Source organism: Leucopleurus acutus, assembly GCF_964270905.1.
Source record: "Leucopleurus acutus genome assembly, chromosome: 1".
In the NCBI taxonomy this organism is placed as follows: domain Eukaryota; kingdom Metazoa; phylum Chordata; class Mammalia; order Artiodactyla; family Delphinidae; genus Leucopleurus; species Leucopleurus acutus.
Window position 1 is genome coordinate 196717686 of NC_139142.1, and position 223872 is coordinate 196941557.

At 41.5% G+C, this 223872-nt stretch overlaps 6 protein-coding genes across 8 annotated transcripts; 4 read left to right on the plus strand and 2 right to left on the minus strand.

Moving 5' to 3' along the window:
- Window positions 1–24093: 24093 nt before the first annotated feature.
- CDNF (cerebral dopamine neurotrophic factor) lies at window positions 24094–39642 on the minus strand (the record flags this gene model as incomplete). The annotated part of the gene is made up of 4 exons (XM_082843439.1): window positions 24094–24272; window positions 28287–28428; window positions 29491–29618; window positions 39528–39642. The coding sequence occupies 4 exons, from the start codon at window positions 39640–39642 to the stop codon at window positions 24094–24096; spliced, it is 564 nt and encodes a 187-aa protein (XP_082699565.1).
- A 443-nt stretch (window positions 39643–40085) lies between these two features.
- On the plus strand, window positions 40086–75865 carry HSPA14 (heat shock protein family A (Hsp70) member 14). 2 transcript variants are annotated; one of them, XM_082853046.1, is made up of 14 exons: window positions 40086–40190; window positions 41201–41281; window positions 41357–41439; window positions 49600–49648; window positions 49769–49874; window positions 51016–51106; window positions 52039–52143; window positions 53245–53406; window positions 54622–54777; window positions 56706–56808; window positions 70611–70823; window positions 71234–71407; window positions 73430–73500; window positions 74369–75865. In XM_082853046.1, the coding sequence occupies exons 1-14, from the start codon at window positions 40134–40136 to the stop codon at window positions 74445–74447; spliced, it is 1530 nt and encodes a 509-aa protein (XP_082709172.1). In that variant the 5' UTR covers window positions 40086–40133; the 3' UTR covers window positions 74448–75865. The 2 variants fall into 2 exon arrangements, with proteins under 2 accessions (XP_082709172.1, XP_082709173.1); XM_082853047.1 differs by lacking the exon at window positions 40086–40190 and having other exon boundaries at window positions 41254–41281; window positions 49600–49637.
- On the plus strand, window positions 41358–47714 carry MSANTD7 (Myb/SANT DNA binding domain containing 7). The gene is made up of 3 exons (XM_082853054.1): window positions 41358–41439; window positions 43513–44240; window positions 44750–47714. The coding sequence occupies exons 2-3, from the start codon at window positions 43679–43681 to the stop codon at window positions 45271–45273; spliced, it is 1086 nt and encodes a 361-aa protein (XP_082709180.1). The 5' UTR covers window positions 41358–41439; window positions 43513–43678; the 3' UTR covers window positions 45274–47714.
- Window positions 75866–84783: 8918 nt separating the features above from the next.
- Window positions 84784–105320, plus strand: SUV39H2 (SUV39H2 histone lysine methyltransferase). Its single transcript, XM_082848514.1, has 5 exons — window positions 84784–85186; window positions 98501–99172; window positions 101161–101307; window positions 103045–103174; window positions 103946–105320. Exons 2-5 carry the CDS (start codon window positions 98504–98506, stop codon window positions 104050–104052), a joined length of 1053 nt encoding a protein of 350 aa, XP_082704640.1. The 5' UTR covers window positions 84784–85186; window positions 98501–98503; the 3' UTR covers window positions 104053–105320.
- Window positions 105321–108557: 3237 nt separating this feature from the next.
- Window positions 108558–158475, minus strand: DCLRE1C (DNA cross-link repair 1C; the record flags this gene model as incomplete). Of its 2 annotated transcripts, XM_082848489.1 has the most annotated exons (14): window positions 108558–110315; window positions 112834–112928; window positions 114039–114127; window positions 118858–118912; window positions 119443–119579; window positions 130690–130791; window positions 134612–134752; window positions 134898–134970; window positions 135396–135497; window positions 136033–136088; window positions 138134–138193; window positions 141943–142027; window positions 144652–144703; window positions 158367–158475. In XM_082848489.1, the coding sequence occupies 14 exons, from the start codon at window positions 158473–158475 to the stop codon at window positions 109339–109341; spliced, it is 2133 nt and encodes a 710-aa protein (XP_082704615.1). In that variant the 3' UTR covers window positions 108558–109338. The 2 variants fall into 2 exon arrangements, with proteins under 2 accessions (XP_082704615.1, XP_082704616.1); XM_082848490.1 differs by lacking the exons at window positions 108558–110315; window positions 112834–112928; window positions 119443–119579 and having other exon boundaries at window positions 114055–114127.
- A 16342-nt stretch (window positions 158476–174817) lies between these two features.
- Window positions 174818–179615, plus strand: MEIG1 (meiosis/spermiogenesis associated 1; the record flags this gene model as incomplete). Its single annotated transcript, XM_082848573.1, has 2 exons — window positions 174818–174979; window positions 179487–179615. The coding sequence occupies exons 1-2, from the start codon at window positions 174842–174844 to the stop codon at window positions 179613–179615; spliced, it is 267 nt and encodes an 88-aa protein (XP_082704699.1). The 5' UTR covers window positions 174818–174841.
- Between the last annotated feature and the right edge of the window lie 44257 nt (window positions 179616–223872).

Below are 223872 nucleotides of genomic sequence, written 5' to 3' on the forward strand. Positions count from 1 at the left end.
ACTTTTAAATGAAGCTTTACATTAAGGCCGCATTTCCCCCTAGACTTTACTGTTACGTGAGCAAACTTCCTTTCCTGTTTCGTTTGCTTTGGGTTGAGCTTTCCGTCACTCGCTGCTGAAAGAGTTCAAATCAGTATATGACCTGCCAGTACCAGCAAATCACGGAAGAAGACGTCATTATGGTTACAGAATAGAATGAGAATGTAATCCACCTTGACAATGGCAAAATAAAGGGGGAGCTGAGAGACTTTGAAAAAGGGGAATGTTGTTGCGGAGGAGATAAGTAGAGAGAAGGGTAGATTTGCTTATGTTCTTATATTTCAAAGTCAGAAGATGCTTCCTATGTTTGATGCAAAGAGAAATAAAGTTAAGTGTGGTGTTTGAGGCTGCAGAGGTGACCAGAGGGGGGATTGTAAATCGAGACAGTACAAAATTGGGAAGAGATGGGGTGGAGGAAGTGCAAAATGCTCATCTATCCTATGAGAAAATTAATAGATAACATAGATAGCGTCTAGAATTGTTGGAGACATAAGCATCTTAGTTAATGGTATTCATCATCCATCATAGCAGAGTGCCAATAGATAATATTTTAAGTCGATAAATTAAGGAGTATAAATGTGCTGTTTACCAGAAAAACTAGACACAGGAGCTACTGTAAGAGGTTGCCTTGAAGGGGTCAGGGCTAAAGTGAGAAGATGAGACAGATGATTCCCTTCCATTATAAACCCTTATGTATGGTTCATACTTATATCACGTGCAAGTATTATCTTAATACATTTTTTTTAAAAAAAGGAATACAGTCAATTTACATGTTGCAATAGGGAAAATCTTCAAGATATATTTTGAATGACAAAAGCAAATTGGAAACAAGTTATACATAATCTCTTCCCAGTTGTATTAAACACATGTGCATACCTGTAAATATGCCCATATAAATATGTACGTGTGTGTTTACATTTACATAGAAAATTCACAGAAGTGTGTCCAAGAAGTTCGTATCTGCCTCTGGAGAGAGGGCACTAAACATCTGGCCCGGGAAGATGACCGTTTTCATGGTTTACCCTGTTGTTGGACTTTTTTAACCATACGCAAATGTTAATTTTTCAATTAAAAAAAGTCTAGGGCAGAAACATTCCAAAGTACCACGTCACCAACATAATGGTCTCTAGGCAGAGTCTCAGATAAAAGTCAAGGATTTGGCTGAAGTGACCTCTCCAAAGAGAAGACTAACAGAGTTGTCTCGGTCACCTAAGAGTGAATGAGTCATTGCGTGCCACCATCAGAATGCCTTGAGGACATGGGTCATTCTCCGTACAGAAGTCCTAGGTGAAACACTAACACTGCGGCACATTTATTTAAATGCTATTTATTGAGAAGCCACTGTAGGTCAGATTCTGAGTTCCGTGTTGCCGTGGGCATATTAGCCAAACAAGATAGGATTCTTGCTTTCCTGGAGTTCCAAGGCCAGCGGGGCAGGAGAGAGAGTGTGCTAAGTGGTAAGAGAAACCCACTGGCTCCCAGAAATGACATGTGACTTGTGTGGGGAAGGATGGCTGACCTCACAGCTCAGGTCCGAGGACGTTCACTTTCTCCTTGGGATCCCACTCGTCACTGCCCTGCCGCACAACCTGGTAGGAGCGGGGGCACTGCCCTCCCCTTTGCAAATCCAGCCCAAGAAAACCACACCTGTCGCTTCTCCTCCGCGGCTCAGCCGATACTAGTTTGCGGTTATGATGGTTGCTTTTAGGTGTCAGCTTGACCAGGCTAAGGGATGCCCACATCGCTGATAAAACATGCTCTCTGTGTGTGTCCATGATGGTGTCTCCAGGAGGGATGAGCATTTGAATGCGTAGACCCCCTCCCCAGTGTGGGTGGGCACCCACCAGGCCACTGAGGGCCCCAAGAGCACAAAAAGTGGAGGAAGAATGAATTCATTCTCTCTCTGCTTGAGGTGAGACATCTACCTTTACCTGCCCTCAGGCATCGGTGCCCCTGGTTCTCTGACTGTGGGGCTCAGATAGGGATTTACACCATCAGCTCCCCAGTTCTCAGGCCTTTGGACTAGGACCGAATCACAGCAGCTTGCGTGACTCTCTAGCTCACAGACAGCAGGTAGTGAGACCTCTCGGCCTCTATAGTCATGTCAGCCAGTTCCTATAATAAATCTCTTATATCTACTTACCTATCTATCTAAATATCTATCTGTCCATTGGCTCTGTTTCTCTGAAGAGTCCTGACTAATCTACATAGTGGTGTGGAAGCAGACTTTACTGATTACAAAAGGGAATTAGATCTCTCAAAACCCTGTTTTCTTTGTTTTCACTAGCTGCTAGGTAACATCGCTGTCAGTGCCCCAAAGCCCCAGGAGAGCCCTGCAGCGTCCCCCAGGGCTTCCCCTCTGCCTCCTTCCTGTCCAGGCTCCAAGCGGCAATGACCATCTTACCCCTCTAGACTCCTTAGAGACTAAGCTTAAGAGACAAGGCCCCGAGAAAGGAAGGGGCTCCCTCTCCCTCCCGATAGCCACCTTGCTAGGTATTTCCTGCCCAAGTGTGACTGACCCTGGGAACATCCCCTGTCCCAACAGAAGACTTTCCTTGCCCCCAGGCCTTACCCACTTCCCACCAAGACAGTCACACCAGAATTCAGGGGTCCAACACCAGGTCCCTGAAAGTAGCAGGAGGGGTCAGCTTCCTCCTCAGTGTGGAGAAAGGAAGGTCACCTAACCAAGAGAGGAATGGCAGGGGAGGGGCAGGAAACAGGCCCCTCAGGTGTCAGACCCAGAAACACAGCTGTGCTTCCAGACAAGGCCAGTAACAGTGCACCGTGTGATTTCACATCCTCTCCCCCTCCTTGTATTTATTTTAAAATCAAAGTGAATTAAAAATAAGTTAAAAAAAGGAAACAAAAATTAAAACAAAGCAGAACATAAATTAAAATATGCTTCCCTTTTTTCTGGTAAAAATTTCTCAAACATTTCTGAGACCATTGAAAATGCCCTAATTTGTTGCAAAATAGATTTGACTATGTGCCTCAGATGAAGACTGTCCTACCCTCGCATTTCCAGAATTCTCTTTACCCCTTTTCTTAATCCTCACACAGAAATACCAGCTGATTACAACATGATCTTCCTTGGGGAGCAAAAGCAAAAGCTTCTCTGCTTTCCACCTGAAAGCACAGCTGATATTAAAAGGGCTGATACGTCAGGTAGGCTGAAAAAAGCCAACCTTCTCTGATGCTCAGCAAATCTCCAAGCTTCAGGATTATATTTCCATCATTACAGCTTCCACGAATACTTCTGGGGAAATACTGATATATCAGGTTCCTAATTAGCCTCCTTCCATGGGGCCCTTGATCTTTGGGTGAAGTCAAATATTCCCCAGATGTGCCCATTTCCCAGCTCCTTCCACCATTCTTCTTGGTCCACAGCCGGCCACTGAGGGGTGTATTCAGCCCCCAGGGTGGCCATAGGAATACGCAGTGGGTGTTGGGGGCAGTACTGGTGAGTTCGTAAAGGCAGATAGAATTATATCCTTATGACGGTGGCTAGTCCATTTCAGTACACAGTCATTACGATGTCTTACCCATAGACAGAGTCTGGATATGCATAAAGTTTTGCTCCAGCAATTTCAGAGTACAAAGGCATCTGCCCTAGACCACACACCTCATATCCTTTCCCAATAGTGGCACCTAGGCAGTGGTTCATTCTGTTTTCACATCTCACCTTACTTAGGACTTACAGCCCCTTGCAGTCTCCATCTTCCTGGGGCAGGTGTGGTAACCATGCTTGTTTTCCTGCTCTACCAGCAGGTGCTGATGAAGGGATGAAGAGGGTAGGTCCCCTGGCCAGTTGGCCACAAATTAAAAATCTTTTAACTGTAGTAAAAAAATCTTTTTACTGTAGTTTAAAAAAGGGGGATTATAAAGCATCATATATGGTCTCATTTGTTAAAAAAAAGAGAAACCGAATTTTAAATAAAAAGCGAATATGTGTTCTGATGTGGTTCAAAGCTTTTGTGCAAGTTCTAAATGACTAAAGAGTAGTAAAATAACAGTATAGGAATCTAACTAAAATAACATTAAAATAATGTCTTAGTTCTGGATGCTATAACAAAATACCATAGACTGAGGGGCTTAAACATCATACATTTATTTCTCACAGTTCTAGGCTGGGAAGTCTAAGATCAAGGTGCCAGCTAATTCCATTCCAGGTGAGGGCTGTCTTCCTGGCTTGCAGATGGCCTCCTTCTCTCTGCATCCTCACAGGGCAGAGAGAGAGCTCTGGTGACTCTTCCTATTCTTAGAAGGCCACTAATCCCATCATGGGGGCCCTCCCTCATGACCTCATCTTGAACCTAAGTATCTGCCAAAGGCCCCACCTCCAAATACCATCACATTGAGGGTTAGAGCTTCAACATGTGAATTTTGGGAGGATACAAACATTACAGAAGAAGAAATAGAAGACAACAGATATAAAAGGAAACTGGAGGAGAGTGAAACTGTCTTAGCTGACTGAAACCCACATGTCTGAAAAGGATACAAAATGATAAACAAGCTAATCTTCTCCACTGTACTGCCTCTCCACACCTCCACTCTTCCCCAGTCCATCCAAAAGCTTAGAAATTGGAGGCACCTGGTAATTTGGAGGTTGGGAGGATGGGAGATCATTTGAAAATTTGTTAAAGAGGGCTCAGATAACGATGTCCTTTCTCTAGTCCATACAGCCAAGGAGCTGCTCCCTCCTCATCCCCCACAGAAGACTAGACAGTTATTCCCTGTAGAATTAAATCAGAAAGTTTCTGGGCTTGAGTCTAGGGAAAGAGGAATGCATGGAAATGAACAATAAGAGAGAAGACAGAAGAAAATAAGATCAACCCAGGAGGTTTAATGTCTGGTGAATAGATATTCCAAAAGGAGAGAACATTGAAAATGATGGATAAGAAATTATTAAGAAAGGAAGGAAGAATGAAGGGAGGGAGGGAGAGAAGAAAAAATGAACTCTCAGCCTTTCATTGTCTTTCTCCAAATCATTGATTTTCTCCAGCAATAACTACCTGTTTCCATATTCCTTATAATTATTAATCCCCCTTTTTAAAAATGCCTAAAACATTGCACACACCCCATTATCACAGAAAGTTTTTATCAGACAGCACCATTCTAACTATTGCTTTAGATGTGTCCCTCAAAATTTTTGACATATGCTGTTGCCATTGTTTTTCAGTTCTAGTATCTCAGAATTTCCCTATTTTTCTTCTTACCAGGTTATTGGTAATATGTTATTTAGTTTCTAGACATAGGTTTGTTTGTTTTAGATATCCTGTTGTTACTGATTTCTGTTTTTTCTTTTTAATTTTTATTTTATTTATTTATTTTTGGCTGCATTGGGTCTTCCTTGCTGTGCACGGGCTTTCTCTACCTGCAGTGAGCAGGGGCTACTCTTCGATGCGGTGCACGGGCTTCTCATGACCGTGGCTTCTCTTGTTGTGGAGCACGGGCTCTAGGCGGGTGAGCTTCAGTAGTTGTGGCTCACTGGCTCTAGAGCTCAGGCTCAGTAGTTGTGGCGCATGGGCTTAGTTGCTCCATGGCACGTGGGATCTTCTCAGCAGGGCTCGAACCCACGTCCCCTGCATTGGCAGGTGGATTCTTAACCACTGCACCACCAGGGAAGCCCTCTAACCATTTTTCATAGTAGTCAGAGCACAAGATTTATATGATATTTGTTCTTTGGAATCTACTGAGGTTTCTCTCATGACCTAGTATGTGTTCAGTGTGTATATATTATATGTGTACTTGGGAAAAGTGTGTATTCTCTGCTAGGTAACAAATTCTAATTATGTATCTAAGTTAGGCTGAATAGTGGCCCCTAAAGATATCCGTGTCCTAATCCCCAGAACCTGTGAATATTATCTTACATGAAAAAAGGGACTTTGCAGATGTGATTAAGTTAAGGACCTTGAAATGGGGAGTTTATCCTGGATTATCCAGGTGGGCCCTGGATGCAATCACAAGTGTCCTTATAAGAGTGAGATTTGAGTACAGAAAAGGAGAGGGCAATGATGATGAAAGCAGAGATCCTAGTGATGCTGCCACAAGCCAGGGAATGCCAGCAACTCTAGAAAGAAGCTGGAGGAGACAGGGAACTGAATCTTCCCTGGAGTCTCCAGGAGGAACAGGTTAAAGACATCAAGACTTCAACCTCATCAGCCTCATTTTGGATCTCTGGACTCCAGAACTGTAACAGAATTCAGTTGTGTTGTTTTATACCACTAGGTTTGTAGTAATTTTACAGCATCTAATAGTTTGGTTCTTACTTGCATTATTCTGATCTATATCTTTCTTACTTTTAGTCTGCTTGTTTTTTTTTATCAATTTCTGAGATAATAATTTTAAAACCTCTAACTCTATGTGTTGATTTATATATTTCTACCCCCACGCTATCAATTGCTTTTTATACTTTGAGGGTATTTTGTTAGCAACATATATATTCATGATGATTATATCTTCTTGCTCTATTTATTCCTTTTGTAGGAACATCCCTCTTTTTTCCTTAATATGTTTTCATGCTTTTAATACTATTTTATTGGATATTAAAATTGTCTCCCATGTTAAAAGTTTGGCTACCCTCACTAGAACAAATTTGAGGGAGTATCTACTTCTTTACTCCACTGCCTTCCAATTCAAACTCATACATACATACAAATATACACATACATACACACAAATAGATACAGAAATAAACACATATATGTGTGTGTATGTGTGTATACATGTATATGTTTATAATAATTCATATGTATACATGAGTTAGTATAAATACAGATGTTTCTTGGCTCGGCCCCTGAGAGGACCTAGAAGTAGTGACACCCTAGTGGCAATGAGCACACCTGGTTCCAACATCCTGGTTTCTAAGTACCATTCTCCAATAAAAGGAAACAGGGCTCTTTACAGGAGTGATTGGGGCCGAGAAAATACCAGATGAGCCTAGAGCACCTCAAGGTGCTAGAAAGTAAGGAAGTACTGAAAAGGATGGTGGCGTATTAAAAAGAACACAAAAGTCAACTTGGAAGAGCTCTCATGGCTAAAGCTGGAATAAATTAAGCAATAAAATAAATAATGATAATGTTGGATTATAATCCAAAAATTAAGATTATACTAATATAAATAACTGAATAAATAAATAGAAGAGAAGGAGCAACTCTTTCTTATAGAAGAATACAAATTAATAAAGATAGAAATGAGGGAAATAGAAAATTGCCGTTAGAATACCACATGGATTAAGGAGAATTACTATGGAATAAAGGATTCTAATTTCCCAAAGGACAGGATTGTCCACCATAACATTTACATTTTCCCAAGGCAATATATTTTGGTTACTGTATCAGTCAGGGTCTAAGCAGGCAACAGATGGTATACTCACAATGTGATATTAATGGGACTGAATGAGGGACCATGTACTGAGATGGGGGCGGGTTTAACAAGGAGAAGGCAAAGCATCCTGACCTATGGATCTGAAAGGTCAAGGGGAGGGTGCCACAGGCCAGAGATAGCTAGAGCCCTGGAAGTAGGGTTGCCTGACAGCAGCTGTGAGAAATGTACCCACTGCCATCACTGCGGTGACACAGGCAGGGAACAGGGAAGATAAATACCCGACCTCTCACTCTCCTGCCCTCTGATCTCCTGCTGGTGCCTCCCATTGGCCAAACCCAAGGCCAACAGGAAGCCCAAAGGCAGACAGACCACAGAGGCCTGCCTCCTGGGATACACGACAGGGCAAGACACATAGAGAATGGTTCTAGGAGGACAAATGGAGAATGTTTACATAGATACGGAAAAAAATCATGAAATTTAATTTCATCAAGATGTGTATGAGTTGAATTGTGTCCCCCCCAAAAGATACGTTGAAGTCCCACCCCACCCCAGTACCTCAGAATGTAACTTTATTGGGAAATAGGGTCATTGCAGATATAATTAGTTAAGATGTGATCATGATGAAGTAGGGTGGTCCCTTAATCCAACATGACTGGTGTCTTTAAAAGAAAAAGGAGAAGAGACACAGAAACAGACCCACAGGGAGAATGTCACGTGACCACAGAGGCAGCGATGGGAGTGATGTATCGACAAGCTGAGGAGCAACAAAGATTGATGGTGAATACCAGAAGCTAGAAGAGCCAAGGAAGGGTTCTCCCCAAAAGCTTTCAGAGGGGGCATGTCCCTGCCTACACCCTGATTTTGGACTTCTAGCCTCCAGAACTGTGAGACAATACATTCTGTTATATTTAAGCCACCCAGCTGGCAGTACTTTGTGACGGCAGCCCCAGTTAAAATACAGTGTGTTTACATGAATCAGGAAAGAAATCATGATTTTTAATTTTGGTCACATAGAAAACTTTTCATCTAGTGAAACCCACAATTTTCCTGATAGTCTTTATATTTCAGTCTTGGGACAGCAGCCTTTGAAAAAAATAATTTCAAAGACTTCAAGGATGTATTTTGAAAGCATATTATCATCTAGGTTTTGCATGTACATCATCCATATTGTGCAGTGAGAATTAATATTCATATTAATCTCTGTTAGAGAATCCTTTGCTTCATATAGCAAATTATACTTCACATACTTCATTTACTTGTGCAGGAAATGGACCGAAAAACACATCTAAAACATCAACAGCTAAGTTTAGGATAGAACGGCTTTTTATGTTCACTCACATTTAACCAGAAGAATGTAAATTTTAAAACGATTGCCCACGAAGTTAATAACTATTATTATGTCACGGCTATCCTCACCCTTTATTTGATGAGGTGTTGCTTTTGCCGTCCCAAGCATCTTATGATGTCTGATAGCATAGCTGGAGAGAGGATGGGGCCAACCACAGGCTGCATCTGCTATATATGGGAAATAATCAGAGTAACAAACTATCAACCTAGAGCAGGACCAAATACGTTTTTGAGATTTCTCAGTAGATTGCCACCTGCTGGTTGGAAGATCACATCTCTGTATGAAGTTTTTCCTCTTACTACACAGATGAAAAATAAAACAAGTGTGGCTGGGGCCATAGTAATGCATTTGAAACAGCAGTGGGCTATGAGTCAGAGGTCTCACAAGGGCGTCCCAACTCTGTCTCTGCAGAACTACTCGACCATGAACAAATCATGAAGTCTCTGTTGGCTTTCATTTCTTCAGGTAGAAAATAAAGGTCTAGAGCTACTTCTGCTCTGGGACCATTCTGGGAGGGTTTCTCTGTCAGAGATCAATGAATTAACGTCCATTATTAACTAATTTTAATGAATAAGATTATATCTAAATCCCTGATCTGTAAATACACTAGCCTCCGATTGTTGTGATACATGAGAAAATCAGGGAATTACGATGTGTGTGGATTTTCAGATGCTTAAGAGATGGTTCAGACTGACCAACAGACCGTGCTCTGAGCGTAGGGTCACTGAGGTCGCCTTGTTGAGGACATCTGTGAGTTTGTCCAGGAGATTCCCCTCCTTTACCTTGGGGGTTCCCAGTTCCCCCTGCCTTTAGGAACAGTCTGTCAACTGGTTAGCCTGCTTTTCTAAGATCACTTTCATATCACCTTTAAGAGTTGAGCTCAGAAAACAATAACAGAAGCACTCTTGCTTTTTTTTTTTTTTTTTTTTTTTTGGGTCTCAATATCCTTGGCTTTCTCTTCTTCCACCTGAATTAATTGTACCAGAATTAATTCTGTAACCAGAAGCATATTAGGGGGGCCTTCAGGCTTCTCAAGCAGCCTGAAGCTTGCTAACAGAGACTGTAAGTGGATGCAATGAGCATCTATTAGATTTCCTCTCACATTACTGTACTTCAAAGCCCCTTCCTCCACTGCCTTTGTAAAAGTGTCTCCCCTGCACATTGAAAGGTCATTGCATCAGTTTTCATAACCGTCAGTTATAATGGTTTGGGCAGCAAGAGAAAAACAACTCAAGCCAAAATGTGTGCAGCAAAATAAGGAATTTGTTGGCTCACATAGGAGAATGTAGAACTGGCTTTGGACAAGGTTATCCACAGGGAATACACAGACGCACTCCTCTCTCCCCCGGCCATTTCCAGCCACCACTTGAAAGCTCTCAAGTCATTCCCATAAAGGAAGGAGCTCAAAACCTTACGCTTTTAGGTACTCAATAGTTATGCGCCCTTTTCTAAACTTGTCTTGGGTATCCAGGATCTAAATACACCTTGTGTCTGAAAGTTACTCATAGAGCACTTCCCTGGTTTAGCTTTTTGGATCTTGGCCAGCTTCTCACTTCTGTCAGAGTAATCTATCTTTGCTCACACATTAGCAGACCTAGCTTCAGATGTTACCAATTGTGACCAAGGTTATACTGAACTCTGTGTACTGAAAACTAATATTATTAGGAGGGGAAAGAAAAGTATAACCAAAGGAAGGCTAGCAGCTCCTAGCCTTATTCTCATCCATGCTAAGAATTGTATTCCAGGGGGCGGGGTGTGGGATGAATTGGGATTGACATATATACACTACTATGTATCAAATGGATAACTAAGAAGAACCTGCTGTATAGCACACGGAACTCCACTTCGCTGTATAGTAGAAACTAACACAACATTGTATGTGTTGTGTATCAGCTGTTTTTTTTAATTAAAAAAAATTGTATTCAAGATACCAAAAAATAAAAAACCCAAAAAACCAAAGACTCAATAAACACCAGAGCAGAGAATGGGAATAGGAAGCAATATCTATTCATTTTGTTCTCTGATCCCAAAATATCCTGAAAATAATTTTAAATATGTATTTTTGAGTTTTAAATATACATGTACCTACATATATATATATATATACACATATCTCTACATTTTTACATACAGAGATAGAGAAAATTCTGGAATACATGGAACCAGAACGTGTCAGACATAGAATATGTCACCAAAGTTCCCTTGAACTATTCCCATTCCTTTGTGATGTTAATGGGATAACTCAAAATAATGCTATAGGTACCTCCCACCCTAATACAGTAGCAACTTAATTACTTCCATGATGTTGCTATATAATTTATAAAAGCACTTTTGCTTCTTAGAGCTGCCTACTTTCTTAAATATTTGTTATTTCTAGTAAATTTTTAAATTATTTATTACATATTTAATGTTACACAATCTAGGAAAACTGGTACTCAAAACATCTATAATTTCACCACCCTACAATGAATATAAATTCTAGTCATTTTATTTGAATAATTTCTCTCATATCATAGATAATATACAATTTTATAATCCTATTTTTTCACTTATTATAGCATATATTTCACACTGCTACAAAGTCTTGACATCATTGTTTTCAGTGGCTGCCTGTTACATGTCATATAGCTACTTTCTGCTTTTCACTATAATAAATATACTGGGAGGAGAATTTTCATGAATATCGCCTTTTCTCTATATTTTAGATTACCCCAAGATAATAGCACAAAGTCTATTAGTCAAGATATTAGCACAAAGAATATAAATATTTTCATGGTTCTTGAAGATGTCAAATCTTCTCCAGAAAGAGTGAATTTTATTTCTTTTTAACAGTAGTCAGCAGACTCATTGGATAAGACAAAAGCACTAAGGGGAGGGTTGCAGAACAAGATTCTGTCAGCCAATAAGGCTCTTTTCTTAATGTGACTCAAATTCTAGGTTTTGAAAATATTTTCATTTTATTAAAAATAATAAAACATGTATTAGGTGTTTAAAAAATCTTTTTTATTGAAGTATAGTTGATTTACAATGTTGTGTTAATTACTGCTGTACAGCAAAGTGATTCAGTTATACACAGGTATACATTCTTTTTTTAAATTCTTTTCCATTATGACTTATCATAGGATGTTGAATATAGTTCTCTGTGCTATACAGTAGAACCTTGTTGTTTATCCATTCTATATATAACACTTTACATCTACTAACCCCAAACTCCCACTCCATCTCTCCCCCAACCCCTTCCCCCCGGCAACCACCAGTCTGTTCTCTATGTCCATGATTCTGTTTCTGTTTCATAGGTAGGTTCATTTGTGTCATATTTGAGATTACACATATAAGTGATATCATATGGCATTTGTCTTTCTCTTTCTGACTTACTTCACTTAGTGTGATAATCTCTAGGTCCATCCGTATTGTTGCAAATAGAATGAGTTTGTTCTTTTTAGGGCTGAGTAGTATTCCATGGTATATATATGTACCACATCTTCTTTATCCATTCATCTGTTGATGGACATTTAGGTTGTTTCCATGTCTTGGCTATTGTGAATAGTGCTGCTATGAACACAGGGGTGCATTTATCTTTTTGAACTATAGTTTTGTCTGGATATATGCCCAGGAATGGGATTGCTGAATCATATGGTAATTTTATTTTTAGTTTTTGAGGAACCTCCATACTGTCTTCCACAGTGGCTGCACCAAGTTACATTCCCACCAACATTGTAGGAGGGTTCCCTTTTCTCCACCCCCTCTCCAGCACGTTATTTGTTGACTTTTTAATGACGGCCATTCTGAGTGGTGAGAGCTGGTACCTCATAATTTTGATTTGCATTTCTCTAATAATTAGCGATATTGAGCATATTTTCATGTCCCTATTGCCCATCTGTATGTGTTCTTTGGAGAAATGTCTGTTTAGATCTATCTGCCCATTTTTCAATTAGATTGTTTGCTTTTATTGTTGTTGAGTTGTATGAGCTGTTTGTATATTTTGGAAATTAAGCCCTTGTGGGTTGCATCATTTGCAGGTATTTTCTCCCAGTCCATAGGTTGTCTTTTTGTTTTGTTTATGGTTTCCTTTGTTGTTCAAAAGCTTGTAAGTTTGATTAGGTTCCATTTGTTTGTTTTTATTTCTGTTGCCTCGGGAGGCTGATATTAGGTGTTGGTGTTTTTTTTTTTTTTAATTCAGAGAAATATTAAGGGAAAACAAGCAAGCAAAATTAGACCACAATTGACCTGCTCAGATTCCTCTTGTTGACATATTTTAATAAAAGTAATATAGGTGTTCAGTTAGAAAATGCAAAACTGCATTTTAAAAACACACACAGGGATGAGCATGGACTGATTTTCGTTTTGTTTTGTAACAAAAGAGGAAGCAAAGTGTCTGCTACAAAGGCAAGCAGGTGGGTAGATTTGGTGGGGAAAATCCAGGCTGTTCTCTTGGGATCATGTCTATTTTATCAACTGGAGTCAAGGTCATCAGCTGAGAGGGTGGACCAGTGAGGAGGTGCTAGAATTTCAGGAAAGGACAGAAGATGTGAAGTGGTCTTCTCCTTCTCGTTGACATTGCTAAGGTTGGGGAGAAGGGAAGTAAAGACACGGGGCAGAGGTGATGGATTTGAATAAAGTAATGAGCTACATCCAAATGCTTGCTAAATGATGAAACCACACGATGCTTGGCTTTAGTTCCTCCTGGGTCCCCCTCACCGCCTCCCTTGGTGTGTTCCTCCCCTCCTTCCCTCCATGTAGGCCCTACACAGAGCTCGTATCAACTAACACACAGCAATGTATTCGATGAAAAAGCTCAAGGGCTATTTATGGTTTAATCAGACACTTGCTTTTTGGCCAATAAAATCTAGACACAAAGGTCTCAGATCTCTAAGGGTGAACATTGAAAACACTAATAGATAGTGAGGAACAAATCTGGGTCAGAATACCTAGCACAGATTAATATGTTTATTAAATGAATCAAAATATGAAGATGTCAGTGCCAGAACAGGGCCCAGACTGGTGAGTTGTGATGGACGTAAGTGCTGGGAAGATCAGTGGATCCTTAGAGGAGCTGCTTGAAGGTTCTTCAAATCCATCTTGAACTTGGACTAGTATCTATTCATTAGTTATATGGTAAAAATTCTGAGGGAATAAAGCTCACTTTTATAGATTCTCCCCCTTTTTCTCCCCAGGCACCAATATAGTGCTAGGCAATCTTTGAGAAAATATTGACAAAATGACCAAGCGTATGGTCAGTGGACCAGCCAGACAAGCTGACACCAACAGCAAAGGAAGGGCAGAAGGGATGGGAAGCCCGTGAGCCAATGTGTGCACATCTCTCAGAACGACGACCCTCCACATCCTCTGAATCTATCCGCTTTCCCAAACACCTCAACCCAGAGAAGCTGTCACGGGGTAGCCCTCGAATAGAAAAGGCTTGCGCTGCTATTTCCCCTGGAATCTGGGCTGCAGGCAGCTTCCGCATTAGATAACTCATTATGATCAAAGAGTGAGAAAACCTGTTTCCTGGCCTCCTGCACCTGGGAAGGAAGAAGCGCGCCACCACCCACCTCCTGCCCCGCCCCGCCCCGCCCCAGACCCGCCCCAGGAGGCGTGCGCGGTGCCAGGTGCCCTGGCTGCACACATAGACCTGGCCTGCCTGCTGCCTGCTTTGTGAGGGTGTTGTACTGCTGGGTCCAGCCAGCGAGAGGCTCAGGGGTATCCGGGAATGGTCCCCAGAAGGAATCTGGTCCTCACCTGTTCAGGGAGAAGAGAAGGGAGCGGGAACTCCATAATCTTAGTACCTTACGACGATGTGCCCAGAAATAAGACTGGAGGGACATATTCCCAAGTATAAATGGTTATCTTTGCCTGATGGGGTTACCAGTGATATTACCAGTGACAGCTAATACCTTATTTTTGCTTACATTGGTTTTCTAAATTTTCTACAGTGAAAATGTATTGGATTTAAAAGGGGGTAAAGGGTGAGAAATGTTCTTTAAACACCTCCCACTTCATGCACTGGGGAACACTAGCTCAGTTGATCCTCACACAATTTCCTAAGATCGGGAAGCCCACAGCACCACCCTCAGTTTGCAGGTGAAGAAACTAAGGCCACGACTGGACATGATTCTGCACTGGGTTATAGTTATCCCAAGTGGATTGATGCCGTAGGCAAGCCCTCTTGATGACACTGGGTCCACCTGGCTGGTACAGCCACCCACTCCCCTGAAGCCCTCTCACATGCTCCAGCCCCGGGGCCTGCTGAAGGCTGCTGCTCAGCGTTCAGTCAATGGCTACTGGACCAGCGAAGGCAGAAGCCTTTATTCTGAGACTCCGGATCTGTACCCAAGTCAGCAAGAAGCAGCAGGGTGGCCCGCGCTCTCCTGCTATGGCCTGTCTTTGAAGAGAGGGATCTTAGAGCCGAGAAGAGGTTAACTACTTTGCCCAGGATCACACAGCTCTCAAGTGGCCCAGTTGTTATGTAAACCTGACATTCTGACTGTAGAGATCTCACACGTAACCACTAGATTACAGCCCCTCAGTAAAAGAGTCAAGATTCATTCAAAACCATAAGGGTGAGGGACTCTCAGCTGGCATACCACCAGGGCTGGGGGGACCTCTTGGCTCTCGCCCTGCACTGGCCAATGTGAGTCAGAAGCACTGGAGACGAGGGAATTCCCTGGCGGTCCAGTGGTTAGGACTTGGCACTTTCACTGCCGAAGGCCAGGGTTCAATCCCTGGTTGGGGAACTAAGATCCCACAAGCCATTCAAAAGCGTGGCCAAAAAAAAAAAAAAAAGAATCACTGGAGATGAGTGGGAGTTACAGCTGAAAGAATTAATCAGATATGTTGAGGAAAATGGGGGCCAGCTACTCACTGTTGGAGAGGGAGGTACAAATCTGGGAAAGGAAAGACTAGAATAACTGACTCGTGTAATGTTGGATTGTAATTGGAGGCATTGGCATGAACACAGGGTTTCCAGAATACATAGGTATAGATAATGTATGTATGTGTATATATAGCTCTACCCATAGAGAGGACATGGAGATGATGACACCCTGGTAGCATCGAGCACTTTCAATGCCTAAATCTTGATTTCTAAGTACCATTCTCAGCTAATAACTAGGGCTTCTTGCAGAAATGGATGACTCCAAGGCTGGGGCAGCAAAAGTATCAGACGTGCTTGGATTTCTTGTGTGAGGAATAAGGAAGTTCTCCAAGAATGATGGAGACTGTCAAAAGTCACAGGGGCTTGAAAAGGATCTCACTGGCCAAATCTGAGCCAGCTGAGGCATCATAGTAAGTGTAATAGTAATAGCAGTAGTACCAGTAATGGATGATAAATCATTCAATAAAACAGGAATCCATGAACCCATACTGACACAGATAAATAAGAAGAGAAAGCTCTACCTTGTAGTAGGATGCCAGCGAATATGTATAGAAGGAATGGTAGCATATATAATTAATTACCAACCATCTTAATAATGATCGGGTCAGGTGAAAAGCATCCCTAGATGCCACAATTAATGCATAAAGGTTTAATGAGGGATTAGATATTTACACAGTCTTAAACTATCTCGCCACAAAATACTTATTAACATTGTAATGAATACTTATCAATACTTATTAATATCCCACCACAGATTTCTTATTAACTTTACTGTGGAGAAACCCGACAGGCACCATCTTAACCAAGTGAGAAAAATTAACATCACCAATAATAGGTTAAATCAACATCACGTACCTGCTGATAACACGTACTGAGAACACAGAGTCGTTTCTGAGACATTCCTGTGATACACCTGAATGTAATCATGAGAAAACATTTTGAGGGACATTCTTCAAAGTAATTAGCTTGAACACTTCAAAAATGTCAAGATCATGGAAGATAAGAGAAGACTAAATAACTGGTTCCGGACTGAAGACGACTAAACAGACATGCCAACTTCATACAATGCATGATTCTGGACATATAAAGGACATCATGGGGACAATCAGTGAAATTTGAACGGGGACCTGGGATCCCCATTGAAGATTGTACAATATCAATGTTAATTTCCTGATTTGGATGGGTGTCCTGCGGCTATGTAGGGAATGTTCTTGTTACACATTGAAGTATTTACAGGTGTAACAGAGCATCACACCTTTTGCAACTTAATTTCAAAGGGTTGAGAAGAAATAATATGTGTATATGTAGAGAGAGAGAGACGGAAAATATGGTGGAATATTAACAAATGGTGAATGTGGGGAAGGGTATATAGGACTTATGTGTACTATTCTTGAAACTGAAATTTTTCTGTGTTTAAAATTATTTCAAAGTAAAACCTACACCCAAAAGTATATGATACTAAGTCACTCTAAAAATATTAAATCATCAATTCATCATCATTCTTACAGCTGGGGAAAAATTCCATCTGAGTAAATTGCAATGATTAGTGGAAGCATTATGTGGCCATTTTTATATATATAAAATTATGTATTTTAATTTATATATATAAAATTTTATATATATAATTATTTAAATTAAATATATATAATTTTATATATATAATTATTTAAATTGTAATAATTTACTCATAGAAGGCCGAAGTTTAAAATTAAGGTGTAAGTAGGCTTATAACCAAAGCATATTCATAAATAATCATTTTTTTCTTGAGCACTATATTACACATTTTCCCCTCTCTCCAGCAGAGAGATATATAATTTAGAGTGTGTTCCAATAGGTGTAGGTCAGATGAAAATAGTTGATATTACTGTGAAAATAGGAAAAGGATATCAACCCTTACATTTCTAACAATTTAAACAAGTGAAAAGCAACTCTTCAAAACAGAACAATAGGCTATCACATTCTGGTATATTATCTTTTTTGTCTAATAGGAAAAGGAAGGCAGATGGGAAATTTACTAAGAGTCAAACTCGTTCAAATCAAGCACAACTCACAAAGTGCTTCATTTGAGATTGCTGAGTTTCAAAAGTTTGTATAGGCTTTCTAGAGACATGCTGATAAATAAATTTTCCAGGTGTTTCCAGAGAACGGGTAGATGTGGCTGCAATAAAAATACCCATGAACATACTCAGATTTTTTTTTTTTTTTTTGGACAAGACAGTTGACCTATATTTTCCTGCGTCCTACAAAATGCAACAGCATCATGGAGGGGTGTAGAATTAAAGGATGCTCCAGAAATATCGAGTTACCCCAAATAAAAGAGATAGCCCACTACTGATCACAGGTGACATCCTAGACTACATTATATTCATCATTTATCGAATTCCAACCACTTTATTTGCCATCCCTTTAAGAACTCTAAGGCATGAGGTGTGAATATTCCTTATTCCGAACGATTGAAGTCCAAGTTTCCAAATCATCAAACTCTCTCACCCCTGAGTTTCTCAGCCTAAAAGTTACGTCCAGTCCAGAAGCCGGGTGACCTGAATTCACTTCCTGGCCTCAGTAAACAAGTTGCTAAATGTCTTCTCACTTCCTCATCTCTAAAATGTCTTTACGTACAATGCTGTGACAATAAATGAAACCTTTAAAAGTGCAATTCAGATTCAACTAATATCTACTGAGGTGTCCACCCTGAGCTAGGCACTCTGTTACATCTTTTACCTATATTTTTTTCCATTTAATCCTCACAATAATGCAATTAAGTAGATAGCTGAATCCTAAGATGAAAAACAGAGGGCCAGAAAAGTTAAATGACTCTTCTCAGGTAGCACAACCAGCCATAGGCAAACCTAGAATTCAAATTCCGATTCAATACTCTTTCCATCTTATTATTTCTATCTTTGTATAGTCAAGATGCTATTAATTACAGTAATAAGATTTTCCAATAGAATGAAATTTGGGGGAACCACCAATAAACTATATTAGAGAAAGTAAAAGAAACTGCAAAGATCATTTGCAAAGTCTGGGTCTGAACTAAGCTTTTGAGCACTTACAGCCCAAGGTCAAGGTGCTATGACACTGAACTTTCCAGGGAGGCCCAAACATAATTTCTTTCTGGATTTCTCTTTTGAAAGAAACAAAGAACTTATTCATTTAGGACTCAGGAAGAACAGAGGTATATGAGAAGTGAATATCTGGCTGTCAGTGGAAGACTCAGAAATAGGGAGAAATGAATTCCTGGGCCAGACACACACATTCTTAGATAATATCAAGCAGGTGAGCGAGTTTACCACCTGCTAGAAATTGCACGTCCAAGATCCCTCAGAATGTATTTATAGCTGCTCTGTCACGAAGGCGCCAACATCTGATCTGTTCTTTCCAAAATAGGTTTTAAAAAATTCAAAAGGAAAAAGGCAAGAGCCTGTAAACAATGTCTTCTGCAGCTGATTGTAAGACAGGACAGTGGGTTGCAAAGTCTGAGCAGACTTTCAGTCTGAGGAAAGAGAAGGGCTCTTAAGGCAGTGGGGGGCTGCAGAAAGGAGCCCAGCTGCTCCTTTCGGCTTCTTGGCTACCATGACCTGAAGAGGAGAAACCACTGCTGACCCACCTCGTTTGGAAGGAAGACAGCCCTGTGAGCACTGGTTCCTAGGTGGGTGTTTCATGCTTACCACACACCATGCTCCTGGAAGGCGTGTGACCAAAGAAGAAAGAAAGAAGGCACTAGGAGCCCTAATTTTCTGAGGCCCCCAGGTGCTTTTCAACTCCTTTCTAGAAGAAAGAAGTTCTGCCTATGGGAGACTAGTCTATGGGCGGTAGAGGTTTTATCAAAGAAGAGCTGAAGTCTTAATTCATGATTGATAAACCCTAGATTGGAGTCACCACGGAACTACAGTGCCACGCTCTCTCATCTAAGACTCAGAAATCCGAAAAGCTCTGAAAATACCAAGTTCTTTTTTGCAACTCCTTTGACAAGCAAAACCTGGCCTGATTTCTCCTAATGACAAAACCTGACCTGGGTTTATGGAAGGGCACAGCCACAAGCCCAGAGGAGATTATGAAATATTTAGTATATGCATCATATTATCTTTCCAGCATCTGAAAAATTATGAATTCCAAGAATACCTAGCTCCAAGTATTTTTGGTGATGGGTCATGGGCCTGTATTATATACTTCTATGAGTCCTTTTTGCTTTCTTCTCTTGTTCTAAATGTGGGTTGATCCATCTCTTACACAGTATAATCGACTAGGTGTCTTCAGAAGTAGGGATACATTCACAGAAAATGCACGTGCTGTACTATGTATGTTGGCTCGCAGAGTCTGCCAGCAAACTCTGGAAGAGCTGAATGCACAGGCTGAGCTTCCCACAGCAAGGAACTATCACCGTGGGGAGGCAGATGTCAGAATTATGCGCAGAGAACCTAGGACAGCCTCACGGGGAAATCACCCAAGAAGCTTAAAAAATACTGCCTTAAAGTTGATCCACTTCATGGACAACCAACGACCTTTCCTCTCTCAACAACCACATTTAAATTTTTAATTTGTTGGTCCCACGCATTAAAAATTTAATTTAAATCCTGGTGAGCTTTAGAAATTCAGCACCGGATATGCCCACACAATCCCAAATTCTCAAAACTTTTTGCCAGTGAAAAGCATACCAAACACAAACAAACAAACTTAATCATACATACTACTCGTTCCCTTTCCTACTTCTCTTTTGGTGGAATTGTTTTTCTTTCAAACACACTGTGAACGAATGGGCACCTGACAATAATTTCTTCTGGATGACACTCAGGATAAAAACTCAGATATCTGCTTAGAAAAGACTCTTAAGAAGAGCTGCTCAAACCCACAGATGGGGCCTCTGGATCACAAAATGCTCTGCTTTTTTTAAGGATCTGATAATCAAATATTTTCTTGTCCTATATGGCAAGGTAACTCGTTCTAAAGCTAACACTCTTCAGTGGAATGTAGATTACAAGTATCTATACCCAAGTGAATAACTACAACTTTTAAGTCATGCTCTATCTAGCCTCTCGTGTGTATTTAGGAACCAAATTAAAGGGTCATCTGCTTGGAGTTTTTGAAATCTAGAGTAGATTAGGAATAATGTCTGCCCCAGACCACCACTGTTTAGATGAGAATTTTTAGCCCAGAGTTTTGTCACTCTTTGAAGTCAGAATGTCTGATTTCTAACTTGTGTGCTTGTAGATTTGGGGTTAAAAAACACACCCCAAAAATGCGGAGTCTCAGGTCCCACCCAGCCCTACTGAGTCAGAAGCCACATTGTAACAAGATCAAAACCAGACTAAACGTCATGGATTTGAATGACTTGCTGGGCAGTGTTCTCATTACCTAGATTTATATCCTGAAAACATGACACAGAAATATGACCTGATTTTGAGAGCAGACATCACACATATTATTTTCAAATGACAAGTGTCTCGATAGGTTCAAAATGCACTGAAGAAAAACAAACATAAAGGTTGTAAATAGCCTAAATTTGGACTTTTAAAAAATATAATTCATAATAAAGTAGGTGCTTTACACAAGATGACCAAGCTGCCAACATCCAGAAACAATAACCCTTTGGGCTATTTATTATACCAAAGCTTTCTTATTCTCATTTTTAAGTTACTAACCACTAATTCTCTGACAAGTTCAGTTGTATCCCAACTGCCCAGCTGGAAATGCTTTTACCTATGCGGCATTTCAAAGTGAAAATTATACTTTCATTGTATACTTTCAGTCTGGAAATTTTCTCCTCCACTCCCCAAAAGAACTCCTAGTAAGTAAATGAACTTTTTTTTATTTTATTGAAATATCGTTGATTTACAATGTTGTGTTAATTACTCCTGTACAGCAAAGTGATTCAATTATACATATATATACATTCTTTTTTTAAAAATATTCTTTTCCCTTATGGTGTATCACAGGATATTGAATATAGTTCCCTGTGCTATACGGTAGGACCTTGTTGTTGATCCATCCTATATATACTCGTTGGCATCTGCTCATCCCAAACTGCCACTCCATCCCTTCCCCACTCCACTTCCCCTTAGCGACCACAAGTCTGTTCTCTATGTCTGTGAGTCTGTTTCTGTTTCATAGATATGTTCATTTGTGCCATATTTTAGATTCCACATATAAGTGATATCATCTGGTATTTGTCTTTCTCTTTTTGACTTATTTTGCTTAGTATGATCATTTCTAGGTCCATCCATGTTGCTGCAAATGGCATTATTTCATTCTTTTTATGGCTGATAATGATAACCACTAGTTTGTTCTCTGTATCTGTGAGTCTGTTTCTTTTTTGTTATATTCACTAGTTTGCTTTATTTCTTAGATTCCACATATAAGTGACAGCATACAGTATTTGTCTTTCTCTGTCTGACTTATTTCACTGAGCATAACACCCTCTAGGTCCATCCATGTGGTTGCTAATGGCAAAAATGTCTTTTTTAATGGCTGAATAGTATTCCAGTGTGTGTGTGTGTATATGTATGTGTATATATATATATATATATATATATATATATATATGCCACATCTTCTTTGTTCATTCATCTGTCAATGGACATTTAGGTTGTTTACACGTCTTGGCTATTGTAAATAGTGCTGCTATGAACATAGGGATGCATGTATCTTTTCAAATTATAGTTTTGTCTGGGTATATGCCCAGGAGGGAGATACACCCAGGAGTGGGATTGCTGCATCATATGGCGACTCTAAGAAAATGCAATTCTTAAAGAAACAAGATGTTTTGAATCAATTGATTTTACTTAATTTTCAAATAATTTTTCTACAGCAGTATTTTAGGTATAATTTACATACAATAAAATGCCCATATCTTAATTGTACTGCTGGATGAACTGGACAGTCATATTCACCCATGTAACCATCACCCCAATCAAGATTCAGGACATTCCCATCACCCCAGAACGTCCCCTCCAGCCGCCCTGCAGTCATTCCCCACCTCCACCTGCCACAGAGAGGCAGTCATGTCTACAGTGGGGTTCTTATTCTTGTGTGGCCAGAAAATGGAACCAAAAATGATTTTACAATTTAAAGCTGATAAAATAGCATTAAGAACCGTAAAACTCCATGTTGTCCACAGGTGCTCTTAATATTCTTTAATCCTCTATCAAAAGCTTGTCTAATGTGTGATAGGAAGACGGGCAAATGACTTTGAGCTTGGTTCAGTTAACAGTGTGAGTGTGGATACAATTCCCTAAAATGTTGGCTGTACTCATGGGGATTCTTGATCTATTCTAAGTAGGTTTAAATAGGTTTTAAAAAGGTTTTCTTCACCTGGGAAACACTAATTTCAAGTAGTGCTTCCTGCCCTCCTATTTCTGATACCAAAGAGAGCTAGAAGGTAGAGTGATTTACAGTTAAAAACACAAAGTTTACTTTTTAAAAGACTTTTGATTATGCCAGGTTATCATTTGGGTTGAAGTTGGGAGTTAGATAAGCTAAACATCATTTCTTTTGTCATGATCCAACGTTTTCTTTTATTGGAGTAGAGTTGATTTACAATGTTGTGTTACTTTCAGGTATACAGCAAAGTGAATCTGTTATACATATACATATATCCACTCTTTTTTTAGATTCTTTTCCCATATAGGTCATTACAGAGTACTGTGATGTAATTTCGTTCCTTTTTATGGCTGAGTAGAGTGCCCTGTGCTATACAGTAGGTCCTTATTAGTTATCTATTTTATATATAGTAGTGTGTTTATGTCAATCCCAATCTCCCAATTTATCCCTCCCCCCACTTACCCCCTGGTAACCATAAGTTTGTTTTCTATGTCTTTGACTCTATTTCTGTTTTGTGGATAAGTTCATTTGTACCCTTTTTTTAGGTTCCACATATAAGTGATAGCATATGATATTTGTCTTTCTCTAATCCAACATATTTAATTAAAAATTAGTGCACAGGGGCTTCCCTGGTGGCGCAGTGGTTGAGAGTCCGCCTGCCGATGCAGGGGACACGGGTTCGTGCCCCGGTCCAGGAAGATCCCGCATGCCACGGAGCGGCTGGGCCCGTGAGCCATGGCCGCTGAGCCTGCACTTCTGGAGCCTGTGCTCCGCAACGGGAAAGACCACAACAGTGAGAGGCCCGCGTACCGCAAAAAAAAAAAAAAAAAAAAAATTAGTGCATAGATAGGAACCTCTGAGCACTCTCTTCCTGCCTAGAATCAATTTACTACACCGATTTTTCAGTGGTTCACTTTTCCCCGTTTTAGGAGATAGGCAATGGTAACTCACATACAAGAAAATCATGAGAAAGGCACTCGTAGGTTTTGGTACACTGCAGATTTAAGAAACCACTAATACTAGCAGTTCTACTTATAAACCCAGGTAACCAATTCTGAGGTGTAATATCAAAACAAGAAGTCTGAGACCACACACACTGCAATTCCTGGTTCCTCTCAACAAACGTGTCCGTATCCTAGAGAGGCATTTTGTCTCTAATCACAATCAGTGGTGCACCAGCTTCCGGGGGTCAGAGTTCTGTTTTGGGGTACATCGCTGTGTACTTGGGTGCCAGTTCTTTGATGAGATTCACATAGTCGGTTTTTTCCGCACAGGCCCTGCACTCTTCTCCCCAGCTGTACAGTATCTGTTTCAGCTCTGCTACTCTCATCTTGGACAGGTCCACTGATGCCAAATCCAATTTTTTTTCTTCATGACAAAAAGGAAAAGCACAATCTTTAAAAAACAAAACCAACTATGAAACACTTAGAAAAGCAAATAGTGTTACTTATCTTGGTGCTGACTACCCTGTGATTCAAAGTGGGGAACAGTTCCCGTGTCTATGGAAAACAAGACATACCTAAGAAAAATGTATCATATGCAAAGCTAATGGGATAACTCATGATCTGTTGGACTTTCTTTCCATGGAATTATACTCGCTTCAAAACAGGGCCTGTGTAGCTTTGCAGTCTTTGCTACCACTCCATGGCTTCTCAAGATCAACGGTCATAAAACAAATAGCACCGCATCCTAATTGCTGCTCCTAAGGTGAGAAGAACGGAATCAATAAAAGGCGGTACCTTGGGATGGCCCTGTGTGTGCGGCCAACTGAAAGCCATAGATTGTAACTAGCTAGAAAGTTACGATTCACTTTTATATGAGATGTGTCTGTGGTAAAACAGATGAGCACACATATTACAAAGCACTAATACAAATTAGTTTTTAAATTAAATTTAAAGAATTTAAATACAATCTAAAGAATTTAAACTAGTTTTTAAATACAAATTTAAAGAAACCCAAACCCATGAAGAAAATTAGGAGCATTAACACTGATCCTTAATTGTTTTGGATCTCTGCTTAAACTCACCTGACCCCTCCACCCCTCCACTGGGATTCCCAAAATCATCACAGGGTTTATTGACAGACCTTTGCGGGTACAGCCACCTCTCTAATGCTGGTGCCTCGGTACCAGCCAATCTGGCTCCTAACATTCTTGCCAATAATACCTGTCACCAACATCTAACTCCTCTAGCGAGACTATTGTTTCCCTGTTTACAGATTATCTGCCAAGGCTGTCAAGAACTCAGCTACTTCTCTATTGCCAAGCCCAAAAATAGAAAAATAATTAAGCTCATCTATAATATACTTGTGATTCTGATTTCCCCGTGAGAAAGGGGCAATTTTTCTCTTTCGAAGGAAAGTCTCCTTCCCCCTTCCTCCTGCGCTTGAACATAGATACAGCGTTTAAGTTGACTTATTTTACAATTAGTGGCAGCCTAGGACTTTTTCAGCTTGACCTCTTGAAGCACTCCTTTTTTTTCCCTACATAGTAGAACATGGCATTTAAAAGCCTTTTAATAACCTAACATAGTTGTCAAGTGATTTATCAGAACTTCCAGTCAGTGCACCCTAAGTTAAAAGTTGGATTTTAGACTTAGGAATAAATTTAATCAGGAGGTAAAAGATCTATACACAGAACACTACAAGACTTTGATGAAAGAAATTGAAGAAGACACAAACAAATGGAAAGAGATCCTGTGTTTGTGGTTTGGAAGAATTCGTATTGTTAACATGTCCGTACCATCCAAAGCAATGTACAGAACCAGTGCAATCCCTACCGGAATGCCAGTGGTACTTCTTACAGAGATAGAAAAACCAAATCCTAAAATCTGTATGGAATGACAAAGGACCCTGAATTGCCCAAGCAATCCTGAAAAAGAACAGCAAAATGGTGATTATAGTTAAGAATACTGTATTACATATTTGAAAGTTGCTAAGGAGTAGATCTTAAATGTTCTCATCACAAAAAAAGAAACGGTAATTATGTGATATGTTGGAGCTGTTAGCTAACATGGTAATCATATTGCAAGATAGAGGTATATCAAATCAATGCATTGTACACCTTAAACTTACACACTGTTATATGTCAATTACATCTCAGTAAAGCTGGAAATAAATAAATAAAAGTTGGATTTTAAAGGCTTTTTTATTTGGAGGGTCAGCTACACTCTGCTCCAGAGAATCCTTACATTTTTTAATAGTGATTCCCATTCTTTTAAAAATCAGAGCAAAGGGCTTCCCTGGTGGCGCAGTGGTTAAGAATCCATCTGCCAATGCAGGGGACACAGGTTTGAGCCCTGGTCCAGGAAGATCCCGCAGAGCAACTAAGCCCATGCACCACAACTACTTAGCCTGTGCTCTGGAACCCGCGAGCCACAGCTACTGAGCCTTGTGCCACAACTACTGAAGCCCACGCACGTAGAGCCCGTGCTCCACAACAAGAGAAGCCACCGCAATGAGAAGCCCGTGCACTGCAACGAAGAGTAGCCCCTGCTCGCCGCAACTAGAGAAAGCTCACGTGCAACAACAAAGACCCAACACGGCCAAAAATAAATAAATAAAATAAATTTATAAAAATAAAAAACAGAGCAAGCGAAAACATTCTTTCAGGTCAAAAACCAAATAACACCTTCCTAATTGAAAACATAATCCAAGTCTACACTTACCTTGTCTGTTAATTTCCTGCCTGACATGACAAAATACCTTTAGGAGTAGAAACTTTTATAGCCCAAATTATTAATACTACACAGCTCAAAGGCCCCTGTTCAGTCTCAACTTTCCTGCCAAATATAAGCTGGGAAGAATTTAGAACTAGTGGTCTATTCAAGATAAATGGTTGACGGAAGAAAATACTTTCTTGCAAGTGTTGGTAGTTTCTTCAGGTTATTCTAGAGGATTTGGCATTTGGCATTAACTTTAAAAGGGGGAAATCCTCTATGACTCCCTAAAACTACAGGGAAAAGGTCAATACCAACAGTAAATCTAGTCCATGGCTCCCCAAGGGCCTCTAGTGGCCAGCATTGCCAAAACATTAATAAATACTCTCTTCTCAATAATGTCTGATTAATTTTTCTATTATTCAAGGATCCCAGTAAGATCCCTTGCTCATAGTAAAAGCTATTCAAAAGAAATTTGTTGAATGGAAGAATCAGGACAGTTTTGTCCCTTTGGGGGCTATCGTTTATATGGACTCAGTGCTTCCTGCCTCTACTTCATTACTTGAAAGCCAAAAAAAAAAAAATCTGCCTCATCAACCACCCTGGAAGTTAGGGCCTGCCCTTGGCCATTTGAGAAACAGTTTGTCTTTGGTATCTTCTGACCTTAAACCTATTTAAAGACATCTGTGTAGCTATGGTGCATAGGCTTATATTACACAGCTATGCTGGAAAATAAGACTAAAGTAATTCAGAGTTGGGTGCTAATTACTTAGGTAGTTTACAAGACTATGCCAGGTATGTAACATCAAACAATGACATAAGCAAAGGAAATGGATTTCTACCGGTGGAATTACAGGTGTTAGGATAGGCTAAGTGGGGAATCCCCCAGCCTTTTATTTTATTTATTTCTTTGGCTGCACCGGGTCTTAGTTGCGCACTCAGGATCTTCCTTGTAGCATGCAGGATCTTTAGTTGTGGCATGCGGGATCCAGTTCCCTGACCAGGGATTGAACCCTGGCCCCCTGCATTGGGAGCACAGAGTCTTAACCACTGGGCCACCAGGGAAGTCCCCCTCCAGCCTTTTATGATACCTAATCAATCTACCCGAAAGACTGGCCCAGATACAAATCCTGTGTATAAGAATAGATCTATGTATGTAAAATTTATAAGGCCAAGGATAATGTTTTAAATAGGACATCTTCCTTTTCTGGCTGTTTATTTTAGGCACCCTTGATAAGGCTATTTCATCAGGTAAAACCTGCTTTGATGTGAATAACCTATTTCCTAAAAGTTGAAGCTGGCAGAATGATAGCTCTAGGAAGAACGTTAGAGTCCCATTTAAAACTTCAGAGTCCTTACATCACCTTTGAATAGATGCAGCTTTTGTCTTAATAGGTTACCAAGAGCTAATTCACCACGCGTAGCTGCTCCCTTGAAATTCTGAACTCTTCCTTGACATATGTAGTTGACAACGCCTTGGTGATTTAAGAGGTTAAACTTTGCCATTTGGGTGGGCAGTTTTACCTAATGCTGACTGTGCCAAATTTCATTTCTCTTCCCCCAAGAAGTTCAGATGGCACTAGGCACCACGCAGCAGTCCAGCACCCTACTAGCAAGTGTAGAGCTTCTTTCTTTCTACCACTGACTTTTTAGAAACTGGCCGTATGTTTACAGAATTGGCAATATGCTGGACATTTGGGGAAAAAAACATTTGACTCTGTTATACCATATTTCAGCTCACAGATCTGACTGTCCATCTTCTTCAGCTTCTCGCAAATCTTCACTGCAGGCATGTGCACACTCATTGGGCGAGTGACCTCACTTAGGATCTTTGTGGCCGCATCTTTTGTTGCTCCTAGATAGTAGCACTGAAGGGGAATGAAGAGACTTTAGGGGCCCAGACACTGAAAAAAAGCAAGTAGTATAGTTTCAAGAAGTGAGAAAGAGGTTAACCTAGTTTTTGTGGCCCAGCTTTTAAATTTAACCCCTGCTAAGACACCAGAAAACCAATGGCTCCGTTCCCAGGATCAGCCTGATTAGAAGCGCCCTGCAATTCACATGATGCTTAAAGACTAGTGATAAGAACTAACACTTGCTAAATGTTTTATCTGCGCCGACACACTGCTCTCAGAGCTTTAAAGGTATTGATGTATTTAATTCTCATAACAATCCTGTGACGTAGTATTTTACACCCAAGCCAACTGGAGGTCACCCAACTAGCGAGAAGAAAAGACCGAATTAATTTAAAAATCTAGCCTTTTGGCTCTGGAGTCCATGCCCTGTTCCATCATGTTCTACTGCCTTTCAAGCTCCCTGACAAGCGTTTGACATTTAAAAATATAAAGCTTAATGGTACAGACAAATGCTGAGACTTTTATAGTGTGTCAGTGGTGAGAAGTCAACGAGGAAAATTTAACTGACAGATTCAACATGACGATTTTAGGCAAAATGAATTGGCCCAAGCTTGTCTTTAGTGCTGTAAAAACAGTATATTGAAACAGGTCATTTGTGTATACCCAGGAAACACCATTACAAGATAATAAAAGTACTTCATTAATTATGCATAAATAATGATGTAAAAATATTTTGATAGGTTTCACTAATTGTCTTGATAAGAAGTGGAAAGTCTACCCACTCTTAACTCAGGACAGTAAATTCTCATTAGGAATTCAGTTGTATAATTTCCTTTAAGAAATCGTGGGATTGGTTGCCTATGGTTTTTTCAAAAAGCCAAATGAAATGAGACATATTCTAGATGAAAATACATTGACTCCATTTCCTTGAAAGATCAATTTCTGCTTGCTTTCTGCAGTGAGCAGGCTTGAGGCAAGCATCGAAGAAGGAGAACATTAAATTCAAGATGAGAAATGAAACGATTAGCAGTTTTCTCCGAGCACAGGGAGAAAATGAAAGGTGAAGATTTACCATACCAGGCGGTTTTCTTTTCCTTTGACATCCAAGCAAAAGCTGATCAATTCTTTTTCTATGGTGTCCAGAGAAAAGTTGACTCCTCTGGCTATCAAGGAGTTGTAGAATCGGTTCAAGAATTCTTGACACACTAGAAGGAACAAATAAATTATGTATTTGTGTACAATATCACCACTACCACACCTATGTATATGTTTCTCCCACCAAATAAAAAAGTATGTATGATTCAACGCATTGTGACAAATTAAATTCATATGTTAAGAATGGTTTCAGGCCTGTAGCTTTTAGCTTAGTGTTGGGCCTTGAATAACATGAGCTTATTGAGTCAATCCGTCAATCTGTGGAACCAAGTTCCACTTAATAGGAGAACTTTCCCACAAAATGTCACTCACCCTAAAAGAAAATATTGCCTCCTCTGGGATATGATGCTTGGGACAGCTTTGTTTAAAGCATAGAGAAAAAACAGAACATGTGTCTGGAATGAAGCCCCTTGGTAGTCTGCATCTGCCTGTATATTCCAGTTTGAACCCCAGTCAGAACAATCATATTCAATCCCACGGTCCAGAGTCAGTGAAGAGATGACCCTCAGAAGAGGCACAGGCAATAAGAACAACCACAGTTACCATTTGTTAGCACTGTTCTGAGTACTTTACGTGGATCAACTTATTCAAGTCTCAGAACAAAACTCGGATGTAGATACGTTACTATCCTCGTTTTACACATGAAGAACCTGAGTCAGAGAGAGGCCAGTGAGCTTGTCCAGTAAGTGGTAGAGGGAGTTTGACCCCAGATGGTCTCCCTCTGGGCCCACATGCTTATCCACTAGGGTACTATGAATTAGAAGGAGGCTGCTTTCCCACGTTGTTGTCCCAAAGGGGAAGTGTCCAAGCAATCAGAGAAGGACATGGAGGCCAGGGCATATGCCGGAAAACAGCAGCCCTCACATTAGAAAGAATTTTAGGGAAATAGCATGAGGAAGAGTGGCGAATTCCAGGGTAACCTGGAATAAATTTAATAGTATAGCAAGACTCTGAAGGAAAGAAATTACAAAACTTTATCAAAAGACCTAAAAGTAGACCTAAGAAATGGGAAGAACAGCCATGTTCATGGATGGGAAGATTCAATATTATGGATGATAATTATTTTTAAGTAGATCAATAAACTCAATGCTCTTCTAATGAAGATCTCAGTAGGCTTTTTTATAGATTTGATAAACTGATCCAAAAATACAGATGAAAAAACAAGAGCAAATGAAAGTCAAGAAGTACTTGAAGAAGAAGGAGGTTGGGGAGTTGACCTTATCAGATATCAAGACCTAATTCTAAAGCTATAGCATTTGAAACACTGTGGGACTGGCACAGAAATAGACCAGTGGAACAAACTAGTGAGTCTAGAAACAAATCCACAAAGCTTTAGAGGAGCTTGGTAGAGTACAAAAGTGATGCTGAAAATCAGTGGGGGGAAAATGGGCTAGTCAATACATGGTACTAGGACCACCTGCCATGGAAAAAGTTAAACTTAGACACCTATCCAAAACTACACACAGACGTGAATCCCAGGTGAATAAAGACATATGGGAAGAGCAACACTACAAAAGTTTTAGAAGAAACCTTAGGAAAACATGTTTATGGCATCAGGATAGAGAAGGATTTCTTAAAGAAGAGACCAAAACACAGATCATACATTTGATTACATCAAAATTAACCAGTTTTTTAATGCAAAAGAAATCATAAGCAAATGATAAGACAAGCCACAAACTGGAGGGAGATATTTACAACTTATAAACTGACGAAGGATTACTATCCAAAATACATGAAAAATCACCATGGTCATACCCTTAGGTCCAGTCATTACCAATGACTATAACCTCTGTAATCTCAGTGGAAACAACCCATTGTCTGATCATCATCTCCCATCTTTCCAGCTCACATCCTCTAACACCCCAAGGTAAACAATTCCCTGACCCCGCCAGGTCATACTATTCATTGATTCTGCCACCACTTCACCCTGCTTCCCCACCCAGCTTAGATTCCGTGGTTCCACATTATAATAACTCCTTTGCACACAAACTGAACTCCCTTGCATCTCTCTCCCTTGTTGGACTCACCCAGCAAAATCCTAACCCTGGTTAAAACTTTGCACCTATACTCACTGAACATGGCTGGAGGAAATAGCACAGCCGTACTCACTGGTCTCACTGTAAATTCATGACCGCTCATTTCAGTGAGCTATCAGTGCTCCCAAAAATCTTACTACATTGACCTCATTCTCACTCTCTCCCACTCCCAAGAGGACAATTGCGCAGCTGCTCTCTCAAACCTTGTGTCACACCTCCACCCCATCCTCAGCGATGGTGGTGCTTCCTATCTCTCTGAGGGAAAAAAAAAGCAACAGGAAAGAACTCTCGCTTGCTCTGCCACCACATCTACAACACGTGTATCAGCACAGTCTACCTTAATTCTATGAATGAACTGTGACAACCCTTCCACCCGCTAAAGTAGATCCTATCAACTCCCTGCTCCTGCACCTCTGCCCTCTCTCTCCTGTCTTGTTTCCATTAACATGCTGTTAATTCTTATATCTTAAAAGCAACAAAACCTCTCTCAACGTCACATCCCATTTCTCCACTCCTGTTTAAGAAAAACACTCTAAAATAATTTTTATACTTGTAGTTTCCAGGTCTCTTCTCTCTCCCTCTCTGTCCCTCCCCCCCAACACACACCAAGTTTAAAGCCAGCGAGTTATAAAATGTTCAGTTTGAAAAATAGTGTCCCTTGTCTCCCCTTCCCCATTTCCCCCAAACTCAAAGCTTTCGTTTTCAACTCTTATAGCTGATTCCTTTGGAATTTACAAATTTTAAATAACGTTTGTGTGGCTAATTCCTAATTTTATTTTTAGTCTTAGATATTTATTATAGTTTTTTCCCGTGGAAGAGAAAGATTTAACTCTTTTGCCCAGACCCATCTCTTGTAAAAAGCATTTGGTTGGATGTTTTTATGTAGGCTTACAATCTTTGTCTTTTAACTTGAGTATTTACTCCTTAACTTAGTACTTGAAAAATATAATAATGTCACCTGCAGGAAAAGAGCTACAACGTTTTAGAAAAGATAATAATAAAGTTTAAAATCAAGTTAGTGGAATTATTAAATTATCAGCGGGCTAGGAACATTATTTTCAGCAGTTCCATCCACACCTTCTAGAACTGAAGGCAGTCCTACATTATCTGCTCCCGCTTGATTTTGGAGGGAAAAAAAGACACCAGATTAGTCTTGCTGGTACCGGTACTAGGGGAGAATTGCTACCTAGGAATAAAATACATGTTGTAATGAGTTAAGACTTAAGAATAACCAGAAGCTCTTGAATAATTTGTATATTACTTCATTGTTCTAATTTTATTTTTAATATTGCCTTAAATAAATTAGTTCCCTACTCCACACTCAGAAAGCAGTATAGGTAGGGATTCAGTGCTTTGGCTCTGAAGCCAGACTCTCTGGGTCCAAATCCTGGCTTTACGAGTTAATATTTACTAGCTGTGGCTTTGGGCCTTTCAACATTGAATCACCCGACAGTCTAATTGCCATTCCCTTTAAGTTCATCAGTCTTCTTTCTCTGTGTTTAAGATTTTCTCTTTTCTCCTTTTGTGTTTTGCAATTTCCTTCTGATATGGTTAGATGTGGAATTATTTTTATTTATACTGTTTGGAATATACTGGACTTCCAAACCTGTGGATTGATGACTTTCATCCATTTGGAAAAATGAGCTATCATCTCTTTTGCTCCACCCGTACACTCTCTCTTCTCCTTCTGGAAGTCCAGTTAACATATGTGGGAATTTTTCTCTTGATCTGCATTGTACCTTTATCTCTGTTTCATATTGTTATTCTCTTAATTGCTCAGTGATTCCTTCTTGACAATTTCTTCAGTCTTCTAACTCACTAATTCTTTTCTCAGCTGTGTCTAGTCTGTGGTTAATCTCACTACTTTCTATTTGTACATTTATTTGGTTCTTTTCCAAATATGTTTGGACATTTTTAATAGCCTCCTGCCCTTTATTCATATTTTCAATCCCTTCCTTTATTTCTTTAAATATAATAAAAATATTTTATATTCAGTGCCTGATAATTGTAAAACATGAAGCCTGTCCAGGTATGCTTCTTCTGTCTCTTGTCTCAACTGGCTGTCACTTACGGTGCTCTTCTTCCCATGGGTTTGTGATTTTTCTGAATGTGAGCTTGCTTTCTTAGAACTTTGGGAATTATTAGAATTTTGTGGGACTGGATTGAAGGTGGATTCCTATGTGAGATTAATATTTGCTGATGCCTACTTGAAATCCCTGTAAACTAAATTCTCAGTTTGAGACGTTTTGGATCACCCAGGTTGGCTGTGTCCATTTGGGCTTCAATGCATGTGTGTGGTAGCTTGTGAGTATGAGTGATCAAGAGACATTTTTGTTTTACCTTTTATTCAGTAAAAAGTTCAAGTACTGCAATTTCTTTTAGTCTCTAAAGAATGGTGGTAGAACTGTGGTTATTTCCAGGTCACCTTTTATAATGAAAGTCTAGCTCTCTGGGGTTCCAAACTAATTGGGGGAGGATCCAGTATGACACACCTAACTTGGGAATGTTCTGGGCTATGTCATTATTCTTTTTATTTTATTCATTCTCTTTATTTTACATCCATGAAAATCTAAGTTTAAATTGCCTGGGTGGCAAATACCCTCAAGAAAAATCCCAGCTTCAGGGGTCCCTTTACCTCTTTTGGTTTCCACTTTCACATTGTTTTTGGCCTCTGGGTATGCCTTACTAACTTACACTTAACATTTTCACATTTTTATTTTATCCAGTGTTTTCAGTTGTTTTCAGCTAGACGACCAGAAATGTCAATTTTTAGAACATGAAGTCGTATTCATTCCTAATGCCATTTAATAGGAACAGAACACTAAATATAATATAGCCGTGTCGTGGTTTTAACAAATATTTATTGAGCCATCAGTAAGCGCCAGACAGTATTCTACAGGTTGTTGGAAAAACAAAGCTCTTACTCTCAGGGATTACATTCTGGTGAATAAATAAAAGTATCTTGTGGCTGTGAAGAAACATAAACTTGGTAAGGAGGATAGAGTAATAGTATAAGGTTATAGTATTATTCTAAATGGGGTGGTCAGGGAAGGTCTCTCAGATAAAGTTGTGTTTGAGCATAAAGCTTAAGGAAGTGGGAGAACACCTTAAGTGGAGTGCTTGGGAAGACCCCTCCAGGCAGAGGGAAGAACAACGTAGGCATGTCCTTGGCAGGTCCAAGAACCATAAGGGAGCCTCCCTCCCACCAAGAGGGAGGATGGTAGAAAATGAGGTCAAATGAACAGCAGCATGCCAGGTCATCTAGGGCTTTGAGGTCATGGTAAGGGCTCTGGGTCCTACTCTGAGAAGGCACGCCATTAAAGGTTTTGAGCAAAAGGGTGCAGTGATCTGACATTACTTTTAAATTATGCCTCTGGAGGTTCTTTGGAGAATAGACTGCAGGGTAGGCAGAATGAAAGCAGGCATAACCATTTGGAGTTTCTTAAAATAGCTGCATATCTTGGACCAGGGTGGGAGCATTGGAGGTGATGAGAATGGTTGGATTCTGGATGTATTTTGAAGGCAGAGCCAAAAGAATTTACTAATGGATTGGATGTGGCATGGGGTGGGGGCGGGGGCGGTGGCGGCGGGCGGAGACAGAAGACAAGAATGACCCCAAGGATTTGGGCCTGAGAAACTGCAAGAGGGGAGTTGCCATTTGCTGAACTGGTAAGACTGCAGGAGAAGCAAGTTTGTGGAGACCAGCAGGAATTCAGTCTTGACATGTGAACTTTGCGATACTTCTAGACAAATGTGACGATTAATTTTATGTGTCCACTTGGAGGGTGTTTTTGAATGAGATTAACATTTAAATCAGTGAACTCTGGCTAAAACAGATTGCCCTCCATAATGTGGATAAGCCTCATCCAATCAGTTGAAGGCCTGAATAGAACACAAAGGACTGGCATGAATAGAACAAAAAAGCATGAGGGAATGCTCCAGCAGACTGCTTTCTGCACCATTGGCTCTCCTGGGCCCCCAGCCTGTTGGCCCACACTGCAAATTTTAGACATCTCAGCCTCCATAATCAGGAGAGCCAATTCCTTATAATAAATCTATCTGGATGTATGTATGTATCCTATTGGTCTGTTCCTCTGGAGACCCCTAATATAATGTCTGACACTGCAAACAGTAAAGAGCTGCTGGGGATATAAATCTGGAGTTCAGGGGTGAATTCTAGGACAAATACTAAATTTGTAAGTCATCAACATTAAAATGATCTTTGTGGGATGAGACCACACAAAAGGGAGAGGTCCTGGGTCTCAGTCTTGTGAAACTCCATTGTTTAGAAATTGGAAAGATGGAAAGAACCAGAAAAAGACTGAAAGGAGCAGCCAGTAAGGGAGGATGAGAACAAAGAGTGAGTGTGTCCCAGAAGACAAGCAAAGAAAGTGTTAAAAAGGAGGGACTGACTGATCAGCTGTGTGAAATGCTACTGATAGAATGAGGAAAACGAGACATTTGCCAACACGTATTTTGCTAAGTTTAATTAGCAAAAGACCAAGTATGCAAGGGAGACACCTACTGTAATGGTCCATGCATAAACCATCGTGAAAGCCTCCTGGTGACCTGTAATTCTCCTCTTCCTGAAAAAGAAACCCTGTGTCCTGATGCCTCACAGCTCTTTCTCTACTCCCACAATATACCTTCAGATGATTTCTACACCTTAACTGTTGCTCTGTGGTCAATGTATTACCTAGAGGGTGGGTGTTGGGAATTCTAACTTGTACTTTGAAAGATACACTTTTGACTCACTAAAAGCTATATAATATTTTATTGCAGCATATGTGCGTACATGTTTTCAACAGAATTGAGTGCCTACCTTATGCCCCGCACCATGGTAGCCACTGGAGATGATGTGGTGAGAGAAACGGTCTTGACTGTCAAGGAATGCACACGTGGAGGAGACCAAAACGATTTCTCCACTATGAGACATGTACTAGATAGTGTGGGAGAACAAAGGAGAAGCACCTCCCTGGAGGAAATTGGGAGATCACTGAAAGATATTTAGTGAGGAAATAACATGATCACCCTGTCATGGGAAGGATGCTGTTGTGGGCTTACATGAAGAGACTAATCTCACTATAATCTCTTCAAATATTTTCTCAGGTCCTTTCTCTCTCTCTTCTCCTTCTGGGACTCCTATAACGTGAATGTTGTTTAATGTTGTCCCAGAGGTCTCTTAGGCTGTCTTCATTTCTTTTCATTCTTTTTTCTTTATTCTGTTCCAGGTCACTTATCCGTTCTTCTGCCTCAGTTATTCTGCTATTGATTGCTTCTCGTGTACTTTTCATTTCAGTTATTGTATTGTTCATCTCTGTTTGTTTGTTCTTTAATTCTTCTAGGTCTTTGTTAAACATTTCTTGCATCTTCTCGATCTTTGCCTCCATTCGTTTTCTGAGGTGCTGGATCATCTTCACTATCATTATTCTGAATTCTTTTTCTGGAAGGTTGCCTATCTCCACTTCATTTAGTTGTTTTTCTGGGGTTTTATCTTGTTCCTTCATCTGGTACATAGCCCTCTGCCTTTTCATCTTGTCTATCTTTCTGTGAATGTGGTTTTCATTCCACAGGCTGTAGGATTGTAGTTCTTGCTTCTGCTGTCTGCCCTCTGGTGGATGAGGCTATCTAAGAAACTTGTGAGATTAATCTCACTATAAATCACCTAACAAATTAGTAAGTTAAGGATCCTGGCATGCATTTATTGCTATAACCAGATAACCATAGTCTTTTTATTTATGTCATAGGGTTTTGTTTATTAAAATTAGTCCCATAAGTGAATGTATAATTATTTCAAAGTAAAAAAAAAATTAATAGCCCCATAATACAATCCTTTTAAATAAATTCAGAAACGTTTACATTTTTTTTTCAGTAAGATTCACATGACCTAAAGCAGTCATAAACTTGAATATTCACAGGGCCCAGGCAAGTAAAATGAATGGGTAAAGCAATCCAAGTTTAGGAAAAACAAAAACAAAAACCTAAAGAACACATGTCCTTTCTAAAAAGAGCAGCCACCATCAGTTCCCACTATATGGACATATGGGCTAGTCTTGACTGGTCACCTGGTTCTCAAGATAAGCCAGAAATCTGAACTTTTTAAAATGACATCTCCCAAGTTTAAAATATAGCCAATTAATTTAGATGTTTTTTTTCAAAATACTTTGTGAACTTAATAAAATACATTAATAGGTCCCAGGTGCTTCATGGACTATCAGGGGGTTTTTTGTTGTTGTTTTTTTGCGGTACACGGGCCTCTCACTGTTGTGGCCTCACCCGTTGCGGGGCACAGGCTCCGGATGTGCAGGCTCAGCGGCCATGGCTCACGGGCCCAGCCGCTCTGCAGCGTGTGGGATCTTCCCGGACCGGGGCACGAACCCGTGTCCCCTGCATCAGCAGGCGGACTCTCAACCACTGTGCCACCAGGGAAGCCCAACTATCAGTTTTTTACTGATAAAAGAAGTCATTGGTGTCCCATGCCACAGAGTAGTCAAGATAAGAATGGAAATTTGCCCTACAGTATGTATAGAATTTTAATCTTATACACTGAGGGAAAATTAATTGGCTAATGATAAAGACTCATAAGCTGAAACAGAGCCAGATCTAGACTCTATTTCTTTTTGTTCTAAAACCAGTATTTCCTTCGTTGTGATTCTACAGTGGTAACAAAAGGAAATATACACCCAGGTTACTGAGACATGCAAGTTAATAATCACAATATGCTGTAATAAATTCAAGAAAGATGTTAGAAGCTTCACAATTAATCCAGATGCTCTGGCTCTTTGAAATGTTTTTAAGTAGAAGCTCCGGCAATTAAATTACTGATGATTAAGCCAGTCAACTGTTTATGCCTCACAAATTCTGCTTTAAACGTATAGTACCCAGTTATAAGGGATCTTTAACTGAAAATTATAACTTGGCTGAACAAATATCTATATCTAAAGTTTGACAATAGCATCATGTAGGTATTTTAAATTTCTGGAGAAAAGTTTAATTATTGCAGGGCTGATAGAAAACTGGACTCCAATTGTTAAGACTTTATTCAGTTATATTACAGTCTATACTCACCCATTCATTAAACATATATTGTGAACCTACCATTTCCTGTTATGTAAGAATAGATTCGAAAGCTCAGAGAAGGGTGAAGCGGATATACATCTAAGCTAATTATTTCAATGAATGAAACACGGAGGTAGGTGCTACAGTAGTCCAGGAGGAAGGAGGTAGCACAGCTAATTATCTCCTTTGACCTCGTTACCAGCCCTCTGCTGTAGGTATTATCACGTTGATTTTGCCAGAACCGGGTACAGTGGCCTCAGAGCCAGAAGGCTGGGTGGGACGTAGACCCACCTGTTCTGAGTGCAAGTCCACAGCTAAGATTCTGTGAACAGAAAAGGAATCTTTTTTTGTATTCCTCCTCTTTCTAAGGAGTTAAGGTACTCCTTTGTTAAGAAACTTTTCCCTGTAAAGTCCTAACAAATGTTAGTTATGTGCTCTGATTTAAGCCATTTCAACTCAATTACAATTTGTCATGTTTTCTCCTTTGGGGAGTTATAAACTAATTTGAACTTGAAAGGCTTCTGTGCAAGGAAAGGCAAGTCTCGCCGGTTAGGGCAGCAAAATCATTTTGGAGCCAGGGTCGTCTGCCTCTACGTGCGTTTGCACAAAATCGAATCCAAATCCAAACCCACCAGCTCTGAGGCAGTTTAATCGAGCAAGACCAAGAACGCGGCCTGAAGGTGTCACTGGGCCCGGCTCGAACTTTTGCCTAGGCTTGGGCGAAGGCGATCGGAAGCCACGGCCAGGGCCCGTATTTCCTAAGTGAAATGCTATTTATAGACAGGCCCGAGAGAAGCCAAAGCCGACAACAGCTGCACTGCGACGCGGTGTCACCGCCATGCAAGCAGGTCTCACACCGCTCACCTTCACAGTCGGCGCCCAGCCGCCCCCCGGCCTCCTGGCCCTGCGCCCGCCCCGGGTTAGAGACCCAAAGCCCGGCGCAAAAGGCCACCACTGCGGCTGGGCTCCCGCACCACATGCTGAGCCAGCTCCAAACGCCTCGCCGCCACCTGTGAAATCAACCGCCGCGCTGCTATCGCCCGGGGCTGCTCCAGGACTCAGGAGCGCAGACCCGGGGTTGGAAAATAATCTGCCTGGAGTTGCTGGGACACATGATGCAACTCAACTGTGAGTTTCCATTGGCTCTCAAAAAAAGGGCATGGAAGCGGGCGGAGCGGAGCAGCCGCTTCCTTTCCCTACCCGACCTGCGCGTGCGCACTCTCGCTCACGCGGTGCCTCCCCAGCGGGGCGGGGAGAGACGCAGTAACGCCATTCGCTGACTGCTCGAGGGGAAAGGCGGGACCTTCACGCTGATTGGCGGGGACGCGGGAGGCCGCGACGGAGGGACCGGACGCAGTGGGCGGGCGGGAACGTGAAGTCTCCGCGGTGCCTGATGGGGCTGTTCCGCGGCCTGGCGCTCTTGCGGCCGGGGGCACCGGTCGTTACTGCTACCGCCGTCTCTGCCGCCTCATGGCGGCCATCGGGGTTCACCTAGGCTGCACATCAGCCTGTGTGGCCGTCTATAAGGTGAGGGACTCGGGGACTTGGGCTGCGCGTACCCAGTTCTCTGGGTGCGAGGCCAAGTCCTTTGGTCTCCTGCGGGGCTGTGAACGGCGTGTCGCCGTTCTGGGGACGTCGCGCGGAGAGGTGATTCTGTGGGGAAGTTTCGGGCTGAGAGCTGGGCGGACCTGGCCTCGTCCCCCGCGGCTCCTCAAGGAAGGCCGCTGCGGACCCGGGACCTCACGGGCGCAGGAGCCCCCCGAGCGGGGGCGGACCCGGGACCTCGCGGGCGCAGGAGGCCCCGAGGGGGGGCGGACCCGGGACATCGCGGGCGCAGGAGGCCCCGAGGGGAGGGCGGACCCGGGACATCGCGGGCGCTGGAGGCCCCGAGGGGGACCTGAAAGTGTGGTACCCGGAGGTTTCTGGACGTTGGCCAGAACGCGGGGTGGCCGCATTCTGGAACTGGAGGTGTTGATCCCGCGAAGCGTGTGCAGCCAGGTGATGGTGTGTGCTCTATTCAGTTGTCCTTTCTGGAAATGAGAGAGCCTGACTAGGAGTTCGGGGCTTCCTGTCATCAGTGGGCAGGTGGAAGGAGCAATAATGAGGGACAGCCCTGATCCTAGTCTCACGTTTAAATGTCAAATGATTTGTAAGGAAAAGCCAAAGGGTTTAATGCTACTTCATCACATGTAGAGAGTGAAGAAAGATGCATTTATAGGGAAAGGAAGAGAAGTAGGAAGTTTAACGCGATAAGGCTTGTTATTGTACATAGATAGGTTGTTATTATGTCTGTTCTGTTATCCACTATGCAGAGCAGACTGAAAAAAATGAGGTAGTTCTTCATGGAATTCTGATCTTAATTAAAATCTAGGAAATTGATAAGGACAATTAAATCTACTTGTTTAAAATAATGATAAAGCAGTTTTTCTCTCCACATATATGTCAGAGTAACACTGGCCCACCCATGTCTGAATATATCTAAAGAGACTGTATATTTCATCACAAAAGAACTAATACAGTTGCGTATTTTTCTCCAGGATGGCCGGGCTGATGTGGTCGCCAATGATGCAGGTGACAGAGTTACTCCAGCTGTTGTTGCTTACTCAGAAAATGAAGAGGTACTGTTCCCCTCATTTTTGAACTTTGAAATAAGGAAAAAATTATGTGCGTTGTAATATATTGCTCTTTTTCAGGTTGTTGGATTGGCAGCAAAACAAAGTAGAATGAGGAATATTTCAAATACAGTAATGAAAGTAAAGCAGATCCTTGGCAGAAGGTATGGAATAAAATAATACTTTTACCCATGGTAATAAAAACGTGTTTATACATTCTAAGTGTAATGTGAAATGAAACTAGAAACGCCAGTGTGTTTTTTCATTGTTTTTTATGACTGGGTCATTTCACAGGCTGTTATCTTCTGATATTATCTTCTGCTGAGTCTTCTCAAGGATGGGATTCACTCAGACAATTGTTTCTTGCTTTCAGATCTGTTAGTATTGATAGATGCCAACATACATTTAGTTTTGATAATTTGTGTCATCCAGAGGTGGGAATTTGGACTTATCACATTTGTACAGTACTTTTTTAACTGAGGGAACTTGAAAGATTGTGTGCGAATTTGAAGATTTCTTTGCACTGTAGTTGAATTTCGTGGAATCTGTTATAATTGGTGAAATATTTATGTAGAAGCTATTGATTTTCTTCCTCAGATCTTTTTGTGACACTTTCTGGGAACTAAGTTTAACAGTTGGCTTTCAAATTTAAGCATTAGGGAAACAGCTTAATTAATGTCTTAAGAATCAGGTTAATCAGCTGTTGTAACTTTAATTAAAAGATTAAAGAGGCTCGCTTCCCCAGACTTCTGTCTCCTCAAATTATAGATTACCATGATAATTAGGGGTTTTCATTTTCACTGGAGTTGTAATACTTGCTATAGTGTTTTTAAATTTTCAAAGTGCTTTCACATCTATTATTTTATTTAATCCTCTCAAATCCCTGTAAGATTGTCAGGCAGGTTTTATCCCTTCCCATTTCTAGATGAGAAAATCAAGGCACACAGAAGTTAGATATCCCTAAATTAGTTGGGGGGTAAACTAGAAAGGACTGCAGTCCAGGGTGCCTAACCGTTAGCCCCAGGTTCTTTCCTTTCTACTTCGTCAGTTAAGAATTTAGGTAGAAATTTCCTTGTGTTGACTTTAGGATTGGGGGATCATGGATTAAATTTAAAATTTATTTCTTTTATACATACAGATATTTTTTACTATCCCTTACCTGTGTTTAGTTAAACTGAATTTGATACTCATTTTTTTCCCCTTAGGATCTTTATGCATTACATCAAAACTTGTAGTATTTCAGAGAGAATTCAAATATTCTCTGATGATACATATATTCCCATATCCATTTATCTGTTGACAAAATTTAGTACTGAGCATATTGGAAATAATTTGAGTTGGTGTCAAAAATTTTCAAATTATAGACTGAAAAAAAAATCAGGGAGTTGTAGAAGCTAGATTCACTCATTGTAAGCAGCCAACAATGTATTTTTTAAGTAAACTTTTTTTTTTGAGATAATGGTAGATTTACATACTGTTACCAGAAATGATACAGAGAGATGGAATGTATTATTGGATTTACCATTTTCTCCCAGTGGTAACGTCTTGCAAAACTATACTACAGTATCACAACCAAGGTACTGGCATTGATATAATCAAGATACAGAACAGTTCCACAGATCCATCGCCTTGGTAGCCCTCTTTGTTTTTTTGCTGCTATTTTGGGGCAGGTGGTGGAAGTAAAGACATGGAGGTCTTCTGCCATATTATGCAAAAAGCTTTGTATTAGCAAGAACAACTTCAGCTCACTTTTCTGGCCCTGGAAGTTACCTTTTAACAAAAGAGTGCAATGGTGACAGTCAGCTGGGTAATACGTAGCCACAGCATGCTACTTAGACCAAGGTTAGTAAGGAATGAGCCCCTTTAGACATGTATTGCTGTGCCATGGTCCTGCTAGGACTTCTCCAGAATGAGCTGCCTCATGGTCCAGGCATTTCTCCGCCTCGGTCTGTCTGCTTAGAAGTTAATGGTGATTTTTATAGATACACAGTTGTACCAGGTCTCAGCCTTGGAAGCATTCTGCCCTTTGTGGAGGAGCCAGTCCCCTTGTTACCAAGCCAGTAAGGCCCTTTTTAGCCCTCGATCCAGTACCCATCCTGAGCGAACTCCCAAAGTTGGGCTTTCTCAGTGTTGGCATCCTGCCTCTTTGCAGCCTACTTACAGGTAGCACCGCTTAACTTGCTGCCACAATTATCCTTACCCATCCCTGTAACTTTCATTCCCCTGTGGCCTTCCAGCCAGAAATGCGGTCCTTGGACCTGGCTTCTCAGCAATTAGCCCTGAGAGGGAAGAATCGGCTGGCTCCTGGAGATAGACCTGAGCACACAGAGCCTCCCCACACCTTCAGATCGGCACCTTGCTGCCCAGGAGCCTCCTCCAGCTAGCCTTCCTTCCCAGTCCGCTATGGCCACTTCCAATAGCAGCGCAGGCATCCGGTGGTCCAGACAGGAGACACGCACGCTTCTCTCCATACTAGGTGAGGCAGAGTATATTCAGCGCCTCCAGACCGTGCATCACAATGCAGACGTCTACCAGGCTGTGTCTAAGCGGATGCAGCAGGAAGGCTTCCGCCGCACCGAGCGTCAGTGCCGCTCCAAGTTCAAAGTCCTGAAGGCATTATATTTAAAGGCCTATGTGGCCCACGCCACAAGTATGGGTGATCCACCACACTGTCCCTTTTATGATACGTTGGATCAGCTTCTCCGAAATCAGATAGTGACTGACGCAGACAACGTAATGGAGGATGCTGCTTGGGCCAAGCACTGTGATCGGAACTTAGCGGCCCCTGACACCCCAGGAGAAGAAGGAGCCAGCATTCTGGGAGCAAAGAGGACTCAGGCAGCAGATCATCAGCCTGTCTTGAAAACAGTTAAGGAACCAGATGAGGATTGTCAACTGAGGATCAGTGACCAGATGCGAGAAACCAGTGACCTTGAGGACTCCTGGGATGAATCTTCGGGTGCAGGTAACTCCCCAGCGTGTGAAGGATCAAGGTCCCAGAGTCACTTGTTTCTAATCGTTACATGTTTGGATGGTGACCTTGTCAGCATAGTCCCTATTTCTGCCCCCTGCCCTCTTTTTTAAATCTAATGGTAAGATAAAGGGCTTCAGGTTTTTAAGAGGCGTGACCCTAGGTATGTAAGATATTAGAGCTCCTTTAAACCTGGAAGCACTCCTTAGAACCAGACTAGTTTGGGCATTGTTAATAATGGAGACTTAGGAATTTGTGGCTGTAGAGTAGGTTGGATAGCTATGTGGAAGGGGGCTCAGGAAGGCGAGGGGAGAGGTTTTGGATGTGTGATTGCAACAGAACAAAATGTCCAGATAAGGAAGTGAATTCTTCCCCATCCCTTGTGGAAAGAGGCCTTGCTGGGAATACCATAGCTTTGTCACTGTCCCTCAGCTCTGCTGCTGGCTCCAAGCATTCCCGTAGCAGGAATGTAATCTCTGCAACATTGTTGCTTTGTTTTTCAGGGTGCTCTCAAGGGACCCCCAGCTACAGCAGCTCCCACCACCTTTTCAGAGGTGCAGCTGCTCCCTGTCAGAGCAGCCCCGTGACCAGACTGGGGGTGTCCGGTGAGCCCAGCCCCTGCACCAGCTCCAGCCGAAACACTCCCGGGGTGGCCTCGGCACAGCGGCCTCCGGGCTCCTCCTCCAGAGTTCCTTTTGTTTCTGGTGGGGATGGGCCTTTGACCAGTGAGCCCCCTCCCAGGTGGGCAAGGCGAAGAAGGCGGTCCGTGGCCAGGACTATCGCAGCCGAGTTGGCAGAAAACAGGAGATTGGCGCGAGAACTTTCAAAGCGGGAGGAGGAAAAATTGGACCGGCTGATTGCCATTGGCGAGGAGGCCAGTGCTCAGCAGGACACAGCCAACGAGCTGCGCAGGGATGCGGTGGTCGCCGTCAGACGCTTGGCCACAGCGGTGGAAGAGGCAACCGGTGCTTTCCAGCTAGGGCTTGAAAAGTTGCTTCAGAGGTTAATTTCAAACACCAAAAGTTAGGAGCTGATCACACAAGGGTGTATTTCCTACTCTGGCAGAGGCCCGGGTCCAACGTCTGCCTTCTGGTAGCCTGCCTCCTTTTCCGTGTCCTCAGGAAAAAAAAAGAGTGGATGGACCATTAACGTGCAGAAGGGTAGTAATACTAGAATATTCAAGGGTAGAATACTTGCTTCTCCCAAGCGTCTCCACTAGTTGAAAGACGTTTCAGAAACGTGAGAGGTGACCTAGTAGACAACGGAAGCAGGCAAGTCCAGAGAACTAGTTAGCCCTGGCTTCACCACTGATGCGGGACAACTTAGTTTACCTCTCAACACCAGTTTCCTCGGCTGTTAAAAGGGGGCAGCCTGCCTACCTCACAGGGTTGTTGTGAGGATCAGATGGCTTAAATAGATGTGAAAGGGTTTAAAAGTTTAAAAGCACTATACACATGTAAGTTATTAAAGCATATGACCTTGGCTGAGGTCAGGCTAGGATGAAGCACAGTAGCTGACAAGATGTAGAATTAGGGCTGTATACCAAGACCTCATTGCTTGAATCTACTAGTTTAACTTGACTGCTTCCTGGAGTTTACAAGCTTCACTTCTTTAAATCTCTCTATAGCTCGTGAGGCTAACATAGACACAACACGTATTGGTACCTTTATCTCATATTTTCACTGCTGTGTCTGTGACATACCGAGTAGCACACACTCAATAGTCAAACCATCTTTCCCTCCATTTTACTAGTCCTCAGTCTCTTAACACTATGGGTATAATTCACAACTGACAGGGAGCCACAATCGTGCGTTTTGGTTCATATTGATCATCTTTGATATAATGAGAAATTGGCTGTCTTATAAAATATTACATGTAAGTAAATTCTTTGCATTCCATATTTTTTAGGTTCCATGATTATGCCTAATTATATATCTTGAGCATTGGTTTGCCATTTGGACCTCGTGGAAACAATTCAGATGATATCAGTTTCCCAAATGCTTTTAGCTAATTTTGTTCTTCTCTGTTAGCCTTTTTTCTGTCTAGTATGTTACAGAAGGCAAGCCCTAGAAAACTTTTCTTTTAGGGAACTTTCCAAAGTCACTTTTTCTCACACGTTATAGACAAAAGTTCACCTCATTAATGGCATATGATGGAATAGAACAGCTTTGGGAACAGTTGGGTGGTGTGTATAAGGACGGCCTGCAATAGCTAGCTCTCTTTAAGCACCAACCCTCCACAAATCCATCCCCTTTTCCCTCCAAAACATACACATCCTAGAGGAGATATGATGGTGTTGAGCCATGCTTCCAATTTACTCTAGAAAGGAAGCCATTACTGACCATCGTTAACCTAACTTAAAGCTCTTAGCTGTTATTTAGTACTTTCAGAAAGTACAAAAGGGAGACTTAGAACGTAAAGAGCTTTCCTGTAATCAAGAGGCTGGAAAAAAAGTGCAGGCATGTTGGGAGAGGTTTAATTTTCTATTTTGCCAGATTGGTTGCTTACCTAAATGCTGGAAATAGCAATAGGTGGAGAAATGGTCCAGACCACAGTGGGAACATATGGGGAGCAGGAATAGATGGCAGGTTCCTCTGGGGAATGGGCCATTTTGTAGGAGGCAGCGTGAGGTAGAACACACTGGAATCTAGCCAGAACCCCCAAATTCTAATGCTGCCACACTTCGTTACACTGAGCAGATCACTTGCCCTTTTTGTGCCTCGGTTTGTCTCTAAAATGAGAGGTTTGTACTAGGTGACATTTCTTGTACCTTCCAGTTCTAAAAAATTAGATGAATAGCATAACAAAAGGCAAAGTGAAATTCTGATTGCGATATTTTCAGACACAGCAGCGTATTAACGTATGTGAAATCCTGGTAACAATTGTGTTGTAAGGAAGCATTCTATGGCATTAATATTTATGAATGTACTTTTGAACTTCTGTAAGCACCACACCCAGACACAGATTCCGTGCTTTAAAAGAGCGTATGTTTAAGGCACGGAAATGGAGATATATAATTTTTTTTTCTCAGTTTTAGGCCCTTACGTGGAGGGGTCCATGTCAGTTACAACTGGATAACACTACTGTAGATAGGTAGACTTTCTGGAAAAACAGGGAAGTACTTGAAAGAGTTAGGCCTGTACTATATTAATCTATTAATGGTAGCAAAGTACATAGGCAGGGATTTATTTGAGATAAGAGAAGTGCTGAAGAGCAGAAGTCAAGGTGAACTTGGGAGGTAGTAGTGTGCAGGTCTAATGGGCAGAGTAAGGTTAGGAATAAAACAAGGGAAAAATCTTTAAAAACAGGCCAAACCTTGTGAAGAGGAGAGAAGTCGTAATAAGGGGAGGCTGTAGAGAAACAGGCCCAGAAATGCTGTCTGAGCTGTAGGCCCAGCCGTGACTCCCTGTCAGTCTGCAGGCAGGTCACTTTACCATTCTGTACCTCAGGCCCCTCCGCTATCCAGTGGGAGGCTATCCCTGCTACCTCGCAGGAGCTGTGTGAGGGCCCAGTGGGCAGATGAATGTAAAGACAGACGTTTCCAGACCGGGTGGGCTCTGTACTGGGAGAGTTGGGGGGAAGAAGCCCGGCAGTACGTGAGCGCTGGTGAGTGCTGGTGAGTGCGGGGCAGGGCCCTTCAGGAGGGAGGGGGAGGGGCAGGATGAAGGCCCTGGTACCCTGCTAGGAGTGATGCTCTGCCTGCCTCCTGAAGCCCTCCACGTAAATGGCGCTGTGTATGCCAGCCTGCCACCACCCTCTGTCTCTGTTCAGTAACTCAATCCTGGTGTGGACAAATAAAGTTGTCATCTGTACCTGGCTGTGGTCAGTCCACTACTTTCTGGCGCTACCGTGATCGTTTGTCGTCACCTCCATTCTCTGCTTTCTGCTCCTCCGCTGGCTAACCTCCAGGGTCTGGCCTCTCTGTGGCCCTCAGAGCTACGTGTGCTTCTGGCCTCACCTGAGCGAGGCCCTCTCTGCATGGCAATTGAGAAAGAATTTTCCGTTTCTCAGAGTTCTATAAATTCCATTAAAATATCCTTTTCTGGCAAGTTATCTTGTCTGAGTGATAGATAGCTATTTGGTGAAATTATCCTGGTTGACTTAAATTCTGTCCTAAAGGAAACAGAACCACTAAGTGTCATGCCAAAATTACAGTATTGGTAGGAAAAAAAAATTACTGTGGGCACACTTAATCTTTTTTTTCTTACCCTTAAAATATTTGTCCAGGAGCTAGTATAAATATTGGGTTTAGAAAAGGGGCAGGGGTGGGGGAAGTCTAGTGGAAAGAATATTAAACCTTGCCTTAAAGATCTGGATTCCAGCCAGTTGTTCTATTAATTAGTCATGTGACTTTGGGCATTTTCCCCTTTACAAGATTAGGGTCCTCAGATGTTCAGTTACCCTTCAGCAATTAGCCAGTGTTAAATTTCACCTGCTGTTACTAAACAGTTAAGACTGGTCTCTGGACAGAATAGCCACTGCCCCTTGCAAGAAGGATTTAGTGAAAGGGTCTACCTCATCTTCGTTTCTAGTTGAAATTAAGCCAAAGATCAGACTCCTGTCCCTGCTCACGGCAAAAGTACCTTAGTCATTTAGCATCTCACCGCGAGGCAGTCTAAACCCTAGCCTGGTAGAGAAGGCCTGGGATCAAGTACTGACTCTGCCCCTTATAGTGTTGGGAAGATCAGATAAGGTAATACATGTGAAAACATTTTGCAGTCTGCATTAATTCGTATTACTATTTTGAGCAACATAACACCCATTGTTTTAATTTTTCCATTGCCATACACAATTGTTTAGTGCCTACTTTGTATAGGATATTATATATCTATCTACCTGCAGTAGTCTGCACTTTTACATATATAATATTCATACTTTTGCTTAGTCCTTTCAGGTTTCAGGCACTGATTCGTATTCAGAAACCAAGCAGCAAAGATGGTGCTAGGTATTCTGGTTTGCCATTAGTTTGTGGTCCTTTTGTCCTTTTTATCTCAGTGGTTGGGTCTTCAGGATCAAAGATACGAGTATATATGACATAAAATCATTGATATTATGAAAATCATCCCCAAATGTTTAACACCTGTTGATAGTAAGATCAGAACAAGGAAGAGCTATTCACTTTCAAATGTGAAGTTAGCACTTTAATAGAATTACTCAACCTTGTAAATTCCGCAGCCATTCATTCCTACCGTCTAAACCTACCCTATTGCAAGATTTCTTTTAATATTAAGCAACTTAATTTTGTTTATATTTTTATATTTGTCAAGTGGTATTGAAGAATATAGTCTTCTTTAAAACTTATATGTCAATAATAGTGATATAAATATTTAACTATGTTTATCTCTATGGACAGCTCTGATGATCCACAGGCTCAGAAATACATCAGGGATAGTAAGTGTTTAGTGAGTATGCTTCTATTATTATTTCCCTGTTACACAAAGTAATTGCCAGTTATATTGATTTGAAACTGTATTTTTATTAAAATCATTCCTTATTTAACACACTCATAATTTCCTTCATAGGTCATTGAAAAAAATGGGAAATTACGCTATGAAATAGATACTGGAGAAGAAAAGAAATTTGTCAGCCCAGAAGATGTTGCCAGACTGATATTTAGTAAAATGAAAGGTATTGAGCAAAAGAAAAGATCTTTTTAAAAACTCACCTTTAAAAAAATCTAGAGATGGTTTTTGATCTGGGGCTAATAAGCAGGGTGATTGAGCGAATGAGCAGTGAGGAGACCTAAATTATGCTAGACCTGCCCGGGCCACTAACTGGCTATGTGACCGTGGTTAAATGACTTATTTCCCTGACCTTGGTTTCCCTAGAAGTAATGTAAATGGATGGGGCCAAATTAGCATTTTCAAAACTTCTTAAGATGAAGTGACCAGGTGGTCCAGTGGCTAAGACTCTGCGCTCCCAACGCAGGGGACCGAGTACAATCCCTGCTCAGGGAACTAGATCCCACACGCATGCTGCAACTAAGAGTTCGCATGCCGCAACTAAAGATCCCACATGCGGCAACTAAGACCCAGTGCAGCCAAATAAATAAGTATTTTTTTTAAAAAGATGAAGTGGCCAATAAGCTTGGTGAATAGTGAATGTCGTATCTCTTTCAAGATTGACAATGCACTCTCCACAGTAATTTAGGCAGATTAAGTAGGTCTGGTTTTATCTCCACTTCAGGTGAAGGCTTGGAGCTAGCTGAGCAGCCATCTGTGGAGCAACTTGAGGGGTTCTGGAGTAGATTACTGACAAGGCTTACTTCAGCTCTGGAATGTGTAATGGATTTGTGGGATGGAAGGCAGCCTTTCACCATGGTCGTTGGTCTGCACATTAGTGCATTGGAAGCTCGTTGTCTAAGAACCCGTCTAATTTGGGAGGTGGTTGAAACTTGGAAGCCTAAGAGCAAGGCACTTTGGAAAGTACTTAGTTCCATGTCCACAAACTATACCAAAACCACAAAAAAGTAGTGCACAATTTAAGAGAGCAAGAGAAGATCATTGGGGTGGAGCAGTCAAGTGAACTGGCAAATCCTTATAGTGAGAATGTCTTTGGCTCAAATTAACAAACCTCAGAGTATCGCTTGACATTTTTGTGTATCATCAGAATTTATTTTTATATATATTTTTTCTTCCCATTTTATTGAGATATCATTGACATACAGCACTGTATAAGGTGTACAGCGTAATGATTTGACTTATGTATATCATGACATGATTACCACAGTACGTTTCATGAACTTTTAAAATATTTTTTTCACGTACAGAAACAGCACATTCTGTCTTGGGCTCAGATGCAAATGATGTAGTTATTACTGTTCCATTTGATTTTGGAGAAAAACAAAAAAATGCTCTTGGGTAAGTATAATATGGGGTTTCTTTTACTTGCTTAGTTAAAGGAAATAACAGATTTCACAGTATCACTATATAGTGAAAGGTAAAATTGCATTCGAAAATAACTTACACAATAAAGTTGTATTTGTAAATACATGTATATTTACATATGTAAATCGTGTGGTAAAAAGTTATGGTAGTAATCATTAATAGTTCCTTTATTTTATGAAATGTCAAAAGAACATAAAATTAAATGTACTTTCTTAGCTATTTTGATTGGAAATGTTTTTGATTACCAGGTTAAGTTGATGTTTATGAATCACTTTGCCTTAGTGTCATGTAATTAAGGCTTACGTGGGAATTATATAAAAATAAGCAATTTTAGAAAATATTTACGATTATTTTTTCACCTTAGGTTAACATCTAAACAAAAAGTTATATTTAGTTTTTATAGGTTGTTATGCAAATGTAATTGGCAAGCACCCAGTCTTTTGCTCTGTGGATAGAGTTCCCTATGGGGCTTTGCTGAACACCTGAGTTGCTTCTGGGGCAGAGAATTGCTTTATTTACTTGCACTTGTGGGGTGTTAAAACTGTGACCCTAAATTAAAGAAGTTGGAAAATGCTAAAATGTATTATAAATATGTTCTAATCTCTTTCTAAAGTTTGTAAGCTTGAGCACTTGGAGAGCTTTCTCTTCCTTACTCAATATAAGCACGTTATTTTCTTTGTCAGGGAAATAGACTCTGAACATTATTATTTTAAACAGGAAGTGATCTACGCTTAAAGACTTAGGTCTGTTTCTTATGTTCTGTTATCTTCTAAAGATCATTACCCTTCATGTTCTACTTACAAAGTCTTATATGCTATTGCATAAAATCTTCAGCAGAGCATTTCTAAAAATGTAGACTTCAACATGTTGTGATACTAAATGTATTAAAAGTAAATTGTCCACAGGGAAGCAGCCAGAGCTGCTGGGTTCAATGTTTTGCGGTTAATCCACGAACCTTCTGCAGCTCTTTTGGCTTATGGGATTGGACAAGACTCCCCCACTGGAAAAAGGTAAAAACCATATTTGCAGCTTTAAGTTTTTCACTGCAGAAAACATTTTAGATTATAGCAATTATTTCAGTAGAGATTGTTACATAGGTTCCAATCTAAAGGTTCCAAGCCTTTATGGATGGAAAGACATCGAAACTCTCACCTGGAGTTTTTCAAATAGATGAGAAAGATGTCCTAGGAAAGCAGAGAAAGAGTATAACAGGCAGGAGGGAAGGTTGAGCTTTTCCGCCCTTCTCTTATCACCTACACTTTGTCCCCTTAGTGGAGGAAGATTTGAAATTTATAAGCCCAGCCAAGTTCCAGCTGAAGCTCTAGGGCACCGTTAATTTTACTACCAATTCTAATTATTAAACATGCTTAGAAACAGTGAGGTCTTTTATGTACATTTGTCTTGGCAGGAGATGGGGGAAAAGCCAGTATGGGGATTTAAGACTTCATTGAAATAAGACTTAATGAAATAGTAAGACATACTCCTAATTTAATTATAAAACTTGTCTTAATAGATCTGACACATCGTGTAATTTTAGGGAAATCAATTCAGATGTGTTAATTTCCCCTAATTGTGTCATTTCATTCATATCTCACAATTAACCTAATATGTATAAATTACTAGCAGATTTTTTTTTAGGTAAACTAAAATATAGAATATAAATTACAGTATCAGAAATTTTGGATTTTGATACATAGGAAATTGGCTCCTAGTTTTGCATATGTTTTACTTTTGTAGAACATGTTATTGCAGTAGTAACAAGGACAATATTAACATAAAATTTCTATGTTTAATTCTCTTAAAATTCACTTTAATTACAAATCTCTTCTTTATTTACTTTGAAAAGTTAGTGTTTTGAACTCTAGTTAGTCAGAAGAATACAGTTTTACCAGTACAACTAAATGAAAAAGAGCTTTGACTTAAAATCAGAAGATCTGGTTTCTAGGCTTAAGTCATCACTGAGTGATGACCATGGACAACTTAGTTACTCATGTGAGATTTTCAGTTTCCTCATATGTGATTTATAGTGACTTGTTAGTTTAAGAAGTCGAACCTGGCTTTACAATGCTGTGATTCTCTCATAACTTACTCATGTTATCTTTTTTCTTAAGCAACATTTTGGTATTCAAACTTGGAGGAACATCCTTATCTATCAGTGTCATGGAAGTTAACAGTGGAATATATCGTGTTCTTTCAACAAACACTGATAATAACATTGGAGGTACACATTTCACAGAAACCTTAGCACAGTACCTAGCTTCTGAGTTTCAGAGGTGAGTATAAAGGGACTTGATGATATATTTCGATTGAAGTTTCACTTCAGGTTTAATTTTTTCCTAATTTATTTGAAATTGCCCTTCAAAGGAGGACATGTTTTTTCCAGTGCGCTGGATATTTTTGTGTCTAAAGTTCTAAGGTCTGTTCTGGTAAACGGGGAAGCAGAGGCCAAGCTGCCCAGTGCAGTGTACTTGGATTTTTCCCTCAATTCTTCAGTGGTTGCTTTTATGTCTGGATGAAGGAGGGTAAAAGCACTGAGGCCTGACTACCTTCTGAACAGTTTTTACAGGTGTAGAAGATAATGTTATAGTTACATTCCAGTAAGTGAATGTCTTGCAGAGTGTTGATTTTATTACTAATCTACTACCACAAGGAATATTTTAGTTTTGTTGCTGGATATAATTATTCCATTCAAAATTCTAATCCTGTTTGGCACATCATGAGTCAAATATATAAAGGTTATATTTGGGACATTCCTGCTGTAAAAAGAAGCTGAAATAGCATTTTCATCAGTTTGACTAAACTGGGTAAAAAAAAGTCTTGAAAAAGTGATAATTTCTCATTTCTTTAATAAAGACCTATACTGCTTTTTGTTGTAAAGGAGTTCCAACTCAAGGAAGGGCTGTGTTAATTTTACTATGGATTTCAGTTTTTCAACATGTTTAAAATCAGGGCCATCAACATCACCACTTAGCAAGCAGTTTTAACAATTAACTCCCCTTGGAGGTAGCGGAACTAAAATTTTACGTATTTCGTTATGTTTCAAATTTCTCTGAAGAAGCACTTTTAGTTCTTTTTTTTTTTTTTTTTTTTGCTGGACAGATAATTTTGTGCCTTCAAACAATAATCATGCTGTGGTTGTAACGGGTGAGGTGTGAGACTTGACCCAGTTGCATGAATCTCCTTTAACCTCCTTTTGTCTCATCTGCAAAAAGATGATGGTTCCTGTACTTCTTCAAAGCACAGTCCATTATTGTGATTACAGAATCCAGCAATTCAAAGTGTTAAGTATATTGATTATTCATTTTTCTTGAGACACTTCTTTAAATGCAGAGAATTTTCTTCGGATATTTTGGAGATACTAAAATCTGGTATTAATATTGATTCATGAGCTTATAGTTATCCTAATAAGGATTATCCAGATTTTAGTTACAATAAATTCTAAATGACCTAGTAATTTTTAAACTTCAAAGATTGTATTTTTAATTTAGATCCTTCAAACATGACGTGAGAGGAAATGCCCGTGCCATGGTGAAACTGATGAACAGTGCTGACACTGCAAAACATTCTTTGTCAACCTTGGGAAGTGCCAATTGTTTCCTTGACTCATTGTATAAAGGTCAAGATTTTGACTGCAATGTGTCCAGGTAAAACTGCAGTTCAAAAAACTTAAAAAACTTTCAAGTGTATTCACATTTAGGTGTAATTTTCTCACTTTGGGTTTTTCGTTTGCTCATTTAAGGTTTATTAGCCCTCTATAAAAGGGGAGTTTTCCTGTCTTTACTTCTGGGGTCCAACTCTTGTCAGACTAAATAACTGTTCTCAAAGTAATCATGTCAGCTGTGATTGCCCTGTTATTTTACAGCTACAAAGAGCAGTGTGTGAAAAGGGCTTCCTAGATCTTTTTTTTTTTTTTAACATCTTTATTGGGGTATAATTGTTTTACAATTCCTAGATCTTTGAAAGAAAGATGAGAGAAGACTTGAAGTTTGAGATTTGCGAGTTTCTCTTACTGAATAGCAGTCCCATCTGTATAGTCCCTAGTTCTCTCTGGGGCTTGCACATGTATCAGTGGTTGTTACTATAACTTGATCGTTACCCCTGTGTGGCAGGCTGTATTCTAAGTACTTTCTATGTATTAACTCTCAAATTCTCCTAACAACCTGATGAGGTAAGTACTGTTATTTTCCTTACTTTACACAGGAGGAAGCTGAAACACAGGTTTCATTTCTTGTCCGAGGTTATCCAGCTAGTAAGTGACAGACCTTGGACTCAAACCCAGCTAGTTTTGACTCCAGAGTTCTGTTACCTATCACAGTACTTTGAGGATTGATCCCTTTCTTGGTTTTATTTGATCTGTCATCCATTGGCAGCATTGTAAATTTTAATAGCTTTTATGACATTTAGTAAACACAGTTTTAATGTGCATAAAATTGTTTTTAATGCTCATATCTTTTACTTAATCCAAAACATTGCTTACAAATGATTGCACCTTCACCCAGGAAGTCCAAGGGAGGCCGTTGTCCTATCATCCTATCATTTTGCATTGCATATTCCTCAGAATAATAATAGCTACCGTTAGCACAATTTAAACCTCCCAACAAGATAATGGATGACTTGGAAGCATAGTGAAGTTGTCCAGAATTACAGTATTATATTATTTTTAGGCTTTTACTGAGTCTGTGTGGTTAAATTCTCTCTTCATCTGGCCCTTGTAGTTTAGCTTCCTCATCTCCCTGGGCTTTCTCGAAGACTCCAGGTCAGCACTGCCACCTGTGGCTGTTTAAACTTTTTAATTAATTACAGGTAAATAACATTAAAAATTCGGTTCCTCAGTAGCATTAGCCACAGTTCAAGTGCTCAGTAGTCTCATGTAGCCAGTGGCTCCAGAAAGTTCTCTAGATCTTTTAAGAGAGATTTCAAGCTACAATCTAAAAGAAAGTTGTTAAAAATTGAATTTAAATCTCTTTTGTGGCAACAGAGTCTTTATATTAACTTAGTGCTAAGTTTGTCCAAGTACTCAGTATATGTTTGCTTATTAATAAGGAAATAGAAGGAAATAGAATTTCTTAAGAAGGAAATAGAATTCGTAATTTTATTTGCTAGCATTTAAGCTTCTCGGTGCAAAAGAACTAAACCTATGTGCAGCATAGGCTCAGACTATAAAGAAAAGTAGTGAGAAACAATTTTTAAAATTTTAACACATAAAAATAGCAAAAATTTCCAAATGGTGGTTTGATTTGGATCAATAGATTTATTGTCAGAAATGCCATACACTGAGTATTTATTTTTAGGTGTTTTGAAAGCTTACAAGCAGGCTATGGGTAAGATAATCTTCCATCTGAATTTAATACTAAACATCTTCATACATTTGTAAATGGATAACCTAGACCTTTTCACCCCATGATATTGCACTGCTGGGTGTTTAACATCCTGTTCTGATCATAAACCTATTCTAAAGAGATTCATCACAGTAGGTTTTGTCATTAACCTTCACAAGAAAAAGATGTCTTGTTTGACTTTTTTCTGTGTCTTCTCTGTGTGTATGTGTATTTGTGTATGTGTGTGTGTACAGAGCAAGATTTGAACTTCTCTGTTCTCCACTTTTTAATAAATGTATAGAAGCAATCAGAGAACTCTTAGAACAAAGTGGATTTACAGCAGATGATATCAACAAGGTAATACTTTTGTATTTTCTTATTTATGTTGGGAATAATTTTCAATTTGGAATTTAGGAAGCAGCCCCTTGGTACTGAAAGAATATTTTTACACATTTAAATATTTTCTTAGCTTGTATTAGGAAGGACATTGATTAAATTTTGATTAATGGCTCTGATGAACTCATAGTTCTGTATGTTCATTTTCTTAGCAAGAAAGACTAATTCCTTTTCAGTATATTTTTTATATGTAAGCAAAAACTGACAGATATTAGAACATTTGCCTTGCGTCAAGCACTGTTTCTAAGCATCTTACATGTATTAACTTGCTGATTGCTCACCAACAGCTCCGTGAAGTAGGTGTTATTATTTATCCCCATTTTAGAATTGGAGGCACAGAGGTTCAAAGGTATAAGTAACTTCATGGTAATTGTGTGTTTAGTGGTAGAGCTAGGATTTCACTCAGTGTGGTTCCCAAGTCTGCTCTTAACCAGTACACCAAACTGCTTCTCTCTGCTTGCTGAGAAATATTGCATATTTGCTTGCATAAGAAAAGATTTTGAGACTTTCAAAAATATTCCAACTGTTTACTGTTCTCTTTTCTCCCAAGATTATTTCTACTCATTTAAAATACATACACATTTTTTTCATTTTTGTTAATAAAGGAATTTTCATATAAGAAAACGCAGAAAATAGGTAGTGTTTTATTTTATAATAAACTAGTCTAATTTGTATGCACAATTTTGAATTCTATGTTCCTTAAATAATAATATAATCAATTTCTTTGCCCATATTACTGTGTAGTCTTCATCAACACAATTTTAAATAGGCTCAATATCCTAGAAAAGGAAGAGCACCGTAGATTATTTCATTGTTCTGTTTGGACTCCTAGATCGGGTCTTCCCCTCCCCAGAACAGTGATACCCATCTTTTGCCATATTTAAGGTTACTCCTTGGGATAGAGTCCCATAGTAAAATCATTGGGTCAAAGAGTATAAATAGCTTAAACCTATTTTTACCTTCAGTTACCTTCCAAGAGAGTTGAATTAACTTATACTTTCATCAGCAATATATGAGAACAGACATTTTACTGTAACCTTGCTGACACTGAGTTTTATCATTTAAAGATAAATTTTCCATTAGGTAGTTGAAAAAAAGATATTTTTTACTTTATATTTTGTTGGGTACTATAGGATTCTTTAAAAATATTTATTATTAATATTATTAAATAATGTTTAATCTTGTGTTTCCTTATGTGTAAATATTTCATATTCTTTGCCTGTTTGATCAATTAAATCTTAGTATTTTTTAAAATGTATTTGTGTAAATGCTTTATATAATCAGAAAATTAACTGCTGTTTACTATAGTCTTCTTTTGAGGCATGCAGTTTACTGTTTAACTTTGGTCCTGTTATGGAAGAGGGTATTTGATACACTGAGGTTTCATTTATTTATCTATTTAAATCTGTTGGTCTGTTACTCTGATTTCTTCAGCTGCTTCTAAGTTTATAAATTCCATCTTTGTTCAGGTGTATTTAATACTATTTTCTTTTTGCTGTAGTTTGAAAGTTTTTATATTTTCACTATTTTGCTGTATGCTGTAAGATGGAAATTGCATTTTTTTGTCTTTTGGTGGAGGTTTTCCCTTCAGTCTAGTTCAGTAAGTATTTTTTTTGAACACTTATAACATGCCATGCGTTGTGCTAGGTGATTGGGGGTGTGTGTGTGGGAGGGTGAAGGTGGCTTACAAAGATTAAGGCACATGGAAGAGTGGTACAAGGCAGGGGTGGAAGGGAATGAGCTTGGAGACAGACCCACCTGAACTGGAAGGCTCACACTGCTGATTGTTCCAGAACAGACAAATCACTTAATTTCATGAGCCTTACTTGTCTCTTCTTATTAAGGAGGGTGATAATACTTAACTTATAAGTATAACTTACTCTATAAGGTTGTTATGAGGATTAAATGAAATATCATGTATGGCACAGGGTGTGCTGTATTGTAGATGATCAGTTAATGTGAGTTCTCTTCCTTCATTAACTGGTCATACAGCCCTCACATTAGATACCACAAATGGTACGATCCTCAATTGCTTGACTAGAGGTCAAGTACATTCTTAGGATTAAGAATATTGTTAAAGATTCACTCTCCAGATACTTCTAAAATACAAGCTTTTGAGAACTTAAAAATACAGAGTTGTCTCTGTAGTTTGTTGACCTTGCAGCAGTAACAAACAACCCCCAAGTCTCACTGGTTTTCTACTGTAGACAATTTTTTCTTGCTAGTGTTTCACGTGGGCAGCTGAAGGTGGCCGTAGGTCTACTGCTATGGCTCTTTTCCGTGCTTCTCCTTCTACGATCCAGGCTAAAGGAGCAGCTCTCTGGGACGTGCGGTTCTCACTGTGGAGGGGAAAGAGGAAGAGAGCTGGCAGAACGTGCAGGGCTTTTAAAGCTTCTGCTTAGATACGTTGTACTTCAGTGTAGTCACATTCATTTGGCCAAAGCTAGACATGGCCAGGCCTGAGTGTGGGCAGGGAAATCTCCACCTGCATGGAGGGGTTGCAAATTCCGGGCAGTGGCAGTGGGCCGGTAAGTATAATCCTCTTATGGGGATGGAGGGAGGGCTTTACAGTCATTCACACGTTTAATCCTCACAAAGGCATCAGGAGATAGGCACTGCTATCTCCATTGCCAGAGGAGGAAACTAAAAAGGTTCCAAAGAGGTTAAGTGCTTTGCTTAAAGTAACGCTGGCACGCACGTGCCGGCGCTGGGATTGGAGCTCAGTTCGTGCTCGCTCTTTACTCTTACGCCCATCGCCTTTCCCACTCTAGTATCGGGCAGTCTAGTCTTAGGAGTATTTGGTTTTTCCCGAAGGAATCCTCTCATCGAGTGCTTGAGAAGGACACGGCTGATCTCTGAGGACAGGGAGCGTCAGGGTTCCTACTTTTCATTACGGTAGACTTCCTTTATCTCCGTGTGTTCAGCACCGTGCTCCCCTCTCTCCCCTGCTGTCCCCAAGCTGGGCCGAAGCCCCGTGTCTGAGGGGGCAGGAGGCGCTGATGGGTCAGGGCCGAGGTCTGGGGGTCTGCTGGCCCCGTGCGCGTGCTGGCGGGGCTGCTGTCCACCCGGTGTCCCGCTTTCACCCCTCGGCTTGGCCCTCGCTTCCTGTGGCCTTTGGTGCTTCGCAGTCCCAAGCCGCTCTGGGTTCTGTGACGCAAACCATCTTGCTTCCCCTTTGGTTATCTCAGGCCACGTCAGCTTTAAGACAGTTACTTCTCTCCCTTCCAGCTTCCAAAATTTGCTGAAATCTCAAGCTCAAGTTCTCTCCTGCATTTATTCTGCCATTTATATCTTCTTAAATTCCCTTATTGTCTACAAGTGGGCTTGTAGAAGGGTACGTAGATATACCGATGCAGTTAATTCTCGCCGTTTTTACCAAGCATCCAGACTCTTCAGCTGCAGTTTTAATACCTGCATAGTATTTTGTTGCATTGATGTATCATAATTTACACAGCCAATTATTTGTGTTGAGTGTGTACGTTATTTTGGTTTTATAAATAGCAGTCTTTGTGGCTTTGTTAATATCCTTAATTTCCTTGGAATAAGATTTGTGAGTAGAATCCCAAATTTTAAGGCTTTTAGTATTTATCAGATTGCTCACCAAAAGCAATTTACTTTCTGAGTAGGCGTAAACCCTCATTATTAACGTTGCAATTTTTTAAAATTCTTTTTATTCATATTGGTTTTTTTCAGGGCGCTTTAGAATTATTTTTTCAACTTCTTAGATAAAAATCCCATTGTGATTTTGATGCAGTTGTATTAAGCCAATAAAATTTTGGGGAGTGATATATTATCTTTACAGTATTTAGTTTTCCTAACCACAAAGTTGGTATCTCTCTGTGTTCAAATCTTCTTTAATACTTATATTGAGTTATGTGTTTTCTTAATTGTGGGATCTCTGGCTGTTGTGAATGAGATATTTCTTTGCTTTTATTTATCAATACTAATTTGGTTTTGCTGATAGAACACTTACTGGTTTTGCCTCTTTATCTGATACTCTGCCACTTCACGAATTCTTGGTATTAATAATTTTTCAAGGAGTCTTCTGAATTTCCTAGGCATGCATTCAAATCCATTTACTAGTTAACACACAACTAATTATTGAGCACACCTGCTCCGTTCCAAGCGGGTTCTAGGCACTTGGGACACAGCAGTAAACATAAAGTCTTTGCCGTCAAGAAACAGTTAAAATAATGCCCAGTTGTGATAACTGTTATGAAGAAAAATAAAGCAGGATAAGGGCATAGCTAGTGACAGAGGGTGATTTTGCAGATAAGAATCCCATCTAAGGAGATGGCTTTTGATCAGAGCCCTGCAGGGACTGAAATGAAGGAACAGACTGGGTGAATTTCTGCCGCTTTTCCAGGCAGAGGGAACAGCCAGAGGGGAGCAAGCTTGGTATGTTTAAGGGGTAGCAGTAGGGATGGGACCGAGTGAGCCAGAGGGGGTGGGAGGAGGGAGCAAGGGACCAGATCACTGGGAAAAGCAGTTGCAGTGGAGTTACGGAGGGAGACACCTTACTGGAGTGAGTTTAAATAGAAAAGAAGGTGAGTCCATGGACACGATAAATATAAATAACTCTTGAGAAGTTCTGCTAAAAGGGCAGAAGGGAAATGGGGTGGTAGCTGGAGTGGGCTGTGGGCGTTGGGAGAGGGTTTTATCCGTGTTTGGTGATACTTTTATCTTGCATCTCTGTACCCCTCGCTGCTGCTGCTTTTTTTTTTTTTTTTTTTTTTTTTTTTTTGCGGTACGCGGGCCTCTCACTGTTGTGGCCTCTCCCATTGCGGACGCGCAGGCTCAGCGGCCATGGCTCACAGGCCCAGCCGCTCTGCGGCATGTGGGATCTTCCTGGACTGGGGCACGAACCCGTGTCCCCTGCATCGGCAGGCGGACTCTCAACCACTGCGCCACCAGGGAAGCCCTTTTTTAAATTTTTATTGGGGTTTAGTTGACTTACAATGTTGTGTTAGTTTCCGGTATACAGCAAAGTGACTCAGCTATACATATACATATATCCATTCTTCTTTAGATTCTTTTCCCACACAGGCCATTACAGAGTATTGAGTAGAGTTCCCTGTTCTCGCTTCTTGTTTATATTTGATTGCCTTGGTCAGGCCTTGAATATTTTAGTTGACACTGGACCTCTTTCTTTTGTTCTCTTTATTAGGGGAATAGTGTTAGTTGTTTACCAACAGATTTAATTACTGGTAACTGGTTTGAAATAGATTCTCTTTATCATATTGAGCATTTCTCTTTTTTTCTTTTTAAAGGTGTTTTAATATGAAATAGGTGTTGAGTCATTACAATTGCTTTCGGACACCTGCAAGACAGCCTTATGGTTTTCTTTATATTTGTCTTCAAATTATTTGATGAATTATTGATAATTTCCTAATATGGAACTATCATTGTATTCCTGGGATAGATCTTATTTGGTTATGAGGAATATTCTTTTGATATATTACTAAATTTTCTGTGATAATTCATGTATCATTTGCATGCTGTTCATGCTAAGTTAGCAGAAATGAGATGGGCTATTTCGAACTTTCCTGCCTTATGCATATTGTCTGAATAACGTAACCCCTTTTAACATCAGACACTGAAAAGGGGAATGGTCCTGTGCTTTGGGTTGCATTGGTCTAAAGAAGTGCCTTAGCTTCTTGCCTCCAGCTCGTTCTCTTCTTCCTGGATGATGAGATGGACCATGGCTTATCGGTATGTCCCCAAGGCTTCCGTTTAGGGAGAGCCAGAGGCACATGGTTGAGTCTCAAGCAATGAGCGAGTGAGAAGCTGGAGCCAATGCTCAGACCTTTGCTAACCCTTCCTCTCCCCACCTCCCTTTTTTTTTCTGTCCACACAGCATGACCTGCTCTTTAAGGTTGTATAACTTTGTAAGCAAAGGCTGCTTTTCTCTTTTAAAAGCTCCTGAGACATACTCAAGAAATAGGGGATTTTAAAGTGCTTGAACTTACCTAGAATGACAAAATATCACAATATATCTAATTCGTTTACTCAGAACAGTACCTTCTAAACCAAGACATCCGGTGCTTTAATTGCCCTTTATTCCAAGGTAACATAATCATGCACGATGTTCTTCAGGAAGTAGGCTGATAGTACCTTCCTTTTCTTCATAACCCAAGGCAGAGTGTGAGAGAGGGTCCAAGCTCATTTCATTTCGTCATGAAAAATATCAACTCACAAAATAGGTTCGCATGACTACTCCAAAGATAGATGTACAATTCTCAAGTCAGCCTTCAGTTCCACATTGTGGGAATATGATTTTAAGTTATCACTTTCATAGCTGTAAATTAAGTTCAACATAAGAAAGTGTGCCAAATCCCTTGCCTTGTGAGTTTTCCAAAATACTCATTTCTCTAGGAATAAGCAAATCAAATCCTTTACGGGGACCAAAGTATCGGTAGTGTTTATATGGAATTCAGTGTCAGTCGTAAGCACATCATTGGCCCCAATCTTATCCAATGCACTGATGCTGGGATTTTTCCCAAAGATGATATAAAAGAAGGTCAGTTTCTTTCCGCACATAAAAATAACAGTATGTGTATCTTAGGCCCTACACCACAGTTAAGCTGCCCAGATGCCATGTAGTACAGTAGACTCACTGTACCATACCATTCTCCCAAAGAGAAGTATGTCCCCCAACCATTGTTCCTGAGACACACAGTCCTGGCGATCTTCCTTTCATTCTCCTACTAGTTTGAGAACTGGGTTTAGAGAGTAAAGAGTTTCACGTTGAACTCTTTGCTGTAAGAAAAGTAAGAGCACAAATAGGATTGTAATTGGCAAGGACCAGTAGCTGGTGGGAGGGCCACGGGTGGTAGTGGTGGGCTGGCCACACACACCAGGAGCTGTTCTAGCCCAGAAGGGGCAGCTGCTGCTCCCCACCAGTCACTGCCATCCAGCGATGCAGGCCAGTGCTGTTGGAACCTGGGGCGTTTTAACAGACTCTCAAAACTAGGGCTTACCATCAGACTTTTTAATGTTTCAATGTTAGTAGCTAATGCAGAACCTTTGAAAACACTATGTGAAGAGAGAAAATATAGCTTGCCTGATAGAATTTGCAAGTTGCTACTTGGCAACCTCTACTCCAGAACGTGTTGTTTTATTGCTGTTTGTTTTTACTGTTTTGTTTCAAGGCTATCAGGTGCTTATAAAATGGAATTTAATACGTTTTCATCTTTTTAAGTATTCCAGGTTAGTGCATAATACATAAAATCTCTGTTCCGCAAGAATTCTAAAGAATTTGCCTATAAACACATTTTGTCTGAAACTAATTTTTGAAATATATTTATAACTTTCATAATTTCTTTTTATTGCTTCAATTTTGTTTTTTTGTTTTTTGTTCTGTTTTTTTTTTGTGGTACGTGGGCCTCTCACTGTTTCGGCCTCTCCCATTGCGGAGCACGGGCTCCAAACGTGCAGGCCCAGCAGCCATGGCTCACAGGCCCAGCCGCTCCACGGCACGTGGGATCTTCCCAGACCGGGGCATGAACCCATGTCCCCTGCATCGGCAGGCGGACTTTCAACCACTGCGCCACCAGGGAAGCCCCTGCTTCAATTTTGAATTAAAGTATTTTATAGACCTATTTCATAGTGATTTAAACTTTTAACATACAACTTTGCATAATGTTCTTGTAATTTTTAATTTTACGTAGCTTTTGATATTAAATTTTTAAAGTATAAGGAAGTTATTTAAATTAAAACTGGCCGATTTTTCTCTTTTTATTTATTTATCTTTTTCTTTTTGAGTTTATCTGTTTTTTTTCCTTCCTAGGTTTTGTAGATATTTGTTTTATTCTTTTTTTTGCTCCCAACTCCTGGCACTACAACCCAAAAAAAACTTTCTTAGATTTTTTTTTCCAGGTGATATATTTCTCTTTTCTAATTGTTTTATTTCTGGTTTGCACTTTATTTCTTCCAGTCTTTCCAGGATACTTTTATTATTTTTATAAATGTTTATTTTGAACATTAATTAATTTATTTCATTTTTTCCCTAACTAAAAAATTAACTACCGGGTTTTCCTGGTGGTGCAGTGGTTGAGAGTCCGCCTGCCGATGCAGGGGACACGGGTTCGTGCCCCGGTCTGGGAAGATCCCACATGCCGCGGAGCGGCTGGGCCCGTGAGCCATGACCGCTGAGCCTGCACGTCCGGAGCCTGTGCTCTGCAACGGGAGAGGCCACAACAGTGAGGGGCCCGCGTACCGCAAAAAAAAAAAAATTAACTACCATTTTACTCATTAGCAGCTTGGTTTTATTCCACAGGCTCTGATAGATTTTACTATTTTCTTTATTTTCAGAATAATCTATAATATTTTCAATTTTCCTCTAAGTTTGCAAAAGAAAATCAGACTACAGAGTAAATGTTTAAAGAATTCATTTAAATTAAAATTTTCCGGTTACTGCCAGCATTAATAATGACACACTATTAGTACTTTTTACCCTTTAAATGAGAATACCAAAAAACAAGATTTTCCAGGGTTTTTTTTGTTTTTTGTTTTAACACAGCACCACTTATTGCTTATTTATAAAGCATTTCGATGTTGACTGTAAGAAGTTCATGAAAAGGCATAACCTCCATTTTTATTCTCATGGTATTTACCTGGTATCAGACATTTTAGAGAAGACTTTCCTTTTAACTTACCTCCAAAGCAGACTTTTGGGAGAACTCTGCCGAGGCAAACCTGCTTTTCTTTTTTCTTTGTAACCCTGAGTTGATGTTCCTCATGCCCTTACCTGCGGAGGAACGTGGTCTCCCTCCTCGTTTCACGGCTGATGTGAGCGGGGCCTCATTTTCATCAGTTGCTCATCTTCTCCACCACATGGAGCTTTGAGAACATCCGTATATAGACTGAAATTAGTAGTGATTATTGATGATTTCCCTCCTTGAGAGAACATATTCAATATTCTGCATACCCATGGACTTACAAGTGTTAAATGTATTAATTAAGGAGGAAATTAAAATATTTATAAAGGAGCAATTTTATTTTATTCAGCTTTATTGAGGTATAATTAACAAATAAAATTGTAAGGTATTTAAAGTATACAACATGAGATTTAGTATATGTATTGTGCAGGGATTATTATTACCATCGAGTTAATTAACACATCTATCACCTTATATATTAACCTTTTCTGCAGGAGGTGAAAACACTTAAGTTTCACTCTCTTAGCAAATCTCAAATATACTACACAATATTACCAACTGTAATCACCATGTTATACATTAGATCCTCAGACCTTATTCATCTTATAACTAAAAGTTTGTATGTACCCTTTTACCATCCCCTCCCTATTTTCCCTACCCCCTCAACCCCAACCATTTTTCTGCTTTATGTTTCTATGAGTTGTTTTGTTTGTTTTGTTTTAATTTAGACTCCACGTATAAGTGATACTGTGCAGTTTTTGTCTCTCTGTCTGGCTCATTTCACTTAGTGTAATGCCCTCCAGGTTCTTTCAGGTTGTTACAAATGGCAGGACTTCCTTCTTTAAACTGAATAATATTGCATTGTGTATCTGTACCACATCTTCTTTATCCATTCATCCACTGACACACACTTATGATCTTTCCATAGTATGTTTCCAAATACCTTGGCTATTGTGAATAACGCTGCAGTGAACATGAGAGTACAGATATCTCTATGAGATAGTGATTGTTTCCTTTGTGTATATACTCAGAAGTGGGATTGCTGGATCATAAGGTAATTCTACTTTTAATTTCATGAAGAGTTTCCATACTGTTTTCCATAGTGGCTGTACCAGTTTACATTCCCAACAGCGTATAAGTGTTCTCCTTTCTCTCCATCTTCACCAATATTTGTTATCTCTTGTCTTTTTAGTAATAGACGTCCTAACAGGTATGAAGTGATGTCTCATTGTGATCTTTATTTCCATTTCCCTAATGATTAGTGATGTTGAGCACCTTTTCAGGTACCTTTGGCTACTTATAAGTCTTCTTTGGAAAAATGTCTATTCAGGTCCCTTGCTCGTTTTTAAATTGTGCTATTTGGTTTTTTGCTATTGAGTTAATGAGATTCTTGTGTATTTTGGATATTCACCCCTTTTTAGATATATGATTTACAAATATTTTCTCTCATTCAATAGGTTGCCATTTCATTTTTTTTTTTTTTTTTTTTTTTTTTGCGGTACGCGGGCCTCTCACTGTTGTGGCCTCTCCCGTTGCGGAGCACAGGCTCCGGACGCGCAGGCTCAGTGGCCATGGCTCACGGGCCCAGCCGCTCCGTGGCATGTGGGATCTTCCCAGACCGGGGCACGAACCCGTGTCCCCTGCATCGGCAGGCGGACTCTCAACCACTGCGCCACCAGGGAAGCCCTGCCATTTCATTTTGTTGATGGTTTCCTTTGCTGTGCATGCTTTTTAGTTTGATAAGTCCCACTTGTTTGTTTTTGCTTTCCTTTGCTTTGGGTGTCAAATCCAAAAAGCATTGCCAAGACCGTTGTCAAGGAGCTTACCCCTTATGTTTTCTTCTAGGAGTTTTATCGTTTTAGGTTTTACTCCAAGTCTTTAATCCATTTTGAGTTGATTTTTATGTGTGGTGTAAGATAGTGGTCCCGTTTCATTCTTTTGCATGTAGATATCCAGTTTTCCCCACCCCACTTATTAAGGAGACTCTTCTTTCTTTGTTGTATATTCTTGGCTCCTTTATTGAAAATTAATTGACCCTATATATGTGGGTTTATTTCTGGGCTCTCTGTTCTGTTCCATTGATCTATTTGACTTGTTTTATGCAAATACCTTACTGTTTTGATTACTACAGCTTGTAATATAGTTTGAAATCAGGAAGTGTGATGCCTCCAGCTTTGCTCTTCTTTCTCAAGATTGTTTTGGCTATTTGGGGTCTCTTGTGGTTCCACACAAATTTCAGGATTGTTTTTTCTATTTCTATGAAAAATGCCATTGGAATTTTGATAGGGATTACATTGAATATTTGGGGTAGTAAGGACATTTTGACAATATTAATTCTTCCAATCCATAAACCCGGAATATCTTTCCATGTATTTGTGTCTTCAGTTTCTTTCATCAAAGTCTTGCAGTTTTCAGGGTACAGATATTTCACCTTCTTAGGTAAATTTATTTAAGTATTTTATTCTTTTTGATAGTCCTGTAAATGAGATTGTCTTCTTAATTTCTTCATCTAGTAATTTGTAGTGTGTAGAAAGTAATTTAAAGTAATTTTTGATAGGTATGACCTTACTATTGCCATTTTGTTAATCATTTTCTGTCTGTTTTATAGTTCATTTCTTTCTTTCCTGTCCTCTTCTTTCATGATTTGATGACTTTCTGTAGTGGTTTGCTTTAATTCTTTTCTCTTTACCTTTTGTGTGTCTACTACAGATTTTTCTTTTGTGGTTACCATGAAGCTTATATAAAACATCTTACACAGTTAAAATAGCCTATTTTAAGCTGACAACAACTTAACTTCAAACGCATACAAAAGCTCTACATTTTTACACTCCTTCTCCCCACATTTTATGTTTTTGATGTCACAGTTTACATCTTTTGTGTATCCATTAACAAGTTATTGTAATTACAGTTATTTTTAATGCCTTTGTCTTTTAACCTTTGTCTTAAGGTTATAAGTGATTTACCCACTACCATTACAATATTGGAGTATTCTGAATCTAACTATATTTATCTTTACCATTGAGTTTTATACTTTTATATGTTTTCATGTTTATTAATTAGCATTTTGTTTAAACTCGAACAACTCCATTTGACATCTTTTGTAAGGCCAATCTAGTAGTGGTGAACTCCTTCAGCTTTTGTTTGTGTGAAAACACTCATCTCTCCTTCAGTTTTGGAGAGCACCTTTGCTGAATTGGGTGTTCTTAGCTGACGGTTTTTTTCTTATGACACTTTGAATATCTCCCTTCTGGCTTGCAAGACTTCTGTTGCAAGACCCACTTATAGTTTTAATGGTGTTCCCTTGTATCTAACCAAGTTGCTTTTCTCTTGCTGCTTTTAAGTCTTTCTGTCTTTAACTTTTGGCAATTTGATTATGATGTGTCTCAGTGTGGGTCACTTTAGATTCATCCTATTTGGTACTTTTTGGGCTTACTGGATCTGGCTGTTTCTTTCCCCAGATTAGGGAAGTTTTCAGCCGTAATTTCTTTGAGTAAGTTTTCTGCCCCCCTCTCCCCCCACTTCTCCTTCTGAGACCCTTATATTTGCATATATTGGTCCATTTACTGGTGTTCTGTAAGTCCCTGAATGTATCTTCATTCTTCTTCCTTTTTGCTCCTCTGAATAAATTCCTCTGCCCTGTCTTCAAATTCACTGACCCTTTCTTTCACTTTATTTAGTGTGCTGTTGAAACCCTCTATTGAGTTTTTAAGTTCAGTTACTGTATTCATCAGCTCTATGATTTCTCTTTGGTACTTTATATTTTCTATCTCTGTTGAAATTCATACTTTGTTCCTGCATTACTCTCCTGACTTCATTGAACATCTTTATTAGTTGTTTTTAACTCTATCAAGTAAATCACTTATCTTTGTTTCATTAAGATCAGTTTCTGGAAATTTATCTTGTTATTTTGTTTGGAACATATTTTTCTGTATCTGCATTTTCCTAGACTCTCTGTATTGGTTTCTGGGCTTTACATAAAACTGCTACCTCAAAAAAACCAAAAAACAAAAAACTGCTACCTCTTCCAGTTTTGACAGACTGGTCCTGTATAGGAGATGAACCTTGTTAGTCAGCCCTACCTGAGTTCCTGGTAGCTTCTCAAAACTTTGTGCCCGTCTAAGCTGCCATTTGTGTTCTTGGTGGCTCTCAGTATTTGAGGGTGTGCCAAGACCATCATGAGTGATGATGATCAAAAAAAGAGGAAGATCAAAGGCAGCACCTAGATATAGGCTGATTAGAAACTGGACCGTCAGGCAGCAGCATCTGGGAAAGCATGCAGTCACACCCTTCCAGGGAGAAGCTGGGAGATGGGCATGCTTGCCTTCTCCCTCTGTGCTGAACCCTGGTGTATAGCCACAGGGCAAGAGTTGCTCCTTTGCCCATTTAAAAACTGCTTCTTTGTTTGCTCTCATCCTATGGGACTCATGAATGCAAGCCCTGTTGGCTCTCAGAGCTGGAGATCTGGGGGCCCATCCTTTGGGTGGCAGCTATAAAAGTTGGGGCACTAGATGTGTGGGCAGGCTCATAAAGGGACAATTTTATATGGAGTTTTTGTGCATATTTAATCAAGTGGTACCTAGAGCTTAAAACGTAGTTGTATAAAAAACATCTTTTTCCTCAAGAAAATTATTATTCCACAGTGAAGACAAAATCTATGGCATAGTTTTCACATAGAGAAGATTGCCACTGTTTATTTTGCCACAGAAATGCTGTGATTTATGTAAACACTTCGTTTAGATAATGCTTGAACAGTACGAAATATTAAGTACAGTATTTCCTATACAAATGTGTATTTATGGTTAAGCCTCATATGCCCAGTATTTATCATGAGCCATATATATCTTATTATATTTTCTAATATGTGGTGAGATCTCCTCATTTTAAATTTTGTTGCTATGGGTAAACAGTACGTTAAATATTTATAATGTATTAAATACATATTTATATGTATATATGGTAAGTATAACATAAAATAATATGTTGAAATAGGGCTTCTTATATTTTACCTTTTCATGTGATGAAGGTGACTTGTCCTGTTACACTTAATTTTGAGAAACAATCATTGTTCTAAAAATAAAAAACAAAATTATTTTTATTTTCTAGGTTGTCCTTTGTGGAGGGTCTTCTCGAATCCCAAGGCTACAGCAAATGATTAAAGATCTTTTCCCAGCTGTTGAGCTTCTCAATTCTGTCCCTCCTGATGAAGTCATCCCTATTGGTGCAGCTATGGAAGCAGGAATCCTTATTGGGAAAGAAAACCTTTTAGTGGAGGACGCTCTTAAGATAGAGTGTTCAGCCAAAGATATTTTAGTTAAGGTATGTTGAGCTTCTCTTCACTTTTCCATAGTAGTATAAATTTATTGCCACAGGTTTACGTACGTACTGTTTTTAAAATAAAACCTTGTGTACTGGTAAAAATTTTAAATTTCAAGTTATAAATTTACTTTTAATGAGTTTCTGATATTCTTTTAGTTAGTATTAATCTAATATGTTAATTTCTTAATTAACTGTGTTTTTAAGCTTAAGATTCTAATACAAGTAGAGAGGTGTATGTTTCAATTTATTTTTAAATAAAGTGGGTCGGGATTAAGGATCATTTCTATTGTCTTTGCCGCTGTATAGTTTCCAGATTATCAACAAGGAATATATATTAATTTATAATAGGAGTGATTTTTTATCATTGTAATGATATCAAAGGATGTGCATATTATTTTCCTGCTTATTAGGGAGTCGATGAATCAGGAGCCAACAGTTTCAAAGTACTGTTTCCGTCAGGGACGCCTTTGCCAGCTCGAAGACAACACACGTTACAGGCTCCTGGAAGTATATCCTCAGTATGTCTTGAACTCTATGAGTCTGAGGGGAAAAACTCTGCAAAAGAGGAAAACAAGTTTGCACAGGTGACTACATCAGATTGGACTATGAATTAATCACTTGAAACTGTTTAGTTTTTCCTTCTGGATTAGACTCAGTTTAATATCAATATAATATGCATATAGGACATTTAACACATTTTTATGAATGGATTACTTGTACTTATTTATTTTTGAAAGAGAGAAGAAATAGGCAATTGCATTTGAAAGAGTTAGAGGAAAATAAAGTACAATTGTATTTCTACTGCTTGTCTTTGTGCTCTTAACCCTCCTTGGTAATAAGGTCAGTGGCAGGGGAAATGACATTTCTTTGTTTGCTAAATGCCAGGTGTGCTGTACTAGGCAATTTACAAACATAATCTCAAAATGCTGTGAGATAGACATTTTTATGTGCATTTTATAGATGGTTAAGAAACAGGCTCATGGTAGTAGATACCTTGTTATTTTCTTGACTGAGCTGAGATATAGCCTCAGGTTGGTTTTACTCCTGGGCCCATGCTCTTGCCATTATACCATGCTGCCTCTGACATAGGATAAGTTTGTTTTTTCAAATACCGCATGCATATATCATAGGATATGGTCCTCCACATCCTTTAAAAGGAATGAGGTGGAGCCATGTTATTTGCTTAGAAACATGCCCAAGAAATACAGTTTCATTAAAGCACACACACAAGGACTGCAGAACTGTATTTATAGCATGGTACCATTGTGTTTAAGTAAAACGATTGAGAGTGTGGGTGTGTGTGAAGGAGTGGTGTTTGGATAGGTGTGTGTATTTAGATACCCACGCGTGGATACAGAAAGTAACTATAGGTATTTGAACTGTACTGAGGAAACTTAACAGTGGGTAGATTTGAAGGTACCAAGAAGGTTTTTTTTTTACTTTTTAACACTTCATACTGAATTTTTTACAGACAGAACAGAACATGAAGATTAATTACTTTTACAGTAAAAATAAAACAAATGTAGGTAACAAAAGAGAATGTATAGTATCTTTAGCTTTATATCTGTTTTCTAATTTCAACAAAAGGATAATGAAAACACACATACATAATGTCTGGGCTCCACCTCAGAATTAACATCTTAGGATCTACTGGAGAAGGACTCTTTCAACTAGTAAAGGTTTCAAAGCTCCGCCAGATGTTTCTGTGGTATATCACTATAAAAGCATTTTCCTGTGCACCAGCTTTCTAAACTCAGGTGGAAGTCTTAGTATTCCTCTCTGGTACACTTCTTACCTTTTCTCTCCACATACTACTCTTGAGACACTACAGCTACTGTCACTACATCTTAACTTACAGATGCTGGAAAGAGAAAAATTAGTCACATATTACTTTATTTGGAAGAGAATCTTCTAGAGATTCCATCTCTTCTAACCTCCTCATTCTACAAATGAGTAGACTTAGTACTTACCTAAGGTCATAAAACTTGATTTTGGCAAAATCTGAAAAGTCACTTTCAAACTTGGTCTATTGGTATACCTTCCTTTAGGAAACCAAGGAATTTTATAGCAAATTCATTAGTATCTCTTACTTACAAGTGTAATCTTAGCTGTACAAAAGAATTTGACATGTATTTCTTTTAAATAGGTTTTCCAAGTGCATTTAAAATATTTGAATTTTTTAAAGTATATATAAAAGGCTTACCAAAATGTAATTTACATGTTACTGTAATGGTGCAATTACCAAAAAGAAAAGCAGTCTTTATTTTGTTTTCTTTTTTTTTTTTTTTTAGTCTTTATTTTCTGAGACAAACAGTACTTCATATAAATAATCATCGTAATCTAGGACATGACATTTAAGAGGGACAAATATATTAAATATATTAGTTATCTTACATGCCCTCTTTTTAGAGGAGACATGTTGTCAGTTAAGAAAGCTTAATTCTATTTTCCAAATTATGATAAATGGTAGGAGAATTGAAAACAGCCCTGTTTTAAAAGGTTCATTTCAGTAATGAGTAAGATTTAGTCCATTGGAATAATTGATGCATCAGTTTATTAATATGTCAAAGTACTAAATCATCGTTGTATTATTTTTGCCTAAACAGGTTGTACTCCAGGATTTAGATAAAAAAGAAAATGGATTACGTGACATATTAGCTGTTCTTACTATGAAAAGGTAAAAAATTAAACTACTTCTGATGTTAAGAAAATTTGCTTTGAGACTTGACCTTTTTTATTAGTTTATTGATTCTTAACCTGTTGTCATTCTGGGAAAATCATTTATTAAAAACTTATAAAGATCTTATCAGTAACTTAAGTTTTTGCCCTGTAAAATTACTATATTTACAAAGAAAAGTATATCTCAGATCATTTGCACTCTGAATTTTTTATGAACTCTTTGATTATTATGGGTGTAGTCAACCTAAAAAACTGGTCCATGCAAGTCTGAGATGTAATTTTCATCAACTTTAAATATAATTTTCTGAGATTTACATAATTGATTTTTTGTCCTATGAAAGGGTAAGTTTATTTCAATATTGCAACAGGAAATCTGTAGAAAATAAATTACTAATTAAATCCAGCTATTATCATTTCCTTAACAACAGTCCATCCATAATACTATGTGTTACAAGTAAATCAGTTCCAAATTAACATTAAGGACAATTCATTCCATAAACCATAATTAGCCAAAATGTAGAATTCATTAGGGTAGGTCTGCCATGGCCTGGGCTTGAAAACAGCTTGATACTTCTTGAACTTGCATAAAGTTTTCAACTTAAGGTATTTATCATCATGGGTTCTCAAGGAATACAACTTTTCATCACAGTGATCTAGGAGGAAATTTTTAAGAACAACTACCTAATTATGGCATATGGTTCTAAATGTAAAGACATAAAGTTGTGTCTCTTCTTTATCTCTTAATGCTCTTCTTTCAGAAAGTAAAATGATCTCTTGTTTACTCAAAGTCCTCAAGTAATTTCTTAAGGACTATCTGTTTTTATATATTGAGCTTATGAATTGTTATTTATTTTTTGTTTGCTTAGGGATGGATCTTTACACGTGACGTGCACAGATCAAGAGACCGGAAAATGTGAGGCAATCACTATTGAGGTGGCATCTTAGTGTTTGAGAGAAACCACGAAGTTTTTAGAACTAAAATATCAACATTATTTGTTTTGTTTATAAATGATGTTTATATTAAAATACTTTTTGAATGAACTGTATGATTTATGTTTCTATTTTAACTACAGTATATTGCTAAGTGTTGCAACCTTTTTTTTTTGTTTTCCATTAAAGATTTCCTTTATTAGTGAGAAATGCAAGGAACTTTTTCTACCATGGAGCTATTTAGAATTAAATTGTTTGAGTGGATTAAAGGAAACTTTACCAGAAATTTAACGTTGCATTTTAAAATTGTTTCTGTCTTTAGAACTTCTGATTTTAAGAAGTCGTTTGTTAATTCTTATTAGGTAACTAAGAACAATTTAAAAGTCTTTGATATTAAATGAAACAAAGTTGCAGAGCCATATGCAAAGTAAGGTACCATTTTTGCTTAAAAGAAAAAACTAAACTCATAAACTCAATAATTGCTTATAAATATGCATGTGACATATGTAGAGAAAAGTATAGAAGACTAAACACCAGACTCTTTTAACAGTGGCTTCTTTTGTGGAGGGAAGTAGGGGAGAGGAGCTTTTCTTTTTACAATTGCGTTAAGTTTGATTTTTCCCTCTAACAGATATGTTTCTCATTTGAAATTGAAAGATTTTTTTATTTTGAAGAGAGGGCTAGCCACATTCTGTTCACCAGAAAATGTTGACTAGTGCATTGAGAATACTCAGTGGGTTACTAAGGAAAAAGGTTATTCTCTTAGTAAAACAAGACAAGTAATCTGCCTGTATTGAGGGGAGAGCTTGAAGGTGAGCTGTGTACATCAGACTCTAGATTTTATTACCAAGAGAGGATTTCCATTCATTTCTCTCCTTGTTTCCCAGCAGACTGAGAAGAAATATCTTTACTCAGTAAAATTTTAAAACTGTGCTATTTTCCACCTGTTCAAGCTTTGAGATGTGCTTTATTATTATAGCTGCTTTTTATGGAGTTAGATGGCAGTAATCTTCTATTTCTAAAGATACAGCAACCAAACTTAAATTTTTTATTATTATTCTGCATCAAATTATTGACAGAAACACAAGGAAAATTCAGGTATGAGTCTAAGTCCACAAAGAGGGAGGCTCAAAGGTATATCCTTTTGACTAAGGCTGAGTACTTAGTTATCTTTTATGATCTTTTTCCAAGTTACAAAAACTTTGAAATAAAATAATTATATATAAGCCATTAAGTATTTTCAGAAAATAGGAAGATACCAGCTGAACTAGTTGAACTGCTACATCTAAATGCTTTCAGTTATGCTTTGGAAAAGTGCTGTAGGATTTTATTTTGTAGTTATTGTTAGCTCTTTAGACCAGGGGTTGGCAAACTATTGGCAATGTGTCTGTCCTACCCCACACCTATCTTTGTAAATAAAATTTTACCAGAACATAGCCACACTCAATCGTGTGTGTGTTGTTTGTGGTTGTTTGCCACTCTAATGGCAATGTTGAATGGTTGCAACAGACTGTGTGACCCACAGAGCTTTAAATATTTACTGTCTGGCCCTTTACAGAAAAAGTTTGTCAACCCCTGAAATAGATTATCGAAACTTATAGAATAAAATATCATAAGGATTTATTCAAGATTTCTCTTTACTTCCATATCCATGTAATAATTTACTTATTTGACTGTTTACTTATTTCTCCACTGGATTATTAAGCATTGTGAAAGCAAGAGACTCTTAAGTTTTAGGCACCATCATGTCCTAGCCCCTAGAATAATCCCTGAACGTCGGTGTTCAGTAAATGTCTATTGAATAAGTGAATTACATGGAAGAAAAAATAACAATGTCATCTTTGTATCCTACAGGACAATGGCCAGTAAATACAACTTTTGCATATTTTATGGTTTGTTTAGAAATACAGTAGAAAGAGAAAGGAATACCACTGCTTCTTTATTGGTCATCTTTGCACGGTTTTTTTCCCCCAAACATACCAAATTTGAAACTGTCATCAAAAGTGCTCTGTTGCTCAGTGAAATATAAAGTTGATCCTTGAACAACTTGGGGGTTGGGGTGCCGATCCACCACGCAGTTTGAAGTCCACACATAGCTTTACAGTCAGCCCTCCATATCTGTGGTTCCACGTCCATAGGTTTAACCAACCGCGGAGCTCTTGTAGTACCTATTTATTTTAAAAAATCCGCCTGTTAGTGGACCTGCACAGTTCCAACCTGTGTTGCTCAAGAGTCAGCTGTACTCCCAAATTTTCTTGTATCCACAAATAACAAGTTTCCTTTATTTTCTTCTAAATTTACGGAAGATTTGCCAATTAAATTTTCTAGTTTTTTTTTTTAAGGTGAGAATACCTTTAACATTCTTCTGATTATACATGTTCATTATAAAATTAAAATTTAAAAAGAAGATACTATAAAACATCCTATATTCTACCACCCAGAGTAACAACTGTTAAGATATTTTTGGTGAGCATCTTGATAATCTTTTCAATCACTTTGTAATTATCTTTGCAGTATCTCATATATGTTTAAACACCTGAGTGCTTTTACCAGCAGAATGTTATGTCAAATTATAATTTTGCCTATTTACATATCTGACATTGTCTAAAGGACGGAGCCAAATATAAATACAGGAAGAAATGCCTGTATACAATATGATATATAATAATACATAATATATTCACAGTATATGTAATGCTATGAAAGTCTTGGGGAGCCACAAAATATTTCATCGCAAAGAGTTTTTAAAGATTGAGGGACTTCCCTGGTGGCGCCGTGGTTAAGAATCCACCTGCCAATGCAGGGGACACGGGTTTGAGCCCTGGTCCAGGAAGATCCCACATGCCGCGGAGCAACTAAGCCTGTGCACCACAACTACTGAGGCTGCGCTCTAGAGCCCATGAGCCACAACTGCTGAGCCCACATGCCACAACTACTGAAGCCCGTGCACCTAGAGCCCGTGCTCCGCAACAAGAGAAGCCACCGCAATGAGAAGCCCGCACACCACAACAAAGTAGCCTCCGCTCTCCGCAACAAGAGAAAGCCCGCGTGCAGCAGCAAAGACCCAATGCAACCCAAAAAATTAACTAATTAATTTTTTAAATTAAAAAAAGAAAGATTGAAAAAAGTATCAGCACAAAAACAAGTCCTATGGGAAAATGCCAGGATTTCTAAAATAACTGCGAGTGACCATGTAACATTTATAATAATACTGCTGTTAATTTGCTTTAATTCATTTTTCCTTTTTAAATTGTGGTTTTACCACATGAGTGGTTGCAATAGAGAGAGTACTGTGGCATGTATGATTTCTGTGTTCTACTTTTTTTGTTTGTTTGTTTTTGGCTGCGCTGTGTGGCTTGCAGGATCTTAGTTCCTGACCAGGGACTGAACCCCCAGGCCCTTGGCAGTGAAAGCCCAGAGTACTAACCACTGGACTGCCCGGGAGTTCCCTATTTCTGTGTTCTAGATATGGAAATAGATTCAGAGAAGTTAAATAACTTCCCAAGGTCTCACAGCAAATAAATGGTGGATTTTGAAGTAATATTCAGGTGCTTTTTTGGTAAACTTAATTTTTTCTGATTGCTTACTATCCTAAGCACATTATGTGCCCCCCCCTTTTTTTTTTTATTTAAATTCACATTTTCTGGTGTCCGTTCTACTATTCTTCTCTGCCTCTCGAAGAAGAAACTCTGTTTAAATGGCAAAGGAGACATTCCATATCCCTCCAGAAATATATTTTCAGTGGTCTTTATGAAAAACAACTGGGATATGGAGGCATAATCCTGTATTTTAATTTTTTTCTTGAGGACACGTGTATGCTTCTTAGTGTCTTTTTAGTTCCCTCTTCATTTATAGCCAGGATTTACCAGACTTTTTAGTCTCATGACTCCTTTACACTCTTAGAAATTATTGAGAACCTAACTTTTGTGTATATTTGTTAGATACATTGTTATTTACCATGTAGAAATTAAAACCAAGATATTTTTAAAATCATTTTTTAAATAAAAAAGTTAATATAAGTAACATTTTTATGAAAAATAACTTTTCAAAAAAATGTAGTGGCAAGAGTGGTATTGTTTTACATTTTTCAAATCTCTCTAATGTCTGGCTTAAGAAGATTGCTCTTTTCTGCTATCTCCTTCTTCATTCAATCTGTTTCAATATCTAAGTTGTATAACCTCTGGAAAACTTCATATACTCGTGAGAGGAGAGTGAAGAAGGCAGATAACATCATTTTGGTATTATTGTGAAATAGTTTTGAACTTAAGAGCCCCTGGAAGGGTCTTAGGGTCCCTGTACCATACATTGAGAGTTGCTGCTCTAGACAGTAGGCACAGTGATGCGTGTTGAAGACACAAGGCCTAATCTGTCCTCTGGAATTAATGGGATCCAAAACCAGAAAAACAAAGGAAACAATTGATTTACAAAAGAGTCTAATACATTCATTCTATAAATTTGTAGTGAAACTGATCAAAACCCAAAAAACAGACAAGATAACTGCAAGTTTTGATAAGTGCACTTAAGAGTGCAAAGGAGAAAGAATAGAAGACCAAAGATATCTCCTTTAGACAGGGTGACCAGGAGAGGCCTCTGAAGAAGTGACACTTAAGCTGAGACCCAGCCACGTGGAGAGAGAGAGTCCTCTGAACTAGGAAGTAATTTAGAGCTCCCTTAAGTTATTTATTTCCTTGTTTATTATCTGCTCCTCTCACAAGGATATAAGCTCTCCGAGGAGAGGGTCTGTTTCTTGGTTGTCCATTGTTATATTCCCAGCACCTCGTACAGTACCTGGCACATAGATGCACAGTGCAGATTTCTGAATCAGTGAAACAAGTCCTAGAGAGCAGCAAGCAGAGGGAGAGGGGCACAAAGTAAGGCTCAGGGAGCAGTCCCACGAGGCTGTGTAGGCCATCAGAGGTTAGGGTTGTATTCTAGGCACACTGGGAATTTAGAGCAGAAGGAGGCCATATCCCACTTCAGTTTAAGGCTACTTTTTCAGCTGTATGGAAGATGGGCTGGAGGGGAGCAATAGTGGAGTGACACCACGTAGGCTTTTGCAGGACTCCAGTTGAGAAATGACAGCCTGTACTAAGTGATAGAGAAAAGGGGCAGAATCAAGGTGTATTTTGGACCTGGCACTGACACGACTCGCTAATGGAATTAATTTGGAGAATGAGGATAGGAAGTGACGACTAGATTTACTTCTTGAACACCTAAGCAGGTGGTACCAGTGTATGGAGATGAGATGGTTCATGGGCCTAGCGTGGAGAAGGCCAGGTCAGGAGTCAAAAATCAAGGGTACTCTTATGAGTACAGTTAGTCCCCTCACCCAAGGCTTCACTTTCCGAGGTTTCAGTCACCCACAGTCAACCTTGGTCTGTAAATACAAGATGGAAAATTCCAGAAATGATCAATAAGTTTTCAATTGCACACTGTTCTGAGTAGCGTGATGACATCTTGGCCGACCTGGGACATGAATCATCCCTTTGTCCAACGTATCTCGCCCCTTAGTCATTTAGTAGCCATAGGGTTATCAGATTGACTGTCACAGTATCACAGTGCTTGTGTTCAGGTCACCCTTATCTTACTTAACTATGACCCCAGAGCACACAAGGAGTGATGCTGGCAATTCATATATGCCAAAGAGAATCCATAAAGTACTTCCTTTAAGTGAAAGGGTGAAAGTTCTCGACTTAGCAAGGAAAGGGAAAAAGTCATATGCTGAGGTTGCCACCATCTTCAGTAAAAACAAATAGGAAAAAGAAATGTGTGCTAGTTTTGCTGTCGCACCTCAAACTGCAATAGTTAGGAACACAGTGAGTAGTCATACAAGATATTTTGAGAGAGACCACATTCACATAACTTTCATTACAGTGTAACTGTTCTATTATTGTTAATCCCTTAATTGGTAAAATAAACTTGATCATAGGCATGTATGTATAGGAAAAACCATAGTATATATAGGGTTCAGTACTATCTGTGGTTTCAGGCATCCACTGGGGGTCTTGGAACTTATCCCAGGTAAATAAGCGGTATGTTCAATTTGAGATGTTTGTTTAACACCTAAGTGGATGTGTCAGCTAGACACCGTGGATATTCAAGTCTGGAATTCAGAGTAGAGGTCAGGGCTGGAGACAAAAAGTTGGGAATCTTAACCATAAAGATATTTAAGTTCATGGGAATTGAGGCAGTCACTTAGGGAAAAAGCATAAGAGAAATGTCTCAAGGCCAAGCCTTGAGGAACCCCAGCATTTAGGTTGGATAGAGGAAAGGGAGCCAGAAGGGGGAGTGAAGAGTGGCCAATGAGGTGGGGGGAAAACCAGGAGGGCAGTTGGTGAGGATGGATGCTCTCCTCCTTCCTAGGTGTAAGAACACATATGAAGAGCAGAGAGTACATTCGGGGGCGGGGGAGAAGCCCCAGAAAGAGGCTTGGCTGGAGGTGAGCCTCTGTCCAAGTCTTAAAGGGTCTGTAGGAGTAATCCTAGCACAGACGGGGAAAGTAGGCATTTTCTAGGCAGAGAGAACAGTCCTGCAGACAAGGAGCAGGGAAATGAATATTCGAGGAAGTTACGAATTAGAACAGGAGGAGATGATGAGCAATGAGGCTTGAGAAGTGGGCAGGAATCCCCATATCACAAAGGGCCTTCCATGTAATAAGGTTGGAGGACTTTTTATTCCTTATTATCAAGGTAATAAGATGCTCATTATAGAAAATATGTAAAAACAAGAAGTCAAATAGGAAACTACTTCCCAGAGATCTTATTATCTATCTTCCTATACATTTCCTTACATAGTTGAAACTCTGTATGTTTACAGCTTTTTGTTTTTATATGTTTTCCTTAAGAAGTTTTGTTAAACACTTCTCCATGACACCAAAGGCTTCATAAACATCTTTTTAAATGACTAGACACTATTTCATAACGTAATCAAAACAAATTAATTCCTTTAATGTTCTGTGTTTATTTCCAACATGTCAAACTTACACAGGATGCTTTAAAATATTTTTGTATTTTACACAAATTTCTTTTAAAAATCCTTGGTAGACGTCAAACGGCTTTCTACCGAACTTTCGCAATTTACTCTTGGCAGACTTCTGCCTCAGATTGTTTAGAACAATCACCATGGATGCGGTGCTATGGCTGGATGGGGGCGGGCTGGGGGGTGGAGACCGGTGTGGGCCCGTTGAGAGGACCTGGGCATCCCGCAGCCCGGCTACTGGTGTGGGACGTAGCCTGGGAGCTCGTCAGAAACGCAGAACCTCAGGTCCCAGTCCAGACCTACCTAATTCGAACCTGCATGTTAACCAGATGCCCAGACTCCTCTGCCCATTCAAGTGTGAGAAGCACTGATCTAGAACAGTGGTTTCAAATTGCACACTTAGAATCACCTGGGGAGCTTTAAAAAATTCCAACGTCCCGGTTGCAGCCCATTCCTATCAAATCTCCGAGAGTGAAACCAAAATGCAAAACCTGTAAGTGATCCCAACGTGCAGCCAATTTTGAGAACCTGTGATCTAGGGGCGTAGCGTGGACGGAAACGTTAACAATGGCCAGTTGGGCTCAGGTGGCTGAGGAGCAGGTGTGAGAGCCAAACGTACTCTGCACCGCATAGCTCCGCTCTGCGTTTGCAATTTTGCACAACGTACACGTAGCGCCCGTGTAGAAGAACTAACAAGCGTGGGAAGGCCTAATGTCGGTACCCTGAATCAGGCGCTAAGCCAGCCAGGCCAGGGCAGGTGGCCCTTCACCTAGGGTAGCGCTCCCCACCCCCGCACCCCGCCCCGCCCCTCCGAGCGCCCAGAGGAGACTTGGGGCGCAGGCGCACTCGCCGCCGCGGCTGTGTCGGCCTCCGCTGACGTCAGGACGCCTCGCGGGTTAGTCCCCCGCCCCGGCCCCCGAGTTCCGCGCGGGCCGGGCTGGGGCGGGGCGTCAGGCCAGCTGAGCTATCCGGTCAGACCGCGCCAGTTTGAATGAAAGCTCCTCAAGATGGCGGCGGCCGGGGCCGAGGCGCGAGGAGGTGAGGGCTGGAGAGCGGCGCCCCGCACTGTCCCCCGTCCGCCGGGCAAACTCCCGAGGCCCGGGAAGCGGGGCCGGGACGCGCGGGCCGGCCGGAGCGCGACGCGGCGAGACGCCGCCTCCCGCGCCACTGACACCGCGGCCCCCAGACGCGCGCCTCGGGCTCCTCCCTGCCCCCGGCCCCTGACCCTCCTCGCGGCTCGGCCCGCCCGCTGCCCTCAGTCCCCTCCCGCGCCCGACCCCCGCGAGGCCCGGCCCGCGCGCACCGCTGCCGGCCCGCCGACCCGGCGGCCCGGCCCCCGCCGCCCGCCGCGCCCGAGCCCCCTCCCCGCGGGGCAGCCGTGCGGTGGCGTCCGGGCGGCCCCGGCGGAGCCCGGCGCGGCTCGAGGTCCGTGGACACGCTGGGGGCGCGACTCCTTTGTGGTGGTTTGAGCGGGACGTTTGCGGTCGGGCTGGCTTCGGAACTGGGGAGCGGGAGGACCCCGTGGGGTGAGTGTGACCACAGTGTCAGAGGAGCGGAGAGAGGTCGGGGCAGAGGTGTGAAGGCTGAGTGAGGATGCACCCCGATGCGGACGCACCGGGAGGGGCGGTTCCCCGTTGCAGAGAACCCCAGTAAGTGGGTACTGGCGGCGGCAGCCCCTGGCTTACGGGAATCGGTTCCCCCCTCCCCGCCCCCGGTAACTTGCGAGGTATTTATGTGGACGCCGAAGAATTCGGTGCCTAACGTGTGTTTGTGCGCGCGCTGAAGGACGGGAACTTTCACTGCCTTATAGAATTGAAAGGTATTTTCCAGCGCTGCGCCTCTCTGCGTGGATTATGGATTCATTACCCCCCAACTTTTCCTCCGCTAGGGGTTAGTGTGGAACTAGTGTCAAGTTTTCGTGGTGGTCATGAAATGTTTAATCTTACCAGTGAATTATTTTTCTGCCGCGGGGGCAGGGGGGTTGCAGTTTTTTATGTTCCAAGTTTTCTTATTCCCTAAAACAGCATTTCCGTGGAGGGTCGCGTCTTGAATCCTCGTGTAACTCGGACTGGGTGAAAATGGTAGGAACAGCAGACAAATCCACGCTGGGTAGATAGCCCAGAGGAACCTCCTCTGCATGTGATCAGCATAATGAGGTTACCTTTTACACAAAACATCCTGAGGTTATGTCAATACAGGAGACTTAAGGGGTCGTTTCTATTCTGCCACTACCCTCCCCCCAAACCACCACTCCAAAACCAGCAGACTCGCCCCCCAGATATTTTGGGGGAAAATCCTTTTCACTTTCTTGGTCTAGAATCATGCATCCTTTTTTGGAAGGGGTTGGGGGCACGTGTGGAAATCGTACTTGAGGGTTTCTGACCGTGAAATCCCGGTGTGAGACGGGGAGGGCGAGGGGAGATTATAGGAAGACCAGCTGTTCTCTCCTCTCTGGAAATTACCTCTAACCCAAAAGGTTATCACCACTACCTTGGAGAGCTACCAAGTAAAGCCAGCGTTTACTGATAAATTTTGTTTGGTAATCCCAGTTTACTCCAACCCTGCCATTTTTTTCAGCGAAGCTGAAACCCAGAAAGATGGAAACCTCCCTAAAATCATGCAGCTCGGTGGCCTGGCGGAGGCTGGGGCAGAGGACCTCTTGATCCTCCCTGGTGCTTCTACTAGCGCTAGCCATAAAGCCAGGTTCATTACCTGTTTCTAAATATCAGTTTGTGTTAACATACTTTAAATGCAGTATGGTAGCATACTGTTTACGGGAATTTGAGGGTAAAATCTTCCGCAGCAGAGTTAGTTATTGGCTTCTACAAGGTTGATCATGAGGACGGCTGACTTTCTTCAAGCTTGCTGTGTGGATTATGTAAATTGAATACTCTCTGTATTGTCATTCTTGGCTTTGGAAGCAATATAGGAAATGAGTAGTAACAAAACTCAATATACTCTCCGTTGTTTTATTTTAACTCCTGGGTTTATTGACCTTGATAATAATACATTGCAGCATGGGCAAAATCGGAGTTAAAATTTTATGCAACCTTCCAAAATGGGAAAAGTAGGCCATGTGATGTATGAGTATGTAACTATAGAATTAGATTTCAATTAGATTTCAGTTCTTATTGTTCAACTAAGAATCTTACATTGTTACTTTTTAACAATGTAAGATTATTTTAAAATATATTTAAGATGTATTTCTAACAATAATGAGCGTGTCCTTGAGATCTACATTTTATTAAATGAGCAATTCTGTGTAGAATACAATGAAAAAGTCAAAAATATTATCTCGACTTTTGCATCTATATGTAATCTAATGCAAGCTTATAGACATGAAACATTTTGTTCAGGGGGCCTAGTAGAAATTGACATCAGTTAAACATGTAGGATAGAGACCCATGAGAAAATCCAGGAAGACCAATTTACCAAGAGAGTTCTTTAATGGTTAACTTTTTCTTAAAGACGTGTATATGGTTTCTTGTCATATGAATTTTTAGTCTTATAAAATTGCCACTTGAAGGGTGGGGATATAGAGGTCTTGAGTTTTCCCCTTTTTTTCTTTTGGTTTTTTATTTTAATTGAGTAGCTATTTCACTAGTAAAGAATTCTATTTTCTTATTGTAGCTTGGTGTGTGCCTTGCCTAGTTTCACTTGATACTCTTCAGGAATTATGTAGAAAAGAAAAGCTCACATGTAAATCGATTGGAATCACCAAAAGGAATCTAAACAATTATGAGGTGGAATACTTGTGTGACTACAAGGTAGAAAAGGTAAGGCAAATATCTAGACCCTTAAAAGAGACCTAATCAGACTTCAATTCAGTATTTCATATTTCTGTGACATAAAAAGAACCTTAAAAGTAAGCAGAACTCTTCTTAATGGTTAAAATTCTTGGCCATAATAAAGTTGTGTCCTATCATCTGTTTTGCCAAATAACATTGAGAGGATTTTGAAGCATAAAATGTTCTTATATTAGAATATTTCAAGGTGCTTATATCAATATCATTCTACATCCAACTCTTGATTATCTCCAGGTGGATTACCAGAGCAAATGTTTTATCTGAGATTGGCTTCTCCTGTCATTCATTTTGTTCCTGAATCATGTTTCCCCACTATCACCTGAGATGAACCTAGAAATTCAAGCCAATTTTAGTGGTACTGAATCTCCTCAAGAAGCATCACCGTTTGTATTTCCTGCCATCCTGTCAAACTCCTGCTAGCAGTGAGGTTCTGTTGTGCAATAAAATGGCCTGGAGTTCACAGTCATTTCTAGGCTTCGTCTAGAACCTCATGACTTCAGTAAAGTCATTTAACTTCTCTGGGCCTCACTTTGTTTCTGTTCCTCTACAGGGTTGTTCTTCAAGAAGCTCTTTCAATCTAAACCTTACAATGTATTTTTGAGTAATTCACCTTTCTGTAGCCTACTTCCTCTACAAGAACTCTGTTTCAATTAATTACCCTGTCCATTCTTGCAGATGAATGAATCAGGAATCCTGTTTAATTCTTTGTTTTCCTTCTTTTTCATCCTCCATATGGATTCAGTCATTAAATCCCATTCTTCCTTTGAAACATCCATCTTCTTTTTGGTATCACTGACTTCCCACTCAGTGGGATTTTATGATGAAGCATTTCACCTACACTCTCAGCAGCCTTCAACCCCAAAACAACCCTGTCATCTGCCAATTCAGTTTATAAACCCTGGCCCGACCAGTCTAGCCACAGGTGTCATATAATCACACTTCTTGCTTCCGTTACATATTATTTCTATTCTTGCACTGCTCAGTTCTACTTGACAAGCTTTTTATCTTTTGCTTGCTCCTTCCATTTTTGTCATCAGTTTCCCCAAATTTTATTACTTTTCTGGACTTCTGACTGTATCCCTCCCCCTCTCATATTCAGCTGCAGACTTCTGGCTCACTGGATCCTTCAAGGATGAACTTTCAACTTACCTTCACACCAGTTATCTGTATCTTTGTTCATTCTTTCAGAGGTGTCACCATTTTTCTTTTTTCTTCCTACCCATCCCCTTTAGGACTTTGCTTAATCTCTCATGTCCTTTTTTTTTTTTTTGCGGTACACGGGCCTCTCACTGTTGTGGCCTCTCCCGCTGCGGAGCACAGGCTCCGGATGCGCAGGCTCAGCGGCCATGGCTCACGGACCCAGCCGCTCCGTGGCACGTGGGATCTTCCCGGACCGGGGCACGAACCTGTGTCCCCTGCATCGGCAGGCAGACTCTCAACCACTGCGCCACCAGGGAAGCTCTCTGATGTCGTTTTTGTATCAAGCACTGTTTTTCCACTGCTTTATCTTAATCAATAAACCTATTCAGATCTTCCTTAACCTTCCGAAATCTTTCTTACGTCTTCCATCCCCACTCAAGCATTTCCTGTCTTTTCCTTCTACTTCATTTCCCATTAACTTTTTAAAAACGGCTTTATTGACATATAATTCACATACCCTACAATTCACCAGTTTAAACTGTACAATTCAAAGGTTTTTGTACCCTCTCAGAATTATTCTAAAACTCTTTGTGGAGATGGTAGCACATTTTCATTACCCTAAAAAGAACCCCATACTGCTTAGCCATCACCCCCCAAACCTCCCCATCTCTTTTCCCCACTAACCCTAGGCGACCACTAATCTACTTTCTGTCTCAATAGATTTGCCTATTTGGACATTTCATATAAATGGAATTGTACAATATTTATGTGATCCTTTATGATTGGCTTCCTGCATTTAACATAATGTTTTCAAGGTTCATTCATGCTGTAGCACGTATCAATACTTCATTTTTTTATTGCCAAATGTTCCATTGTATGGATATATCACATTTAATGTATCCATTCATCGCTTCATGGACATTTGGGTTGTTCCTGTTTGGGGGCTGTTATAAGTAATGCTGTTATGAACATTCATGTACAAGCCTTTGTGTGGGCATGTTTTCATTTCTCCTGGATATATACCTAGGAGTTGAATTGCTGGGTTATATGGTACCTCTGTGTTGAACCATTTGAGCAGCTGTCAAACTGTTTTGCAAAGTGACCGCCCCATTTTACATTCCCCCCAGCAGCGTATGAGGGTTTCAGTTTCTACATGTTCACCAATACTTGCTATTATCTGACTTTTGGATTATAGTTGTCCTTGTGGGTATGGAGTGTCTCATGGTTTTGATCTGCATTTCTCTGATGGCTAATGATGCTGAGCATCTTCTCAAGTGCTTATAGCTCTCGGTCCGCAGCCTGTTAGGAACCAGGCCGCACAGCAGGAGGTGAGCGGCCGGGGAGTGAGCGAGGCTTCACCTGCCGCTCCCGGTCGCTCACGTCACCGCCTGAACCATCCTCCCCCCGCCTCCCCCACCCCAGTCCATGGAAACATTGTCTTCCACGAAACCGGTCCCTGGTGCCAAAAAGGTTGGGGACTGCTGCTTGTAGCCATTTGTGTATCTTCTCTGGAGAACTGTCTATTCAGATCCTTTACCTGTTTTCTTAAATTGGGCTGTTTGTCTTTTTATATTGAGTTGTAACAGTTCTTTGTGTATTCTAGATAGTCCCTTATCAGATACACAGTTTGCAAAAAATTTCTGCTGTAGCTTGCCTTTCCACTTGTTACTGACTTTTTAACCCTCTCTGTCTGATTGACGGCTGTCAGTGGCCTCCTGAAGGCCAAACTCGAGGACCTCAGATCTTACTGTGCCACTTTGCAACACCTAACACTGTTGGCTACTCTTTTCTTCTCTGAAACTCGTGTCTTGGAGAGACTGCCTAGTTTCTGGTTCACATTCTGCTTCTACCGTGTACTAGTTGCGTGACCTTCAGCACATTGCGTAGGTTCTCTCCTTCGCTGCTTCCCGTACGGGATGAGGATCTTTACAGCACCGGCTCGTGGGGTTACTGTGAGTGGAGACTGACCTGCGGCGGTCATGCCGTAGAGGGGTGTACTCTCATCATTGTTACTCACCTCTATCTCCACTTCTTTTCGCCACCAGTTTTTCTTACTGTTCTTTCTGAATCTCCTTTACAGTCTCTTTCCTGTCCTTCTCAAGTGTTAATACATAATCTCCAAGGCTCTGTCCTTGGCCCCCTTCTCACCTCGAAGCTGCTCTGCAGACGACCTCTTTCCCAGTGGTTTCTTCTTCTGTCTATTTGGCTCATGACCCTCAGATCTTTGTGAGGCATTGACTTCTTCCTGAGCTTCATTTTAAGCTGGACACCCTACAGGTACCACATTCAACGTATTCAAAACTGTGCCCATTTTCCTCCCTCAAATCTGTGTCCTGATCTAGTGTTCCCTACCTAGTTTGACAGAATCATACTACTCCCAGTTACCTAACCTTATAATTTCATACTTTTTTAATTCTTCCTTCCTCCCCACCCTCTAAATCTAATAGGTCATCAGATTATGTAGTCTCTGCCTCTCTGTCTTTTCCTGTTCATTCCTGTTATACTTTGACAGACAGAGTAAGTTACCACGGAGTCTGTGCTTACATTGAAGGAGCTGCCAGTTTTCTTTCTTACGCTACAGAATTCTGAGTATTGTACTTCAGTCTGGGTAACTTTTGCTGCTAGTTTCTCCTTCATCCTTCTCCTTTTGGTTCCTTGCTTTGGAATAAGCACGCTTTGCACACTTATGTCCTCTTACAACCCACTTATATTCCTCACTTCTTTTTTTCTTTTTGCGGTACGCGGGCCTCTCACTGCTGCGGCCTCTCCCGTTGCGGAGCACAGGCTCCGGACGCGCAGGCTCAGCGGCCATGGCTCATGGGCCCAGCCGCTCCGCGGCATGTGGGATCCTCCTGGACCGGGGCACGAACCCGTGTCCCCTGCATCGGCAGGCGGACTCTCAACCACTGTGCCACCAGGGGATCCCTATTCCTCACTTCTTACCCTGCCTAGCACAGATAACTGAATCTGTAAGCCAGTATTACTTGAACGTACCTCTACCTTTTCTGTCTGTCTGTCTGTCTTTCTCTCGTGTTCAGGGCAGGTGAAAGATCTTAACACCCTATCCTTTTCTTATGTGTTCCCCTCCATTTAGCTCATGAAAGACACTGTCTCAGTACCATATTCTTCAAAGCCATTACAGTTGTTTCTGAAACACAGCTCTGATTGCATTAGGACCTTCCTTTAGCCCTTTAAATGGCTCCCTGGTGTCTGCCAGTCTAAGCTGAGACCCTTTGGACTAAGGCTGTTATCATCTGGCCACCAGCCCCCTTTCCAGCTTGTAACATACCCTACTTGTAACATATCCTACTTGTATGTTCTCTTGTAACATTTCCTACTTCCTTACGCATTGATAAACTTGTAAATTCTTCCATGTAGCCTAGGTTTACTGAGTATCTACTAAGAGCTGAGCACTCTTCTAAGCATTGCGAATCTAGCTAAAAAACAAACATAGCTTATATTCCAATATCTGAACACATCATGCACCTTTGTGCCCTTTTGCTTTTCTCATCCACTTCCCTCTTTGAAATATTGTTTCCCTTCTCTCCTTGCAAAATCTGCATGGCCTGCAAAGTTCAACTGAAAGGTTACCACCAACCATAGAGCCTTCTTCCTTCCCCACCTCTAGCAAAATTAATTGCTTTATATTCAGGACTTATAAAGCACTGTTCTTATCATTATTCTAGAGCTGTTCACATTTTGTAGCTTTGTTTCATACCTGCTGAACTGGCAACAATTTGAGGGCCAGGACTGTGTCTTACTATAGCCCCTAGTACGTAATGGATATTTAGTTCATGGTTGATGAATTGAATTGGGTTTTGTGTCAGTGATTTCTCCAGTCCTCACCGTCACTGTTAGACTAGACCTCCATAGCGTCACGCTTAAATTATAGCAGCAATTTATTGCCTGATATCTCTGGTTTCACCTTTCTGTTGTCTCACTCAGTAAACATTTGAGTTTCTTCTGTGTGTCAGGTACTACATTAGGCAGTGGGAAAATAAAGGTTCATGAGAAACTGTCCCTAACCTTAAGGAACTCACAGCCCAGTGAAAAAGGTTGACAAGTAAATCACCCAATGCAATAGTATAATAAGTGCTAGGGCAGACATCATGATGTGATCTGTGAGAGGTATGCCTGGGCTGGTCAGAGAAGGCTTCCCAGAAAAGATAATATCCAGCTGGGGCCTGATAAGATGAGTAGAGTCTTTCCTTAAGGCTTTAACATAGAGAATGGGGTGGTAGGATCTGGAAGTGGGAGACAGTGAGAGACGAGTAGAGGAACTCCAGCCGTCCTGCAGCAGTGGGTAGTCACCTGAACGGTTCTGAAAAGAGTGACGCTATCAGATGTGCAATTCAGAGAGTTTTCTCTCTGCAGTGAGGAACGTGGATTGGCAGGAAGGGGAATGACATATGTATAACTTACACATTCTGAAAGGCTGTTGCAGTAATCTGGGCAAGAAGAGATGGTGCTTGAACTAAAGTAGTAACAATAAAGATAAAGATAAGTTGGTGATATTTTGAATTATAGCGGATGTAAAATTTAAGTCTGCAGTTTAGTGGTCAGGGGGTTGGCTGGGGATCCAGCAGTGAGGGATCCACATCTAGGAAAGCTTGCCATGGCGTGGAGAGTAATACTGTTCACCAAGACCCAGGAATATAGGAAGATGAGGCTTAAGGAGGATTAGGATAGGAAGACTAGATTGAAGTTGGAGAAGAAGGTTGAGAGCATTTAAGTGTAAGACGACCAGTAGATAGTTGGAAATGTGGCTCCAAATCAAGAGTGAGAACTAAGTGGAAGCATTGCTCTTGAAGCGATTGGCAAGAAGATGGGGATTGAAGCCCCAGGACTGGGTACAGTTACGCCTTCATTAACTCTGCAGATATTTCTCCAGTCTTCTACCATCTACCATGTCACGCACTGGACACTAGCAATCTCAGCAGAGAATGACACAGAGGCGTGGTCCCTGATATCATGGGGTCTATCTTTCAGTGAGAGTAGAAAAACCTTAAATATCATTGTACGAAGGACTTAATTATAGTTGAGGTAAGGCTAATGTAACAGAAGGCTCTAGCTCATCCTGGAGAGAGTAGGCAGGTGTCCGTAAGGACTGATGTTTAAACTTAGTACTAAAGGGTGAAAAGATAATGGGGGAGGGTATTGAGTCAGAAGAGAGCCTGACTCCTTCAAGGAATTTGCAGTGTGAGTGGAACATAGAGGGATTGAAATGAGGCTGGAAGGATGGGGCAGGCCCCAGAAAGTGCATCTTCTTGTACGCCAAGAAAGGAATTTTGGACTTTATCTTAAGGGCAATAGGGAAATATTTTGTAGTTTTGAGCAGGGGAGTGACCTGGGGAGAGAGGAGTGTTGAAAATATCACTCTGGCTGTTGTGCCGTGAGTGGATTGAAAGGGTAAGAGGCCATTGCAGTGATCCAAGTAAAGAAAACGGGTGAAGAGCCAGGACTGAGGAACAGTAAGTGGTACTCCCAGGAAGAACTGTCAAACAACGGAGAAAAACTGGCAGGAAAGGTAGGAAGAAAATCAGAAGAGTAAACACGGCAGCCTGAGGAGGAGATAATGTCAGTAAAATAGAGTCATACCCAGTGGGTCAAAGAAGTATAAAGCTCCCTCTGGATTGAGCAATGGACGGGTCATTGACACCCTTAGAGCATTTCTGTGGTATGGATAGAAGAAGCCGAAATAGAATGAATTAAAGAATTAGTTGGAGGTGAGAAAGTAGGGTCAAGTGGTATGGGCGACTCTTTCCAGAACTCTAGCTTTGAAGAAGGGCTATGTAGGGTCTAAGGGTGTTTATAATTTTTAATTTAAAAAAAAATCCGAGTAGATAATATGATTTTAAAAATTGCATGTTATAAAGCATCTTATACTGAGACTATACCTTAGTCTCCGATCTCTGACCTTTTAGTAATTTATCGTATCTTTTCAAGATCCCTTACTTATTCAAGCATTTATATCTCAAAGGAGGTTTAGTTTAATTTTGCCTTTAAAAAATAAGGGAGGGCTTCCCTGGTGGCGCAGTGGTTGAGAGTCCGCCTGCCGATGCAGGGGACACGGGTTCGTGCCCCGGTCCGGGAAGATCCCACATGCCGCGGAGCGGCTGGGCCTGTGAGCCATGGCCGCTGAGCCTGCACGTCTGGAGCCTGTGCTCCGCAACGGGAGAGGCCACAACAGTGAGAGGCCCGCGTACCGCACAAAAAAAAAAAAAAAAAAAAAAGGGAGATTCAGATGCTAGAGAGGATCAGGAGAGAGCAAGAGACTGAAGGGACAGGAGATGGGGGTAATTGACGGAGGAAGGGCCTCTCTCCTGTTGTGTCTGTGGTCCCCTTCTTGTCTAGCTCCACGCTAGGGTCACGTGCTACTGAAAATAACGGGGGAGGCGGTGGGATAGGGACTCCTGAGGGAAGTGGAGGAGGTCTGAAATAGCCAGCTCGGGAAGTGGAAAGAATGCTAGCTGGGGGAACAAGCAGGTGGTTACCGTGATGAGCTCATGTCAGGTCCAGTGGAACTCAAAGGATGTAAACTGTGGTAGTCTCACTGCTGTGTGATTTTCCTGTGCCATGTTCTTGCCATGTCACCCCTTCATACAGAAAAATTTCTGACAAAACTGGGTTCTCTTTATTAACATCCTCATCTCATCAGTGAAGAACACCCATGCACATCAGTGGGGCTTCTCCCTTAGGAATCAAATATTAAAGAAATACTACCCAAAGCTTCGATTTCTTAAAGTATCCAGATCATTCTGTGTCTCTAGGACTACCACTATACTGCACGGCCACATACTACCACATACTAACACGTACTACCACATACTAACAAAATAGCCACATTTAACAATAGAGTCATAGGCCTAAAAGACTGATTGCACTTAAGAGTGATTTGTTAAGAACTGGAATAACAGAAATCATTAGATTAAAACCTGAATTTTAGAGACCAGGAAAGCAGAGCTCCAAGAGGGACTTCTCCAAGGTCATGTTGTTCATTTGTGTCAGCCTTGGGCCTCTAACCCAGGCCCCCAAACTCCTACCCTCTGTCGGTTACTGGTATGGAAATCTAGTGACTTTCCACTGACTGTAATAGTTCTCAAACTGTGTTCTCATGGAACACTGGGATTTTCATAATCAGATTAAGGCTGTTCTACCACTAATAGTGAATACTGTGATTACTTCAAAACTTGCAGGGGAAAAATAGCTAATGGGAAGGCAGATTTTTGTTGTTGTTCTTTTTTGTGCCCCCATATATATATGTATTTTAAAGTGTTTGTGCTAGCTACCACTTACTGGCTACAGACAGCAGATGACAGAACAAATATTGAAAAACCATGAATTGCTATCTCCAGGTTAAGTTGAGCAGCCTGTATTTCTTTTAAGGATTCATATCGTTACTGTTGTGATTTTTATATTGCATACGTGTTGGTAGTTGTATTTTTCGTTATACATTCAGAAACATTTAGTCAAAGCCTAGGATATAGTAGGGAATTGTGCTTGGTTCTGGGGCTGCAAAGAATAAGATTCTTTCCTTCCCCACAAATGGCTTATAGTTTAGATTAGAAATGGGAACACGAGTTGGCAGTAATCAGAGGGAGGGAAGACTTCACGGGAGAGATGACATTTGAGCTGAGTTTTAAAGATGAGTAGGTTTTTCTGCATATAAAAGATGAGACTGGGGGCTTCCCTGGTGGCGCAGTGGTTGAGAGTCCACCTGCCAATGCAGGGGATACGGGTTCGGGATCCCACGTGCTGCGGAGCGGCTGGGCCCGTGAGCCACGGCCGCTGGGCCTGCGCGTCCGGAGCCTGTGCTCCGCAACGGGAGAGGCCCGCGTACCGCCAAAAAAAAAAAGATGAGACTGAAATAAGTGTTCAGTAGGCAAATGGAAGAAGACATTCTAATTAGAAATAACTGTGTGAACAAAGCAACAGAAAAGTATGAAAAGGCCTGGCATGTTCAGTTACTAACAGCAGTTCAGTGTGGCTGGAGGGTGGTGTGTGAATGGGGCCACATTGGAACATTGAGTCAGGGAGGCATCAGGGACCCTGTCAAGAATGATCTTTGTTATAATAGGAAGTTTGAGCTTAATTCTTTAGGCAGTGGGCGAGCCATTAAAATTTTTAAGCAAGAAAATAACAGAATGGCTGGCACTGTAGATGTTTTGTTTTTATAAGAAAACTACACGTTAGTAGAGAAGGACAGAGTGGAGTGTTATCAGTCTGGTGGCAGGGAAACCGGTAGGAGATCAGTGTCCTAATCCAGGCAAAGCTGAAGGCTTGCAGGAACGGGAATTCTGGCGAAAGAGGTGGGCCAGAAGAAGCATGTGGAGAAACTTGGTGATGGGTTGGGTTGAGAGGAAGGAAGAGGTGAGATTGACGTGGTTTGCGACTTGTGTGACTAGGTAGATGGGGGTAAGGCTGCCATTGATGGCGAATACAGAGAGAAACCATTCAGTAACAACAGTGGCGAGTTCCATGTAGATAGATTGATTAAGAACCTGTGGGACAGACATCCAGTAGGCTATTGACTATATGGGGTTGGAGCTAAAATTTTGGGAGAATCAGCATACAGTTAAAACCATTGGAGTGAAGAGGTTGCCCAGAGAGAACATTTGGAGCAAGAATTCTTAGTCTGGAATCCACATATCCTGAATTTACCCATTGTATCATACATGTGACTTTTGATAGGGGAAGGTCTGTAGCTTTCTTCAGATTCTCAAAAGAGATGAACCCTTGTTTAGTGTGAAAAGGGGCCAAAGACAGAGCCCTGAGTGTCTGCATTGTGTAAGTGCAGTTCCTAGTAGACAAGATGGAATTAAATGTATTTACATGGAATGAAGCTCCTCACAGAAACACCATGGTTTCTAAGAATTGTAAAAACCATTGGCCTACGATAAAGTCAGGTGTTCAGAGCTGTCCGGAATTTGCTCTTGCCTTGCCGTTACCGTTCTCTCTCTCGCTTCAGTGTTCTAAACTGTAAAGCTGGCTAAGTCCATCTCTTCACTGTTTTCTGGATACTTCACGCAAATCTTAGCTCCAGGCTTCTGCTTGTGTTTTTCATCCTGCCTGCCCTGTGCCCTACCCAACAAATGCTATCAATCTTTCACAGTGTAGTTTGTTCTACTTCCTCTGTACCTTTTTCTCATTGACCTATATTGATTTCCCTCTGTGTATTTTAGTGGTATCTATTGTCTTATTTGTTTTGGCATTTAAAATTGTACCACCTTGCACTGCTACTTATTTTACATACTGTTGCCTTCCTTTCCCAGCGAGATTTTGCTCCTAAAGGCTAGTATTACCTTGCATCTCATCACACCCTCTAGTGACCAAACTTTCATATGCTCATAATAGATACTAAAATATTTGAATGAATTTAACCTAAGCTAAACATAGTGGGGAAAATGTCTTGAAGAAAAAAATTAATAAGATGCATTCCAAATTATACAGGAATGATTAACAGACCATTTTTATGACTCCACTCCATTTCTATAGGTAATCAAGAGTTGATTGCATATCTGAATAAGATACTGATATCCTATGAGACTTAAGAAATTTTTGACTTTTATTTGAAATTTTAGGGTATTGAAGTAATTGAATTTGTTAAGTCAAACTGATTTTTCTGTATAAAATTATCTTATTTTTCAAAATGGAAAGATCTTTTTTTGATTTTAAAAGTAAAACAAGGCTTATAAAATAAAAGGAGTCTACAAAGTAGAAATAAAACGTTACTAATATTTCTGTAGCACTCAGGTTTTTGAAGCATCTTTACCATCCGTAAATTAGGTGGGTACCATGTGATTAACATACAAAACTTGCAAGCGACTCATCATAAAACATTATTTTGGAAGTTGACTACAGTGGCATAGTGTTTTTAGTTTTGCTGAATGATAATTTAGCTTAATCATCTGACTTGAAGCCACCATTTCTGCTTCTTTCATTGTTTGCTGGTAACTTTGGTATAACCCAGGGCTATGGTAGGAAAAACTACAGCAGGAAAAAAAAAAAAGAGGACCAGGGTTGCATTGCTTTGTTTTGGAATCAGAAACATTTTTAACTATCATAATTAAGGGGAATCGGTAATGTTAGATACTGCCAAGTGGATCTCATTATTATTGAGCATATATCTGCCAACAGCAATCCCGAATTGTAGTAGTCACCTCAGGAGGGAGAAATCCATGTTACGTTTTAGTGAGCCAGTATGACTGACACTTCAGTATATGTCTAGGCTTTTTTTTTTCCTGGAATCATAGTATATATTTTCATAGAAGTACAGTTTTTGTGCATATGCGCACACCATAATTGAGCCACTTTTTTTAACAAAACATATTTTGACCGTTTTCACAAAGAAGCAAAGGTCTTTTAATTAACAAGCATTACTGCTTATCGGGTAGAATATAATAAAACCTCGAGATGAAGATAAGCCCTCTCACTCGTCAGGTGACCTCCTGCAAAGCTGCCTCAGTGCCCCTCCCCCAGTGGTGCCTCCACAGTGCGGCTTATACCACATTGCCTAGACCTGCCAGGCCACTTGGCGTTAATAAACTATGACTAGTAAAACATCCTTACTTTATAATAAAACCTTTATTAAAAATTTCAGGAAAAAGCAAATGTATCCCAGTTAAGTTTTTATCAATATCTATGAATTAAAATAACTAAAAACCGTAGAATGCAGTTTAATCACTTTCATATTTCAGTAGGCCTTTTACCCTAGCGCTCGTGGATATATGTTCACTACTCCAGAGAACAAAGACAAAATTGAGAGACTTTACTTGAAAAATTTTTTTCTTACATACACTAGACTACCTTTTTTAAGAGAAACTTAACATAGCATTGCCTGGCTTTAAGGGAAGAAACCGTAGCCAGTCACTGGGGTGGGAAGGCAAGATTTCAGGTACCATGGTGGCCAGCAGCAGTCTGAGGGATAAGTCAAAGTATTTGATCTTTGGTGCCTTGAGGGCCTGCCACCTAATCCAGCCGCGGGTGAGTCTAAGGTAAGAACTCTCTGGAATTGTGCTGTTCAATAGAAATATAGTACAAGCTACATATGTATACAGTCGGCCCTATGTGTCCTCCGGTTCTGCACCCCAGGATTCAACTAACCCCGGATCGAAAATACTTGCAAAAGAAAAACATTCCAGAAAGTTCCAAAGCAGAACTTGAATTTGCCATGTGTTGGCAACGATTTATATAGCATTCACATTATATTAGATATTGTAAGTAATCTAGAGATGATTTAAAGTATATGAGTAGGTTATATGCAAATACTGTGCCATGTTACATATGAGACTTGAGCATCCGTGGATTTTGGGTTCCGAGAGGGGTCCTGGAACCAATCCTCTGGTGAATACCGAAGGACGACTATGATTTTAAATTTCCTTGTAACCACGTTAAACAAAATGGAAAGAAACAGGTGAAATTGCTTTGAGTAATACATTTAATTTAACCCCAAATATTATTTCAACGTGTAATCGATATTTACACATTAAGAAATATTTTTTAAAAATTAACAAATATTGTGCGTTATTTTTTTGTGCTGAGTTGTTGAAGTGCAGTGTGTATTACACTTAGAGCACATCTCAATTCAGACTAGCCACATTTCCTGTGCTCCATAGCCACATGCAGCCAGGAATGACTGTATGGAACAGTTCACTCTAGAAAATCTAGGGGATGTGTGCCCAGGACATTGAGAAAAAGAACTTCCCTCACAGCCAGTGTAAAATATGAAATTACGGACCTTAGAGGATGCCTACATCTGTGCTGGCCAAGCAAGCCACTGAGCTGGGTCATAAATTATTCATTTTGGGACAACTTATTTCCATGATCAAGATCAATATATTTTGTGTCACTTGATCACTGTTTGGTAACATATTCATGACTTTCAGTACTTTTATCTTTCTCCAGGTGCGACTCTTTTGTCTCTGGTCAAACGTCATGCCACATCTAAATTCTATGCATAGTTTATGTAATATAAAGAAAAATAGTTTTATTTTTATGATTTGTATTTCATCTGCTAGTAACTTGTGACTGTGTATTCTGAACTTTATTAAGAAAAATGATAATACCTTACTCTTTAAGATATTAAATTCTTTTCAGTAATTGGGTCTGTCATAATCTGATTTGCATTTTCTTTTATATTTTAAGGATATGGAATATTATCTTGTAAAATGGAAAGGATGGCCAGATTCTACAAATACTTGGGAACCTTTGCAAAATCTCAAGTGCCCATTACTGCTTCAGCAGTTCTCTAATGACAAGCATAATTATTTATCTCAGGTAAAGAAAGGCAAAGCAATAACTCTAAAAGAAAATCACAGAGCTTTGAAACCTGCCATTGCTGAATACATTGTAAAGAAGGCTAAACAAAGGATAGCTCTGCAGAGATGGCAGGATGAACTCAACAGAAGGAAGAATCACAAAGGAATGATTTTTGTTGAAAATACTGTGGACTTAGAGGGCCCCCCTTCAGACTTCTACTACATTAATGAATACAAACCAGCTCCTGGAATCAGCTTAGTGAATGAAGCCACCTTTGGTTGTTCATGCACAGATTGCTTCTTTGAGAAATGTTGTCCTGCTGAAGCTGGAGTTCTTTTGGCTTATAATAAAAATCAGCAAATTAAAATCCCACCTGGCACCCCCATTTACGAATGCAACTCAAGGTGTCAGTGTGGACCCGATTGTCCCAACAGGATTGTCCAAAAAGGCACGCAGTATTCACTTTGCATCTTTCGGACCAGCAATGGCTGTGGCTGGGGCGTAAAGACCCTCGTGAAGATTAGGAGAAGGAGCTTTGTCATGGAGTATGTCGGAGAGGTACGCTCGCTTCTCTCATAGCGCACAGTGTGCGGGAGGCTCGTGCTCTTGAGGCGCCGCCTTTTACCTCAGTAACAAACACGCTTGGTACGTTTTGCTGTTACCGTTTGCAGATATGTACAGACTTCAGGTTTGAGGGAAGGGTTCACTGGCATCATGAGAAATACAAACTTGAATGTGAACAAAAAAAATTATACGCAGTGACAAATGAAGTAGAGTCGCCTTTCAACAAACACCCACTCATAGTCATTGAAACTGGCATTTGCAACTTTGAAAATATGACCAGTATTTTTACACAAAAGTCCTAAGAAGAATATCAGATCTAAATACATCCTGACTTAGAAACTTTTAAATTGTAATTTACTTCACCCATTTGACCAAATATGATTAAGTGTAGTTGGCAAAACTCAATTTTGCATCAGCATGAATGATACTGTAGAGTACATGAATGTTTTATGAGCAAGTATTGTAAAGTACACATAAAAACATTTATTGGGCTTCCCTGGTGGCGCAGTGGTTGAGAGTCCGCCTGCCGATGCAGGGGACGTGGGTTCGTGCCCCGGTCCGGGAAGATCCCACATGCCGTGGAGCGGCTGGGCCCGTGAGCCATGGCCGCTGAGCCTGCGCGTCCGGAGCCTGTGCTCCGCAACGGGAGAGGCCACAGCAGTGAGAGGCCCGCGTACCGCAAAAAAACAAACAAACAAACAAACAAAAAAAACATTTATTGCAGCCACCGGTAAGAAAAATCCAAACTCTTTGCATCTGAAACTCAGCTACAAAGACCATTCTCTAAAATACCAACTACTGAGCACATTTATTTTTATACATATAATGCATATATACAAAAAATAGTGTTTACCACATACTATTTTAGGCATACTATTCTAAGCACCTTGCGTTTCAACTCTTACTAAATTCTCTCAACAACTCTGTGAGGTGGTAGTATTTCCTCCATTATTGTACAGCAGGAAACTGAGGCACAGAGAAATTAAGCAGCTCGCCCAAGGTCACTTAGTTAGTAGTAAAGAAGAGCCGAGGTTCAAAACCAAGGCTGCAGAATCGCTGCACTTCACCCGTACACCACACTTCCTCAAACTGAGTGGTGGGCTAAGCTGTGGCTAGAACAATGAGTGTGACCGCATGTCTGGGGTTGTCAAACCAGGTATTTTAAAAGTTGTTTGGAATTAGATCCCCTTTAATTATCTGTATTCATCCAGAATTCTGAGGTTAAACTGCATCCCTATTTTGATCCTGAAATTTTTAGATAATGGCAGATTATTATAAATCACTATTCAGAATACTAGACCTTGTATAATCAAATTGTTCTCTTCTTTTGGTTTAATGAATGTGGCAGCTAAATTTGGTTGACACCATGAATCACTTGAGCCATTTTTGGTTTCTTGAGCTGAGCCTGTGGTCAGGCTGTGTTCTTCAGAGCAGAACTGTATAGATGATGGTTGTGAGCTACAGAATTTCATGAAAACCACGTATTCTACAAAACTAAACTTTCCAAACAGTTGACCGCAAATTTAACGTACCTTCTCTCCTGTATTTGTAACAAATTTCCATTTGTAACTGTACACAGATTCGTTATAGGAAAAATATGCCTTCAGAGCCTATTTAGAGCATACCTACTTCTAAATTTAGTCCTTTACACTCTGTTGTGTCTTACACAGAGCTGTAGTTGTGTAGCTTTTTTGAACATATCAAATAAATGAGAATCGAAGGTGGGTACTGTTTCCGCTTGCTAATTGTTGGGTTGTCCTCACTCTCATTTGAACAGTCATACTTCGTTTGCGCCACCCGTTCTCCTCTCTGATTGCCCTCCTCTGTTCATCTAGCTCTTCTAGTTTATGTGAATGTTTACTTTGATGGCACTTTTACTTCTTTTTATGCACCTGAAGGCATTAATATGTTAATTAATAGATTTATGGATGGGTGTTTCTTCAGCAATAGCTATATAATATACTATAGTTTTTTCTTTTTAGGTTATCACAAGTGAAGAAGCTGAAAGACGGGGGCAGTTATATGACAACAAAGGAATCACATATCTCTTTGATCTGGACTATGAATCTGATGAATTCACAGTGGATGCAGCTCGATATGGAAATGTGTCTCATTTTGTGAATCACAGTGTAAGAGAGAAAGTATAGACAGGACTAATTAGTACTGTTTTAAAAGATTTTCCATACTTGAGGAATAATTGTCTTTAAATTATATACTCTTTTATTATCTCCAAAGTATTTTAATACAAGGGCCTCTTCTGTTAATTCCTGGTATTATTGCTGTTTTAGGAAAATTCATCGAGGTGCCTACCAAATAACATCCATTTTGCAGGACTCTTTACATATGTTACTTCATTTACACTTTCCAACAACTTTATGAGATAGGTATTGTCCTCGTATAGAGGAGGAAATTAATGAGCAGAGGAGTTAAGAGGTAAAAAGTTTAAGAATTAACACATAACTATATGGGTTACAGAAGTAAACACAGCTAAATTTAGGATACACAACTAAAGAAGGGTAGATTTGCCGTGTTCTCTTAAAATGTAAACATGTTAACATTTTTATAAAATTTAAGAATTTCTAGAGGAAGTATTTAGGGCTACTTTTCTAAATTATGAATTAGTATTCTTAATTCTTGTTTGAAAAGAACTTAGAATACACTTGGACCCTTAACTCCAGAATCTTATACTCTATAAAGACTATTTCCAAAAGTAAGGGGGGTTAGGAGTTACTGGACACCTCCTAAGTGCTAGATGGATAACATAGTATTAGGCTTGTGAGACTGACATTATCTCTATTCTATAGATTAGATGACATTATCTCCATTTCATAGATTACAAGGAAAATGCTTCTTGGAGCATAAGTTCTATAGCTGATCATATAAGGAGGTAGACCATGTTAATCTTTTGATGGATTTTATACCAAAAAACTAGTTTATGATTAGCAACGAAATGTCAGGGACCTTCTGACTCCTTTGTTTCCTGGTTTACTTACATGTTGAATTTTTTCTTAACGATAAAATTGAGATACTCTCCAAATAGATGTATTCTATTCAAGGACAATTAAATAGTTACTTTGATTTCTCAGTATGATTCACCAGATCTTTCTTGCATATGCTAGAATGTAGTGCCGAGTTCTCGAAATGCTGAGCAATTCCAAACAGAAGTTTAAGAAATGAAACCCCATGCAACATGAAATTTGAGCTCTACAGTGCTGATTTGATTTTTTTAAAAGTTACTCAAGTTCTTTAAATATGCCTTACTAGAGCATGTTTTACTTTTAATTTCAATAATTCTATTTCTATTCTAGATGTTCTACTTGGGCATTTTTTGAATCTTTCTAGGCTCTTCAATAAACTTTTGATACAGTAGTCCCTCCTTATCTGCAGTTGCACCTTCTGTGGTTTTAGTTACCGGCTGTGAAACATGCTCCAAAAATATTAAATTAAAAATTTCAGAAACAAGCAAAAAACAACAACAACAAAAAAATATATATATATACCTTACTAAAATATTTACAGGTGAAATGATAATGTTATCTAACATTTGCATTAAAATTCCCCCAAAACAATTAAGAAGTTGGGACTAGATGAAACAAGATTGACAAAAATGTTAATAAGCTTTGAAGTTGCCTAGTGGATATATGTGGACTTACTATATTATTTTCTCTAGTTTTATGTATGTCTGAAATTTTCTGTAAGGGAACACAGTATTTTTAAATGTGCATGCCTCAAAGACCTCTAAACAATAAGTTAATTTCTAGTAGAACTTAAAACTAATACTTTGGGAAATTAAAGATTTTATATAGCATGTAGAAGAGCTCGTTCATGTCAATTTTACTTCAGTGGGTTCTCATGTTCCTTTTTAGTGTGACCCGAATCTTCAGGTGTTCAACGTTTTCATTGATAACCTCGACACCCGTCTTCCCCGAATAGCATTATTTTCCACAAGAACTATAAACGCTGGAGAAGAGCTCACTTTTGATTATCAAATGAAAGGTATGATTTTCAAATACAGTTTCTTTGGTGGAGTTTCAGTGTGAAGAATCTAATCAGAATAGGAGAAGACCTTAGAGTATCTGAACCAAACTCATGTTAAGGTTTTAAAAAATGAGGCTATAAGAGTTTGTCTTTTTGCTGAGGGCACAAAGCTAATCTGACAGAGCTAATACTAGAATCCAGGTCTGCCTGATCTTGGGCTGAGTAATGCTCTTTCTTCTACAGCATGTTGCTGCCTGCTTTTTTCAGAACTTCCATACAGAAGCTTATTTATTATAACATCTTTTCTCAATATTACTTGTATTTAAAAAATTTTAAGCCTACATTTCTGAATATTTACTGAAAGATGTATATTCGTAAGATTGAAAATATGATTTAAATCACATATGAGCTTATTCCATTCCTAACTGAATCTGGCTTTTAAAGAGAACATTTAATTCTGTTTGCTTTACTGTGACAACATGTGTTTTCTTTTCTTTGTTTTTCTAAGTATGATGCCCTTTACGTATTGTTACTACTTGACCTTGCTTTATGGCTCTTAAGCAATTTATGAAATGAATGCGTGTATACTGGATTTTACTAGTAAGTTTCATCATTTCACAAATCCATTCTCATAAATATGGACTAATAACATACACTTTACCTCTTACTAGCCCACAGCATCCTTTCAAGACAGTTTGTAAAGATTCTGTCAATTTACAACTGAAAGAAAATTTGAAACTCATTATGAATTGTCTTAACTCTTCTGTATTTCTTTTTCTACGTATTCAGGTTCTGGAGATATATCTTCAGATTCTGTTGACCACAGCCCAGCCAAAAAGAGGGCCAGAACTGTGTGCAAATGTGGAGCTGTGACTTGCAGAGGTTACCTCAACTGAATTTTCAGGAAATAGAACTGATGATGATTATAGTTTTTTTCCTAATGTTACCATTTTTAAAAAATAAGTATTTGGGACTCTTTTCATATTATCAAGATTATACACTATGTTAATTTACAATTCGTGTTTCAGACTATTGGCCAAATGCATTACTGATGCTTCTGAAGAGAGGAACACAGGGTCACATAGACTAATTTGAAATATACATATTCAGACTGTTTACAGATCTGTGTAGAAAGAAGTCTGTGTGAAAAGAGAACTGCCTCCTTCAGTGTTTTAAGTGTTAAACTAATGATGTAATAGTCACTAAGATCAAATATTCGACTTGCCATACACCTTGAATTTAGAGAAATAGAGTTAATTCTTATTGGACAAATACACAAGTTCTATTTTTGTTATTGTCATTCATGTTTACCTACTTACTACTCATTGTACTTGTATTTGAGACAAATAGGTGATACTGAATTATACTCTATTTTCTACTTTCATTAAAACATTGAGGTCTTAATGATATAGAAATTTAAGGTCTAAAATTAAATGTAAAAAAGTTTAATTACAGCTTGATTTAATATTTTGAAGCAATCTAGACCACTAGGAGCGGTGGATGTCTGAACCAGTAATTCTAAAATATTTTTTAATCCTGTAGAAGAAAAATACCCAAAATGTTCTCCCTAAAATTCTAGAATGGCTAGCTGTTATGCTTCTTTGAAAGGATGGGGCGGTTGGGACCAGGGGGGTTTTTTGGAGTGCCAGGCAGGGGGGATGCAGCACTTGATAACATGAAGTAGGCGGCCCATGCTGAGTAGCTCTGGCCTCCACAGTAAAACGAGATGCCCCCTGAGAGCGGCTGTATGTAACGATAATGTTCCTCACTATAATTAACATTACATTTTCTGAATTTTCAGGTAATTTTAACATTTCCTTTCCACCAAATTTAATTATTTTTATAATAAATAAAGGGCCTGCAGGCCCTTTTTAAGAAGTGATCTATATTTTGAACTGATACTTATTTTATACATGAATTTTTTTAATGTGATAAAGCTAAACTTGGCTTGGCCAAAGTGTGTGTCTGAATTATGACCATTTATTACTTGAACTATGAAGACTGAAATGGAATATATTCATTGTTTGGGGTTTTTTTGTTGTTTTTGTTTTTTCCTATGTAGTGAAACCTCAGTCCAGAAAAACTATATTTTCATCTCTTTCTGATCCTGGGACTTCTAATCACGGTGTCCAACATGAAGGCGAATGCAGCAGATAAGTCTAAATCTTGGTATTCTTAATTAAGTTCTGCCAGAGGTCCCTGCCCGAGGCTTTAATGACCTACAGTAAGCTTGGGTAAAGCTGAGCTGACTTTAAGAAAGCAGCACTTCACATCTTCATCCTTAACCTCTTTTTTGGGAGAAGCTACGCTTTGTTATGTTGCTATCACGGGATTTCGCTCTTTCGTAACATAGGGTAAACATAGGGTAAACATGTTTACATGTTTGGAGTCTCAGAGCATATTCTGTCTGCTCACCAAAATTTGCCGAAGGTGTCAAGGAAAAATATATATTTTTAGTGCCATTTTTTTCTTTATGAAAAAATAGTCACATGGCGTCAGTGGTAAAAAAGCGTCACAGGTTTACAGGCCAAACTTGCTTTGAATTATAATTCTCACAGGTTCAAAGATGTAATTGTACCATTCTTTTTAAAAGGTCAGTGTTTTACTGTCTAGTTATTTGACCTTGTCTACTCTCTGTTAAAGAAATGTAAAGCTGGAGGACAAAGGGAGGATGACTGTTTTCGGTAAACCCGTTTTGTCTTGTGCTTATTAATAGAAACGTAATGAACCTTTGAAATTTTTAAAAACCTGCATTACCCTTAAGTTGTTGAAAAGCTGAACTTAAGCAGTAAAATGATAGAAACCATTTAAACGAAGCTGTTCGGAGCTTTAACTGTTTTAAGTCAACATTTAGCTTCTTTAGTTCCCTAAGTTGTCAGAATTTGTTCTCTCAATATAAAGCAAATATTCAAGGGCAATATTTAGATCAAGTTTAAACTGTAAATTAATCCACTGTTCAAGTTGTATCGGTACCGTTGTTCTCGGTATCTCCAGAAGAGGATTGTGATACACAATTGGTAATCTCAGGGTTTTTTCCCCACATATGCACAAAATCTAGACTGCACTTATTTTTCTTATAGTTCAACAGTTTCTCTTTAGCAAAATAAATTTAGTTTGGCATTTGACTTTCTGTTTATCATGGCTTAGCTTTATTTCTGAATATTTTACCGTCATTTCCAGTAAGGCTACAAAAAGGGCAGAAAAATACTGATGTATTCATGACTACCTGTTATTGAGATTAACCAAAGGTTTATATACCATTCCTTTAAATGTTACTTTTAAGAAAGTCTATTATTGTCATGATTCATGCATTTGAATATCAAAGTAGAATTTTACACTTAGCATAAGGTAGACGGATACTTTTTAAAAGTTTTGAGCATTACTGTTAGTCACCAGGTACTTAAACATATTGTGCTAAGTACTGCCTGGAAGCACAGAGGAATTTTAGAATTAGAGCTAATAATCTCTGAGCAAGTCTTAAGCCCTTTATCTGTACTCCTGTGCTTCTCATGAGTCTGTGAGGTTGGTGCCGTCCTCCTTATAGCAGCATACTGAAAAAACAGGCTTAGACCGGCTAGGGAACATTAACATCCCCAGGATCATAAACTAAACTTGACTACTTTTAAAATAATTGACCAACTTCAGGCAGACTGTTTTAAAAAATCCATTTCTACTGTTTGTTAGTTTAAACAAACGTCCAAGTCCTGGATTCCTCTCTAAGGCAAATGTAGCTAGCCACTGGGTTTCCTTTGTGACGTATCTTGGTATCTTGAAACTTGTTTTTCACTTCTTCATACGTCACAGTTCTTGAAGTAAAAATCAAGTAGCCACCGTAATTAACCCTGCCCACTTCTATGCTCTTTTTGAGAGGCATTAGTGCAGAGTGGTTAAGAGCATGGACTTGGGGGCCTGAAGTGCCTTGTTTGAGTCGTGGCTTCACCCCTTACGAACTACACGGACTGACCTCCCTGTGCCTTCACCTCCTCATCTGTGAGTGGGGATAGTAAGTGTACCTACCTCAAAGGGCGGTTGTGAGGAGGAGAGAGTGTGTAAGAGAACCGAGCATTGTCACAGAGTAAGTACCATATATAAGAATTAGCTGTAATTACTCTGTACTATAAACCTGTACTTTAAAATATTTGGTGGTCACTACAAGTTTTTTGATCGACGTCTGTTCTAGTGCTTAGCCCTTAAATTCGTTCAGCCAGCGTTTATTATGCCAGGCTTGCCTATGAAGCAACAATGAAAATGTGGCAGTATGGAATATTAAATTCATGGTGAGATTATAAAATGCTAAGAATATATTCAGAAGAATGTTTACAGGCATGTTTTAAACACCCACCTTGGATCATAAGCTATACTATTAAAATGAAGTCTTAAATGTCAGTGAATATATACAAATGTATGTAGTAGTAACATTTGATTATGTGATGTGTAATTATGAAGTGTAACTAGTTTTTAGAGCCTAAGATTAAAAATGAAGTCTCTGGGTTCCTGTAATAGGCCTGTTGTAGTTATGAGTATTGAACGTTCTGCAGTCCCTCCTGGTTCTCTCCAGTGACTTATACATTCATCACCTTGAATTTAGGTAATGGTACTCATAGGGGGGCTGGGCAAAGTGGAGTAATGTATAATCCTGCCCCAGTCATACTGAGTCTGTAGAGTGTATTTCATCAGAAGCTCAGGGTAACATCTGAGCTAGAAAGAAAGGGGTCCATGTTCCCTTTAAACTTCACATTCTTGCTTACACACCTCTGCCCTCAGCTACCGTACTATGCTCAGACCAGTCTGTGTTGGTGTGCATATTAATAAAGGTGAGTAATGTAGGGCAGAGACGCTTGCTATAAATTGTGATTCAACATATTGCTCAGAGAACAGCCAGAAAGGAGTTGCACCCTTACTCTCAGCCCTGACCCTTAATAGTCGTGTCGGTTCCTTCCCCTCACCCCTCTCTGGTGCCAGTTTCTTAGCCGAAATTTGAAGTGTAGTCGCCACTGTCCAGTTTTTCTCCCATGTCAATGGACAAGGGCTAATTTATCCTTCTGCCAACATTTGGGAATGGAAAATTCCCTTCTGGACAAGTGAGAGGGCTGGCTTCCTGGGTCCACTTGACATTGGTTCCCCTGAACACCCAGTTTATCTTCCTTTCCCGCTGACTCTAAGTCTTGCAACCTTAATTAGTTTTGTGGCTCCAGTACTGATTTTTGGTTTAATTACAATGTAGCATGGTGATATTGCATTTCATTGTTTAATTGATCCGAAAATTGTATTTTTAGAGACTCTGCTTAAACTTGTTTGAAGTGAAATCTCTGCTTTTGCTTTCTTAATCTATGAAATATCAGCAAACCAAAGGGTTTATGAATATTTGCTAATAACTTTATTACATCCACATACGTAACTATGCAAAAACATAACCTATCGATGGACTGGAAGGAAGCGGAATGCCTTGTAAGTATTTTCTTTTAGGTTTTGATTTTACCACGGTATTCACATCAGTACTCTTTAAGTGATGGGACACCTGAGATAGGTAAGGGGCTGACTTTCTTCTGTCGCCATCAGTTTATGGTAATAGATCCAAGTTTATTCTTTAAATCTGAAGTATTTTTACAACCCAGGATATGGTCTGTCTTGGTGAACGTCGTCCTTTGTAAACTTGAGAAGCGTGTCTTCTGCTGCTGGATGAAGTGAAGTGTTCTTAGTGTCAGTTAAATCCAGTTGGTTGACGGTGCTGTTCAGTTCTTCTGTATCCTTGCTGATATTCTGTAGACTAATTGTTACAGCTGTAATTGTGCATTAGTGTGTCTTTCTCCTTTCAGTTGTTTTTGCTTTGTATATTCCAAAGTTGTAGGGTACTTTTAGGCTTCTGTCTCAGTGAACTGGATGCTTTATCACTAGTAACATAGCCACTCCATCTTTCTTTTAAGTAATGTTTACATGGTAAAGGTTTCCATCCTTTCACTGGCAAACCTACCCAAGTCTTTTGAAGTCAGCTTCCTATAGACAGTATGTAGTTGGTTTATGGTTTTTCCTGTTTTGATGTAATTACTGATAGGTTTGGATTTAGTTCTCCCAGAACTAAATTGAACGTTTTCCTGTGTTTTCCCTCTATTTTTTGGTCCTCCGTTTCCCCTTTACTGCCACCTTTTAGGTTATAGGAACATTTGTAAGTATTCCATTTTAATTTATCTATTAGGATTTTGACTGTTATCTCTTGGTATAGGTTTTTTAGTGGTTGCTCTAGAATGAAGTGAGCTTTTTCTTTTTTCAACTACTATCCTCTCCCCTGTTGCCAACTTCTCATAGAAATATTGTAAATGCTCTCGTGTAGGTAGCTCGGCTTCTGGAGTGGCGGGAATTTCAAAATCAGAGGAGCTTTGTGAATCTGCGCTGCTGCTAAGGTTTAGTGGCCTTTTCTCCTGAGGCATGTGCTTCCCGCTGCTTAGAGTAGTTGTTTCTCCAACACTAGAAGCTATACTTACATCTTGATCTCTGCTTTTCAAATCAGAATATGTGTCCTTTGGGCAAAGTACATTTTGTTCGCTCTGAGGGGCAAGAGTATTGTCATTGATTCCTGGCCTATAGACGCGTCTGCTCGAGGAGGTCATACCCCCATTTCTCTCTTGGGAAGATAACAGAACAGTGTCAGACTGGCTGTCCCAGCCTTGACTTCCTTGTTCTGATATGTGTGTTGACTGGGAAGACGTCTGGGAAGAGATGTGAGTTGAGTCCCCATCAGAGGAGTCACTGAAAAGCTTCGGAGACTGAGAGCCCCCTGCCTCTGTGGAGGACGGGAGGTTTTCCAAACAGTCATCACTGAGGTCAGCACTTCTTTTAAAGAACACTTCCCACTGTGGTACTTCCCCGTCAGCCTTCTTCTGGAGCTGTGGGACAGGACCCATGTCTCCTTGAGCTGAAGCTGGGATTTCTGATTCTTCACCTTCACTGTTGGATTCTTCACAATCTATAAAGTCTGCCCAAAGAAAAGTTGGCATACTCTCTGCTCTGAAGCATCCTGTGCTTTCTCTCTGTTTTTCAGGCTGGTTTTGTGATATCGCAGTTGTGGGAAATACCTCAGGGTGAAGAGTTTGCTGGTTTGGAATCTTGTGCCTTAAAGGTACTGGCAGAGGATCATCAAAGAGGTCACTGTCATCGTCCTCCTCTGTGGGATAAACAGAACAGGTGTGTAGGTAACAATGCAAAAGGAACCAATTTGTGCTTCTAATTAAAAATCCAATTTGTAGCTCTCATGGAATCGCAATTAGTGGGTGTTCACTCTTCTTCCAAGAGAAGTTAAAAGGCCCTGTATTCTTGGGCTATTCTGAACAATTTATCTACCAGCCTTCAACTTGTCATAAAGCCAGACTGTGCGTTGAGACTAAAGATCTGTGCTCCCCAAATAAGGCCACAGAGCCTTAATCAGTGGTTCTCCTCTGGAGAGCTTTTTAAATAAAACAGCTTTCTACATTTCATTTCACACCTACTGAGTCCCTGAAAGTAGGACCGAATAATTCACTTTTAAAGTTAAGCTCTACAGCCGATTCTGTACATCAGCTAGGTGTTGGAACCACCCAGACTAAGAGAGACGTTTGCAAACTCGCTGTGCTCTGCAGATAGTAGATGCTCAAGGAAGTTGGCTGATTGATTGACCTAACAGAGACAATTTTTTCCTAACATTTTCCGATACCTACTTTATGCATGTTATAGGCTGAATGTCTGTGTCCTCCCAAAATTCATAATTTGAATTTCTGACTACAGTGTGATGGTGGTATGTGAAGGTGGGGCCTTTAGACGATAATTAGCTCATGAGGGGGGGGACCCGTGTGATGGGATTTTAGTGTCCCTGTGAGAAGAGGAAGCAGATTTCTCACCTTCTCCATGCCCATGCACAGAGGAAAGGCCATGTGAGTGCACAGTGAGAAGGTGGCTGAGAGCCAGGAAGTGGGCCCCTACCAGGAACCACATCTGCCAGCACCTTGGGCTTGGACATCCCAACAGCCGCCAGAACTGTGAGAAGTAGCCACCCAGTCTCTGGTGATTGTTATGCAGCCCTATGCCAAGAGCACAGGCCATGAGAGACACTGGGGGACACACAGATCGAGTCAGCTTTAACCAAGACACTGAATAAGCCACATCTAGTGTCATTTTACTGTCTTAAGCATGCTGCACTAGCCTGGAGTGAGCCCCGTCCACTTACATTCTGAAAATGAGGACCTTACCTGGAGGATGAAATTTACATAAATTAAAATGACATGGCACGGAACTGGGGGGAAGACAGATACTTTCCTGCACCCTAATGGCACCTAACCTAACCTCGAAGAAGGAAATAAAATGCTCATGAGGCTACTTACTGTAGAGGGCAGCTTATGTTCTAGTGCAGAACCTCGTGTTAAGAAGCAGGTAATTATAAGTTAACTATTTTCCCACTGATAAAGGATGTAGCTTAAAACTGCATTTTTAAAAGCTGCTTTTAAAGGGAGGTGGAGGGGGAATAGAAACCGTCATCCAGCTCCCATTTTACCAGTGAGGAAGGAGGCCCGGAGAAGATGTGTGACAGTGCGCAGTCAGGAGACCGAAGTCCAGTGTTCTGTATCACAACTACAGTTGTTTAAACAAACAGCTATTTATCTTCTTTTCTAAAGGACTTAAGGTGACTAAGATGTCTAGGGTCTATACTCGGAGTCACCCTGGTCTCCAAATTATGGCTTCATTTTGAGCCACGGATTAATTTGTTATAGCTCCTCCACTAACGTGCCAGTTACCTTTCTGTGGAACTTTTTTGTGTCACCTCTAAGTTGGACAGTTTCATGTTCTTCCGGATCAGTGACTATACCAGTATCGTGGTATGTTTCAACTGGAAAAATAATCTGTCAAAACATTTTCACATTAACTCACCTGTATGTATCTGGAAAAAAAAGTAAAGTTTCTATACTATTAGAAGTTTATTCTGACATTATGTATTCTTTCTGTTATGACAATATAAAATTTTGAAATTTCTCTCTATGAAAATGGGAAGGCATATAACAGAAAACACAATAAAGTGTTGAAATCCTTAACATTTACACAAACTGATAACACACCTAAACCTAATAAAAAAAGACAAATGTCATAATTCATAGGTACTTTCCACCATCGTGTACTGCTGATGTCTGTATAAACTGGTATAATCTACTGGAAAACAATTGGGCAATATGTATGTGTCAGGCACCATAATTTCTACAATTTAACCCAATAATGAGAGCTGCGAAACAGACTTACATATAATGTCGCTCATCACAATATTTATAAAAGTGAAAGGTTCAAAATAACCTAACATGTACGACAGATTAAATATACCATTATATAGTCACGGCATTCAAAAATTTACCACAGACGTGTAGAAAGGTGGGACAATACCCTATATAATAAGGAAAAAAGTCAAAACTACCCAGAAATGATAAAATATGAGAGTAAATCTTCATTACCTTGGGTTAAGCAAGAGTTTCTTAGATATGACACCAAAAGCAAAAAAAGCACAAACCATAAAAGAAATTAAATTGGACTTCATCAAAAATTTAAAATTTTACACTTCCAAAGACATCATGAAGAAAGTAAAAAAGACAGCTTTCACAGACCAGAGCACCCGGAAAAGCGGTCTTGCAGGGAAACCCACACCTGGGACTCCAGGTCATTCTTCTTACCTGAGTCGAGGTGGATTGTTCTTGCTCTCTTCAATTTTCCAAGTGGTTTATACTTTGGCTCAGTACTTTGGGAAGATCGGCATAAAGGCTTTAAGCTGAAATGAATACGAATATTTTATTTTTCCTGTTGGGAAGTTGCTGGAATGTAAGCATCACTTTTAGAGATTATAAAAACCTAACTATGGGGGAAACCATACCACTACTTTTCAAAACTGAAAAGCATTGTTTAATAATTAAAAATTACTTCAGGGACTTCCCTGGTGGCACAGTGGTTAAGAATCCGCCTGCCAATGCAGGGGGCACGGTACGAGCCCTGGTCCGGGAAGATCCTACATGCCACGGAGCAACTAAGCCTGTGTGCCACAACTACTGAGCCTGCGCTCTACAGCCTGTGAGCCACAACTACTGAGCCCGCGTGCCACAACTGAAGCCCGCGCGCCTACAGCCTGTGCTCCGCAAAAAAGAAGCCACCACAATGAGAAGCCCACACCCAGTGACAGAGTAGCTCCCTCTTGCCGCAACTAGAGAAAGCCTGCGCGCGTGCAGCAACGAACACCCAACGCAGCCAAAAATAAATAAAATAAAATTAGGGGCTTCCCTGGTGGCGCAGTGGTTGAGAGTCCGCCTGCCGATGCAGGGGACGTGGGTTCGTGCCCCGGTCTGGGAAGGTCCCACATGCCGCGGAGCGGCTGGGCCCGTGAGCCATGGCCGCTGAGCCTGCGTGTCCGGAGCCTATGCTCCGCAACGGGAAAGGCCACAACAGTGAGAGGCCCGCATACCACAAAAATAAATAAATAAATTTATTTTTTAAAAAAATTCAGTATAATAAAGTGGTAAATACAAGCACTTAAAACAACCTGCTAGATATTCATCTAATTGTAGGATTGGGGGGAAAGCAAAACTTTTATCTTTGTTCTTATGCTGCAGAAAAGCAGGTCCTATTCTAATAACCTATTAAGCAATAGAGGAACACGTTCTGGCATTCAGGGAATTCAGCATCGCAACGGCTTCCTTATGCCAGATTCCCAGAAGCGTTTAGGATTTTATGTTAACACACTCACGTGAGGAAAGCCCATATACTCCCAACCAGTACCACATTTACAGCCACACCCATTTTACATCCTTGCCCCTGGTTTCCGGCCCAAAACTATTCTCTGGATCCATCCCGCCCAAAAACACAAGTCCCACAAGTAGTGACTACTCACATTTCTTGAACTTTACCCATAGTTGTGCCTAACGGGATGACATTTGGATATACATTCACAGGATAGATGTAGCTCAAGAAATCTTTAATCTGGAAGAAGGAAAATAAAATGCATCAGTTATCTCTACGGTGAAGAGCCCCGGCGTTAGAGCAGCAGATAAAGGGATGCGGGGAAAGAGAAGTAGAAGTCTCTCAAGACTGTGGTCCCAATGCCAGCTGCACGTGGGGAGCACCTGGGGACCTCCTAGGAGAAGACAGACCCAACCCCAAAAGTCCCCTAACTGAGCTACGATGGGGCCTGGAGGTCAGTAGGTGTGGACGTTCTTCAGGTGATTCTGTTCTCCAGTAAGGAGTGAGGATCACTGATGAATGGGATGCAGAGGCCCCATTTCTTCAGATGACATTAGTTCCCTTATCTAGGGTCACTCACCCGTAGTTAACCAATCCCCTTCAAGGAAGTGAGAATTCATCTGAGTATTTAAGACGCACAAGGAAACAAGGTCTTAGAGTGGCATTTCTTTCCTCCGACATAATCGTTAGCAATGCCAAGGGGAGCCGCGTCTTTGAGATGGCTTGATTTGTTCTCAGGGTTTATTCTAATCTAAACAAGGACATGCCAAAATGTCGTGAATACCTTGATTTTCTGCAAAGCTCAGAATGCTAAACAGGAGGGCTTCTGTCACTATTCCTCAAAACACCTCTAGCAACCCAGAAGAGCTTCTGCTTTGCCACTTATTAGATCTTGGTGAGCTTGTGGTCTCGGTTAAGTTACCTAACGTCTCTGAGTCTTAGAGGCTTCATCTAAAAGTATAAATGAGATAATGTGGGTAAAGTGCTTAGCCCTGGTACCTGGCACATAGTTGAACATTCAATAAAACTGTCTATTACAAAGTTGGTAATGACAACACAAAGATTTTTATTCCCTTCTGCAAATGGGGAGACAGAGACACAAAGTAATTATTAGCACCCAACTTTTTCAAATAAAGCACCAAGTCAAAAGAGGTAGGGAACCCAGGAATTATTAATAACTCTATATTCAAATAAAATGGGAACCTTAAGACAAAGGGGAAAGACAGGAACAGATACATTCTTTGGATACTTCTCATAAACAATTTCCTTTGTACTTTCAGAGTAGGCATGCAAAAAGAAGCCATTATTTACCTTGCCCACAACCTATATGATTTGCATAATCAATCCAGAGTCGAGGCTGGTAGAAATCTGAGGCTTTTGAAGGGAATAAGAATGAAGAGAGTCTGGTCAGACCCACACCAGAAATGGCCCCTATCTACTCAGAGATGAAGTGGCCACAAGGAGACAAGAGGTACCCAGGAGAGGGCATCCTCTCCCACTGGTCCACACCAATGCCCTTTCTTCAGATGCCTGCCTTAAAACTACCCATTAACACAGTCCGTTCTGGTTCTGTGCAGTAGTTCCACTCCATAAGCCACTGCAGACAGTAGACCACTGTTCCTGGGGGAAATAAATACAGTGTTTCCCTGAACCTCCAGTCACAGCGCTTTGTCAACCGATCAAGTACACAACCTTCTTTTATGTGTGCTTCTCTTTAAAGATATCGTCCGTAGAATACACTGTTGATCCATGAACACTGAGCTCAAGGCCAGTGGCGCTGCAGCTCACGCCTGAAGAGAACTTATCCGACACAGGCACCACCTCAGCAGGGCACATCTCGGCCTTCCTGGAGCTTAGGAACACTTGAGAGCACTTCAGCGCTACACTTGGAGGCTGTTTCAAACGGCAAAATCACCCCAAAAAGCACACAAATATGGAAAACGCAGCAGTAAAGAGACGGCAAAGAGGACACTCGGTTTACAGCCCGGGAGCTGAAACAAGAAGGCAGGAGGCCACCATGTGCGACCTGAGTCGGGAATGTGCGTGTCGGGCGACTCAAATCTTTTGCGGCCCTGCCGTGCACGTCTGCAAATGACCACAGAGCGCCACTCGCGCTGATGTGGGGATTCAAACAAATGTCAGTGAGCAGGCAGATTTGTAAATGAGGAATCCGCAAATAATGAGGATCAACCGTACTTGGGGAAAAAAAAAAAAGGAAATGATCTTTAAATCTATTCACATTTGTTTTCCTTTTTTTTTTGGGTCTCGCCACGCGGCATGCGGGATCTTCCTTCCCTGACCAGGGATGGAACCCGTGCCCCCTGCAGTGGATGCGCGGAGTTCTAACTACTGGATCGCTGGGGAATGCCCCCTACTATTTACATTTTTAAATATAGTTCAGCATGTTCTATACACAGGATATAGGCGTATTAATTAAAGCAGTTTTCCGGAAAGCCTCTCTCTTCTCACTGGACACAGTGAGAGAAGATGAGTAACCAGAGCTCAGGGTAAGCCCGCCACAAGCAGGATAACTGCTGTCATCCGAGGAGAGAGGGAAGAGAGGAAGCAGGTCAGCCGCTCCACCCCCGTACCCAAGCAGCAGGGAGATGCCTCCCCATTGGGAGCTAACTTTATAGAATCCCAGGAAGGCTGTGCTTCCCAACTTGGCTGCTAACTATACTGAAGAAAAGAAATAAGAGCAGTTTTGACTGAAAAGTTTTCCCCAATTAGAGGCCCCCCTGTGGCTGAGACAGAAAAGGATGCTGAGGGGTAAGAGGAAGGTTGAGCAACAGTGATGCTGGGCCAGATGCCTAGCCCAGGACAGATCACCAGGAAGGGGCTTTGACAACAACCTAAAAGTCAGGATAAACTGATAAAGAAAACGTTAACTGAATTATCCCGTCCAGATGAATTACTTCCAGGCTACGCTCAAATAATCCATTTGCACCTGGAAGCTAAGCCCAGCTATTGAAGAGAGATGTCACTGGGATACTTTGATACCAAATAATCATTTACAGTTTTCTGGCTGACTTAAAAAGAATGCTGCTACCTGACCCCAATGTTCATAGCAGCACAATTTACAATCGCCAAGACATGGAAGCAACCTAAGTGTCCATCGACAGACGAATGGATAAAGAAGATGTGGTACATATATACAATGGGCTATTACTCAGCCATAAAAAAGAATGAAATAATGCCATTTGCAGCAACATGGGCGGACCCAGAGATTATCATACTAAGTGAAGAAAGTCAGAAAAAGCCAAGTATTATATCACTTATACGTGAAATCTAAAAAGTGATACAAATGAACTTATTTACAGACATAGAAAACAAATGGTTTTTTATGGTTACCAAAGGGGAAAGGGGGCAGGGGAGGGATAAGTTAGGAGTTTGGGATTAACAGATACACACACTACTATATATAAAATAGATAAACAACAAGGACCTACTGTATGGCACAGGGAACTATATTCAATATTTTGTAATAACCTATAAGGGAAAAGAATCTGAAAAAGAATGTAGATAAATATATATATTTATATATATAAATAACTGAGTCACTTTACTGTACACTAGAACCTAACAACATTGTAAACCAACCATACTTCAATAAAAAATTTTTAAAAAATGCTGCTACCTGGAGCTCTGCAAGAATCCACCTGTTCAAATCATCACCATGCCCATGCTCACTGCTGCAGAGCTATATCCATGTACCCCCCAATACAAAAATAATCACTATCAGGGAAATGCGTTAAGTGCAGAAAGGGCAAAACTAAAATTATGTATGACTTAAAGTGTCATAAAAAGCCAGCTTTTATATTGCTTTTTCTCCAATACATGAAATTACTGAATCCCTGCACTTGTAAGATGCTAGCATTTACTTTGGAAATGCATGAGGATTCTGCAAATAAATTACATATGTCAGGTTCCCATTCTAGTATGTCAATTTCCTATATAAAAAGTACCATAACGGGGACTTTCCTAGCGGTCCAGTGGTTAGGACTCTCAGCTTCCACTGCAGGGGTCACGGGTTCGGTCCCTGGTCGGGGAACTAAGATCCCGCATTTCGTGTGGCACAGCCAAAAAAAAAAGTACCATAACAATACCATTTTAAGCCCTCTTCAACTGAATAATTCTACTCTACTATGTCCTAAGGACAGGGTCTACACCTCAGTCACCTTTGTTCTTCCTCATTGCTGAATATTCAGGACAATTTTTTAAACGGCTTTTCAGTACAATCAAATTTTGGAAGAGGCCGAGAATCTGCACAGTACCCTAAGGCTACCAATAATGAGATTTTATCTGTAGTACTCCTTCAAATAAGATTTACGATTCTTTTTTTTCAATCTTCTTTTTTTCTTACTGAAGTATAGTTGATGTACAATATTATATGTAAGTTACAGGTATACAATGCAGTGATTTACAACTTTGAAAGGTTATACTCCACATATAGTTATTATAGAATACTGGCCATATTCCCTGGCTTGTATAATGTTGGAGTATCTTCTTTTATCTTCTTAACTATTACTTCCTTGGGGAAGCTTTTTATGTTTTGCTTGTTTGCTTTTTAATTTTATTTATTAAACTATAGTTGATTTACAATACTGTGTTAGTTTCAGGTGTACAGCTTCAGATTCTTTTCCATTATAGGTCATCACACGACACTGAATACAGTTCCAAGTGCTAACCAGTCAGATTTACGATTTTTTATGACACATGAACAGAACTGAAGTGGGGAATTTAAAATACATTTAGAAAGCAAGTTGGAAAGAAAACCTTAATCATATGTTTTCTTCAATGGTTAGGCTGAAAACAAGTGATGATAGCAATTTTCTTTAGACTTAGTAACACAGCTCATCCACTGAGATGTCTTCCCTAAGTTTCTTTAGGAAAAGCCACAACCAGTCTTAAGCGGTAGAAAAAGAGATGCCCGCAGAAGCCACAAAGGGGAGTATATGAGGTCTTCTTACCTCACTGTAGGAGGAGTGAAAAGAAAAGCAGGCTCTGTACGAACTCGCTCCAGTCCTAAAGTGAGATGAAAACACAAAATTAAAGGTCACTTATCAAAACTAAGCTAAGTTCTAAATTTCAAGTCTTCTTATTCAGGCTCCTGCAGTATGAAATCACCTTACCAAAAAGAATTTCTTCCTGGGACAAGGGGGAACTCTTTCCAGAAATGTAAATTTTTGTAGACATTCTGAATGGCCAAAGTTAAGGAAATTTGCTAAAACGTGGTGATCAGTATGGGACTCCTCTACTCCACCAAAGGCTTCTACTTCATACAACGTCAGTTCCTAACTCTCTGCCAGGCAAGAGGCCCTGTCTCTAACCCTCTCATCTGTCTAACTCAAGTAGACCCCAGGAAATACTTCCTAATGGTATTAGCCAATAGACAGCTTGGAAAGCCGCATCTCTTTAGTTTAAATAGAGTTTAAATTTCAGAAGTTATTTTCCACAATTATAATATATCCTCTTCTTAGGCTTACGCTAGATTGCATTTCAACTATCGATTTACCTCAAGGCAAGGTTTCTCTCGAAAGACACTGCTTGCTTACCTCACAATGACATTGGTTTTTCTGGCTCTTTCTCCAAACCACATAGTGGATGGCTTAATGCTGATTGTGTGGAGTGGAATTCTATTTTTGGAGGTAACGCCGCAGGGTAACTTATTCCACTGAAAATATTCCTCTGCCTAAAAAAGATTTTAAAAATATAGTAAAGCAGTTTAATATTTTCAACAAATCTGTTTGTAGGCAGGGCCTCAAAAACAAATGTAGATGAGTTTTCAGACATGAAAAAATATATATATATATAGACATGAGGAAACAGGTAAGCCCAAATTGAGGAATGTTCCACAAAACAACTGACCTGAACGCTTCAAATATGTCAGTGTGATGAAAGAAAAGCAAAAGCTTTGAGACTTGATCTACATGAAGAGAAACTGAAGAGGCCTGAGCAAATGCAAAAGATGATCCTTAATAAAATCCTGGACCGACTGTATTAAGAACAGGAGGCCCTGCTCTTCCCTCCACAAGCCATAAAGGACACGATCGGGACAACTAGGGAAGTTTGAATATGGAGTCCATCACATCCAGTAGGGTCGTATCAATGCTAAACTTCCTGAGTGTGGGAACTGTACTGTGGTCGTGCAGGAGAACGTCCTTGTTTACGGCAAAGTGTCATGGCATCTGCAACTGACTCTCAAGTGGATTGGGGGGTGGGGGTGCTAGTTACACAGAGACAGACACAGAGTACGTCAGGGAGCAGACGTGATGGTGTTAACACACGGGAAGCCAGAGGAAGAAGACGCGGTGTTTGTATGACCCAGTGATTCCACACCCGGGTATATATCCAGAAAAAAAACCAAAAACACTAATTTGAAAAGATACATGCACCCCAATGTTCATAGCAGCATTATTTACAGCTGCCAAGATATGGAATCAACTTAAGTGTCCATCAACAAATGAATGAATAAAGAAGATGTGGTGTATAAAAATATATACAATGAACTACTACTCAGCCATAAAAAAGAATAAAATTTTGCCATCTGCAACAACATGGATGGACTTGTAGGGTATTATGCTAAGTGAAATAAGTCAGACAGAGAAAGACAAATACTGTATGATATATGTAGAATCTAAAAAATACAACAAACTAGTGAATATAACAAAACTCACAGATATAGAGAATAAACTAGTGGTTATCAGTGGGGAGAGGGAAGGGGGAGGGGCAAATAAGGGCATGGGACTAAGAGGTACAAACTCTTAGGTTTAAAATGAGCTACAAGGATATATGGTACAACACACGGAATAGAGCCAATATTTTATAGTAGCTATAAATGGAACACAACCTTTAAAAACTGAATCACTACATTGTACAACTGTAACATATAACACTGTACATCAACTACACTTCAATTTAAAATAAAAGAGTACATGGTGTTCTTTGTACTAGTCTAACAAATTTACTGCTTTAAATTTTTTTTTTTTTTTTTTTTTTTTTTGCGGCACGCGGGCTTCTCACTGCTGTGGCCTCTCCCGTTGCGGAGCACAGGCTCCAGATGCGCAGGCTCAGCGGCCATGGCTCACGGGCCCAGCCGCTCCGCGGCATGTGGGATCCTCCCGGACCGGGGCACGAACCCGTGTCCCCTGCATCGGCAGGTGGACTCTCAACCACTGCGCCACCAGGGAAGCCCTGCTTTAAAATTTATCAAAATAAAGTTGGAGAGGAAAGTAACATGTGTTTTTAAAAGGTTGAAAACCAATGTGACTATTTTCCCAAAGACATTACATTTAGATAGGAATCCTTCAAAACCATGAACACTCCATCGAAATCAAACATCACTGGAGCACTTTTGGTGCTGTTTCTCACGAGGCTGTGGATGAGAGTGCTCCAGGGCTGTGCAGGCTGCTCTGTTGAATATTTTTAAGGCTATGTGACCTGAGACACATACCTTAAGCTGCTAGAAGTAGTGTTTCAAGGCGAGTAGCCATGTGGGAAATGACAGGGGGTGAGTTAAGGTACTTTATGGTTTGTGAGAAAATTTAGACCAAAAAGAAATCTGCCAATTAAAATATTTATGGGGCATGTTAGGGGCAAAGACTACAAGTCCAAAAGAAAAAGGACAAAACAGTTTCTACTTTGTATCTACATTGTTTTTATCCATCCATTAATTCACTGCATGTGTATGTGTGTGTGTACATATACAAACAGAATGATGAAATAAATTCATGATGCAAGTTATAGTATGCAGCTGACCAGTCATCAAAAGTAATTTCTTACCTAGTAGCTCTCCTGCAGTGGTCTGAAATAGAATCTTCCATGCTATGGATAAGAATCGTTTTTTGTTGTTGTTGTTTTTAAATTTTGCTTTACTTTAGTGCTGAGCAAGTCTACTTTAGGATTTTGGCTGATGGAGCTAATATCACTGGGTTTTTTAAAATTTATTTATTTTATTTATTTTTATTTTTGGCAGTGTTGGGTCTTTGTTGCTGTGCGTGGGCTTCCTCCAGTTGCGTCAAGCGGGGGCTACTCTTCATTGCGGTGCACGGGCTTCTCATTGCGGCGGCCTCTCTTGTTGCAGAGCATGGGCTCTAGGCATGCAAGCCTCAATAGTTGGGGCGCACGGGCTTAGTAGTTGTGGCGCACGGGTTTAGGTGCTCCATGGCATGTGAGATCTTCCTGGACCAGGGCTCAAACCCGTGTCCCCTGCATTGGCAGGCGGATTCCCAACCACTGTGCCACCAGGGAAGCCCTAATATTACTGTTACAATGATTATCTAAATGTATAAATGCACTGTTTACTAAAATAAAAATTACTCAGCATATGAATGCTAAGATTAAAGATTTAGAGAACAATTAGGATCATCACACATACCCCTACATGTGAAGATGACTAATTAGTAGCAGTGACATTGAATGACAATATAAATTAAAATGGAAATGTTAAAGGCCAATTTAAAATTTAACACCTGGCAGGTAATAAGAGAAGGGAGTTCTATGGTGGCATCAGAAAACCAATTACCAGTGAGTTTCAAAGACACTAAAAACATTCATTTGAAATTGGACCAGCAATACATGTAACTATTTCAAAATTCAAAGCAAAGTTATATCTAGATATTTATCTCAAATGAGGAGAAGGAAAATAAAGTTTATAAATGCGCACGTGTCATGAGTCTCAGAAGTAAATCATGGGCTTTCCTGGTGGCGCAGTGGTTGAGAATCTGCCTGCCAATGCAGGGGACACAGGTTCAAGCCCTGGTCCGGGAAGATCCCACATGCCGCGGAACAACTAAGCCTGTGAGCCACAAATACTGAGCCTGTGCTCTGGAGCCTGCGAGCCACAACTACTGAGCCCATGTGCCACAACTACTGAAGCCCGCACACCTAGAGCCTGTGCTCCGCAACAAGAGAAGCCACTGCAGTGAGAAGCCTGCGCCTCGCAAGGAAGAGAAGCCCCCCACTCGCCGCAACTAGAGAAAGCCTGCACAGCAACGAAGACCTAAGGCAGCCAAACATAAATAAATAAATAAATTTATTTTTTAAAAAAGTAAATCACAACGGGTTGTGATTGTTTTCTTAAATTATAAGCTCTAACATGTTACTAATTTCCTTACAAATAAACTGTTCATTACATAAGTCATTACAAATAAACACGTATCAATTGTGTAAATATATTTCATTAATAATTAAAAGTACTGAGACTCTGGGAGGGCTCATGCCAAGGGGTACTTCCCACAACTTCTGCTGCCAGTGTCCTTGCCCCACGGTGAGCCACAGCCCCCACCCCCCACCACCTCTGCAGGAGACCCTCCAACACTAGCAGGAACAAAAGCCTTCAGCCAAGAAAGAAAGGACACCAAACCCTGTGATCCTCATGCCACAGCTGAAGACCCATTGTGTCTCAGGAAATGGAACAGAAAAAAAACCCCAAAACACCTACCCTTTGTAATAGAGATACACCAGAAATACATCTACACGTGGCACAACTCCTACAGAACACCTACTGAACGCTGGCAGGAGACCTCAGACCTCCCAAAAGGCAAGAAACCCCCCACGTACTTGGGTAGGGCAAAAGAATAAACAGAGACAAAAGGATAGGGATGGGACCTGCACCAGTGGGAGGGAGCCGTGAAGGAGGGAAGGTTTTCACACACTAGGAGCCCCTTTGCGGGCGGAGACTGCGGGTGGCGGAGGGGGGAAGCTTCGGAGCCGTGGAGGAGAGTGCAGCAATGGGGGTGCGGAGGGCAAAGCGGGGAGATTCCCGCACAGAGGATCGGTGCCAATCGGCACTCACCAGCCCGAGAGGCTTGTCTGTTCCCCCGCCGGGGCGGGCGGGGCTGGGAGCTGAGGCTCGGGCTTCGGTCCGAGCGCAGGGAGAGGACTGGGGTTGGCGGCGTGAACACAGCCTGAAGGGGCTAGTGCACCACAGCTAGCCGGGATGGAGTCCGGGGAAAAGTCTGGACCTGCCGAAGAGGCAAGAGGCTTTTTCTTCCCTCTTTGTTTCCTGGTGCGCGAGGAGAGGGGATTAAGAGCGCTGCTTAAAGGAGCTCCAGAGACAGGCACAAGCCGCGGCTAAAAGCGCGGACCCCAGAGACGGGCAGGAGATGCTAAGGCTGCTGCTGCCACCAAGAAGCCTGTGTGCGAGCACAGGTCACTATCCACACCTCCCCTTCTGGGAGCCTGTGCAGCCCACCACTGCCAGGGTCCCGGGATCCAGGAACAACTCACCCGGAAGAACGCACGGCGCGCCTCAGGCTGCTGCAACGTCATGCCGGCCTCTGCCGCCGCAGGCCCGCCCCACACTCCGTGCCCCTCCCTCCCCACCCCCACCCCCCGCCAGCCTGAGTGAGCCAGAGCCCCCGAAGCAGCTGCTCCTTTAACCCCGTCCTGTCTGAGCAAAGAACAGACGCCCTCCTGCGACCTACACGCAGAGGCGGGGCCAAATCCAAACCTGAACCCCGGGAGCTGTGAGAACAAAGAAGAGAAAGGGAAATCTCTCCCAGCAGCCTCAGGAGCAGCGGATTAAAGCTCCACAATCAACTTGATGTACCCTGCATCTGTGGAATATATGAACAGAAAACGACTCATCCCAAATTGAGGAGGTGGGCTTTGAGAGCAAGATTTATGATTTTATCCCCTTTTCCTCTTTTTGTGAGTGTGTATGTGTATGCTTCTGTGTGAGACTTTGTCTGTATAGCTTTGCGTCCAACATTTGTCCTTGGGTTCTATCCATCTGTGTTTCTTTTTTTTCTTTAAAAAAATTTTTTTCTTAATAATTATTTTTTCTTTTAATAACTATTTGATTTTATATTATATTATTTTATCTCCTTCCTCCCTCCCTCCCTCCCTCCCTCCCTCTCCCTCCCTCCCTCCCTCTCTCTCTCTCTCTCTCTCTCTCTCTCTCTCTCTTTCTTTCTTTCTTTCCCCTTTTATTCTGAGCCATGGGGATGAAAGGCTCTTGGTGCTGCAGCCAGGAGTCAGTGCTGTGCCTCTGAGGTGGGAGAGCCAACTTCAGAATACTGGTCCACAAGAGACCTCCCAGCACCACATAACATCAAATGGCGAAAATCTCCCAGAGATCTCCATCTCAACACCAGCACCCAGCTCCACTCAACGACCAGCAAGCTACAGTGCTGGACACGCTATGCCAAACAACTAGCAAGACAGGAACACAACCCCACCCATTAGCAGAGAGGCTGCTTAAAATCATAATAAGTCCACAGACACCCCAAAACACACCACCAGACATGCACCTGCCCACCAGAAAGACAAGATCCAGCCTCATCCACCAAAACACAGGCACTAGTCCCCTCCACCAGGAAGCCTACACAACCCACTGAACCAACTTTAGCTACTGGGGACAGACACCAAAAACAACAGGAACTACAAAGCTGCAGCCTGCAAAAAAGGAGACCCCAAACACAGTAAGATAAGCAAAATGAGAAGACAGAAAAACACACAGCAGATGAAGAAGCAAGATAAAAACCCACCAGACCTAACAAATGAAGAGGAAATAGGCAGTCTACCTGAAAAAGAATTCAGAATAATGATAGTAAAGATGATCCAAAATCTTGAAAATAGAATAGAGAAAATGCAAGAAACATTTAACAAGGACCTAGAAAAACTAAAGATGAAACAAGCAACAATGAACAACACAATAAATGAAATGAAAAATACTCTAGATGGGATCAATAGCAGAATAACTGAGGCAGAAGAACGGATAAGTGACCTGGAAGATAAAATAGTGGAAATAACTAATGCAGAGCAGAATAAAGAAAAAAGAATGAAAAGAACATAGGACAGTCTCAGAGGCCTCTGGAACAACATTAAATGCACCAACATTCGAATTATAGGGGTTCCAGAAGAAGAAGAGAAAAAGAAAGGGACTGAGAAAATATTTGAAGAGATTAGAGTTGAAAACTTCCCTAATATGGGAAAGGAAATAGTTAATCAAGTCCAGGAAGCACAGAGAGTCCCATACAGGATAAATCCAAGGAGAAATACGCCAAGACACATATTAATCAAACTGTCAAAAATTAAATACAAAGAAAACATGTTAAAAGCAGCAAGGGAAAAACAACAAATAACACACAAGGGAATCCCCATAAGGTTAACAGCTGATCTTTCAGCAGAAACTCTGCAAGCCAGAAGGGACTGGCAAGACATATTTAAAATGATGAAGGAGAAAAACCTGCAACCAAGATTACTCTACCCAGCAAGGATCTCATTCAGATTTGATGGAGAAATCAAAACCTTTACAGACAAGCAAAAGCTGAGAGAGTTCAGCACCACCAAACCAGCTCTACAACAAATGCTAAAGGAACTTCTCTAGGCAAGAAACACAAGAGAAGATAAAGACCTACAATAATGATCCCAAAACAATTAAGAAAATGGGAATAGGAACATACATATCGATAATTACCTTAAATGTAAATGGACTAAATGCTCCCACAAAAAGACACAGATTGGCTGAATGGATACAAAAACTAGACCCATATATATGCTGTCTACAAGAGACCCACTTCAGACCTAGAGACACATACAGACTGAAAGTAAGGGGATGGAAAAAGATATTCCATGCAAATGGAAACGAAAAGAAATCTGGAGTAGCAATTCTCATATCAGACAAAATAGACTTTAAAATAAAGACTATTAGAAGAGACAAAGAAGGACACTACATAATGATCAAGGGATCGATCCAAGAAGAAGATATAACAATTGTAAATATTTATGCACCCAACATAGGAGCACCTCAATACATAAGGCAAATAGTAACAGCCATAAAAGGGGAAATCGACAGTAACACATTCATAGTAGGGGACTTTAACACCCCACTTTCACCAATGGACAGATCATCCAAAATGAAAATAAATAAGGAAACACAAGCTTTAAATGATACATTAAACAAGATGGACTTAATTGATATTTACAGGACATTCCATCCAAAAACAACAGAATACACATTTTTCTCAAGTGCTCATGGAAAATTCTCCAGAATAGATCATATCTTGGGTCACAAATCAAGCCTTGGCAAATTTAAGAAAATTGAAATTGTATCAAGTATCTTTTCTGACCACAACACTATGAGACTAGATATCAATTACAGGAAAAGATCTGTAAAAAATACAAACACATGGAGGCTAAACAATACACTCCTTAATAACGAAGTGATCACTGAAGAAATCAAACAGGAAATTATAAAATACCTAGAAACAAATGACAATGGAGACACGATAACCCAAAACCTATGGGATGCAGCAAAAGCAGTTCTAAGAGGGAAGTTTATAGCAATACAATCCTACCTTAAGAAACAGGAAACATCTCGAATAAACAACCTAACCTTGCATCTAAAGCAATTAGAGAAAGAAGAACAAAAAACCCCCAAAGTTAGCAGAAGGAAAGAAATCATAAAAATCAGATCAGAAATAAATGAAAAAGAAATGAAGGAAACGATAGCAAAGATCAATAAAACTAAAAGCGGGTTCTTTGAGAAGATAAGGAAAATTGATAAACCATTAGCTAGACTCATCAAGAAAAAAAGGGAGAAGACTCAAATCAATAGAATTAGAAATGAAAAAGGAGAAGTAACAACTGACATTGCAGAAATACAAAAGATCATGAGAGATTACTACAAGCAACTCTATGCCAATAAAATGGACAACCTGGAAGAAATGGACAAATTCTTAGAAAGGCACAACCTGCCAAGACTGAATCAGGAAGAAATAGAAAATATGAACAGACCAATCACAAGCACGGAAATTGAAACTGTGATTTAAAATCTTCCAACAAACAAAAGTCCAGGACCAGGTGGCTTCACAGGAGAATTCTACCAAACTTTTGGAGAAGAGGTAGCACCTATCCTTCTCAAACTCTTCCAAAATATAGCAGAGGGAGGAACACTCCCAAACTCATTCTACGAGGCCACCATCACCCTGATACCAAAACCAGACAAGGATGTCACAAAGAAAGAAAACTACAGGCCAATATCACTGATGAACATAGATGCAAAAATCCTCAACAAAATACTAGCAAACAGAATCCAACAGCACATTAAATGGATCATACACCATGATCAAGTGGGGTTTATTCCAGGAATGCAAGGATTCTTCAATATACGCAAATCAATCAACGTGATACACCATATTAACAAACTGAAGGAAAAAACCATATGATCATCTCAATAGATGCAGAAAAAGCTTTCAACAAAATTCAACACCCATTTATGATAAAAACCCTCCAGAAAGTAGGCATCGAGGGAACTTTTCTCAACATAATAAAGGCCATATATGACAAACCCACAGCCAACATCATCCTCAATGGTGAAAAACTGAAAGCACTTCCACTAAGATCAGGAACAAGACAAGGCTGCCCACTCGCACCACTCTTATTCAACATAGTTTTGGAAGATTTAGCCACAGCAATCAGAGAAGAAAAGTAAATAAAAGGAATCCAAATCAGAAAAGAAGAAGTAAAGCTGTCACTGTTTACAGATGACATGATGCTATACATAGAGAATCCTAAAGATGCTACCAGAAAACTACTAGAGCTAATCAATGAATTTGGTAAAGTAGCAGGATACAAAATTAATGCACAGAAATCTCTGGCATTCCTATACACTAATGATGAAAAATCTGAAAGTGAAATCAAGAAAACACTCCCATTTACCACTGCAACAAAAAGAATAAAATATCTAGGAATAAACCTACCTAAGGAGACAAAAGACCTGTATGCAGAAAATTATAAGACACTGATGAAAGAAATTAAAGATGATACAAATAGATGGAGAGATATACCATGTTCTTGGATTGGAAGAATCAACATTGTGAAAATGACTCTACTACCCAAAGCAATCTACAGATTCAGTGCAATCCCTATCAAACTACCACTGGCATTTTTCACAGAACTAGAACAAAAAATTTCACAATTTGTATGGAAACACAAAAGACCCCGAATAGGCAAAGCAATCTTGAGAAAGAAAAACAGAGCTGGAGGAATCAGGCTCCCTGACTTCAGACTATACCACAAAGCTACAGTCATCAAGACAGTATGGTACCGGCACAAAAACAGAAATATAGATCAATGGAACAGGATAGAAAGCCCAGAGATAAACCCACACACATATGGTCACCTTATCTTTGATAAAGGAGGCAGGAATGTACAGTGGAGAAAGGACAGCCTCTTGAATAAGTGGTGCTGGGAAAACTGGACAGCTACATGTAAAAGTATGAGATTAGATCACTCCCTAACACCATACACAAAAATAAGCTCAAAATGGATTAAAGACCTAAATGTAAGGCTAGAAACTATCAAACTCTTAGAGGAAAGCATAGGCAGAACACTCTATGACATATATCACAGCAAGATCCTTTTTGACCCACCTCCTAGAGTAATGGAAATAAACAAAAATAAACAAATGGGACCTAATGAAACTTCAAAGCTTTTGCACAGCAAAGGAAACCATAAACAAGACCAAAAGACAACCCTCAGAATGGGAGAAAATATTTGCAAATGAAGCAACTGACAAAGGATTAATCTCCAAAATTTATAAGCAGCTCATGCAGCTCAATAACAAAAAAACAAACAACCCAATCCAAAAATGGGCAGAAGACCTACATAGACATTCCTCCAAAGAAGATATACAGACTGCCAACAAACATATGAAAGGATGCTCAACATCATTAATCATTAGAGAAATGCAAATCAAAACTACAATGAGATATCATCTCACACCAGTCAGAATGGCCACCATCAAAAAATCTAGAAACAATAAATGCTGGAGAGGGTGTGGGGAAAAGGGAACACTCTTGCACTGCTGGTGGGAATGTGAATTGGTACAGCCACTATGGAGAACAGTATGGAGGTTCCTCAAAAAAACTAAAAATAGAACTACCATATGACCCAGCAATCCCACTACTGGGCAGATACCCTGAGAAAACCATAATTCAAAAAGAGTCATGTACCAAAATATTCATTGCAGCTCTATTTACAATAGCCTGGAGATGGAAACAACCTAAGTGTCCATCGTCGGATGAATGGATAAAGAAGATGTGGCACATATATACAATGGAATATTACTCAGCCGTAAAAAGAAACGAAATTGAGCTATTTGTAATGAGGCGGATGGACCTAGAGTCTGTCATACAGAGTGAAGTAAGTCAGAAAGACAAATACCGTATGCTAACACATATATATGGAATTTAAGAAAAAAAAATGTCATGAAGAACCTAGGGGTAAAACAGGAATAAAGACACAGACCTACTAGAGAATGGACTTGAGGATATGGGGAGGGGGAAGGGTAAGGTGTGACAAAGCAAGAGAATGGCATGGACATATATACACTACCAAACGTAAAATAGATAGTTAGTGGGAAGCAGGTACATAGCACAGGGAGATCAGCTCGGTGCTTTGTGACCACCTAGAGGGGTGGGAGAGGGAGGGTGGGAGGGAGGGAGATGCAAGAGGGAAGAGATATGGGAACATATGTATATGTATAACTGATTCACTTTGTTATAAAGCAGAAACTAACATACCATTGTAAAGCAATTATACTCCAACAAAGATGTCAAAAAAAAAATTAAAAGTACTGAATATCTGTGTCTGTTTCCTAATTAGGAAGTTTACAGTAATGGAATACAGTGATGTGTAGTTGCATGACCTTGATCTACGAACAAGATCTCAGCCTCAGTTTTTACGTTTGTAAATTGAAGAGCCAACAAAATGGAATTTGAGATTCCTTCTGGACCTAAAATTCTGTTTTTCATGGATCACACAAACAATAAGAGAAACACTTCACCACATACCTTTGGATGCCGACACGCATGGATCTGAGTGTCACGGTCTGTTGTGAGATGATGAAGAATGTCAGGCATGTTTCGAAACATGTCTAGTTTATTCACGTGAACCTGAGGAAAACAACACAAATAAAGCACATTATTGGAACTGTATTTCCTGTAAATAAAGTGTTCAAGGGTAATGAGGCAAGGGCAAATCATCCAGTTAAAACTAAGTCTTTCTTCTTCCTCGAAGCCTAGTTTTCAGCTATTTCAACGCAGGGCGCTGAGATCCCATTTCCAGCAGTCTGCGTTACCACCCGTTGTGGGTGGTAATGAAAAGTCTGGCGACTCGGCTGGTGGATTTCATTGGATCGATCCATCAAGAGTCATTCGATTCATATTTATTGTGCACCTGCTCTATGTCAAGCTTTATTCTAAATATGGGGTGTACTGCAGAGAACAATTAAGAATCACTTGCTCAGGGGATTCCCTGGCGGTCCAGTGGTTAGGACTTGGCACTTTCACTGCCGGGGCCCGGGTTTGATCCCTGGTCAGGGAACTAAGATCCCGCAAGCCATGAGGCACAGCCAAAAAATAAATAAAATAAAATACTAAACAAATGAATCACTTGCTCATGAAGACACACACAACACGCTGCATACGGGCAGCTGGGGGAGAGGGAGGCCAGTGGGACGAGGAAGTGGAGACCCAGGTCCTCCCTTTCCACACACCTTTTTATTGGATGAAAAGGAGGAGGGCAGATGCAAAAAAGCAAAGCAAAACAAAACAAACCTCAGCCACCTTTAGAATTTTAAAGCGAATATGTTTTAAATTGTTAAAACCCACATGTCGGTTTTACTGGAATCGTTTTCTGGGTAGTTTTGAGTAAATAGCAAATACTTAGATTAATACAAGGATAATGAAATAGCACTCCTCAAAAAAGTATGCTCATTTTGAAGTCTGAATAACAAAACACTTTAGAATAATGTTAAATCGCTGTAGTAATTAATACCAAGACAGCTATAGCAAGAACCCGAGCACGAGACTTCCCTGGTGGCGCAGTGGTTAAGAATCCGCCTGCCAATGCAGGGGACACAGGTTCGAGCCCTGGTCCTGGAAGATGCCACATGCCGCGGAGCAACTAAGCCCGTGCGCCACAACTACTGAAGCCCGCGCACCTAGAGCCCGTGAGCCACAACTACTGAGCCTGCGTACTGCAACTACTGAAGCCCGCGCACCTAGAGCCTGTGCTCTGCAACAAGAGAAACCACCGCAATGAGAAGCCTGTGTACTGCAACAAAGAGCAGCTTTGTTGCTCGCTGCAACTAGAGAAAGCCCGCGCGCAGCAACGAAGACCCAACAGATCCAAAAATAAATTAATTAAAAAAGAACCCGAGCATGACTTCTTACTTATCCTGTGAGATCCTGTAACTTATCCTTATTCCTCTCACTACCTGTTTACTAATGAGTAACAAGAAGTAACAAGGAATTGACTTTTCTGGCCTAAGAAGGATATAAAAGAGGCAAATTCTGAGATGTACAGAGAAACAGGGAGAAACTTTCATCCTCACAAAAATGAAGATGCTTGAAAAGGTTGCCATAAATCATCTCTTAGGTCCCTCTATCAAAAGACCTCACCAGGGCCTTCCCTGGTGGTCCAGTGGTTAAGACTCCACGCTTCCACTGCAAGGGGGTGCAGGTTCGATCCCTGGTCAGGGAACAAAGATCCCGCATGCTGCCCGTCATGGACATAAATAAATAAATTTTTAAATTAAAAAACCTCACTGTTCTCCCTTTTAAAATTCCTTTTCTAGAATTGTTTCTAACCCCTACAGAGGGATTAAGAGACTTGAAAGAGAGCTCACTCTGGGGTGCTTCTGGGGTCACCTTCCTAAGGCCTGCTTTCTCTTCCCCCACCTCCATCCCTGGACCCCTCCTCGGCCCAGGGTTTCTCCCTATGAGGCCTCAGAGCTGGAGGAGCTTCCAGTCTTTTCGATTTCACACACCACTAAAATTCACAAAACAAATTTGGGACTGGTAGGTGGTTGCTACCTTTATATTTTGCCAAGAGAGGACGTGAGAAAAAAAAAAAAAAGCAAATAGTAAAATGTGTGCAACATACAACCTATTACCACTGTGATTTTAATTTAAAGGACCATTTGAACACCAAAGAACATCAGAACGACAATCTCAGAATGAAAGCAAGTCCTTCCCAAAATGGAGAATTGGAGCTTTACACCAAAAACATTTGGACACAAAAACTTAAGGAAGGAAGAAATTAAGGAAAGAAGGGCTTAGGAAGTAAGGGCTTAGGGAGGGAGGGAGGAATTTTTTAAATTGCAAATGCAGAAGCACTAAATCTTTTCAGTTTTACTAAATTACGTTGTATATAAGTGTTACGTTCTTAGCACAAGTCTGTTAGCTGGGGGATAGATAGTAAAAGTTGACGAATGAAGTAGAATTTAAATGTCCGACTCGTTCCAGCGTTTCGTTTTGTCCAGAGTCGCCACCAAAACTCCATCTCCTCTCATGGGAGGTGGGCGCTGCAGGAAGAACTTGGCATGCTCACCCGGCTGCCCGGGGTCCCGAGAGCCCAGCATCGAGCCACCTGGAAGGGACGGGCGAACACTGGCTCCCAGCCTGACCTGATGTGAATCGTCCACGGGGAGGGGGCTCAGTGCCTCAGGACAGCGTTCTTCACACACTTCTGACCATGACCCCCAGTAAGAAATATGTTTCCACGGCAACCGAGGATGCATACGCAGCATGTATGTACAGACGGTCCCAACTTGGGATGCTCGACCCAGGATTATTCAGCTTTGCGATGGTGAGAAACCAATATGCATCCAGTAGAAAACGGACTTCGGATTTGGAGTTACGATCTTTTCCTGAGCAGGCGGTACGATCCTCTCTCATGATGCTGCTCAGCACCGCAGCCAGCTGCCGCCCCAGTGAGCCACGCGATCCCGCGGGTGAACGGCCACCGTCCACACGCCGACCACCGTTCTGGACCCAGGCAACCATTCTGGTTTTCACTTTCACTACAGCACTCAATAAATTACACGAGACACTCCCCACTTTATTGTAAGATAGGCTTTGCGTTACGTGATTTTGCCCAACTGTAGGCTAATCCAAGTGTTGTGAGCGCTTTTTTTTTTTACATCTTTATTGGAGTATAATTATGTTACAATGTCGCGTTAGTTTCTGCTGTACAACAAAGTGAATCAGCTCTATGTATACATATATCCCCATATCCCCTTCCCTCTTGCGTCTCCCTCCCACCATCCTTATCCCACCCCTCTAGGTGGTCACAAAGCACCGAGCTGATCTCCCTGTGCTATGCGGCTGCTTCCCGCTAGTTGTCTATTTTACGTTTGGTAGTGTATACATGTCCGTGCCACTCTCTCACTTCGTCCCAGCTTCCCCTTCCCCCTCCCCGTGTCCTCAAGTCTGAGCAGGTTTAAGGTAGCTGAGGCTAAGCTATGGTGTTCAGTGGGTCAGGGGTATTTAAATACATTTTGACTCAATGAGATTTTCAACTTACGATGCATTTATTGGGCCGTAGCCCTGTGGTTAAGTCGAGGAAGATCTAGATATGTACGTGTCTGATTCCCCACATAAATTTTCACAAGACAATGTTTATTCTGACTGTCAGCAATACACTCAGATATTTCCTAGTTCAATTTTATTCTCATTGCTGGTCACAAACACTGAATTTATTTCATGACCCACAGTTTTGAAAAACTACTTCCTTTAGGGGACTTTTCACCAAAGGGCTCTTCCCACTGTCAATTCCTCCCAAGAGGAAGCGAATAAACAAAGACGACAAAGGCTGTCACGGTTTCCAGTCTGGGGGGGGGGGGGGCTTTGGGGGGAAAGGGGGAAGGAGGGGAAAGGCAGATTTGGGAGGATGGACAGGACCAAGAGGAAAGAAAGAGCCGTCAGGCACCTGGACTCCGAACTCCTCGCTGAGGTTGGTGAAGAGATACTCGTACCCGTAGGCGGCCTTGCAGCTCAGCCACACTACGTGGTATGGACTCCGCGTGATCCAGCTGCGAACCAGCTCCAGGATCCCGTGCAGACACTCCTCCTGGGCAGGAAGGTTCAAAGGCAGTTAACGCTGTTCCATTCTCAGGATTCCCAGATATTCACGCAAATGGAGACAATCACCATGCGATCTGTAATCCCACAAGCTTCCCTCTAAGAAATGCGGGCCGTGCTCCAGGGAGACGTACCCGACTAGGAATTTGGTAATATTTCGGATCGCAGAAAGTCGTGTCTAAGTACACACTCTGGATGTCTTTCACTCTGAAAACAAAAATGAAACAAGGGGTGTGACTCACCTCATGGGAAATAAAATATGGATAAAATCTAAACTCTTCGTTAGAGAGAGAAAATCTAAGACATCCAAATGGATGTTCCATTTGGAATTTTTTTTTTATTAACAACTTTGTCAGGAAATGATTTCCATATAACAAAATAACACAGATTTTGCATATGTGGTTCAGTGACTTGTGACCAATTCACGTAACTACTACCACAGTCAGCACACAGAATGTTACCATTACCTCGTTTCAAGAGGAAAAGTTTGCTTTACTGTTACAAATATTATTATAATCGAGTTAGATTTCTAATAGAAACAAAGGCTCATATTTGGGGGGAGGGGGGAGAACAATAAAACCTTTAAAACAGTGCAGGCTTAACATTCAAGAATTACGTAAAGCCCAGAGTACCTGCCCCCGGAGTGCAGAAGCTCCATTCGGGCAGCTTCTCCTTTTGCCAATCTGAAGTCTCCCGTGTACAAGACGGTCCCATTGTTGCCCTGAAATAAAAACCTGTAAAGGGTACAGACCTCAGTGACTTCTAAGTCTCAGACAAAATCCTAATAAAGCAAATATATACTAAATCCACAGCCCATGTTGCCTGCCAAGCACAGCCACTATGATAATGGAACTTCCACAGCACTAAACCACACCAGGCACTCAGCTGCACCTCTTCCCAAAGGGGGAAAATAATAACATGATGGAGATATCGCTGAGTTTGCAAGAAATGTCCTCTGAAATACATCAGCACCTTCCACTGTGTACTGAGATCATCCCTGCTCATGGAGAGAAAAATCCATGTGATGGGAAAATGCAAAGCCAGTGGAAAGACTGCTACTGAAGACTTCCATTGTAAGAAAGCCACGTTTCGAACGTGACCTGCACCTCAGTCCCCCAAGTTCAATCTGGAAGCAAAGATTACAGGAATTGCCATCATAAGACTCGAACCTCCCTGTACAGGTTATTTTCTAGACCCTACAAGTTTATTTCTACAAATATAATACATATCTACACAAAATAAATGGGCAAAATAGATGAGCCCCCTTACATAACTGATCCTGGGCAATGACCAGCTGGTAAGAGAGTCACAACAATCTCTTCCTTCTAAAAAGAAAATAAAAGAAGAAAATAATAATCATACAAGTTATCATTGGGACCCAGCTAAACAAAGCCCTGCTGAATACAACACACACAACTACTTCCCAAGAACGTGGTGTGCCTTTCCCCATGGTGTGCATTTCCCCACTCTCCAAACCCTGGAAACAAGTGGAATCCTCACCCACAAACAAATGGTTAAACGGAGAGTTACAGTGTGACACAGCAATTCCACTCTTGGGTATACACGCGAGAGACGCGAAAACTCAGGTCCACACAAAACGTGAATGTTCACTGCAGCATTATTCATACTAGCCAGAGGAGAAGCAGCCAAAATGTCTATTGGCTGACGACTGAACCGGCAAAATGTGGTCTAGCCACACGATGGAATATTCTTTGGCCAAAAAAAGAAATGAAGAACTGACACATCCTACACCATGGATAAACACTGAAAGCATTATGCAAAGTGAAAGAAGTCACGAAAGACCGCACACTGTATGAGTCCATTTAAATACGATGTCCAGAATGGGCAAATCCACAGAGACTTACACTAGACTAGCAGTGGCCAGGAGCTGGGGGGAGGGCGAAACAGGGTCCCGTACTTCTTTCTGGGCAATGAAAATATTCTGAAATTGATTGTGGTGATGGATACACAACTCTGTGAATACACTAAAAGCCATTGAATAGTGTACTTTAACTGGGGTGAATGCTACGGTATGTGAATTATGTCTCAATAAAGCTGTTATTTAAAAAAATAAAAATAAAAAGGAATTCCCTGGCAGTCAAGTGGTTAGAACTCCACGCTTCCACTGCAGGGAGCACGGGTTCAATCCCTGGTCAGGGAACTAGGTTCCTGCAAGCCGCACGGACAGTTAAAAAAAAAAAAAGTCTGATGCAGCCTGGTCCCAAGTCACCATGCAGCACGCTGTACTGTCCTGTTAGGCGGAGCCTCATGGGCACTACAGCCTCTCGGGGCTCAGTACGTGGTGGGGCAGAGCTCTGGATGCGTCAGCTCTCCACTCGACCATGGTAACTCCCCCTGGATGTCTGACATCGTTCCAAAGGCCCTTTAGAAGGGGCTTTCTCGCTGGTTGGAGCTGGAGACACACAAGTCTCAGTGGGAGAGGAGAAATGGAAAGGACAAGAGCGGGGCGGCTGGACTCAGCTCACCAAGAGCCACCTGCTGCCCGGTGCCCGATTCTGAGAAAGCCTTTCACCAACACACATTACAGGCCACCGGGCACTGACAGCATATCCCCAAAAGTGTCAGCTAACTGAGCTCAGGATGGCATTTGGGAAGGTTCAGGCCATCCCTTTCCCCTCCCTCAGGACAGTAAGTCTAGAAGTACTCCAATGCCTGATCTCCTCCAGGGAGGACATGTGAGATGTCGGCCCCTGTCCCATCACAGTCACACCACCAAGGACACCCTTCAGAGTTAAACGTGTCCACAGAGCAGGTTCTAATCGGGCTACGGAACAAATATTAACTAGATTTGCCATAAGACAGGAAAACACCGCCTAGCCCTAGGTATAATTTGAGATAAAAATAAGTAAATACAGAAAAGGTGGGTTCGTACTCCTACTTACTACTAAAAAAGATAAATGCGCAACACAAAAGTACCTGCCTCTAAATTTAAGGACAAAAAATAAATTGGATCCACTTGGACAATGTCTTTTTCTCGAATACGAAAAGGATTCAGAAAAAAAGAATCACAATATACATAAATTTGCTGCAAAAACATTAAGCACGGTTTTATATCCTGAACATTATAATAAACTTAATGAATGTGACAATCACACTGTATGCTAACATCATTTCTATGGAGCTCCTATAGTTAGCATGTGACACTAAACAGAAGCAGTTCCCACACGGTCCAGTCCTTCGGATGTAGAAAATAAATACACCACAAACGTTTTTCCCTACAAACTCACGCATTTACTATAAATGTTATTTCTGGTTACATGAGCAATCAAATCACGGAGAAAGACAAACGATCATTTAATGCTGAGTATAATAACAATATTTAAACACACAGTATTTAATATTTAGTTACCTCGCCTGACGCTTCATCGACTAAAGATATCTGGGTAGGAGTTTCAATTTCAATGGATATCTATTAAAATAAAATAAGAGGTCACGTATACATTGCATTATACATTTTCATGGGTTTTCATGGCTTTATATGCCTTTGCCATCTCAAACACAGAAAGGGAACTAAGAGCCGCTACAGACTCTCTGTGGAACAATTTCTGATTTCACTATAGTAATGGTTTAACAGCCCCAAAACATGATAAAGCTAATACAGTACCTTTCCTGAAGTTGATGTGGCAATATGGATTGAATGCCTTATAAACTTACACATCCTCAGACACAGCAATTCTACATCTATGAATTCAATTTTCCTCCCTTCACCTCCCCATGTATCTATGTGTTTAGGTTTTCTGCTGCAGAACACAGTCTGCCATCAGTCCATGGTGCGTTGGCCTAATTCACAGATTTGAGCTGCTATGAAAAGGTCGGAGTGTACGTGCACATTTTACTAGAAGAGCGAGGAGCATAGAGAGGCATCCAGTAAGTAGCTGATGAATAAACAGAATTTCCCACCATTTTAGCCCCCTGATGTCATAAGATTTACAGTGACTGAAATTCAGGTGTGAAAATATCCTTGCATTTCTGGAATAAACACACTGTATTCATGATACACTATTTTTTAATACTGCGGGATTCAGTCAGCTATGACCTTAATTAGGATATTCACACGTGAAATGGCCTTTTTTCCCCCACTTACTATCACTATCCATTCTGCCAGTGAGGTTGAGCAGCTTATCTTTTTAGTCTCTCCTACAATAGGGATCATTTGTTCTTTGAACATTTGGCAAAACGCACCTATAAAACCATCTGGGTGTGGGGCTTTTTTGAAGAAGAGATCTTTGAAAACTGTTTTAATGTCTTTGACGCCTACTTCTTTATTCAAGTGGTCTACTTTTCTTCCCTCAATTTGGTATTTTCCTACTGTTCCAGTATTTATCCACTGTGTCTAAATTATTGAATATACTATCATATTAATTTTCAAGACAAGGCACTGCTATTATTAATAGGTATTTTCCTTTTTATCATTCTGTATTTTTATATGCATCTTTGTTCTTCTAATCGATCTTGGCAAGATTTATCTCTATTTCGCTTTGTTTTCTTTTGTTTGTTTTGTTTCTTTGCTTTGGCCACACTGTGCGGCATGTGGGATCTTAGTTCCCCAACCAGAAATCAAACCCGCATCCCCTGCATTGGAAGCACAGAGTCTTAACTGCTGGACCACCAGGAAGTCCCTAAATTTACCTCTATTTCTCTAGAAACCAGCTTTTACTTTTGTTAGTCTTCCCTTCTATTTTCTGTGGTAGTTAGTCTCTATAGCACTAACCTGTCCTTTTCTCTCTATTATTTTCTTCTTTCACATATCCTTAGGTTTGCTTTGTTGCTCCTTTTCATTCTTCTTGAGTCAAAGACCTAGTCCATTTAGTTCCAGTCTGTTTTCTAAGAAATGCATTTAATGCTCTCAATTTCCCTTCAAGTACTAACTTAGCTGTGCTCCACACACTTTGACATGTCACACTTTCATTGTCCATCAGTCCTAAGTATTGTATGTTTTTCTTTACAATTTTCTCTTTAACCTAGAGTTGCTTGTGGTATGCATTTAGCTCCCATACGTATGGGATGATTTTAACTCTCCTTGTATGTCTGATTTCCCACATCATTGTATTACCATCTTTTACCATTGTATTATGGTAAAAGAACAGATCACTAGGATTCCTTGAAACTTCTTTAGTGACGTAGTACATGCTCAGTTTTGATAAACGTTCCAAGTTTACCCAAAGATCTCTTCTCTGTTCGGTTTAAAGCTCTGTGTTTCGATTGGTTCGCATGTATTAATTACGCCACTTAAATCTTCTGTATGTTCACTTACTTCCTGTCTTCTTCATCTCTCAGCTTCTGAGAGTGGTCTAGGTAGCTCTCCAGCTACCCCCTTCTCCCTTAGACTATGAGGTGGCCTTGAACTACATCCACTCAGCTGACCTGGAATGATCCTACAAGCCCCTTCCACGTACACTTCCAGGTTAGCAGTGGCCACAAGAAACACCTGTGTGAGATTTGGAAGGCAGAATTGAACCAGCAGCCATTTTTCAATGCTCTGAAAGGCACCAGAAATTATAACAGCTCAGGTACGCTGTTGATCTGTTGGCTTACCTCACTGACATGGGCAGTATGGCGGCAGCTCCGTCTTCCGCTGGGTATCCTCCCGAGCTTCTTGGAGCCCTGGGCCATGTGTGTGGAACTCAGTGACCAAGGAGTGGGAGGCAGACATGGGTCCCCATTTGTCCCTGTGGACTCCAGCCTATCTCTGCTCTTCTCTCCTTCTTTTTCAGCTTTCCTTCCTGACTGCTGGCCAGATTGACCCACAGTAACTTCAGGCCTAATACCAAGGCCAAGGTTACAGCCTTGCTGTTGTGTCCCTCTGCAGAGGGGGGACGGATCCCACCCCACTGACAGATCAGAGGCTAAGACTGAAGATGCCACACATGAACGAAGAGAGTGTGAAAACACTGCGGTACGTTCACTGTGGGACTTTCTGGGGAGAGCAGGCTGGGAGGAAGTGGTTTGTGTGACCTGAGAAAATGGGAGCAGGTGGCCCTGGTTTTTATCGTGGTTACAGGGTGGGCCTGGGCTTGCATGTTTGAAATCCATGTAGGCACCAAGGAAGGGGCAGGCTTTTTTTTTTTTTAATCAGTTTGCCCAGATGTGGGGCAAGTGGAGGTGGGAGTGGAAAGCTGCCAGCAATCAGTCATCAAACATTCTTGGTGACGCTTGTTCAGACTTCTCTGCCAGCACCCCCAGTTACTGACGGTTTAATCCATATCACAAACCCTGATGCTATCTACTCCTCGTGGTTCTTCCTGTGCTCAAGCACTGGGTGGTCAGGTACTACTGTATCCAGGTTGAGGCTACTTTGCCAATTGCATTTATGTTCATATCTTCTTGATACTATTAAAAGGTTGTTCCTTTTAATAGTAAATAACATCTTCTTTGACGCTTATGGTATTTTTTTTTGCCTTCAAAAAAGTATGATATAAAAGTTGCCACTCTGGCATGTTTAGCTTCTAATTGTTCATTATATTTTTTCCTTTTTATTTTTTCCCCTTTAACCTGCATTTTTCCTTTAGAGTAATTTATGTCTCTTGTAGACCAAGACTGGTGGATCTTTTTTTTTTTTTTTTTTTAGCCCAAACCAAGAATTCGTCTTTTGATCCAGGGTTGAAGTAAATCCATTCATATTCATAGCAATTACTGTTATAATAGAACTTGTGCCACCATCTTCGCATTCTCAACGTGCCATGCTTTTTTCTCCCCTTTACCTTCTGCTGGATAGATCCATTTTATTCTGCCACATTCAAAATTATCCATTCTATTTTCATTCTGATTGTTATCCCTTTCTTATTATAACCCATAAATTTTATTTTTCCTAATCTATCCCATGATCTAAATAAAAGGATTTATCAATTATGTTAATGAATGTTTTATACTTTAAAGTAATAAAACGTAACTCAGCAAGAGAGTCTGTGAGATTAGACAAAACTAAGAATCTAGGTCAACATGTTGAGAGACAAGAAAGAAAAATCAGCAGCGATAAAATGTCAACCTCTTCCAAGCTAATGAATTACAAAGGCTAACCAGCAACACTGTAATTACCGTGGGTAAATACAGTGTGGCGGAAGCGGGCTTTGAATAATGCCGATGCTTTGCTCAATACACCTCAAAACATATTTCCCACTTGAAAAGAAGAATTAGTGTCATTCAAAATATAAAACTTACAATTCGTTTCTCCCAAAATCTGTACCTCGGGCTCGTTAACAACAGCTCTTTAGTAACAGGCGAACAGTATAAGTACACCTTCAAGCTGAAAACAAGAGACCAAAAAAATGGAGAATGAGACATCTGGGTGACTAGGAAATATGTTTCAAAGTATGTCAGTTGCCTCGAATAATTCAGAAACTGAGCTGGCAGGCCAATACTCCAGTGCCCACCTCAGTCCCATCGAGACTATAAAGGGACGGGCAAGAAGCAGAGGAGGGAAAATACTGTGTCCTCTGACCTCCTCAAAGGCTGGTCCTCACCATTCTCATCTTAAAGACACAGGTTTTAGACAATCAGGTATGTCTGGAGAGATACCACCCAATGGTAAACTACCTCTGCAGAAAGGGAAGTGGGACAGGAGACGGCTGCCTTTTACTTCATATAAATCTATTCTGTTTATGTTTAGTGGGCAGAAATCAACTTCATGACAATCTTTAAAAATTCAACACTCCAGTTCAGAGGTTAGGAATACAGTCTACAGCGGATCATACTTTCCAGAGATGCCCACACTGACGTATACACCCTAACCACACACCGTCTTCTTACAAAGTGGTCATGGAAATTCCCCCACTGACAGGAGGTGTCTGTGTTAACCTCCCCTTGAACCCGGACAGAGCTTTGTAACTGCCTTAGCCAACAGAATGTGATGGACATAATACAGCAGGCCTTTCGAGGCTAGATCTCCAGGCAGTATGGCTGCCGCTGGCCCTCTCTTGGGACATACACTTTTTTTTTAGTTTCCATTTAAGAAGTCCTGCTATTCTGAAACCACTATGCTGAAGAGCTATTTTTTAGAGACAGAGATGCCCAAAGTGCCCCAACTGTTTGAGTCTCCCCAGCCCAGATGTCAGACATTGAATGAATGAGCCTTCAGGTAATGTCAGCCCCCATACAACACCCAGTCAGGCAGAAACCAGCCATCCCCACTGTACCCTGTCAGAACTCCTGATCCATAGAAACAGACAGAGAGAATACATGATTAGTGTTGTTTTAAGTCACTGAGTTTGGGGGTAGTTTGGTACGCAGCAATAGATAACTAATATATAGGCTCTAAAATCAGACAGACCTGGTGGGAATCCTGGTCCTGCCACTTACTGGCTGCGTGACCTTGGGCAACTAATTTAACCCTTCTGGTTCCTCAGTTTCCTCATCTGTAAGATAGAAATAATAATAGTATCTATTCAAAAGATTATCAAGAGGCTCTAAGGAGAATGTCAGCTCCAAGACGAGAGGGATTTTTGCCTATTTTCCTCACTACTGTATCTTCAACATCTAGTATGAATATATATATTTTTTTCTTTTTTTTTTTTTTTGCGATACGCAGGCCTCTCACTGTTGTGGCCTCTCCCGTTGTGGAGCACAAGCTCTGGATGCGCAGGCTCAGTGGCCATGGCTCACGGGCCCAGCTGCTCCATGGCATGTGGGATCTTCCTGGACCGGGGCACGAACCCGTGTCCCCTGCATCGGCAGGCGGACTCTCAACCACTGCGCCACCAGGGAAGCCCATGAATATATATTTTTAATAAATATTAGCTACCATTATCAAAAACACAGACTCTTGATATCACTTAGCAAAGAAGCCTGCTAAGTCAGAGATCAAATAGTCAAAAAGTCAATAGGGTCCTTTCTATATACAGTTGATCCTTGAACAACATGGAGTTCAACTGTGAGGGTCCACTGATGCACGGGTTTTTTTTCTTCACTAAATAAGTACCATAGTACTACACAATCTGCAGTTAGTTGAACCCATAGATGCGGAACCCATAGATCCCTATCCTGATAGGGAGGGCCAACTATAAAGTTATATGTGGATTTTTGACCTCATAGAAGGTCGGTGCCCCTAACCACTGTGTTGTTCAAAGGTCAACTGCATATATCTGCATATAAGTCAGAATTTGGAATCTGACTTAGGCAATGACTGCAGGAAAAGAATGCAATGACTCAGCTTTAAGAAAGGATCCAACAATATTACATGACTCTTTATAATGGAACAATCATTTACGCACACACACAGACACACTCTTACAGAAATAAAAATGAACAGACTATTACTGCACCCAATAGCATGGATGAATCATTCAAATATAATGTTAAGTAAAAGAAAACAAGTAGAAGAGTCTATTCAGTATGATTCTATTTAAATAAAGTTCAAAAACAACCAAAGCTAAACGATGATGACGAAAGTCAGAAGAGAGGTTACCTGTGGGTGGGGAAGACTGACTGGGGGAGGGACAGGGTTCTGTCCCAGGATATTGATGCTGTTCTATTTCTTGGACTGGGCAGACACTACACATGTGTTCACTTGTAAAAGTTCATCAGACTATTCCCATATGATGTAAGTACTTTTCTATGTAGATGTTACAGCTCAATTAAAATTTTTACTTAAAAAAATAGAACACACAAATAAATAGCAAAGGAAATTACCTGGGGACCTCCCTGGTGGTCCAGTGGCTAAGGCTCCGCGCTCCCAATGCAGGGGACCTGGGTTCAATCCCTGGTCAGGGAACTAGATCCCACATGCCACAACTAAGAGTTTGTATGCTGCAACTAAAGTTCCCACATGCTGCAACTAAAGATCCACATGCCACAACGAAGATCCCACGTGCCACAACTAAGCCCCAGCTCAGCCAAATAAATAATTTTAAAGAAGAAAAGAAAAGAAATTACCTGCACTCCAACCTTCTTTTCAAGGTAGGGGCTCTTAATCCTTTCATGTGATCTGAAAACAAAAGAATCAGAAATCATAAATACATTATCTTTTTCAGAGGATTCCTTGGCCCAAGGAAACTGAGCTGTCTGTTCTTTTTAGGCTTCCTTTTAAGAGAAAATAAATGAGAGGTTCACTTTTATAGGAGCACTGATTTGTATGAGCTACTGGCTCTTGCTTCTGCAGATGAAGAATCCACTGAAAATAGGAAAAGAACCACTAAAAGTTGACCATCTCTGAGCCAACAGAAGCCATTTAAAAGGAGAATGATCCTCTGCATCTTAGGGCAGAGTCTAAATCACTCAGAGTAGCCACAGAAGAATGCATGACCTCATTCAGAACTGCTTCCATCACTTTCCTTTACTCTCTTCTTTCATTTCAATCCAACCACCCTTCAGACCATGCTCTCTGTGACCTCTTCAATTCCAGTCACTAAAGTTAGTCCATCTGGAAATTCAAGTTTGCTTCCATGGAATCCTTGAGAAAACCATTCAGGCTTAGCCCAGAATAAGAAGAGTTTCATTATCTTCTCAGCCTACTGTGACTGCTGTGTTGAAAGGTGGGTTATTGCTACCCACAGAGGCTTGCTCCACAGCTTGCCAAATGAACAAACACAGAAAGGTGACTTTTAAAGAAACGTAACATTTAAACCAAATGGTACATTAAATATATAGTGCATTATAATATTACATTTTGAATCTTTAGCATGCAAAAGCCCAGATAACAAGAACCAAACATTTTGAAATTGCTTAGTTAAATCAAACCAATTCTAATTATCCTAATTCCAAATAAAAACCAAAAGAAAGCTTAGACAAAACAGACTTTAAAACAAAGACTCTAATAAGAGACATTATCATATTACATATAATAATGTAATATTTACAAATGTTATATCCTCTTGTTGGGTCCATCCAACAAGAGGATATAACGTTTGTAAACATTTATGCACCCAACAGAGGAACATCTAAATACATAAAGCAAATATTAACAGACTTAAAAGGAGAAATAGACAGCAATACAGTAAGAGCAGGGGACTTTAATACTGCACTTAAGTCAATGGATGGATCATTCAGTCAGAAAATCAGTAACAAAACATTGGACCTAAACAACACATAAGATCAGATGAACTTCACAAATATATAAAGAACGCTTCATGCAAAGGCAACAGAACACACAATCTTCTCAAGTGCACATGGAACATTTTCCAGGATAGACCATATATTAGACCACAAAATGAGTCTCAATAAATTTAAGATGATTAAAATCATATCAAGCATCTTTTCCAACTACAATGGTATGAAATTAAAATTAATTACAAGAAGAAAACTGGAAAATTCACAAATAAGTGGAGATTAAACAACATGCTACTGAACAACCAATGGGTCAAAGAATAAATCAAAAGAGAAATTTTAAAATACCTTTAGACGACTGAGAATGGAAATAAAACATACCAAAATTTGTGGGTTGCAGCAAAAGCAGTTCTAAGGGGGAAGGTCAAGAGACAAATGCCTACCTCAAGAAACAAGAAAAATCTCAAATAACCAACCTACCTTTACAACTCAAGAAACTAGAAGAAGAAGAACAAACAAAGCCCAAAATTAGCAGAAGGAAGGAAATAACCAAGATTAGAAAATAAACTAAGTTGTGAAACTAAGAGCTGGTTCTTTGAAAAGGTAAACAAAATTGACAAGCCTTTGCTAGACTAAGCAACAAAGGAGAAGGGGGGAGAGAGGGGGGGGAGGGCGAGAGGGAGGGAGGGAGGGAGGGAGAGATAGGACTCAAATAAATAAAATCAGGAATGAAAGAGGAGCTATTACAACTCTTAAAACGGAAAAGAAAGGGTAAGAGACTACTATGAACAATTATACACCAACAAAGTGGACAACCTAGAAGAAATGGATAAATTCTTAGAAACATACAACCTACCAAGACTGAATCATGGTGAAACAGAAAATCGGAATAGACTGATAACTAGTAAGGATACTAAATATCTCTACTAATATCAGTAACTTTAAATATCCAACAAACAAAAGTCCCGGACCAGATGGCTTTGCTAGTGAATTCTACAAACATTCAAAGAACTCAATTTATGAGGCTAGCATTACCCTGATACCAAAACCAGACAAGGACATCACACAAATTACAGACCAATATCCCTGATGAACACAGATGAAAAAAAATCCTCAACAAGATATTAGCAAACAGAATTCAACAACACATTAAAAGGATCATACACCATGATTTAGTGGGATTTATTCCAGGGATGCAAATTTGGTTCAACATCCACAAATCAGTCAATGTTATAATCACATGAACAAAATGAAGGATAAAAAACCATATAATCATCTCAACAGATGCACAAAAAGCACTGGACAAAACTTGACATCCATTTATGATTAAAAACTCTCAATAAATCAGGTATAGAGGGAACAAACTTCAATATAATAAAGGCCATATGTGACAAGCTCTCAGCAAACATCATAATCAGTGGTGAAAAGCTGAAAGCTATTTCTCTAAGATCAGAAATAAGACAAGAACACCCATTCTTGCCTTTTATTCAACATAATATGATAAATCCCAGCCATAGGAATTAGGCAAGAAAAAGAAATAAAAAGTACGCAAAGTTGAAAGGAAGAAGTAAAACTGGCACTATTTACAGACAACATGATACATATATAGAAACCCTAAAGACTCCATCAAAAAACTGTTAGAGGAATATTGGTCAAGATGGCAGTGTGGGAAGACGCAGAGTTAGCATCTCCCCACAACTAGGGTGCCTGAAGGCCGCGGGTGGGGAACTCTGACGCCCAAGGAGACGGGAGGAACCCCAAAGTGAACCGGTAGGATGTAGGGGGACTGAGAGGGGAGGAGAAGTGGGTGCCAGACAGGATCAGTGGCCCTGAGGCCAGGGAGATCAGGAGAGGCAGGAGGGAGGGGCCCTCTGGGAAGAGCGGGAGAGGAGTGGAGGGCAATCTCCCGGCCCACTTGGGTCAGGGAGCCTGCTGAGCTCCCAAACCAGTACCCACCCCCCCAAAGCCTGATCCAGGCCACATGGGTCCTGGAGGCATAGGAGGGAGGCTGGGGAGATCAGGAGAGGCAGGTGGGAGGGGTCATCCAGGAGGAGCGGGAGAGGAGCGGAGGGCGATTGCCCCGCCCACTAGAGCCCAGGAAGCCTGCTGGGCTCCCAGGTGAGGTCCCCTGTCCTCTGAGACCAGGGGTGGGGGGCACGCCTGGGCCCCTTCTGTTCCTTGAGCCTAAGCCCCACCCCACACGGCCCCCAGGACCTTTTCCAGCCCTGTGGGTCCTGAGCATAGGCCCCGCCCACCACCCAAACCTCGCCCTTGCTTAGGCCCCGCCCTCCTCAGCCAAGGCCTTCCCCCCTTTTTTCTTCTTTTCCCTCCTCCTCTTTTTTTTTACTATTGTGGTACTGATGTACCTTCCAGTTGTTGATTCATCTATATTTTTATTTTTATATTCTTTCTAACATATCTGTTAGTTTCCTAGTCTAATTTTATTTTTTACTTTGTTATTGTTCTTTTTTTTGCCGCCCCATGCAGCTTGCGGGATCTTGGATCACAAGCCCAGGGTCGGGCCGAAGCTCCTGCAGTGGGAGCTTCAAGTCTGAACCACTGGACTAACAGAGAACCTCAGACCCCAGGGAATATTCATCAGAGTGAGGGCTCATGGCGTTCCTCATCTCAGCACCAAGATCCAGCTCTACCCAATAGCCTACAGACTCCAGTGTTGGAAGCCGCAGGCCAAACAACCAGTAAGACAAGAACACAATCCCACTCGTAAAAAAAAAAAAAAAAAAAAAAATGAGACAGCACACAAATATGTCACAGAAGAAGGAGAAAGGTAAAAACCTACAAAACCAAATAAATGAAGAGGAAACAGGCAACCTACCAGAACAAGAATTCAGAGTAATGACAGTAAAGATGATCCAGAATTTCAGAAATAGAATGGAGGCATGGATCGAGAAAATACAAGAAATGTTTAACAAAGATCTAGAAGAACTAAAGAACAAACAAACAGAGATAAACAACACAATAACTGAAATGAAAATACACTAGAAGGAATCAATAACAGAATAACGGAGGCAGAAGAACGAATAGGTGAGCTGGAAGACAAAATGGTGGAAATAACTGCCAAGGAGCAGAATAAAGAAAAAAGAATGAAAAGAATTGAGGACAATCTCAGAGACCTCTGGGACAACACTAAACGCACCAACATTCGAATTATAGGGGTCCCAGAAGAAGAAGAGAAAAAGAAAGGGTCTGAGAAAATATTTGAACAGATTATAGTTGAAAACTTCCCTAACAGGGAAAGGAAATAGTCACCCAAGTCCAGGAAGCACAGGGAGTCCCATACAGGATAAACCCTAGGAGAAACACACCAAGACACATATTAATCAAACTAACAAAAATTAAATTCAAAGAAAAAATATTAAAAGCAGCAAGGGAAAAGCAACAAATAACATACAAAGGAATCCCCATGAGGTTATCAGCTGATTTTTCAGCAGAAACTCTGCAGCCAGAAGGCAGTGGCAGGATATACTTAAAGTGATGAAAGAGAAAACCCTACAACCAAGATTACTCTATCCAGCAAGGATCTCATTCAGATTCGATGGAGAAGCGAAAAGGTTTTCAGACAGGCAAAAGCTAAGAGAATTCAGCACCACCAAACCAGCTTTACAATAAATGCTAAAGAAACTTCCCTAAGCAGGAAACACAAAAGAAGAAAAAGACCCACAAAACCAAATCCTAAACAATTAAGAAAATGGTAATAGGAACATACATATTGATAATAACTTTGAATGTAAATGGATTAAATGCCCCAACCAAAAGACACAGACTGGCTGAATGGATACAAAAACAAGATCCATATATATGCTGTCTACAAGAGACCCACTTCAGACCTAGGGACACATATGGACTGAAAGTGAAGGGATGGAAAAAGATATTGCATGCAAATGGAAATCAAAAGAAAGCTAGGGTAGCAATACTTGTATCAGATAAAATAGACTTTAAAATAAAGACTGTTACAAGAGATAAGGAGGGACACTACATAATGATCAAAGGATCAATCCAAGAAGAAGACATAATAATTATAAATGTATATGCACACAACACAGGAGCACCTCAATACATAAGGCAAATGCTAACAACCATGAAAGGAGAAATAGACAGTAACACATTAACAGTAGGGGACTTTAACACCCCACTTACACCAATGGACAGATCATCCAAACAGAAAATAACTAAGAAAACACAAGCTTTAAATGACACAATATATCAGATAGATCTAATTGATATTTATAGAACATTCCACCCAAAAGTGGCAGAATACACTTTCTTCTCAAGTGCACATGGAACATTCTCCAGGAAGGATCACATTTTGGGTGACAAATCAAGCCTCGGAAAATTTAAGAAAATTGAAATAGTTCAAGCATCTTTTCTGACCACAACACTATGAGATTGGAAATCAATAACAGGAAAAAAAACTGTAAAAAACACAAATACATGGAGGCTAAACAGTGCACTACTAAATAACCAAGACATCACAGAAGAAATCAAAGAAGAAATTAAAAAATACACAGAAACAAATGACAGCGAAAACACAATGACCCAAAACCTATGGGACGCAGCAAAAGCAGTTCTAAGAGGGAAGTTTATAGCAATTCAATCTCACCTCAAGAAACAAGAAAACTCTCAAATAAATAATCTAACCCTACACTTAAAACAACTAGAGAAAGAAGAACAAGGAAAACTCAAAGTCAGTATAAGGAAAGAAATCATAAAGATCAGAGCAGAAATAATGAAATAGAAACGAAGAAAACAATAGCAAAGATCAATAAAACTAAAAGCTGGTTCTTTGAGAAGATAAAAAAAATTGAGAAACCCTTAGCCAGACTCATCAAGGAAAAAAAGGCAGAGGACGTAAATCAATAAAATTAGAAATGAAAAAGGAGAAATCACAACTGACACTGCAGAAATACAAAGGATTATAAAAGACTACTACAAACAACTATATGCCAATAAAATGGACAACCACAAAGAAATGGACAAATTCTTGGAAAGGTACAATTTTCCAAGGCTGAAAAAGGAAGAATTAGAAAATATATACAAACATATCACAAGTAATGAAATTGAAACTGTAATTAAAAATCTTCTAACAAACAAAAGTCCAGGACCAGATGGCTTCACAGGGAATTCTATCAAACATTTAGTGAAGAGCTAACACTGATCCTTCTTAAACTCTTCCAAAAAATTTCAGAGGGAGGGACACTCCCACATTCATTGTATGAAGCCACCATCACCTTGATACCAAAACCAGAAGAAGATATCACAAAAAAAGAAAATTATAGACCAATATCCCTGATGAACATAGATGCAAAAATCCTGAACAAAATACTAGCAAACAGAATCCAACAGCACATTAAGAGGATCATACACCATGATCAAGTGGGATTTATCCCAGGGATGCAAGGATTCTTCGATGTATGCAATCAATGTGATACACCACATTAACAAATTAAGGAATAAAGACCATATGATCATCTCAATAGATGCAGAAAAAGCTTTTGACAAAATTCAACACCAATTTATGATAAAAACTCTCCAGAAAGTGGGCATAGAGGTAACCTACCTCAACATAATAAAGGCCACATATGACAAACCCACAGCCAACATCATCCTCAATGGTGAAAAACTGAAAGCGTTTCCACTAAGATCAGGAACAAGACAAGGATGTCCACTCTCACCACTCTTATTCAACATACTTTTGGAGGTCCTAGCCACAGCAATCAGAGAAGAAAAAGAAATAAAAGGAATACAAGTTGGAAAGGAAGTAAAACTGTCACTGTTTGCCAATGACATGATGCTGTACATAGAAAATCCTCAAGATGCCACCAGAAAACTACTAGAACTAATCAATGAATTTGGCAAGGTTGCAGGATACAAAATTAATGCACAGAAATCTCTTGCATTCCTATACATCAGCAATGAAAAATCAGAAAGAGAAATTAAGGATACACTCCCATTTACCATTGCAACAAAAGAATAAAATACTTAGGAATAAACCTGCCTAAGGAGGCAAAAGACTTGTACTCAGAAAACTATAAAACACTGATGAAAGAAATCAAAGATGACATAAAACAGATGGAGAAAGATACCATGTTCTTGGATTGGAAGAATCAATATTGTGAAAATGACTACACTACCCAAAGCAATCTACAGATTCAATGCAATCCCCATCAAACTACCAGTGGCATTCCTCACAGAATTATAAAAAAAATTTACAGTTCGTATGGAAACACAAAAGACCCCAAATAGCCAAAGCAATCTTGAGAAAGAAAAATGGAGTTGGAGGAATCAGGCTCCCTGACTTCAAACTATACTACAAAGCTATAGTAATCAAGACAGTTTGGTACTGGCACAAAAACAGAAATATAGATCAATGGTACAGGATAGAATGCCCAGAGATAAACCCACACACATATGGTCACCTAATTTATGACAAAGGAGGCAGAACATACAATGGAGAAAAGAGAGCCTCTTGAATAAGTGGTGCTGGGAAAACTGGATAGCTACATGTAGAAGAATGAAATTAGAACACTACCTAACACCATAGACAAAAATAAATTCCAAATGGATTAAAGACCTAAATGTAAGACCAGACACTATAAAACTCTTAGAGGAAGCCATAGGAAAAACACACTTTGACATAAACCACAGCAAGATCTTTTTTGACCCACCTCTTGAGTAATGGAAATAAAAACAAAAATAAACAAATAGGACTTAATTAAACTTAAAAGCTTTTGCACAGCAAAGAAAACCATAAACAAGACATAAAGACAACCCTCAGGATGGGAGAAAATATTTGCAAATGAAAACAACAGACAAAGGATTAATCTCCAGAATATACAAACAGCTCATGCAGCTCAATAGCAAAAAAACAGACAATCCAGTTAAAAAATGGGCAGAAGACCTAAATAGACATTTCAGCAAAGAAGACATACAGATGGCCAAGAGGCACATGAAAAGATGCTCAACATCTCTAATTATCAGAGAAACGCAAATCAAAACTACAGTGAGGTATCCCCTCATGCTGGTCAGAATGGCCATTATCAAAAAATCTAGAAACAATAAATGCTGGAAAGGGTGTGGTGAAAAGGGAACCCTCCTGCACTGTTGGTGGCTATGTAAATTGATACAACCACTATGGAAAACAGTATGGAGGTTCCTTAAAAAACTAAAAATAGAACTACCATACGACCCAGCAATCCCACTATTGGGTATATACCCTGAGAAAACCATAATTCAAAAACAGTCATGTACCACACTGCAGCACTATTTACAATAGCCAGGACTAGGAAGCAACCTAGGTGTCCATTGACAGACGAATGGATAAAGATGTGGTACATATATACAATGGAATCTCACTCAGCCATAAAAAGAAACGAAATTGAGTTATTTGTGGTGAGGTGGATGGACCTAAGTCTGTCATACAGAGTGAAGTAAGTCAGAAAGAGAAAAACAAATACCACATGTTAACGCATATATGTGGAATCTAAAAAACCGGTACTGATGAACCTAGTGGCAGGGCAGCAATAAAGATGTAGACATAGAGAATGATCTTGAGGACATGGGGTGGGAGGGTGAAGCTGGGGCAAAGTGAGAGTAGCATCAACATATATATACTACCGAATTGGGAGACTGGGATTGACATATATACACTAATATGTATAAAATGGATAACTAATAAGAACCTGCTGTGTAAAAAAATAAAATTTGAAAGTTAAAAAAAAAAGCATATATACACTACCAAATGTAAAATAGTTAGCTAGTGGGAAGCAGCAGCATAGCACGGGGAGATCAGCTTGGTGCTTTGCGATGACCTAGAGGTGTGGGATAGGGAAGATGGGAGGGAGGCTCAAGAGGGAGGGGATATGGGGATGTGTGTATGCATATGGCTGATCCGCTTTGTTGTGCAACAGAAACTAACACAATATTGTGAAGCAATTATACTCCAATAAAGATATATTAAAAACAAAAAACTGTTAGAATAAAGGAATTCAGTAAAGTTGCAGGATATCAACATACAGAAGTCTGCTGCATTTCTACACACAAATAACCATCAGAAAGAGAAATTAAGAAAACAATCCCATTCACAGCTACATCAAAAAGAATAAAATATGTAGGAATAAATTTAACCAAGGAAGTAAAGACCGGTATATTGAAAACTACAAGCATTAATAAAAGAAATTGATGACACAAATAAATATAAAGCTATTCCATGCTCATAGATTGAAAGAATCAATACTGTTAAATTGTCCATACTACCCAAAGCAATCAACAGGTTCAGTGCAACCCATATCAAAATTCCAATGGCATTTTTCATAGAAATAGAATAATCATAAAATTTGTATAGAACCACAAAAGAACCCCAAATAGCCAAAGCAATCTTGAAAAAAAAACAAAACTGGGGACATGCTCCCTGGTTACAAAATGTATTGTTTCAAATGTATAGTAATTAAAACAGTATGGTACTGGCATAAAAACACATAGATCAACAGAACAGAATAGCAAGCCCAGAAATAAAGCCACACATATAGTGTCAATTACTGAGAATATAGGATAAAGAAACCAAGAATATATGATGGGGAAAGGACAGTCTCTTCAATAAATGGTGGTAGGAAAACTGGACAGGCACATGCAAAAGAATGAAATCTAACCATTATCTTATATACCATACACAAAAATTAACTCAAAATAGATTAAAGGCTTGAATCTAAGATCTGAAACCATAAAATTTCTAGAAGAAAACACAGGCCGTAAGCTCCTTGACATAGGTCTTGGTGGTGATCTTTTGAATCTGACACCAAAAGCAAAACTAAGCAAACGACATCAAATTAAAAAGTTTTTGCACAGCAAAGGAAAGCATCAACGAAATGAAAAAACCTACTGAATAGGAGAAAACATTTGCAAATCATGTATCTGATAAGGGACTAATATCCAAAATATATGAAGAACTCATAACTCAACAGCAAAAAAAAAATCTGATTTTTTTAATGGGCAGATCTGAATAGACATTTTCCCCAAGACATACAGATGGCCAACGGGCACATGAAAAGATGTTCCACATCATTAGTCATCAGGAAAATGCAAATCAAAACCACAATGAAATACCACCTCACACCCATTAGACTGGCTATTATCAAAAAGAAAAATAACAAATGTTGAAAAGGATGTGGAGAAATGGGAACCCTTGTGCACTGTTGGTAGGAATGTAAATTGGTGCAGCCACTATGGAACACAGTATGAAGGTTCCTCAAAAAATTAAAAACAGAACTATCATATGATCCAGCAATTCCACGTCTGGGTACTTAACTAAAGAAAACAAAAACACTAACTCAAAAAGATATCTGCACCCCCAGGTTCACTGAAGCATTATTTACAATAGCCAAGACATGGAAACAACCTAAGTGTCCATCAGTGAATGAATGCATAAAGAAGATGTGGTATATACGCACAATGAAATATTATTCAGCCATGAAAACTGCTGTCTCACCACGAATTAACAATCTTCATTATAAGTTTTCTAAAAACTGATAATAAGTTTAAAGCTAATTATACAAAATTATTTTCCCTATATAACTTTTTTCCAGCTCTTTTAGGATTAATACATAAATGCTGCTGGAAAGTTAATTTTACTTAAAAAAAAAACTATAACCAAGTAGATTATTTTGAAAGTCTTTTCCTCCTCAAATCATTTACCAAAAATGACTTTCATTTGCATTTTGATTAATTTATGTAAACACTGCCTGTTACCACCCTTGATGAAGGCAAACGGCAAAGGCAGTCCAGCTGGGTTGATGGGGAGACAATGTTAAACAGCCTAACAATAACCCACAAGAAAAAAATCTAATTATCCTAATTACCACCAACACATGTGCCCTCAAATTTGTATGTGACAATCCTTAACTCTTGAAAACAAGGCCGTCACCACACCTCAAGTGGGCGACGTTGACCAAACACGTGCCGCCACAGGACAGTCCACCTGCCCCCTCACAGTGTGCATCTCCTCAGGTCACTCCTGGTCCATGCTTTTAGGGCCAATGAGTGCATGCCAGGGCAGGACTCTCCCTTATGGGGGTTTCCAGAGAGTCTGAGTCACCGCAAACACAAGGCTGACTCAGGACTCTGCTCCAGGCTTCCAAACTACCTCAGTGCGCAGCAACCTGTCCCATCAGGACAACCCAGCCCACCACCCCAGTCAAGGGAATCTGGGGAGTTTACTTTGTGATGCTAGGACTGCACCCAGCATCTCCCTTCCAGGGCCTTTTTCCTTTTCCTTGACCAGAATAAATCATCTTAAGTGGTCTCCGGAAGGGGTCCTCCCCCACGCTGGGCCACTATCTCGGGTCACGGGTCCCCTCGTGTCCTCCAGCCCTCACTGGTGCTTAGTCAAGTCTGCCCTGAGCACAGCGCTGGGTTCCAGATGGGCCATAAAGAGGCATCAAGCGGGTCCATGGCCCACCTCAACTTCTATTAAACTGTGATGTTAACATGTTCATGTGCATTTTTTTTTAACAAGAGTCCATGGACCTTGTCAGATATTCTATATTACTCAGCTCAGGCAGGGTAGCTTAAACAGAATGTATTTCTAACAGTTCTGGAAGCTAAAGTCCAAGATCAAGGTGCCAAGGTTGGTTTCTGGTAAGGCCTCTCCTGCCTTATAAATAGCCCCCTTCTTGCTGTGTGCTCACATGGCCTCTCCTCAGTGTGTATGTGGAGAGAGAGAGATCTCTCTTCCTCTTCTTCGAAGGCCACCAATCCTATCAAATTAGGACCCCACCCCTATGACCTCATTTAACCTTAATCACCTCCTAAAAGCCCTTTCTCCAAATACAGTCACACTGGGGGTTAGGGATTCAATATATGAATTGGGGGGGGGCACACAATTCAGTCCATGGCACATCCAAAGAAGTCTTGTTTCCCAAAAAGGTTAAAAACCACCAGTAAGTAATGTGGCAAACCTCAGAAAGCAGAAGTTGAGTTCTTGCCCTTGATCAGTTTACCTCCTCATTGGGAAAACAGACCCACGTGGGATTAGAGCACTGCTGGACAGGAGAGAGTCTTGCTTAATGTACAAACTAATGATGCTGCCTTCACAATTACACTTCAATTTAAAAAGTAAAATCAATAAATAATAGAAAAACAAATGAACAAATAGAAAAACAAATGAACAAATTCCTCTAGATGAACTCATTCTCCAAATTCACTACTCCAAAACATGAAGGCCAAGCCCCAAATCCATTCTTTAATTGTGGCCACCACATGTGAGTTCAGAAATGCTGGCAGACTCAACACAAAAGGTAAAAATATCCTCCTCCACCAGTGGCTTCTCAATGAAAAACAAGACAAAAACAAAAATATTGTCCTCAAAAAGAAGCAGAAAGACCCTCACAGAGGCTCATGTGCTTTTTTAGCAAATTGATAGAGGAGGTCCAGATTTTCGTCATTAAAGAGAGAGAATTAGGGACTTAGAACCAGAAAGCAGAGCCATTCCCCAAAAGCAGAAATTTCAATGATTTACACCAGGTTAAAGTGAGTGATTCCACACACAACAGCTGATCTTCACACCAACTGTGTGATGAAGGGCATGTTTTGATATCTGTAATTTACTTTAAAATCACACCGTGTGATATATACGTGAATATGTATCTGAGTCACTCCTCAGAAGAGGGGTTGGGGGCATCCTACTTAAGCTACTCTGGGAGTCCACACTCCAAGAGGCAGCTTCTAGAACGCTTCAGTTAAGCTTCATCTCTGGTCAATGCCCAAGGCTGTGCTAATTACACAATGAATATTAAACCTGTTTTCATAGGTAAAGTTAGTGACGTGTCAGTCAGCATACCAGACGTTAAAAATGGACAGTGGTTGTCAAGTTAGTGGTGCTCCAGCTCTGGAGACCGGCTAAAATATTTTAGAGACGCTCCAGTCTTGCCTGGAGCATCTAGCCTCGGGACCATATCATTAGGGGGTGATGCCCCAAGCTTAAGTCCTAACCGCCTCCAGCTGTGAAATCTTGGCATTCTGGTTGCCTGACCTGGCCGTCTGTAAAGTAAACCGCATCCTGCCTCTAGACCACAATGAACCTTTCATAGGGGAAAAGAACATCTATAAGGAGGCGGAGCTTGCACTTCGCCGAGCTTACAGACAGGATGTTTAATTTGAGTGCGTGCATGCTTGCTAATCAATGTCTGCGGGTATGGCACAATTTCATCTAAACTTGTCTTTATAACATGATCGCGAGGATATGGGGGAAGAACTAAGTAATCCTTGCCAACCTCTGACTATTGGGCCTTGGGAGAACTTCCCCCCAAATCGAATAGTTGTGCCTGATCAAAGTGGCTTGGGTCAGTGACAACTGGGAGTCGCTGTTCTGTCCCTCGGTACCGATGAGGAATTAAAGCGTCAGACGGGCTGAAGAGCCCGCCGGGACAAGGCGAGTCGCTAGTCTCTCCCCTGGCCTCCCAAAGCCTGAACTCCCTCCTGAAGGACCCCGACCCCCGCCTTCCCTCCCTCCAGCCCCTGGGCGACCTCGCTGCGGGGCCCGAACCCGCGCAACCCGGCTCCCCGGGACTGGGCGGCGCGCTGCGCTCGCTCACCTTTGTGGCAGTGGGACAGGAAGTAGGCGCGGGCCCTCAGGTTCTCCCGGTCGAAGCGGTCTATGGAGATGGTTGGATACTCGGCCATCTGCCCCTCGAAGCAGCTCATTGCGTCCGCCAACCCGGCCGGACTGGCCCCTAGCCTAGGAAGCAACGGAAGCCCCAGCCGCCGCCAGCCGCGCCGCCACTTCCGGGAAGCTGCCGCCGCCTCACCATTGGCCGGCCAGGCGCAGCCACGTCCAATCATAGCAGCCCCTCGGCCCGGGGGGCGGGAGGGGGCAGCGCCAAGGAGCTTCCAGTCAGTTCCGGCAGCCCGCGACCTGCGGGGTGAAACCAACTAATTGGGCTACCCTGCGCTCAGAGCTGGGAGGCCGGGTGGAGGAATCTAGGGTGCAGCGCGAGAAGTGAGGCTCCTCCCGGATACCTTGACACAACACGGTGTCACTCTGGTGAAGAGTTGCCCGTGTCTGTGCAGGAACGAGAACGCCAAGGGAGACAACACCCAGAACAGGCGGCTCCACCCAGGGATGCGGAGCTTGGCTTTGAAATCGGATGCATTCCACTTCCTGCTTGTCAGCTGCGATCCTGCAAGCCTTCTTTTGCTTCTCTTCCTCTTTCTTGTCCCTTCCCAATGTCTACCTTATAGGATAAATGTCAGAATTGTGTGAGAAAACGGTATCAGTCTTGTGGTAGATTCGAAAACTCTTAGTCCCTGCTTCCCTTTATACGTAATCTACAAACGGAGTAAATCCACGATCCCTGATGACCACAGCTCAGATGCATGATCTTAGGGTAGATAAGTAAAGATCCCAAGGAGAGCTGAGCTGCTAGTCTCCCCTACCTCCACCCCTTTCGACCTTTTTCTTTTTTCTAACTTTTTTTTTCTTTTGGAAGTTAGAAAGATGTATAAAAGAAAAAAGATTGGTAGGGTAATGGGCGAAAGGTCTGGAATTTTTTCACCACCAAGGCAACTTTATGAAAAGGTTTGCTAAAGTATTAACATTCACCGAATAGTCACAATGGCATTACCCGCGCCCCTTAGCAGCAAGTCTCCTTAGACACCACAGTATTATTAATCACAACTCCAATACTTGAAGTCCTACTTTGTGCACAGCACCGAACAAGCCCTGCCGTGATGACAGAGACGACTAAGATGCGCCTACGAGTCATTTTCAATCTATTTGGAGACAAGAACTTTGCAGAACGTGGTAAATAAATGCTTCCACAGAGACACAAGGTAATGTAGGAATAAATTCAGTAACAATGCGTTCTAGCCAGGGAAAACAAGAATCAGAATGCCACCCTCAGAGAATATCGGCCTGTTCCCTGCAGCCACGGCAGACAGTTCTATTCAAATACAGATTCTGGTGAAATGCTAAGGAGGAGGGGGGGAGAGAAGAGGGAGGAGGTGTGGACACATTGTCACGAATCTGAGTAAAACACCCTGCTAGTGTACATTGCCAACACCTTTGATTTGGCATAAGATGGTTTGTCATAGGATAAAAGAAGGCTGTCGCTGTGACTAGGCTGTCTATACCTAAAACCAAATCTTGCACTGAGCCTGGTATTTGCAGAATCCAGTGTGTCTACCTCTGACAATGAAGCTCCTGGCCATACAGGTCAAGATGAGGCTCGTATTCTTATTTATTTGTCCCCGTGTTTATTCCCTCCTCTAAACAATGGATACAGGACAAGAGAATAAAGGCAAACAGAGAGTCAGGCTTAAAAGATAGGGTATAAAATAGTAAAGATGGGTAAGCATAGCCCAAGCACATGTAATATTGGCTCTTGTAGAGGAAGATTCAGTCACTTACTAGACTTTGGCATCCTCACAATACAGATGAAATGGACTTTCGGAAGAAGCCCAATTACCTGGATACTAAGTCCCAGGAGAAATGCCTCTTGTGGTTGCTCATAAAGAAAAGAGTGAAACATGATTAGTCATTGCTATGTCCTCCTTCCCCAGCTGGGAATTTCTATCCTTCTGCAATCTCAAAGCTCTTTGGACTTCCAAGTCCTCAATTTATTCTGTCCCAGAAGGACAGAAAACTGCTATTAAGTTTATGTTAAATACCTAAAAACTACTTATTGAGGTAGATACAAGTTTTTGTTAGGAACTCAGTACAGAATATCTTTTTCTTAATTTTATGTACTTATAAATCGTTGTCCATAGTGTGGAGGAAGAATGTCACTTGCCACTTGTCACTTGTCACAGTCAGCAGAGGATGTTTCAGCCATCGAGAAATCAGCCACTGCAGTTACCCCCCCCAACAATGCCCCCTGAGGGGATTAAGGATGGAGAAAAATAGGATACCAGCCCTAGATAGTTAAGGTGCAGATCAAGGGAATAATTTCAGTAAGCCCAGACTCTTGCATCCTCCCATACATAGAAACGCACTCAAGGAGATGTCTGGTTTTTCTTTAATTAGCAGTGATTTTTCGATGTTTGACTACCTGATTTGTTGTTGTTGTTTTGTTTTTTGCAGGAACTCCTATATATCCTAGCTCCTCCCTTACCTCTTTGAAACAGACCCTGAGAGCTATCTGAGAGGCTGTATCCCAGGCTTAAGTCCTCAGTCTGCCAAATAAAACATATGTCTCAACTTCTAGGTTGTGCTTTCTTTTTTTCAGTTGACAATATAAATAACTTGCATTATAAATTTACTGTATCCTATGCTATTCTTTTAGAAAAAATACAGGCCCTGGATAGCGCTGCATCTGAGCCACTACTATTTATGTGATCTTGGTTAGGGTAACCTCTGCATAACTCAGCCTTCTCAGCTTGCTCATTGGTAACAATGAAGTCCACACAACGTCCTGGAAAACTGTAAGAGCTCAATAAATATTAGCTATTATTATTTATTCGGGGTATTTACTACTGTATGATCTCACTGATATGTGGACTCTAAAGAAATTGCACTCATAGAAACAAAGAACAGACTGGTGGTTGCCAGAGGTGGGGGAGGGGTGGGAGAGATGACTGAAGGTGGTCAGAAGGTACAGACTTCCAGTTATAAGATGAAAAAATCACGGGAATTGTAATGTACAGCACAGCGACTATAGTTGACAATACTGTACTGTATACTTGACAGTTGCTGAGGAAGTGGGTATTAAAAGTTCTCATCACAAGAAAACGAAAACTGTATGCTCTCGGGAGTGCCAGAGGACTGGGGGAAATAGAGACTTCAGTCTTCAAAGGCACACACAAAATCTCATGCACACCGGGACCTAGAGCAGAAGCTGAAATGTTTTTTATTTTTATTGGCTGCGTTGCACGGCTTGTGGGATTTGAATTCCCCAACCAGGGATCAAACCTGGGCTCTTGGCAGTGAGAGTGCAGAGTCCTAACCACTAGACCACCAGGGAATTCCCAGAAGCTGTAATTTAATAGGAACCTGGGTCAAACCTACCTGCTGATCTTGGACAGTCTCCCAGAGAGGCAGGAGGCGACTGCAGCTCATCCCGGAGACACAGACACTCGGAGCCAGTTTTAGGAGCTTGCTCTACCTTGTGGACACTGGCGCTGGCAGGCACCAGTACGGAACCCTTTCTCTAGCTTATGAGTCCCAGGACCCAGCCCTGCCCTGGTCCCACAGCCTCCAGGGGCAAGTGCGGGCATGCCTTAGGCCAAGCAACTAACTGCATGGGCCCACAGCCCTACCTACCAGCAGACAGGCTGCCTTACTACCTCCTGAGCCCCCAGCCGCTACTGGACACAGCCCTGCCTACCAGAGGGCCCAGGACATAGCTCCACCCACCAGTGGGCGGGCACTGGCTCCATACTCCTCTGGGCCTGGCTCCAGTCTCCAGCGAGCCTGCTCTAGCCTCTAGACCATCCTCACCCACTGGGGAGCAGACACCAGTCACGAGAAAAGCACAGCTCCATGGCCTGTGGACCCAGCCTGGCTACCAGGAGATCAGCCCTGCACTGGGACCAGCTGAGCCCTGGCCCTGCCCACTAGCAGGCCAATAAAAGTTTCAAGATGCCCCAGACCCTGCATCCAGCTGTGTCAGGAACCAGCCCCACCCATCAGCAATCTGACACCAGCTCTGAGACCCCCCCCACCCCAACCCCAGGCCATGCAACCAGATTGCAGGAGCCAACTCTGCCTGCCAGTAGACTGGCATTAGCTCCAGGACCTGGTTTCACCCACCAGTGGGTAGCAACAGCTCCAAAGTCTTCTGGACCCAGACTCCTCCTACCAGTGAGTCAGCACTACCCCCGGACCACCCCTACACACAGGGTTCTGCAGTCAGCCACCTCGTGATCTGGTCCTACCAACCAGAGGCTGGCAGCCTCCATACAAGGCAGGGCCTGGCAACAAACCAGACCAGGGGCCAACCAAGCCTACCTGTCTGCCTACATAGTCAGCCTGCCACAACAGAAGGACCCAGCAGCCCTCGTAAGAGGGAACCTATAGCTCGGGTGACAAGAGGGGAGTGTGCTGATGGGATGCACAGGATATCTCCTACAAAAGGCCAGTTCTCTAAGGTCAGGAAACAACCAATCTACCAGACACATAAAAATAAAAACAGTAACCTAGGCAAAATGAGGTGACAGAGGAACATGTTCCAAATGAACGAACAAGATAAAATCCCAGAAGAAGAGCTAAGTGAAGTGGAGATAGGCAATCTACCCAAGAAAGAGTTCCGGGTAGTGATAGGTAAGATGGTCAAAGAACACGGGAGAAGAATGGATGCACAGAGTGAGAAGTTAGAAGTTTTTAACAAAGAGTTATAAACTGTAAAGAACAACCAGAAATTAAGAATATAATAACTGAAATGAAAAATGCACTAGAAGGCATCAACAATACAAAGGAACAAATCAGCAACCTGGAAGACAGAGTAGTGAAAATCACTGATGCTGAACAGAAAAAAATAATGAAAAGAAATGAGGACAGTTTAAGAGACCTCTGGGAAAACATAAAGCACACTAATATTCACATTATAGGGGTCCCAGAAGGAGAAGAAAGAGATAAAGGGGCTGAGAACATACTTGAAGATGTAGCAGCTGAAAACTTCCCTAACCTGGGAAAGGAAACAGATATCCAAGTCCAGGAAGCACAGAGAGACCCATACAGGATTTACCCAAAGAGGAACACACCAAGACACATTGTAATTAAAATGGCAAAAATTAAACATAAAGAGAGAATATTAAAAGCAGCAAGGGAAAATAACAAGTAATGTATAAGAGAACTCTGATAAGGCTATCAGATGACATCTCAGCAGATATTCTGCAGGCGAGAAGGAGTGGCACGATATATTTAAAGTGATGAAAGGGGAAAATCTACAACCAAGAATACAGCAAGGCTCTCATTCAGATTTGATGGAGAGATCAAAATCTTTACAGGCAAGCAAAAGCTAAGAGTTCACCATCACCAAGCCAGCTTTACAAGAAATGTTAAAGGAACTTCTCTAAGTGAAAAAGGATAGGCCACATCTGGAAATCTGAAAATTATAAAAGGAAAAAGCTCATCAGTAAAGGCAAATGTACAGTAAAGATAGTGAATCATCCACACATAAAGACAGTAGGAAAGTTAAAAGATAATATAAGTAAAATCATCTATATTCACAATATGCAGTTAAGGGATACACAAAACAGTTAGAAATTAAATATGATATCAAAAATAGTAATTGTGAGGAGAGGAGAGTATAAATGCAGAGTTAAGATGCATTTAAAATTAATCAGCAACTTAAAACAATCACACACACACATTTTATGTATTTAAAAACCTCATGGTAACCACAAATCAAAAATCTATAATAGATACACATAAAAAAGGAAAAAGGAATCCAAATATAACACTAAAGATAATCGTCAAATCACAAGAGAACAAAAGAAGGAAAAAAAAAGACCCACAAAAACAACTCCCAAACAATTAACAAAATGGCAATAAGAACATATATATATCAATAATTACCTTAAATGTAAATGGACTAAATGTGCCAATCAAAAGACATAGAGTGGCTGATTGGATACAAAAACAAGACTCATATATATGCTGCCTGTAAGAGAGTCCCTTCAGACTTAAAGACACACACAGATTGAAACTGAGGGGATAGAAAAAGATATTCCATCCAAATGGAAATCAAAAGAAAGCCGGAGTAGCAATACTTATATCAGACAAAGTAAATTTAAAATAAAGGCTGTTATAAGAGACAAGGAAGGATAATACATAAGGATCAAGGGGTCTTTCCAAGAAGAAATTATAACAATTGTAAGTACATAGGCACACAATATTGGAGCACCTAAATACATAAAGCAAATATTAACAGATATAAAGGGAGAAAAGACAGTAACGTAATGATAATAGGGGAATTTAACACCCCAGTTAAATTAATAGATCATCCAGACAGAAAATCAATAAGGAAACACTGGCCTTAAATGATGCACTAGACCAGATGGACTTAATTGATTTTTATAGAGCATTCCATCCCAAAGTAGCAGAATACACATGTTTTTCAAGTGCATATGGAACATTTTCCAGGATAGATCACAAGCTAGGCCACAAAACAAGCACCAGTACATTTAAGAAAATTGAAATCATATCAAACATCTTTTCTTACCACTATGCTATGAGACTAGAAATCAACTACAAGAAAAAAAACCACAAGCACTTGGAGGCTAAACAATATGCTACTAAGCAACCAAAGGATCACTGAAGAAATCAAAGAGGAAATCAGAAAATACCTGGAGACAAATGAAAACGAAAACACAATGATCCAAAATCTATGGAATGAAGCAAAAGCAGTTCTAAGAGGGAAGTTTATAGCAATAAAAGCTTACCTCAGGAAATAAGAAAAATCTCAAATAAACAACCTATCCTTATACCTAAAAGAACTAGAAAAAGAAGAACAAACAAAACCCAAAGTTAGTAGAAGGAAAGAAATTATAAAGATCAGAGGAGAAATAAATGAAATAGAGGGCTTCCTTGGTGGCACAGTGGTTGAGAGTCTGCCTGCTGATGCAGGGGACGTGGGTTCGTGCCCTGGTCCGGGAAGATCCCATGTGCCGTGGAGCGGCTGGGCCCGTGAGCCATGGCCTCTGGGCCTGCGCGTCCGGAGCCTGTGCTCTGCGGTGGGAGAGGCCATGGCAGTGAGAGGCCCGCATACCGCAAAAAAAAAAAAAAAAAGAAAAAGAAATAGAGACTAAAAAAAAAAATAGAAAAGATCAATGATTTGATTCTTTGAAAAGATAAGCAAAATTGATAAGTCTTTAGCCAGACTCATCAAGAAAAAAAAGTGTGAGGGCCCAAATCAATAAAATCAGAAATGAAAAATAAGAAGTTACAACTGATACCACAAAAATACCAAGGGTTATAAGAGAATACTACAAACAACTATATGCCAATAGTACGGACAACCTAGAAGGAATGGACAAATTTCTAGAAATGCACAATCTTCCGAGACTGAACCAGGAAGAAATAGAAAATATGAACCAATTGCCAGTAATGAAACTGAATCAGTAATAATAAAAAGGAAACTCCCCAAAAGTCCAGGGCCAGATGGCTTCACAGGTGAATTCTACCAAACATTTACAAAAGAGTTAACACCCAACCTTCTCAACCTATTCCAAAAAATTGCAGAGGGAGGCATGCTTCCAAATTTATTCTACAAAGCCAGCATCGCCCTGATACCAAAATTAAAGAGATCACACACACACAAAAATTACAGACCAGTATCACTGAGGAGTATAGATGCAAAAATCCTCAACAAAATATTAACAAACTGAATCCAACATTACATTAAAAGGATCATATAGCATGATCAAGTGGGATTTATCTCAGGGATGCAAATATTTTTCAGTATCCACAAATCAATGTGATATACCACATTAACAAATTGAAGAATAAAAATCATATAATTGTCTCAATAAAAAGCTTTTGACAAAATTCAACATCCATTTATGATAAAAACCCTCCAGAAAGTGGGCATAGAGGGAACATGCTTCAGCATAATAAAGGCCATATATAACAAGCCCACAGCTAACATCAAACTCAATGGTGAAAAGCTGAAAGCATTTCCTCTAAGATCAGGGAGAAGACAAGGTTTCCCACTCTTGCCACTTTTATTCAACATAGTATTGGGAGTCCTAGCCACAACAGTCAGACAAGAAAAAGAAATAAAAGGAATCCCAATTGGAAAGAAGAAGTAAAACTGTTGCTGTTTACAGATGTAAAACTGTTGCTGTTTACAGATGACATGATACATAGAAAACCCTAAAGATGCCACTTAGAAAACTACTAGAGCTCATCAATGAATTTGGTAAAGTTCCAGGACATAAAATTAATAAACAGAAATCAGTTGCATTTCTGTACACTAACAATGAGCTATTGGACAGAGAAATTAAGGAAACAATCCCATTTACAATCACATCAAAAAGAATAAAATACCTAGGAATAAACCTACTGAAGGTGGTAAAAAACCTGTACTTGGAAAACTATAAGACAGTGATGAAAGAAATTGAAGACGACACAAACAGATGGAAAGATATACCATGTTCATGGACTGGAAGAATTAATATTGTTAAAATGACCATGCTACCCAAGGCAATCTATAGATTCAAAGCATTCCCTATCAAAATATCAAGGGCATTTTTCACAGAACTATAACAAATAGTTTTAAAATTTGTATGGAAACACCAAAGACCCTGATAGCCAAAACGATCTTGAGAAAGAACAGAGCTGGAGGAATCACACTCCCTGACTTCAGACTGGACTACAAAACTACAGAAATCAAAACAGTATGATACTGGCACAAGAACAGACACATAGATCAGTGGAACAGGACAGAGATCCCAGAAATAAACCACACACTTATGGTTAATTAATCTACAACAAAGGAGGCAAGGATATACAATGGAGAAAAGACAGTCTCTTCAATGGTGTTGTTGGGAAAACTGGACAGCTACATGTAAAAAATGAAATTAGAACACTTCTAACATCATATACAAAAATAACTCAAAATAGATTAAAGACCTAAATGTAACACCAGAAGCCATAAATTCCTAGAAGAAAGCATAGGCGTAACACTCTGACATAAATTGTCACAATGTGGGACCTCCCTGGTGGTGCAGTTGTTAAGAATCCGCCTGCCAATGTAGGGGACACGGGTTCGAGCCCTGGCCCGGGAAGATCCCACATGCCGCGGAGCAGCTAAGCCCATGCACCACAACTACTGAGCCTGTGCTCTAGAGCCTGCGAGCCACAACTACTGAGCCCACGCACCACAACTAATGAGCCCACGTGCCACAACTACTGAAGCCTGTGTGCCTAGAGCCTGTGCTCCGCAACAAGAGAAGCCACTGCAATAAGAAGCCCGCGCACCACAACGAAGAGCAGCCCCCGCTCGCCACAACAAGAGAAAGCCCACGCGCAGCAACTTAGACCCAACGCAGCCAAATAAATAAATAAATGATAAAGTTAAAAAAAAAAGATTGTCACAGTGTTTTTGGAGGTCTGTCTCCTAAAGCAAAGGAAATAAAAGCAAAATAAACAGATGGGACCTAATTAAGCTTAAAAACTTTTGCGCAGCTAGGAAACCATCAACAAGCCCAAAAGATAACCTACTAAATGGGAGAAAATATTTGCAAGTAATACGACCTATAAGGGGTTAATATACAAAATATTTAAACAGCTCATACAACTCAACAGCAAAAAAACAAACAATCCAATTTAAAAATGGGTAGAAGACCTGAACAGACATTTTTCCAAAGAAGACATACAGATGGCCAACAGGGACATGAAAAGATGCTCAACATCATTAATCAACAGAGAAATGCAAATTAGTACCACAATGAGATATCACCTTACACCAGAATGACTATCGTCAAAAAGAACACAAATATTGGTGAAGGTGTGGAGAAAAGAGATCCCTTGTACACTGTTGGGGGGAATGTAAATTGGTGCAGCCACTGTGGAAAACAGTATGGAAGTTTCTCAAAAAACTAAAAATAGAACTCTCATATGACCCAGCAATTCCACTCCTGGGTATATATCAAAAAAAAAAAAATCCCCACTAATTCGAAAAGATACATGCACTCCAAGGTTCATAGCAGCATTATTTACAATTGCCAAGATATGGAATCAACCTAAGTGTCCATCAACAGATGAATGGGTAAATAAGATGAGATAGATAGATATATATGAAGTGAACTACTACTCAGCCATAAAAAAAGAATGAAATTTTGTCATTTGCAACAACATGGATGGACTTGGAGGGCATTATGCTAAGTGAAATAAGGTAGACAGAGAAAGACAAATACTGTATGATATCGCTTATTTGTAGAATCTAAAAAATTTTTTAAAACTAGTGAATATAACAAAAAAGCAACAGACTCACAGATATAGAGAACAAACTAGTGGTTACCAGTAGGGAGAGGGAAGCAGGCAGGGGCAAGATAGGGGTAGGGGATTAAGAGGTACAAACTGCTATGTATAAAATATACAAGCTACAAGGATATATTGTACAACACAGCGACTATAGCCAAGATTTTATAATAACCATAAGTGGAGTATAACATTTAAATATTGTGAATCACTATGTTGTACACCTGAAACTTATATAATCTTGTACATCAACTGCACACCAATAAGAAAATTATTTTAAGGAAAGGACCAGATCAAGAAGGTCTTGTACACCAAGCCAAGGAGTTGAAACTCTAACTTGAGTGACAGTGGCAAGCCAGGGTGGTTTGAAACAAGGCAGTGACAGGTGAGATTAGAGCAGTATTTCTCAAAATATGACACCTGGAAGAACATCACCAGTAGTATATTTGGAAATGGGTTAGAAATGAAAATTCTCTCCCCCAGCCCAGACCTACTGAATCAGAAACTCTGGGGATGGGCCCAACAGTCTTTTGGGGGGTTTTTTTGTTTGATTGTTTTTGTTTGTTTGTTTGGCCGTGCCACTTGGCATGTGGGGTCTTAGTTCCCCAACCATGGATGGAACCCGCACCCCCTGTGCTGGAAGCGCGGAGTCTTAACCACTGGACCACCAGGGAAGTCCCATGACAGTCTGTTTTAACACACCTTCCCTCCAGGGGATTCTGATAGATGCTAAAGTTTGAGAACCACTGGATTCAAGTTTAGAAAGACCACTCAGTCTGGGGCTGGGTGTCTGGGTAGGAAGCTACTGCAACACTCCAGGAAATATGATAGTGAGAATTCATTTTTTCATTTAACAAATACTTGTTGACCATCTACTATGTTCTAGACACTAAAGATTCAGGAGTGAGCAAAGCAAAGCCCATGTGGTAATGGAGCGCACGTTCTAGTGGAAATAATATCTATTGACATCGTTTATGCAGTTCCAGATGCTGTCCTAAATACATTTAGGTGTATATTTATTTCTTCATCCTCACAACAACCCCATCAGATAGGTACAGTTTTTGTCTTCATTTTACAATTAAGGAAACTTAGTTTAAGTAGTAGAACCCAGATTCAAATCCAAGGTCATGCCCTAGATGCCAATGTCCTAGGCACCATGCTGTACCGCTTCCACAGCATCATAGTGGCAGTGGTAGTGAAAGATATTTATTCAGAATATATTGTTTTAGTACCTACTGAGTGCTAAGCACTGTTCTAGGAATTTAGTTAACAAGATCTCTCTCTTGATGGAAACTACATTCTAGTGAAAGATAAATAATAAAATTAAGAAACAAGCAATATAGGGCTTCCCTGGTGGTGCAGTGGTTGAGAGTCCGCCTGCCGATGCAGGGGACAAGTGTTCTTGCCCCGGTCTGGGAAGATTCCACATGCCGCGGAGCGGCTGGGCCCGTGAGCCATGGCCGCTGAGCCTGCGCGTCCAGAGCCTGTGCTCCGCAACGGGAGAGGCCACAGCAGTGAGAGGCCCACGTACCGCAAAAAAAAAAAAAAAAGAAAAGAAACAAGCAATATAAAAAAGCATTATGCTAAGAAAAGGAAAAAAAGGAAGGAAGCAATATAAATAGTATATTAGAAGGCGATAAGTCTTGTGGAAAAAAGAAACACGAGAACATAGTAAGACAGATAGAGAACGTGATGGGAAGAGAGAGCTACAGGGATTGGGATGGGCAAGTTGAGATATCAACAAAGACTTAAAAACAAGGAAGTTAGCCAAGGGAATAAATGAAGACAATTCCAGGCAGAGGAAGCAGCTACATCTAAATCCTTAATGTGGGAGCAGGGCGAGGAACAGCCAGGCCAGTGTGGCTGGAGCAGAGTGATCCCCGGCTACAGAGCAAGGGAGGAGGGATTGCATGCAAATCTTGTAGGGCTTTGTTGGTTTTTACTCTGTAAAACGGGAAGCCATTGCAGGATTGGGAGAGAGAAATGACATAATCTTGTTTAGGTTTTAACAAGATCGAACCTATTGTTTTGTTGAGAATCGACTGCAGGGGACAAGAGGAGCCTGTTGGGAACTATTGCAATAACCAGAGGGGGAAAGGTGATGGTGGATTGCGCTGGATGGGATCAGTAGAGCCAACAGGTTTTGCGGATGGATGGATATTTTGCTGATGGAGGGCCAGAGAAAGTGGACTCTAGGGACCACCTACCGAAAGGGGGAGAGCGTGGAAGGGGCAGGTTTGAGGGTGGGTGCTCGGAGGGTGGTTGTTTTGGACAACCAGATAGACGTTGAATACACGTTGGTTATACAAGTCTAGAATTTGGAGAGAGATCTGGTCTAAGGAAATAAATTTGTGAGTTGTAAGTAAATAGGCAGTCTTTTAAATGATTAATAATGTAGGTAATGTTGGGAAACGATAAAGCTACAGGTGTCATTTCTCATAGGTTTACTAATTGTCAGGCACTGTGCTCGACCCAGTGGATTGGCTCATTTAATTCCAACAAAATAAGAAGAGGTGGGACAGATAGGAGGTATCTACCATCAGGGACCAGAAGCACCAATGGTCTCTGTTCTCTGACCGGCTTTTTTAGGGAATTTCGTCTGTGATTGATGCAGCGGCAAGCAGTCCTCTCTCCACCTCGAAGTGGGGTTGAGAAGTTGCAAGGCTCCACCCTGCGATCGACTTTCACTCTCCAAACTGGGCCCCGCCCACGCGCTTGCGCACAAAGGCCCGTTCGCAGGGGGCGGGGCCTGAGCGAGCACAAAGGGGTCTGAAAGAGTTGAGCGCTCGTGCTGCGCTGGGCGTTGCCAGGCGAAGCGAGTGTCGCCGAGGCCGCTACAGTTGGCCTCTCGCTGGCCCAGCCCAGCCCACGGATCCCGAGTGGAGAACACGAGCACCACCGGACCCGCTGGCGAGCTCCCAGGCGGGGCGCCCCGGCCTCTCAAGGGTGGCCGAGCGAGGGTTACCCGGGCGAGCAGGACCCACGGGTGAGTGGGCGCGTCACTGCGGGGCCGGGCCCTGCCCGCCCCGCCCCTGTGCCTGCCAGGCCCCGCCCCGAAGCCCAGGCTCCGCCCCTTCTGCCCCGCTGCTCCTTCTGGGTACCTGAGATCTGTCCACCTGGCTCCTCTTCTTTCTCGTTTCCTCTTTTTTTAGGAAGGGTCTTTAATTTCGAGTCTCCGTAGTTTCCGCGCCCCCTTTGTCTTTAGGGGTCTCGATTCTGGGGGCTCCTTTCTGAGTTCCTCCTGCAGGTCAGTCATTTGATCCCCAGGGTTTCCATCTCAGCCTTCTCTAGGCAGATTTTACCTTACAGACGTGATTGTTGATTTCTGAAAGAAGAAAAAAAAAGTTTGAGGGACCAGAGAAGCCCCATCGGTCAGCTCGCGGGGTCCCCGAAAGGAGGGACTTCTGCTGTGCAGATGCACACTAGCACACCTGGACCGTGGACCACCAAGGCCTGTTATGGAAACCAATTCTGTTGTTCAGCTGAACCCCCAAAAACTTTGGGAAGGGAAGTGTAAGAATTGTAGAGATAATCTAGTGAGACCTCTTCTCAGTTCAGGAAGCAGAGGCCCGAGAGAGTGAACTGACTTGGTCCAGGTTACATGCTAGTTAAAGGGCCCCTCCGCCCGTATTCTTCTGTGTCTAGGAATAGAAAAAATAAAATGGGGAAAGAAATGGAAGATTAGCCTTTCTTATAGCTCTTGGGGTTTTAATACGACTATAAAAGTAAAAGCATTTTTCAGAGCTAGAAGAAGGTGATGGATGGCTTTTTGCATAGAAGGGAGTTTGAAATTACATCAAAGGCTTCTGTTAGATTAAAACCTCAGATTGTCACGGACTTAATATTGGTGGGATTTTTAAATACCCACATAAACCCTAATACTGTTTAATAAAATTTGATTTTTGCAAACTAGAGAGTCAGGCATTGCCACTTCCTGTTTTTCCAGACACAGCTTAGTATTACAGAGGTCAAATGTATTTTATATAAATTATTTTTTGCCACAGCTGTCATTAAAGAAACCTCTAACTTTCGCAGTGCTGAAGGCTACCAGCAGAATTAGTGCTGCCAGTGAATTTCTGGAAATCACGGAAATCTTTAAGGAATTTTAAGTTGATCTTTCCTATTTTTAGTTGCATTCTGTTTTTAATAAGTAGTAAGTGGTAAGAGAGACCAAAAGAATTTACACCATCACCATATAGTATAGCCACTAGGGTTCCTCTTATGGTGAAAATACACTCATGTCCCCTTTAGATATTTTGGGAAAGCAGAGTATTGAAATGCCTGATATGTTTATTTATTTATTTGGCCGCGTGGCATGCGGGATCTTAGTTCCCCTGTGCAGGGATTGAACCTGTGCCCCCTGAAGTGGAAGCACAGAGCCCTAACCACTGGACTGTCAGGGAACTCCCAAATGCCTGATATGTTTAGGGGGATGCATATTTCTACTGAGAAAAATGGCGATTTCCCCAGTAGTTAAGCTGAATGCAGCATATTTTTCTGCTCTATTAAATGTTTGAAAATGATGGAAGGTTACATAGATAACATTTAGGAGAATACTTTTTTTTTTTTTTTTTTGCGGTACGCGGGCCTCTCACTGTTGTGGCCTCTCCCGTTGCGGAGCACAGGCTCCGGACGCGCAGGCTCAACGTCCAAGGCGCACGGGCCCAGCCGCTCCGCGGCGTGTGGGATCCTCCCGGACCGGGGCACGAACCCGTGTCCCCTGCATCGGCAGGCGGACTCTCAACCACTGCGCCATCAGGGAAGCCCGGAAAATACTTTTTGAATGATTTTGAGTAAATAAAAGTATTTTATTATATATCAAAAAGCCAAGCCTCAAGCAGAAATGGCTTGGGTGAAACAAAAATTAAGATAGTATCACTGCTGGGCTTCCCTGGTGGCGCAGTGGTTGAGAGTCTGCCTGCCGATGCAGGGGACACGGTTCGTGCCCCGGTCCGGGAGGATCCCACACGCCGCGGAGCGGCTGGGCCCGTGCGCCATGGCCGTTGAGCCTGCGCGTCCGGAGCCTGGGAGAGGCCACAACAGTGAGAGGCCCGCTTACCGCAAACAACAACAACAACAACAAAACATAATAAGCATTTGTAATTATAACTGAAAAAATTCAAAACTTTGAATTCATTTACAGGATGAAACCTACTTCATTAGGTCTGATTTTAATGTATTTCAGCCAATAGAAACATATTTAAATAGAAGAATGAATTCAAGGAATCATGGTGAAAATTCTGGGCACTTTATTTTAATAAATGACTGTAACATATATTAATATATAATAATTATATAATATTAAAATATACATATATTGTATATAATAGGTATTATATAATATTCCATATAATAATAAATGTTAAATGAATGATATATTTTGGTAATAAAATAAGAAGTCACCAAAAAAACAAGTGCAAGATTATGTCTTTGAAAAACTGGCTATACAAGTTTGGTGACTAGACTGTTACGTGAACTAGAGCTGAAAATTTAATTTTAAGGACTACATTGTTTTAAAGTCAGGGATCTCAGTGTCAGGACAGCCACACAGCTGTCATTGACTGTGTTAATAGTCCATCTTCTCACATCAGGACACAGTGGCCTAAGTCAGTGGACTGCAGTGACTGGCATGTTTCGAAACAGTCAAGAAAAGGAAGAGGAAGAAACCATTGCTTCCCAGTAAGAAGAAAAGGAAGAGAGTGAGAAGACTGATCTTACATTCCCTTAACGGACAAAAAGGGAGATAAAGTTTTGAATATGATTAAATGAAATGGTGGTGGGATATTTTGACAATCTCCTGAGCAGTTAAAACCAGGAGTGTGATTTCAGAAATGTATAAACTATTGTCTGAAATAGCAGAATTAGTCTGCAGCATTTAGGACAGCACTCTGTAACTCTGAATGCAATTTTATGTATCTTTCAGGGTTGATTTTATTTTATTTCCAAAATAGAACATGAATCCTTCTCACTCTTGGAATTGAATGTTTAAAAATCTAATATATTTACTGGGATTCTTAACTCTCTAATTTTTTTTAAATGCTAGTTTTGTCCATTCTTAAAGGGATTTCCCAAACTGTCACTATTATGTTATCTATTAATGTTGTTTTCACATTTTCAGAAATAACTGGTAATAAGACCTCTGTAGCCATGGCTAGTTCTGACGTGAAACCAAAATCAGTAAGTCATGCCAAAAAGTGGTCAGAAGAGATAGAAAATCTGTACAGATTTCAACACGCAGGATATCGAGATGAAATTGAATATAAACAAGTGAAGCAAGTTGCTATGGTAAGATTTATGCCTCTACAAACCTGAACTCAATATGAGTTTGTTAGGTGGTGAAAAGCACTAAAAAAAAAACCAAACAAAAAACCCACCACCAGGGCTTCCCTGGTGGCGCAGTGGTTGAGAATCTGCCTGCCAATGCAGGGAACACAGGTTCGAGCCCTGGTCTGGGAAGATCCCACATGCCGCGGAACAACTGGGCCCGTGAGCCACAATTACTGAGCCTGCGTGTCTGGAGCCTGTGCTCCACAACAAGAGAGGCCACGATAGTGAGAGGCCCATGCACCGTGATGAAGAGTGGCCCCCGCTTGCCACAGCTAGAGAAAGCCCTCGCACAGAAACGAGGACCCAACACAGCCATAAATTAATTAATTAATAAAAACAAACAAACAAAAAAACCCACCACCAACAAAGAACCAGAAAATACTAAAAGGGAATTCTACTCCAGCCTCTCGTTTTACTGATGGGGAGCTGAGGCCCAGAAGAATGATTTTCAGGCAAACTGAGGCAAGAGGTGGTTCCTCAGCACAGAAACATTAAGAATTTTCTAGCTTTTACTGACAACTGCGCTGTGAATCTTTTATGGTAGACCATCAAAGCAGAGTCATTTTCTCTCCCTAAGGTAATTCTATTATCAGATATTCAGTTTGCTGTGGAACTATTATTTCTTTCCTGTTTCTTTTTTATTTTTACCACAAATTATAAAAGGGTTAAATTCTTCTTTAGGTGACAAAATCTCCCGACTTTGGTTGTGTATTCCAGACTTTTTTTTTTTAAGAAGATGTTGGGGGTAGGAGTTTATTAATTAATTAATTTTTTTTTTTGCTGTGTTGCATCTTCGTTTCTGTGCGAGGGCTTTCTCTAGTTGTGGCAAGCGGGGGCCACTCTTCATCGCGGTGTCCAGACTTTCTTGAGAGACTAGAGACATGGTTTTGCTTTTCAAAGATTATACCAAAATCTAGGTACGGCCCCAGTTTATAATGTGATTTTTTAAATTCATTTATTCTACTGAATACTAGGAGGCTGAGTTCAGAAGGATATTATAGAATATAACATAGTATTCATAAATGTATTTTAATTTTTAGAGCTGAGGTTGCAACAAAGTGTTTATTATTAACTTGTTTTTTATTTTTGTTTTATTTTTTTTATTATTAACTCACCATTGTTCAGAGACTAATTCTTAGATGGGTTTTTCAGATCCCCATATTCTTTTTCTTCCTTCATTCTACTCTTTGATCTCTACTTAACACGTCCTAAAAAAGTAGATAGGAAAAAAGATGGAGGCAATACAGAGCTAAAATGTAATAGGCTCTTTCATTTAACGGATGTTAATTCAGTAGAGATTATTAGGGGTGGTAAGGAATGAAATTAAACATACTGATCAAATGAGGGTTTGATGGCTGACTATGACTTTCACATATCATTTCTTCATATCTACTAGCATTTTACTCTTTGGTCCCCCTTACCAAAAGGGAGTTTTCATTACTCTATCATCTGTGGCTTCTAAATAGCTGTAAAACACAAGCATCAGCATTTTAATACAGTTCAAACATAAGCTTCATACACTTGCCTTAAGATTGGGATAGGCAATGCCCCTGAAAGGTGTGTAAGAGCCAGGATCATGTAGGCAAGGTGATCACACAGGCGCTGATGCACCTACACCACCAACCACCCCAGAAACTGTTGCGATTGAGATCAGGTAAGAGATAAGAGACTGAGATAAGATCAGATTTAAGGGAACACAAACAACACCCTTAAAGGGGAAGTCCCAAAAAGCACCTGAGGGTTGTGTATGTGTGTGTGTGTGTGTAACAGCCCGATCCACTGTATGACTTGACAGTTGTAGAGAGGTTTTGCGTTTCACTTCAGTGTATATTTATTGGGTACCCGCCATGTGCAAATTTCTGTGCCAGGTGCTTTAAAAAGATAAATATAAAAGCAAGTGCCTGACCTCAAGAAATTTAGAGTACAGGATTTGGAATCAGTCTGCCCAGGCTTTGCATCCTGGCTCTCCTCCTTGGCTAGGGAACCCTGAACAAGGTTCGTAACCCTTACCGAGCTCAAGTGTAAAATGGCGATGCCACTGCCTGCTTAAGAAAATTGACTCCGGAACTAAATGAAACCATGTGTTGCAAGTGCCTCCCATTGTACTGCTCAGTAGTAGTTTGTTGAGTGAATGAATGGTGTTCAGTGAATGATAGCTTTTATTATTCCTGTATCTTGGAGTGGAAGATTAAGAGTGATGAACAATAAAAACTTATGCAAGTGAAAATATATGCCCCCCAAAATTAAAGGAAGATAAAATTTTCTTCCTTCACGGACAATCTTCCAAAAGGGCTTCATGCCCCGAGAGGCATTTGCAGTGGGCCTTAAAGGATGGACAGGAGGATAACTGAAGGCTTGCCTTGATTGGCAGTGGTCTGAAGGGTTTGGGTGATGTTCTTGTCCTTACCTAAAGCACACGTCCTTATGGGCACTATTAGTGCTTACTGATCTCCTGCCCAAGGAGCGCTGACTTGAGGACCATATCACCCGCCTCCACCATTCTCTAAGGAATGAAGGTTTCCTAGGTTGAATGGGAGTGATGGGTAGAAAGCCAAGAAGAAAAAATTATGAAAGAGCAAAGGGTTATAGAAAGAAAAAATCCTAGAGGTTGATGAGGCAGAACCAGCACATCTGTTTGGAAGCCCCCCCGATTTCCTAGGGTGAGGCAGCTGGAAGCAGGACCTCAGTCTTTGTCTTCTTTGAAGAAATAATTCAGCAAAGTGACAAAGATTGTGAAGCAGATAAAGTGTTCATTGGGAGTAAAGTACGTGTTGAAGAACACACAGGCAGACTCAGAGTTGCACGCAATAGGGGTGGCTGAGATCGCTTATATGGGGGCAGTCTTCTGGGTTACCTCTGGCCAATCATCCTGTTCGTGCCCACATTTGGCCTGACTCAGGGTCCTTCTTGGTGGGTGCACACGTATATCTCAGCCAAGATGGATTCCAGCGTGAAGGTTTCTGGGAGGTTGGCAGGACATATTATGGGCTGGTGGCTCCTCTCTCCTTTGGCACCTCCCGCGACTGAGGATCTTCTCTGCGCACGTGTCCAGCTGGAAAATCCCCTTTGCCACAAGAATGAGAAGAATGTGGTCACGTTGTCTTCCACCCAATCAGGGCTCTGCTCCTGCTGGCCTCTTATCTCGAGGTGTCAGCAGGAGGCTGGTTGCAGCTGCTCAGCCTGGGCCCATCTGTCTCCTTCCTCAATCCCACATAAAGTGCTGTGGGTATTCTGAAGAAGCAGCAGTGTACTGTTTCTTCACTGAATAAGGTGGTTGGGGGACCCTACTAAATGACAGAGCCTCTTGGCCCCAAGAGGAAGACAGCCGTAACGGTATCTTGAGACCTTCCTTTCTCTGCTGAGGGTAATGGAAGCAACAAAGGGCAGGCTTGACCTAAGTGATGGAAAGCATTGCTTTTCTCTATGATGTACGTGTCAGAGAGCCTGCCAAGGTTTACCAGATAGGCTGCTACCCGTTTTTGCTAACTCCTAAATAAACGAGACCACAGAAGAAAGCGAAAATATGTTGCTAGAAAATAAAGGATGTGTGTTCTTTTGTATGCGTGGCATGTTCGTGTTCCAGTTTGGAAGCTGTGATTTATAAGTGGGGGACTGGAGAACGAGTAGCTGCCTGTAGAGATGATGTTGAAGGACAGGACTTGTTTTTTATGCCGGGAACACAAAATCGAAATACTAGGGTCTTGACAGTGGTGGAGTACATGTCACACAATCCAGAAGCAACATACCTAACCACAGCAGAAATGCACTGACCTGAGCAAGAAAGTATAATGCAAATTCAGAGAGGAAGGGGAGGAAAATGTCCAAAAAGATCGAGCCGAACGATCAAGTAAGCAAACCGATGTGGCGAACAAGAGAGACTAGTGGGGAGAAGGTAAGAAGAGATTGCTAAGGACTATGTTCATGACCTCAATTTCTATGAAAAATTGAGGTTTCAGGTGTGAACTTGAAACATGGACATGAGGAAATACACGTGTATTTCTCTAGATATAGAGATTTTCTAGATGTAGAGATTTAGATATCTCTAGTCTAACTGCTTCCTTTAGTCACCCCTGTGGCCTAGGCCTAGCCCTAATTTCCTCCTTGGGTATTATTTTTAGAAGTTAGTAAGTAATAATGCTTAAAATAGTTTGTAAACATAAGGATAAAGTTTAGATTATTTTGAATGTTTTATCTTGGCTGCAGAGTAGAAATTTAAATCTAGAAATTGGGATCTGAATTAGTTGCCCTGCAGTATAAGGCTGCCACTTAATGTATGTTGTGTGTTGTGTGTGTGTGTGTGTGTGTGTGAGTGTGTGTGTAAGATATCACTAAGAGCTCAAGTATTTTTAAATTTAATTTTGTACTTTGTTTGATGTGACTTGTGTTTTTAACTGTTTGATAGTGAAATATTATATAAAAAGAACATCAACATTACAATATTTGTACTCTGGTTTTCAATATATAGGTAGATCGTTGGCCAGAGACAGGATATGTGAAGAAACTTCAGAGACGGGACAATACTTTCTATTACTACAACAGACAGAGGGAATGTGATGACAAGGAAGTCCACAAAGTGAAAATTTATGCTTACTAGCCTTACTTCTTTGTATTACCTGTCATTATCTTTTTAAAAATCCACTGTTTGATCCTACATATGTAAGTGTCATTTTACAAAAGACTCCAAAATGCAGACTTCAATGGAATGTTTTGAGACACAAAAAGCCATGAAACTTGGTCTCTAATAATCATCCCATTCTGTTCTAAAATATAACTGCAGTAGCATTCCATTGGTGCCCGCCTTGGTCTGGTTCTTCCCGTTTTAACCGTGGTAGCATAACTACAGTAAGTCCCCTACATACAAACGAGTTCTGTTCTGAGTTCTGTTCTGAGAGCGCGTTCGTAAGTCCAGTTTGTTCGTAAGTCCAACAGAGCTAGCCTAGGTACCCGACTAACACAATCGGCTATATAGTACTGTACTGTAATAGGTTTAGAATACTTTTCACACAAATAATACATAAAAAACAAACACAAAAAATAAAGAAGACATTTTTACTCTTACAGTACAGTCCCTTGAAAAGGACAGTAGTACAGCACAACAGCTGGCATCCAGGGGCTGGCATCGAGTGAGCCGGCAAGAAGAGTTACTGACTGGAGGAGGGAGAGGAGGTGGGCGACGGTAGAGCTGAAGGATCGTCAGCGATAGGAGACGGAGGGCGAGCGGCAATTCCACTCACGCCTGACACTGATGGAACGCACGTTCGCATCTTGGAAAGTTCGCAACTTGAAGGTTCGTATGTAGGAGACTTACTGTACTACGCAGGGGAAGAAAGAGCCCCACTTGAAACTATTGCAGCGGTTGTGTAGAGGTTGTGTAGAGGTTAGTCCCCCCACGCCCATCACTTTGAACTGCCAGATCTGCATTCTGTGGTCCGAGGGGCTTTCTCTTGCCTCTGGAGTCCTTTGCCTCTCACTGAGTTGAGTGGAAATGCCAAGAAATGATGGTGCCTGGGGCGGAGAGGTATCAAAGGCCCAGCCGCCTGCTTCCGCAGGGGGGAATCAACCTGAGGTTAATCTTTGCTCACGTGCAGCAGTAACTCATTGGATGACGTAGGCAACTGGTTCTCTTCCGTCCTTGCTCCCTTCCCCCACTCCCCTGCCAGCGGCTCTTTCCCTCCTGAATCACCTCCTGGGACTTGGAGCCTGGTCCTGGGGTCAGCTTCTGGGTCCCCTCCCCGCCACCACCACCATAAAAGACGTGTTCCAGTGCTGCCTGGCATCACTGCAGAAACTGCCCAAGTGCTAACGTGCAAAGAAGACAATTAAACCCCGGGAGACTTAAGAGGTTCCCCCCAGATCAGTGAGTCTTGAGGCTTTGAAATTAACTAGCTGAAAGATATCATTTTCATTATAACTTTTTTGTCACTGATAAGACTTTTTGTTCCCATGGATAAGTTCTGACCTTTAAATAGCGTTTGGGTTACGAGCTCACATATATCAATTCATTCAACTTCAGGTCCTGTTTTCCAGAACTACCTGCCCCACGAAGCTCCGTTAGTTTTTCCCAGTTCAAAACTGTGCCTTTGGGACTTCCCTGGTGGCACAGTGGTTAAGAATCCGCCTGCCAAGGCAGGGGACACGGGTTCAAGCCCTGGTCCAGGAAGATCCCACATGCCACGGAACAAGTAAGCCCGTGCGCCACAACTACTGAGCCTGTGCGTTAGAGCCTGTGAGCCGCAACTACTGAGCCCGTGTGCCACAACTACTGAGCCTGCGCGCCTAGAGCCCATGCTCTGCAACAAGAGAAGCCACCGCAATGAGAAGCCCACGCACGCAACGAAGAGTAGCCCCTGCTCGCCGCAACTAGAGAAAGCCGCGCACAAAAACAAAGACCCAATACAGCCAAAAATAAATAAATAAATATTTTTAAAAAAGAAAGAAAAGGCAAGGCACTGACTGGGAGACTAAGTCTGCAAAACACACACAAAATAAAGGACTTATGTCCACAGTATATAATGAATTCTCAATATTAAGACAAGACAATTAAAATTAGGCAAAAAAGTAAAAATAATAAAATTAGGCAAAAGATGTGAACATTTAAAAAACAAAACAAAAGTGTGGCTTTTCAGAACAAACACATTGTGGAAAGGATAAATAGATTGGTAAGCCTCTTTTGTGCCTTTCCCATGCTGCCTGGGGTCATCTTATTTAGCACTTGTTTCAAGTCATTTATCTGTACCTCTATGGTCAGGATTTCTGTCACTGTCTTCCAGGTTTGGCACACCACCAGGTGCTGGGCATAGGAGGTCTTCTGAATCTGATAATGCTTTTAAAAAAAAATTACTGTGGTAGAATAATTGTCTGCAAACGCAACCACATCCTTATTCCTGGAACCTGTGGACGTGGTACCTTATATGGCTGAAGAAACACTGCAGATGTGATTAAGAACTTGATATGTGGACATTATCCTGGAAAACCTAGGTGGACCCCATGTAATCACCCGGGACCTTAAAGAGGGGAGAAGGCAAGTCAGAGTCAGAGAAGATGTGATGAAGGAAGCAGAGGCCTGAGACGTGCAAGGAAGGAGCATAGAATACATAACGCCCCAAGAGTCTCCAAAAGGAACACGACCCTGCTAACCCCTTGGTTTTACCAGATAAGACCCGTTTCAGACTTCTGGCTTCCCGAACCGTAACAGGATAAACTCATGTTGTTTTACACTTCTCCATTTGTGGTGATCTGTTAGAGCAGCGGTAGGAAGTGGACACTGACATGGAATAGATGAAGCCGTAACCATCCGTAGTCTCGAAGTAAGCATGAGGGTCAGCCGTGGCCTGCCACTTTTGACATTTTGCTACAGGTTCAGATTCAATCCAAGAAAGTTGATCAGGCAGTTTTTATCTGGAAAGCTCTCAGTAATTAGCTCGAATGTTCTAAATGCGACGGTATCTCTCTGCAGCAAGACTCACTTCAGAAACATGGCCCTTGGGACCACGAGATGCAGTTTTGGTTCGCTGAGTCCGTGTGACCAGTGCTTTCCCAATGTGCCTTATGGGGAGCGTAGCAGGTGCCAATCTTTCTTAAAAAATGGGTAAGCCACTTTCTTCTCAGCTCCTTTTGGCCACTTTTCATAAGTGCTTGTGCCAGCTAACCAGTATGGTGCTGTGGAGAGCGGCGTTGGCAGTCACTCATAGTAGGGTGTCTGTTCTGTGTTGGGACTTGGCCCACAGGCTTTGGTCCATGATGGCAAGAGAACCCCAACCCTGTTCCATACTAGATACTGGAGAAGAGCTGTCCTAACACGCAGTTGCCGGTTTCAGACTGAAGCAGCAAGAGGGCCAGGCTCCCCAGCTTGGCAGGCCATCCCCAGTATGAGTGAGCACTTGGGGAGGACCCCTCTCTCCAGGGCATCAGAAACCTGTTTCGTTTCTACCATTAAGTTGCACTTGGTGATGCTTGTCAGGAAGCAGCTGATTACTCACTAACCATGTATTTATTCTTCCACATTCATTGGTTCTCTAGCCCGGCTGTGCACTGGAATAGCACAAGGCATTATTTAAACAATACTGATGCCTGGACCCCACCCCATTCCAGTTAAACCATAATCTCTGGGTCAGATCATAGAAAAAAACTATACACACACACAGACACACACACACACACACACACACACACACACACACACACACACACATCTGTCCTCAGTTGCTAGCACAGAGTTCCTGAAACCCTTGTAACTGAAACAGGAGGGAAGGGGGCAGGGCACAACCTTTAAAAGAATGACATAGCCCGAGGACACGACGTAAACTGATTAGAACCAAACAGGTCCAAGATGGTGGACGAGTCGACTTCCACTAGACCTTGAGTCTCAGTAAACGCTCACTGTAACACATCAGCAAGCTAAATGACACACCCACAGGCGCCATGACAGTTCCAAGGCTGACCATAAAGGTCAAAAAGTGGGCGGTGGCCCAATTCCTGGAAATCCCCGCCCCTTCTCCAAAATAGCTGGAATACTCCTCCCACTCATTAGCCCGTGAAATTACCCAGCCCTATATAAAGACAGAGAACCCCATACCCCGGTGTTGCTCTTGCCTTCTGAGATGGCCCACACTCTGTGGAGTGTGTTTCTCTCTAAATAACTCCACTTCTTACCTATCACTTTGTCTCTCACTGAATTCTTTCTGCGATGAGACATTAAGAACCTGAGCTTCATTAAGTCCTGAGACCAGGTGTGCGATCTAAGTTAGAAGAATGTGGGTTCAAGTCCCAATCTGGATGGCATGGTTTCACAACTTCCTAAGTGTGAGACACCCCCCCCCCGGAAGCATCTCTTGCTCTCATATTCATCTCTGACCCCCGTCTCTGACACAGGGCTCCTAAAATCCTTGTAAATTCCTAAGTGACGAGAGGACTGGGCGCATCTTTTGTTCCACTGAGGCGACCCTGGGTGAGCTCCTGGATGGGGGCCGGTCACCAGAAAGATCAAGCTTGGAATTTTCAGCCCTAACCCCACATCCTCCAGAGAAGGGAGAGGGGCTAGAAATGGAGCTAATGTTCCATCATGCCTAGTGACGAAGCGTCCGCAGAATCCCAGTAGCAGAGGGTTCAGACAGTTTCCCAGGGTGTGGGACAAACATCTGTATGGAGAGGGTGTCATGCCCCAACTCCACAGGGACAGAAGCTCCCGACCTTGGGACCTTCCCAGGCCTCACCCAACTTCCACGCTGGTTTCCCAGCCTCCGCTCTCGTCCCTTCCGACCCATTATCTTCACTGCGGCCAGAGTGAGCTTTCTAAACCGCAAATCTGAAAGCTGCCTCGCTGGTAAAACTCTTGGAAGTTCCCCATCATTCTGAAAACGAAGCGTCGATGCCACCCAGTGTTCCGCATGGCCCTTCATGACCTTGTCATTGTTTAGTCCTTGGGCGTCTTCTCTGAAAGCTTCCAACCTCCACACCTAATTGACCTGTTTTCAGACCGTTAAGGCTTCTCACTGGCCGCATGTGGCTCTCCCCACAAGCCAGCCCGATGCTTTTTTCCTGGTTGGCTTCCACTCTTCCTCTTGCTCAGCTGGGCCACATTTCAGAGGAAGACTTTCGTCACGGTCTCCACCGCCTCCAATCTGGGTGAGAGGTCCTTCCCCTGATAGAGCCCTTTTATTTCAGCTCTTGTCACACTCAGTTTTCTCACGCCCCTTGTCGCCTTACAAGACGATGAAGTCAAGGAGGCAGAACTGCCCGTGTTTATCGTCTTTGTGTCACTTAGCACCGAAGACCTAGTACGGATGGGTGGGTAGATGAATGAATGAATAATACTAATACTAAACAAACTAGTAAGAATAGTACCAATGACTAGTAACTAACAAAATAGAATTCTATTGTTACAACTGAGGTAGAACTCTAGGATATAAAGGTAGGAATAATTTATTACCAGAATAAGTTGGGTCCATTGGAAAATGGAATCCAAGTGGATTCCGAAATGGAAACTCTGGATGAATTTCTTTTTCTTTTTTTTTTTTTATTTGAAAGTGGTACACGTTCATTAAACAACATTTAGGAAATTATCCTGAGTAGGAAAAATTAAGTCACCCATGGTTTCATGCTCAGATACCAAACATATTACAATGTTGGTGTATTTCTTTCTAACCAAAAGGACTACAGCTAACATTTGAGACTCCCGAATTCTCACGGTAACCCCATATGGCACAGAGAGATTCAGTAACTGGCCCCAGGTCACAGAGCTGGTTAGATGGTAGAGTTGGGAGATGAACTCGGCATGTTGGCTTCAAAGCCCTCCCTGTACCTTTCTATTCATTCTAAACTGCAGCTACCTAGACGTTCTGCATTGAGGAAAAGCTATTTTACTTTCGCTTAATTTATCTTGTTATTTTCTGTCTTTCACAGAATGATTTTTTAGTGGTGTACAGGGTTCCTCTTGTTACCACACATAATCTATAAAACAAAGATGAAAACTGCCCTAGGGCCGTATGGATACTGTCCAGCATCTTTACTGTCCAGCATCTTTCATGTGTTGCCTTATTGCCCGGAAGGTAATAGGCAGTTTGTGGAAATCTTAGCATGATGCTTCTCAACAAGAACACAAATAAATCCTGTAAGTGAAAACTACCCCAACAGGCGCATCGCAGAGAATTTTGTGACTTGCTGGTCAAAGTGCCACATACATTAGGCTTCTCACTACTGCCATTTCTGGCATGAGAAGGAATTTCTAAAGGGGTTCTCAGAAGGCATGAGGTCAAAATGTTCTTAAATTCAGAGAAGTGGAAATTAAATTCCTCTCTACCTTTCTATCTCATGAGAAAAACAGCTTTCTTCGTTCTGATACCTATCAAGGAAGGAAAGTATTGATCTCGTTCAGCGATTTTACTGACTTTGGATTTTGTACTTAGCAAGAATAATTGCTAGAAATCAGTGGTTCCTAACTTTTTAAGGGTCATAAGTTCAGATTTCTGGATGTACTTCATCAAGATACTGGGTGACAGAAAAGGTCAAATCCTTTCCTAAGTTAAAAATCTAGGCGTAAAAGCATGACCGACTCCTTTTTTTTTCTTTACCATTAACATATGCATAGAAAGAAAGCGGTAGAGGATGAGGAAGGAAAGAAGAGAGGGAGGAAGAGAGGGCAGGGGAGGGAGAGGTGTGGAGATAGTAAAGGAGACAGACAGACAGACAGGGCCAGGTAATGTGGAAATTTAGGGAAAGCTGCTGGCGGTGGGAGCCTGCTGGCTGTTCAACAAAGTTCCTCCTCTTAGTTAAGTGAGCTGGGGCCAGATAGCCACCTATGGTCCTAAGGAAAGTATGGACCTTTTCTAACTCAAGGAGAGCTGCCCCTCCCAATAATCCTTAGCACGTGGAACTGCTAGTAGAGAAAGAGGTGAAGAAATTTTTACAGGAGCCACAGAAGCCTTCTTTGATGGGCAAGGAACTCCAGAAGAAAAGGCAGTGATGGGAGAAGGCCAAGGCCATCCTGGGGTCTAATGGTGGTGAAGGAAAGCTAGCCTGTGGCAGACTGTGCTGAGGCTGGAAGCAGCCTGCGGCCTGCCATCTTGGTCTTATAGGTACTCTCCACGATGGACGAATGACTTGTCATCTTGGGAGTCCACCCTGGGTACCACTGTAGCCGTTGCTGACACTGCAGAGTGTCTGAGGATGTAGAGTCAGTTTTCCACTGGGAAGCCCTGAGAGTTGAAAAGCTGGGGTCCTTCGTTCAACTTGCTGGAAGTAGGAGTTGAGGAGGAGCTGGGAGAGAATGCAGCGAGGGAAGGCGCTGCACCTTCTAGAACGTGGAGAAAAGCAACAGGAGAGAAAAGGAGGCCACAGACGAGAGAAAGCTTGGCCTGTTGGAGCAGTGGCATTCCAAATCCTGGGAATAGCACCAACGACACCATCTTCCGTGCCCTGTTTTTCTTCCGAGTCAAAAGCATCTCACCCTTTCTTTTCATGGAGCTGGGTTGAGACCCCAGGAGGAGGTACGGAGGTAGAACTGACCCGGTGGGGGTGAAGGAGCACAGGCGCATCGCATGCCATTTTCCAACTTGGCAAGTCATGAAATCGAAGAATGTCAGAACCAAAAGGCGCCTTGGAAACCACAGGGCCCAGCACCCCTCCTTTCCTCGTTCATACTGTCCTCGGATCTCACACCCATCCCCTGAGGCAGTGGGGGAAATCCAGGCCCACAGAGGTGTGTGCTTTGCCATGCCTCAGGGTGGCTGAGATGCGAGAAGTAGCCCAGACGCCTCCAGCTCCCCACAGTGGTGTCGGCTTGGGTGGAGGAGGCCGCTAAGGAAACACTGCAGATGCACCTTTCGAGAGGCCCTCGTCCGGGGAATTCCCTGGCGGTCCAGTGGTGAGGGCTCCGAGATTTCACTGCCGAGGTCGTGGGTACCATCCCTGGCTGGGGAACTAAGATCCCACAAGCCATGAGGTGCGGCCCCCAAAAAAGAAAATGTACAGTTAATCAGCCTGTTCCGGAGGCTGATTACCACGGATTACCACTCCATCCCAGCAGATTGAAAAGTCAACAGTTCTTCTGAGATCCCTAAGGGTGGGAGGCAGGGACACAGGACAAACTGCTGCCCCCAAGATTGGAGAGACAGCTTCTGGGAGCAGAGACTCACGCATGGAAACCTCCATGGGAGCCAGCGCTCAGGCAGGAACCCCTGGACCGCAATTCGCAAAGCCCTGGAGGCTACATGTGAACAAGACCCAGAGTTAGGAGCCCGGTCACAGGGTCTCCCACGCTTTTGTGAGTTCTACCCTCAGGAGCGCAGTCAGGTTCCCACAGTAGAGAGCACAGAAAAATCCCCTCGTGCTTCTGGTAGAGGGAGGGGAAGAGGGATCATTTCTGAAAAATGCCAGACGTTCTGTGCTTAACAAGGTCTGTCCTCAGCAGAAACTAGTCAACCAGAGCCTAAGCAGCTGGGCTACAGTCAGAGCCTGGGCTACGGTCAGAGCTTAACTAATCTGGGGAAAAGAAATGACTGACTCCAGCCCCCGTTAGCCATCCTGTTCACATTTGTGAGCTCACGGTCCAGAGGCGCAGGATCACTGAAAGACTGAGGCCGGATCACAGGGCCCCGCAATGCCTCCCGCCCCACACGCCTCACCACCGCATGACCAAAGGCCTACTTACAGCAGTTCCTTTCACCCAGGACATCATGTCTGGCTATCAAGAAAAAACTACAAGGCATTCCAAAAGGCCAAAAACGCGCCTGGGAAAGATACAGCAAGCATCAGAGCCAGACATGGCAGGGACGGTGGAATGATCAGGCATGGGATTCGAAACAACTCTAATTAATATGCTAAGGGCTCAAATGGACAAAGTAGACAGCACGTGCGAACAGACGGGCGATGTAAGCAGAGATGGAAATCCTAAGAAAGAACCGAGAAGAATCAAAAACGCTGCAACAGAAATGAAGAATGTCTTTGATGGGCTTATTGGTAGACTGGACGTGGCTGAGGAAAGAATCTCTGAGCTTGAGGATACAGCAGTGGAAACCTCAGAGACCCCCCTAAACCTGAAAAGCAAAGAGAACAAAGATGGAAAAAAACAGAACGGAACATCTGAAGACTGTGGGAAAACTACAGAGAGTATAACATATGTGTAATGGGAGAACCAGAAGGAGAAGAGAGGAAGAAATGGAAGAAATACTTGAAACAATAATGACTGAGGATTTCCCCAAGTCAAAAGCAGGTGCTAAGCCACAGGTCCAAGAAGCTCAGAGAACACCAAACAGGATAAATGCCCCTAAAACGGCATCTTGGCAAATCATTTTCAAACTACAGAAAATCAAAGATGAAAAGAGCCAGAGAGGAAAAATTACCTTACCTGTAGAAGAACAAAGGACCAAACAGTAAATGAGAACAGCAATTTCCCTACGTCTTTGCCAGCACTGAAATATAACCATACTTTTTCATCCCCAACAATCTGAAAGGTAGAAAAAAATCTCACTGTAGATTTAATGTTCCTTTATTTAACCAGGGGTGGGGCTACATATCTTTTCATATGTTTATAGGCCATTTATATTTTTCCACAAATAGCTCACTCATATCCTTTTTCCATTAGCCATCTTTTTAAAAAATGATTTGTAGGTGCCGTTTATAAAAGCACGGATAGAACCTGTCATTTATTAAGAATTTTTACTTTGGGCACTTTAATCTCATTTAATCCTCACAACAGCCCTATGAGAGATACTACCCTCTGCTTATATTCCATTGCCTAGTTTGTTGTCTATTGTTCAGACTGCAAATACTTTACCCAGTTTAGTTTTTAGCATTCAGCTTAATTATGGTATTTTCTCCTTTATAGACACAAAGTTTTTATGGGGTCTACTATTTAAAATTTTCCCTTATGGCCTTACGGCTACCTTGCTTAGAAAGTCTTCCCAATTCCAACACTACATAAGTATCCTCCTATAACCTTTTCTCTTTTAGCTTTATAACTTTTGGGAAAAAATATTTAGCTTTCTAATTCATTTAGAATAAAATGCATACAGGATGTCTACACGGGCAGACTTCATTCCCTGGTGGTCTCTTCAGCAAATATGCAACCCATTTCTCCTGAGCTGTCCACAGACAGTGGAGCATCTGAATGGGGCAAAGGAATGGTCCAGAAAACCTGCACGCCCACAGCTCCTGGGCCTGAAGTCTCTACATTTGGGAGGCATTGAACTTAAGCGGCCTCTTCATTGTAAGTGCTAGTCTTTACTCTGTTTGACAACAACTCTGCCCGAGAACAAGACTTCTCCAAGCTGTACGGCCAAGGCAGAGAGCCAAAGGCCAAGACCGCAGTCTGGATGAATCAGGAGAGGCACACCCCAGCCCGCGGGGCAAACAGCAGGTGTAGGAGTCTCTGGCAACTTGACCCATATTGGAGAGATTTCAGGAGAAAACACTGGATGTACTAAAAGTCACTAAGAGGGGATGCGGTGGTAGCTTTCAAGGGCAGGTTCTCAGAGAATTTGCCAATCTCATTCATGTGTCTGTAGCATGACCACGCTGCACTCTGGCAAAAATGGTCAGCTCATTAAAAAAAAAAAAAAGAAAAAGCTGGAGTCTTAAATATCTCCCTATAAAGTTGCACTTGTAGATGTTTTTTTGAGACCCTCAGCCAACACTGTCCTGCTGAAATGACGTCTACACCACTGTCCAGAGCGTAGGGCCCACGCTGCGGCGGAGGGCCCTCTTCCTGAGGGGGCTTCCTGCTCACGTTTCCTCCTAATTTCCTGGCTGCCCCATCCAAGCTTCCCTTGGATTCGATACTAGTGAATCCCGGAGCTCTGTCCTCACCCAGTTTCTTGTTGCTCTTAACCTGAAACCCACTGACCCTTACGGAATCTATGGGTGGGTTTGAGAGAGGGCATCCACAACCCTCACCTCCACTCCCACAGTGGGACCAGGCACCAGTACAATAAATAGGCAGGGGCATTTCTTCTAGAAAGAGCGTCCGCCGTATATGTCTGATACGGCGTGGAGCCTCTTACGCCTCCCCAGCCTCCACTTCCAGTTGAGAACACTGTTCTCAGTTCTCTCCAGGCCTTCTCATGCCCTCCCCTTGAGGCAGACAATCCCCAAATCTACTCCCAGACACTCTCCTGAGATCCAGCTCCCTACAGCCAAATACTCTCTGGAAATCCCCCCACAGATGCCTCACAGATACCTTAACCTTAACAATCCGAAACTAAACACACCACCTTTCCCCCAAATCCACTTCTCCTGTTTTCTGTCTCTGGAAATGACATCACCACACACTCTGTCTGTTGCCTAAGCCAGAAAGCTGGGAGTCATCCTGTTTGGAGCTCTCCCACACTCCTCATATCTAATGAATCACCAAATCCCATGGACTCCAGGGGTGGAAGCAGCTGTGGCACGCAATGTACAATGCAGAGTGTGGTGGCGTATACTGGGGTTTAAGAGCACAACTTCTGGAACCAGGTTATCTGGGTCTACTCCTTGCCAACATGTGTCTTTTACTCACTTAACATCTCTGTGCCTTATTTTCTTCATTTTCAAAATGTAGATAATAATAATACCTTGGGAATTCCCCGGCAGTCCAGTGGTTAGGACTCTGTGCTTCCACTGCAGGGGGCATGGGTTCGATCCCTGGTCAGGGAACCAAGATCCCACAAGCCTCACAGTGCAGCCATAAAAACAAATAAAATAAAATAATAATTTTATAATATTTTTTAATAATACCTTCACCATGTGGGGGGAAGAATGTCCACATAATTGTGAAAATTAAAGACTTAATACATATTAAAAGCATGAGTGATGCCTGGCCCTTAGTACTCTTCTTTAAGTGTTTCCTAATGTTAGGATTACCCCAAGTATCATCCTTTCTCTCCTAGATCATGACAAGAGCCTCCTAACTTTCTCTTTGCCATGACCTTGTAGTCAGAGGCATCATCCTGAAAGGTGATTCTGGTCAGTGTACCTTTCCATGGATTCTCATCGTTCTTAAGATCAAGTCCCAAACCTTTCAAATTGCTTGCTCACAAGGTCATTCACAATCTGTCTCCTACTTATATACTTGCTTGTTCTTTCACCACCTTCCCATCCATGCTCTGCCCTCCATCCATATACAAATCCAAATCCTTTCAGTTTCTGAACTGACCATGCACCATCTCACTTCTGGGGCTAAGGCACCTGTTGTTCTTTCTGCCTTGTTCTCTGGCACTCCATTCTCCATGCCTTCTTTTCCACTGCCTAGCTGGTAGCTAGTCATCTTTCAGAACTTGTTTCTTCTGTGCCAGAGCCTGACAGTGAATATTTCACATTTGAAATTATTTCACAATCATAAGAGTAATATCTTACTAGATATGTCTCATACACACAGCATTTAACCAAATCTGACAATTTTGCATCATTCCTAGAGAATTTAGTCCATTAATATGTAATATAAAACACAGTCACTGATATTTGGGGTTTAAATCTGCTATCTTGTATTTTCTGCTTGTTTTACCTGTTCTATGTTTTTCCTTACTTTTCTCCTTTCTTTCTGATTCACTAAACATTCCTCTCTTCCAGTTTGGGTGGCATATCATGTGTTTCTGTTCTTTTAAAGGCTTGCCTTAGAAATTAAAACATGCATATTTATTAATATTAATTAATTTATTATTATTATTATTATTATTATCATTTTCTCAGGGTATATGCCCAGGAGTGGGATTGCTGGGTCATATGGTAGTTCTATTTGTAGTTTTTTAAGGAACCTCCATACTGTTCTCCACAGTGGCTGTATCAATTCACATTCCCACCAACAGTGCCAAAGGGTTCCCTTTTCTCCACACCCTCTCCAGCATTTATTGTTTGTAGATTTTTTTGATGATGGCCATTCTGACCGGTGTGAGATGATACCTCATTGTAGTTTTGATTTGCATTTCTCTAATAGTGATGTTGAGCATCCTTTCATGTGCCTCTTGGCCATCTGTATGTCTTCTTTGCTGAAATGTCTATTTAGGTCTTCTGCCCATTTTTGGATTGGGTTGTTTGTTTTTTTGATATTGAACTTCATGGGCTGTTTGTATATTTTGGAGATTAATCTTTTGTCCATTGCTTCATTTGCAAATATTTTCTCCCATTCTGAGGGTTGTCTTTTCATCTTGTTTATGGTTTCCTTTGCTGTGCAAAAGCTTTTAGGTTTCATTAGGTCTCATAGTTTATTTTTGTTTTTATTTTCATTACTCTAGGAGGTGGGTCAAAAAAGACCACTTGCTGTGGTTTATGTCAAAGAGTTTTTACTATGTTTTACTCTAAGAGTTTTATAGTGTCTGCTCTTACATTCAGGTCTTTAATCCATTTGGAGTTCATTTTTGTGTATGGTGTTAGGTAGTGTTCTAATTTCACTCTTTTACATGTAGCTGTCCAGTTTTCCCAGCACCACTTATTGAAGAGGGTGTCTTCTCTCCATTGTATGTTCTTGCCTCCTTTGTCATAAATTAGGTGACCATATGTGTGAGGGCTTATCTCTGGGCTTTCTATCCTGTACCATTGATCTATATTTCTGTTTTTGTGCCAGTACCATACTGTCTTGATTACTGTAGCTTTGTAGTCCAGTCAGGGAGTGTGATTCCTCCAGCTCTGTTCTTCTTTCTCAAGATTGTTTTGGCTATCAGGGTCTTTTGTTGTTTCCATACATATTTTTAACTTATTTGTTCTAATTCTGTGAAGAATGCCACTGGTAATTTGATAGGGATTGCATTGAATCTTTAGATTGCTTTGGGTAGTATAGTTACTTTCACAATATTGATTCTAAGCTCCCTATTCTGTTCCATTGGTCTATCTGCCTTTCTCAAAAATTTAAGGCACTCCAATGCCTTGTCCCTCTTGGCCACCCTTTAAACCTGGTATTTTATTTTCCTGATATAAGCAATAAACAGCCATTCTGTTAGCACAGGCTCATGACTGGAATTTTCACTCCCCTCTTATTTTTTTTCTTCTAGGTATTCCATTTACCTTATTGTGAGCCAAACTCTGCACACATGTGACTCAGCTGGTATTTCTAAATGTTTTATAGTTGGAGAGTATTTTTCAGATATTTAGTCTGCTGTACTTTGTGCTCTTTCTAGTCAGCAAATTCCAAAACTTTTCTCTCCTTACATTGACCATTGCTATTCATGTCTTTGAAACTGCTCCCATCATATTAACATAAGCTCTCTCACAGTATCACAGCATTCCTCTTGCTGTCTCTATGTATTAACTGTCTTCCTCAATCTCCAGTGCATGCCATAAGGCTTGCTGGGAGAGAAAGTTGGCTGGAAGATCCTTTTCCAAGTGACATCTACCAGATGGCTGATGAAATTGCCTGTGCTCTGCTGCTGGTCCTCCAGGGTGAAAATTTTGCATTTTTTGGCCACAGGTATTTAATCTCTGTTTTGAAAGACATTTGGGGGAGTTTTTTCCACCACAAATCTATGGTTAATGTTGTCCTTTGTGTCCTGTGGGACGCATGCCTTTGTTCTGGTTACACTGCTTCACCACTGCTTGAAAGAACGATTGATTCAATATGGTTATAGCTGTTCTCAGATGAGAAAGTCAGACCAAAAGAAGCCCTGCAGTAGGGACCAAAAAGATAGAAATGTCAGGTGGTGAGATTAACTGAAATCTGTTTTTCAGGAGTGTGTAAATCCTAGGCTCCGCTTGGTATCTTCTCCTTTGAAAACAGTCCCAGCATGTTGGGTAATTTTAACCAGCCACAGCTCTTACAAATGGCCTGTCTGTGTAGTCTTCTTACCTTTTATCCTTTTAGGAAAAAAAAAAATCAAGACTTGTAAAATCAAGACTCTAGGCAGCAACTTATATTCCATTTATTTTTAAAATTTAAAAAGGATATAAATAGTATATGTTTCTTAAGCTAAGTTATAGAATTATACGGTTAGGTCATGAATTCTGGAGTTCTGTCTGCCTCCTACTCAGTTCGAACTTGGGCAACTTCCTTAGGCTTCTAAATTAAGTTTCCTTCTCTGTAAAGCTGGAATAATAATGGTTCCCATTTGCGAGGATTAAATGGATAATAATCATAAGTTACTTGGTATTATGGTAAGGACTCAATAATTTTGGCTACTATATTATATATATTGGGTTGGCCAAAACGTGCCTTCAGTTTTTAAGTTAAAATAAAAGACACATTTTTCATTTTCACCAAGAACTTTATTGAACAACGTATTCACCCTTTTGTTCCACTACCTTCTACCATTTTTCAGGCAACTTCATAATTCCATCTTCCTAAAACTTTTTGAGCAAAGAACTGTTCCAGGTGCCTTTTACAGTCTTCCAGGGAATTGAAATTTTTTCCATTAAGAGAATTTTGTAAAGACCTAAATAAATAGAAATATGAAGGTGCGATGTCTGTTGAATACGGCAGTTGAATCAGAACTTCCCAGCCAAGCTCTAACAGTTTTTGCCTGCTCATCAAAGAAACCTGTGGTCTTGCGTTATACTAATGGAAGATTATACGTTTTCTGTTGACTAATTCTGGACGCTTTTTGTTGAGTGCTGCTTTCAGTTGATCTAACTGAGAGCAGTACTTGTTGGAATTAATGTTTGGTTTTCCGGAAGGAGCTCATAATAGAGGACTCCCTTCCAATCCCACCATATACACAACATCCCCTTCTTTGGATGAAGACCGGACTTTGTTGTGGCTGGTGGTGGTTCACTTCACTTGCCCCACGATCTCTTCCGTTCCACATTATTGTACAGTAACCACTTTTCATCGCTCGTCACAATTTGTTTTAAAAACGGAACGTTTTCATTACGTTTAAGGAGAGAATCGCATGAGGAACTATGGTCAAGGAGATTTTTTTCGCTTAACTTCTGTGGAACCTAAACATCGAAGTGATTCACATAACTAAGCTGGTGCAAATGATTTTCAGCGTTTGATTTGGGTATTTTTGAGTATGTCGGCTGTCTCCCGCGTGGTATAACGTTGACTGTTCTCATTTATTGTTTCGATTTGATCGCTGTTAACTTCAACTGGTCTACCTGACTGTGGAGCATCGTCCAGCGAGAAATCTCCAGCATGAAACCACTTTTGACACGTTCGATCAGTCACAGCACCTTCTTCATACACTGCACAAATCTTTTGGGGCATTTCAGTTGAGCTTTTACCTTTCTTGAAATAATAAAGCATAATATGCCGAAAATGTTGCTTTTTTCTTCCACCTTCAATATTAAAATGGCTACACAAAAATTCACCAATTTTGATGTCTTTTTTAAATGCACACTGATATGACAGCTGTCACATGCAATCTAACAAGATTGTTTTTAATGAAGTTAAAGAAAACCAAGTGCTGCTAGAGCCATCTTATGGGAAAAAATGAACAAACTTATTGGCTAACCCAATATTTATAGATATGCTCAAGCAAAAAATGAAAAATAAAAAGTATCCAGTATCCTAGATAAGCCTTCAGAATTGTGATGTGGCTTCATAGTATTTTTGCATGATGAGATCCTATTTTATATTTTTTCCTGATTTTTTTCCCCACTTACTATTGCTGTGGAGACCTTTTACTGCTGTCAGATTACACTGCTTCATGACTTTATCAATCCCCTTTTGTGGAGAGAAAAGTGTTTTCTGTTATGAAAACACTTCAATTAACACTTTTGTAGAAAATTTAGTATACACCTCTTATAAATTTCCTAAGGACATATCTCCAGAATTTAGGTTATTGATATGACGTTAATAAAGCTCTTGATATATATTTCCAAATTACCTGCAATTTACACTCCATCAGCAGTGAACATGGGACTGAGTTGCCCTTTCTTCATCCTCCAAATATAGTTACAAAAAATTACCTCTGGCAATATTGTCTACAAAATATAACTACAGAATGTCCACAGCAGTCCATAAACTTTTTGGTCCCAGCACTATTTTAATACTTCTAAAAAACATTGAGGACCTCAATGAGGTTTTATGTGTGATATATCTGTCAATATTTACCATATCAGAAATTAAAACTATGAAACTTTAAAAACACTTGAGACTTCCCTGGTTGCTCAGTGGTTAAGAATCCACCTGCCGGGCTTCCCTGGTGGCGCAGTGGTTGAGAGTCCGCCTGCCAATGCAGGGGACACGGGGTTGTGCCCCCGTCCGGGAAGATCCCACATGCCGCGGAGCGGCTGGGCCCCTGAGCCACGGCCGCTGGGCCTGCGCGTCCGGAGCCTGTGCTCCGCAATGGGAGAGGCCACAACAGTGAGAGGCCCGCATACCGCAAAAAAAAAAAAAAAAAAGAATCCACCTGCCAATGCAGGGGATACAGGTTCAAGCCCTGGTCCAGGAAGATCCCACATGCCACAGAGCAACTAAGCCCGTGCACCATAACTACTGAGCCTGCACTCTAGAGCCCACGAGCCACAACTACTGAGCCTGCATGCCACAACTACTGAAGCCCACGTGCCTAGAGCCTGTGCTCTGCAACAAGAGAAGCCACCGCAATGAGAAGCCCACGCACCTCAACAAAGAGTAGCTCCCACTCGCCGCAACTAGAGAAAGCCCACACGCAGGAACAAAGACCCAACACAGCCAAAAAATAAATTTATAAAAATACTTAACATTAATAAATCCCTTATATGCTGACATAAAGAATATATATTTTATATAAAAGAATATATTTTTCCAAAAAACATAGTGAGAAGAGTAGCACCATTTTACACTTTGGTATATCTTTAACGTCTGGCTTATTAGAAGGCAGCTAGATTCTCCCTTCTGCCTCTGCATTCCAACTGCGGCAATACCCCATATCACAAATGCGGTATGGAAAATTCAACAATGCTCTCATGAAAAATGAGAGTTTTAAAGGCAAACGATATTTTAGTATTATCCTAAACTAGTTTTAACCTCATAGGCCATCTGATAAAACCTCATAGACCACGTGAGAACGTCTCAGGAATTCCTGGAAGTCCCCAGACTGTATTTTGAGAACTGCTGATAAATATTATTAAAGACATAGTTATAAATCTATCTTTCATAGAGAAAAGGAAATTGAAATTAATTTTAAGACATTGTGGAAATCAGTACCAGATCTTAGTTTGAATTACCTAGGATGTCTTGAAACACTTCTCATGCTGCTATAAATCATTGAAAATATACCTTTTACAAATAAGTTAGTTATCAACTAAGGTATGCTTTTCTTTGGACTATTTCATGACCATTGCTGTGCGTATGATGCTTGTTCTTGCGGAGTCCCGATGGATTATCAAGAGTTTGGTTGAACAGTTATTATCATGTTTTTCTTCCCTAAATGTAGTATCCGATCTTATGTTACTTTTATGCCTGTGCTACATCTAAAAGAAAAATATAAGCTAGAACCGGTGCATTTATTTGTGTCAGGTATAGTGCTCCTCATGTAAGTAATTTCGTTTTCCTTAGGGAGGGTGGTGGAAAGGAGGGAAATGTGAGGGGGCGGAAATCAAGTTGTTATTTTCCTATCTGGTGAATTTTGATCCAGTGTAATGAAGGATTAATGAATGATACTACTGGTTAATGAAACACCCACATATCTCTTTCAGTATCTTCTCTCCTTTCCTCTGAAATGCACTTTAACTGTTTCTGGTCAGTGCCTGCACTGGCCCTAGCAGCTCCAAGCTACTATTGACTCTAAGTGTATTTTCTTTCATTCTGAGGCAGATGAGAACTTAACTTTCAGCAAACTAACTGGATCAGAGAATTCTTGAAATCACCAAAAGGGAGAGTGGGATAGCTTTTGGTGTCTGAACAGGTGTGTTACATGAAACATCAGACTAATGTTGTTAATGTTTTAAGTCAAAGGCCAGACTTTGTTTTTCCGAAGATCTGTCAGAAGAACAAATTACCTGTCTCCTAAAGGATTTGGGAGGCACTCCTGTGGATTTTGTTGATGACAAGGCATTTTTACAACAATTTCCCAAACTGGTGACAGATAGTCCCATTGTTAGTAATTCCATGTAAGTAATCGAGACAAGTTTTTTTCTGATATATAATTATCTATGGAAGATGCAGGTTGGCGGTTTTCTGGGGCTACTTATCCAGGAAGGCAGTTTGACTTCCTTCCCTTTGAGGCCCACCTGTAATATTTTTGCTGCCTTAGAATGGAGCTGGGCCTGGAAATTACATCAGTCAAGGATGAATAGAGCATCTTTTTCTTCAAAAAAAATATGGCTCAACATGTATGTTTTATCACATAAATATTTGCTGAATAAATTACTAATGCCAAAGGATTCTCATCTTAGGGGGTCAGCAAAAGGGGATCCCCACTTATTAAGTGTGGAGGTGACCCAGGACCAGGGGAGTGGTTTGCTTTTCTGGGAATTTTGTTCCAGAGCTCAACTGGCTCCATGGCACATGACCATTCCTCTGTCTCCTGAGATGTCTCATTGACACTTGACTCTTCTAACAGGACTGACGTCCTAACATTCCAGATGCTGGCCCCAATAATCGGAACCTACAAACGGTTCTTCCTATTCTAACTTCCCCACGGCAGGCCCTATGGGGCCAGCATGCAGCCCTTGGTCACCGTTATCTACCGTCATGCATTTCTTCTAGTTTGTCTGGGCTTTGTCTCCTCTGTAGAGGAGGTAGATGCTTGGGCCTGTGTTTATTTCCACCAAAACAGCCTGGAACTGGGCCTAGCGCCACCTTGGGCACTGCCTGTGACTAGAAGTTTACACAAATAGCTTTAAAAAAAAAAAATTGGAGCAGATTTGAAGCACCTTGAGAACAGAGACAATCGCGTTCATCACATCCCCACATTCACCCTAATGCCCACCTCTACTCTATCACTAGGTCCACCATCCGTCTCCCAGCTGCCCCAAGTCTGACCATCTTTCTCCATTTCTACCCCATGTAAGCAAACGTGGTCCTCACAGGGCTGAGCTGTCTGTGTTCCTGGCTTAGCACAGAGTCAGAATCCAAGAAACACCCGTCCAGCCACGGACCTGTGACCGTGGCAGAAGCCCAGAAATCAGAAGGGGCAGGCCAGGGTCTTGCTGGATCCTCTTGTTAAGATGCTACTGAGTGTTTTTATCCAAGGATGGTCTCCCAACAACTGCATCCCTCACAGCAGCCCGAGTGCAATTACCAATGTGAGAAGTGGCCTGCTCTAACGCATATGCTGTACCAGAATCAATAGCACTGCCCAGCTCACGATACTGACCAGAGTACCTGATGCATCCCCGGGTGAGAAGTGCTCTTAACAGCAGTCCCACCGTACAGCTGAACAGCTAAGCCACCACCTAAAGACCAATAAAGCCAGTGAGGCCTGAAGCTATGTACAAAGCCACATGCCTGTGAAGGGCACTGCATCTGGAAGGTGCTGAAGCCATCCTTGCTACCCTTGTGCTTTGCAGAAGTTCTCAGAGTTCCTTGATCTCCTCCTCCAGCTCCCGCTGGTAACGAAGGCAAAATCCAAACCCCCGTGGGCATTCACCGAAGTGATACCGTAGGCAAAGCTGCTTTTTAATAATTAAGCCTCGCACAAGCATGCCGTCTGTAGAGTCTGCTTCCCAGGATCCACACCCTTGGCTTAGTAGCTGTGAGATTCACAGCAAGGGTCTCATCTGATTAGAGTAATTCTCTCCAGGTGTGGTGGTGGGGATTCAAGGAGACCGTGTTTAGGACACAGCACGGCACCTAACAAACCTCATGCAATTTTAAACCAAACACAACAAAACAATTCACTACCAAAGGCTCTTGTGACTTTGTTGAATTAACATTTGTTAAGAAGAACCCTGGGTGTTGGAAAGGGAGCTGAAGTTCAATAACAGACCCCAAGAGAAAGTGAAATAGAGAAGCTCACAACTCAGGTCCTGGAGGATGTCCACGGCACAACGGGAGGGGCCACACAGGGAGGTCAAGGCGGGCTGCAGGCAGAGAGGTGGCAGGACCTGAAGGACATGCCCTTATTAGGGGGTGCTTTATGCATGGGTGGAGGGCTTTGGGGTTCCCGGGCTATAGGCCAAACTGGTCAATTCAAACCCCAAAGAGCAGGTTTTGGTAAACTTCACGGGAGAGTTTTCTAAGAGGCACACGAGGGAAGGCTCTGGGAAGGCAGAAGAAACCTATCACAAAAGCTGTTGGGAGGGTCCTATGAGGAACTCACTTTTTTTTTGCCAAGCTGCACGGCTTGTGGGATCTCAGTTCCCCAACCAGAGATCGAACTCGGGCCCTTGGCACCGAGAGCGCAGAGTCCTAGTCACTGGACCGCCAGGCAGTTCCCAGGAACTCACCCTTATTTGTGACTCTACGAGTGCCCTCAGGAAGGGCTAGTGTCGTGCAAAGCTCCCACAGGCCACTTGGCCACGCAGCGTGGATGCCGAGGCAGCAGTATTATAAAGTACTTCTGCTAAACTCTCAAGCTCTCAAAAGAAACCTCCTCCAAACCAAAAATAAGACAAATCACTCACAGGGATATTCCACTCAGAGAACAAAAAAAACCAACAAAAACTCTGGCACGTTCTCCCCCTCTCCCCAGAGAATCAAATCACAGTAGCTACTCACAACTCTTCGCGTCCTCTCTCCAAATCCCGAACGTTCTCCCCAGGCCTGCTCATGGCAGTCTTCTCTTTTCACTCCTGCCCCTTCCCCTTGCTCAGTCTGTTCTCCTCTCTCTGCCTCTCTGTAGCTCTCAGGTTTTTCCAATAGAAATGAAATCAGAATGTCTCTCAGCTCTTTCCCATCACCCAACCCCAAGGCTCAGAGCCTGGCGGCCAAAATGCAAATCTGTGACAGGTGGGAAAGCTTTGTCAGCTCCCACCTCACTTGAGCTGTCCTCCTGCCCTACCTGGCCTAAGGTGCTGCTCTCTTCTCCGTCTGGGACCCTGACTACACCGCATGTCAGGCTGTCTGATATTGTCCCAGGGCTCTCAGATGTTCTCTTTTTTTAACTCTTTTCCCTGTATGTTTCAGTTTGGGTAATTGCTATTAACCATCTTCAGGTTCACTGATTCTTTCCTCAGCTGTGTCAGGTCTCCTGATGAGCTTCACAAAGGAATGCCTCCTTGCTGTGGCTTCTTCTTTCTAGAATTTCTTTTGGGCTCTCACAGCCTTCATCTCTCTAATGAACTTCCCCGTTTGTTCATGCATGCCTACCTTTTCCATGAAATGCTTTGACATCTGAACCATAGGTCATGTAAAGCCTGTGTCTGATAGTTCTGACATCTGGGTCTTATCTGAGTCTGATTCTTTGGCTTGCTTTGGCACTTGACAATGGAATTATTTTTTGCCTTCTTTTGTGTCTGATCAATTTTTTGGATTGAAAGCTAGATATCATGCATGAAACTGACATAAGTATTTTTTACACTTGGATTTGAGCACATCCCCTCTTCTGTCAGGCCATTAATGTGGGGAGTTGGGTCAATCCAGACTGGAGATGAGCTGTGTTTGGATTTTGTTGTTACTATGGTTACTCCAGGACAACACTGCTCCCAAGTTACTGTGTGCGTACTGTGGAGTCTGGGCTGCTGGAGAATTTTTCTCAATTTTCCCGTCTTCTCTATGCCTCATAGCACAGTCTCTCCCCAGGCTCGCGCCACTGACAGAGAGCTGTTGCTTGGTACCCTATGTGAGGTGCTAGCCTCTGGGGTAACATGGGGAGTTCTTGGACATCCTAGCCAGTTTTCTTGGTTTTTGTATACAACTGTGGCCCCGGGGACTTCCTGGCAGTCCAGTGGTTAAGACTCTGTGCTTTCAATGCAAGGGGCACAGGTTCGATCCCTGGTCGGGGAACTAAGATCCCACGTGCCACATGGCATGCCTGAAAAAAAAAAAAGAGAGACAGCAAAAAGAAAAAAAAGAAAATGGAGCAAGAGAGAACTTCTATGGGAAACTGGTATTTAAAGGGAATTAGATGTGTAGTTGTGTTTCTCAAGCATATCCAATAAAAATGACTCATGATCTGTCACGTTTATTTAAACAAAGAAAAAGAATTGTGGCCCCAAGACCCTTTCGCACTCCTTCCCCAAGGGTAGAGGGTTAATGCTTCTATCCTCTACATCTGTGGGTCTCCTCCTGCGCCTGGGGGTGGAAGTGTTTGATGCCCCGACTCCAGCAGCTGAGGCCTGCTTAGTAGGAGGGGAGGACTTGGGCAGGGGGCAGGGTTAGTGCCCAGTTCATGGTCACATCCACTTTCCTGCTGCCCACCTGCCCCGCAGAGAAGGCTCTTTCTGGCCTCTCGCCTTGTTCCCAGTCTTTCTCGTGACACCCCTAGTGGGGGCCCATGGACGGGAGCCTGTGAGTCAGTGTGAACTGCATCTGACACACCACCCCACGCTTGGTCTCCAGCACTTGCACATTTTAGCGGATTTCTTCTTACCCACATGGACAGCAGGCACCCCTTCCTCCATGCTTTGCCCATGTGAGCCAGTCCACATGTACCACCTCTGCTTAGAGGGGCCTGACCTTCCCTGGAGTTCGGTTTCTAGTTTGCCCTGCAAACTCAGCTCTCTGATGGGCTCGAGAGAAGTTATGATGTTGCAGTCTGTTGGGCTTTTGTTCCTCCTTAGGCTACGAGCCATGCTCCTAGTTTTCTACATTCTGAGCAGAAGTGAGAATTCTTGCCTGGACGATTGAAACAACCCTTTGCCCCTTTCAGTCCCACATTATAATGTGTCCCTCACATTATACCCAGAGGGATAACAGTCAAGTTTGGTCATGATTTGCCTTCCCTTAAATCCTCTTGGGGGCTTCCTGGCTGTCTTATGACCGAAGTCCTTCATGAGGCCTACACTTGGCCCTTGCTTGCTTTTCTACCTCAGTTTGTCCCAATTCCCCATTCGCTCTTGGAACAATAGCCATTGGTTCGTGCTCAACTGTTCCCTCTTCCCCTGCTGCCTCTCTCCCCTTTGCCAACTTTTTCCTATTTATTCAGATCTCAGGTCCATTTCCCAGGGAGTCCCTGCTTGATGACACCCTACCCCCACCTGTCAAGTGTTCACAGATGACCCTGAACTTGATGACACATCTCTCCAGTCGTCCGATGATTTAATTAATGTCTGTCTCCCCAGCCAGTCTCTAAACTGCAGGAGGAAAGGGACTGTGCTTATTTATTCGAGTGTCCCTAGGGGCTAACACAGCACCCAGCACCGAGCTCAGTCAATATTTCCTGCTGTTGTGATTAAACTGAGAATTGGTGGAACCAACTCAGGGGCCCTGCTTCCATAAACCTGCTTCTGTTCTGTACACAGCAACCCTCTGCCGGACAACGGAGGGCTGGGGAATAGAGAGGTGGGCATTTTGGGGGGATGACACTTAAAGATACTATATAACCAGCCTCACCCTGAGCTGGACTGGGTGCCCAGGTGCCATCCTGCTGCCACTGGCATTGTTCTAGAAGCCAGATGATCTTGGAAAATAGCCTGGACCACAGTGACTCTCAGACAGGTGCTGACAGGTAAGAACCATGGATAAAAAAATGTTTGTATTGCTGTAAATAGCAAAAGGGAAAGAAGTGAGGACACGCCATGTTTGATTTAAATGAAGTTATTAGGGCTTCCCTGGTGGCGCAGTGGTTGAGAGTCTGCCTGCCGATGCAGGGGACACGGGTTTGAGCCCTGGTCTGGGAAGATCCCACATGCCACGGAACAACTAAGCCAGGGTGCCACAACTACTGAGCTCTCATTCCACAACTACTGAAGACCGTGTGCCTAGAGCCCGTGCTCCGCAACAAGAGAAGTCACTGCAGTGAGAAGCCCATGCACCGCAACTAAGACCCAACGCAGCCAGAAATATAAATAAATAAATTTTTAAATAAATAAATAAATAAATGAAGTTATTAATAGGAAAAGATTCTGGGCATGTCTATTGTGAAAAGCTACCACCCAGCTCTTCTATGTTTGCAGCTTTGATACACCCTCTGAGGCTGTTCTTTCTTGTGAGTTAACATGACTCACCATGCTTTACTGTATCTGAAGATACACCAGCGGATTTGGAAGGTGAAATTATTTTGATGGTTTGAGGTATTTTATTGAGATATCTGATGATTTCTCAGCTAATGTCAACTAGCGTTTACATGGAGTAGAAAATTGGCCCAAGTTTTATTTAGTGTAAATGGAGAGATGTTGGTTGTGTATGAAATGAGAGAAGGCAGGTAATACGGCTGTATACCGATAGGTCCCTGAGAAATTAAAAATACAGGATAGGGCTTCCCTGGTGGCACAGTGGTTGAGAGTCCGCCGGCCGATGCAGGGGACACGGGTTCGTGCCCCGGTCCGGGAAGATCCCACGTGCTGCGGAGCGGCTGGGCCCGTGAGCCATGGCCGCTGAGCCTGCGCGTCCAGAGCCTGTGCTCCGCAAGGGGAGAGGCCACAACAGTGAGAGGCCCGTGTACCGCAAAAAAAAAAAAAAAAAAATACAAGATATATGAACCTGAGACCTTGGAAGTAACTCTACCACTGGTAGCAGCTCTTAGAAATGTAACATCTGGAAGTAAATCTTCTGTTGTTGGTGGTGTCATTTGTTATTGAATATAATTCTGTTTCTTTTTAGCCTGGGAAGATGTAACCAGTGGAAGTTTTGATATTCGTGCGCTTCCAGGACGCCACTTTTACCTTTTGGAACCTTCCAACGAGATCTTCATCAAGAATTACATAACCAAGTCTCTAGAAGTATCAATGCTTCACTGTTGTTGGATATTTTCCCTCTAGGTCTTAAAATAGTCCAAATGATTATCTGATACTCCTCTTCAGTTTTCAGAGTAGCTTATGAGTTTGATTCAGAGATTGGAAAAAGATACATTTGCTACTGTCAGGGTGATTTGTTACCTACAAATGTATTTCCCCACAGAGCATTTAAGTATCTGGGGGATGAAAGACAAACCAGTCGAGAATACTTCTGGGAGGGTCTTTCTTCTTCATATTAGAATCTCATTTGAGTCTCATCTGTGGAAGCTCTGTCAATGAAGTTCCTGCTTGGTCAGGGATCCATTTCTTCCCTTCAGTTATTTTGACAGTGAAAATGATAGACAGGGGAAGTGCTTGAAATGAAATGATTGTTTCATAAACACACTGTGGCTCAAAGCCTGATCTCATCTTTTGAAATATAGGGTCATCCCATTCAATGAGGAAAAGCAGCCTACTGCTTTGTTAAAATAAGACAGTCCCGGGCTTCCCTGGTGGCGCAGTGGTTGAGAGTCCGCCTGCCGATGCAGGGGACACGGTTCATGCCCCGGTCTGGGAGGATCCCACATGCCGTGGAGCAACTAGGCCCGTGAGCCTTGGCCGCTGAGCCTGCGCGTCCGGAGCCTGTGCCCCACAACGAGAGAGGCCACAACAGTGAGAGGCCCGCGTACCACACACAAAAACAATTAAAAAAAAATAAGACAGTCCCGACTAATCATTGCTACCTGTCCTGGCAAGTCCTCGGAATGCCCATAGCCCTGGTTCTCCTCTAAGGGGTTCCTCCGATCTGGACTGCCCGTTGTCTCTGTGTGGTCCTGCTGTTGCTCTGGCAGTGACAGACGGGGACCCAGGGCCAGCCTACCATGGACAGCCCTTGGCGTACAGAGGGTCAAGCACACCCAACAGGCTGCCTCAGATGTAGGGAGAAAGCGCAACAGTTGGAAACAGGCAAGAATAAAAAGGGAAATATGGAAAATTATCTGAGACGGAGCAATGGCAGAACACTACAGACAGGATTCACAGGGAATGAAGAGGCGCCATATACCCAGAGCTGCGTGGATCCTGCGATCTCCAGCAATTCCCAAACCGTGTTTGTCTCTTGGAATCCCGGCTGTTCAATCGGTATCTTGATTTGTTATCTCCCACTGATCTTCGCAATAAACCCCCCTACTTCATGCAACCGAGGTCTCTTCCTTATGGCTTAAACTGCTTGACACAGCATTATACACTAAAATGTCACCTTTTAAAGCATGGATATATTTAGGATCACATAATATGGGTTCATGTTTTTGTTATGATTTAAAAATAGTATATAGAGAGTCTTAGTACATAAGATTAAAGTGCACACAGGAGGTATTTTTTAGAATGTATCATTCCTTTCTAACCAAGTGCAAATAATATAAATTTCATTATGGGGGCAGTTTTGGGTTTTGAGTTAGAATTCATGTAATAAATTTGAGCTAAAAATAACCTCAAGCGAGATTACTACAAGCAACTCTATGCCAATAAAATGGACAAACTAGAAGAAATGGCCAAATTCTTAGAAATGCACAACCTTCTGAGACTGAACCAGGAAGAAATAGAAAATACGAACAGACCAATCACAAGCACTGAAATTGAAACTGTGATTTAAAGTCTCCCAACAAACAAAAGCCCAGGACCAGATGGCTTCACAGGCGAATTCCATCAAACATTTAGAGAAGAGCTAACACCTATCCTTCTCAAACTCTTCCAAAATATAGCAGAGCGAGGAACACTCCCAAACTCATTCTATGAGGCCACCATCATCCTGATACCAAAACCAGACAAAGATGTCACAAACAAAGAAAACTACAAGCCAATATCTCTGATGAACATAGATGCAAAAATCCTCAACAAAATACTAGCAAACAGAATCCAACAGCACATTAAAAGGATTATACACCATGACCAAGTGGGGTTTATTCCAGGAATGCAAGGATTCTTCAATATATGCAAAACAATCAATGTGATACACCATATTAACAACCTGAAGAATAAAAACCATATGATCATCTCAATAGATGCAGAAAAAGCTTTTGACAACATTCAACACCCATTTATGATAAAAGCTCTCCAGAGAGTAGGCATAGAGGAAACTTACCGCAACAGAATAAAGGCCATATATGACAAACACGGCCAACATCGTCCGCAATGGTGAAAAACTGAAACCATTTCCACTAAGATCAGGAACAAGACAAGGTTGCCCACTCTCACCACTCTTATTCAACATAGTTTTGGAAGTTTTAGCTACAGCAATCAGAGAAGAAAAAGAAATAAAAGGAATCCAAATCAGAAAAGAAGAAGTAAAGCTGTCACTGTTTGCAGATGACATGACACTATACTATAGAGAATCCTAAAGATGCTACCAGAAAACTACTAGAGCTAATCAATGAATTTGGGAAAGTAGCAGGATACAAAGTTAATGCACAGAAATCTCTGGCATTCCTATACACTAATGATGAAAAATCTGAAAGTGAAATTAAGAAAACACTCCCATTTACCACTGCAACAAAAAGAATAAAATATCTAGGAATAAACCTACCTAAGGAGACAAAAGACCTGTATGCAGAAAACTATAAGACACCGATGAAAGAAATTAAAGATGATACAAATAGATGGAGAGATATACTATGTTCTTGGATTGGAAGAATCAACATTGTGAAAATGACTCTACTACCCAAAGCAATCTACAGATTCAATGCAATCCCTATCAAACTACCACTGGCACTTTTCACAGAACTAGAACAAAAAATTTCACAATTTGTATGGAAACACAAAAGACCCCGAATAGGCAAAGCAATCTTGAGAAAGAAAAACGGAGCTGGAGGAATCAGGCTCCCTGACTTCAGACTATACTACAAAGCTACAGTAATCAAGACAGTATGGTACCGGCACAAAAACAGAAAGAGAGATCAATGGAACAGGATAGAAAGCCCAGAGATAAACCCACACACATGTGGTCACCTTATCTTTGATAAAGGAGGCAAGAATATACAGTGGAGAAAAGAGAGCCTCTTTAATAAGTGGTGCTAGGAAAACTGGACAGCTACATGTAAAAGAATGAAATTAGAACACTCCCCAACAGCATACACAAAAATAAACTCAAAATGGATTAAAGACCTAAATGTAAGGCCAGAGACTATCAAACTCTTAGAGGAAAACACAGGTAGAACACTCTATGATGTAAATCACAGCAAGATCCTTTTTGACCCACCGCCTAGAGAAATGGAAATAAAAACAAAAATAAACAAATGGGACCTAATGAAACTCAAAAGCTTTTGCGCAGCAAAGGAAACCATAAACAAGACGAAAAGACAACCCTCAGAATGGGAGAAAATATTTGCAAATGAAGCAACTGACAAAGGATTAATCTCCAAAATTTATAAGCAGCTCATGAAGCTCAATATCAAAAAAACAAACAACCCAATCCAAAAATGGGCAGAAGACCTAAATAGACCTAAATTTCTCCAAAGAAGATACACAGATTGCCAACAAACACATGAAAGAATGCTCAACATCACTAATCATTAGTGAAATGCAAATCAAAACTACAATGAGGTATCACCTCACACTGGTCAGAATGGCCATCATTAAAAAATCTAGAAACAATAAATGCTGGAGAGGGTGCGGAGAAAAGGAAACACTCTTGTACTGTTGGTGGGAATGTAAATTGATACAGCCACTATGGAGAACAGTATGGAGGTTCCTCAAAAAAACTAAAAATAGAACTATCATACGACCCAGCAATCCCACTACTGTGCATATACCCTGAGAAAACCATAATTCAAAAAGAGTCATGTACCACAATGTTCATTGCAGCTCTATTTACAATAGCCAGGACATGGAAGCAACCTAAGTGTCCATCGACAGATGAATGGATAAAGAAGATGTGGCACATATATACAATGGAATATTACTCAGCCATGAAAAGAAACGAAATTGAGTTATTTGTAGTGAGGTGAATGGACCTAGAGTCTGTTATACAGAGTGAAGTAAGTCAGAAAGAGAAAAACAAATACCATATGTGAACACATATATATGGAATCTAAAAAACAAAACAAAAAAAATTGTCATGAAGACCATTACTGTCAGCTTTTATACAGTATATGCTTTAAAATGGACGTAGGGTAACTACAGTTACCTCATTCAGTTCTTACACCCCTGTGAGACTGACATTTTCCCCCTGCTCCACAGATGAGCTTAGCAAGCTTCGGTAACTTGCCTCAGGTTACCTAGTAAATAAGTCACCGAACGGGGACTGGAACCAGGTGTGCCTGTGACTGCCAAAGCCCTGTGTAAGTGTGAACCCCAGAGCTACACAGTGAAACAAAGAGTCTTGTGATTAGTTCTTAATAAACTGTTCTGATTATACCAGTAAGACCACCTCACTGCAGAAAAAACAGAAGCCAAAAGAACAGCTGTTAATGTCTTTAGGCAAAACTTAGTAAGTTAAGTCCCCTACATACGAACGAGTTCCATTCTGACAGTGCGTCCGTAAGTCCAATTTGGTCATAAGTCCAACAACGTACCACCAGAGCAACACTTTTTTAAGAAGAACTTTTAAAAATCACCTGAAAGGGCTTCCCTGGTGGCGCAGTGGTTGAGAGTCCGCCTGCCGATGCAGGGGACACGGGTTCGTGCCCTGGTCCGGGAAGATCCCACATGCCGCGGAGCGGCTGGGCCCGTGAGCCATAGCCGCTGAGCCTGCGCGTCTGGAGCCTGTGCTCGGCAACGGGAGAGGCCACAGTAGTGAGAGGCCCACGTACCGTAAAAAAAAAAAAAATCACCTGAAAATTTAAAAATTTCATTAAATATGTAGTTTCAGCATACCTCTAAATAAGAATTACAATTCATGTTACTAGCAAAAATATGGATGATACATAAAGAGTTAACCGTGCATTTCTCCCCAAAATATTAGGTCATGGTACCATTATGAAGTCTTCAAAAGGAAAATTTTCTCACATACTGAATTCTATATTCCATATTTTTCTATTAGCTCTTTTGCTTTAGAAATACAGGCACTCATGGCATCTGCCTTTGATAATCCTAGAAAGATACAAACAGATTGACTCACTGACCAATGTTATTGGGAAATTAAGAAGGTTTGTTTCACTTATTTAAAAATTAACCACCTTGTTGAGGTTCCAAGCTTCCCACTTAGCCTTGCCTTTTAGATTTAACAGTCCTGGACACTCTGCCAAAAGGAGGACAGATATATTTTCAGGGTTACTTTTTACTCTATGCTTCTAGAAATACTGTTCAGTGAAACGTATTGTTATTTTTTTAATGACAACCCAGTACCAGTATCTACATCTCCAATTACAGATTGTTTGTAGAGCCCATAGAGTTCTTTTAGTTCCTCACCATCTGGCCTGGTTTTCAGCTTCCTCATGTCTTTGGCCGCCTTTTCAAAATCAGCCTAAAGCAAAAAGGCACAAAGTGTGCATTTGCTAACTTTCGGCAGGTCCATTTGCTTTGGGGAAACGTAAAGAGGAGGAGGGAGCTTTCAAACAGAAATGAACTATTACTGCTCTGGTTCCACCAGAATTATCCTAACCTATTTTAATTCGTGGACACTTCCCCTGGTCCTTACCTGCTACATAGACAATGTACCCACGTATTAGATACGGAGAAATAAATAAAATTCTTAACACATTACTGACCACAGACGTATTAACACATCTTTTGTTACCCGAATGTTATTGACCAGAGACATTTCAATATTCATTTACATAACAAATCGCTGGCCACAGGCGTTAGTTTCTGCAAAAATCTCCTGGTCAGCAATGAGTTAATATTTAAAATGTTTAATTTATCTATGTTTAAAAACTGAAGAAGACATGAATAAATGGAAAGATATTCCATGTGCATGGATAGGAAGAATTAATAGTAGTAAAATGTTCATCCTACCCAAAGTCATCTATCAATACAAATTCAACTCAATCCCTATCAAAATTCCAATGGCATTTTTCACAGAAATAGAAAAAGCAATCCTAAAATGTGTATGGAGCCATAAAAGCCAAAGCAATCTTGAGAAAGAAGAACAAAGTTGGAGGCATCATAATTCCTGATTTCAAACAATATTACAAGCTATAGTAAGCAAAACAGTATGGTATTGGCATAAAAACAGACACATAGATCAATGAAACAGAATCAAGAGCCCAGAAATAAACCCTTTGTAATTTATGACAAAGGAGCCAAGAATATACAATGGGGAAAGGACAGTGTCTTCAATTAATGGTGCTGAGAAAACTGAAGAGAACATGCAAAAAAAAATGAAACTGGACCCCACCTTACACCATATACAAAAATCAACTCAAAACGAATTAAAAATTTGAACGTAAGGCTTAAAACTGTAAAACAACTAGAAAAAGACAGAGAATAAGCTCCTTGACATCAATCTTAATGATTTATTTTGGATTTGACACCGAGAGTAAAACTAGCTAAAGCAAAAATAAACAAAAGGGACTACATCGAACAAGAAAAGCTTCTGCACAGCAAAGGAAACCATAAACAAAATGAAAAGGCTGAGTGGGACAAAATATTTGCAAATCATATGTCTAAGGGGCCTTTGAATATATATATTCAAAATATATAAAGAACTCATATGACTCAAAAGCAAAAAAAAAAAAAAAAAATCAAAAGAAAACAATTTGATTTAAAAATAGCCAGGAGATTTTTCCACAGAAGACATACAGGTGGCCACATCATTAACCAACAGGGAAATGTAAATCAAAACAACAGTGAGATATCACGTCATACCCGTCAGAATGGCTATCATCTAAGAGACAAGAAATAACAAACGTTGAGGAGGGTGTGGAGAAAAGGAAACCCTATACGCTGTTGGTGGGACTGTAAATTGGTGCAGGCACTGTGGAAAACAGTATGAAGTTCCCTCAAAAAATTTAAAAAATAACTACCATACGATCCAGCAATCCCACTTCCGGGTATTTATCCAAAGGAAATGAAATCACTATCTCAAAGGGATATCTGCACCCACTGTGTACACTGCAGCTGTATTTACAATAGTCAAGACGTGGAAGCAACCTAAGTATCCATTGATGGATGAATGGATAAAGAACGTTTTATATATATATATATATATATATATATATATATATGTATATATGTATATATATATATGTATATATAAAATATTCCATTATATAGATATAACAGAATATTAATCAACCATGAAAAAGAAGGAGCTATCGGGCTTCCCAGGTGGTGCAGTGGTTGGGAGTCCGCCTGCCGATGCAGGGGACGCGGGTTCGTGCCCCGGCCGTGGAAGATCCCACATGCCGCGGAGCGGCTGGGCCCGTGAGCCATGGCCACTGAGCCTGTGCTCCGCAACGGGAGAGGCCACAACAGTGAGAGGCCCACGTACCACAGAAAAAAAAAAAAAAAAGAAGGAGCTATCGACATTTCCAACAATATGGATGGACTTGGAGGACATTATGCTAAGTGAAATAAGTCAGACGCAGAAAGATAAATACTGTATGATCTCACTTATATGTAGAATCTAAAAATAAAAAGAAATTAATAGAAACAGAGAGCAAATCGGTAGTTGCCAGAGGTGGGGGGAAGAATGGTTGAAGATGGTGAAAAGGTAAAAGAAAAACATGCAAAAAAATTATATCTGAGAAATTCCAACGCAAAGTTTTTCTCATAAGTTAGAAGTATATAAATACAAGTTTCTATTAATTTTTTTAGATGGCATTACCTTCACTTTCTTGATCACCCTCATGAGCACGTCCTCCTCTTCTTCCAAAATCTACACTTTGCTGTATGCAATAGCTTTGCTGCCAATGAATATCTTTGTCCAGGGCATTCATCTCCCAGTGCCTCTCTGCCCACATGCTTCAACAGCAGTTTTATTTATACCTATTGAGTGGGCTAGCTAGTTTCTGAGGGCAGTACTTCTGATTGCGCTGAGTTGCCTGTATAGATTCCTTTAAAAATTGAGACCAAAACTTCTAAGACTTATTTCAATTGATTTCCAGAAAAGAGAAGTTGTTCAGTCAACTTAGCTGATTAGTAAAAAGAACTGACTTCCCGGAAATTCTGTATATAAATATACTGAATAATAAACCTGTCCTCCCCATTCATGACTTACCTCTGAAAACCCTGACCTGCCTAGTTCCCAAGCCGCTAGGGCTGGCCCAGGGTTCTCAGCCCGGGGCTCTGCCAGCAGCCATCCCCTTTCCCTGTACTCTTCCACATAGGGATAAGGTGCTCCTAGCAGATTTATTCCTTTCTCCTTTTAACCTCTTAGTTTATATACAAAGGCTTTGCTGATTACTTTGAACAATGGAATTGTTCCATTCTTTTTTTTCTCCATTTTTCCCATTCTTTTCTTTTTTCCATTCTTGTGTTATTTGTTTGAAGTCAGGAGTAAGCGGGAATTGTCAGCAGCCTGGGTATGAAACAAGAGAGGTTCAAAGAAGCATTCTACCCCTACCCACTACTTTCCTTCTCTGAAGCCAGAGCTCCCTTTTGATCCAAAGACCTGGTAGAGAAAGTGGAGAGACCACTGTGACATCAGAATCCCTGTGATCTCAGCAGAGTTGCTGGGTAAAACTTCCATCAAGCTCCAAAGACAGGACAGTAGCACAACTAGAATAGTTGTATCGCGATGAACAAAAATCACTTGTAAGCCAGAGACCAGGGTCTCTACCCTAAATATCCTTGAAAATAGCCCAGCCACCTAATCAATCTTTATGGGGATCTGAGAAGTGTGGGTACATGTGACTAGGATGAAGCACAGACCCCCTGCCTCATCTGAGTTGTTTTCTAGGAAATTGTCAGCTGCTTTATAGATAATGTCATGGTTAAGAACACAAGCCCTGGACCTAGACTGCCTTGGTTTGACTCTCAGCTTCAGCACTTAAGAGCTGGGTGGGTGGTGGTCTTGGGCAGGTTACTTAACCTCTGTGTGTCTGTTTCTTCATCTGAAATATGGGACAATATGCTACAATACCACCACCCACCCACTTGTAAAACTTATTTATGAGGATATAAGTTGACAACAACACATGCAAAATATTTTAAATAGTGCCTGGCACATAATGAGTGTTCAATAAAGTACAGCTGCTACAATTTTTATTATAAGGCTTTTTGAAAAAAAAAGTTCTAGAATAAAATGCAAAAAGTACTTGCAATGAAACAAGATGTGAAAAGTGCTTTTTATGATTTAACAAAGGATACAGCATTGTTAGTATACACTCAGCTTTTAGAAAACAATGAATAGAAAATATATACTAAAACGTGTCAATACTAATTGCCTCTGATTATTGGTAAGTTTCCTGTTTGTTTGTTTACTGTCTGTACTCTCTAAATTTCCTATAATGTGCATATATCGTGTCTATAACAAGGACAAAGTTAAAATGCTACATTACTGCCCTCAGCTTCCTAAGGGCAGAGCAGGGCTAGGCTGTCCAGAGGCACAGAGATCCTCCCCTGCAGGGTTGGCAGGCATCTCAGGTGTTGTTTGCTGTCAAGCCTCATGCCATTTTCCAATGACAGCAACTCAGTTCCTTTTGGCAAGCTAAGACTCGATTAGACTTATAAGGCTTCTTAAAAACCATGCTAAGTCCCTGCCTTCCAGGAAGGAGTTTCTGGAAAATTGTGCTTCACGTTTTGAGAGTAGGGAACCATTTGGTGATCCCATGAATGTCTCGGACCCGCTCCACACAAGAATGCAGCCCCTGACAGTTTCCCAGGCAATTTCAGGGGTCCCCTCCCTCCTCCCTCCCTAGGTAGAGAGAAGCCCATTCCAGAGTAGGGCCCAGGACCGCTCTTCCTCTCCAGCACGCCATTCCCTAGCGTCCCGACTTGATACACTCCTGCTGTACGTGGTAGTTCCAATGTACAGCTCCCCCAGTCCAACCATGACGAGCTGCCATGGGAAAAACATCGGCCTTGCATCAGGAACCTGGATTTGAATCTAGCTTTGAGACACACTGCCATGGGACTCTGCACAAGCAATGAAGTTCCTCTGAGATTCAGCTTCGGCCAAAAAAAGGATAACATCAACCTCAGCAGGGAAGTGTGAGGATTAAACAAGATTAATAACGTAGATAGTCTTGATTTCATTCTGTTAACTCTGCCCACCCAGAGCTCATCACTTGTATCGTACTATTCGCCACGCATCGAACACCCCTGATGGGCCAGGCCTTGGCGGAGCTCACAGAGGGTGAGCAGGGAAGCCGGCTCTCACAGATCTAGGCATCGAGCGGGAGATGAGCAGGTCACAGTGACCTGGGATACCTGCTCTGACGGAGGAGCAGTGGGTGCTCTGGGACCACAGAGGAAGGAGCAGCAGCGGGTGTGGAGCGGGTGTGGAAGTTGAAGAAACTTCGCAGAGGAGATGGTGCTTAGCTGAGCCTGGGGGGTCAGCGCCTGGGGGATGGACAGAGGCAGGGAAGGGTTCCAGGCAGCCCCGGACAGCATTTATTAGGACCCGGCACAAAGTCTGCTGGAAACGTATTTATTTGTTCCCCCACGCAACCGTGCTAGGGGACAGGCACAAACATTCATCTTGGTAGCAAGAGCCTCGGCAGATGGTAGGAACCCATCTGAGCCCTGTGCCTCCTTGTTGAAGGAATGCATGATACGTGAGTGGATATTAGGAGGGCCTGAGAGTTACCATAGGTGAGCAACAGCTTTAGAGGTACAGCTGCTTACATTCGATTCCAAGCATTCTGGGCCAAAGGGAAAGTTTCATGTTCCCGCGCTGCTGTAGAGCTGGGCTCAGTGCTTTTGGTGAGCAATTTCAGCCTCCGCTGAGCTGACTCTCCTGGAGCTGGGTCCTCAGCATCCCGGCTGAATGTGCGTGCACTTCATTTCCCCCGCATCTGTACTCGAGGCTCTTCAAAACAACTGCCTTAAGGCCTCTCCTCAGACCTCCTGTTCATGTTTTCAGGTTTCACAAGGCCCCCTGACCCCGCCCCTAATGTAGCAGTGACCCCCGTGTCACCACCGACACTCACATCGGGTGCATCCTGCCATGCACCCAATGCAGACATTTAAAACATTTTAAAGAATATTTAGCTTTGACAAAACGCTCATAATACAAAAAAGAAAGAGCAAAACTATATAAATAGCAAAATCGGTATGTGTATAAACACGCACATATATATGCACATGCGCACATAGACAGTTAACGTGGTTATCACTTGGGTGAAGGAATACCTGATGGTTTTACCTTATATTTGTGCTTTCCCGCAAATTTCCACACTGAACATTTTTTCCGCAAAGATCATAAAAACAGTATTTTTAGATAGTGGTTTTCCAGACTGCACTTGCCTGGGAGAGCCCCTGGACACACCAAGGAACAAGGGGCGCGGGTGAGACCGCAGGCGCCCACACCTTCTTCTCCAGGATGGGAAGAGCAGGAGGATCAGGGCCCGCTGGGTCTTCCCGGAGCAACTCGGCGCCCGCCCTCCCCCTCGGCCCATGCCTATTTTGCGTCTAACCAATCCCCGGGGTTCACAAGAGTTGCCATTGGGAGCTAGGTTCGCCGTCAACAGCTGGCACCGCCGCTGGCTACCGGCAACCACGGGGCGGTCGCGATGGGGTGGGCGTGTCTCGGGGTCCCCGCAGACGGCTTGCGGGGGCGAGAACCCTGGGCTGCCCGAAGCGCCGTGCCATCCGGGGGGTATCACGCCGGCCCCACGCCCCACTCGAGCGCTTCCCTGCAGGAAGCACGCCTCTCCCCACCCCCCGCGGCCGGCGCACCCCCAGCTCACCTGCGGGGACACGGTTGCGCGACGCCCGAACGCTGCGCCACCCCAGGCGCTGGGCTCCCCTGACGCCGCGTCCCGCCGCTCCTTAAAGGGCAGCGCGCCTCCGCCCACCGGTTCCCATTGGCCGTGCTCTCGGGCCCGGCCGTCTCCCATTGGTCGCTGCCCTTGGAGGGCGGGGCTGGGCGGTGAGCGGCTCCCGCCCTGCCCGCGGTGCCTGGCTGGGCAAAGCTAAGGGACAGGAATTCAAATGAGTTCTACTCCGCCTCTGGCTCGCTGCCCTATTCTTTCTCAAGAGGTTGTTTGCAGGAAATCCAGAGAGGTCTGTCTCCCCGGGGCACGGACCTCACTTGGGATTTCTTTTGATATGTATCTCTGTCCTCTGCATGATTCCTAAAAACCTGGAAGGCAGGCAGGCGTTTCTTCAGACCTCTCTGGTCTCCCCACCGGTCTCTACGCACAGCCCATCAGGAATGAAAAAGGATGGTGGTAGTTTGTCTCTTTTCTCCTCGTTAGGCCACTTAGATTCTGAATACGCGCTGCAAACACCCCGAATTAGGGTAAAAGCACAGGACTCTTCAAGTTGACCCCATTCTCCAGGGGAACAAACCCAGTGTCACTCCAAGTCTGCAGACACAGAATGGGGTTTTGATTCACATTTGATTAAATTTTCAAAGAACTGGAACTGCATTTTCTGGTCTTCCGAGGAGTTCATTTCGGACTCTATATTTACATAGAAGCCTTAGTGGGGCAAAGTGACTGGAAGAAACGGCAAACTTAGTTTTAAGAAAGTTACTGATTTGAAATGTCTAACAATGCAACAACGTATAGCAATTCGAGGCCCCGAAACACCGTAGCTTGTTTTTGCATGCAATTACATTTAAAAATTATTTGCTATTTTTTCATGTTAATCCCTTGATTTTTTATTTTCTCCTCGAAAATATTTTCATGGTGAAATCAATGAGTTTCCAAATAAAGAAAAAAAACAAATTTTAGAAAAATATACTGGGGGGAATTCCCTGGCAGTCCAGTGGTTAGGACTCTGCACTTTCACTGCTGAGGGCCCCATTCAATCCCTGGTGATCCCTGGTTGGGGAACTAAGATCCCACAAGCCTTGTGGCGTGGCCAAAAAAAAAAAAAAGAAAAGAAAGAAAAGAAGAGAAAGAAAAATGTACTGGGCAGGATTTTTTTTTCTTTCTAATTTCCCGACTATGAGAAACACAAAGGCGCAAAGGAAACAGCAGCTTAAGAACAGCGAGCGCTCTTGTCTGCTGGGGAGAGCCCTGTTTGTCAGTGTGTCAGCAGGGAAATACTGCAGTGAGGTCCAATATCGGTGTGCATTTGCAGCCGAGATAATTTGGCATTATAGTCATTATAAGAAATCAGAAGAAGAGGAGAGAAAAGATACACTGTGCTCCATTTTATCCTCTAAGTCTAGAAGGTTCTTTTAAGAACTCTTTTCAAAACATGTTCTTCTCTTGAGTTACCATCCTCCGACTGGATGCCAGAGCCATTGATGGCCTGTCTCAAGGAGCAAAAAGAAAGAGACAATGGAAACACTGGTGTCCTCTATTCAGTGATAATAACATACTAGGTATAGTGAAAACTCAGCTTTGTGGAACACTTAGGGAGTCAGTCAAGTTGGACAATCAAGTTTTTTTTTTTTTACTATGTAATTAAATATTGATTATAAACCAGTATGCATACATACATAAGTAAAATTTTAAAAATAAAGGGCACATGTATGAACATACCGCCAGTTTAAGAAACAGAACATTCCCTTTACCTTTGTGACTCTCCTCTTTCCAATCCATCCTATCTGCCTTATTCATTCATTCATTCAAATAGTTACTGAGTGCCAACATGAGCCAGGCACCATTCTAGGTTTCTGAGAATCATCAGTCAGCAAAACAAACAAGGATCCCTATCCCTGTGTCACATCCTGGTAGGGGATGACAGATAATAAACACATATAATAAGCAAATTATATAGTCTATTAAAAGATGTTAGGTGATAGGTGTTATTTTTAAAAAGAGCAGAGCAAAGGGATGGAGGATCTTGTGTATGTGGAGTGAGGAGATGACTTGCAACTGTAAATACGGTGATCAGGGTATGCCTCTTGGGAAGATGACATTTGAGTAAAAACTGAAGGAGATGAGGGAGCTGACCTGGAAGATCCCTGGGGAAGTGTTTCCCTTGCAAAAGCAGCGTCCCGTACAAAGTCCCTAAGGAATGAGCTTCCTGGCAGATGTGAGGAACAGCGAGGGGCCGGCGTGGCCAGAGCAGAGGAGCAAGAGAGGAGGTGAGAGCGAAAGAGACGGAGACCAGATCATATGCGACCTTGCACAAAGGAATCTGGCTTCAAGCGGGAGTGAAACAGAACCACTGAATGGTTTTGAGTGAGGACTGACATGATCTGACTTACTTTTTTAAAGGACCACTCCTGTTGCTATTACTTTTTTAAAGGATCACTCCTGTTGCTATGACTACAAAGAACACGGTTGGAAGCAAGATTCTTACTGTAATAATAATCCAGGGGAGAACTTATGGGGGTCTCCAACTCAGGTCGTAGCAGCAGAGGTAGTGAGAAGTCGTTCAGATTCTGGATGTATTTTGAAGGTAGAGTCAACAGGAGTCCCTGAGAGATTCTACGTGCAATGTGAGAAAGAGAGGCGTCAGGATAACTCCAAGATGCTTGCCCTGAGTAACCGGAAGGACCATAGGTGGAGTAGGCTTGGTGGGGTGGCAAAGATCAGAAGTGGAGTTTTGGACATGCTGCGTTTGAGATATCAGACATCCAAGTGGAGACGCCGAATAGGCAGGTAGATATTCAAGTCTCGACTGGGCTGGGTATATAAATCTGGGACTCATGGTCATAGAGATGGTGTTTAGAACCTGGAGACAGGATGGCCCTAGAAAAGAAATGTGTATAGAGGAGAAAAGGAGAGAGAACTGAGGAGTGAGGAAATCCCAACACCAAATGTTTGGGGAGAAGAGGAAGAAGGAGCAAAGGAGGCAGAGAAGTGATCACTCAAGTAAAAGAAAAACCAAGAGAATGCGGTGTTGAGAAAGCTTAAGGAGTGAGAAAGTGTGTTAGGCTAGATGAGGACTGAGAATTAACAACGGGATTTAGGGCATTGTCAAGATCACTGATGACCTAAAGGGACGTTGTGATGCAGTCATCGCGGGAGGGGGGCAAGCCTGATTAGAGTGGGTTTAGGAGCAAACATGAGGGGCAACACAGAATAGTTAGAATCGTTTTTTGGCCTCTGCATTTGTTTATCCCTCCACCTACACCACACTGTCTTCTTTTTGGGGGGGTGGGGGGTGCGTTGTGTCTTTGTTTCTGCCACACGGGCTTTCTCTAGTTGCGGCGAGCGGGGGCTACTCTTCGTTGCGGTGCACGGGCTTCTCATTGCGGTGGCTTCTCTTGTTGCGGAGCATAGGCTCTAGGTGAGCGGGCTTCAGTAGTTGTGGTGCACGTGGGATCTTCCCAGACCAGGGACCGAACCTGTGTCCCCTGAATTGGCAGGCGGATTCCTTTTTTTTTTTTTTTTAACACCTTTATTGGAGTATAATTGCTTTACAATGGTGTGTTAGTTTCTGCTGTATAACAAAGTGAATCAGCTATACATATACATATATCCCCATATCCCCTCCCTCTTACGTCTCCCTCCCACCCTCCCTATCTCACCCCTCTAGGCGGTCACAAAGCACTGAGCTGATCTCCCTGTGCTATGCTGCTGCTTCCCACTAGCTATCTATTTTACGTTTGGTAGTGTGTATATGTCCATGCCTCTCTCTCACTTCGTCTCAGCTTACTCTTCCCCTCCCCGTGTCCTCACGTCCATTCTCTACGTCTGCATCTTTATTCCTGTCCTGCCCCTAGGTTCTTCAGAACCCTTTTTTTTTTTTTAGATTCCATATATATGTGTTCGCATATGGTATTTGTTTTTCTCTTTCTGACTTACTTCACTCTGTATGACAGACTCTAGGTCCATCCACCTCACTACAAATAACTCAGTTTCGTTCCCTTTTATGGCTGAGTAATATTCCATTGTATATATGTGCCACATCTTCTTTATCCATTCATCTGTCGATGGACACTTAGGTTGCTTCCATGTCCTGGCTATTGTAAATAGAGCTGCAATGAACATTGTGGTACATGACTCTTTTTGAATTATGGTTTTCTCAGTGTAGATGCCCAGTAGTGGGATTGCTGGGTCATATGGTAGTTCTATTTTTAGTTTTTTTGAGGAACCTCCATACTGTTCTCCATAGTGGCTGTTATCAATTTACATTCCAATCAACAGTGCAAGAGGGTTCCCTTTTCTCCACACCTTCTCCAGCATTTATTCTTTGTAGATTTTTTGATGATGGCCATTCTGACTGGTGTGAGGTGATATACCTCATTGTAGTTTTGATTTGCATTTCACTAATGATTAGTGATGTTGAGCATCCTTTCATGTGTTTGTTGGCAGTCTGTATGTCTTCTTTGGAGAAATGTCTATTTAAGTCTCCTGCCCATTTTTGGATTGGGTTGTTTGTTTTTTTGATATTGAGGAGCATGAGCTGCTTGTAAATTTTGGCGATTAATCCTTTGTCAGTTGCTTCATTTGCAAGTATTTTCTCCCATTCTGAGGGTTGTTTATGGTTTCCTTTGCTGTGCAAAAGCTTTTGAGTTCCATTAGGTCCCCTTTGTTTATTTTTGGTGTTATTTCCATTTCTCTAGGCGGGGGGTCAGGAAGGATCTTGCTGTGATTTTGTCATAGAGTGTTCTGGTAGGCGGATTCTTAACCACTGCGCCACCAGGGAAGCCCCCATCACACTGTCTTAATCATTAAAGCCTCTCAATTTTGTTCTTCAGGAAGGATTGTCTTTGGCACTTTGCCCTTCTATAGAAATTTTAACATCCATGGGTCAAGTTCCATAGAAGAAAGTTCTGGAATTTTTCTCGGCATTGCACTGAAACTCTAGCACAGAAAACAACTTGGCAAAGCATGCTCCCATTTTTGTATTCTGGAATTAATCACGTAGAATGCAAAAAATTACGAAGGAGAGGTCACCGAGCAGCCAGTGACATTTGAGCTGACTTTTTTCTTGCTGTCTCCCTCACTTCCAATCCCTGGGGTAAAAGCCCACTTTCGAAACACAAGGAAACTTGGCCGCTTATCCCATGGCTTCTCCACCCTGCAGCCAGAGTTAGTGTCCTGTCATCCAAAGGGCATCCTGCACCCCTGCTGCCTGCATGTTTCAGGGACCTCCCAGCTCTCTTATGATAAACCCCAAACTCTTTTTGTCATACAGGTGGCTCTACTGCTCGTCAGGCCCTCGGTAAAGCTCACCTATGAGATTTTCCCAGGAAGAACCCCTTCAGGGCTCTGATACGGTGCCACACTGCCATCTCGCCGCACTGGCTCCCCTCACCCACAAGCACGGGAGAAGAGCAGGCGAAGGACGAGCAGCAGAGGGAGGCGGCCCCGACGCAAACGGGGCTCCTGGAGGCTCGCGTCTCCCTGGAGCCTCCCGGCCACCTTTTGAAGGTGAAGCTGCAGTGAGTTTTGGAGGGAGTGCTTTCCAAGCCCGCGGACGTGTGGCTGTCCACTGAAACGCGACTGCGCTGAGCGATGGCTGTGACCGGCTGGACCTCTGCGCCAGGTCCTCTCGGCCGGGCTGCCCTGCATCCGGAGCAGCGCAGGTTTCCTGTTCAGCCCTCACTGGCCGCTGTTTCCTTCCAGCACCTGGTCGATCTTCTGCACCTTCTCACTGGGCTCCGTGACGCTCATGATCTTCAAGTGTAGTGAGCGCGGCCTGGTCTCCCCACGTGTTTTCTTTTTCCCTGCCCCCGTTCTCGCTCCACGAGGTGTGAGTGCCTGCCATCGGCCTCTGCTTCAGGTTCCTTCTGACAAACCTGAAACACGGCTGTTTCAGGATGAACTTGAACTTGAAGCTGGTGAAGAAGCCCCCTGCTGGTCCTTCGGAGGAAAGGCTGGGCTGACTTATCCTTCGGAGGTTGGCCAGTGGATGGAGTTTCCTTTGGACACAGCCTGGGGCAAATTGGTTCTTTCTGTGGCTCTGCCACTACTTCTGATGTGTGGGTGGAAGAAGTGGCCAAAGGGACGCACTTGGGAGTCTGTGCTGGGCTGGGGACACATCTCAGCTTCCCTCTGTGGGGCACAGCCCTGAGGCCTCGGTGAGCTGCACTGCTTGGATTCCCATGCAGGCGTGGCTTTGTCAGGGAGACTGGGGTGTGGAGGGGTGCAGAGGCCGTGGAGCCCTTGACCTTGGCACAGTTAGGCCACCACTAAACCGTGAGCTTGAGAGGACAAGCTTGAGGGCCAGTGCCAGAATTCAGAGGATGGCAAAGGGCAAGTACAGAAAGCCCTTGGGATTTTGCTGAGATGCTGTATAGGCAAATGAGCCAATCATGGAAAAGATCCAGACTTTAACGACAGATAGTAACTATTGAATAACAACTTTCAGGAGGATGCTTTGTTACCTGCAGACTGAAAAGGTCACTGATTTTGCAGCTCATCACTAAATTTCTTCTAGTCACTGATTTTAAAATAACAGATTATTGTTTGTACAACAATTGTTATGTATGATATAGTAACCATCACACTGTGATGGTTAATTTTATGTGTCAACTTGACTGGCCCGATTAAACATTATTTCATTATTTCTTTGTGTGTCTCTGGGGGTGTTTCTGGATGCGATTAGCAGTTGAATCAGTGGACTCAGTAAAGTAGATCCCCCTCCCCAATGCAGGTGGGCATCATCCTATCCACTGAGGGCCTGAATAGAACAAAAGTCAGAGGAAGGAGGAATTTCCCCCCTTGTTTCTTGCTACCCTGATTGAGCTGGGACATCCCATCTCACCTTCTCCTGCCCTTGGACTGGGATTCACACCATCAGCTCCCCTGATTGTCAGGCCATTGGGTTTAAACTGGAACGACATCACCAGCTTTCCTGGGTTCCCAGCTGGC

Excerpts from the sequence above, each read along its gene's own strand:
- HSPA14 (XM_082853046.1), top strand. The coding sequence starts at position 40,134 with ATGGCGGCCATCGGGGTTCACCTAGGCTGCACATCAGCCTGTGTGGCC. Across the intron at positions 40,191-41,200 it reads CCTGTGTGGCCGTCTATAAG|GATGGCCGGGCTGATGTGGT; the intron begins GTGAGGGACTCG and ends ATTTTTCTCCAG. Across the intron at positions 70,824-71,233 it reads CCAAAGATATTTTAGTTAAG|GGAGTCGATGAATCAGGAGC; the intron begins GTATGTTGAGCT and ends CCTGCTTATTAG.
- MSANTD7 (XM_082853054.1), top strand. The coding sequence starts at position 43,679 with ATGGCCACTTCCAATAGCAGCGCAGGCATCCGGTGGTCCAGACAGGAG. Across the intron at positions 44,241-44,749 it reads GGATGAATCTTCGGGTGCAG|GGTGCTCTCAAGGGACCCCC; the intron begins GTAACTCCCCAG and ends TTTGTTTTTCAG.
- SUV39H2 (XM_082848514.1), top strand. The coding sequence starts at position 98,504 with ATGGAATATTATCTTGTAAAATGGAAAGGATGGCCAGATTCTACAAAT. Across the intron at positions 99,173-101,160 it reads TCATGGAGTATGTCGGAGAG|GTTATCACAAGTGAAGAAGC; the intron begins GTACGCTCGCTT and ends TTTTCTTTTTAG. Across the intron at positions 101,308-103,044 it reads CTCATTTTGTGAATCACAGT|TGTGACCCGAATCTTCAGGT; the intron begins GTAAGAGAGAAA and ends GTTCCTTTTTAG.